Source organism: Leptidea sinapis, chromosome 15 (genome assembly GCF_905404315.1).
Source record: "Leptidea sinapis chromosome 15, ilLepSina1.1, whole genome shotgun sequence".
Lineage (NCBI taxonomy): Eukaryota > Metazoa > Arthropoda > Insecta > Lepidoptera > Pieridae > Leptidea > Leptidea sinapis.
The window spans coordinates 8,816,128-9,022,103 of record NC_066279.1 but is presented as its reverse complement, the minus strand read 5'-3'; the positions used below and the strand labels follow the sequence as shown (position 1 = coordinate 9,022,103).

Below are 205,976 nucleotides of genomic sequence, written 5' to 3'. Positions count from 1 at the left end.
GGCTTTTATAATTATAATATATCAAAAATATCATTTGTTCAAATCTTTATAACTCAGGTAAGAGGCTCTCCACCTCTTACAACCCTCTCCGCAACGCATGATAATAGGCCAGGTTTTTACTTTCGTGTGCATGACAAGCTACGTCTTACACTTGCTATATGTTACGAGTAGTCACTTTGTTTTAGTGTGCGTGCGTCGCTGAAAATAGAGGCTAACTGTTCGCCGCAATTGATTTGGACGTGTTCACAGCTGTCACAGTCTATCTAGACGTACAAATTACTTAAGCTTTAGAAACACAATTTTTATGAAAACATTTAATGCTTCTTGTATAAACTAACGATGTAATTTAACTTGACAAGTAAGGTTGCGTGTGAACGCGGCCTTCCGCAGAAAGTAAAGTTTGTTGTTCTCGTAACTTGTGTGTGCAGGCTGCAGGCAACAGGGCGGAGGCATGAGGCAGTGCGGCTCTGTCAGGCGTGCGAGTGACACGGCCGCGAGCGAGATATGTCAGTTTAACTGAACAATAGTGAGTCGGTATTACTGTGAAATATGTGGTCAATGTGGTGTTACGTGTTTGTGGCTGCTTGGGTGTCGGCTCTAGCACAGGTATTGAATATTAAAATAGCGCCACAGTCTCTGTAACAGTTGGCATTACTGACCAAGGGCTTCCAACAGATACAGTATGAGATCATCTGGTGGCCTTTAAACGTAGTTTATATTTACTAATTATTACTTCTTTTATTTATTTATATTTTCAGCAAGGACTCTATAGTGACAAGGTCACGTTATATCTTTACAAGTCTTATTTGCTTTTTTTAAATTAATTTCAAATTTGAATCAGTCACGGCTATATATTTGTGTAATATTTTACTTTTCAAATACTTTAAACCGGCAATGGTCAGTCCAAGCCATTCTCAGTTAATTGTTGTATGGTTGCATGATTTAAATATATCTAAAGAAACGGTAGAGTTAAGGATAAATTTAACGTGGGTAGTAGAGCATTAAGGTTAAATAAATATACAATTAAGTTATTATTAAACTGACCTTTACATGTACAATATGATTATACAAAATACTCATACACAATAAACAGTCGACGTAATACGACGTAACATATAACCCAGTTTCTTTACACAGATGGTGATAAAACTCATTCATAAACGCATAGATACCAAACACGGTACAAAAGTATTTTCCATATCAAGTATATGTCGATAATAGTCAACAGGTTTATATTAATTCAAAGAATTTGCAGTTAAAAAGTTAGTGTTTTTTTACTTAATTATTCATTGTTTAACTTCGTACTTAACATTTAGATTAAGTAAAACAGCTCTACTATACTAAATAATTTTATTTACTTTTTAAAATAACCAAAGGCGTGCGTTGATAATAAATATTCTTCACTTATATTGATACGTGAATTAATATAAGTATCCACAAATATGATGATAACTAACCATAACGTGTTGAATATTAATATTGTTTCATTTTTTTTTTGGTGTAACGGAACGATGAAATAAATAATGCCCCATCTGATGTAGAGCGCTATTATCTGCTCAGAAATCATAGTTGTCTAAGGTTGCGTTAGTTGGTACAAACGTGATTAAATTAAAACTAATATTTATTTGTCTTATTAGTATATCAGCATTAAAAGGAACAAACAAATGTGTTGAAAGTTAAATATGTGTATTCCATATTTGAACAGTAATTTAAACGCATCTGTGGGTGTAAATAAACAATTTACAAAGTTTGAAAATGACAAAACTGTTACCATACAAGGACATTTTAGTTACATAAAATTATTTTGAACAGGTACATTAAGTAGTTTTTTCTAAATATCCATACGCCCAAAGTCCTGTTTATAAAATGTTATGCGCACGTTTTCGTTATAAGTAATTCCTTTAGTTATTCGGTGTGTGTGCCTGAGCACACTACCTTCTTACTGTTCTCTACAGCGTGTATCACTTTCGTTCATGATGTTGGATGATATAGCATGCATTGTAACCGAACCCTACGACAAGTTCGACTTGTCGACTGGTGCACCCTTTAAACAACTTAAAGCGTATTGCTATAGAATCCCGATCTCGTAGCACTGCGACCGGCTTCCCAACACTTAAAGATGGAAAGGCTCATATTGTGTTGTAGTTACACTGGCTTATAACAAAATATATGTTTCTCCAGGAAGTTTTACATTTATACATCACAAAGTTATTGCATAGTTCTAGTATTAGTAGTGATTTTTTTTTAAATTAAAAAAAAACTACTTGGTTCAAACCAATTTACTGTGGTAAGGAGTTTGCATGGTAATGTACATAATATATTTTTTTTAGTTTCATCATTCTCTTATTTTAGAAGGGACACATTTTACCACTTTGGAAGTGTCTCTCGGGCAAACTATTCAGTTTAGAAAATGATATTAGTAACATCAATATCATTTTTAAAAACCTATCCATAGAACCCTACACGTATGGGTTTGATGAAAAAAAAATAAGTTTTAGTTCTAGGTATGGGTACCCCCAAAATTTATTGTTTTTTTTTGCTATTTTAATGTGAAAATCTTAATGCGGATCAGAGAAAACATGTACTTAACAAGTTTCAACAGTATAGTTATTATAGTTTCGGAAAAAAGTGGCTGTGATATACGGACCTCTGCTTGTGGCGGCGACGTGGGGCGGGTCGTTCCCTTCCCTAAAATATGGTCGAGGGAGGCGATGGCTGGTCCATGCGTCATGCTCGTGAACGGGTGCTACTCGTGGGGGCTGGATGATCTTGTTGTCTCACATAATAGAGGTATTTATTTACGGTATGTGTGGATTGATGCATCTACTATACTCAATAACTCTTGTGTTTATAAGTATTAGTTTACTTTTTTTTTCTTTTTTTGACTTACTCATGTAAGCCTTTAAGTTTTTGACATTTGAGTATTTTTGTTGCGTCACTTTGCATATATTGTAATTGAAATGATTTGTAAAACAACTAAAATGTAAATCTTGACTTAAAAGAGTTGCAATGAGTTTCTTGCTACTTCTTCTCATTAGCTCAACCCTTTTCGAAGTAGCGGTAAATTTAATAAGAAACAATATTTTTATATTTTTTTTGACATTCATAAGTGTCATTTCTGTGACCTACATGAATAAAGTGTTTTTGAATTTTGAATTTGTTGGACGGACAGACATGACGAATCTGTAAGGGTTTCGTTTTTTGCCATTTGGCCACGAAACCCAAAAAAAAACAATTTATTTCTTAAATTGACTTTCTTATATCATACCATGTAAATAAACGTTAATGTGCAACTAACAAAAAATTGCTATTACTGATCACAAACATACGTTTCATTTTAATATTTATATATATAAATTTAGAATGGTGTGTATTCCATGTACGGCACTACCAAAGGTGTTACCGTGTTGGTGGCAGTTGGCAAGGCTGTATATCGAGTCACATCGCCCACGTGCGTCCTGTCAATGGATTTCATTACCCAATATTATAATATAAAATATCCTACTAAGGTCATACAAACGTCTATCACAATCATTTAATATTTATTACTAATATTCAAACTCAAATAGTTTTATTCAAAATAGGAAATTAAATCACTTACTGAAAGTCAAAAACTACCTCCCAGTCGGAAATTGATGGCTCACACCTGAATATAAATGTAATCACAGGGCTATACCACAAAGAAACATTTACTGAAAGAGGACTTTATTTTGATAAAAAAAAAAAACAATTCAAACTGCATTCATAGATTTTTAAATAATAGCCTGATTGTACCGGGATTCGAACATGATTGTCAGTTGTATATCTTTACGGCAATGTCAGCTTTTCATTTTTCTGAACAAAATTTCACATCAAATGTGAAAATTCACGGTCCTCCTTTCCTTTTATTTTATTTCTGATTCTATGTTATATAGCAATTTTTGTCTTTCGATTGGTATGATAAAGTTACATTGTATATTTTTCTCGCGTAGCAGGTTCGATTCCCGGCTCAATCAGGAAAAAATCTATGAACGCAGTTTAAATAGTTCTTTTAAATAACTTATAATTGTCGTATTGTTATTAATTAATATAAATTCTTCTTTCAGTAAAATGTTACATATACAATATTTATTGTACTTGCCCATGCGACATAGCCCTGGGACGCACTGTATATATTTCTATTCTAGACTGTCGTGTGCTTATTCTTAGCATTACCTACTCTTTCCGAATTAGAGTAGAATCGTCACAATGAACAATTGGCTAATGATCGGAGTTCTTGAACGTGTGCGGTTAAAAAGATTAGACAATCAATTAACATAGATGCGGCGCGACCAGCTTACTTAAGTTATTTTAACGGTATGTCGCATTATATTTGTGTCTAAAGAGGGCTATACGCTATTTATACCAAGACAAACACTAAAATAGAAATTTTAAGAAATTAAGATGGTACTGTTGCTTCCTAATAATAATAACATTCTTGAAAATGTAATGCATGACATACATAGATACATTTGTGAAATTATGATAGCTAGCTTGGATAAGTCGAGGTAGTAAGTGTTTATCATTACTATTGTACACTTTCTTATTTGTGGTAAGCGTTAAATAACATGTTAAAATTTGAATTTTAATAATATAAATATAATTTAATAACATATAGCCGCTGGGAAGCGAAATTATCAACTGGAATAGGCAACTCGCAAGCTAGTCTGTCCACCTGAGTGAATAAATAGTAAGAAATTAAAGTAAACTCAAAAGATAACGCTTTATTAAAGATAATCATTATAGAACAATATTTATAACTCATGTTGATACTTAGCTGTATCAATCACAAACTGTTAGGAATTAATAGTTTTCCACTGGACGATAATCTATTTGTCATTTCACAAAAATAGGTATTTAATATATTTTAAAAGTCTGTCATTCAATGGAACCTACAATGAGTCAAGTTGTAAGAACCTTCTGACTCACGACGAATACATAGTAGGTAGTTGTAGCCTTAACAATGAATCATAAATAAAATATTTAATCTAGACATAGGTATTATGTTATTACACAAACAGCCATCAAACTTGTTCATTCATTACAGGTTTTTTGCTTGTATATTGATAGTCACTGGCAAAACAGTACATTTTGAAAGATATAAGGTGCACGGAGGCAGTGTTATAACAGATATGGATATTCTTTAAAGTTTATACTTAAGAAGATTAAAACGTAATATTTATTTTATTATTATTTATAAGGTTTGTCAACAGGTGTACCTACATCTAAGTTACGACCAGAACTCACATTCGTATTATAAATAGTAATAATATAATTATAATAGATGCAGACCCAGTCACAGGCAAACACAGCTTGCGTTAAATCAATATCGCTCGGTATAGATAAACAAATTTTGCCCCAAAATAGGCATAGCCTTCAACATAATTTTTACGTCTAGATAAAGCCTCTTTTTTTGGAAAAGGAGGACAAACGAGTACGGGTCACCTGGTGACAAGCTGATGATGTTGCAAGAGAATGTGGGTACATTCTCTTGCAATATCAGAGGATTCACAGGAGCGTTGTCGGCATTTAAGGAAGGTATACGCGTTTTTTGAACGTATCCATGTCGTATCGTCTTCCTGTTGCTACTAGACAACCGATGAAAACAAGCCAGGTTTATTACGTTAGTGTCGATGACAGGCTACGTCTTATTGCGTTTGTATGTCACTTAATGTTAGTGTTTTTGCATTGCTCAGAATAGAGGTCAAACTCAATTTATTTTTCGACTATTTCACAGCTGTCACATCTAGATGTATGAAATATGATCTAAGGGCATGTACTGTGGATACAATATATTTAATACAATATACATAATTGAACTTGCATAAATACAAATAAACATCTCTGATTGGAAACAAATACGCACCTACGAGGACTCGAACCCGGCTCAAGCATATATATGTAAATTAATATACTTTTATGACAGTGAATTTGTTAATATTATACATAGGTACTAAATGAATTATTAAGTTATTTACGTCTCATATTATAATATCTTAAAATATTAATTTTATAAATATTAATGATAGCATTGTGAAATCCGACATGTTTCGGTATAACAGTAGTGTTTAGACAATTTGTAACATATTTTGCATGTCAATTGACGAAACATATTGGATTATCAATAATATTAATATGTTAACATCTTAAGTACAATGTTTCCTGCACATAAAATTTCATTTCATTTCATTTCATTTCAAGCTCAGGCTCACTAACCACTGCGGTCATAATTTTGTTTTATAAAAGTGAACGACAAACAAGCATGCATACACGCGGGTCGTTTAGGGATAATTTTGATTTATATAACGGACACTTGGACTGTATTTATACGAATTGATTGAAGCAAAAGAAATCATGTCCGATGACAAAATTAATAATGCAATGAATTATCATGTTTATATCAATACATATATATAAGTGTAATGTAGTTCTACAACGAAATGAATGTTGTGTACATCTGTTATTGGTACTAACATCAGTAATTTAATTTCTAATTTAATTATTATATTGATGTATCGTTAAGAATAAATAAATAATTATATTTTATAATTTTACGGCCTTACTATCAATTTGGTTTAAAGTTGTACCTCAGATTAAACCAAGAATATGCAATATGTAGACTATATCGCTGACAACACTGTCAATACAAATAATTCTGAAGTTTACCGAATGTCAAACAGCCTTGCAAATAAACGCGGGAAACGTTATACGTCCGAGTAAACCAATAATAAGCAAAATGTCTATTTGTAACAATGACGCTCTTATGTATAGAACGTCATTGATTTGTAAACATTTGACATATTCTTGGTTTATTATATTCTCAGGTATAACTTCATACCAAGTATGTAAAGCCATTCAAGTCTACATGTGACCGACTCAAGGATGTGTAATTATCAGCTAACTCGTCAATATAACTGCTAATAATGTTATTGCTTGAATTGCTAAGTTCAGTGAAGTTAGGACACAGCTGATTGGGTAGGTAGCTTCCTGATTGGACGGCACTCTTTCCTAGTAATATAGACGTTGTTAAATAATGAATATGACGACACGTTTTATATTTCTTTAACTTTCATTTATTAACTAGCTGCAACCCGCGGTGACGTCCGCGTGGAAGCTATACAGCAGTTAATATACTATATCTACATCTGTTGTTATCATAATATGTCGTATACCTATATGTTGTTCTGACCTCTTGTTATCTTGTTGATATTCATGCAAAATTAAATAATTGAATTAAATATATATACATATTTATTAGTTTTTACGTTTTGTCGGAACAAACGAAGAGACGATAATTTTACTCATTTTTTGGCTCCGGTATTGTTTGTTGAGCACACATGTTGGTATATTTTTTTAAAAAAGGTTTAGTATTTACTTTCTTACGATTTAATTATCTTTATATCATAAAACTTAAATAATCTATTTAAATATTAAAATCCGTGCGTACACCGTCACGCAAATTCGACACCCTGACGTTAGCTGGTCAACTAGACCATTTCTATACTATCTAGTAAGTAGCTGAAGTATGTATTAAAAGGCATAAAAGGCATTTATTTTCTCAAAGTTGATTCCTTTAGAATTCTTTTTGATGTCATTTCTAATAACTAGTAGATACTACTATTGTATATCATACTTCAGCTACCGAGCCTCTTGTAACTCACATGTCTACTGAATCACAACCAATGGACGAGAATTAAATAACTTGTAATGTACATACATATAATACGCACCCTTTTAAAATTAATTTAATATTTTAATGTTACATATTGGATGTTTTATAATTATTGTACATATAGAGGTAATCATCATATTACTGTAACAGTGGTATGACATGAATATTTCGCAGTTTTTCTGTGGCTCATTATAATTCATAGCGAGTCTTCAAGTATAAATGTTGGACACCTTCGATCTCCCGCTACGGTACTTAGAGACGGTTCAATTAGAAAATGTTTTAATAATAATTTTTATTTCAGACACAGAGATCCACATGATATGTTAGCAAAATAAGTTTAATTTATGTTAGTATACACTTATATAACAATATTAATACTAAGGCTCTTACGGAAGGCACAAACACCACTAGGTACATGTCCACCCGCTCAGTGTCGCTAAAAGGGTCCATCATGCATCATTTGTCTGTTAGAGTGTTAAAAATTCTTCTCCTCTTTTTGAAATCATTTTCCCATCGTATTGTCTGTCTCCCCCTATTTCTTTTGACCTTGGACTTTTGGACTTGGGTAACGTCCAAACCATCTCGATGTATGGCGAGAGTTCCTCCAAGTTTATTTTTTTAAGGAATTTTACATACCAACAACCAAACTGAATAAACTTTCAGCTTCCATGGAGTTTTTTCTCAGGAGGATAAGCGTTGTATAACTGTAAATGTTTATTTACAAATGTGACAACGAGTTCTTGTCACTTCTTCTCATTAAAGCTCAACTTTTTCCGAAGTAGTGGTAAGTGGTTTGACATTCATGTGTCATTCCTTGACCTAAAAGATACTGTGATTTTGATTTAATTTGATACGGGTAAAAGCGCTTACATATCTTCCTAAAAGGCCGGTAACGCTCCTGTGGTTCTGTAGTGTGTTTTGTATTCTGTAGAGGAATCTGGTATTGCAATAAAGAGTAGGCGGCGGTGATCACTTAACAGCAGGTGACCCGAACGCTTGATTATCCTCTATCTTCTCTTTTTTGTCCTCTAAGAGATGAAATTTCCATAACTTCCTTCTTAGTGCTTATTAACGCCATTCAAGGAACCTTTATACAAAATTTAATTCCCAAAGTTTGTATTATAATAACTAGTGTGTAATAAAATATTATCATTACATGTACATGATACACTTACAATATACTGACGTACACACGACCTGACACCCTGATATTGTGTGAACAATTTTGATTTGTCCATGTGTGGGTTAAATAGTGGTATAGACAATATGGTGACGTTTTATATATATACTAACCTGCTGACCCGGCAAACGTTGGTTACCTATAAAAATATTTTTAGAAATAGACCGTTTCTTTAACACCGCAACATTACTTTATTTTTTTAAATAAAGGAATTTTTCTTTATGAAAATGCATCAAATAACATCACAATAAGAACTTTGACTGCTATATCTATATGTTGCCGCAATTAATTCAGTTGTTTAAAATATGGTCAATTTATGATTTGATTCGGACAGTTGACACACTGCCAAGTAAAAAAATATGCTAACATTGTCTTTAAGCAAACATGCCGTTCCGTTATCAGACTGAGAATGATATTATGCCTTTATAATATGTATATAGAACGTTATTGGATTTAGTATTCTAAATACTAAGAAGCTAATCATCAATCATAATCGGTTACAGCTACAATTGATTCCCTTTCCGTATTACTGTATGTGTTAAAGATGTTCTTCTGTTATTATATACGCTAGTTTATTTTTTTACTTATATTAGTCTATTCGTTACATAATTAAATTACAATTCGTGACATGTAAATCAGCTGTGCCAGTAATAACAGACAACACTAACATAAATTGTTCGTAAAGAACGAAACGCTCTGATAACTCTAGCCGATGGTTATCACGAACAACCTTCCGGAAATAGCCAAGTTACACCTCTAGCTCAGGTACAATCCATACGTAACATCGGCCTTTTAATCTTGAATGTTTCACAATTTGCCTGTTCGCAAGGACAATAAGAATCGTAATTGTAATCAGAGGGGTCATCAGCCATCATTTAATTTAAATTAAGGTGATTTCATCTTCAAATTGTAATGTTGTAATTATTAAAAGTAAACTTTAATTTTAACTTTCTTAATTTTTGAACTTATACTTCATTTGTCAGGGAAAAATTACCAGAGTGAATGATTACGATGCGATCGCATACCGTCACGTAAATTCGACACCCTGACGTTAACTGGCCAACTAGACCATTTGTATCATACTTCAGCTACCAATCCTCTTGTAACTTATATGTCTACTGAACTACAACCAATGGACGAGAATTAAATAAACTCAAATATATCATTTCAATTTATATACAAGTTTTAAAATAAAAAAGATATTTGTCTCCAATTGTATTAAAATTATTTAATTACACGTTATATAACTAAATTATGCAGTATAATAATATTTTCATTGGCTGTATTTAATATCTTCTTTATTACATCAAATATCGACTCCAGTTCTACGTTTTACAGTAGAATTAGATTATACTTTGCCGCGTGCCTTATCGGATAGCTCCTCAAATACTAATTATTCTAAATAATATCACAAACAGTAAACAATGTACAACTCCTTTGTTTAAGTTCGATTATGACATATGCTTGCTTGTTATTCACAAACAACGCTACTCGTTGTATTAAATAAGTTTATGAGTAGAACCACTAACTACCATGTTACATTCGCAACTTGAACATCAGTACAAACAATGAAAACCGCTATAAGTAGATTAACAAGAGTTTAGACAACCTGTATAGCAGAGTGGTTAGCGATCCTACCTACTAAGCTAGAGGTCCCGGGTTCGAATCCCGGTAGGTGCAAGCATTTATATGATGAATAAAGATGCTTGTTTCCGATGGATGTTTAAATGTATTTATGTATGTTTATATGAATATATGTATGTTTAAGTAAGTATATTGTATTAAATATATCATTGTCTTGTAACCCATAACGCAGGCTATATATGCTTAACTTGGGGCAAGATAATTTGTGTAAAAAGTGTGTCAATATTATTATATTATTATTATTATAAAGAGGCAAGCAAAATCCCATGTCTTTTAAAGATAATTTTGTAGGAAGTCAAGAAATGATGTACATTTTCCATTGTTTTGATCAGAACCTAGGTCGAGATGACCGAAAGATCGGCAAAATCATGGGAAGGAGGTGGGTTATCCCATGTCTCGGATGGAACAAGCTGCGTATAATTTTACTAATATTTTTAAATCTAGGCATATCCTGTACTTTAAGTACAAAACAACGATATATTAAACACAATATAGTTACTTAACCATACATAAATAAATATAAACATGATTTGTAAACAAAGATACAATTACATAAATGTTTGCACCTACCGGGATTCGAACCCGACACCGGGAGTAGGCAGGGTCACTAACCACTGGGCCATATGAGTTATCTTTTATGTCCACAGGCTTATATTCTTCATTGATTGTAGATTACGAGTTTCGTCAGTAACTATCAAGTTATTTAAGATAATTTTCTAATTTTCCGTAGTATTAGAGGTTTTTAGTCCCAGATTAAGTAGGACTTAACCGTTGGCAAAAAACTGAAATTACGAAAACCCTCGTTGTAAAAACAATTTCTCACTCTCGAGCTAAAGAAATAAATATCGAGTTTTGTGCGCCACGCCATCACAAATTAAGCAATCTTTGAATATTCGTCTTGGAGGTAAAAACAAGGTATCTTGTGCGGCACCATAAAATCAGATTTGCAGGCGTGTCTTGTTATCATTGTGTCGACATCTCACCAGAACAGTCTGTTGTACCGCGGCCTTGAACATTTGTCATTCAATAAACAATTCATAGCACGTACAAACATACGTACCTATACTATTGCTCATGAATAATATTATTTAGTCATACTTAAGACCAACTGTTGAGTACCAGTAAGGAAATTCGCATAACGTTAAATAAAGTAAGAATTATATTAAATAAACCGTTCCACAAGAAATATAAATATTAAATACTGCGACTTTATCAGTATACTTGGCGGATATATATACTATACTTCGTCCCCATATTATTGTAAATACTACTTCAAACTTATGTGAAATCACTGCACGTTATACTAAACTAAATTTCAATTTTACTTAGGCAGTTCCGCCTTTTATTCGTAAATCCTCTTTGCTCGTCACTTTGAGACATAAAATATTTCATTAGCTCAGTAATTTCAAAAGCTACGGTACGTGTAAAACTAAAATACAATAACGCTTGCACATTACTACGAGATACTATAGAAAATGACGCTATATAATCAAGTTAAAAGATGTAAAACGCGGGGAAATCGGAGGTCTCAAACATATTGCAAAGTCACATATATATTTATCGCGAAGATGTATTTATAGATTTTTACATGATTTGATCAAACTGCTTTCAAGACGATACGACATAGTTACCTCCATAGGAGCGCATAGGTCATTATTCTGTGGGTAGTAAAGGTGGCGGTGATCACTTAACACAGGTGACACGTACGCTCGTTTGTCCTCCAATCCCATTAAAAAATATATAGCAGAAAGATCTAGATGATATTATATTATATTAAACGAAACAGAAACGAAAAAGCAACCTAAACTAAGTATAATATCTTATTACAAGTTAAGCAATGAAAAACAGCATAGAATTTGTTACGCTTATTGAGATATCCTTGGCACATACATGGTAATTGTTTGTCATTTCCTATTGACTAATGTTTATATAAGGCCTGTGGTGTGTTGTTAAATATATTGCGAAATAAGGAATTCAGCTTTGCGATATAACATTAAACTGTCAAAACAACGATGACCTGTTCTAATGTTCATCATCATCATCAGCCGAAAGACGTCCACTGCTGGACAAAGGCCTCCCCCAAAGATCTCCACGACGATCGATCCACCGCTGCCCTCATCCAACCTTTTCCGGCGATTTTGACCAGATCGTCGGTCCCTCTTGTCTACCACCAACACTGCGTCTGCGTTCTTGGTCGTCATTTGAGGATTTTCCTTCTCCAATGGCCATCTGTCTTTTCAGCCGTGTGCCCTGCCCAACAGCCCTTTCAGTTTCACAATCGTCTATATTAAGTTTATTTTTGTATTTGACTTTAAAGACCGTCAAAGCTGTGACTCCTCTCACTCTGGTCTTCCTCTTATTAGTGACCAGGATGTTTGTTTATTCTCTTATTGTAAAAAATAGCCGAAGCCTTAGAATTGTATGTGTGATCGGAATACACAGATCCTTAAATTTTTTTTACACAAAAAACAACCCACTTCATAAACACTTTTCCAAAACAATAGATATAATAGGTCCTTACATATGAAATTGGCGTTTTGTATGGGAGGAACAAAAAGTCGAATATTTTTAAATATAATATATTTAATTAATCAAAGTATGAACCATTGTTTTCTATGCACTTTTGCCATGTCATAGGTTCATTGATCCCTTTACTAAAAAAACCAGTCGGACGGGAATCAATAAAATCTGTGAAGGCGATTTGGACTGCCCCATCAGAGTTAAACTTTTTCCCTTGCAAGAAGTTGTCCAAATTTCGAAAAAAATGGTAATCTGTTGGAGCAGGGTCCGGGGAGTACGGAGGATGTCTTAGACATTCCAATTGAAGCTCTTCTAATTTGGTAGCCGTCTGTTGTGCAGTGTGTGGTCTAGCGTTGTCGTGAAGTAGCAGTGGCGTTGAGCGATTGAGCAGCCTAGGTTGTTTAGCCGCTAGCTTTTCCATCATGGTTTGCAATTGCTGGCAATAGACATCAGCCATAATAGTCTGGCCAGATTTGAGAAAACTGCAATGAAGAATACCGGCACTAGTCCACCAAACGCTTACAAGTAACTTTTTTGGGGTTAATTTTCGCTTGGGACAGGATTTGGCTGGCTTGCCAGGATCCAACCATTGCGCTGAGCGCTTCCGATTATCGTAAAGAATCCATTTTTCATCACAGGTAATGATTCGGTTTAAAATACCTTCATTATTGTGCCGGTTCAGTAATGTAACGCAGCAGTCGACGCGCGTTTGCCGGTTTGCTTCAGTCAATTCGTGAGGTACCTTTCAAGCTTTTTAATCTTCCCAATTTGCTTCAAGTGAATTAAAACAGTTTTATCACTAACACCGCAGCCTGCAGCTAACTCGGACGTGGTTTGCGATGGATCCGCTTCAACAATAGCCTTCAATACTTCATTATCAACTTGGGTCTCAGGCCGTCCACGAGGCTTGTTCTGCAGGTCGAAATTTCCAGAACGAAAATGTTTTCTTTTGCAACATGACCACCATACACATCATTCACCCTTCGAGTTGTTTCCGCAGCACTAGTGCCACGGCAGAACTCGTACTCGTAAATAATGCGATACTTTAAGTTTTCCATTTTGTAAAATGAGTGACGCAAACAGAAAAATACAAATGAATGACGGTCATCGAAGCACAAATACATGAGTAAATAGCTGTACAAATTTGAATTTGGAATTCCTTACCAAAGATGAGAACATCGTGATTAAAGTGGCCAGTACGAAATACGCCAATTTCATATGTAAGGACCTAATAATATGCACTAATAAGTATTAAAATAATTTCGTATTTTTTAGTTTTTTTTTTGTAGTTTTATTTTGTTTATGGCTTGGCACCGACTTCAAAGCTATAAATATGTGACACATATAAACAATAGCATTTTATTAATATTAAAGGTTTGCGATGTGTATTAAATTAAATTTTTATTAAGTTATTTTATACTTTTCAGTTTTTGGAGTCGGTGTTTTAAACGTAGTTTTTTTTTTTAGTTTCAGTTAATAATAATATATAGTCAACCTGAATGTAAACTCCAAAAAAAATCGTTACACAACAAACAATTACATCATCCACGTAAACAAAAATTTTCATAAAAAATATTCATAAAATGTAAACTACTGGGCCAAACAATATAAAACTTTTATAGGACCAAATGGCATCTATTCCGCATTGAACTAAAGAAGAATTGTGGTGTACATACATAAAAAAATACCGACCGAATTGCGAACCTCCTCCTTTTTGAAGTCGGTTAAAAAGTAGAAAACTTGGTCTAATGCAGGCAAACAATATATATCTTTATCCGAATGAAAACACTTCCATCAATAATTGCGGGGAAGTCTATCTTGCAGTTGATTAATGAGTCATTTTATTAAAACTTTTTTATTAAATGTCTTACAATTTAGTTTAGTATTTCAATCTGTTTTTTGCTGAGAACTATGACGTAGCTCTCGATAAGTATTGGGGGCGCTTAAACCGGTTAGCCTACACGTTACATCAAAGCAAAGACATATTGGGATTATGGTATCTTTGATCTTATGTAAGCCGTATAGATATTGTTTCGCCATTATTATTGCGACAGCAGTTCGGAGGAATAGGAGCAGATATTTAGTAAATCATCAATCAATTAGTGATGTAATATGCTTTGTTTATGTATCGATCAAGGTTTTATGCCATAAGGTATACAACAAACTATTTACTAGATAACAAATTACTTAACGACCTTGATTACCACACATGACACAGCTATTAATGTCATTCAGGTTTTTTTATGAGATGAAGTGCCAAGACAATCTAGACGCCCTGTCCATTGCAATTCAGTGTCGCTAACTATTCTTGATCAAAGCCAACACTCCGAGCACTTCAAGTTTCGCTAACAACGGCCATTCTAACAGACACAAAACAATGCCTGAACAATATTATTATTAATTGTCGCTTCATTGTGTGTCTTGTACCGCATCTATCACGGGAGTGTTCCGAAGAGCTGTTTCACCTGATTCCTGCGGCTGAATATCACCTTCGCACGACACGCGACAGATTACAATATCATCCCCACCATGTGGATGTGTGGCGTTCCTCCACAGTGCGGTTTCAAGAAACTTTCTTCCACGTACAACCAAGCTGTGGAATGAGCTTCATGGTGCGGTGAGTCCAGGAAGATAACACATGGGTTCAAAAAAAAATGCTTCAGTACAGTAACAGGCGATGTTCTTACTCTTTTTTTTTGGTCGACTTCTTACCGTTAACAGAAATGGAAAAGTAAAAAGTTATAAGCTGTAATATCACTGAGTACTTTTTAAAAAGTTAATAACTATTCGTCCAAATGATGTAGAATTGAGTAGTTCCGTGCCAATATAAAGCACTGTTATATCCAGATAAGTTATAGTAATAATCATAGTAATGATTGTTGGTGATAGTGGAACCGTTAATCAAATTATAGTAAGTACATTCTGTGGTTATACTGTGTTCTAATATACTGTTTAAAGTTCTGTCTGTTCGTAGGTCATAGACCACAAAGTAAAGCCCTTTACCCAAATTTAATAATAATATTTACATTCCGCATTGAAATATTATCAGTATTTGACTGGTACTGTAAAAGTGAACGTTCATTTACTCGTATATTTCTTGTCGTACGATCTATAGATCGGATCAGAAGTATTGCAACACGAAAATACCTACAGACAGACACTATTAAACTTGAAAATATTTTAAATAATAACATCATAAGAGCTTGCAAATTTCGGTAGCGAGAATAATGAATATCTTTGGGCAAAGGTTACCAGGAGATCAAAAGCCAGCATAGGTATAAAGTCTAGTAATTGATTCCGTAAGATCTTTGGTCAATGTTCTATCTTGAAGGGGTTGTCTCGCGATTACAAGGTTGTCATTAAATCCTGAAGCGTAGCGTGAAATCTTGACGCAATACTCAGCTTAAAGTCTAAGGCTAAAATCTATAGAGCCTACTTATACTTTTCTCAGACTTTACCTACCTTAGAATTGGCTGAATGTTAGCTTAGCATAATCTTTGATTAAGTTTTTATAGTCATTTGGGAGCTGAAATTATGCTACTTATATGAGCTTAAGTTAAGACAGCCTAATTCAAAAGTCAAGTTCGTTTTTTATCACACTCAGCTAAGCTTAACGTAAGTAAAGGTATGAACAAAGTCTAAGTAAGCTCTATAGATCTCAGTCTTAGACCGGTGCAGATGGGCCTTCATGATATCTGGAGTACTGGACTTAGCGTGCTTCTATGGCAACTTTTAATGGCTAAGGCACATCACGACCATAGACCTTAAAATCAATATCACAATATAATGTTATAAAAATATACCTACTAGAATAGAAATTAGAAATGGATCACTTAACACCAGGTGACCCGTACGCTCGTTTGTCCTCCTATTCCATAAAAAAAAACTTACGATCCATATGGCCCAGTGGTTAGTGATCCTGCCTGCTGACCTATATAACCTATAGGTTCCGAGTTCTACTGCTGGTTTGTGCAAATATATTTATATGATGAATATGGTTGTTTGTTTCCGAGTCATGGATATTTAATAATAAATTTTATAATTATATTTACAATACTATGATTACATAAAATTAATACTATCATTACTTGGAAGCGTAAGTACCAATAATACTGGCAGCATTTCCGTGTTGGATAGCTAGGCTGATCCGACCGAAATAGCTGCCAGATTTTAATAAATAAAATATATCGTTGAGTTGCACTTATAGTACCTACAGTTTATGACTAGTTTGGGACTAGAGATAATTTGTGTAAAAGGGAGTCTATAGTATTTCTATTACAGAAATCATCACACTATATCAGAAGACTCGAAAGTATAAGACACGATATAATATATTATATCATGATAGTGAAACTGTTAGTTTTGTGTGGAATATGTTTCGTTAGACAATTCTACCACCAAAATCACTTCTTTATTCTCTCTCTGGTCTTAATTTACAGAAATTTAACAAACGATCATATTTTATATTGGCTAAGCATATTGGCTAATATAACATGTATTTATAATATTATAATCTCTCTAGGAATAACGATATTAGTGCTGTGAGTATGTGTTGATGATTAATGGAGTGTCGTCAACAAAAACTAAATAACACATCATAAATTATGTAAGACATTCCTGTATATGCTGTTACTTTGCTAGTATTAACTTTTATATAACTAACAGAACTCAATTTGTAAGTTTCCTTCTTTCTTTTTACCATTATTTTTGAAATTATACTAATTATTTCCGCGCGTTAGGGAAAATGAAGCAGAGTGAATTATTACGCAAATTCGACACCCTGACGTTAGCTGGTCAACAAGACCATTTGTATCATACTTCAGCTACTAAGCCTCTTGTAACTCATATGTCTACAGAACCACAACCAACGGACGAGAATTAAATAAATTCCAATACATAATTTCAATTTTTATATACAAGTTTTAAAATAAAAAAAAGTAATTTCTATCTAATTGTATAATAATAATATAATGATATTTAATTACACGTTATTTAACAAAATTATGCGGTATAATAATTTTTCATTGGTTGTATTTAATACCTTCTTTATTACAATATTGTTTTTTCTACAAACGTAAAATAACACGAGGAATATTTTTTAAGGATTATTGTTTTATAAGCAAAGAAGCACTACTTGTTACATACATACATACACACACACCCTTTTTTATTATTTTTTTAGTTAGTAAAACTCTCGACAAAGTACACGTTCTCACGAATAATACACACACACGACGATACAGCCTGGTTGGTCGGTCTTCATCTAGACAAAAATTTACGAAATTGATATAAAATGGTACGCTCTGTGTTACTTTAACAAAACATAACTTTTTACTCTGTCTTCTTCTATTGACCTAAGTCAGAATGAGAAAAAACATTCCTTAGCGGCTGTTTAAAGTTAGCGGACCATTATGGATAAGGGGGTTAATGATTAACATTGGCCCCACAATTTATAACTTTTAATTAATATTCAATTTTATTTTCACAGAACTAGGTCCATCCTGTTTATTTTGAATATTGGTGTTTTTTTTTAATCCGAGTAGAAAACATTTAGTAGTAGTTTATCTAACCGGATGAGTAATTTTCATTTACATTTTTCTGTTTAACAACAGTTGTCTAGATACTTATTGTAGGTTAAACAAGAAATATTCAACAAACAAAACTTATTTCTTATTAGCATTTATAGTTATAAACTAGTATACATAAAATAGTATTGTTATGTGACTAGTTTGTGTATTATAATGGATTTATAACTGTAAAAGTAATATGCATTTGTGAAATAGTTCATATAGATGGAATCGTGATCGCCAGTCACCCTCGGGCGTGACCCGAGTGTCCGACCAAAACCGGCCCGAGACTTTCTGTAACATTCACTCTAGCCTATTTATCTTTATGAGTTAAACTTTAAAAAACGTCATAATTTAATAAAATTATTATTAATACTTTCGTGAATCATAACCTTATTTATTTAAATCGACTTTGCTTACGAATCATCGGTAATGGTACAGACTAGTTTCGGACCGTTCTTCATCATGGTGAATGTACTGAGTTCGCGGTAATGTCCCAGCACTACAAATTAGCGCTCGTAGTGAGGGGCTCCATGGGGCGGGGGTTGAGTCGTGCACCAAAGATGATCTAACAAATATGCTAATGATATTTATAACCTGCAACTTGAATATGATCACTGTGGCAACCTGAAAAAAATCTTATTGATTTAGTTTAAAAAATGGCACTTATAAATGTCTGCAAATTTGCAGAATATATACAAGTAAATACAGACTGTGCATAGTGATGATACTTATAATAGTCCAAATGATTCGGTTTACTTGGGCTAGTTAAATATAATTAAATATTAATTAAAACTACGTGCTGCAACTACTTCTACATACAGAACACACTGTAGTATAGACACAATAGTAGAGTTCTCAATGATAGAATCGTCCAGGATTATATTTACCCGAACTTACCCGTTCACAAGCATGGGGCATGGACTACCCATCGCTTTCCTCGTCATATTTTAGGGAAGAGAACTCTCTACGCCAAAACTACTGATTTATATACATCTGTGTTATTTGGGGGGGGGGGGGGGGGTCATAATAGTGTTCATATGACAACGAAGTAATTCGAATAAGAATTATAATGTGAAGGGCGGGTAATTCAAATAAAACTTTTGTTAGTGCTTCTTCATGAAATATTTCTCAATTATAAAACAACCATATTGTTAAGTGAGCGCTATTTTCACCTTTTGATAGCGTACTGTAGACTATCAATAGTTTTCTAAAGAATCTCTCTCTACGACCCTATCTATAGATGCGGCATCATAATAAAACATCATGAAAGGTTCTTTTACACATCGAGCTCTTTCAATGGCTGTCTATCAAATATACAAACAAGTGTAATTTGTTATTCATATACTCAGTACTTTTCAATATAGTTCTGCTTGTTTATGTTTATAACTATCAGCGGGCCTACCATGATCTCTTATTAAGATTCAATTGACAACCTAAAATGAACTGCTTTGCTATTTCGTACCACGACGTGATTAAAGCTATCTAATTTAGGTTGACGTCAAATCAACTGATTAAATCGCAATGATTTCAATTGAATGTCAAAAATGATATCAACTGAATCGCAAACTGATTTAGTTCATTCATTCGTACCATGGGGTGTTATTTCAACCTAAACTGGATAGCTTATTTGTCAAAGTGACCGATTCGAAAAAAGTTACTACTTCGTCAGAGGAAAGTGAATCGTGTTGTTAATAACTTTTAAAAAATAGTGAAAACACAGAAAAGAAACATTTTATTGGTTAAAGATGAGAATAATTTATTGGACTTTTTTGTAAAACAAAATACTGAAAATAAATACCAACAATGAAAATACTAAAGACGAGGCAGTAAGGGCCCGGGCTATAGCCTGTTCGCAAGAACGAATTAAAAAAAAATAATCTGTGGTCCTGTCAAATCAAACATCAATGGAGGTGCGTTCAAAACTCGTTATTTTTACAAAAACACATAAGCAAACATTTAATTTGTAATTCAAAGAACTATATTTATTTATATTACTATTATTTAAGTATTAAAAAGGGCTTAATGGTTTATAATTTGACGCAATTGCGCAATATTAAAATATATTTTTTGTATATTCTACGCAAAAAAACCGCTAAAATCATATCATTTTAGGTTTCGAAACGCAATTTTATTTCGTTCATTCTTCATAAGCGATCCATACGCCATTCAGTAAAAGGCACTTCATGGTACGAGTTTTAGTGATTCAGTTTGGGTACCTAAACTGAACTGCATCGGATTCGCATCGCTTATTAAAAGTTGATGGTAGTCGCTCTATCGAAAATAAACCAATGCTTTTTGTTAACTATCAAAATATGTCTGATTTCCACATTGAGTCTCAATTTTATAATTTAAGTCATGTCCCTTTCCTTCTGTTGTGGTCGCTATTATACTGTTATTTAAAATATACAAAGTAAATGGTGTTTCTTGTTATAGAATACAGAAAGCAATGGAGACTTCACGCCTATTGTGACTGCGACATGCAAGAGTGGAGTGATGTCGATACGGATCAACTTTAGTCAGCCATTTAACGGAGTCGCACATGCGAGAGAACACAGGTTGGGTTATAAAATAATAATTATCATGATTATCTAGGTACTTTATACTTTATTGGCATTAACTTGGACAACTCGGAACACATTCTTCGCAAAATATTTCTGTATGATTTAAGATTAGAAAGTTATTGGCTTCGGTAATAGCAATGTTAACTATCACAGTTCTACTATATTAATTAGAATAACAGCAGTAATGTGCAAACATTACTGTGTTTTGGTCTGAAGGGCGCTGCAGCTAGTGAAATTACTGGGCAAATGAGACTTAACATCTTATGTCTCAAGGTGACGAGCGCAATTGTATTGCTGCTCAGAACTTTTAGGTTGTTCAAGAATCCTGAGCGGCACTGCATTGTAATGTGCAGGGCGTAGGGCAATACCAGTGGGAGGCTCCTTTGCACAGGAAGCCGGCTAGAATATGGGTACCACAACGGCGCCTATTTCTCCCGTGAAGCAGTAATGTGTAAGCATTACTGTGTTTCGGTCTGAAGGGCGCCGTAGCTAGTGAAATTACTGGGCAAATGAGGCTTAACATCTTCTGTCTCAAGGTGACGAGCGAAATTGTAGTGCCGCTCAGAATTTTTGGGTTTTATGAGAATCCTGAGCGGCACTGCATTGTAATGGGCATGACGTATCAATTACCATCAGCTGAACGTCCTACTTCCTCGTCACGTCCCTTTAGTCATAAAAAAAATAATATAAGCTTTCATTCAAAACAAATACAACATAAACTAATTTAAAGTTATATTATAAGATTATTATCATAGCCACCTCTTTAGAAATAATACTGGCATCACAACACCGTTGACGACCTTTAAAGAAAGTGTACGACCATTTTGATCTATACGAGTATCATATTATATTTATAAGCAATGGTTTCCTGTATTACGGAGAAATTCAGAATCGAAGATTAAATATTCGTTTAGGTCGGAAAATTAATGATAAATGTTAGATTTTAATAACTTTTACCATTTCGGTAACGTTGAGGTTTTATGAGAAGAAGTACAAAAAACTCATTGCAACTCTTTTAAATGATATTTACTGCTTAAGCATTTTTACGTTAAGCCTTTAATGTTACGTACTTACCAAACTGATACATGAAGAAAAAAATTACATGTTATATAAAATTATTATCAAATAAAATAAGTTTTAACAAATATTTGCTAATCAACTTTTTATTTCCAACATATTCAAAGTTTGCGAATACGATCTTGTCACCTCATGCATCGCATGCTCACGAGCTTCATGCATGCACATTTAGAAATGGGACTGACCCGTCCCATGACGTTACCATAAGCAATGGGATTAAATGATAGAAGGATTTCAATGGACCCTGTATTCCACAACAAACACTCTTTTCTGCTATCGAAACCTCTGACTGTCGTCATTTATCAATTTTATTTTGTCAAATAAAATTTTATTTATTAAATAACGGCACATTGTGTAACCTAAAAATTGTTCAACCCGCATCAAATCGATCACGTCATAAATAAATGATAATTATAGAACACATTATAAATTATAGGATAATTAAGAAATAAAAATGAATATCGCTTATTGCAATCAATACAAAAACATACAACATTAGTGTTGGGGTCTCCTTTTTGCATGAAAAGCCTGCAGTAGGGTCGGGTAGGATACGGGACTCGAACCCACGACCTCTCGCGTTCCGTGCGAGTGCTCTGCCAACTGAACGAACCGTTCGAGTGACGTATCGTCATAAAATCTTGTATGATTTGTTCAACTGTCAGGTTGTGGCTTCATCTACAGGATCTACTTTACAGTTGATAACGTTCTCAACCCCAATAACTGCATAATCATATCGTCATAAAATCTTGTGTGCTATGTTTATTATTACTGTTGTAAGTAACTATAAGAAAGTTTTCTGTATCCTCGTAATTATTAGTATTATCCTTTATCCGTTCAGTTAATACTTACTCGTATACGATTTTGTATAATATAGTAGTTTTTTTGACTTTCAATAAGTGATTTCACATCCTATTTTGAATAAAAATATTTGAATTTGAAATTCAATTTGAATACATATTTATATTATTGTGTTAAATTATTTTATAACAAAATACCGCGTTTTACATACTGAACCTATACTTGTAAACGTAGTTTTAGCGGGAGCAACAATGTACTTACCTATTTCATTCTTTTCTTCAAGACATTACTATTGTAATGAAAAGTTTTATGTATTATGTTACTATCAGAATAGAGGCTGTGCGTGGGATATCGCCATTTCTTAGATTAAATTATTTTAATAAAGGCACGTTGCGCCCTTTCAAGTTCTAAAAATATTGATTTAGCTGCGCCTCACTGGGCTAAAGCGACATGTCAATTATTCAAAAGGTACCATTTATAAGACATTACGAGTACCGAAGTGTCGACAATACCAGAGTATTATTAATGTGTATGGAGAGCGACACTTCAATAATGTTTGAACAATTGTTATTTCCAGAACGTCGTCGTGCATGGCCTACGGTAACGGGACCGATTCACTCAACTTTGACATAAGCCTGAACGCAGCTAAAGGATCACCGGACTATTGTGGAGTTTTCTGGAATAATGTGAGTTGATAAGACTAAACTTTTTATATCTCTAAGTGACGATCACAATTGAGATGGCGCTATGTTGTTTTGGTTCAATCAAGAATCCTGAGCTTCATTGTAATAGGCAAAACTTGTTACTTAGCAACGTCTTGCTCGAGTGACTATATATCAATTTTAAATTTATATAGATAACTTCGAAAAAGCTGAACTGTAGAGCCTTACTCCACCGAAATGGCATGGCGACGTCTCCGGCTGCGTATCCAAACAATTTATATTAAAATCAAGGACAGTCAACTTACTTGTCGACGGATTGGCAACGTCGCCAAATTAGAAGCAGAAATTTATCTCTACTTTGTAATGCGATGTTTAGATCAGTATAAGACATACTATTTCCCAATAAACTTTACCTCATCTGAATGATTATAATAGTCTCACAAATTACTTAATTTAGAAAATGTTGGCTTGTTTATTAAAGTATAAAAGATTGCGATACGGATTTAAAGAAAATGTAGAGACAGATTGAAAAGGATTTAAGGTGTTGTGTAGAGAGGATGGGTGATAGAACTTGGGTTGGTACACAAATACGTTTAAATTACTTAGATAATATTATTCTTATTACAACTATTACGTAGATTCTATTATTATGAGCATCAACTCAAATCTGTGTGGTTTATAGATACATTATAAAGTGTTTAAAATAAGAAAGAGGGAGATTTTGTGAGATTGTGTGATCCTGTATTTAGTAAGCATTAAATAATTAAATCACAGATTTATAGAGCAAACGAAAGATGGATGTTTTGGCAGTAAGATTCAAAATATTATAAAAAAAATATACTAGTGGCCCACTATGGATATTTATGATAAACCACTTTTGAAAAATTTTTAGTTTTTGTTAACAAACAACATATAAATCAACAATATCAAACTTTCGTGTATTTTCGTGAATCAAATTATTATGCATTCTATATTTGACAACAACGCCCCGTTATTAAGTCCATATTGTCACAATAGAGAACAGACGAGCGGTCTCTGCCGCTGGCCGTTCGTGTTCACCGGACCCTCGAGTTGGCAGACGACAAGTTCTACGTCATCACATGCGGAAAAGCCGGCTTCAGAAATGCCAAGTTTGTATCGGCCATTTTTATACAGATAATATACATATGTCCTGTCAAAAATATTCATAAAAGTTTTAATTAATGCGCTACCCAATTTGACAGGATTCAGTTTTATAAACAAATCAAAATCTCATCCACTATCGATATCTGTTGTTATTGATCTGTTTGCTAGAAATACTTACACTTATTTTCTTTCATTTAAACACAGTCAATCTAATTTGTAGAATTGTAGAGATTGCTAAGTAAAATTTATTTACGCATTCTTTCCCATCTCTGTTAATATTTAAAACCATGACAAATGGTTGTAACATCCAGATTCTGAGGAAAATATTTGAAGCGAATTAAATCTCACCATAACTCTAATGCTATAATTATAAAACGTGTCTAACGTTTGGTTTTTTCAGAAACGAAACATCACTCGTGTCCTTACGATTGATAAATTCAGAGGGCCGTAAGGTATCGAACGCAGCTTACGGTATGCCCTACACTCTACGAGCCGAAATGAGCAAGCCTGATGGTATGTACCTATAATGTATTATTCAAATTACCAAGACTGTTTGCGCACGCTATACAAAAACTAGTAATGCGAATATTAAGAGCCACTCCAAAATTCGCTCTAACATATAAAATGAAAATATCTTTTGTTTTATAAGACAAACGATAAACCACACAAATTCTTCTAAAAGTTATCTCGTAATGGGATGGGTCTACCTATAGTGTATTATTCAAATTACCAAGACTGTTTCCTCCCACTACACATACTTATACTAGTAATAACTTTTATGTTAATGTTAGGAGCTACTCTATAGTTTTTCTCGATTCGGCTTTAATCAAATATTTACTTCTATATATACTCGTATATAAAATGATATCATCTTTCTGTGAGTGGAAATAACGAATAATATTTTGAACGTTGTCTCGTAACTGGTAATCTGATTGCAATCCATTAATTTTTTTGGATTTACTTTTGTATACATGTTTCCTCATAGTATAACATTGAGTCACAAGTCACAACGAAATGTGGCGGTCGGGGAAACCGACAAGAAACCTGTCTTATGGCACTCCATGCTTTTCTTTAGATTTATGCACTTTATACACATGTTAGCTTTATTACAGTAAAGGAAAAAATTACCAGTCTCCATATATTATTTAATAAAATCCAGAATGCCTTGAAGATACAAAAACAGCATTGTAACTTATTGTATAATTTATAAAAATATTTATTATTTACTGAATTTATTCATGTTGCGAAGCCAAACGTAATCTAATTTGTAATTTGTTCGCTAAGGTACTCACGGAATACGAATGAAGAACTGTTTTGCTTTCAATATGCGTAACGTCACCGTTGAACTTCTGGATAAGAGGGGGTAAGTAGAAATTAAATTAGGAACACCGACACGTGCCATTGTGCTAATCACTTAATTATAATATATCTAGTTAATTTTAGTACATATCAAATGTGTGGGGATAGTACTATACAACAAAGTGCTATAGTCTACAATGTAGATTTTTTGCACGCGTGTGTAAGTATTACTATTTGTAATACTTTTTTTTCTGTATTGAATCGAGGTATAAATTCTATTACAGTGTCATATATTCCATTTTTACACTTGCCGTACTTACATTTTTGGGGTAAGGGAAAGGATTATGGCTTAAATATTTATTTTGTATTAACTATAGGCACATATAAGAAAATCGAAAGGGCTTGTAATACCATGCCTATGCTTAAATAGTTTTGTGTTTTCTTCTTCCTTTTGCATATCTTTTAACTCTTACGACACATTTGTTTTAATCAGTTCCAAAACTATTTTTCGATGTCTTTCTGTTGCCTTCGTCATTTTCTTCTTAACATTGAGTAATACCGTCGTCCTGTTTGTTTTATAGTTTTATTGGCTTTATTACGTTTCTGGTTTTGGTTTTTCCTTTTTTTTACCAACTCTTATTACCACATTTATAGATTTAGGTACAATATTTACAATGCCTCCTATAATAACCTTTTCATACGGGTCCTTCCTAGTATGACTCAGTTTTGATAGACTGTTATAATTAAGATCAAGTTAATTAATTATTTAATTAGTTAATCGCTAGATTCACATGTAAAATTTAAAATTGACTCTTTTTAGCAGGAGAGAAATAGCTAAGGCCATCTTATTTTTTTGAAATAATTATTACAATTTTGAATTTACAATCGCTCAAAACACACGCTTAATTTTTCCCTAAATTTTGTAAACAAGGAATCCTCAAGGAGAGATTTTAAACCGTATGTAATTTTGATACCCTATTTATTAAAAGGTGCGGAATTATTGCCGAAAAAGATGCATGGAAAAAGGTTTCAATGAGATAGTTGATCTTGGCATATAATTGGATATTAATATAATTAACTAGCTGCCCCGACAGACGTTGTTCTGTGTAGATAATAAAAAAATGCTATTTTATAGGAATTTGCCGATAATATTTCAAAATATCAAGAATTATTTCGTAAAAAATGCTCGCTTTGTTATAATGAAATTGTTTCACAGCGGAACTGTCAAACCGTGCGTCATTAAATTCCCTCATAGAAAATATATCCATTCAAACAAATATTGAAATTAAAATTAATAATGGTCCCAAATCGAAATAAACACTATCCTATCTCTCAAGTTGGACCAAACTGCACTCCATGAAGTAATCCCCATTAAAATCCATTCATTAGTTTAGGAGTCCATCGCGGACAAACAACGTGTCACGTAATTTATATAATATATTTAGATAAGTACTTAACGTAATTAACAATAAAATGTATATTTTCCAGATGTCCTGTTAAACAGCAGTCGTTGGTGGTGAAGTCTGAAATGAGTTCAGCGGAACTAGCAATAGCGTCCATGTTCAGATTCCCTGACTCATCACAGATCAACTTGCAATGTGACATAGGAATTTGTAAAGGTGAGCAACTACTATTTTTTCTACCAAACACCCGTGACTCCGATCTTAACTCAACGAATGATACTGCTAAGCCAATCGTCTGATACCACACCGTTCACAAATCTTGGCATGTTTGTTCAACTCTGCATTGTGGCTTCATCTACAGAACCTACAGTTGTTGCTACTAAGACAGAATTGGATTAAGATTAATAGAAGTTCTAAACAAGAATGGAAAAATGGGAAATTTTGTCACTGCTAGATCTATAAGATTTCTTATTATCACTTTTAGCAAATCTGTTTTTAACACCCCATTCCATTATTGTAATGAATCAATAATATGTGAAACGGCTGGAAATTATCAAAATTTCTTACATAATAAACGTATTCCAAATTTGAATTTAAAAATAAGTAAAAAAAATAGAAGTATTTAAGTTGTAGAAATATTTATAGCAAGACTTTTTATGCAACAGATCAATAAAATTGCGTTTCAATCGTTCAAATTAATCATATTGTCCGATTATGCATTCACTTTGTGTTCCTTCGATTCCTACCACCGAAGTCCATCTAATACACGCCACAAACGACATCAGTCTCACATTTTGGATGTGTGGCGTTTCTCCACAGAACAGTTTCCAAGGAGCTTCCCTGCACTGTGTGTCAGGTTTCCCATCTACCTTCCTAAATGGCAAACAGCCCTGTGATTCCTCTGGTGTTGCAAGAGAGTGTGAGCGACGAGATCTCTTCACATCACCTTACCCGTACGCCCGCTTGTTCTCTTCTTCCAAAAAATAGTACTGTGACATTTCTTTTATAAGGAAGTAACTACAGATATGAATGAAGCTTTATAACTTGTTCTTCTAACAGGAACCTGTGCTACGCTGGACTGTGCGGAAGACGGCGGAACCGAAGCGACAGATGAAGACGGAACTGTGACAGCTTCTACAGGAGTCTTTGTTCTAGACCCAAATGACAGCGCAGGTATATATCGTATATAATATATACAAACATTAATTTACACGATTGCAAGTTGAACAAAATAAAGCAGAGTTGGCGGGATCATCCTGCCACCACAAGTAGCACCGATTCACGACCATGTTTCATGAAAAGGAACGACCCGCTCCGTGATGCCGCCACAAGCAATTATATTTAAGCCAGCATGAAATGATATTCCTTTTTTTTATTGGCTTAGTTACTAACAATGTCTATTGGAGATCATATTTTTTATAACTGATAATACAGGAATACTTAGTGAATTAGTAACAAAACAAACATAAGTAACTATTTAGAGACATCGGATGAGTTTCACAATAAATAAATATGCTAAAATTATGTACAAAAATGTATACACACCCTACCCTGGAAAAGCGAAGCCTGCGTGTCCAAAACAAGGACTGCTAGAGATAGGAGTGCTGGAGAAAATTGGCAAACAGAGAAACCGATGTAGTGATGGGGATAAGTTAGTATACAATCAAAATTTTATACCCAATCAATTGTTGACTGTCGTAAATACTTACTATCTCAAATTGCCTATTTGTTATTTGGGCAGTACATTTAACTGTTAGACTTTGGAAATAGAGTATAATGTGTAAGAAAACTGTATCACAAACGGGTCAAATTTATATGATAGTTCATTGTGTATCTTGTCATGACACGGCAAATTTGAGTTTATTAAGGAACTCGCGAAAATCAAATTTGCCGTTTTAGGGCAAAATAGTTTATGGTAATTAGCTTGACAAGATACACAATGAACTATCACATAAATTTGACCCGTTTTTGATACAGTTTTCTTACACATTATACTCTATTTCCAAAGTCTAACAATAAATGTACTGTGTATATAAAGGGATGGCGCTTGCACCCTTTATAAAATGTTCAGATATATAACTATTGCGGCTAACCCTACAAATTACTTTTGCGAAGCCCTGTATTATGTAGGCCTAGCTAATTTTTTTTTTTTTCAAATCTACAACTTTATAATAAACGTTACAGTTGCAGCTCTGGCATGCGTAGACAACGGAGTGCATCCTCTTTGGCTGCTGTACTTAGCCATCGCTCTTGGAGTTATGTTTCTGGTGATGTTGCTGATTAACTGCTTCCTCTGCACTGCTATGACCTGCTCCTGTGCCAGGACTGACGTAAGATAATTTTCTTCTATTTATTATTAACCTTTTCAAGCCCTGATGCCCTCAAAACATTGCTTAAAACGTACGAGATTTAGAGCGAATTTCAAGACCTTTATATTTTTACAATATGAAGCTAAAATTACTAAGAAATATAATAATTCTTAATATTATTCTTATTTGAAATAGACCTTGTTTAGTTGTATTAAAGGAGGAATTACCTATAGTAATATACATAATAATATATATAATAATGCCTTTGTCTTTCAAATCAATAATTATTTGAAGACCAAGGAAGAAATAATTTTCAAAATAAGTAAAATTTTTTGTTAAAGATTTTTTTTTATTAAGTTAACATTTAAGTGGTCTGTGGTAGGGTGTGTATACATTTTTTACATAATACTTCATATTTTTTTAATTGTGAAACTCATCCGATGTCTCTAAATAGTTACTAATATTTGTCTTGTTACTAATTCACTAAGAATATTTGTACACGATCATCAAGGCTTGGGTCTTGTATTATTTGTATTCTATTATTTTTTGATTACGTACTATTGTTCCGAAAAAATATACCTACTGCCCCTAGTATTACATAGAAGGTAGTAATTGTTGTCTTACTAAAAAATCGAAAAAAGATTTAAGAATTAAAGAAATAACAGAGAAATATTTATAGAAATATGTTTGCAGATTAAGATTGAAAAAACTTTTTCGAAAGACGCGAGAAATTTTTTTTTCTTTACTACTGCAGAATAAATACAAAAAAGTTATGTTATTCAAAGTGAAAGAGTTTTTTAACTTTATTTAATAAAAAAGCAAAGATATAAAATTTTTCCATCTAAATTCGGGACCACTGAAGCTTCACCGAATATTTCGTACCCTTAATGAGCTATCCAATATCTTGATTCAAGTCTTGTGGTCGTTCAGTGGGGTGGTGTAATGTTCACGTACATTTACTCACAGGTAATAGAAAAGGACCCGTCTGTTGTAGAAGACTATGATCCCTATCGAAGCTGGCACGGAAGCCAATATGGCAGCCGGTACCCGTCCTCTACTATACATTCGACGAGGTAACATTTCATTAACAATTTCATTTTGTGCGGTTTGTATTTGATTGGGCATTGTCATGATCCTAGTTGCTAACAATGATTTGCGAGCTACCCTCATTTGATAACATTTATGTATTTAATACATAAAACTACGTGAATATGGGGTTACAGTGGACTTAAGAAAAACTTTCGCTGCAAGCCCTAAAAAGGTCTAATAGCATTGTGCGGCGTTGAACACGCTATAGGCGTTTAAACACGAATGGTGTTTGGCAGCACAGTTGTATTGCATGTAAAACATATTATATATTTTTGCAGTTATTGAACAAATTTTGAAATACTTGGATCAGGAACATTCCGCCTCATATATTTTAATAATATATTTTATGTTTTTATATCCGACATCGTGAATAATAAGTAATAACAACTATAAACCCCAGCAAGGATCTTGAGTGGTCAGTGAATTGATGTTCCATCGCTAATATTAATTGTTTAACACTCAGTTACGTGATGAATGCCAAATGTACGCTTTGTACGGCGCCCGTCCCTCCCCCCGCGCCTTCCGCCGATGAGATCACATTCTCTCTTTCAGCGCACACTGCTCACTATCCATGTCGGGGAACATAACTAAGTAATCGAATGTTTTATTAACTTGTTTTATTAATAATAATCATATTATTAAATAATCATGGAGGAAAATCAATGAGGAGCTCCACTTAACGTCAACTAGAATGGTGTGTTAAAGTCACGGTTACTGTTAAAATTTATTCTTTTGCAAAAAGTATTAATTTTATTTTACTTGTACTATTAAAATAATTATGTTTTTGTGGTAATCAAATGTATGTAGTCTCATTCGATTGACAATAAAAAATCTCTGAAACTCCCGTCTTGGAATGGGATTGAATAGCACTTTATGCCTTTTATTATGTCAAATTAATATAAGTATTATGTTATGTGTAGGTCAGTGTCGGACAACAGCGACCACTACGCGATCGTTCAATCTCGGCCGGGGAGTCGACACTCCGGTATGCACCGAAGTAGACACTGACATCAGCAAGATAATATTTGTAATTTTATGTAAATCTTTTGAAAAGTTATATTTAAGTCAAAAGCAAACTTAGAGTATTAAACCAGAATGAGGATATAATACCATACATGAGACAGAAAGTCTTGCTGGCTGGAAAGTAAGTAGGACACATAAGCAGTTGATTAAAATAAATTTAAAAAAATTCAATGTAATCGGGATCTATGATCGTATTTAATATGACTGTATTCTATTTGCATGCGTTATTGCGACGCCTAGGTTTACATTAATGATAAATATATTATGGATGAATATAAAACAATAACAAACGCATGCAACCAGAAAACATTTGACTGTCCATGAAACATGTATTCACATTCATTGTAAGGAGAACGTTAGTTCAGGTTCATGTTGGTTTATACTCTACCTACATAGTTCGATAGATAGGGTTGCTAGTTATTTATAACATTACTTAACTCATCTAATGACTAAACATTAGTAGTGTTCGGTTGTGCAATCTGTTGTAGGCATCGAATTTGATAGGGTTTAGAATTAGTGCCATTACTTGTGTAGATTTTATTATATATTAATGCAACGAATCCGTCCAAAATTTACACATTTGTTATCTTCAGTCCTGTTTCTTGGCCAAGGAAATCATTTTGATTAATCAATTTCACGAAGGCAGCGGGAAGAATTTAGATTAGAAGTTTAACCAAAATATTATCATCACCTTCTGGGCATATGGTGTGTCTCAAGGAAGGTCTTGAACGAACTCTCTTCCGCGGAAAGAACAACTTAACGCGTTTTCTATTCAGGCTGGCAATGTTCCTGTGATTCCTCTGGTGTTGCGAGAGAGCAATTAGCTGCGGCAATTAGACTTACTATCGGATGACCCGTACGCTCGTTTATTTTTTCCATTCGATGGGAATTCCATTATGTAAGCAATATTGTTGTTTTAATCAAGATGTCCCAATACTAATATGACGGTAACTTCAACTGGTAAAGGCTTTTAATTAACCTCATTGCATTTTGATTAGAAAGATATCTCTAATAATTTAAAATATCTCTTTTCTGTTATTTGCCCCAAGGTAGTTACTATTTATCTTGAAATATTTCCTAAGCATGCAATTCAAAAGGTCTGAACCCGCATGCAGTGTGGTATATTGTCCTGCCATTGAGCATGTAGGTGCGAGCGAGCACGCTGTATGGGCAATACCGCTTGCACAAGAGGACTAGTCGAGAGAGATATCAAAATATTGTAACAAGCCTAAATACCACTAGTGAATAAATTTTTGTCTTTAAAAAAAAATATTGACGTTCGACGTTGAGTATTACGATTTCCAATAAAAAGCTTACAAGTTATGCTTCGGCCGGTGTCAATCTAAATAACACGAGTTGTTAAAGCTTAAAATATTTTTGTAATTACAAATTTTCTACTCGTCATCTATGTATATTACTACACGTCTGTTTCAAGAGTGCCGTGGTGCTATCTTAGACTTACGATAACTTATCTGTCGATATTATAAATCGACATCGGAGTAAATGAATATAATATTCATGACAATAATATTGTGTATCGATTTTGTCTGTTGAAAATCGACGCGAATAAAACCAATCGCCCTCCGCATGCCTATTATTTGCTGAATTTAATAGCTATTAAATATTTTAGCACTTATAATATTTCAGCCCAAATGTGTAATGAAGGTTTCAAAATGAAAGTACATTCTTGAAACCAACGAGTAGTATTAAGTCATGTAAATGTTAGTTGTAAGTCATTTTTAAAGTAAGGAACTAATATTAGTAAAAGCCCCATCATATTAACTGTGACCTTAGTAATATTTAAAATGTATAAGGTACCAGTATTAATATAAAATTAATAACACACTTATGAAATATATTCTGGATGACTCACACTGGTACACGGAGGGGAAGTACATGTCTCTATAAAAGACGTTATTTAATTTTTTTGACTGCAATCACATATTATTTAAAACCGCCTTCCATAACCGGATATCAAGCTATTCGTGAGAAATTATTCCCTAACCACTCCAAAATATTCTTCTACCGACACTCCCGAACTGCAATCGGTTTTTTTTTCTACATTACATACTGTCATAAATAAAAGGAAGACCAAAGAAGTTAAATACTCGGTTGTTACTATAATACCTGTTAACCAAGGACTGAGCACGGAGGTATCTATAAAAACTAGAAATTATGAGATTAATTATCTTCCGGATACAGACCTACGCAATCTTTTACCAAGATTCGACACTGGCTTACAACAACAAAACGTTGTTCATCTTCAAAATTTAAAGTACTTCCGCTCCGTGAGCATAGCCGTGGTGATGTAACATCCAATTTATATATACATAGCTATAAGTGTAAATAATATTACATATAATATGTTCAAATTGATTTAACAAGGAATACGTAATCTTGTAAGCATATAAGTTTAGAGGTAGGCATATTGCAAAATATATTATGGTGTATTCGCAAGTTTTTCGACCACACAGTGTAAAATGAAAAGCAACTTTAAAAGTACCCTCATAAAGTCGTTTCTCAAATTATATTTAACATAGTTACACATTCATTGTCCATAATTACTAATTTTTCTGTTACCATGTAATAAAAAACTCAGTCTGTAGATACCTAATTTGTTTGTAGTTTTTATCAACCTCCGCCTTTTGACAATCCCATTTGTAACTGAGATAAAAAAAATACACCACAAATTTTTAATTACCAATAAAAGTCGGTCTTTGTAGAATAGTACAATCGTATATATTTTATTTTTATTTTATTATATGCAGTCAATAAAATTAGCGGTTACAGTGGCGGGTGGTGAGTAACGCGGGGAGATTATGAATAAATTGTTAATTGAATGAAATATATTAGTAATTAGCTTGTACTTCTTTTGACGGGTTAAGAAAAAATTATCAGAGTTTTACGATGAGCGCGTACACCGTCACGCAAATTCGACACCCTGACGTTAGCTGTCAACTAGACCATTCGTATCATACATAATTCAGCTACCGAGTCTCTTGTAACTCATATGATGTCTACTGAAGCACAGCCAATGGATGAGAATTAAATAAATTTCACTATAATATTATGATTTCAATTTATATACAGGTTTTAAAATAAAATAATATTTCTCTCCAATTGAATAAACATTATTCAATGATATTTAATTACACGTTATTTAACTAAAATTATACGGTATTATACCTTCTTTATTACAATAATATTTTATCAACAAACGTAAAATAGCACGAGGAATATTTTTTAAGGATTTTTGTTTTATTAAGACAAAGAAGAATAACTTCTTAAGTATTTTTTGATGAATTGTGTATACCGTCTTTTATAAATGTGTATCTGTATATGATAATATTAGCGCGGACTTTATGTCACTTGAACTGAACATCGTCCCAAGCACAAAGTTTGACTATGACAAACATTTTACATTTTAAGGCGAAGAGTAAGCAGAAAACACGCAAACATGATGTTTGTGGTGAAAGTATAGCATTTCGAGCTATGAACACTATTTAATCCTGTTACACATATCCTTAAGTCTTATTTGTAGGTTGCTAATGCTTGCTGTTGGTTATAGTTAACACTGCCGAGCCTTTTTGAACTACCACTTTTCTTTGAAGTTAAACAAATTTTTTGGCATGGCGTGACGCATTTTTTTGGTACTTCTGTGAGAAAAGTTATTCTTATAGCTTGTACTTTTTTGTGTAGGTTCATTTATTCAGATTAGTAGTGAAGAACGAGGATTGTAAGCATATAAACTCTTTTCCACGCAAGAGTTCTGAAAATATTGGCTTTGTTACATAGATGGCGGGCCGGCAGCCGTGAACTCATATCGCTCAAGGTCGCTGGCATTTGGTGTCGCCTTAATTAATGTGTTAATCACGCTCTTTAAATCATATGTATGTATGCAGCGAACACGTTTGAGTATGTGTAACAATTTATGAATTATATTATAATTTGTATACTATAGATATATCTCAAATTATGTTGTAGTCGAATGACTGTCGTGGATTGTTCGAACGTGATTTTTAAGTAACAATTATCTCGTCATTATTTCCTATAATAATAATGAATGCATGCCAATGCGATAGTATGTTGAACTTATTTAATCAAGACATATATCTATTATATATACCCATATAATGGAGCTTCCGTCCGTATCGATAATATTTAGTACGACTTATATATTATGTGCTTTGGTTGGAACTGGTATATTAAATAAATGTTTTTTAACAAATACTGGTGTTTTTAGTATTTTATTAATATAAACCTATAAATTATTTTTATTTTTTCACCTTACAATTCCTGAAATAGGTGTGCAATAAGAAGGTATACCTAATACATCGCGATTAAATATCTAATATATAAAATTCTCGTGTCATGGTGTTAAACATTGAACTCCTCCGATTCTCATGAAATTTTGAGTGCATATTGGGTAGGTCTGAGAATCCGACAACATCTATTTTTCATCCCCCTAAATGTTAAGAGTGGTACACACGATTTTTTTTTTATTTTTTTTAAATTTGTTTGATTATGAGTCAGCATTAAAAAAATTCAACAACATCAACAGTTACTTTTGTATCGCGATTTTAATATCGGAAATACAACAGCTAGTATATATTATATAGAAAGAACCACATTTAAGTGGTTTTTGCGTATCTGGAATTTCGTGTTAATGGTAAGAAGAGTCTTGTAACAGTACTCAGACAGATAACTGTATGTACATCTAATTATCTGTAAACTCAATACATTTATTGGAGATTGTAAGGCTTTGGGCAGTGGAAGCTTTCTTTGCCTTTGGTTGTAGACCACAGTAGCGCCTTTTCTGATAACCTACTGCGTTATTGAGACTTATTTTATGATGTCTTAAATTGACGAGGACGATTGAGAGGCCTAGGCTAGATTATGGTGATTTTCCAGTATCCTGTCAGATCATAATATCAGATATCATTATAACTAAGTTAAGGACAATATAAGCCCGCTGATTAGGCGGTATTTCGAATGGGTGGTATTTTTTGACGTTCAATAAGTGATTTTAAATTCTATTTTGAATAAAAATATTTTAATTTGATATGCATTGTAACGGGCAGGGCGTTTGTCTTCATCATCTCATCACATTTATATAAGGTTGGTTTTTTACTGAATAATATTAAGACACTTTTACACAAATTATTCCGCCCCTAACTATGTATAGCCTGTAGAATAGGTACAAGACAACGATAAATTTATTACGATATACTTACTTAGACATACATAAATACATATAAATATCTATCACTGAGAAACAAACATCCATATTCATGATATAAATGTTTGCACCTACCGGGATTGGAACCCGGGACCTCTCTAGCTTGCTAGCTAGGGTCACTAACCACTGAGCTATAAGGGCCGTCGTGAATGGTATTTGAGTTAGTGGCAACTGTCATATTATGTGGTTCGCTGCAGGCGGGAATGCTGGTAAAGTAGCTCTAAGGATCATTTCCGTCTCAAACTCTACGGACAATCGAGCTGTCTACTGAGAACTGTCCCGAGTGAGTCCCGAAACCGCACAATGGCCATATTGAATTACACACTCACAGACGTCTCATCTCAGTTAATATCATCACAGCATCACATTGAAGTATTTCTTATATTCATTTCTCAGGCGTGACGTCATCGTCATCATAGTAAAGCAATAATTTTTACATTATAGTTTATTTTATTTCTGAAATACAAAGAAACATTGTAATATTGAAAATCTGTCATCATGCCTTTGCGTGGTCTGGAAAAACATGACATATGCTTCTGTTGCACCCTTTAGTGTTGTTATAATAAATCATGAAGTATTGCCTTATTTTTTTTAATTTAAACACAATTTGACTTTTCCATGTGAAGAACCACACGAGGAGAACAACAGGAGGACAGGATATCTCCATAATTAGACGTTATTTTGCAGAAATCCTTTGCTATTTGAAATGTTATAAACTGTTCATTAACTCATATATATACATTACTATTATACGCATACAAGTGATTTTGGAAATTAACAGGTAAAAAATTTTTAACAAAAAAACAACCGCCTTCAAAAACACTATTCCAAAACAATAGATATATAATGTACACTAAAAAGTATAAAAATAATTGCGTATTTTTATAAAATCTAATTCATGAATCTAATTCTAGTTACGATTATTGATATTTTTGGAATAATTATCAAAATCGGTTCACCCAGTCGAAAGTTTTGAGGTAGCAAACATAAAAAAAAACAATATCGACGAATTGAGAACCTCCTCCTTTTTTGAAGTCGGTTAAAAATTAAATGTTTTCATGTAGTTAAACACGATAACTCCAGCTCCAACTATAAATACTGAGTAAAAAACACAAAATCAGGGGTCCGTCCTCGACTATGTTTGTGTAGCAGGCTTCAAAGCCGTTTTAAGCACCCTTTGAGTAGTTCGTTAATACTTATAACTAAATCAACTGAAAGTAATATAAAACAACAGACAGTTTGCACAATAAACTTTTATTCAGTGTTCAACACTCAATTACAAAGACAAGATCGGTTTATTCTATTTATATTCAATACATTAAACTTTACCTTTAAGTATTTAATCAAACGGAGACGATTTGCCAATGCGTATGGTTTTGTAAACACAGTACAGTACATTTGACTTAAAGAAATATGTTATAATTAGCACACGTCATTATGTGATTACAATTTACACGACTCAATTATAATTTCATTGCAAAATTTTAAAGTTTTTGATAATTCACAGGTTTATTTTGATTAAATGTAGGAACCCGACAAGACATCGTTAATGAAGAACGCGTGCGATAGATTCGTATACATTCATAATATCGTCATAACCGGTTCGTAGTGTTCAGATCTGCCCCGTTTTAACAGATAATTTACCTTCTACACTGATGTTTTATTCATGTATGTATATTCCAACCTAGATTTTCCTAACTAATAAATTCTGACAAACTTAGAATTGGTCGAGTTTGGTCAATAATACATAGAATAGGTACGAGCTGTCACTTTTAACATTACGGAATACCATCTCCTCTTGGTTATATTCTCAAAGTTCCTTAACAACATTTCCATATTAATCAACTTTTAGGTTGAAAACTATACTCGATTACAATCACTTTAAAGTCAGATAATGTTCAATTGGAGTAGATAAAATACGTTTCTATATTTTTTTGTTGAACTCAATAAGGAACTAGTATTCGACTAGAACTGATATTATCACATTTCAATGTATGTATAATATAAAAAAAAAGATATTTAGGCCCTGGCACTATCTTGAGCGTAGAGCGAATTTATTGTATCCAGCACTGGAATAAGATACCTTTTTTAGACTCTGCGCAATCAACGGCACCGCTCCAGATCCATGGCGGGGCCATTCAACAAGATAATAATTTTGCTGTTTTGCAGGTGATCACCTCAAACCAAAACATAATATTTGTTTATAAATTCCACTATGTATTTTCACTTACTTACTCTAATTGATTCTATCCATAACACCAAATATATGACACCAATTATTATTTATAATATGACATACTCAATAAATATTAACTAAATTACATTCATTAAATACAGACTAGGTAGGTACTTTAATCAATGCAAATACTTCACAATAAACGCGGTGTTACTTTACATACGGATATTAATTGAATTATTTTTATTAGCTAGTTTATTCATTAAAATACATTTTAATAGTACATAGAGCAAGTCGAAATTAGTTTCATTACAAAATATAATATTTTCAACACTTTTAAATAATCATTCTTTTCTTCATGAGATTTAGCAAGGCCGTCTTTATTTAAGCACATAGAAGAAATATTACAACTTAGATCATTATTTTATACGTCTAGATACACTATGAGAGCTGTGAAAACGTCGAACAAAATTGAGTTTAGAATTAACCTCCATTTTGAGCAATTCACGCACACAAACACAAATTGTCGTACAAATCGCGAGTGTTAAAGTAGCTATTCACGCACACTAAAGCATTAAACATGACCTGTTTTTATCAATTGTATAACAGCAAGAGACTATCTATACGTATAAAATATCTAAGTAGTACTAATAAAATATATACATTGAGTCACTTAAAAAGGTAATCTAACATTTGAACGGATAGCTCTGATAGACAAACAGATACAATAAATGGTCTGTAACGACATGAAAGACACCATTATAGAGTCTATAGAAACAAAATATCAACTTGTTCGACTCACGATATTAAAAGACTAATTTTATTATTATAATTGAGAATTTTGATGATAATAACTAATAGTTGAACGCATGAGAAGTTCCAAATTAATACAACAAGTTGGTAATTTTCCGAGGTGGTTGTTAATTACGTAAATTCAACTTTAAACTAGACTTAAAATGTAAAATTACGGAAATAAATGTTCTTAGTTCGTTTTATGAACTTGAAAACATATGATGCTAACAACAGACTAGATATGCTAAAGAAAATATTATAGATTGCAACAGAATGTCATTAAAATTGTACCTATGTTATTAATGTTTAGGCGCGTCCTTTTCCAGTAGCATGTTGGTGACCTTTTCATAAAGAGACCGTTTGTAAATGCGCGGCTGACCATCTCGGAGACCATGGGGATACAGACCGAAGGATGAAAAATCATCTAACCAGCTCGATGTAGGCTGAAATGTAAGTTACGATTAAAAATAATGTAAACATCATAATAATAATAATAGTTGTTATAATAATAATAATATTGACAAACTTTTCACACAAATTATCTTGCCCCAAGTTAAGCATATATAGCCTGTGTTATGGGTTACAAGACAATGATATATTTAATACAATATGCTTACTTAAACATACATAAATACATTTAAACATCCATGACTCGGAAACAAACATCCATATTCATCATATAAATGCTTGCACCTACCGGGATTCGCACCCGGGACCTCTAGCTTAGTAGGTAGGATCGCTAACCACTCGGCTATACAGGTCGTTATAGTTAATTAGTTAGCTGTTAATGTTAACAGTGACATAGACTGCGGAATATGTTGCACCATCGTATTTCTTGGTATACCTAGTTAAAATTAAAAATTGACATATCATAGTACAAGATCCCAGTGCTCAAGTCTGCAGGTATGTGTTATTTCAGGCATGTTCATCTTAGGCGATTCTTTATATCAAGCTATCTACCTATTGTATATTTTTATTGAAAAGAGCGCAAAAAAAGAATGCTTGGAGAGTTCCTTGCGCCGCTTCTTCTCTCTCAGAGCGCCATTTGTTTCCGAAGCGGTAGTAGTATCTAGTAGTTATTAGAAATGACATCAAAAAGAATTCTATAGGAATCAATTTTGAGAAAATAAATACCTTTTATCGCTAATACATTGCCTACTCCCTCAACGTTCATTTAAAATTAGTTTTATCAAAAAAAAATATACATATCTACCTGCAGAATTGAGAAGTGGGATCTTAGGGTATCAAGTCAATATACAATTGAAACTGTTGACAGCTATTTAACATTAACAATAGCTTTAACGGGCCAGGATTGGACGGTTACGGTTAGCAGTTAAAATTATGAAGTCATCTAAAAATTGTTAAATGGTGCGACACTTTTCTTAGTTAATCGGTAATTTAACATGTTTGTTATTGGCTATTGCTAAAGTTAGTTGGTGCAGCCCAGGCTAAGAGCGATGACTTCATTAATACTGTTAAACTGCCTACTGTAATTCATTAAAACTGCCACAGCCTGTATTGGCATACTTGGCGTCGATATATCGAGCGACGTTTAGTTCCGTGGTCACTTGGAAGAGAAGGCCAAACTGGCCTCAAAAAAGCTTGGTGAACTCAGTAAGGCGAGACAGTACTTCACTAAAAGCCACCTCCTGCAGCTTTATAAGGCGCAAATTCGGCCTCACATGGAGTACTGTTCTCACCTCTGGGCGGGTGCTCCCCAGTACCAGCTTCTTCCATTTGACCGCATACAACGAAGAGCGGCTCGAATCATCGACGATCAAGTCATCTCCGATCGGCTTGATTCTCTAGCATTGCGTAGAGATGTGGGTTCTCTCTGCATCTTCAACCGCATTTATCACGGCGAGTGCTCAAAGGAGCTGTTCGGGTTGATTGCAGCGGCCGAATTCCACCACCGGACATTACGTGCAAAGTACCATCCGCATCACGTAGACGTCTGGCATTCTACAACCGCGCGTTTTGTTCGAAATTTCTTGCCTCGCACAGCCACTTTGTGGAATCAACTACCGGCAGCGGTCTTCCAGAACAGAACGACTCAGGGACCTTCAAGAAAAAAGGATACTCCCTTAAAGGCCGGCAACGCATTTCTTGACACACTTGTTGTTGCGAATGTCCATGGGCGGTTGCCTTACCTCTCCCCATCCCGTTTGCCCCCTCTCATATAAAAAAAAATACTTGCGTGACAACTAATACAGCCTGCCTACTTTAGGCAAGATAACCCGGGACCCGAGAGCATCTACCTGAACGCCACAACTACATTGATGTGGTTCATTCAGATTTATAGCCGGAGTGATAATCTTATTTACAATGCCATATTGTCCAGTAGAGTTCCAATCCTTGCAGAAGGCAACGCTAGTAACCAAAACCCCGGCTCATTTTGTGTCACGGCCTATTCCGTGTTCCGGTTCGTGTGCCGGCCGGTTCTATCAATAATGTGATGAAAATTTTATCAAAGTTCAAAAATTTCAAAGTGTCAATAACACTTTAAAACGTCTTGAAATATTTCAATACTTACAATATTGTGCAATCATTTTTAGCTTCGTTCAGATACGAAATCTCTAAGTTACCTGCTATGTGATTTACAAATCTGCTAACCAAAGGCTGCGCACGATGAACTGAATATAGAAACGCTGGTAAGGCAACGTCCGAAACTTTATGACTACTTATTAAGCTTGAGAGCATGTACTATATTCTGTAGACGTGCAATTCAAAACGGTTTCTAAAATGTTTACTATCATCAAGTTATTTGGAAATTCCATAACGGGCACTACCTCTAATAAGTTAATTTAATTGGATAAGGCTTATTAAGTGTGTGGGGAAGTGAAAAAGGAATCATAAATAACATATGAATACTATAAGAGTCATGTCTCATTCACAAGTTATTTACAGGACGCCCACTCGGTACAAAAGTATTGATCTCAGTCCCCACGCGCCGCCTAAGTTCAGTGTGCGTACATATAACGTCTGACGTAACAGATCTCTGACGTCATAGCACTCGAGCGTGAAATTCACTAAACCTATAATTATTAATTGGTCCTGCCCTTTACTAAAGAGTAAGGTCGTCGAGAGTGAAACAGGAACTCGTTCACTTCACACAAACAGACGACTCAAAACCAATTACGTAAATGGTATGTCGCATCTAGGGTTCCGTAATCTCTGCCCGACTGTCGAGTGTCGGCGGACTGATCTCTAAAGTTAACATCAAATACTAATTTATAAACAATATGTTATGTTTTTAAAGTGATAACCCTCACTTCTAGGATTAATACACAAATAAAATTTGAAAAACAAAATTTTATGAACGATGCGGGACTCGAACCCACGACCTCTGGCGTTCCGTGCCGGTGCTCTAACCAACTGCCAACCGTTCGAGTACCGCCTCGTTATAAAATTCAATTTTATATAATATAATAATATATAATAAGCCACAACCTGAGAGTTGAACAAAGCAAACAGAATTTAACGGTTAGCTCAGTTGGTTAGAGCACCGGCACGGAACGCCGGAGGTCGTGGGTTCGAGTCCCGCATCGTTCATAAAATTTTGTTTTTCAAATTTTATTTGTGTATTAATTTATAGATAAAGGTAGAAATTGAGATTCAGACCAAGGGGGTATGAAGGACCAGCTGAACATTGTGTCTGGTCCCGACACTACAGGTTTGTTATTGTAATAGTGTATTAAATTATACTTTGATTATTATATGGAAGATTATAACAAAGGGTCTGGCGATTTTTTGCTCTTGGTGAGGTATAGAGAGATTTAATTCGATACCCTTCCCTATCACTAACTCACGTGATATTTTTCATGTTAATTTGTCATTACATTTTTTAAGACTTATTTATAATACACCCACTTGTTATCTAATAAAAGCGTAATTTCCGTTCGTAGCGAAAAAAAAAACGTTACGTGACATATGCCCAACAGAGTGGGTTCAGGGTTACTCCAAATGCAACACATAATAAAGTGAAACCTAAAGCGGTAAGTGTTACCTGATGTTAAGTGATCACCTCCGCTCACATTCTCCAGCCACAGTGTAGTGCTGTGTCGTCCTTGGCAGTTATCGTACACTTATACCGTGTTATTTTTTGATTTTAATAATCACTGATAAGAGTCCGTCAGGTTCCGTTTAAAAATGAAGAAGATAATTGAACATGCGTGTTGAAGAAAGGCAGAACAAAAATTTGAGATTTAATTAATAGGTTATAGTTTGAAATAATGTTTGTTATAAGTAACGTTAGTTTACCTCAAGCCTGAAGTTGAGCACCTTGGCGGTGACCTGGTGGTGGGGCACGGAGAGCACCCGGGACACGGGGAAGTAGCCCGGGTGACTGGCCGTGACCTCGTAGTGGCCCGGGGTCAGGAGGCGGTAGTAGTCGCCGTACGCGTCTGAACCACATTACATATTACTGTCTGTATAGAATAACATTTATATCTTACATCGGTTATACGTCTAGATAGAGTCTCTTGCTACTAGACAGCCGATGAAAACAGCTACAACTACACTTTGGGCTAGTATTCGTGCATTGCTCAAAAGAGAGGTTAACTGTCAACCTCAATTTTTTTGACGTTTTCACAGCTATCACAGTCTATCTAGACCATAGTTTCTCAACCTTATTTTACTCACCGCCAACTTTGAGAATATGTTTTTTTCTAGAGTATTTTCGTGTATTTTTTTGCCTTTTGAGACTATATTTTTTAATCTACCCACGCCTCATCTGCGGCATCTCAATGCCCCCTAATTTTCTCTGGATCTTCTACTGCACCCCCGAAAGTCTCAAACGCCCACAAGGGGGCGTTATCGCTCACGTTGACAACCTATGATCTAGACGTATAAATGATCTATAGATCCATGATTCCTGAGATCGAAATCTGTACGTCGAAAAAAATAGCGGCCAACTGGCGGCATCATATTCTGCATACGCGCGCACAAGTGACTGACGTACTACGTGTGTAAGACGACTGCCATGCACACTACAGTAATAAACCTCGAATTGTCGGGGACCCAGTGCTCAGTGAACGGCTGGATCACTTGGCGTTGCGTAGAGACGTCGCTTCATTATGTGTATTCTACCGCATTTATCACGGGGAGTGTTCCGGAGAGCTGTTCAACCTGATTCCTGCCACCGAATTCCACCTTCGCACGACACGCCACAAGTTAGGATATCATCCTCACCATCTGGATGTGTGGCGGTCCTCCACAGTGCGGTTTTCAAGGAGCTTTCTTCCTCGTACTACAAAGCTGTGGAATGAGCTTCCTTGTGCGGTGTTTCAGGGACGATACGACATGGGTACCTTCAAAAAAAGCGCGTACACCTTCCTTAAAGGCCGGCAACGCTCCTGTGATTCCTCTGGTGTTGCAAGAGATTGTGGGGAGCGGTGATCACTTAACAACAGGTGACCCGTACGCTCGTTTGTCCTCCTATTCCATAAAAAAAAACCATGGCCTGTTGTCATGTGTTGCCTTACAGTAAAAGACTATCTAGACGTATAAATTATCTAAGTATGGATCGGGCTTTAGGATCATCTATTCTTAGTGTAGGATTATGTTAAAGATACATTTGCATTAAAATAATCTAGTTTAGGGAAAAAGTGTGACTAAATATTACTTTTTATAATTATTGAATGCATCAGATCACTGTTGGCTTTCTATTAAGTCTAAAAACATATCCAAAAAAATGTAGTTAAGAATTTACTTGACACTGATCGAATTATAGAATTCGAATTATTTAGGCGATGTTTATAAAACGGCATTCGGAAGATACGCAAAGTTGTCAAAACAGACATAAACTACATATTAGTCTGTATGTGCTCCACAGTTACTAAAAAGTTTCCATATACCTACCTAAAATTGAATAAACGTTGATCTCAATATTATAATTAATGAAATTTATTTAGTCAAAAGTTGTCTTGAATGTAGAGTTGTTTTTAAGATTCAAGAGACGGCGATGAATAATAAAACAAGTAAAGTAGGATGTAAATTTTAATTCATCTCTGTAAGGAAGTGAGAAGTCATTAACATTCTCGTTGAATCAAGGATAAGTGATGAATGTTTCTAGGACACAAGATTTTATTGTTTGGTTGAATTACAACATCATACACTATTTTTACCATTAGTCGATTCCAAATAAGTATCAGGTCATAAAGTATTTATGTGGGAACACTTTTTGAAGTTAAAGTTTAGGCACGCTGAATACTTTACTTTGAGGATATTATATGAGAGTGATGGGCTGGTCACTGCAGCTGGCACAAGGTTCGAATAAACTTACATATGAATTAGAAAACCGAAAACATATTGATACCAGCAAAACCATCAACAATATAGTCAGTGAAGATACTTTACATCTCACTAGTAAGAGAAAAAATGGAGTTCTATTCGACAGTCTAGGCACCATTGACATTCATAATGTTAACACGAGGAACAAACATAAACTTGTTATGACTACTACTCGGTTGGGTCGAGTTAGTAAGTCTTTTGATGGGCGATGTATATGCTTCTACAATATGATCCCAGAAAATGTACAAAACAAATGTGTTACGGAATTTAAAAGAATTGTTAAAAAACGTTTGTGTGGGAATGGATATTATAGCATAAACGATTTTCTTAATGACACCACGGACTGAGAATAAAGCGCACACTCTCAGGCTCTTTAATTATTATAAATGTTTATTGTACGATATCACATTGTAATATATTTTAAAAAAAAGCCCGCTGAGTTCCTTGCGCCCATTCTTCTCAGGTCTGAGGCAGTCTCTTTTGAATGGTAGTTTTCGACGTTCAATAAGTGATTTTAAATCCCATTTTGAATAAAAATATTTGAATTTGATGACAAACAGAGCACAGAATCTATTCTAAAGCGATTCATTAAGCAATTAAGTATAAAACTGGTATTGGGACGGGAGAGGACATACGAATCCTTGAAAGACGTGAAATTACTGGCAAAGAGCTATCCTACATAGGATTGTGAACGGTAGATTCAGTGATAATTTATTAAAATATATTAATTTCATAACTGGCAAAAAAGCCACTCGCAACGATTTTATTCAATACGTGGTAATGAAAAAAATTGTATAGCTGTAAGAACAATGTCGCATAATATCCGCTTTATCTTATGATCCAAACATACAAAAAGCTCAATGGTACCTAATATGTGTCCACGACATATTACTTACACAAGGTCTTAGTGGCTCTAACATTTACTAAAGAATTTTAATACAATAATAATATTTTTGGAACGAAGTTCCTTACGGCAGGCTTGGAGGGGATAGGGATTTTGCTGCGCGACCGAACTGAAAAAAATGTGATAGTAACCGTAAGAAAAAATCCGTGGAAAAAAGTCCGTGGAATAAAACGTTAAATGAGACGTGCGCAGGCGCGACAGTCGCATACACAAGCGAGTAGTGTATAAATTATCAAAATTATTATATTAATATATGATAACGATTATAACAATATTAAAACGTTTTTTTTTGCAATTTGTGTCGATTCTACATTAGCCGAAGGAACTTCGTTCCTATCTGGTGTCCCACGACACCACATCATTTTTTTCAATGAAAAATTAGTAGAAGTATTAATATTATGCTGTGTACAATAGTAAGATTAATAATTTTATAACGATAAGTACTTATATATTATATATACGACGACCTCTATAGCCGAGTGGTTAGCGATCCTACCTACTAAGCTAGAGGTCCCGGGTTCGAATCCCGGTAGGTGCAAGTATTTATATGATGAATATGGATGTTTGTTTCCGAGTCATGGATGTTTAATATGTATTTATGTATGTTTAAGTAAGTATATTGTATTAAATATATCGTTGTCATGCAATCCACAACACAGGCTATATATGCCTAATTTGGGGCAAGATAATTTGTGTAAAAAGTGTGTCAATATTATTATTTTTATATTATATACATTTTATATTCTGTATATTTTTTAGTACCTAAACCTGAAATAAAATAGATGGCAGGCGAGGTTCTACGCTATCTTTCGTAACGCCCATTCGGTCACAGCCAGCTCGTGTCGACGACCACTCACAATTAATTAACTTTATAATGTAATTCTAAATGTTATTACTTTATAAATATAGAACAAAAAAGGATTGTGTGGTTTTATGAAACCACGGTAAAAGTGAAACTATTTTTCACATTATAGATATTTAAACAAAAAAATTTGGAATTATATTCCATTAAGGGTATAAAAATCGCTTTATCAATCGTAATTTTATACTTGGAAAATTGGAATGATAATGGGAAATAATGCGAACTATAGGCGCGCCGCCCAACCGTCACGCGACATGCAACACACAGACGACCGCAACAACAGTTATTGTGACGACGCAAGGAATTGTTGATCAAAATATACAAGAACCAAACTCTCAAAGAATTCAAATTCAAATATTTTTATTTTAAATGAGATTCAAAATCACTTATTAATCTGTTTAATACACACGCAAGAAACTCAGCGGGATTTTTTTTATAAAAATATGGATTACAATTACAATTATCATACAATAAAAATTTATAATATGTGTTCGCTTCATGGCCAGTCTGTGGTATCATTAAGAAAATCATGTATGTTATAATAACCTTTCCCACACAAACGATTTTTAACAATTCTATTAAATTTCGTAACACATTTATTTTGAACATTCTCTGGGATCATATTGTAAAATGATAAACCCAATAAAAGACTTACTAACTCGACTTAACCGAGTAAGTAGGCATAACAAGTTTATGTTTGTTCCTCGTGTTAACATTATGATTGTCGCAATTTCTAGAAAATTCCGTAATGTGCTTATGAACATCTAGAACATTATTAAGAAAATATTGAGATGCAACAGACAAGTTGTTTATTTCTTTAAAATTTTTCTCTTAATGCCTAAAATTAAATTAAAACTTAAAATTCCATTAAAGCCATCTTCATGAAACTTAAGTGTGTATGCGAGTAATAGCGAGTTCACTTATTCTAAACTTAAAATATGTAATAATCATTATTCTAAAAATATAAAATTAAATTAGAAATAAGTGACTGAATTAAATAGCAAAGCGGAGACGAAGTAAAATGAGACAACGAGACACCCGGGCCATGATCATTAGTAATACCCATAATAGGCATTACCCAGAGTATGTGGCCATGATCAGCGGCAATCATTCCCAAGAAATGTCTCTTTTACACCCTAAAATCAATGATTTAGTATTACTGGTACCTCTTATAGAATGTGGCAAGTCATGACGATTTTGGGCAGTATATAGATCCATTTTCTTCTGCCATATATGTTATTGGTTTTTGGTTTTTGGCAACTCAGACCTATTATAGTTAGCCAATTATTATGACGTTAGGCACCCTACCTTTTACTCCCCTCATGTTTGGATATTCTTCCTTAGGGATAGTCTGAGTTTTCGTCGTTATAGTGGACACTCAAAGCGATGTCTATAAATACGGACTGCGACTTAACTCGCTAGATAAGTCTGAGCAAACTGTAAGTTCGCTCTACAGATCTCAGCCTTAGTGATATTCAAGGGAGCACTAGTTTGCAATTACCCTCAATCAAGACTTATATTCACAGCGGAGTGTTATCGAGTGAGAGCACGCGCGTGTTTATTGACGTAACCATCATTGTTTTACAAACACGAGTATCGTTGAAATGGCGGTAGAGATTAGATAGCAAACAGGCACTGAATGATCGCGTCTATTACTGGAGGTCTACTCGCAAAATCGACAACGATACATTCGGAACGATACGATAATACTCCGAATACATCGCAACTATCCTACTCTAACAAATGTTCGAATTCCTTATCGTTTATCATAGACTAATATTTTGATTTTTTTTACGATGTTAGTGTGAATGAAATATGTTCAAACCTAAACATTATCTGTGCTATGTCGCTATTAAGTGTCAAAAGTCAAAACATAGTTTAGGCGCTAAGGACCATGCCACACTCTGCACTACCAATTTGGTATCATTTACACATAAAGTAAATGTAAAAAAAATATGTAATGAATATAATATGACCATTTAAAATTGAATAAATAATACAAAAATTGCGGATAATAAAATGTAAAAAAAAGTAACTCAACCCTTCTCGTCGACTTCCTATTTCTCAGGCGGCCATTTGCATTATTTCTACGCATAAACAAACGATCAACAAAATGACTTAAATGACTTATTAGTAAAAAAATCCTGTTGAATAGTAAATCCCATATAATTATTTCAATAATATTTATTAAGTATGTATATTGTATGGTAAATATATCTATACAACTTGAAACGATAATAGCATCGACAGCCTAGGAGGTGTCGTTGAGATTATCGTAAAAGTGACGTTTGATTATTTGTGAAATTCGAATATTCGTCTCTGACATTTTCAACTAAGAGTAGGGTTATGACCGATAATATCGAATAATGTTTCGTTCGTTCAATCATCGTTTCGACATTGATTACGATGCAACAAAGAGTAGGATTCAATACGACTAATGCCACGATTTATCGTATATCGATTTTAGGAGTAGGCCCCCTGTTCCATTACGATCTTATAAAACTATGTTTAATATTAAAAATAAAATTTACAAGGAAACATTTGATACTATAAATAACAAAAATAAGAATGATACACGACGCCAATATTACAATGTTTTATAACAAGATCCAATTTTTGTAATAAGAACAAGAACTTCCAGAGAATATAGTTTGTTTATGAAATTCTCTCTTATTTATATTTCCACCCTAATTAGGGTTACCATATGCCAGGCTTTCGCATGATTTGCCAGGCATTTTAGCCCTTGATCAGGCGTCCAGCCGGCAGTATTCTAATTCTTATATCTACGTTTAGCATAGGTTCTCAACGTGGGCGATAACGCCCCCTTGTGGGCGTTTGAGACTTTCGGGGGGGCAGTAGAAGACCCAGAGAAAATTAGGGGCATTGAGATGGCGCAGATGGGGCGTGGGTAGATTAAAAAATATAGTCTAAAGAGGCAAAAAAATACACGAAAATACTCTAGAAAAAAAAAATCTCAAAGTGCGCGGTGAGCAAAATAAGGTTGAGAAACTATGGTTTAGATCATCCGCGGCGGTTGCGTTAGTACGTCATGTTTGCGACATGTTGCACGCAACCGGAATTTAATTAAGAAATTTATTATAAGTACTTTAATTCGTAAACGTTAATTCAAAAAATTTGTTTCCAAAAATTGCGTCGCTGTCGATGTATAATAAATTAAGTCATTAAAGTGAATGTGTTTCTTTTTTAATCTAAAGTATTGTTTGTGGTCTGTTTTACATATACATAATATATTTGGCTGGATAATTATCTACTCAAAAGTATGTGAAAATAAACGTTTTAAATTAAAAAAATCATCAAAACCGCGTAAGCCCTCCTGGCTGAAATCACTCTTATGAATATCAAATTTACTACACAATCTACATTTTACTACTAAATTAATTTACGTAACGAACAAGCAAACGCTAATACTTTCAGAATAACAATGACTGTTTCCTCCGCACTTTTGAAAATAAACTAATTATCTCGAAGTTAGATTGGGACGGAACAGTAAATACACGATACAGCTATAAATATATCAATTAATATTAAAGTACGTACCTGTAGTAACATCATGTCGGATCGGTTTCGGCACAGGCCCGGTAATATTAACGACCGATATAACGGCGTTTTGTATAAACCCGGAGTCATCAGTCACGATGCCCTTCACCCCGGTGTGGGCTTTCCAGATGTAGGCAATTAAAGCATCCTTATTTCTGTGCCATTCCTTCTCTAAGTCCTTCTCCAGTGGATATTTATCGCAGCCCAGCTCGAGGGTTATCTCAAACGCGTTTGTAGCTAGGTAGTTGAAGTCTTGCATACCTTAAAGTTATTAATACAATGTAATTGTGACTCATATTGATCAAACGTTAAATGCAAGAAATTCCCGCAAGTTGCGGTAGGGATAGCCAGCCATTTTAGTGACGACGGTTAGACCAGGGAGAATAGGCGTTAGTATGACAAGGTTCCATACAATTCATTTCCGCGGGGTGCTATAGTATTGGCGATTCACTCTTTGTGCAATTTCCACACATTGATGAAACTCATTGTACCGGATTTATTCAGGGCTCGTGTGACACGAATTCTGTGTTTAAATCGTCGAGACAATCCTCAATGCCGTGCATTAAGTTCTAGCACAACTTGTAGTTCTCATAGGTATCTCATATTGGAAGCGTAGGTATTAAATAGTTGAAAATAAGCTTATCTCGTAGGTGAAAAATATAATGAAGTCGCAGGTTGTGAAAGCGTTTCAAAGTGCACACCAACACTATAAAATATAATAGACAGACTTAATTATTACTATTACAAAGTATATAATCTTTAAAACTACGCAACTTCGATAAATTTTCCACCTTAATAAAGTCAAAAAAAGTCCGCAATACAAAACATTTACCATGTCTATCTCTTAGGGACAACCCACAATAAAAAATTTTTATCTTTTACTTTTTACGAAAAGTAATGACTAATTTACGAAGAGATTTTAAGCAACCTACCATAAACAGTGCATTTTGATCAAATTGGCCCTTACAGCATGTAATTTGAATGAATATTTTCGAAGATATTATTACAGATTTAAAATGCAGGGAACATAGCGATTGCGGGGGTACCGGCCGGGATAGCATTAGAATGAGTATTATCTACTTTTGCAGTCTACCAAATAGAAAACTTATTTTTGTATGTCATCGTCGTTTATTGTTGAGATACCCGTTATTTATCACTCGGAAAATTATTTAATTTATGCTATTAGCTTTCGACAGAAGGAAGTCCGGGCAGCTAGTAAAAGATAAATTCGATAGTACTTTGTCATGAGACAGACCTACCTTCGATCTTCTTGATTCAAATAATTATTTATTGATTTATTAATATTTACCACCACATACAGTAATAATAATGCTACCATACAGTGGCATTCGGAACCGCTCGATATTCAACAAACTTGTTACCTATCACAACCACTTTTGGAATCAGCTGCCAAATGCAGTATTTCCGTCACCAATGCGAAACAGGACACATAGAGCGGGAACATGACTCGTGGTGAACAACGGACCTGCTATGGAGACCCTGTAGCAACAAAAGACACGCAGAGGCAGACTACATATGAGATCGAAGAAAACTACAGAGATAATTGATGAACTGCGTGGAAGTAGCGGATACCGGACAAAATAGCGCAATCTGAAGACTACTTACAACAAAATGGTTGATAATGACTGAGTAGAGAGAGAGAGAACACCAAGAAGTTAGCAATTTGAACTAACAGAAAAAACAATAAAATCGAAGCGATAAAATTAATTAATAGCGAAATTCACAAAAATGACCATAAAAAACTATCTAATCAAAAGATTATAAAAGAGCGGACAACATAATAAGCAATACATATTTGCATAAAATTTGAACAATAGTAACAACCGAATTAGCATTAATAACATGTTTGAAACTCATGGTTAACTGCATGTTATATTAAATGCCAGAGTATTACGCTCCACAGAGACATGTTTCCTGTTCTATTGAAGGAAACTACAATCATAATATTATTATTATAAATGATAAACGAGAGCAAAATGCAAGTTGCATTCTGACTTCTATATTCGAAGTACAATAATTGATGTGGCATTATTTTATTGAGATAACAGAAATTAGAATGGTCTTTGAAAATGTCGCTAAATGCGAAAATTTGCTACTAAAAGTGCCAAAATCTATATACACCAGACGTAGTAGCACCTTCAGACCAGACAGACCAATAAAATGTGACCAATTTTGATTTGTCAATGTGTGTGTTGGCTAGTGGTTTAATATTCAAAATACTAAGTTTCTATCTTGCTGTCTTTCTTTGTTCGTCTATATGTAAGTACATTGTAGATATATGGTGAAGTATAACTGCACATGATACTTTCAACAACCTTTCGATTTTTTTAAGTTTCGTCTGGGTAAAAGTATGTGCTATTTATTATCCCGAAATTCCAAGGAATTCTATACTGAATGAAGGCGAAACAAAGGAAACAAGCGTACAAGAAATTGTGTGTCCGGGCCGTAGAAGAGGTTCGCTGGCTTCAGTTCTTAGTTGTTTTGTATGTGGACAGGGGTGAGGAGCCAAAGGAGATAGTTCCGAGTACCACGCGGAGTAATAGTTCTTAATGAAAGTGGGGTGTTATGGTGGTCATTACGATCAAGGTGGTTGATGTTTGGGATAAGGAAATCAAGAGTGTCAAGATATACAATACACACGCGATTTATACGCGTTAAGCACATTTCTAATATTTAATCTGTCGTAGTAAACTTATTACTGCCCTAGTGAGGTAATTTGAAGTAAAAAATCTTGAATTATGGGCGATAAAGCCATGTAATACGATTCGTTAAAGAACATGTGACCTGGAACGTAGTCCAATGGAGAAATGTTTTGTTTTCGAATTAGTGGGACTGCAGCAGATCGCCGATTGACAAACAAGAAGAAAAATATCATACATTGTGTGCTGGACTGAGGGATCATACTCCGTAAGGGTTGGTTCAGACGCACGACCAGAGAGACATTGAAGAAATTTTAAAAAACAGGTCACACACATGTCATATTCAAATAAACTTTATTTAATTAGACTTAAACTAAGTACTTCTGAATCTTTAATATAAATATTTCTTTTCTATTACTGAATCTACCATATGTTTGGAATAAGTAAAGCTCGTGAGAAGAACCTACAAGAAACTCAACGGCCACTTTTTTCAATCAATAAAGTAATTTACATTGGCTGTATATACATAACAAATTAGTTTGTAATGTGCTGTATCCTATACATGAATCATGTTCAAAGGTAAAAGTGTTTTAAATAAGTATCAAATATTTAAAAAATAATAAAATATGAACTGTATACATAAATATACCCAGATATGAACCCCTTGAACTAAAAATTATGGACAGTTTGGGACAGACAAGAGATAGCCTGCTCTAAACGACACATAGAAACACTACGTGAACATTACCTACATTCGGGGCTAGACAGATTAAAGACCTGCTTAAAGACACAGCCTTAAATAATTTATACGTCTAGATAGAGTCTCTAGCTGTTCGACAACAGATGAAAACAGGACAGGAATATTACTATAGTATGCGATTTGTATGACACATTCTGTGTTTTTTCGACGTTTCAACAGCTGTCACAATCTATCTAGATATATAAATGATCTAAGGCCCAAGCTAGTCATTTCAAATCGATTTTTTTATTTTCTATGAATTAAATCCATAAATACAGATAAGTTTTATAAAGTGTACAGTAGGTAAGTACAGTATAAAAAAGTTAAAACATTTTTATTTGTAACAGAACATATGACCCAGACTAGGCTAACATTGAATCAGATTTCATTCATAATGTAATTAGTTTTAATGGTGAAAAAAAATTGTGTGAAACCCTTATTCAATTTCAAAACAAAAGTCAGCCAGTAAAAGATAAATAGACAGACGATAGAATTAATATGTATTATTAGATATAACAAACACTCACCACCCTTCAAGCTGTACCAAGCTGCCCCGTTAGTCACTCCACCCTGAACACCAAAGTTATAGGAGCTGCTTTCGTCTTCACCAGTGTGGCAGCCACGGCGTTTGGGTGAGGCCATATCGGCGTGTGCATTTGCGTATGCCATTGCCAGATCCCTTAGGAATGGATATTTGTTATTAGTTTTATTGTATAAGGGATGAGCAGAACGTTCAGCTGATGATGCATAATTTATACGCCCGGCCAATTATATTGTAGTGTGCCACTCATTGATACTACAATTGCGCTTATCTCCTTCACACATAAGATGTTAAGTCTTGTTTGCCCAGTAATTTACCTTGCTCCAGCACCCCTCAGACCGAAACACATATATATACATATTTAAGCTTTTTAAAAAGGTAAATTGGGATTTCGTTCTTTATGATACCAAATATTAAAGTAGCACAGTGCAATTTCATATGACACCCCATTTTTAGTAATGATTCTCTTTTCAAATAAGGAGTAATGTTGTCTCGCCGGGGTGTGGAGAAACAATACTGTGCACAAGACGAGACATTTAGTATGCTCCAACAAACATGGACCTATGGCTGCATCCATATGAGGGAATTTTACTAAAAGCTTCAATATCATACGGTTTGAAAGGCAGGTAAATTTCTATGTCATCAGTATACATATGAAATTCACGATTTTTAATATGTTGAACCTATATTTATCATGCAAGCTTTTTTATTTATAAAGCTTATTAAATACATAACAAATATTGTATAGAAAACTTTAATAGTAAAACTTACCTGAAAGTATCATCATCTGGACTAGCTGAGTACTCTGAGACAGGAGCACCACTGCGACTCTCATCATAAGGATAGTTTGCTACAAGGTCACCTCCATGTAATGCTGCACTCAATACAAATGGTATAGACATCATCCATCTCATTACAGCTCGGGTTTCTGGTTCCAACTACATCAAAGAGTTTTTGAGAATCTCAGCAAATTATTAAAAATTGTATTATGGTAATTTTTAAGTGTCAATGAACAATTTAATTGGATATAATATAATGTAAAATTTGCTTACAGGAGCTGCTAGTCTTGTTACATCCCTTAACAAGTGGTTATTGTGACTTATTCCCTGTCGCTCAAACTCAAATGTGATTGCATCCAAATCCGGAAAATTTCTATTCAAATCAACAGAATGATTATTGTTGCGACCAATAAGGTAATCTTGCCCACCCTACACAAAAAATAATTAGGTAGAGAGAAGATTAGTTTAAAGTTCATATCTAATTGATATACTACATTAAAACTTACAGCATCAGTTGATAATTGCCAACCATCTGGATTCATAGCAGGCAGTAAATGTATGCGAGTATTGTGGATTAAGGCCCTTATGTGACGATCATTGTTGTTATACTGTTCGCAGAGATAATCAGCAAGACCCAATAGCAACTCTCGACCCAAAACTTCATTTCCATGAATATTCCCTACATATTTAACTTCTGGTTTGTCTGTTATAAAAAAAAATATTATGTTTACTCATAAATGAGACATACAATTTTAATAATATTTTGACAATCAGCTCTTACTTACAGGGCTGATGGACTCCAGGACTATCTGATAACTCAATAACATACAGAGGCACATTTCTAACTGAAGGTTCAGTTAAAGCGTACACCCTTGTTATATTCGGACACTTTTGATGAACTTCTTCCAAAACTACAGGAAGTTCTTCATTATTATGGTGTTTCCAAACAAATTTAGAAGACACAGACACCACAAAGCACAAAAATAATATACGATACATTTTTAAAAGGGTCTAGTGTTATAACTTCACATTCATAATATTCAATTGAGACAAGTTTAAAATTCCGGTTTAATAAATATTAGATTACGATTAAACAATACGCTACGTCGATTCAAAGTTAAGAATGAAATTAGGGTACACTATTCAATACGATTTGGTGAATACTGAATGGTGATTATTGATCGATTTTCCCGCGATACCTACGAGGCTACGAACTTCTCCTTCCAGTGTAGTAACTACCTACGTCATTATATCATGCACCAATAAAATGCGAGGCTGCTGGCTGAGTAGCACAGAACACTTTTACCACAGAACACTTTTACTCTAACGAGCAGAGTAGAGACATTATGTCAAAACAAAGATAAAAGTAGTATTTTTTTTTTGGAGTTTATGGTTTATGGCCAAGTCTTGAGTAGTTTTATTCGATTTATTATAATTTCCCAACTGTATTAGTTATAAGTAGTAAGCGCAAGATTGCCATAGATAATCTATAGACTCGAGGTTAAAGCATATAAACTAGAGATGGTAGTTTCAAAAATTTTTAAACTTTGCAAAGATATTTGCAAAGCTTAAAATTTCTTGTTTATAAACATTGAATGATGAACAAAAATGAAACAAATACAGTGTGTTAAAAAATCCTGTACGATAATTCACTCGGAAATTAAGTAGAATGCGGAGATACCACTAAAAATAAAATCAAAAATTAAACACCCTTAGATCAAATGTAACAGTAAAAAGGGCATCTCATATTAAATGAAAAATCAATTTCAAAAATCTTGAGAAATCCTGACTTATTTAATCTACCAGTAAACTAAGGTCACCGCCCTGAACTCGGTCCAATGGTCGCGTAGAGCTAGCTTCAGCTGAGCGGCCAGCGCGGGCGACTCAATCGAAAACAGCTGGGCATCTCGTCTGGTCGCACATTGACCTTGCCCTTTGGCCGATACCACCAATCGCGTAAATTAGTAATTAATAAGCGTCGTGTACTCGAATGAAGAGTATTTTAACATGCTCATTTGAGTCTAGGGTGCAATAATTGTAACTACGCCGCAGCTCGTAGGGATTACAAATAAAGTAATTATGCACTTTACTTGCAAGACTGACGTGAATGTCGTGAAACGTTCCACTAAATGTATCGGAGTCAGTGAACGTCGAGCAGAGCTTGCAGTGGATTATGTATTTAATAATACAACATTTTCATTGTTTATCGCTAGTGCCCTCAACCCGCGCGCCCTTCGCAGGTAGCATGAATGAAATAAGTGGGCGTTGAAAAATGAAAATGGCCGCAGGCGGAGGTGTTCAAACTCTTTTTCTCACTTATTTTTAATGTGATTATTTCCTGAAAATCGATATTTATAATTATGTACTAACTACTTAATACCAACATGCACCTTAAGGTATAGTACAGGATTTTTAAATCCCTGTATATTCTAACACCGGTCAGAATTAATACACTTTTGCATTTTATAGAACCATTGTGTTAAGCAATTTTTCCAGTTTTCCTGAGGAACGATGGTTTTTGGCAAAATTAACACTGCCTATAATATCAGATTTAGAGCCTCGGGGCAACAAAGGAGTGGAAGCCCCCTGGCCCCAAAATATTTTCCAAATAAAATGGACATTTATTTTCATTTGAGTTTTCCAATAAATAATTTATTATTTTATTATTTATAAACATGGTAATATAATTTGGAAACAAGACTTATATTAAATTTAATTTAAGCGTTACCGTATGGAATCTTTCGAGTGTGAAATTGTGCTGAAATTCAGTTTCCGAAGTATCTTTCATTGCTCAGGATAAAACGCTTTGATAGATGGTTTGTTCCATCTTTGGGTTTAATTTTCGAAAATGCAGTCCCTTCGGTACAATTTGAATCCATCAAAACCAAATACTTATCTGAATTTTTTAAATTTTCTATTGTGAGGCTTCTGTTTTGTGGGGGGCCCCGGAGCTATAGCCCCACACCTAAATCCGGCCCTGACTATCAATAAATGCAGCCAAAAACCATCTGTCTACAGAAAATACAATGTCCAAGGCACCAAATGTCGCTGTGACTTCACTGTGACAACTGTGACAAATAAATCTCAACGACCCCTGTCAAGTGTCAAATGACAACCGTAGTTCCCTGAAAATGAGATAAATAAATTATAAAAAAATACCTATTACGCAAAAAACTTATATAGAAATTTAAGTGATAATTATACGCGTTTTAATACTTTAAAAGTATTTTTCATCATTTCTTTTTAGTTGCTTGCTGTGACATAATTCTACTTGAGTATATGATTATTTGTTACGATACTCGATGACAATGTCATGAATATTACGAAAACCCATAAGTCATATCGCAGCCCGTGATGCAACTAGATATAATAGGTTATTATTAAATATTAATTATTCAATCTTTTTTATAATTTGATGCTTATTAACAATCAATTTTATTGTTATAGATATTGATGCATGGACCGGTTGTCTATAACAGCGCTTAGATTATATTATATCTATATAGGTAATCTATTATCTAAATTGTAGCGATAGCTACTAAGCTATGGCTGTAGGAATACCTACCTACCTATCATTAATATAATTTTATGAAGAACTTTTGTGAAATATATTATTTACATCATAATATGTACAACATTTATAAAAAAAACATGTATTTATTTACATAATTATCACATAAAATTAAAAAAAATACACATTTCATATTATTAATCTATTATCTACGGATCAAGACCTATTTACAAGCTTTAATAGCCAATGTAATTATATAAAGCTCAAGAAAGTTAGCCCCCCAGATTTTTTTTTATTACATCGTTAGTTCGCCATTTGTTCTTGATTGTTCTCTATAAACATTTGTTTGTTCTCGATTCATTAAAATTGGTTAGGTTAGGTTATGTTAGAACAGTTAAAACAACGCACGAGCCGAGCGTAGCGTGCCGCGGTAGCGGCCGGCGAGTGCCAGAACCAAATAGTAGGCGTTTCCCCCCATTTTTAATTAAACAACAAAAGAACAAACAATTATTTATAGCGTACAATTAAGAACAAACTACGAACTAACGATATGCGATATTGAAAATTCAAAAATAGAAAAAATTTTTTTTTGGAGGGGCTAAGTTTGATGAGCCATTATACAACGTGAACCAGAAAGGGAAACATCCCTTCAATGGTACGTTATTTGGGTCATATGCAATAGTATGGTGATGTTTAAGTTTTAATAAATAAATAAAAAAAAGAAAAAGACTTCCCTACGAAATAAAAATATTATTTTTCAATTTATTTTCTTAGACAACCCTAAATTTATAGAGACTGCTAGTTTTAGGCGGGGCCTTTGTTTATAAACAGAATGAGGTCACCTACCTATGGACTTAAACATAAACAATAATCTATGATTAAGGAGTATGCACACTACATGAAATGTGGCTTGTGTCTATGTTATTATTCATTCATTTTTTACTTCCTGTTATTGAAACTAATAAACAAAATAAGAAATTACATAACATTACACAGTTTCACGTCTGTATTCCTGAAGGGTTAGAGGTGTATTTTTTCCACCCACGTTTCACTATGTTTAATTCCCACGTAATAGGGGGCGAGCATCTACATTTCTGAACTATGGGCTGCTAGTGAGAAATTTCCTACGAAAAACTCAATAACTGCCCCATTCCATACCCAGGCCGGGTACAAACCCGGTCCGGGAATGGAGTACATATTATTAATACGAGGATGGTCAAAGATATCCATATTTGACAAAAAAAAATCCGTGGAGAACAATTTCTTAATAGGAGTCTATTAGAATTATCTTTATTGGATAAAAAATTTTTGAATTAAAATGTCAAGACTCATTTGCCCAGTAATAAGAACAGCTACAGTGCCATTCAGACCAAACCATAATAATGCTTACACATTATTGCTTCACGGCAGAAAAAGGTGCCGTTGCGGTACCCATAATCTATAATTACAAATTTGGAATTATTTTCAATGTAACTTGAAGAAAACTTCAAATAATTCTACATTGAACTGCTTACGTAATAACTTATCAAAAATGTGAACTCATTTAATTTCGAACATAATAAACAAATCTTGAATTAAAAATGGTGCAGTGTGTAGGGTGCCTTTAGAAGAGACATTTACACACACACAGAGCAGTAAATATCGTCTTTCAAAGCACAATTCAAAGAGTATTAACGCAGACAGGCCGATCTTTTCAACCCAACATATTTAAAAAAACACAAAATGTAAAAACACAGTTACAATTACACTAGTTTTTATCTTTTAAACGTGTTTTATTTAAATTTGTAACACTCGCGGATATCAGAGTAAATACTAACATAACATAGTTTCATAATAAGATTAGAATTAAAAAAATCTTTATTGGGTAATACATAACTACAGTAAATACAAATTTAGAAGTATTTTCAATGTCAGCTAAAGCAAATGCACATACAAAATAACTTTGTCTTCATGGCAAAATGAGAACACAAATTGCTTCACAGCTGTAATGAATCGTAGACATTTTACTATTATCTGATATTATGTCACATCTACGTTTTTCATCTGTTTAAGGTCAAAGAGAGTTCAAAAAAACAGCTGATTAGGGTTGAGGGAATCATAGTTTTTGCGAAAACTTAGCACTTTAAATATTGTATTAAAATATAATGCTAATTCATTTCTGACTTCACATAGTCATTAGAGATGACCTAAGGAATGTCTGGTTCAAAGAATAGTATACCCATTTAGTTTCACCTTGTATAAGCATTCAAATGGTACATTGGGCGACATCTTTCGTTATTCTCTTGGCATGAAACTTAAATTTTATGGAGCTTACTAGACATGGTATTAGATTACACGATGTCTAGTGTCACTTTCATAAACTATTTCGTTACCAAATGGAAAGCTGAATCTATCGAGTGTAATACGACAACAACGATTTTCGATAGATGGCGCTGATCACAGATAACACTAATAATTGACCTAACAAAAATTTACCTGACCATTGCAAAAATCACCAATAACTCTGAAGTTACTATGAGGTTAAGTCTACCAGTGGGAGGCTCCTTTGCACGGCTAGCTTATGGGTAACACAACGGCGCCTTTTTCGGCGATGAAGCATTAATGTGTAGGTAAGCATTAGTGTGTTTCGGTCTGAAGGGCGCCGTAGCTAGTGAAATGACTGGGCAGATGAGAGTTAACATCTTATGTCTCAAGGTGACGAGCGCAATTATTATAGTGCCGCTCACAGTGTTTATGTTTTTCTAGAATACTGAGCGGCACTGCATAATGGGCAGGCCGCATTAATTAGGTACTATCAACTGAACGTCCTGCTCGTCTCGTACCTTATTTTCATAATAAAAGAAAGATTCATTTAGTAATTTTTTATACAATGCATAGCAGACGATAGGGGATTGTACGAAGCATCGCACATAGAGGAGACCAAGAACGTGTACTGTATTCTCTCGCCGGCTGAATCCAATACATTTACGTGTTTGTGTCTGTCTCACATCTTCGTTTCATCGAGTTTCATCATTTCATAACGACGATTCTAAAGATATTTCACTTCAATAAATTATGTCCATCGTGGATCTGATGTCGCAGTGCTGGGCATTAGCTAAGTATTAAATATGTTGATGTACCAATATAACACTTGGGCCCTGCACCTAAAGCTGGTTAGAATATGGTGGAGCTTGAGTGCAAGTCTCTTTTAAGTAAATACTGAATTAAAATGCCAAGTGGAAATCGTTTTAAATATGGTGTTTACCAGTAGGTAGGTATGTAAAAATCTCTGTGTTTTTTTATGTAGGTACGCGCTAAAACAGTATTTTATAATATTTGGATATTAGTTATTAAAACAACTTCATTTATTAATTGACTAGTATATTAAATAGTCTTCATTCATAAAATGACTAGAATAGCAAAAAAATTGTTCAGTGCCTTTTTGTATCCATCTAATGAATCTTATTCCATATTATATTTCTTTTTCTTCTATTAATTATTATAATATTATTGTTTTCTTTTGGTTTCTGACAACAATGATCTCACCACAGAATGTTAATATTGAAAAAGTTGCACTGATACCGTATATGATAAATATCCCCTGAAATACAAACAGTGTACATAATAACATGTTACGAGAAATATGCAATCAAATGTAGGAATATCTAAGTAATGTTTGAAGATAATTTTAGTCCACGGTCGGATTACAGACTTTTTATAAGCTGAATTTGCTAATGCACCTGGGCTTCCAGGACATGTAGGGTTCGAAGGCAATGAATGCGCTGACAAACTTGCCTCAATTTGGCCCTAATCCTTACAGTAAAGCGTCTTGTTAGATCAACCCATTCTGTTCACAAGAGTGTTGAGTGTTATAAACTCGGGAGTAACACTCCGGGTTTAACCCATTCCAAAACCCTAATGAGGCAGTATAAGCTAAGCAGAAACAACTCGGAGATTGCAGAGCGTGTAGATTCTGTGATAGTGCATATGAAACCCCGTTAGTCATCCTCTCTGAATGTGGTCCTTTAATGCGCAATCGTTGCATATATTTGGGAAGACCACCACTTGAGATTCATAGGCAAGCTTACTATAAAAGATAAATTAAGGTTCATGAAAATAATGAGCTATAAGTTAGTGACGTCAAGCCCGAGCATACTTGACTTAACTTAAATCAAGCAGACTTCGTTCTCACCACTACTTGTCGTAACGACAAAGCTTCAACAGATTCGACATCATGTTTAGATCGCGATAGTTTTACTCCCAACTGAACTGCGTAGTTCAAATGTTGCATTGCAATCTGTAAAAATAAATAATTAGTTACTTTCAACACAATTTTTAGCTATTTAACTGTAAAATTTGAAACAAAATTTTATGAACGATGCGGGACTCGAACCCGCGAACAACTAAGCTTAGTTGGTAAGAGCGCTCGCACGGAACGCGAGAGGTCTTAATCAGAGAGAGAATTAATCCCAGAAGTGAGGGTTATCGCTTTAAAACATAACAAATTATTATACTGTTAATTTATTGAAATAGGCGTTTTATATATTATTTATTATTTTGCAGAAATCCTTAATTATTCAAAAGTTTTTTGTCTCGCTAAATTCTGGCACGAGACCGAATTGAATGAAGTCGTGGTCTTCTCTCGCCGCGCCCGCAAGGGATCCTCGGCCCGCACAAAATTGCGCGGGTAGCGACAGCCGTTAGGTGGCCGCGCGTGCCAAGGGGCCAGATCTCGCATATGATGGAGATCTGAGGCGTCAGGATGCGCGAACATGTTGACTACGAGACGACGAATGAAGTCGTCCAGACTCTCGACTCTTAGGTCCCTCTGGATTGTCTGGTTCCTCACGTACCATGGTGCACCCGTGATGCGTCGAAGGATCTTATTTTGTACGGTTTGCAGCCTTTTTCTATTAGTTTGGCTCACGAGCGCGTACCATGCAGGCGCGGCGTATGTAAGTCGGCTGTGTAGGTGGGTCTTGTACACCAAGACGTTCACCCTCAGAGGGAGGCTTGAGGAGAGCACTGGAGGAAGTAAGGCCATCGCGACGTTTGTCGACGCGATGGTCTTCGTGACGTCCTCGTTCATGTTGAGCCGGCGGTCGATGGTGACCCCGAGGTACTTCACCGTCGGGGACCACGTAATGTCCTGTCCGTTTAGCTGCAACCTATGCTGGCCTGTGAGCACACTCCCGGTCGCGAGCGCCTGGGTTTTGCCCACGTTTACCGATAATCGCCACTTTTTAAGCCATTCTGGCAGGGTGTCCAGCTGGCGCATCGTCACAGCGGCGTGCGTCACATTTAGTGACGTTGTAATGTATGCTGCGTCATCTGCATACAGCGCCAGAGTTGCCATCGGTGGGATATCGTCTGTGTATTTGGCGTATAGCTGGGGTGACAATAAGCTCCCTTGCGGTACACCGGCGAACATCATTTTCGGCAATGAGATGGCATCATCTAGCCTAACTCGAAACCTATGGTTTTCGAGTTGGAGACTATCTTCACCAAGCGGGGAGGTGTCGAGGTTGCAGCTATCTTGCGCACGAGTCCAGTTTGCCAAACACGGTCGAAGGCCTTCTCCATGTCCAGGAATACTGCCACAGCTTTCTCTCTCTTGTTGAGACAAGCGGAGAGGGTGTGGAGTACCCTGGACAGCTGCGGCGTGGTGCTGTGTTCGCGAAATCCAAACTGTTCTTCCCTAAGTTTGGAATTGAATGATTTTATTATTATTACTTTTATACCCTCGTCCCATGATTAGGCACGCTGTGATTGGTCGCCTGTTGTGACGTATTACCGGAATAACCGGAACAATGGTGAAGAGACCTTTGTTCGTTCATTCAACAATGCAAACAAGTTATTTTTGTGTTTAATCATTTGAATTCTCTATCAATCAATCAGTTCTTACCTGAGTTTCCCATGCCAGCAACAGTCCAGACTCATGTAATCTGCCAATATGGTCGTTCAGTTTGCTTGTATATGGAGAACTTTTCCTTGCCATAACGATACATTGTTCATAATAAAAATCTTCTAACATAATCGACAAATCGCGTACAGCCTGTTCAGAAACGTATTCACCAATTGCAAAATAACCTACGAATAGTGAATATAGTTTTAGAGATAGTAAAAGCAGACCTTCCTTGAGCGGTGTTTCCAGGGCGATACGACAAGGGCCGCCACAGCTTCTGTGATGTCTCTGGTGATGCAGGTGAATGTGGATGGCAGTAATCACTTAATATCAACCAAGTGTCCCGTACTAACCCTCGTGTGAACTCCTTTCCTAAAAAAAGTCCTATCCGAAACTTCAGGGATTCTGAAGCCCGTGTCTGTACCTAGTGTTTTTGACTTATGGTTATCTTTTTTATGGAAAAAGGAGATCAAACGAGCGTACGGGTCACGGGAGTTACTCGCTATAAATAATGAAAATCTGTACCTATATGTTATTTTGGAAAATATCCCATTAAGGATGATGAAATAGGGATGTCATTTTTTATGGGAAAGTTTTAATTATTGTTAAATTGAAGTTTGGTAGGTCTTTTTTATGAAATAGGAGGACAAATGAGCGTACGGGTCACCTGGTGTTAATTGATCACCGCCGCCCACAATCTCTTGCAACACCAGAGGAAATACAGGAGCGAGGGAGTAGGTATCAGCTATGAAATTTTTTTACGAAATGGGGTGACATTTGCTTTTGAAATGTTGGATGAAAGTCTTATGCAGTTCGGCCGTAGTAGTATTTTTTGTATGGGTAACTATATAATTAAAATACCTTTACAAATACCTTTCGATGATAAAATTAATAAATAAAAAAATGTTATACTGTCATTTAGAAGAGGGATTGCTTGATGGACCTTTGAACCTGAACACGGCACAAGTGCTTCAATTGGCACAAGGGTCGTGCCAGGGGTCAATGATGCTGTGCACTATCCTGTAGAGTTTCTTCACACTCTTGAGCCACCAAGAATACCACTCCACATCCTATACCTCAAAGTTGGCGCTCCAATTATTTTAATGGGCAATCTCCAAATCTCCATAGCTACTTTATTCTCCTATTCGTTATAGGATAGATGGAAAGAAGAACCTTATATTAACAGCAAAATTATCATTATCGTATGTTAGTTACACACATAAACATACCTGCAGGTAATTTTTCTATACTAAATGCTAGCTCTCGAGTGAAACTTTTCTTCTTTAATGTTTCGAAATCGTATGTTCGAAATTGTTGTATCAATTTTTTTATCATAGGCTGCAATTAAATGATTATCGTCTTAAGTCTGTTAATTTCTATTTACACTGAGTTCTCTCAGTTGATGGTATCACAAATAGAAATGCAACAATGAGTTATTTATTTGTACTCCATCGGAATTCAGTGTTTTGCAGTACTATATAAACCCACTACCACATTGTAAAGACTCCATGAAATACTCAAATTTTTAGGTGAAAGCTTGCAACGTTCAACCTCAATATTTACACAACAATACACCTAGCATTGCTTATATTATGTTATTCAGATTACAATATTGGTCTTTTTTGGTATTTATCCATAGTTCAAGATATCTAAACCTACATCTTGAGATGACAACAGTGAGAAGATCCAGGCATCATGGGTTGCCCCCCATTCTAATCGTCTATCGACCATGTCTTGTATAGTATCTATTGAGCTCTCGTATTTGGGAACGGTGAATGTAGATGCTAGCCCTCCACTGTAAGCATTGTCTAACACCAGACCAGTCAACATCATCCAGCCGACGATGCTACGAATCCGCCATGATTTTAATGATGATTCAGATTGCGACTGAAAAAAAATATACGTTATACAATACAAACAATAAAGTATATAAAATTTCTCAGTGCGATAAGAAGGTATACTTTTTAATGAGTTCCCTCGCTTGTTACGAGTGGTATACCGACACAATATAGGGGAGACGACAAACAGCACACTTTGATGATTATTTCTTTTCAAATTCAGAATATGTCTTTTATGTACATAAATTGTTGCCTGACATTTAGATGAGGGAACGGCTTGGTGAAGTGGTCTGTAATGGCAAACTTTTGTGATTTCATGTGTTTAGATTTCTATAGCAGCCTACAACATACACACAGATACTCCAGGAAAGTATTTTGGAAACCGGTAGCCCTTGCCGCTGATTACAAAGAAGGTCTACGAACAAAATTTGTTTCGGCTTTGTATATTTCTGTGCGGCTTCTGTGCCGCTCTAGGCCTCTAGCTACCAGTCTTATAGTGTAGTCAATATCAAATACTTAAACAAGGACCTACAAACACTAGTAAAAGACCTAAAAGACTTGCTTACCCAATGTTGAAAAGGTCACTGGAATAATAAAGACTTATATTTTATTTGGTCCCTACCAAAGTATTATAAATAATATCAAAATACTTGAAATGACTGAGGAAGTGAGATAACTTTATCTATACTAATATTATAAAGCTGCAGTGTTTGTTTGTTTGTTTGAACGCGCTAATCTCTGGTACTACTGGTCCGATTTGAATGATTCTTTCAGTGTTGGGTAGTCCATTTATCGAGGAAGGCTATAGGCTATGTTTTTTTTTCAAAATTAGGGATCCGTAATAAAATTGCTATTTTGTAACACAAGGTGTAAAATCGAAAACCTATTTTTGCGTGCGCTGCAAAAACTATTGACAATAGAACAAAATGATGTACAGGCTATAATATAGGCAATATTTTATTACTTATAAAACTATCGCGTGAATTATACTTTATATGGCAAAACAACGTTTGCCGGGTCAGCTAGTAGTTTATATATTATTTTCTATTAGTATTTATATCGGTATACTGACTACTAACCATATTCATAACTGAACTACCACTACTGTCATGTTAACTGTTCTAAACTGACTGAAACTGTTATAATATATATATAGTATAATATTAGCCTTGGTCTTAGCAATAGGGTTCCCGTTGGTTACCCTTTGGGTATGGAATCTGAAAAAGAATGTCGCGCAAAAAGGCAGTAAGGACATAAAACTTAAAAAATTTACCCAGTAATATTTGTACCTAAATGTTACATAAGTATACAATATCATATAAGTCTTGCAACCTGTGTTATCATTATTCCAAATGTAGTGAAGAATATATTATTTGCGGAGAATCCTTGAGCGATGAACAAAGCCAGAGATGCGTACAGAAACGCGAATATAAGTCCGATCCACATGTATATAGTAAACGGCAACAATGGCATCGTCCAACTGGCCAACAATCTAGATAAACAAACATACAAACAGACATATTAACAAGACTTCATCGTAGGCCAAAATAAAGCATAGTTTTCACCGGGTCAAGTATACGATGGTGATAAGATGGAGGCTCTTCTGGAGTTCTGATGTCTTATATATCTATATGTTTAATACGAGCTTTTTATTTAAATAATTCTTCCCAAAATATTTTTAATACAGCTTTTTTCTTTTTTTTATTATTTATTGGTTTATGTATTTTTTATAAGAGAAAAAGACGTTTATGTGATGGTAATTGATACGCCACGCCCATTACTATGAAGTGCCGTTCATGATTTTGGGTCACTTTGAGATACTAAGTCTTAATAGCTTAGACACATGGTCAGCTTTGGTACGGACGGACGGTCGTGTGGGCGCCTCTCATCATTTGGTCCGGCGTCGTACTCGGTACAGTCCGGGCGGCGGTATTAATAATGTAGTGCGATGGACAATACGACATACCATCAAATATGGTCTGCTACCAGACCACGTCCGATGGTTCAGCCGTACCAAACCTGTCATGTGTTTATTATTTTTATAACCAAAATTATTAATATTACCAGATATTTCCTTAAATTTTTCCACAATTAAATAAGTTTGATCTTTGTTATAACCTCTAAAAATAAATCTACTATGGAGAAATATCTCCGAAATATTTAGGTAGAAGCTGTAGGTATGATTAAAAAATAGTTAATTTTTTTTTCATAAGTTCACTATATTTTAAGAGATATATTATGCATATTATGTGACGTTGCCTACAAAACTCTTCTTCGATCAGTTTTTCTCTTCTTCATACGAAATTTTATTCGCAGCAGAATGATTCGCTCCCAAATGAATTTATTTATTCTTCGTTCTTTGAAGATTGTTTAAAGTAATGACCATTCAGGTTAATTTATGACGATATTTACATTTCTCCAATAATCGCCATCGCCAATCAGGATTATTATAAAGAATTCCATGAACGAGCTCATCCATTTAATTTATTATATAAATAAGATTATTAGGTACCTTGGTGATGGTGCTATACAAGTAATAGCTGTTCTAATACAAGGTATGGAAAAATCCATGTATAAATATGCCTCGTACCATGAATATAAGGCAGCTGAAATCCATCATTAACAATTAAACTACATAATATTATAAAACGAAGTCCCCTGCCACGTCTGTCTGTTTGCGATTAACTCAAACTCCACTGAACTGATTGCACTAAATTCTAATGATATTTTTTTTTTTACGTTTTACCTTTTTGATGTTGTAACTTAACTTTGTAACTATAGACCAGGGTCGATAATTTTTGTAACCAAAAAAAATTACAGTAGGATGAAACCCATTGGTAAAAGACGAGAATATAACAAAAATTAAGGGAAAAATAAATTACGGGTGATCTGCGGTCGGGAAGTGGAAAAGGGGGGTGTTTTAGGGTAAAAAACGATTTATCTCGATTTCCGGCAAAACTACAAGTCCTATGGCAAAAAGTTAATTGACAAAGTTGTAGGTAATAAAGAGATCTAAAACTTTTGTAATTACACTTTTTTCACATAACCTCAAAATTTAGGTGAAAACGATCTAAAAGAACGAACCATCAACGAACAAAAAGCCCCCAAACTTTTTGATAAAAGCTGATATTTTGACGTCAGAATTTTCGATTGAAAATTAGGGTGCTTTTTTGATATTAAGTTAAAATAAGGCGAAAAAATAAATATTTTAAATCAAATAAATTTTAGTGTATTTGGGAAATAATAAGGTAAGTTTTCACCAAATTTCGTAGAAAAAAATATTTTTTTGAAAAAGATATAAATAAAAAACCTTAGTTTTTTGAATTTTTCACCTAAATTTTGAGGTTATGTGAAAAAAGTGTAATTACAAAAGTTGTAGATCTCTTTATTACCTACAACTTTGCCAACTAACTTTTTGCCATAGGACTTGTAGGAAATCGAGATAAACCGTTTTTTACCCTAAAACACCCCCCCTTTTCCACTTCCCGACCTCAGATCGTCCATAATTGATTTTTCCCTTAATTTTTGTTTAATTCTCGTCCTTTTCCAATGGGTTTCATCCTACTATTATTTTTTTTCACTTTTTATCATTTTCAAAGGCTTCGGCACGTGTCTACTACACCTAATTATAAAATCATGCCACGGCAAAGATCAAATTATTAGGACGCAGTACGTCACCTACCATACGACTGTGTTTCAGTCGAAATAAGCAAAGTTATGAAGAGAAGTTTGTTCATTTCATTTCGTTATTAAATATTTATAATGATTATAATTAGGATATGTAGTAAAATATTTTAGAAATACTCCAAGTGGTGTGACCGTGCATATTGTGTTTGTCGTTTAAATGAAATCCACTATAACAGCCTGATAACACTTGGCGGCACTGTTGTTCGACAGTCCGTGCGGAACCGGGGCGGGCTCGCTATCTTTAACAATAATAAAACTATTTGAAGTGGGCGGCGGCTACTGAAAGCAAGGGGGAACACCTGGCAGTTAGCCTGGATATAGCGAAGGCCTTTGATCGTGTATAGCACAAGGTGCTCCTCTCAAAACTTCCATCATTTGGACGTCCCGAGAGCTTATGCAAGTGGACCTCCAGCTTCCTCACTGGGCGCAGCATACAAGTCGTTGTTGATGGTTTTTGCTCGAATCTTAAGCCCGTGAACGCTGGAGTGCCCCAAGGCTGTGAGTCCTCTCTCGAGTAGGTCGCAGAATGGGGTAAACTGAACCTTGTCCAATTTAACCCCCAGAACACTTAAGTTTGCGCGTTTACCACAAAAAAAAACCATTTGTCGTATCACCGCTCTTCGATAACACTTCCCTTAAAGCCTCGCCTAGTATCGGAATACTGGGTCTCGAAATCTCGAGCGATTGCCAATTCCGTGGCCATCTGGAGGGCAAAGCCAAATTGGCTTCGAAGAAGCTGGGCGTCATCAATAGAGCACGGCAATACTTCAAGCCGGCCCACATTCTAGCGCTCTACAAAGCGCAAGTCCGGCCACACATGGAGTATTGCTGTCATCTCTGGTCTGGCGCACCCCAGTATCAGCTCGATCCATTTGACCGCGTGCAGCTCGAATTGTTGGGGACCCAGTGCTCTGTGAACGGCTGGATCACTTGGCGTTGCGTAGAGACGTCGTTTCATTGTGGGTCTTCTACCGCATTTATCACGGGGAGTGTTCCGAAGAGCTGTTTAACCTGATTTCAGCCGCCGAATTCCACCTTCGCACGACACGCCACAAGTTAGGATATCATCCCCACCATCTGGATGTGTGGCGGTCCTCCACAGTGCGGTTTTCAAGGAGCTTTCTTCCACGTACTACAAAGCTGTGGAATGAGCTTCCTTGTGCGGTGTTTCCGGGACGATACGACATGGGTACCTTCAAAAAAAGCGCGTACACCTTTCTTAAAGGCCGGCAACGCTCTTGTGATTCCTCTGGTGTTGCAAGAGAATGTGGGCGGTGGTGATCACACCAGGTGACCCGTACGCTCATTTGTCCTCCTATTCCTTGACAGATTAATAATAAAACATTTAAACTAAACTAAACATATTTTACTTATACATGGTTACTTATTTTAATATTATAGGTGATTTATCGTACACTGCAGGAATCTGTCATTCTTAGGTTTTTTCACGGTGAAGCATCTATCCTTACAGGTACAGTCTCAGACAGTAAGTAAGAAAGTAAATTTCTTAAAATCAGTAATTGGATAGGTGATGATGAAAACAACGTCTTAATTTAACATAAAAGATAAAAGTTCCTAGCTATATTCAGAGGTTGATAGCATAATTAATGATAAACTAAGTTATATATTTGAAATTATGTGGCTATTTAAATGAGTACGGAATGTATTCTGGTTTTTTCGCTACGATCTTAGGTGAAATGAGATTTTTTTGGGTATTGTTTAAGTTTGAGTAAATTACTACTAAATACAACCCTATACTTCATTGCGCGTTAAACGCTGAAAGTATTCTGGTAAATTGTCCCAACTGCTATTGAGACCTTGTGCAACGACTTATCTTTATATTTTAGCTACATTCTAAGGATTAGTAAAAAATAATAAATGTTACTTATTCCAATGTCAGCGTCATCTTCAACAAGGTTACCGAGAACTCCTAAGCCTGTAAAGTTTTCATAAACAATTCCCCATTCCTCTTCGTCCGCCCTCACTAATTCAACTGTACAGTTAACCCATCTACAAATAAATAATGCTTTTAATTATAATTAGTGAAATTACGAGCAAATGGCGGTGGTGGTGCAATAGATATTGAGAGAGATTGTATTATATTATAGATTGAATTGATTGAAACCACGGTGTCTCCGGTTCGATCGTCGCCCGCCAATTATCCAAGTGCTTTCGGTTCTCGGTTGGACGTTTATTGGACGCCCTATAAGGTTGGCAACGCTCTTGTGAATGCTCTGGTGTTACAAGAGAGTGTGGGAAGCGGTGATCACTTACCACGAGGTAACCCGTATGCTCGTTTGTCCTCCTCTTCTATAAAAAGATGATGTTTTTTTAGAATTTTGTGCATTACAAAACGACTAGCGTATATCGTGGAGCCCATTTCCAAAAAGTAGAATGTTTGTAAGTTCACCTATATCCACACCAGCTTTCAAATCTAATAGATATACAATATTGCCCAGAATAAGAAATTAATTATTATTATTATAAAAGCTGCAAAATCATCATTTAAATGTCGGTGTCCCCTCTTATAAAAAAACACCACTGCGAGTGTTTTTGAAACCAATTTTCTCATGCCATCACCTGTTTATATTGATTATCGTTGCTCATCACCACTTTATGAATTACACGAGTATTGCCTCCATTACACCTTAAAACAGATACATCTCTATTTGATATATTTAGATCTGACAACTACTCTCTTCAAATTCTGATCAAATCACACTTGCGTTATGTTAAGGAAAATAGTCCTACCTGCAAAATTCATCAACCAACTTCATTTCTACACCTGTTCGTCCATTCGGGACTAAGTCCGAGTCAAGGTCTAACAATACATAAGGCTTATACGTAAAACATGACACTCTAACAACCTTTCCCCGCAGATTAGAAATATCTATTGGAAACAAATCAGCATTTTTCTCAAACTTTGCGCTACAAGAATTCCAAATATCTAATTGGATTGCTTGGTCATGTACCAATCCCACAAACTTATGTGTAAACAGCTCATATATGTCACAATCTTTAGTTTTGACACTTGGTAGTACAATTAATATATTGGCAATATATTTTGATTCTTTCATTTTTAAAACATCCAAAAATTTCTGCCTGTCATCTTTACCATCTAAAGCAAATAAATGTGGGAAAAATATTAGTTTCCTATCACTTCTTCTTGTATTACCAATATGAACTACTTTGTCAAACGCTTTCATAAATCGCTGTGGTTCTCTAATACCGACAATATAATCAGAACAACCTGTTTCAGAAGCGTCTAATATCGAACTAAAGAAATCAATGCTATCGTTATATTTAATATATCTAAATTGCAAAGCAGATATCAACTGAATTGGCTTCTCATAAATTACTGTAACACAATAAGAAGTTGTCAAATATCTTTCAACAATTGCTTGTAAGAGAATTTCAATTGAAAACAAAAAATTATGTTGAAGTAACATGGTTAACTTCTTGGATTACAGCAATGCAGTAGCACTCTTCAAATTTAATAATTAATTGTAGTAAGGCTACAGAGACACTGTAGATAATGGAAGTTAAATATTATTTTGTAGTGAAGCTTGTATATAATAAATATATTATCTATCAAAATGCTTTAGCAATAATTATTGTATCGGAGATCCGTTGCTATTTGGCTATTATATTTCATAACATTTAAAAATTCAACTTGATATATTAAGATTTAAAACTATTAATGTAAATATTTTAGTCTGATCCACCCGGTTTATTGATTTGCTCAAATTCACCGGTCACTCGGACCTTTGATCCATATAAAGAGAAAAGATTTGTACTTTTGTTTATAATAAATAAAGTCAAAAACTACTTTGACCATTTTTATATATTTTTTTGCCAGTTAAATGGTAAATGATCACCGACTAGCGTGAGCTATGTATAATAAATAACAAAAAATGTAAACATCGTAGCAAATGTTGGCTTAAAACACTTAACTGTTGAAAATAGCAAGGCGTTAAATTTTAAGAGGGAGCAAACGGCAAGAGAGTGGGCGGATGTGATGAGGTAACCGCACATAGACATCCACAACCTCTATCAAGAGATGCGTTCTCGGACCCTTAAGGTGAGAGTATTCTCTAAGCTTAGAGGTCCCGCAGTGATACGAGAGTTCGGGAAAACTGCAACAGGTAATTAATACCAAAAATTCACTCCTCTGCATAAAAAGGCATAAAAGGCATTTATTTTCTCAAAATTGATTTCTTTAGAATTCTCTTTGATGTCATTTCTAATAACTACTAGATACTACTACCGCTTCAGAAACAAATGGCACTCTGAGAGAGAAGCAGCGGCGCAAGAAACTCTCCCAGCATTCTTTTTTTTTGCGCTCTTTTCAATAAAAATATACTATATTGTACAGTCATTTCTATCTCTATAAAGAAATCATAATCAAGTCCCAGGCTGTCCGATCATTTAGATATTCAGCAGTGGAGTAATAGGATTTACGACAGAGCAATTTTTTTATAAAACATTTAAATTTATTTATAGATAATGCCTGAACAGTGGCTGGGACTTTATTATAGAAGTGTATACATTTACCCTTAAAGCTATTATGTATCTTATGAAACCTACTAGAATTAGTTACAAGCAATCTCTTATTTCTAGTGTTATAATAATGAAAATCACTATTAAGAGCAAGAAGGTGACGATTTTTGTGAACGTATATTAAATTTTCAATCTGCTGTCGTCTGCGTAGCAATGAATTCCACTAATTTGCAGCACATCATTGATATACTGAAGAAACAGTGTAGGGCTTCAAGATATAAGAATAGCACATAAGCTTTGCGAGACACTAGCGTTTATAAGTCGGAGCATGTACCATTGATTACAACCTTGATGCTCCTAAGAGCCAGAAAAATAGGAATCCATTTGCAAAACCTCTCAGGAAGCCCATGATCACTGGTAATCAGATCATTAGACGGATCCGAGCGTTCGTCTTTCTTAGAGATCGGGTGCACTAAAGCCGCCTTCCTTATATTATTACTATTATTGGGATGACGCCTGATGAGTCGGAGAGCGTATATAGATAGGTAAGATCCGCCACGATGCTGGTTTACATATCTGGAGCAATATTGGTGGAATGCTATGAGGACCGCTCGTCTTTTGAATGTCATGAAAAGCGCCTCAAGCACTACCCTTTGCCTGAATTTCACTTCCGGCTTGTATGAGTCGCACCGCGGTATGAACGGTGGTGTCAAGCTATGTCTTGTTTGGCGCTATAGAATAGTGTGTTATTATTACATAATAATAATAACCTTTATTACAAAATAAAGACTAGAGAGATCAATAAAGAAATTAGGTTGCAGTTAAACGGTTTAAGTCTGTCTGTAAAGTTGCCATAAGGGTCTGTTTCCAACTATTAATTTTGAGAATACAATCGTTTATATTTTTATATTCCCAACTATTATATTAATTTAGACTACTGAACTCGTTCTCAATATGTAGGTACAGTATTCAAACGCTACTGTTATTATTAAACCCCATTACTTATTCTAAAAGGCGTTTAAAGACATGATACCTGCTGACAGTAATTTATTGTTTACTTGGTTCGATGTCCAATATTTATGTATGGGGTTGTAATTATTACTTGGATATGAAATAATGCATGAGCCTGTCGATGCTAATGGTCGAATGGTAAACGCGTTTGTCGATCAAGGACGGGGTTTGATTCAAATAAAAATAAAATAAAACATTTTTTATTCGACGTAATCATAGACGGCTTTAGTACTATAACATGACAGGGCTGTTTTAAGATGGCTCTAACATATTATCTTAATTTATAATAAATGAGCAAGCGCAAATTACTTTAGGATACAAATATTATTCGTTATTATGATTCCGTCTGCAATATTTTTGTATACGAGTATAGGCCGGGTAGTATTGTAATGTTTCTACCTATCTATACATATACAGATAAGTTTTGAAAATATCCTGTAAGATCATTTTAAAAGAGCACAACAATTTATTTTTTGTCAGATCGTTAGTAAGTTGGCTTGGCGTTGCGTAGAGACGTCGCTTCATTGTGTGTCTTCTACCGCATTTATCACGCCGAATTCCACCATCGCACGACACGCCACAAGTTAGGATATCATCCCCACCATCTGGATGTGTAGCGGTCCTCCACGGTGCGGTTTTCAAGGAGCTTTCTTCCTCGTACTACAAAGCTGTGGAATGAGCTTCATGGGTACCTTCAAAAAAAGCGCGTACACCTGCCTTAAAGTCCGGCAACGCTCTTGTGATTCCTCTGGTGTTGCAAGGGAATGTGGGCGGCGGTGATCACTTAACACCAGGTGACCCGTACGCTCGTTTGTCCTCCTATTCCATAAAAAAAAGTAATAAATACTGGCGACGAACCACAACTTAGGTACTATAAGAGTCGCAAGACTGTACGTTACAGAGTAAATGTAGGTAATAAATAGATCAGCGACGAATCGTGTATATCGCACCCTACCATTGTGTGGTGGTGATGGTCCTAGAGTAATGAAGATAATAAGAAAAGCGATGCTATGCTCGGAGATATAACGACCTTCAGATTTTTGTGAAATGTGATCAGTGTGCATGTATTCGTATTGATTTACTAGAAAGGTGCCTGGCAGTAACATAATTCATACCATATCCTTTGAAGTTTTTTATCGGAAGCCGAAAATTAAGTCTCTTTCAAATTAAATGTATATAAACAAAAATGAATACTAGCACTGTACCGGCTAATGGATATTTTATTATTGTTACGCGACAAGATGCACGCGGCGGCTTAGCGCCACTGCTCCTTCACTTACTGCGATCGAATAATCTTCATACTAGAAATAATATTATTTGTAAGTTATGCTATGCACTTGTTCTTCCAAAACTTTGAGTATTCTACGAAATCACATTGTACATTTTTGAATTTGCTAGTGATTTTTCTACAGTTGTCATTGATCTTTACTCCAAGTGCAAATTTTTATATTATTCGGACTTCTAATGGTTCGAGAAAACGTTAAAAGATTTCGTTTATATATATTCAGGTGAAGTTAGAAAACCCATCGCAATTTTATGCAGTTTAAAATAAGTGCCAAGTAGATAAGAATCTTATGATATTATTTAATTTTGACAAATAGGACATCGACAGATTGCGTATGATAAAGTCAGTATATGCGTACTAGTGTGTTTTCATTATTAAATTAGTACAGCCAGAAATTATATTCACATTGTCTGTACTAAAGTAAGACAAAGTTACTTGTTGCCATTCAATCGTATAAATCTTACAATATATATTTTATTAAGGTATTATTTGACTATTACATAAACTGTTGTAGCTTAAGGTAGGAAATTAGTTACACAAAATAAATGTGTGGGTCAGCTTGATTGAAAAAAGCATGCATTTGTACGTATTAACACCATATTAATAATTGATCTGCATTATTCCTTCATTAACAATATTCAACAAAATTGCAATAAAGCTATTTATATTAATATAACATTATTGTATACTCTACCATTTAAATATTAATTTTGTTCAAGAATCAAAATCATTCAAGTTGTTGTTTATGATGTTACCATCATAAACACGACGTGTGTGGTTCTTTTTGTTAGTCTTCCACAACATAACATTGTCAGGGGTTAAAAATAAGTGCATGATGATGAACTTAACAATAACAGCTAATTAATGTTTACCTTTAAATGGTTATCAACGTTAATCAACATAACATAATATTATATACTTAATTTATATTAATACGTGCTATGATAATCTTACATTTCTTAAGAAATTTAGAGGATACTGCAGTGTAGTGTCGTTTAAGATGTGGGTATGCTTACATCTAACCACGCTGCTAATTGTATTGATATACTAATAATAATAACTTCTACTATCGAATTCAATTCATCATTATTACTGGCTGGTCTTCCTCGAGGTTCATACTTCGACTCGAAGTTTCCTCTACGGAGGCAAAAACGCACAATGAAATTAAGGGACGAGACGTTTAGGACGTTCAGTGCGTTGTGAAATAGTGTAAAAACAATAATATAAAACTATTTGTGGATATATGATTATCTAAGGGAGAAAAAATTGTGTATGTGGTATACCCCGTAACCGCACACACACTAGCATAAAGGTGCTTCACTTGCTAATCACGGCGTGGAGTCCTTCTTTTTTTACTAGTCCGTGCATATTTCACGTGTTATGGAATTTACCTACGAATTAAAATATTTTTGATTTGATTTGATACTTTGAGCTTTTGGTGGACTAGTAGCGGTGTCCGTCACTACAGCTTTCTTAAATCTGGCCACGGTAGATGTTGTCAACAACTGCAAACCAAGATGTTCAAGCTAGCTGCTAAACAACCGAGGCTAGTCAATCACTCTAGGCCACTGCTGCTTCAGGACAACGTGCTCTAGCGTTCACACTGCACAACAGACGGCTAACAAATTAGAGGAGCTTCAATTGGAATGTCTTAAACATCTGCCGTACTCCCCAGTCCTTGCTCCGACAGATTACTGGGCAAATTAGGCTTAACATCTTGTCTCAAGGTGACGAGCGCAATTGTAGTGCCGCTCAGAATTTTTGGGTTTTTTGAGAATCCTGAGCGGCACTGCATTTTAATGGGCATGGCGTATCAATTACCATCAGCTGAACGTCCTGCTCGTCTCATCCCTCATAATAAGTTATCATAAAAAAAAAATACTATTCTTTTCGAAATTTGGATAACTTCTTGCAAGGGAAAAAATTCTACTCCGATGGGGCAGTCCAAACCGCCTTGAAATATTTTATTGACTCCCGTCTAGTTTTTTTAGTAAAGGTTTCAATGAACTACCTGTAAAATGCCAAAAGTGCATAGATAGCAAAGGTACATACTTAGATTTTATTTTATGGAATAGGAGGACAAACGAGCGTACGGGTCACCTGTTGTTAAGTAATCACCGCCGCCCACATTCTCTTGCAACACCAGATTGATTAATTAAATATATCGACTTTATATTCCGACCATACAAAACGCCATTTCATATGTAAGGACCTAATAGTTTCTTATTCAAATGTATTCAATGTAGACACACAGTTCAAGTTTATATACTTTACATAATTATTATATATATATATATTCGGCCGTCTAAAACTAAGTTACAGCATAACTTTTATTTGTGTGTCACGCTTGTAATAACGTTAACGTTGACGTAATAATAAGTGAGTCATTACTAATGATATCTAATAATAATAATGCCCCAGCAAACAAGTTTATGTAGTATTATTTTATATTGTCCAAAATAACAGAGTATATAATATATACATAGAGTTTCTTGCTCGATCTTTTCTAAGGAAATCTGCATTCCGAACGAGCTGTAAGAAAAAATTACATATGTCAAGAGTAATGCGATTTACCTACTAAATAAAATATTCTTGATTTGATTTGATTTGATTACGTGTGTGACCGTTTCGTTCTCAGGCAGATATCCTCTGCACCTACAACTAGGGTTGCCCTTTATGCCGATTGTGAGGTGTTTATTCAGTGATATGTGACCCACGAGGGAGGGCAGTGCCCGCCATGATCCGGATATCGTGTCTCTTTAACTGATTACACATAATAATTTATACGGAGATATTTTTATCCAATATATTGCCTTTTATTAATGAATATGTAACACAAATATATAATTAATCTTTCTTCCTCAACTTAGCACTAGATACTTCAATCGCTTGCAGCCAATGTTTAATTTCTTCTGGACATTCGGGTTTTGTTTCCGCACCGGAAACATTCTTCAACAGTGTTTCGGAGTCAATGTTGACCAGGCTTTGACGTGACAAAACCACAGCCCGAACGAAACCGTCACTAATTGTTATGAATTTCTGTTCTAAGTAAATTGTCTTGTCTTCCCAATACACAAGCTGAAACAAATTAAAATTATTTATGCACTTCAATAATTATTTAATATTTACAAAGATTATCATCATGACGTACGGTATATTACTATGGGGTCATGCTGCTGACATTGATGTAGTGTTTGCTCTGCAAAAGAGAGCTGTTCGTGCTATATATCAGCTTGGTTATAGACAGTCTCTCAAAGAAAAATTTAAAGAAATTAATATTATGACTGTTCATTGTCAGTACATTTATGAAAATTTAATATACGTTCACAAGAATCGTCACCTTTTTGCTCTTAATAGTGATTTTCATTATTATAACACTAGAAATAAGGGATTGCTTGTAACTAGTTCTAGTAGGCTTCATAAGATACATAATAGCTTTAAGGGTAAATGCATACACTTCTATAATAAAGTCCCAGCCACTGTTCAGGCATTATCTATAAATAAATTTAAATGTTTTATAATAAAATAGCTCTGTCGTAAATCCTATTACTCCACTGCTGAATATCTAAATGATCGGTCAGCCTGGGACTAGATTGTGATTATTTTATAGCGATAGAAATGACTGTACAATATTGTATATTTTTATTGAAAAGAGCGCAAAATAAAAGAATGCTGGTAGAGTTTCTTGCGCCGCTTCTTCTCTCTCAGAGCGTCATTTGTTTCAGAAACGGTAGAAGTATCTAGTAGTATAAGAAATGACATCAAAAAGAATTCTAAAGGAATCAATTCTGAGAAAATAAATGCCTTTTATGCCTTTTTTATCTCATTCTTAGTCACATATGGTTAAACTAATCATACCTACATGATCTTCTAATTCGTAAAAATTTGGATTTAGGGCCCAGATCAGAACATATTGAGTGATATTGTGTGAAACTCATTTCTGTTTCCTACCTTTATCATACCAATATTTGCATTACTCAAGGTGTAATTACAATTTAAATAATATGTTTTCAACTAAACACAATGCGGATAGGTGTGTAACACAATGCGGATAGGTTGATTGCCAAGCAATGATTGTGAGTTTGTGTCATTATGTGAATGAACAAAGTGAGAGACACTCACTACTGGGCCCCAGCATACTATACTTTTTTTACGACCATGAAAGAAATAAAAATATTTGGTGCGGAAATTTAAAATGCATTGTCTACCGCGCATGCGCGAAGTCAGCCATCGCCATTGCACAGGTCCGTGCACTTTATATTATACTTACTCTTTTTTAAAGAAAATGGGCACGTTGTTAAATAGCCTGTTTCACTAGCATCTTCAGATTATTTCATAATTCTAAGTAGCTTGTATCAACATAATACTTTAAATAAACAAGAAATAAGGAGTTTCTGACAATTGCGATGGAAAGAATGAAAAATGATCCCAGAGTCTAAACAGCTTGTTGCGTATCTGTTCATTTACTTAAAAAGTAGGCTAACTAAGTTTAAGTTAAGTTTAGTTTTTTTACTTTAAGTTTTTTTTAAATAAGAATAAAAAGTAAAAGTTATATGTCGAGTGTGGCCCCCTCTTGTTATGCTGACAGCTTGTATTCGTCCGGACATACTAAAACGAATACGCTCCCACTGCGCAGCATTTACATTCCTTAGCTCCCTGATGTATTGCGGAACGGGCTGCACCAATCTTACTCTTCGCTCTTCCCATATGTGCTCTATAGTATTGACGTCGGAACTTCGAGCTGGCCAATCCAAACAACAAATTCCTACCTCTTGAATATACACTTCCACATCTCCAAAACGGTGAGCGCGAGCGTTATCGTCCATAAAAATCATTTTTTCTCCATGAACCTTTAATGCGGGTTGTACGTAAGGAATAAGACTTCTGATATATGTACCGGTGTGCACTTAAAGTGCCGTTTTCTATGAAGACTAACTCCGTATGGTCAAGAAAAATTCTGCGAATCATTACCCTTGCCGTCGCAGTACTCGCCGACGCGACGTCGCTCACGGCGACTGCATATATTGGCAGCGAGAAGCCTCCTCCTGGCAGTCCTTAAGCTGGTTTGCACACCTCTTACTTTCTCTAGAGTCTTTTTGAGGTCGCCGTAAGAAGATTTGCGATTTCTCAATACCTGGAAGCGGTAAACTCAAGCTTCTGTGCATGGTTTTCTTCCAGACCCAAGCCTTCTACTGACGGTCAAGTCCTCTTGACAGTCCAACGACTCACATTTAGCCTCTAGGACACATAACATTGACAAAACCCTTCCTCAAGTAGCTTAATAGCTCCTAGCTTCTAATTAACTGCAATTTTTGTTAAAGTCTGAATATGTCTTAAAACTGAATTTGAAATAAACTTTTTTATGCACCACATCACTTTATAAATGTGCCAGTAATATTCTCAAATAATTTAAGCCGCATTTGGTATTGTATTTTCTTAAGGAACAGACAAATTTAAAATTGCCTGTTTTTTTTGCTAATGAGTTTATATTAAATTTAGAGTAATCGTGCACTTCTGTCTAATGTCATGAAACTATTTTAAAAGTTTTCATTGTGCTATAGTTTATTCGTTTGAAAATGATCATTACCAAACGACCGGCAAAAGATATGGGAAGTCGTAGTGATCGCATCGTATCAAATCGTCGCTTGAAGCTCGCCCTATTACATAAATCAAATCGGATATGAATTATTGTACGGAAGTGAAAACCTACGTACCTTAGTTTCAACTTTGTAAGCACTAAAGATTGGTATAGTTCTTCTGTAGCGAATGCTGGACGCTCCTTGCAGGACATGTCCATCTACTGCTTTGATATTGTCGTATATACCAGTCCTGTCATAGAAATGAAACCTTGCAAAATCCAGTTCTCTTACGTAACGCGCATTGTTCATGTGTCTCAAGAAAATATCCACGTCTTGTGTTGTGCAAAATCCTGTAAAAAGTATAACAACTTGAAAGGTATTTATGCAATCTGATTGCCATATCTTTGTATATTTATTACATCTATGAAGATAGTCGGTAATAATTACATAATAAAAGCATTTCTTACAAAATAAAAATTTAAAATCAGTCGCAGAGCTATTGAAATTTCGGACATAGAACTGTCTATGACAAGGACAATAATTATATTGGCGGACTGCGGTGCTGAGTCATTGCTGCTAATAAATTCGTACTGTTCTGTAAATGCAATTTAGCTAACGTGTGGTCAATATTCAAAGATTATCAATAACTGTTCAGCGAGCGTCTGCTAAAGAGAATTAATCACTTAAAATAAGTAAAATCCACTATCAATCAACTTATTAGAAAACACAAGACTCAATTTTTAAAGTTTATTATTATATGTCCATGATTTTTTGTACATGTAGGTGGTAGGTATCAATACAAAATATCATTCTTCACCTTTGCCCCAAGTCGATAAATGTGACTCACGTAGGTACACATAAATAACTTTCATGCTATGATACAACTTTTATGCTGGCTTGCACCAACTAATTTTTAGCAATAACAAACATATTAAAGTACCGGTTAACCAAAAATGAGTTGCATCATTCCATAGCTTTTAACTGTTAACCGTAACCGTCTAATCTTCGCCCGTTAAAGCTATTGTTAACGTTAAATAGCTAAATAGCAACCGGTGCAAGTATCAAATAAATAATCGATATTCACTTGACATTTCACATAAGTTTAACTATGCCAAGAAATACGATGGTGCATCACATTCCGCAGTCCTAGTTAACATGTTAAAGTTGGGTTAATGATAAAGTTAAATTTGACTTAAACCTTAACTATAACAGCTAATATGATTGCCCAGCCTTAATATTTTAAATTTACAGAACTGACTCCACTGGTACTTGACAAACGTTCATCACGTTTTAAAATTGATCAAATTCAAGTAGATGAGTACCTAATTGAGATTGCATAATTAAATAAGTACTAATTCGAGAGTACATAGTTAACATTAGTTGCATTCATTCTAGAATATTCCCGCTTGTCAGAAAGTTTATTGAGATTAGTTAAGATATATTTTAATGAACTTTATCATTTGGACATCATCATCATTATTATCAGCATGTATTGGTCTCCTGTTGGACATAGCCCTCTCAAAAGGCACCATGACCTGAACTTCTACTGTTCTCGTCCAGCTGTCGAAGCCCCTACGCTACGTTTTCCGTTTCGCGCTTCCCACTCACGAACATGTCGACCCCAGCCTTGTCTGTTATGAAAATGATGTGACCAGTCCATTGCCACTTCAGCTTTCAATGGGATAACCTCATGTCGTTTTCGATCCTTCAGCGAAATTCCAAGCATAATAACCCTTTCAAAAGCACAGTGAGGAACACACGTACCGCAAGTGTCCACGACTACTCGTATGTCATTTCAGACTTTAGTCATCTGACATTAAGGTATATGCAACCAGAAGACTCGACGAAGTCTCCTAAAAGCCACCCGTAGCTCAGCTGTATTCTTCTGTTAGCCTCTTTCTCTCGTTTCCGAACTTACAATTTTTTGTGTTAATTTTTCTGAATTTGGCTCATACCAATCCCTAATAGTCCTCGAATTGTTTGATAGGTATTCCGCGGGTTTTCTTCAATTAGCCCCTTAACAGTAGCCACATTATTTTCGTTGACAGCAGTTGAAGGCCGCCCTTCACGAAATTCGTCATGTAAAGAAACCCGACCTCTCTCAAATTCAGCAAACCATCGCCTCACGGTGCTCAAGCAAGGTGCTTCTCTCCCAAAAGCATTTTGAAGACGAGCGGCACAGTCTTGCCGAGAGAGAGAACTTTTAAAATCATAAAAAATCATCGCTCTTAAATTTTCGAATTAATTCAATTTTCGTTGCGTCCGAAGAATTTCGATGTGTGATAAAAAACAATTGACAAATGATTTCCCGCCAATTGTTTATTTTTATTCAAAAAATATAACATTCTAAATTCAAATAGTTCCGATTAGCTAGAAGTGCAAAACTTTTAGTGTGCCGCATGTATAGTAAGAGAATGTTACTTCTTAATGGATAAGATATAACGATCAATTTTGGGATTTAATGTACTCTCTGTATATACCTAGTCTACTCAAGGTATGTGTGAATAAAAATAATAAAACTGTAAATCATTATTTACTTCCTCAAGGTCCTACTAAAGTCATGGCAGCTAAATTATCTCATGACGCAAGTGAGTTATTATAATTCGAAAATCAATAAACAATTGCTGAAGACGGGTTCACAGCATTTGCATATTGTACAGGTGTAGTGCTTTTTAGTACATTTAAATATCTTTGGATTGGATTTTTTTTTATTAAATATAGTTTTGAAATCGGTTTGAAGATACCATAGATATGAACGACGTTTTATATTATAAAATAAAACAAAATGTACCGAAATACAATTGCATTATGTTGACGTCTGGTACAACCGCGCGATTTTGCGAGAAATTTCTTGCCTCACACAGCCACTTTGTGGAATCAATTACCGGCTGCAGGTTTCTGGAACCGGTCGACTTAGAGCACACTCTTACTCTCATAACTCAAAGGCCAGCAACGCATCTCTTGATCTCTGGTGTCACGGATAACCATGATCAGTTGCCTCACCATTTCCCATGACGTGCGCCCCTTGCCCGTTTGCCCCTTCTTATAAGAAAATAGAAAAATTACATCCGTAATCTGAATATATTAATACAAATTATACTGACGCCTGTCACTCGCCTGCACTTGCCAGGGTCGTGACTCTTGGCGTACCTACCATACCTTCTCTTCACTTGGCAAAAAATACCTACCTCCCTGATTTTTAACCCTTTTCAATATTTATTTTATGGAAGAGGAGGACAAACGAGCGTACGAGTCACCTAGTGTTCAGTGATGACCGCCGCCCACATTCTCTTGAAACGCCAGAAGAATCACAAGAGCGTTGCCAGCCTATAAGCCTATATATTTTGAAGGTCTCTACGCAAAGCCAGGTGATAGCCTTTCTCAGAGCCTGGATCCTCGCCAGTTGGAGCAGCTCTGCGTTGCACGTGGTGAAATGGTTCGAGCTGATATTGGGGTGCGTTACACCAGAGATGACATCCATACTCCATTAGTGGCCGGGCCTGCGCTTTGTAGAGCGTTAGAATGTGGGCCGGCTTGAAGTATTGCCGTGCTCTTTTAATGACGCCCAGCTTCTTCGAATTGGAAATCGAGACCCAGTATTTCCATACTACCCAAGGCTTTAAGGAAGGTCATGTCGAAGAGCTGTGATACGACAAATACGGATTTTTTGTGGTAAAGATGAGTCGTAGTCTTAAATTGGACAAGGCCCATTTTACCCCCTTCCGTGACCTTCTCGAGAGAGGACTCGATAGAAGACATAAGTTTCTTCCGGCACTGGTAAACGATTTCCCGGGAGAGAGATTGATGGCCCGTGTATACGGCATCAATACTACTGTCGTTTGCATAGCAATATAGATTGGAGGTGTCCAACATATCATGGATATGCAGAATCTTCGGTTTCAAGCAATAACCGTCGACAACGACCTGTGTGCTGCGCCCAGTGGGGAAGCCCAAATGATGGAAGTTTTGAGAGAAGTGCCGAGCAAAGGCTAACTGCCAGGCCTTCTCCAGTAATTTTTCAATCTATATTCATCATTCCTCTCCACATGACAAACGCTCAAAAGAACCTCAAAATATTAATGAGTACCTAAAGTATTTTTCGTGACAATTAGTTGATGTGTTTATAATGAGGTAAAACAAAATTGCTATCGTAACAGTGGTAGATACCAACTAATTAATCATTTAAATAAAATCTATTTAAATAGGAAATAGGGTTTAAAAAATTTAAATTAATTCAATTATCAATCTCATGAACATACCTATGTTAATGTATGTAATGAATAGTTATGACAGGTGAACTCATTTAATAAAACGTATAAATAATATTAGCCTAATAGAGATTAGAGAGTATTAACTACCTAAATCAGAATAAAAATAGAACCAAACTGTTGTAATTTCATTATCAAAGTAAAAATATAATATGAAGACTTACCATAAATAGTAGTTGGATCTTTTAACCCGCTCTTCTTATTAAATAATCTGCCAACACCAATAGTGAAAGCCACTCGTAAAAAGTAGTTTACGTCCCAGAAAACATACAACAACAAAACTATCGTTGTTATAACGCAAAACATTGTATATGACCTTATAAAACAAAAATGATCGGCAATCTGATAAGATAACAAATAATTAGGTATGTTAAATGTTGAACTCACACAAGCGTACTATACTTGTATCAAACATTAACTACTCGTCGTTCGTCGGTCGGTTGGTCACTTGCTCCACAGAGCATTGATTAACATTCACATCATTCTCAGTGTCGTTGAACCGGTTTTTACTTGTGTGAAGTTAGTTGATATAAAGTTGCAATTTATGCTATTTAATATAATATTAGGCGATATATTATATTAAAACATACCAGCTGGACCTTCGTGGTTGTTATTATTATAAGGGAATAGGTAGGTACGTCTCAGAAGTACTTATACGTATTACAGCACATGTAGACCGGTGAGAAGTGCCCGCGAGTTCAGTACATTGTCCCCAACCCAAAAATGCCGCTATTTGCTCGCTTACAGTTTTACCCCCTTATTCATAATGGTCCGCTAACTTTGAACAGCCGCTTAGGAGTGTTTTTTTCTCATTCTAACTTAGGTCAATAGAAGAAGACAGAGTGAGAATTAGCAATGCTTTAAGTTAGCAGACTATTGTGAATTTATTCGGTTAGTAAACAACTTGTACTTGTTACTTATCAGTCAATGTTTCAGTAGTAGATACCTATTCACATACCTAAGTGAAATTATTGATGTCATTCACCGTAATCTATTTATTAATACGTAAAGCGAAAACTGTGTACTTACTTCTTTTAAACAAATTGCGCGAACGGATGAACGTGAAATTTAACACTGTTAAAGTTTATATGGAGAAGAAGTGCATGAAACTTATTTTTTTATGGTTGAATTTCGACTTCTGAGCGACCACTAGTAATTAAACACATGAAATTTCGGAAAAAACATTATGTTCAATAGATATACCTAGATATCACTTTATACCTTTAATTATGGGAGATTTAACGAATAACTTCGCATTAGCAAAATACATTCTCATGATTCTTACGTGCCTCATAAAATAGTTAAAATTATGTAGAATACAACGCAACATTGTTATAACTTTTGTACTAAGTAACTACTCACACGATAATGTTATTCTTTGCAAAATTTATCAAACATTAGAACATTCAAACAGTCTGTACCATAAACCATAACATCAGCATGTAGCTGTAGGTACGACAAGTTCTGTACAGGTATTCATTTTAGTGGGTTTGCCAAGACAACATTATTACGCAACTGTAAAGGGTGATTAAATAAAAATAATTATTTGACATGTATTCATGCAAATATATAATAATAGTTGAGAATTGTACTTAAAACTTTCAATCTACATATTTCGAAGATTAAAACTTGATATTTTCATTCCGTCTAGCCAAGACTTGATATTTTTCGGACATTCCATAGTTTTGTTGGATCCAGGAAGTCCTAGGAGAAGCTTGGCTACAGGATTCGTCATATCGCCAATGGCATACTGTCGTGAGATTAATAAACACCGCTTCTTATTGTCACGTAGTGTTATAACTTCATGTTCGAAGAATAATGAACGTGCATCCCAAAACACTAACTGAAATAAAATAATCATAATTAATTCATCTCTTACTATTTTTTAAAAAGGTAAAACTTTTTTAATTCGAATATCTTTCGAATTTCTCTTTTTTTAATAATATAATAATTATAATTCGAATACGGAAGAGTTTGTTATCTTAGGATATTCAATCAGTTCCCGCCATTTCACATATTTTTTCCGAGGTTACAAGATAAAAAATGGTGGCTCTACAAAATGCTGTCCCGATATACGAGTGAAAAGTACAGAAATAAAAAGTCACTTATGAAAAAGTTTCCACACTTATTGAAGAGCACTAGGTACAACAAGCAAAATGACTAAATGTACGCTCAAAGTTCTAAAGAAGCTTCACGAGCGATCAGAAGTATTGCAGCGTGGTCATCAAAGCTTCAGTTATGTGAAAAAGGAGTGAAGACTTTAGTATTATGTATCAAGAGACTGTTTTAGATCGTGCTGTGAAACCTCTCAGTAATACGCTTTTTAAACTTGTCACAAGGCGAGAACTACCCAAGCTGGGTGTAAGGCTGAGAACTATAAAGAAAACTTTAACTTTGCTCCGTCTTTATTTACGTAAAACTTAGCCGAGTGTGATAAAACGTGAACTTGGCTGTTGCATTAAGACTTGCCTCTTAGCTTAAGCGCAGCATAATTAGTAATCGAAGATTACACTAAGCTAAGTTTTACGTAAGTAAAGTCTAAGCAAAGTTTAAGTACGCTCTATAGATCTCAGACTTAGTGAACGTTCCGGACTTTGGACGGAGCTGAAGGCTGGCACTCATCTAGTCATCACAACGATTCCTTTGTTCTCAGCCCTTGGACTACAAATAATTAAACAACACGCCGATATCGAGTCGCTTAAGAAATCCAAAGGATAGACAGATTAAAGGCTTCGGTAGCTATTTGGATTATAATCATTTTTTATTTATTTCTGATACTTCAATAAATAAATACATCTAAGTTTTATTACGACTGCATTATGAAACTAAAAAATGTATTTTTATTTTTACCCGACTAATTATTATCACTAAAGAAAACTTAAATCATTTGTATAATTATGGATTTCCGCAAAGTAACGCCTGATTCAATAAATTTACTATTATAATATTATTACGTTGTACCTTGTATGATTTAGTAATATTCTTAAGTAAAAACATTAACGTCCTTGTTAACTACGTCTTTGTTTCTTAAAGCTATAGTTATGTGTGTGAATATAGTTTTTGTAATGAAGTTATTCAAATTTTAAAATTCAATACATTATAATTAATATCGTATTGCCGTAACACTGTACCTAACTTGTATAACAATTCACCACATAATGTATGTTTCTATCAAGTTAAGCTACTACATTTTCAAGTAATTATATAGTTGCACATTATTTATGTAACGCAAAATACATATTAGATAAAATAAATGATCTCTGTACATACAGATTAGGGTTAGCAACCGTACTCTAAAATATGTTAGGTAAGTAGGTGTACTTTTTAAGATTTAACACTTATAGTGTACGCTAACATACGATTTTTATAAACTTTTTTTTTGGCACCCCACTCCTAAATCAGACGTTCTCTAATTCTTCCAGAAAAAGGTGGCAACCCTACTGCAGATATAGGTAATATTTGCGAAAATATTTCACTTACTTTCGTATCAATTTTGTAAGGTGCAAAAATCGGAACATTCTCAAATGAGACAGTCATCGTAGATCGTTGCAGGGACGATATTTGGTTCTCTGCGCTGCGTTTTAGTATTCCGGTTCTTTCATAAAAATGGTATCTAGCAAAATCAATTTCCCGTATCAGCCGTGCAATGCGCATATTTTTAAATAGTAAATCGCAATCTTGAAAGGTACATATGCCTGTAAGAAGTCATTAATTTTGATATGTGAAGGTGATACCCTAAGATATGAGATAGAACTTAAAAAATTTTGATCGAAGATTTGTTCGTAGAAGCCATGTCGTACACGCGCCACGCGATAAGAGTTGTCGAGAATGGGCGAATTCGCCGCGATCCTCTCGTGCGACCGTTGCGTCCAGAAGGAGCATACCAACGTGCGAGCATTAAGCATTTGGTATCAAAATGTTGGCATTCCACTTCCCTCGATACGTGCACTCACTCTAAAGGTCGCGCGTTAACTGAACGCAACCAAAGAATATAGTATAATAGTACACCTACGGAAGCCTCACTCTGCAAAATCAATTAAAGAAATAGGGACTCTTGCGATCATACAGTAAGGTGTAATTAAGATCGCACAGCGCTACTAACCTACATTTTTATTCCCCTAGAAGTTTCCTCTCTTTCTATCGCGTGGCTCTTACCTCCTCTTGCGACATTAGGGTTGACTTCTTTACATAAAAGTGTACCTAGCTAGTATAAGGTCATCTTATAAAAATTGCTTTTTGGAGTTTACTCCTTAAGAATCGATTTTCATATAAGGTGCCCGGTATGTATATGGAGAGTTAAACCTACTCATCAAATGGCATAGTAACGTTTCACTTTCTTGTATTTTGAAGCTTTATTATATTATTGAAATTGATTTATTATTACACTTTCATAAATTTGAGCGAAAATTCTATAAATTATGGAAGAAAGTTTTGTAAATAATAGTGCCGGAAAATCTGATAAGCACTAAGTATGTTACAATTCATACATTAATATGACATGTATTGTATAGATAAACATGTGTGCTTTGTATTTATTAAATATTGAATTATCAATATAGTTCATACCAATTTATATGAGCTATGCACATAATTAAATGTTTAATATGGTGAGTATATCTAGCGCATTTCACGCCAAATAGACAATTTTCAACCCAACCTATATTTTTTTTAAATATCTATAAATTTTTTTAAGTTATTATGATTTATTTTCTATTAACTATTTTGGTAGCTTCAGTTATGATAATTAATGATTCGATAATATCATTATAATGATGTAATCATGTAAGATCTACTTAAATGTAAAATATTTGATATATAATATTTCGCCGAATAGTCGTTAAAGTTGTAAAAAAAAATAAAAGTATATATATTCTTTAAGAATTTTCATTAATGCGTTTATTTACCCTTACATAATATGTATTACTATATTATGATGTCGATCCTTTTTTAATTAATACGCTTTTATTAGCTTCTGCTGTATGTCTGTTTGTAACCGACTCCATTGGACTTGTTTTTGTTTAATACCTGTTCAAAGACAATCGTTCTTGAGGAGTAAACTCCAGTCGTGCGTTGGAGCTGACACACACACTTTTTATTTTTTATAATAAAATTAATAGGTATGTAATCTTTATTTTAAATCAATATTCTCTCGTTGTCAAATCTACATTAGTTGCAGATAGTAATGTATGCGTTGGAAGACCACGACATAGTCAAATCAACTGAGTACATAGGTCTGAGAATCGGATTAGATCTATTTTTCATCCCCCTTAATGTTAAGGGAAATATTTTTTTTTTTTCACACGATTTTTTTTTTAATTTTTTTGACATTTTTTTAAAATTTGTTTGATTATGAGTCAGCATTAAAAAATACTTACAACTTCAAATTTTCACCCATCTACGATCAACAGTTACTTTTGTATCGCGATTTTAATATCGGCAATACAACGTTTGCTGGGTCAGCTAGTTTCATTATAATAATAATCACTTTAAATAAGATTGTTTCAGCGTCTTAAGGACGCTTAAAAAATTAAATTAGGATCGCAATGTAGTAGGTGGTAGTTTTTGACTTTCAATAAATGATGTCACATCCTATTTTAAAAAAAATATTATGAATCATTCGACGCACACGTCGCAATCACACAATATCCTGTGCCGACATGTGTTTCGGAGAGATCGTATCGCAATAACGATGGTCTTTTCCATATATATAGGTAGATATTCTTCACTCAAATATTTTGGAATTAAAAGATTGTCTCTAACCTCCCGCGTAGGTAACGGTTTAAAGTAACAAGTAGTTCGTAATGACTGTCATCTTCTACAACTTCATGTCGACCCTGGTCTTCGAAGAGGCCATTTATATTCAAGAAATTTTAAGATCCTTAGTCTTGTTAAATTGATTGTTCTCTGAACATAATTGGAGTCATTATCGTTGTATTATACAGACTCTAGAAAAGACTATTTGACATCTGTTCTTTGTTGAGAAAACTTATGTATTAAAACTTACCATAAATAGTGCTGACATCATCAATATTTAATTCCTTTCCAAATATTTTCCCACACAACACAGTAAATGCAGTTCGTAAAAAGTAATTAACGTCATAAAGTATATATAACACTGTAATAAACAAAATCAAATAGCAGCAGACCATTATTCTATAATATAAATGTAAATATAAGTTCCTAGTCGCAAAGTTGACCGTCGTTTGACCTTAACGGTTACTGAATATTCCATTGTATACTAATTTCATTATATATAAGTAAATGTAAATCCTTTTTTAAATAAATAAATTCTAAAGTCCGTTTTTTCCTATTTCTACTGAGTGTTAGCTTGATATAAACACATTACTCATAATTCATAGGCTAATGAGGTTTAATAACATCTGTCTCAGTGATGAACTCAATAACGTCAAAATGAAATTCTAAACAGTTTGCTCAGATTTTTTTTATGTGTTATTCAAAACTTCAGATCCTTCTGCAGATTCAGCAGTGCAGTGTCCTCACTGCACTGCTGAATTAACCGCTAGTTGCAGAAAGCATCGTTAACGGCCGTTTTCGATAACCTATCTACCCTTAGTTTAACTAACAGATACATTGCTGTCACCGTTTAATGACAAGATCTTATCTATCCACAGTTATGTCCAATACAGTTATAATCCAATGCTATCTGTCAATAGGTTATTGAAATGTAAGTAAGAGTAAAATAATAGATTTGTCTACGTCTAGTAAGTTTAACTAACGATAGATAGGTTATTGAAAATGGCCATAAAGTTATATCACATTCTATCTTTGACTGTCAAAATGAAAAAGAAAGTGACGGTATTATATTTAATGAAACAGATTTTATGTAAAGGTGCACTCACATGGATCTACTTCCTTAATGTGCGTTTTAATAAAAGAAAATATAATTATTTTATTATCAACACATTCTTCTTCATTTATTGTAATGATAATTAATTATTGTGTTTACTGTGTCGTAGTCTCCGTATTAAATTAACCGAGGCGTCCTTTGTATACTCAACTGATTAGTGTTAGTGATAACTAATTCATCCCATTTCTTTCCTGTCGCGTACAATAATGGTAATTAAACTGTATGCTTATTTTTTTTTGCATGGTGCCGTAGTTAATGAAAGTGTTGGGCAAATGAGACATCTTCGGCCTTTCGAATAAACTTTGCATAAAGTTATACCTAAGAATAAACCAAGATTATGCAAAATGTAGACTATATTGTGATTGTAAATATAGCGGGGTATACTATATATGTATAAAATAATAATGATAATAACTTAATGCCATTTGTAAGGTCGCAGTAAAACATAACTTTAAAATGAAGAGCACATTTTCGATGCCGTACGATGGGATGCCGTGGGTTTATTAAAGAATCCTGAACGACACTTCATTATAATGGACAGAACTTATCACTGAATATCTTATTCGCCTTGTCACTTTTTCTCATAAAAAATTAATAGAAAAAAAGTAAAAAAAAAACGTGGACGACGACCGACGTCGGTCAGCTGTTCTGTATATGACGATTGTTATTCGATTTTTGTCAGTTTATATAACGCTAGGGACTCAGAACTCTGATAATAATAATAATTTTGTCTGCGAAGTCATAATATTGTATTCGATAGATAGAAATTCGCTATCGGCCGTTAAACAAAAATGCATAAAGAATTATATCAAATGATCGATAGGCTTAAAACTCTTTTTACCAATACAGTGCATTTTTATTATATAGTAAAAAAAATTAACTGTATTTATTGTTCGAATATCACAAAATGGGTAAATAAATATATTGAAATCGACTAGTTTAGACGTACGATATATAGAATGATAGTTGACTTTCTCATGGCGCAGTCTCAACTTCTTTGAGAGTATTTATCGGAATGTTAAAGAATAATTTGACATTTTCCGGCAGCCGAAAGCAAATAATTTGCATTTATTCGAAGATATATATCAATACCTACCTATTATAGGCCGTTACTTAAAGAAGTTTCTACTTGAAGGAGCAGGACTATATAGGAACGAGTGTAGCTATGTAGTGTTATATAGGTCGAACAAACGCACGATAGCTGCCCGGCCAAGGCACATAGCACTCACATGAACATGGAGACTAGAGTTGAGACGTACTAGGCAAAATGCAATACTAGGTATGACGGTGACTGTGACTCAAAAGTAACAGCGACAAATACCTGTTACAAAATACTAGCTGTTATTGTAATACTATCTGTGATAATATACTAGCTACTGTTGAGCTCAAGAAAGTTAGCCCCCCAGATTTTTTATTTTTTTATTTTTTTTTATTACATCGTTAGTTCGCCATTTGTTCTTGATTGTTCTTTATAAACATTTGTTTGTTCTCGATTTTTTTTTTAAATTTGCAATTCATTAAAATTGGTTATGTTAGAACAGTTAAAACAACGCACGAGCCGAGCGTAGCGTGCCGCGGCAGCGGCCGGCGAGTGCCAGAACCAAATAGTAGGCGTTTCCCCCCATTTTTAATTAATTGTTTTTAAATAAACAACAAAAGAACAACCAATTATTTATAGCGAGCCATTAAGAACAAACAACGAACTAACGATATGCGATATTGAAAATTCAAAAATAGAAAAAAATTTTTTTTGGGGGGCTAAGTTTGATGAGGCGAGTGTTGTGAGGCGGATATTTTTACTTGTTATTTGTTACTTGTTAGCGCCATCTATACGTATTACATAGTACTTTCTCTTGTGGTAACTTCGAATTTCAAAAGTTCTGTTTAGGTAAAGCTGTTCAGACCTATTAATTATCTTTATAGTTTTAATGTAATAAAAATAATCATTATACTTTCGTATTCATTATCTTTCAATACTACCTATGCTTAAACAGTGATCCTTACCTAGTACATAATTAAAATGTGCCCTTATCATACGAATAATTCAACAATAAAGTAGAAATAAACATCATAAAAATATATTTTTCAGTAGGTACTATCAAATTACCAATATAGGTTTTTTCTTTCGAAAAGGTGAGCCGTATTTTCCTGCTCGTAGGCACAATATACCTAACTGTGAATAAATACTATTACGAAAAATGATATCAGAGACAGGGTCTTCCATTTGAAATTTACTTCAATATTTAATTAGGTACCTACCTATCTTATCTTAACAATAGAATGTTAAATAAATGTATGAAAGTGATGTATCTATTATTTACAAATGTGTCTAAAAGAAAAATATTCAGTAAACAATAAAAGTAAACAGGGTTTCTCTTATCCCACATATTTTAAAAGAATAGTTGAACCATAACTATTTTATTACCTATTGAATTAAAAATAATATAACAGACCTACAAATCACACAATTATAGCTGTATCAAAATACTGTTAAAAAAATACCTACTAAATACTCCTAATTATTTGTTCAATAACAGGTATTACACAAATATCAGTTGCTACTAAAATACTAACTGTTATTAAATACTTGTTCAGTAACAGTTGTTTCTAAAATACTAGTTGTTATCAAATACTTGTTCAATAACAGGTGTTACTCAAATAACAGTCGTTACTAAAACACTAGGTGTTATAAAATACTAGTTGTGACAAAAAACTAGTTGTTACAAAATACTCCTAATACTTGTCACTGTTATTTTTGATATCTTGTCACAGTGACAACCGGTGATATTTTAATACCTGTTACAAATACCTGTGCCGATAAATACGTCTCACCCCTAATGGAGATGTCTAATACTTGTTTAGTAGTTCAAAATGGCTCTCGAGTGTTAACTATAATCAACAGCATACTTATGCAACCTTTAAATAAGGTTTAACGGTATATCAGGACTCCAAATGCTATTTATATATATATTCACTATAAAATTTGTATATAGACACAATTTGTGTGTGTTTTCTGCTAACCCTTCGCCTTAATCGAACCTTTTGGAGTCCGGTACAAATGACTGGATCACACCGAAACCCTTAAATCCCCGTTTGAGTGTTACGACGCCAAACGGCGCAGATGCAGAGCTCATCCAAACCAACATATTTATGCCAATGAGGTTACAACTGCTTTGATGTAGCTAGAACAGGAGGAGGCGGTGTGTGTGAACACAAAACTGAGTTGTGACGTATTGATTATTTCTGTCACGTTCTTTATAAGAGTCTAAATCGGGCAGCAGGTACGAGTATGGTAGTAGGTATTGTAATGTATGTCCTGGAACGATTCCGAATATTGATATTGTAATGTATTGCCTGTTAACTTGAGCAAAACTCGAACGTTAAAATACTTGATATTGCTGGCTATATTGCCCAACAGTGTATAAGTCCTAAATGCTTAAAAAAGCTAACAAAGTAGCAACGAGATGTTTGACCTGATTCCTGCCACAGAGTTCCACCTTCGCACGACAATTAGGATATCAAACCCCTCCATCTGGATGTATGACGTTCCGCCACAGTGAGGTTTTCAAGGAGCATTCTTCCACGTACAACTGCTGTGGAATGAGATTCGACACGAGAGACGATAAGACATGGGTACCCACCTTCAAAATAAGCGTGTACACTTTTTTAAAGAGCCAGCAACGTTCCTGTGACTGCTCTGATGTTACAAGAGAATGTGAGTGGAGGTGATCACTTTACATCAGATGTTTTAAAATAGGATTAAAATCAATAATTGAACGTCAAAAACTACCAACTTCTTATGAAATAATTTTCCAAAGTATAAGTAAGTAGTATTAGTAATTAATTCTATAAATGACAGTTTTAAGATAACACACATAAAATATACAAATAAATTGGACACCTCCCCCTCCTCCTCTTCCCGGAAGTCAAAACTCGTCTACTTAAAAAAATACTATTATTTTTGATGTCAGATAAACCAGCGAAGCTGTAATAGTGCTTCAGAAGCAAATGGTGTTCCAAGAGACAAGAAAAAGCAGCGTAAGAAACTCTTCCAGTACATATTTGATCGACACGGAGAAGTCTTTTCAGCAGCATAGATACATAAAAGACTGAGTGATATTCTTTTCGAGTGATCGGTAATAATGTAATATACTATTTACTTACTTGTTAACGATAAGATTATTATTACTAAGATGTAGATTTATGTCGCAAGGGTTTATCAGCGTACAGCTATAAAAATACTTTAAATTGGATTTGAGCACTTTTATTTTACATCAAGCTTAAATTATTAACAATTGCTTTTTTGTAAATCAGAATAACAACTTTCCAAATGTATGATTACAATTCATACAACAGTATACAGGCACAAATATAATTAAATAAAATTCCAATATTGATAAAAAATTCATACACTGTGATTTAAAATATTTAAACTATATACACATAGTCTCCGCTGCGCTCCTACTAGATACCGCAGGCGTAGGCGCAAATTGCGGCAACTAATACTACGCCCAAGTGGGCTTACTCGAGCCAGTCTCGAACAATGTGTGACGTTGACGTGCCACAGACAAACCACATGATCTGTTAAACTCTGCTAATAATTGAAACTAAAATACCGGGTTGCGTGGTAAAACTTTATAAAAAATAATACTACAAGAAATAAAAAAGACACTAGTTCACATATCGTCAGTAAGTATTTTGTATTTTATTAATTTCAATGTAAAATAACACGAAGCGTATGTTTCAAAATTTTAAAGATGCCATTGAGTGTCAAGATATATGCCACGCACACAAGCATCAAATAGTTGCCATTATACAAAAAGCTGTCTATTGTTCTTATATAGTGCGGTATCTAGTCGGAGCGCAGCGGAGACCAATCTTTAATCTTAGTATAAACATAGTTCTAAAAACATATGATAGTAAAAATTAATTATTATTATTGTTGTTGCTATGTTGCGAACAATAATCAATGAAGTCAGACAGGTCGTACTGTTACTCCCTAGCCACATACAAGGACAGAGCCGTCGTTCGCAATATGTGGACCCAGAATTAATTTCAATAAAACTTACTACACATATTGACGTGATAACTTCTTATCGAAGAAGTGTCATGTTTCGTGTGAGTCGAGCGTGTAAGAGAGAGAGAGAGAGAGGAACAAGCGATAGAGAGACACGATCGACCTGAGGGTTCGACTTGATGCATGTTGTTCTTCGATTATTAAAAAGTAGCATCGGGTGGTGAGTGCAGTAATAAAAGGTTATATTTAAATATTGACTAAAAATGCAGCCAAGTGCGAGTCGGATTGGCCCATGAAGGGTTCCGTAGCAGCAAGTAACATAATAGAAAGGAAAATGATATTAAATTATTTAAATGGAAAAGGCAAAAAATCTTCGCTCAAAAATCTTACAGTGCAAATGAGCTCTCATCATTTAAATACGTATTAAAAAAAACTACTTACTAGATCTCGTTCAAACCAATTTTCGGTGTAAGTTTGCATGGTAATGTATATCATATATTTTTTTTAGTTTTATCATTCTCTTATTTTAGAAGTTACAGGGGGTATTTTTCTTACATCTTCTAATATATAAAATTCTCGTGTCATGGTGTCAAACATTGAACTCCTCCGAAACGGCTTGACCGATTCTCATGAAATTTTGATTGCATATTGGGTAGGTCTGAGAATCGGACAACATCTATTTTTCATCCCCCTAAATGTTATGGGTATCACACGATTTTTTTTTAATTTTTTTTACTTTTTTTTTTTAAATTTGTTTGATATGAGTCAACATTATAAAATGCATACAACTTCAAATTTTCACCCATCTACGATCAACAGTTACTTTTGTATCGCGATTTTAATATCGGCAATACAACGTTTGCTGGGTCAGCTAGTAATATATAAAATTGCACATTTAACCACTTTGGAAGAGTCTCTCGCGCAAACTATTCAATTTAGAAAAAAAAATATGTTAGAAACCTCAATATCATTTCTGAAGACCTATCCACACGTATAGGTTTGATGAAAAAAAATTTGGAGTTTCAGTTCTAAGTATGGGGGAACCCCAAAAAGTGAAGTGTTTTTTTTTCTATTTTTGTGTAAAAAAGGTTAATGCGGTTCACAGAATATATCTACTTACCAAGTTTCAACAGTATAGTTCTTATAGTTTTGGAAAAAAGTGCCTGTGACATACACGGACAGACAGACAGACATGACGAAACTATAAGAGTTCCGTGTTTTGTCATTTGGCTACGGAACCATAAAAATTATTTTGACTCGCGTAAAATTATCGTCCGTAAACCGACTTTACAGAGAGCCATTTTTTTTCTTTTTAAAGTCGCCTGCCGCACACCGCAAGTTATAAGCCTATAATCAGTAGAGATCGTGTCGGCCCATCCAACATTGTTAAATTGGTTCTCGTACCAGTACCGCAACAGATCCACAATTCTGCCATCAACATTGTTTTAGCAAGTTTCGACCATAGGAAATCATAATTTACGAGATCAAAAGCACGGCTTAGATCTAGGAAACATGTGATTCAAGCTAAATATCGCGGAATCTGTCCCGAGACCAGTACGAAAACCAAATTTATGAGCAATTTCTATCTTGATCTCTCTCATCAGTGCGGGTTGTATCAGTCTCTCGAGTATCTTACCAATAATACTTCCAAGTGAAATAGGGCGATAGTTATTTAATTTAGATAAATCAACAGTTTTATTTTTAGGGTCTGGAACCATCACGGTTCTCACAAGGTCAAACGGCAGGTGTCCATATTATAGGCATGCAGTTTACTCTTTAGAGTTCTGATAGAACTCTAAACATTTCTGCACCCGCACACTGTATATTCGTTCGCTTCATTCGACGCACTACGGTCGCGACGTCGTCAGGTGAAAAATTTTGAAGGTATATACTGAACAGCCCCGTCGGCGGATACCTCAGGCTCAGACAAAACAGCGCGCGCGGAAGCTGATAGCTCAATATTGAAATGCTTCGAGAACAAGTCTGTAATATCCTTGCGATTTTCCAAATGTGCAATTGACGCACAAGATTTACCATTTAAAGCTTTAGTATCTTTCCAAAATATGACAGAAATTTTATACTTTCTGCTTTCGGCTAAAATATTCATTTAAATTTTTCAAAGTACTATTATTATTATTTTTCTCCTGTTGTTAGATTTTTAATTTCTCTAATGATTTGGATAATTTTAATAAATTATTCGTTATCCTGGCACCACTATAACTTTTTCTTAAAAAATTGACGGCTCTCGCATATTCCTTTAATTAATATAAAGCCAATTCTAGGCTTACCGTTATTTAGCCAACAAGTGAAGTCTTATATAAATAATAATAAAAATGTACCTTTTACGCAAAAATCAAATGTAATAACACAGTTACAATTTACAACACACGTTTTATTCCTTTAAAATGTGTTTTATTAAAATATGTTACACTCGCGTTAATCAAATAAAATTGACATTTTATTAATTGTGCAATAATATTTTACTGGGAATCAGCATCTCATGAAAATGAGATTTAAATGAGACAATCTAGTGACGGCTATTATTGCACTGTCGACAATCTGGTGAGCAGGGGTTGCATGATGCTGGAGTGGAGTGAGGATGCTGAAATGGCAGTAACAATGGTGCAGATATAGTTGGTAACGCCGGGAGTGGAACCAGCCACTCGGAGCCACAGACCCTGCCCATTACTAGCGCTGACATGAGCGGCGCGCGAGGACCAACCGGTCTGAATGCAGACCATCTGGAATGTTCTTCGCTGGATTGGACAGTACCATCGTAGTTAAATAGATTTGGGTGTGATGGCAGTGTTTTATCTTTTGATACCTGTGAATTAAAATACATTTCAGTAAAACTTATAGTTATTACTGAGCGTTATTATTATTATTGATTAGTAAGCGTGTGAATCAATGTCATCTTTTTCCACAGCAGATTGTTCGCCAGATTGAGAATGCTTGAGAGTTCAACAAAGCGAAGGCTACTCTGTAAAAATGGAATGGAATGGAAGCTATGGAATGTTGAATGAAATATCGAATTAAAATATTGTACAATCTATTGGCGCCAAAATCAGAAAACTCAATGAACAATCATATAAAAATGACATATTCAAATTAATTCAATTCAAATTCAAAATCACTTTTTTCATGTAGCTCACGTGAATGACACTTATGAATGTCAAAAAGTAAAAATATTTTTTCTTATTGATTGCAAGAAACTCATTGCCACTCTTTTAAGTCAAGATTAACATTTTAATTAATTTACAAAGTATTTCAATTACAATATATCCAAAGTGACGCAACAAAAATACTCAAATGTCAAAAACTGAAAGGCTTACATGAGTAAGTCAAAAAAGTAAATTAATACTTATAAACATAAGAGTTATTGAGTATAGTTGATGCATCAATCCACACATACCGTAAATAAATAGAGGCATTATGTGAGCATTTCATAAAATAAAATATATAAAAACTTTAACTTTAAGATAACTAAATAAAGGAAATAATAATAAAAAAAAACACATCAAGCAGACCTCCCGGTAACAAGATCATCCAGCCACCACGAGTAGCGCCCGTTAACGAGCATGACGCATGAACCAGCCATCGCCTCCCTCGACCATATTTTAGGGAAAGGAACAACCCGCCCCACGTCGCCGCCACAAGCAGAGGCATTTAAGCGAGCATGACGTTCCAAATTCAATTGTAACAGTACTTATGGCCTGACTAAGTACTTGTTTATTTGGTATCAGGACAACTATCTCGGTGAGTATAAATGTATTCGCTTCTAAGTGATGTTTATATACTCATCGCTCTAAATACGATTTATTACACTATAATAATATAAAAAATATTAGTTAAAAATATTTAAAAAATATAAACGTATCTAAAGGAACCGGTCCAGATGGTATTCATCCCTTATTTTTGCGTAACTGCTATATGAATTTGGCGCCACCTTTATCCATACTTTTGAGTGAGAAGTGAGTTTAAAAAACTGCATACATATTTAATTTTATACAACGCTTTTGTCAGGTCACATCTTGAGTATGCGTCAGTTGTTTGGAACCCCTGCTTGAAACACTGCAGAAGGCCTACATCCCGATGTAAAGATGTATTAGATGTTGCCTATGCGAGAACAGTACATGGAAAGAACAAGTTTATAATTCGGACATGTAGCTGTTATAATAGAGCATACAGTCAGATTGACATATTTCATGAAAAGTTAAATGTTTTCAGATCATTGGTTTGTGATAATTTAAATTACTGATTTTTTTAACCCCATTCTTATATTTTTCTTCTGAATACTTAACTCATTTGTAACTAATTCATTATAGTATTGTATAATAGGCGTGTATAGTATTAGACATAATTTTAATCTTTATTATTATAAATCCTTCATACATTATTTAGTTCACTTAATTCTACTTAATATTATTATACTATAATAACAATACAAGTAATGGAACATACACGACATTTTTCTGGACAAACAACACTAAATACATCAAAATAATTTTCAAATATTCACAATGCTTTCGAAAATAATCGCACCACTAATCCCGTAGGATAAGTAGTGTTTCTTATTGTTAATTAAAGTATTTTATATTATTTTAGTTGTCACTAGCATTAAACTAGGCCGGGCCTGTATTTTAATACTAGTTACTTCCAGATACATTGTTTTTTACAGATAACTTCAATACATAAAAGCGTATATAAGAATTTAACTTATGGAAAAACAAAAAAAAAATTAAACAGTTCTACGAGAAAATAAATAACATTTGTCTATCATACATATTACTGGTTAGTACTTGAGCGGTCAGTAATAAAATTGAGGGTATACTTAAAAACATTTGGGTTGACTACAAAGACTGTTGACTTGGGCTATTTTCATATAATAATATAGTAAGGTATTATTGATTGGGTTTATTTTGAACTTTTAAAGTAATAATGTATAATATAAAGTATTAAAGATAATAAATTTTAAAGACAAATATATAAGGGTACATGTATACATATAGATAAATAGAAATTTTAATTTATTGTAGATGTGAAATATAAGCTATTATTATGCATACTATAATTTTATAAGATAATGGTATAAAATAAACTATGAAATTTAAAGTTTTTTTTTTTCTGTATGTTGTGCGTATATCGGTAAGGTAAGTAAGGCTGGATAATAAATAATTTAACGTATAGCTATAAACAAATTTTCAATTTCATCATACTTTTTATTTTTTAACCAAACAGTTAGCTTTTTTTACAGTTAAATTTGTTTTCAGAGTAGATATTAATAATTTTGTTTAATTTATTATAGAGCATGGGACCAAGATATCATTGAAATTTACGTATAAAAAAAGTTTTAAAAGTGTTTGTAGGACAGACTTTATCTTTACGTCGTTTTGTTACTGCTTCTGGAACAAATATAAGTTTTGAGTGCTGTGCCATTATAGTGTCCCTAATAAACAATTGTCTTACAGTCAAGACATCGCATTTAGTATATAGTTCACAAGTAGGATACCGAAAGGGTTTGCAAATAATAACCTTTAATAGAGCACGTTGGGTCCGTTCAAGCTTCAAAAGACATGATTTTCGAGCGCCTCCCCACGATTTAATACAATAAGTTAATAAGGATTGTGCTAATGCAAAGTAAACATTTCTCAAAAGAGTGAAATCAGCAATCTGACGTAAGGTTTTAAATACGAAAATAAGTTTTCTAGTCCTTTCTGACAGTAGATCAATTTGCGGTTTCCATGATAGGGTCTCATCTATTAGAACTCCTAGGTATTTAATTATTTTCGTTTTATTAAGGTAAACACAAGAGCATCCTTTATTTTGAGTCAAGACTTTCTTACAATTATGAACTTGTACGGAAAAATTTTCGTCTGAGGGAATTTGTCTTGTAGTAATGCCAAAGGTGATATATTTTGTTTTAAGAATGTTTAGAGTTAACAAATTCTGTTGAAGCCATTGAAAAGTTTTTCGAAGTCCTATTTCAACCTTGGTTTTGACATCTGCCCAAGAATTGGCATGAAAAATTAAGGCCGTATCATCGGCATACATAAATGTTTTGCAGTTAATTGGATTAAGATGACAAAGGTCGTTCACATAAATTAGAAACAAAGCAGGACCGAGCACACTGCCCTGAGGTACACCGTGAGTTACTGGATGAAAAGAGCTAAAGCGAGCGAAGATCCATAATCACCTATTTTTACACTTTGCTTTCTGTTTGTAAGGTAATCCTTAAAAAGTGAATGCACCTTTCCCCTTATTCCAATTGCCTCCATTTTGTCTAAAAGAAGTGGTATAGAAACGGTGTCAAAGGCTTTCGCACGGTCAAGAAAAACGCCCACGCATTTTTCTTTAGCATCAAGACGGGCTGCCACAAATTTTGATAGATCCGATACTGCATCCCCTGTTGATCTTTCTGCCCTAAAGCCATACTGATGCTTAGATAAGATATTTTCTTTATCTAGAAAGGACATAAGTCTTTTACTCATAATTTTTTCAAATAATTTGGAAATAGTCGGTAAAATTGAAATAGGGCGATAGCTATTGGCTCATGATTTTTCTCCTGATTTATATATGGGTAGAATTATGGAGAGTTTGAAAACCTGTGGAAAAGTACTCGTTTCAATACATAAATTAAAGATGTGTGTTAAAAGTGGAACAAGGATGTGTCTGCTCAATTTTATTATTTTTGGTGATATATTGTCCCATCCAACAGCTGAGTCATTTTTAAGGTTCGTTATTAAGTTTTCTATTTCTTTTTCTGTTGTTTTCAACATCACCATAGAGTTTGATGGCGTCATTGGTTTTTTATTAGAACAATTTAAATCTACGGGACATTGAACGTGAGGAATTTTGTCTGCTAGGTCCTTGCCAATACCAGCAAAATAGTTATTAACTTTCTCAATTGCGTTTTCAGGCTTAGTGTCAATCCTCAGGAGATCCTGTTGTAATTCTTTTTTGTTAGTTGTGTTTGTGAATTTTCTTATTAGTGTCCATGTGTTTTTAGGATTTTTAGCGTGTTTTTTTAATTCATTTTGTTCATATGTTCTTTTTAATCTTTTTAATAAATCGTTACAGTGGTTTTTGTATCGCTTGTAAGTAATACTGAGAATTTGATTGTCAGGTTCTTTTTTAGACTTTGTATGTATTTTGTCACGGGTTTTGATACAACGTATGAGACCAGGAGTAATCCAAGGCTCGATACAGTGATACTTCTTGGAAATTAATGTTGTGGTTGTATATTTTGAGATTGTTTTAGTTAAAGTATCAACTATTTCTTTAGAACACCAATTCGGATCATTTGAGTTGATGATAGGCTTAAAGTCTATTTTCTCAATTTCTTTAGCGATCAAATCATGTCTTATTTTGTTTTTTAATATCTTGGTATTTTGCGTATTTTTAGAATTTAAACTAATCTTAATAATGTCCGCTGAGTGGTCTGTAATCGATGGTGTGGGTCGTGGATGGTAATTTCGCTTTTATCATAGCGTGGTCTAAACAATTTTTACCTCTGTTAGGATAGTTGTGACCAGCCATGAGCCCGAGACTTGCCAATAAGTTTAGATAATCAGCAGAATTAGAATCAATGTCATTTCTTACATCAATGTTTATATCTCCCAATGTAGCAATAGTTTTGTGCTTTTTATAAGTATCAAGTAAATTGTCAAGTGAATTCACAAAATTGCTTGTGTTTTTAAAAGATGGAGAACGGTAGAGGCCAATAACTACTGTATCTGTATTGACCTCAATTAATATGCAAGTTGCATCACTTAGTATGTGTTCTTTTACTACATAATTTAAGCCTTGCTTAACATAAACAACGATCCCATCGTTTTGATTGGAATTGTTCTCAGTATAGTAGGTATTATATCCTACCATAGAGGGAAAATAAATTGTTTTAGAATTCCAGGACTCTGTTAATATTTAAATATCAAAGTTCACGTCAGTTCTTGTTAGTAATACTAGTAATTCTGAAAAATTACGAGAGATACTTCTTATGTTCTGTGTAAGGATTTTAAGGTTTGAGGTATCATTCGGGGATATTAGCAATTCTTTACATGTTTCAGGACGACATTCATATGCGTTCCCGGCAGATATTTGATGCAGGTCATTAGCTAGAGTTATATTATTTGCGACATTGAATTTTATATTTGATTAAACATGACTTTTGAAATCCTATCGGAGAGGGTTTGACATTATATATTATGTCCCTAAGTGTATTGTTACCCAGTTCCTGCTCTATGTTTATATTACTTGATGTTTTTACTAACAGTTTTTTACCTTGAGAAAAATACAATAAATATGAGTATATGCACAACTTATACAGAAATAATGGAAAATTATTTGTATTTAACAAAATCGAATCTAGTCACTTTTTGCTTCTGAGACTGATTAACTGAAATTCGTTTTTGATTTCCATGTGTTGCGATTGATCGGTTTTCCTCAAAAATATTTTACCGTTACTTACCCAATAGTAGTACTTAAATTCTTCTGTCTTGGCTAAGTCACGCGCTAGATAGAATAGTCTTCGTGCTTTGTGAGTAAGTGCCTCAGATATATAGATAGGTTTTTTATCACCGTCTAGTCCTATAACAGAAGTATTCAAGCGAGAGTTGGGGTGTTGTTTATCATACAATTTTACACCTTTGATGACATTATGTTTTACTATATTAGATATGAATTCAGCCGCAATGGTATTGTTACCTCCTTTGCCACGTATTACGTATATATCTTTTAGTTCTCGTTTCTCTATATGTTCATTTAGAGCCTTAGAGGTTTTAACTACGATACTGGACAGCTCATCCTTATTTTCATAGTTTTTCATAGAAGGCATATTTCTTATTTCGATAGATGATGATTTCAGTGTACGGTTTAATTCTTCTACTTTTTGTTCAAGAATTTCGATTTGTGAAATATGCTCTTTGCGTTCACTTTCTAATAATTCCATTTTCTTTCTCATAGCTTCATACTGACAATTCAAGAATTCTAATGCTTTTTCAATTTCTTTGTTAGATTCTTTTATTTTAGTATTTTGTTGTTTGATTTCGGCTACGTCATTTACCAGTTTATTAAGTAGAGAATTTTCGTTATTCTTCCATTCCGCCAGTATATTCTTGATATTCTCCGTCGTGCATGACTTATCAGGGGATCCTCTGCGTCTCTTGCTGCTGCGCTGTCTCGCTGTTTCATGAGTTTTTGTTTGTGCTATATCAGAGCAAAGAACAAAGTATGCTGTACATTTCGATTTACAGGAGATCTGATTAATTTCGACATTTTTCAATATACCTAAGTAACTTGAGTTCAAAGTTTACGTGGTCGCACAAAGTATTTGATTTGCAACGAGAAAACTTGGTTTAGTTTACCTTGGTTGTTTGTTGATATCGGTATTGAGTTCCAATTTGTGCAGTTCTTTAATGTTATTCTACGTTTTGTGCTATATTTTGAAGTGTTTCTGTTTAGTGCCACACTTTTCAAAGCTGGTCGTAGAAGAACGTTCCGGTGAATGTCGTCTTTATAGTTGTGAGTAACTGGTGAGTGGTTATACACTGATCGGTGGCAATTAAAACTTATTTCTAAATTCAAACTGAATATTAAAGAAGATAGCTAGTTATTTAAATAGATTATACTTAATTTGCAACTTTCTCGAAACACAAACAAAATAAAATACCGTATATGTACTGTCACTTAAGAGGTTCGAGCGGAAGTGATTGATTGATTGTGTAACTTGTATAGCTTGTAATTAGTTGTTAATTTGTATTACTTTTGTTTTGTGGTTTTTATCTTACCGTTGCTTACCTGTTAACTAAAAGTGTCGTATAAATTGTTGGAAACTTCACTGGTGAAAGTGTAAGTTTTAAGATTATTATTATATATTATTTATTTATTAATATTTAAGTATCATAATACTGTTTGTTTCCTATACATGAATAAATAAATAATATGATACCTGTATGGCATTACAATGTTCCACAGCACGGAGCAGGTCGTGGTTACATCGCCGCAGTACCAGCTCAAGGACGGACCGCTTCTTGCCAGGAAACAGTTTTCTGAGCATCTCCAGACCTGCACTGCTCACTGTCTCACTCTCATTACATTCATCAGTTGATCCACTGTAATAATTATTATATTTAATAACCCAAAGTCAAAAAAAATACCGGGAGTGCCGGCAGAAGTGCAAACTTGAACATTAACGTTGTGCATTTTTGAATATTTTGGAATGGTTAGGGAATAATTTCGTACGAATTACTTTACTTCCATTTTCTTTCATCCATAATTTCAACGACTCTTTCACTATCTTCATTACCAGCATCATGATCGCCAATCTCTAAAACTGATACCATATTAATTATGATAGCTGAAGTAGGAAAGAAAATAATAACTTATAAAAAAAATAACAAAATAATAAGTAACAAAAAATACAAGTATAACTATCGCCTTAGGGAGAGTCCACGCTAATAAGAAAGATTAAAAACCAAATAATTAAACTGTTAAAATATTTCTCGGCTGAGATTCGATCCTTCGACCTGTGTGAACCACTAGTCCAATGACCGTATGATTATTAAGTTAAATAGCTGAACTATAATTAGTTAGACGTATAATTTCTTTATCTAATTATCTTTCATCCACAATTTCAACAACTCTCTTACGAATTTTCGATCAGGCGTCAGGACACGTGATCCTGACGCGAGTTAAACATTTCCTACACATCCCAAGAAAAAGTGTTCAACGCCGCTCAAGATGTCTTCACTTCAAAAAATATATCTGATAAACCATGCTATATTATAAGATTTCGATTTGAAACACGATAGCTGGCCCAGAATTGGTAATTATAGTAATATTCATTCGAAAAGGAAAAAATTAAAGTTGTTCGCTCATACGAGTTTATTTTATATTAATTTGAGCTGCCGCCTGTGGAACCTACAAAACATTTTTGAATTACGATTTTTATGTTTTGCGGAGATTATACGTTCTAGACCAAATTGCTCTCTATTTTTTTAAAGCCAATCGGATCCCACTGCTGGGCAAAAGCCTTTCCTGCTTTACTCCATTTATCGCGGTCCTGTGCCAGCTCCGACCACTCTATGTGCATCTGACATACATGCCTAGGCCAATTTCTCTTTAGCCTGGCGGTTTTTTCTCCCATATTATCAATGCCAGTTCTGGAGCGCTGTTCCGTATTTCTAATGCGATTGATGAGCTTGACTCCCAGAATATTGCGCTCCGCAGCTCGCTGACAACCTGGATTTTGGACTTCTTATTTTCTGTGTCCATATCGGTGCACCATAAATTAGGATGGACAGGATGCACTTGTCGACGAGTTTGCATTTAAGTAACATGGGAAGATCTTCCTCCATAAAGTGCTTCATAGACCAGAAGCTCTTTCAGACGTTCTCTATTTTCTTCTCCTGTTTTCCAAGTTTGCTACCTGGCGCAAATATATGTACTCGTACACGCATTGCATGGCCGGCCCATCACCTTCAATCTTATGTTTTCTGCTGTTGGTCATGATTTTGGTCTCAGTCATATTCATATTATGAAATCCAACCTCCAGGCTTGCCTTGCTTAGTTGTTGCAACATGGACTCGAGTGAAGCTGCTGTAGGAGCGAAAATAAGAATGTCATCAGCAAAGCGTAAATTAGTATTTTGGTTGTTGACCACCAAACAAACTTCTTCTATAGTTGCCGTTAAAAGTTTAGGGGAAAGAGGATCACCCTGTTTTACCCCTTTGCGTATTTCAAAAATTGGGCCCGTTGCGTGGAGTCTTGCGGATACAGTACACTATTAGAGTAGGATACTAAAATGTTAATATATATTTCATTATAATAATATAATATAATATAATATAATAAATAATAAAATAACTTATCCAAGACAGATTTCGAGCCATAATAAGGCCGTGACCACCTCTACCTATATTTCTAACACATAAAGGGACAAACGGCTACTATGAAGTATGAGTCATCGTGACTTTGGCACTTATATATCAATTGAAGTAAATGAAAGTATCAAGCCTAATTTAAAAAAGTCTGAGATATAATAGAAATCCCATTTTCTGTAGATCACCAGACACTTACTTCTTAGTAACGTGGCAAGCCCTTGTAATATCACAGTCACATTTCTTACAAAACAAATAACTGGAGAAGCTCACCATGCTCTCACGGCAGAAGTAGGATTGGACAATTCCGGTGTAGGAGCACAGCAGTCTGGTAAGGAGTCGCTTGTTTCACTGTCAATATGAATTGCCTGGAATATAACTGCCTTTTATGAATGCACCCTTAAAACAAACACTTTCCTACAGCTGACTTCGTGTTAATACTCAAAAAAGTAATCTTACTTATATATTAATAAATTCCTAAGGGAGAGGTGACTGAAATAAGTCGATTATATTATTATAAGTAGTACGTATGTACGTAACTTCTTTTTTTATGGTGAAGGAGGACAAACGAGCGTACGGGTCACCTGGTGTTAGGCGATCACTCCCGCCCACAATCTCTTGTAACTCCAGAGGAATCACAGGAGCGTTGCAAGCCTTTTAAGGAAGCTATACGCGCTTTTTGACTTCACGCTAAGAAAATTTAAAATTTTCAAAAATTCGGAAGTTATTGGTTGTACCCCGCTTTTCGAAGATCGAGTTTTCATCAGATCTCGACGTTTTAAGGTCCTAGGAAGCTTCCCTGACTATTCCCGCGATGGTGTCCGTACGTCTGTATGTATGTGTGTGAGTGCCTATCCATAGGCATGTATGTACCTCTAATAACTTTTGAACGGCTCGGCCAATTTCACCGCGGTTTACGCCATTCGAAAGGGCTTGATAGACCAAACTGAGATTTTTAATAGATTTTGGACCGGTAAATTTTGAGGAATCTCAAAACAAGTACGAAAATGAAAAAAAAAGAACACCTAACTCTTTCAGTTCAAAGAGCTCGAAATAACACATATTAAAATCTTGAACCGTTTAGGTATGGCATTAGCAAGTTGCAGGGATGGCCTTTAGGATCAAGCGTTTTCATAACTTTTTTAAAGCTACCCATGTCGTATCGTCTCGCCACCCAAGGTAACACCGCACAAGGAAGCTCATTCGACAGATTTGTTGTTTCCGAAGCCCTGACCTTTAAAGTGACTGATTTGGTAAAAATATTTTACTATCTACAAAAAAAAGAAATCTCTAATCCGAAAACGAACTTATCAGTAGGAAGCTATCAGCGACACCTTTCTCAATCAGTGAAACGGAGTCTTTGAACGTGGAATTTATTTATTTATTTATTAATTTATTTATTAAAAGGTACATCAACAGTACACACTATAACAATTACATATAACACTATCTAGGAAATTACATTACTGATGCGAGTACCAATAATAAATGTACACAACATTCACAGTTGCTGCTGTAACTATTATTAATTATTACATACTTATTATTACTAACTATTAACTAATTACCAATATAATTTAAAATAAAATTTAATAACAATTTAAAGTTGATTATAGACTTTAAGTTGCATAAGTTTAATTATTACATATAAAAGGAAAAAAGATATTTATTTATTTATTTCTATAAATACCGAGTGTTTTTTATTTATTGTTAAGTTTCCGAAGATTACGTTTAAATTCTTGTAGACTATTGGAAAATATGTCTATGTTCACTATTTCTTTATTTATTTCATTGTACTGCCTAAGCAGTAGTGGTACTGGTGAAAATGAGCCTAAGTTTGTTCGATAGCATGGTATATCAAAAATACACGAATTTCAATGTTCACGAAAGAATTTTTTAAACAATATCCATGGTTACTTTTATTGTAACATATACTGCCTTATCGAAGGTCAATAATACTTCTCATGTCTCTGGTCGTGCCAGAGAGATGAACCAACAGGAATCAATGACATCCTTCGATCTTTACGCTGGATTGTCAACTATTCAAATTCAAATATTTTGCTTCTTAAAAAAACTATGTTTAAAAAAAACGACTTCAAAATCTGAAAAGTATAAAGTACCTGAATAAAGATTTAATTTTAATTTAATACACCTGCCCGCTTGGGTTGATTGGTTCTAGACGAAGCTATCCCGCTCAAAGTCACGCGTGGCGAGTGTAGGTACCTGCTATTACATTTGGCTTGGCACTGACTTCAAACGTATCAATCAATAGGTAGCACATACAAATAATAGAATTTTATTAATATTAAAGGTATAAGATTTGCATAATAGGTGTTTTAAATTAAAGATTTAAGTAATTTTATACTTTTCAGACTTTGAAGTCGGTTTTTTACACGTAGTTTTTTTTTTATTTTTAACTTTTAAGTTTCATTAATCAGGTAAACTATAAGATTTCATTGCTTTTTATTGTCATATATTAAATAGTAATTATTGTTTAAGTAGCTATGGGTAAGCACGCGAAAGGGTCCGCGTGCCTTAAACCCTATCCCCTATAGATCCCCTATTTCACGTTCTTGTGAGACACTGAAATATCGTGAAAAACGTTTGTTAGGTACGAATGACAGGTAGCCTTAGACCCTCTTAACGGCAAACGGGTTTAATAATAATAATAATAAATAATCAATCTAAATGAAAACTCCTAAAGAAGCAGCAGACAAACTATTACAACATCATCCACATAAACAAAAATATTCATGAAAATTGTTAAAATGAAAACTATTGGGCCAAACTACGTCAAATTGTTATCGGACCAAATGGGAAATATTTCGCATCAAAGTAAATATAACTAAAAAATCAAAGAATCACGAAAATCAGATCAAAAATCTCAGCGTAATCAGTGGGACATACGAGGGGAGGTCCAAAAGTTCGTGGAATGGAGGGGATGGAGTGGGGGTAGGGGTGCTCACTTAGTGTCATACTTATTGGGGACTCACCATTAATATATATTGAGTTCCAGTTAACACTCACGTGGTAAATCAAACTAAAAAACCAATACCGACATCACGCACAGAGACTCCATACGCGTCGGTTTAACACGATTATTAATTCACTTCAAAACCAAATATCTTTTAAAATAAAATCTCTCACTTCCAACGAATGGAACAAAAAGCTCGAATCGCTTGACACCCGCGACAATTCCCTCTGGCAGTTCGCGAGACGCCTCAAAAACGTACACACCCCTCTACCCTGCTTCAGCACCCCCTCGGGCCCCGCCCGGTCGGACGCTGAAAAGGCCGAGGCCCTAGGTACACACTTCGAGCGACAGCATAGACTCACCGTGGATCTGAGCGACCCCGACACCGAACGCGAGGTGTCGCGGTCTCTAGACCACCTTTACAAAATAAACGGACCGACCGCACCTACGCCAGTTGTACCTCGCGAAGTCAAATTAATTCTAAAAACCTGTAAACCGCGAAAAGCCCCCGGGCACGACGATATACAGAACATACTTCTAAAACACCTCCCGTCAAAAGCAATAGACACCCTAGTTAATATATTTAATGCGTGCCTTCGTCTTACCTATTTTCCCTCGTCCTGGAAAATAGCAGTAATCACCGCGATACACAAACCGGGAAAAGATCCCACCTCCCCCGCGAACTACAGACCAATTAGTTTACTTTGCACACAAAGTAAAATATTAGAAATTTTAATTAATAATAGAATAAACTCACTTATAGAGTCAAACCTACCTGACGAACAATTCGGTTTCCGAAGGTCACACGCGACTACTCACCAACTGGCGCGCGTAGTCGAACATATAACACACCAATTTAACTTGAGACACCAGACTGGTATGGTTCTACTCGACCTTGAGAAAGCCTTCGATACCGTCTGGCATGATGCCTTAGTTCACAAATTATTCGAAGCACAAGTCCCCTTTGAATATTGTAGAATAATAAAATCATTCCTTACGAATAGATTTCTTAGAGTTAGAGTCAAAAATAGTTTATCCTCCCCACATCCAGTAGTAGCAGGTGTTCCACAGGGCTCCATCATCTCACCGAGGGCATTTTTACTCTATATGAGAGACATCCCAAAACCTCCGAACACGGTCCTCGCCCTGTACGCTGATGACACAGCTTATCTGTGCAGCAGTAAGAACATCAAATCTATAGTCTCACACCTTAATACAGCCCTACATTGTGTAAGCAACTACTTCTCTAAGTGGAAGCTTAAAATCAATGACACAAAGACCGAGGCGGTTCTTTTCTCATACAAAACTTCCCGTAAACTCAATACCTCTTTAAAGCCACATATTAATAACCACCCGGTCGAATGGCAGTCACAGGCTAAATACCTAGGACTTATCCTCGACCGGAAACTTTCCTTCACGCCTCATATTAATTACGCCCGCTCTAAGGCACTTACTGCCTTGAGCCTGTTGAGACCCATTTTCTATAGGAATTCCACTCTCTCAACTAGTAACAAGCGTCTACTATACCAGTCGTACATACGCCCGGTCATGACATACGCAAGTCCGGTATGGATTAACACAAATCAAAACAATTATCGTAAACTACAAACTGTGCAAAATAGATCCCTTAAAACCATCTACCGGACCCACCCGCGTACAAATCTTAAACGACTTCATGTAAAGAAAAACATCCCAACACTAGAACAACACATACAAGAGATATCTCATAACTTCTACAGAGGGCTACGCCGACTGAAGGACGGAATAAACCCCGCCCTCCGGTCGACTTGTAGTCGTAAGTCACTCACAGAGTACTGCCTCAGCATAAAACGTTATAAACATGCATTACCACATCACAACTGGTTAGAGCTCACAGAACACTAGCGTATAGACAAACACACACTCACGCACACAGAGTTCTAGCTAGGTCTGAATAAATGTAAAACCAATATATTGTAAATTGGTTTAGTTATAAGAATTAAATAACGGCGAAAACTGGCCTCCTATTCCCTCTCCCTCCTTCCCTTTCCCAAGATCCCCCCCTCCCCCCCCCCCCTCTTATATTTATGTTATATATGTATGTATACATATCTATGTATTTATTTACCTTAGTTTTAAGTTAGTTTTAAGTTCTAGTCATTAGTCTTAAGTTAGGTTAAGTGTTAGGTTACGATTAATATTACGTTATATCAATAGCAAATAGCCAGGTTTTCCCAGTTTCCTGGATTCCCCCCCCCACATACCTCATGTATTAGTTTTGAAGCATAATAAAGTTTTATCCCTCAATACGTAGATAGGGTTGTAGAAATAAGTTTTCTGATACCTACATATATAAGGCTTAATTGTAAATTGCTTTAATAAGTAGATTTAAGTAATTTTGTAAAATGTATTTAATACCAAATATAGAAATCTTGAATTTGAATTTTTTTTTTTTTTACTCACGTGGTAAACAAGTCAATCCGGAAGAAAACAGAAACTATGCAGAACATTGAACACCGTGCTGTGATGAAATTCCTTACCAAAAAAGGAAAAAACGGTCAAACTATTTTAAATGAGAAGAAACCGTTTATGGGGATCAGCGCCCCGATAAATCAATGATGCATAAGTGGTCTTTTTAATATCACGGTCTTTTTAAACATGGTCGGTATTCGATTGAAGACGACCCACGCTCAGGACGGCCAGTTGAGGCCACAAATTGTCGAAATATTTGGAAAATTAGAACTGGAGGAAAAAACAGTTATCTGCATTAATTGGAGTATCATTTTGCGAATTCTAAATGACCAACTGGGTATGACAAAAGTCAGTGCAAGATAGGTACCGAGAATGTTCAGAAAAAGCAGCGCGTCGATGCGTCAAAACTATTTTTGGAGTTGTGTGGAGCCGAACCTCGAGCTCGTACTTAAAAAAAAAATTGTCTGTTTTAAGCACACTTTTACCGTTCCGCTATCAGACAGCGAATGATATGTCCTTATAATATGTTCTATATAGAACGTTATTGTTTATTCCCATTAAATAAAAGCAAGCATCTTAAAAATCTTAATTAACTGCACTTACAGTATGACTATCAGAAGTGGAATCCAGCTCAGGGTCAGGACTCTGGCAAGGTCCAGTAACTCTCATTCCATAAATCCTTCCTGGAGGCAGTGCTTCTAAGGCAGCACCACTTTCCACAGACGCTAAGTGAAGGGCGATCTTATCTTCAGCTGCTTGTTGTCTCTTAAGTGCCACCTGAACAAATTCAATTTTTTCTTTATAAATTCAAATATTTATATTCAAAATAGGATGTGACATCACATAATGAAAGTCAAAAAAACTACCACCCATTCCAAAATGAATGTCTCAGGCCTGAGAAGAATGGGCGCAACAAACTCAGCGGGCTTTTTTAGCAATATGTTTTACAATTAAAGTAACATTTACAAAGTAACATTGTACAATTAAACTTATTATTTAATAACCTGAGGGCGGTCGCTCCATTTCCAATCTGTGGTATCATTAAGAAAGTCATTCAACACATTCTTGTTACCCGACTGCGCGACGGAAAGGAGAGTAATGTGCTTTATCTTTTTATTATTTAATGAATGGTAAAGAAATAGCTGATGAATATTAATATAATTAATTGAGGCAGCGAAGGAGCGATCGTCGTGAAGATCTTTTGTATAACACAAATCCGATCGTTGAGCTTTAGTCCAGCAGTGGACGTCTTCCGGCTGATGATGATGAAAAAATATAATATTTTCGGTGCATTTAGCAGCCGCGCGTTTTTTTTTGTACGATAGTAAAATGATGGATGGCAAAATTTTTCCAAATAAAATATAATTGCTAACATAGCACCCAAGTTCAAAACTGTGCCCAGTTACCTCAGTGGATGTAGAGCGATTCAACGTATAAAAGTATTTAAAATGATCGAAAACACAATCTTAGTACTGAACTTGTTTGTGTTTACAAAAATATTAAATAACTAGCTGACCCGGCGAACATTGTTCCGCCTTAGAGGCAATAAATGAGCAGATTTTGGATTTAATTAATTTCAATATTTTAATAGGATAGGAAATATAAGGAAATAAAAAAAAATCAAGTTCGTTAATTATTCTTTATTGGCTGTGTATTTTGGTGCATGGGTTGCACTCTTCAGTGAAGCACCTTGTGATAGGCGACATTTACCGTTTTATTATCATGCGCAAAAGCAAATAACGCAGATGGTCTACCATCCCGTGAACATGCCACTTATAATTAATTGAACATGGGAAATGGATTTTCTAGATTCAGACCACAAACTTTCTAGGATTGGCCTTAAGATTTGAATGCTCTGGGCGAATGCGAGACAATCGTATCGAAATGCTCCTCGATTCAAATCAGTACTTCATAAATTTCTTCTTCTGCGTCGAAAATTATCTAGTTGTTGATCTCGGAGGTTTTACTGGTCGATTTCGTATTGCCATCCAATCCGTTTTACGGGCTGCCTCGCATTGCTCTTGTGATTCATAGCACGACGTCGATCCACATTAACGCGGTTCTTTTTACCTGCAATTTCTTGTTCTTCATCAGTCCTTTCATTCACAATATTTCGAATTCTAGTTGCATTACGTCTTTGTCGGGAATAATTTGATCGTCTTGGTTGTGACATTTTTAGTGATAATATCGGCACAATAAGCTAATCGAAACTCGAAACAAACACACCAACCGGTCAACTTGAATAACATAACGTGCACTGTCAGTTGTATTTAATTACTCATGTAGCGTGAAACTAACAAAAAACTTCATTGAATTCTTTCTATTCTCGAGATGTCATGAAAATGTCAATCCATACAAAATGTATCAGAATATAATTTTTGTTATAATAATATTATTTCGTGATTTTTTTCGATATTTTATTACTTGTTATTCTATTCCAGACTAAGAGAAATCCAAAAAATCAAACAACAGAAAAATTGGTCTAGCCGTTCTTGAGTTATAAATGGTGTAACTAACACGACTTTGTTTTATATATATAGATGTTACATGGATCTATCAATGGATATCTTGTTTTAATTGTATGCTCCTCGAGCTTAAAGAGTAAGCTGCTCTATGTTGTTGAGCTCTTCAAGCTCAAAAGTCTGATAAAAGGTAAACAAAACCCTATTTCATAAGTTCTTAAACCGCCATTACCTTTGAATGAATAAATTTTCACACAGTTTTCAGTCGATGGGTAATGCCGTCAAAAACTATTCCAAAAAAAAACAAATTTAGAAAATTTAGGCGTCCTTAGGTCCTACAATCTTCTAATTTAGAGTGATTATTATTATAATGAAATTACTATTCATGATAGCTACCTATTTACTTCCTATATGACATGATAGGTTTGACTATGTGGCCGATACATACAGTAACACGTACACTATACCTACATACATTTACACAACACATAACTGTTATTACTATCTATTTACTATTTATTATTACTAATTATTATTATCTATAATATATATTGTCTTACACTACAATAACTACAATATTAATATTCACAAACATACAAATTAATATTAACAATAATCCCACATACAATATTCAGTATTGTGCAGTGGAAATCCACCGCTTGTAACCGGTGAATATTGCGCCTACGCAGAACGAATATCGTTCAACGACCCGCGCCCGCGCCGGTACAGTAGTCGTGTCTTGATCATTCTCCGCGAAGCCCGTGTCGCTTGTCTATAAGATTTACCTACTTTGCAACTGTCGTGTCGTAATATCTGTACCTCTAATTACTGTGTTTTCTCCTTCTTTCTATATTGTAATGGTTTAACTTCATGTGTATCAGTCTACTTAATGTGTGTGTGAATTGTTAAAGTATATTAAACTGTCATAGTGTTAGAATTGAATTAGTTTTATTAAATCGCCATCAATACCACCATATCACTACTGATAGCCACCCTACGACCATAACTATGTTGTGGTGTTCAACGCATACATTACTATCTGCAACTAATGTAGGTTTGACAACGAAAGAATATTGATTGAAAATAACTATTGCAAAAACTGAGCTATTTTTATAAGATGACCTTATACTAGTTAGGTACAGTTTTAGGTAAAGAAGTCAACCCTAATGTCGTCAGAAGAGGTAAAAGTCACGCGATAGAAAGAGAGGCAACTTCTAGGGGAATAAAAATGTAGGTAAGTAGCGTTGTGCGATCTGAATTACACCTTATTTTATGACCGCAAGAGTCCTTATTTCTTTAATAGATTTTGCGGAGTGAGGCTTCCGTACTTGTAGTATTATATATTCTTTGCAACCGGTCCGAATCAGTCCGAATTGTATTCAAAATCTAAGTTTGGTCAAGCTCTCGAATGGCGCCAACCGCGTTGAATTCGGTAGAGCCGTTCAAAACTTAGAAGGGGTTTACATACATCCACACAAACACACACACGCGCACGCACACATAAAGACGTACGGACACCATCGCGGGAATAGTCAGGGAAGCTTCCTACTTGATACTTACAGTATCTTTCGTGTGCATAACTATTAACTATAAGAGCTATATTGTTGAAACTTGGTAAGTCGATGTATTCTGAGAACAGCATTAAGATTTTCACACAAAAATAGAAAAATAAACATTAAATTTTGGGGGTTAAACTGAAAAATGTTTTCATCATACCGTATGCGTATATGGGGTAGGGTATCTATGGATACGTCATCAAAATGATATTCAGGTTAGTAATATAATTTTTTTCTAAGCTGAATAGTTTGTGCGAGAGAAACTTCCAAAGTGGCTTTAAAACATTATTCCAAAACAATAGATATAATAATATGCACTATGAAGTATAAAAATAATTGCATATTTTATACAATCTAATTAGTTAACCTAATTCTAGTTACGATTATTGTAATTTTTGGAATCGGTGTCCTCTCGCCGCGGCCCCCCTGCTCTCGCCTCTGGTCTCCTCACGACTCAAGCACATCTCACCTATAACTATATATGTAGTTACAAACCTACCTTGACTGACACCGACTCCAAAAATAACAATAATCGTAACTAGAATTAGATTGTATAAAATACTATATTTTTTGTATACTTTTTAGTGCATATTATTTTTTATATCTATTGTTTTGGAATAGTGATTGAGAGTATTAATTTCGGTTGTTTTTTGTTAATTTTTATTTTTATTTTTAGTGAATCTAAAGTACACTAACTAATAATTTCTAAATATGTACACATATTGATGTAGATACTAAATTTTACAATGCAGCAATGAACGTAAGCGCATTTACAAAAAAAATATTACATACAGTTAGAAATTCTGCTACAGATCGCACCCGTACTGTAAGTCGTTAAGGAGTTCAATTGATCATCAAATTTGACTACGACAATTACTTGACCATAACGACGTTATGGTAGGTGACTCAAATATCCGGATAGCATAAAAAAGATTCGGCCTAGTATAGTTATAATGCTTCTAAGAAATGAAGAGTTCCGTTACTTTGTCATGGATCCCATAATCAGAACCTAACCAAACTCTCATCAAACTACATTTGAAGTACATCCTTTCCAATAAAAAAGAATCATCGAAATCGGTTGGCGCGGTAATAAGTTGCAATGGGAGGGACCACACGGGAAGCACCAGCTTTCAAATAAAAAAATAATTATCAAAATCGGTTTACCCAGTCGAAAGTTCTGAGATAACAAACTTAAAAAAACATCCGACGAATTGAGAACCTCCTCCGTTTTTGAAGTCGGTTAAAAATAAGAGAATGATAAAACTTAAAAAAATATATGATATACAATACCATGCAAACTTCTACCGAAAATTGGTTTGAACGAAATCTAGTAAGTGGTTTTTTATTTTGTTGCTTTCTTATATATACTCGGTTGAGGAATGAAAATTATTCAGTTACTTTTAAAAAAAATTCTTAAAAAAAACTAACAAGCACGCTTTATATAAAATTCAACTAAAAAATAGAAAATAAATTTAAATTGACAATAGTGTGAGTAAAAAAAGCGTGGGGTGCTTTTTAAGTTATTATTAAAATAATAATTCTTCTTAACACCCCACGCTTTTTTTTTACAATAAAATATATTTTTTTACACTATTTTCAATTTAAATTTATTTTCTATTTTTTAGTTGAATTTCAAATAAAGCATCCTTTTAGTTTTTATAACTATTATTTATTTTTCATTTTTTAGTCAAATTAGTGTAATGTCATCGATCCTCGATAAATCTACAAAGTTTGAACGAAATCTAGCCGTTTAAAGTAGATCAAAATCGCGCCCAAAGAAGTCGGTTACAAACATACATACAAACATACAGGTGAAGCTAATATAAAGCGTATAAAAAATAAAAAAGCAGACAGTATTAGTATTAATTTTATTTTTTAATTTTAGAATTCTTCTATTCAAATTTAATTAATTAATTAATCTAACTTCTAGATAATTGACAATATTACAATCAGAAATAAGAAAGACAGTAGGTACCATTTGAAATAATTTATTATGTATAGAGCATCTTGTTGTTAGGCAACGCATCACAACAGGCCAGGTTAATCACTTTAGTGTGCTATGCCTTTCACTGTCCATATGTCTGTCACATTGTTTTAGTGTGCTTGCGTTGCTGAAAATAGAGGTTACCAGTTCGCCGCTTTTTTATTCGACGTGTTCACAGCTGTGACAGTGTATCTATGCCAAAACTTAGATCAGTTATACATCTAGTTAGAATATGACAGCTGTGAACACGTCGAAAAAAATTGAGTTTAGAGTTAACCTCTATTTTGAGCAATGCACGCACACTAACACATACAAATTCCGAGTGTAAGACGTAGCTTGTCACGCACACTGAACCAATATTCCTGCCTGTTATTATCAGTTGTCTTACAGAAAGAGACTCTATCTAGACGTATAAAATATCTAAGGTGATGAACACAACATGTGTCCTGATCTATTCCCTATTTACAAACGCAGATAGGTAATTTGATACTGAAGTAAATTAATTTATCGGAAAATCAATGACAAACAAAGAGTGTTTATGTTTGAGCTGCGGACTCCCGAGGGAGATATAACTCAATGGACTCGCGGGCTATTTCCCGCCTCATTGGAAATGTCAACAAAATCTGATCCCTTCAAATCAAATCTTGTCTGTGCCCAGAATTCTTAATAGATATTATAATAATACAATAGTTTTTTTTTTATAGAATATTGTCTGTATAAAGAGACCTTATTCGAAAATGTAATTTTCTGTTCGAATGGCATCGAATCTTGCCACCATAAATAGAACATAAAAAAAGAAAAAGATGACATTGCAGAGAATTTGGTTAAGTGTTTAAGAAACATTCAAATATTTTTACGTTACTTATATAAGAAAATGTCGTCAAGAGCTAGTTGTTTTCAAGAGTTTTCCTTCGGAGTTTATTAAAAAAAACATAGTGGGTGCGATTTATTCTCCTAATATGTAGTATATTTATAATTAGGTATACTTAATTAAACTAAGTGTAACTAAAACTGTATAGTAAATTTCTAAAAATGTTATTAAAATTGACGATTCCGGGATCAATAATATAGACCAGTACTGAAAATGATAAAAAGTGAAAAAAAAATAATGGGATGAAAACTAACAGAAGAGGAAGAGAATATAACAAAAATGCGAGGAAAATAAAATAATGGGAGATCTGAAGTCGGGAAGTGGAAACGTGGGGGTGTTTAAGGGTAAAAAACGGTTCCGGGGAAAATACAAGTCCATGTGAAAAGTGTGAAAACAAAAGTTGTAGATCTTTTTATTTAATTTTTTTGGTTTCAAATATGATCGACCCTGGTCTAATAATCAACTACCGTAAGATAAAAGACAGGTTGGTACCTAAAATGTTAGATAAATAAATAAATATTATACCTAAAACTTTAATTATGATGATTGGTCAATGCAGAATAAGATAAAATTAAACGCCCTGAATCGTCCTTCAAGAGTTATATGTAAAAATGAACCCCTAATTCTCCTGGCCACTGTATAACTTGAGAACAGCTTTACCGATTTCATTCATTTTTTTTTAATGTTTTGTAATACTTTGTAGAGGTTTCTTTTTCATACTTCGCTTAAAAAATTGAGAAAATTGCGCACAAACTTAAAAAAAAATAAAAAATTTAACGAGTACCTGTATTATAAAGTCAGTAACCTGGCGTTATTTAAATTAACTGCAAGTTGCTTGGCATTCAGAGAGATCGCACACCGCGGGAACTACTCGCGCCAACCTGGACTGTGACTCTACACAACTCCCGAACGAAGAGTCCTTCCTACGTTCACGATCCAATATGAAGCCCATGACCTAATGGCGACTGTACTTTACTCCCTTGGTGTATAAACTACTATTTAAAACTATTAAAACTCGTGTTTAGGTAATTATGAGTGAATTTTAACAAATATTTTCCTGATCAATATAAAAGATACGCCGAAGGATATATACTTTTTGACATACTCAAGTAAATGTTGACTTGTTCTTTTAAATCACCTTGCATACATCAAGTACAATATTTTGTACAAAGCTAAAGGTTTTGCGATTTAAATAAGTGGCAATAGTAAAATATTTACCCCTTCTTCATAATAGTCTGCTAACTTAAAGCATTGCTAATTCTCACTCTGGCTTCTTCTATTGACCTAAGTCAGATTGAGAAAAAACACTCCTTAGCGGCTGTTTTTAGTTAGTGGACCATTATGAATAAGGGGGTTAGGCTCACGTTTCAGAAGCGATAATATTACTATTAAAAAGTAAATAGAAGCTAATCGAAGCTAAAAAGCTAGTCTAAAATATGATATTATGGTTGGCAACCATTACATATATTACTTTTGTTCATGTATGTATATTTTAAAATCTATTATAGATTAATAAATATTAACACTGATAGAGTATGTAAATGGAAGCAGGCGAATTAGTAGAACTTTTTGATTACGAGTTTTTATTTCTGAACTAAATATAATATATTCTGATTGGTGATACCCCTAACAATAAAAGTCGGTCATTTCTGAAAGTCTGACAGGTAAAAATATATTCTAGCTATGAATTCTCAATGTGACACGTTCTATACGTACTCTGTACTCATTATATATCCTACCAGATATCAGACTACTGCTACTACTCTACTTCTCCCAGAAAGAGTTAGGAGCCTATTTCGATCTACAGCTTTCATAATTAGTGTAATTTTTTGTCAAATAAAAATAATCATATTTTTGACATGACTAGACTTAGTCTCAAGCCAGCGTGTGTTAGTTGTGCTGGTTTATAACAAAATCCAAGTTATTAATATATAAAATTAGTTATCTCTGTAACAATATCCGAGATTTGAAAAGAACTTAAAATTAAAAATGATAAAAAGACAGGCGAGACACAGAATCGCGTCAGGTTAGAGTGGTGGGACATCGATGCATTACTGTACAAACCGATCAATGTTTCATCCGGCGTCTTCTGTAAACATGTGCCACTTGTTCAAATAAACCGGCGCGCCGCATTAGCTGTTCTCGATTTCACCACATTAAAACACATTAACGCCTCGCTTCGTGTTATTTCAGAATTAGGCATATTGATATCGAAGATAACGGGCTGCAGCTCGTCTTACATACTCCTAATCATTAAATAAATATTAATGAAAAAAATAGTATGAAATACAAACGTACCTTCAATTATTATTATTATTTCTTTATTTATACTATTAATCATTTACAGAAAGAATCTTAAAAGCTAACATAGTCCCGCTGTTTGGACAGTTTGTCTGCAGGATCAAGTCTCATTAATGCTTATCAGAACATTGATTTTATACAAGTGTAATTAACATATATTGATAAAAATATAATAAAAATCTAATTTTAATTTTAAGGCAGTGTTGGCAATAAATATTTCTTAAGTTTAGTTTTAAATTTTCTTTTACTGGTTTCTAGGCAGATGTCCTCAGGCAAGCTGTAGATAAGGTAGGCGTTTTTTCAGAGTTCTATCCCCGTAGTAGTTATTGGTTCTAGGTACCTTTAACTTACCAGCGGACATCAACCGAGTATCGTGGTTGTGCATAATTGGGTTATGTTCTTGATTGCCATGATTGTTAATGGCTAATAAATACTTATGTTTTAAGCTTACTGGCAATACTTAACACATTTTAAATAATTCTCTATAATCATTTTTACAATTATTTTTACCTTTTTTGGTGACGAGAAATTTTAAAAATCGCATTTGAAGAGATTCGAGTCTATCGATATATGTTTTAAAAGTAAGCCCATAGCTATCAAGCGCATATTCAATTATGGATTCCACTAAAGAAAAGTATAAGCACTTTAGGGTACTAATGGGTATTCTTAAACTAAGGTGGTAAAATTTTCCTAGTAAGAATACTTAATTTATGTATTATAATGTTATTGTATAGTGTAGTAATAATGATTATCTTAAAGAAAGTACCTTTATAATATTACTATTGACAGTTCTACTTTTTGCAATTTCATTCTTCGAAAATTTTGTATTATTTTTGGCATGGTTATATTATATTTATACCACTTTCATGTGTAATACTACAATACACTACTGATTTTTGTTAAGTAAGGTAAAAGAAATAGCTTTATCCGCGTTTAGCAATGTTCCATAATAATAGAAACTTAATTGAACTTAAAATAAAGTCGGCGATGTTTTATGCTTAGTATGTCTTATAAACAAACCACAATATCATGACAAAATATAAAAGACGCGGGTAAAACCAAAAACGTTCAATACCCATCATTCCAAATGTAACGCTATCTGCTAAAATCGCTTATTCTTTCTAATACACCACGTATATATAATTACTTTCGCCCGCACCTTGCATGTAACGTACTTGAACCATTACATATTCTTTGGTACCGGAACTTGATATGTGTTCTGTGGTTGTGGCAACTTTCAATGGTATTTTCTCCCTTTTCAAGACATCCAATTTATTTGAAATCTTACACACGTATTAAAACACGCTGAATACAACGTCGATACAATATTTTCATTGTATTAACTTTATACCTATTATAAATAGTATTACCAGGATATGATAGGATAGATAAAAAAAAGTCAAAACACTCCTACGATACAAGAATAACTCGAGCCTTCCACTTTATAAATTGTATTATTATATCAATTTTTTATTAAAAAGTACTGTTTATGAAATAGAAAATGTTTTAGTAACTAGAGATCACTCTTAATACTAAATATAACACAAGTTAAATTATAAAAAGCTTATTCGAAGTGGTCTCCACTTGCTGCAATATAGTCCTTAAAACATTGAGGCCAGCAATAGAAGCACGCACTCTTTCCATGAGAAAATTCTTCACTGCCAATCGTACGGATTCTTTTAGATCATAGCGTTTAGAGCAAACCGTACTCTCTAAAACTGATTATAAATCATAATCCAGCGGATCAAGGTCGGGACAAGTCGACGGCCAGTCTTCAGCTCTGATGACCAAGACATCTCTACGCAACGCCAAGTGATCCAGCCGTTCACAGAGCACTGGGTCCCCGACAATTCGAGCTGTTCTACGTTGCACGCGGTCAAATGGATCGAGCTGATACTGGGGTGCGCCAAACTAGAGATGACAGCAATACTCCATGTGTTGCCGGACTTGCACTTTGTAGAGCGCCAGAATGTGGGCCGGCTTGAAGTATTGCCGTGCTCTATTAATTCTCTATTGATTTCGAGACCCAGTATTCCAATGCTAGGCGAGGCTTTAAGGGAAGTTTTGTCGAAGAGCGGTGATACGACAAATTGGATTTTTAATAGTAAACGCGCAAACTTGAATCATCTGGGGGTTAAATTGGACAAGGTTCAATTTACTCCAGGAGGAAGCTGGAGGTCCACTTGCATAAGCTCTCGGGAAGCCCAAATGGAGGAAGTTTTGAGAAGAGCGCCTTGTGCCATACACGATCGAAGGCCTTCGCTATATCCAGGCTAACTGCCAGGCCTTCCCCCTTGCTTTCAATAGCCGCCGCCGATCTATGTGTTAGGTATACCAGAAGATCACCTGCCGACCGACCATGGGGAAAGCCGTACTGTCGGTCGTTGATCAACTGGTGACCTTCTTGGTATAACAAGAGCTGGCGGTTAATTATGCTCTCCATGATTTTGGAGAGCAGGGATGTAATAGCTATAGGCCTGTAGTTTGTCGGATCCGAACTGTCTCCTTTTTTTGGATCGGATGGACAAGGGCTGACTTCCATGAGTCAGTGACTACGCCTTTTTAATGAGAGTGCCGGAATAAACGCGTTAGCACTGGCGTGAACTCTGGGGCACACGTTCTAAGCACGATTGGAGAAATGCCATTCGGCCCGCTCGACTTCCTGACGTCCAACGAAAACAGAGATCGCCGAACAGTTTTCTGTCTCTTTATCACCCCACTCCATTTTAATATCGCAAAATATTGTACAATGTACTAGCGTCAAAATGAGAAAAATCAATAAACAATCATATAAAAATGACAGATTCCAAATTCAAGTGTAATATTTTGTTTATTTTTAATTGTAACAGTATGTATGGCTAGACTAAGTAGAACAGGAACCAATACTTAAATAATTTTATATTTTTTTAAGCTCTAATTCATTGCAGTAACAATAATTATGTCAGTCTTTCATAATGGTGAACGCCCTTTTTTGAAGTCTTAAGCTCGTTTTGTTTTAGATTATATTATGTGAAATTTCGCACCCAAATAAAGGCGACCCTGAATATTTCAGCCCATTCATCTCTGCCTGAGCGGATTTTTTTGGATGGTATATTGCTATGGGGCAACGCTGCTGATATTAATACAATATTTGTACTGCAGAAGAGGGCTATTCGCGCTATTTATAACCTAGGTCCTAGAGAATCATTGAGAGAAAAATTCAAAGAAATTAAGATCTTGACTGTTGCTTCTCAATATATTCTTGATAATGTAATGTATGTTCATAGGCACATAAGTGAATTTGCCAGAAACTGTCATAACCATAATGTTAACACCAGGAACAGACATAAACTGATGATGCCTACTACTCGGCTTAGTCGAGTTAGTAAGTCTTTTGTGGGGCGATGTATATACTTTTACAACAAGATCCCAGAAAGTGTTCAAAACAAAGGTGTTACGTTATTCAAAAGAATTGTTAAAAAACGTTTGTGTGGTAAAGCTTACTATAACATAAATGACTTTCTTAATGATATCACAGATTGGGAATGGAGCGGCCGCCCTCAGGCTATTAAATAATAAGTTTAATTGTACAATATTACTTTGCAAATGTTACTTTAATTGTAAAACATATTTTTGATGAAAAAAAAAGCCCGCTGAGTTTGTTGCGCCCATTCTTCTCAGGCCTGAGACATTCACTTTGGAATGGGTGGTAGTTTTTTTTTTGACTTTCAATAAGTGATTTCACATCCTATTTTGAATAAAAATATTTGAATTTGAATTTAAAATTTGAATTTGAGTAAAACTTATTAAGATGTGGTCTATTGAATTAACTTGATCTTACAAAAATGTGAAACTCAGACAAGTCGGACACTCATAAGCGAATATTTCCAATATAGATGAAGAGCTCTTTGAAACAATTTGCTCCGGGCCCTGCGCTACTTTAATCCAACACTGCATAGTTAACTAAAAAACCAATGACATAGACGGTGACTATTACAGGGACGTGCCCTGTAATAGAGTCACCGTCTATGTCATTTTTAAATTGCGATCCAAACGAGACCTTGGGCCTACCATGAACAAAATAGTTCATGGTAGGCCCCAAGGTCTCGTTTCGTCAATTGAATCGCAATTATTATTCAATCGAATTGAATTTTTCTAAGACCAAGTTAATTCAATTGACCACATCTTAATAAGTTTTACTCAAAAAAATCCGCTCAGGCAGAGATGAATGGGCTTAAATATTCAGAGCCGCCTTTATTTGGGTGCGAAATTTCACATAATATAATCTATTTTTAGTATTTTCTACGCAAAATAACCGCTAAAATCATCCCATTTTAGGTTTCGAAACGCAACGCATATGGCTCGAATAAGAGAGACAAACTTATCAACGACTGTAGAGCGTCATCTCTTTCAGACACCGCGGACCACAGGCAAATTTATTTCGTTCATTATTCTTAAGCGATCCAAACGCCATTTAGTAAAACGCACTTCATGGTACTCATTTTAGTGGCATAAAAGTTGATGATAGGCCCTCTTATTTTAGTTCGTAGCTTGACTTTTAAGATTCGAATGTTCCAATTCAAAGCCGAATGGTCGAGATGAACTGTCACTTCACTCTTGGCGTTGGGTGTTTACCGATTATTATTCGAATAATCCGATATTTGCCGTAAAACACCACGAGTAGAACATTTACTTGTCAACAAGATAAGTACGCATTTAGCACGTATCGGCAGTATTGCAATCACTAGCTGGCGTCCATCATCCATGAGTACATCTCGTGCTTGCTTTATTTGGATTGTACACAAACATATGGACGATCACACTGAATACGCAACGTCAAGTGATGTGCCGGCGAGCGTAACATTGGAGATAAACAGATCGTACCTGTCACTCAGTAAGACTGATAGAAGTTTATGAATGAAAATGTTCGCCAAATAACGACTGCTCTTAATGATCTTAGTAACTATATTGAATAAAGTACTTGCGTTATCAATATTTGCCATAATATCACCACCTTCTTGGTGGTAGATATATTTCTGCCACCGCTTTTTCTCTTGCAATTCATGAATTTTTCTATAGAGTTCATAATAACTGTTTTGGGGTTATTTAAAAAAAAACAGACAAGTGCGAGTCGGACTTACCTAACAAGGGTTCCGTACATATTATTGACCTGCCTACTACCTGGGTACCTACCCTAAGTACCTACCTGTACATTTAAAAAAGGGAAGACATTATTTCATTCTTCGTCAAAAATTGAAAATTATTCATGATAAAATAATTAAAAATCTGTTTAAGCTTGTGCCAATGAAGCCCTTTCATACGATATCCTTATATACGGTTAACTCAATACAATAATTTGACCGCCGTTCCTTGGATAAAGACCCTGTTTTTTATATTTTATGATTTAATTACAAATATATAGTTTACTTGTTGTATAACAATACCATACTTGCCAAATTTCATAGTTCTCTTCATTAATATTCTTTCATATTCAATTTCAACTCGATACATACACTCGTCCCCCAGATAAAGGGCCTTAAAGATGGACGGACAGACCATAAAGTGATCGTATAAGGGTTTCGTTTATTCCTTTTGAGGGACGAAGCCCTATAAATGATGAACACTCAGCGGATTGAGCCTGCATGGTAACAAAGTTGTTCAGTAGTTACCTACGCTATATGAAATTGTGAATGACGTGGGAATAGTAAGTATAGTATTGAAGCCTGTAATATCTATGTTTTTACATTTTTTATGACTTACTATTACATAGGAACGGTAATTGGTGCATCAGAATTCTGCCCTTGCCCTCTTGCAACAACAATAATTGTTCTAGTAGGTAAGTATTTGATTTGGTTACTAAGGTAAATTAGCCTTCGTTTCATCATTAATTTAAGAAGAATAAATATGAATAAAAAAAGCAACAAAGACTTTCCCAAAATACAATCAGCTCACTTCAATGTTACCTTCTATTATACATAAACATAAAGACAAAAGGTGAACTTTGTCATTACTAAATCACAACGCTAGAATTGCAAAAGACGCGTAGGAAGTGAAAAGTAGAGATGTGCTGATGACATCGTGAGTTGTGACCGTATATTAAGGCGCGGACTGACTTGGATTGTAAACTCTACAACCAATAGTACAACAATATTTGTGTTGATCATGTGGCTAAGCTGCAAATGGGCATATATTTTACCGGTTTTCTTTTGTTTATTCAAAATATGCAAATTAAATTGAATAATTGTTCGGTTTAAGTTTTAGAAACATACTAATTCTATTAAATTATTTAAAAATAGAATGTTGCTATCGCTGAAAATTCAGAGATTTTAAACTCCTAAGTTTATTTTTGGGAAGCAACTTCCAAATTTTTTATTGGACATTTCAAATTGTATATAAACATTCTTTTCGGTCTTTAAGTCCTTCTTTTTGTGATGTATTTTTTGCGTAGGAATATTTTCATTGCGTTATGTTGTAATCATCTCTCTAAGAAACAAATTTTTGTGGATATTGAGGTATGACCGCGCCTTAAGGAAAAATTTGATGGATGCTGCTGCAATGAAAAGATGAAGGAGTCTTATACATAAACAAGATCGCAAGCCGCGATGGTATCTGTACGTCTGTATGTAAGTGTATGTGTGTGTATGGACTCGGAACCGTAGATTTTAAGAAATCTCAAGAAAACTACGAATTTCTTTTTTCGTATGTGTTTTTTTGAAATAACTTTTAAACGGCTGTACCGATCGATTTCAAATCAAAAAATTAATCAGCTCTTAACATCAAAAAACCACGTCGATCGCCATCAAGCCAGTCAGTATTGGTTGATTCATTATTAATTCGATTTATCGTTGACGAAAGAAAACTGAAAAAATTGAATAAATTCGAATGCCGCCAACCTCAAGAGGATCGGTTTATTCATTCAAAAGTTATTGCCGTTTGAAAATTATAATTTATAAAGGGTTTTATTTATTTTTTATCAGACTTTTCACCTCTAAGAGCTCAAAATAACAAAAATTTTATTTTTGAGCATGAAGAGCTTTAGGGTCAACCGTTTTCCTAATTTTATATTCCCCGTTGGCATAAAATGAAATAAAAAAGCCCGTGCACCTGTCCTCTTTTTTTTAAAATATCTTTGAAGGAAATCTTGCGTATTTAAATTAGTTTAATTTGTGTTTTTCTTATTAAATCTAGACATTAACTAAAAGAAGCAAAGAAATTGTCGGCTGTGGAGCATGTGTCCGTCCATGGAGTGGAAAGAAAGTATGATGAAAAAAAATATTTGGTGCTTTCTTTTTTGACAGAATTAGTCGATGAAAACCCTGAATGATAGTATTACAATAGCCTGCGAAAGACATTTATACTTCTTTAAATCTCCAAAAACAGTGGTGAACTCTGATGGTTCCAATTTTAACCACTTTTAGGCGACATTTGTCGTTCTTTGAAAAAATTACTGAATCCGAATGAATCTCTGTGTTTAGATTAGCACCCTCATTAGATATTACAAACGTTTTGTGTTGTAATGTTTCGGTGGAAAGTGCCGAATGAAGGTAAAACTTATCTAATCATATCATTTAGTCTTAGTATTTAAGTAATGAAATGTCATTGATTGAATTATTTGTATTGAAAATATATAGGTATTTAGTAAGTCAAAAATATAGTTTCGGGATAGGTACCTTATCACAAAAATTTTATAAACAAAACCTTCTCCGAAACACGCTGTATGCATCTTATTGTATAGGTAATTATCATTCTGAACGGTTCAGTAAATTTCACAGTATAACCAAAGGAAAAAGCCGGCTCTCCATTTACTAGTATAGATAATTATGATAAGCCCTGTTAAAACAAAAAACAACACGACTTGTCATTTGTAATTGTGTTGTTTATATAACTAAGGAAATGGCGTCCCCATCATCCGCAGAAGACGACGTTAGTTACGTGTGATTGTTGATATGACTACCTCCGTCCTGCTTGCTTTGCTTGAACAACCAATAGCGCCATTCGGTAAGTCATCAATCGAACTAAGAATATCACTCAAGTGAACAAACCCATCTCCAAAGTAAACGATAGAGAGTACAATGTCGAATTCGTACGGAGAGCAGTTCGAATCTTTTCCGCACCAGTGGCGCCCGCGCCAGTAGGACAATAGAAGTTGACATTAGAGGATAGGTAGGTACGTATTTGACGAAATCCGCTTTGGATACTCGAAATGGCCTTACCGAATGCCCTTACACAGAAATCACATTATTGAGTGTAAAATTATTCAGCCACATGTATTATACACCCAGTATAATTTTTAAGGTACGTAGGTATGTCATATCGATCTAGGAACAGTATAGTTGTACTGCATTGATGATTTTTTCTTAAGAAACGAATTCATCCAATAATTAAGAACAGGCTACTACAGTAACTGAAGTACTTCTTTACCTGTGCCGCCATTATCCTCTGCCGTTCCTTTATAAGTCCGCACTTAGGACACTGACAGTTGCGATACGCGCAAGCCTTCTTATGTCCTCGGAGACTGGATATAAGGCCGTGGTTCCGACATCTTGCACATTTCGGTACTCTTGCCCTGCCTCCATTCATCGTTACCTTTTAAAATTAATAACAATTTTCTTTTAATGAGAGTGAATATTACATATTTAAATAAAATACTTGTTATCGAATCAAAACACCTGTAATTATGATGGAATCGTAACATTAATTATTGCACACAGTGTGTCGCGTACTTTACAGCCTGCATTGTCATGTGTAACCTACCTTTTATTATACATGTTCATAAGTTTTATTCTTATGAAATATTTTTTATTTAATCATTTGCTCTATCTGTGACAAATAAATATCTAAAAACTTTAGGTTTTTCTTTTGTTACAGGTAAGGACAATTAGGTTAGAGGATATAATAGAATAGATCGTGGATGGTAGATTGTTTGCATATATTGGAGCGAATGATGCAATCATAATGAAGCAGAGTGTTGGCAAGTTTGACCTAAACATAAATTGATATCAGAGCACCAATAATAAAGAAGGTTTTGTGAGTGTTGATACGAATGGAAGCCACAAAAGATTATTGGCTGTGTGAAGTATTGTCAGCGGAGCCGAATGTGAGATCCGAAGTACTTCAAGGGCAATTGCATTTCCCCACACTGCTACTCCTGGTACATAAATGACATCCCCGTCATTTAGCGGGCGAGGCTGGCATTATAAGCGGATGATGCAACTTTCAACGTTTCTTCCAACAGTAAGAGCTAGTGATGGAGAGGTTACAATCCACTTTAGAGTCCCTTCCTAAATGGTTGCGAAAATTGAGGTTTCCAACTCTATTGAGGCTGATGTCTGAGGAACTTGGACGAAATTGATGATCTATATAAATTGCATATGGTCCAGACTGACCTACGCCGCAGTAGTTTTGTATCCGTTCCTGACTAAAATAAACCAGGATGGCAAGCATGCACAGGAGAATCTAACATGCATGCGACTGTTAACACTCGCCAATTTTTTAGAAACGCAGTCATGAAGAACCGAGAATCCTACTAGAGAGTGTGATGACAATCCGATGACGAGCGGAAATTGAATTTTTCCCCACTCGTAAGGGTTACTTTTATTGTATTAGTGTTTCAGTGAAACTTTAATGATACTCAATAAGCATCTGTAGGTATAGTATTCAATAGCTCACGCAGATGTAGTTAATGTTGTGAAAAGTATGATGAAACAGTTTGCCACATCCTAAATTACAATTTATTGTAAAATTAAATTCAATATCTATATTGTGAAATATTTTTTTACCAAGACCAAGTTTGCATGCTATTTGTAATGACTAAATAGGAGATACTTTAAGCTATTGTAAGACCAAATTTGTACCACCCTATTTGATGACAAATAAATAAATATGAATGAATTGAAGCGCAATGCTCTCCGCGAAGAATTCAGCCTCTCGGAGGACAAGAACTCGAAGCGAAGTTCATTAAGGCGTCGTCCCCCAGGTATATGATCAGCTTCATAGAACTAGCTCACCGGGGATAGATGCTGAACGATACAAGCGAGGCAGTGCGAAGATACCAGAGATCCGGAAAGGGTTGCAGTTGCTGGAGGAACATCTGCCCTCCTAACCCGCACATCTACAAAAAACATCAAACGACAAGCATTCGAACACGAATTACTCATTCCACAGCTTCGTAGTACGAGGAAGAAAGCTCCTTGAAAACCGCACTGTGAAGGACCGCCACACATCCAGATGGTGGGGATGATATCCTAACTTGTGGCGTGTCGTGCGACGGTGGAATTCGGCGGCAGGAATCAGGTTAAACAGCTCTTCGGAACACTCCCCGTGATAAATGCGGTAGAAGACACGCAATGAAGCGACGTCTCTACGCAACGCCAAGTGATCCAGCCGTTCACAGAGCGCTAGGTCACCGACAATTTGAGCTGCTCTGCGTTGCACGCGGTCAAATGGATCGAGCTGATACTGGGGTGCGCCAGACCAGAGATGGCAGAGATGCCACGGAATTGGCAATCGCTCGAAATTTCGAGACCCAGTATTCCGATACTAGGCGAGGCTTTAAGGGAAGTGTTGTCGAAGAGCGGTGATACGGCATATGGGGTTTTTTTAGTGGTATGCGGCATATTATTTTGTATGGTATGGTTACGCGCAAACTTGAGTCTTGTAACAAAAGAGACCTCATTGAATCCAGCCTTTGCCAATTCTGCCAAGAAGACACTCAACACAGCCTCTGCCAACGTGAGGGAAGGGTGCCTCAAAACCTTACTCCACCTCTTGAGCGCTATAAATCTTAAGGATGTGATTTGAATGGAGCATAACTCCGACTTATTAAGGACAGCATAACAACATAAGCAAGAGTGTGGGACTTATAGAACAGACATAAACTACTACTCGGATAAGTCGAGCTAGTAAGTCTTTTGTGGGGCGATGTATATGCTTTTACAACAAGATCCCATAAAATGTTCAAAACAAAAGTATTACGTTATTCAAAAGAATTTTAAAAAAACGTTTGAGTGGTAAAGTTACTATAACATAAATCATCATTATCAGCCGGTAGACGTCCACTGCTGGACAAAGGCCTTCCCCAAAGATTTCCACGAGGGATCGTCCAACGTATTCCGGTGATCTTCACCAAGTCGTCGGTCCATTTTTGGGGGCCTATCAACACTACGTCTTCCGGTACGTGGTTGCCATTCGAAGACTTTGCTGCCCCAAAGGCCATCTGTCCGTCGAACAATGTGCTCTGCCCACTGCCACTATAGTTTCGCAATCATTTGGACTACATCGGTATTCAAAAAAATTCAAAATATAGCCCTCTATAAAAAGCCCTCTAATAAGTGATGTCACATCCTATTTTGAATAAAAATATTAGAATATGAATATACCTAAGAGCGTGCGAACTCACAAGTAGGGACACAATAGATTTATGGATTTGAGTGTTACAGTTACACAGACCAAATAATAATCACAGACTTACAATATAATAGCGTTTAGACAAACAATGCGTGCCAGAGAGAAGAACGTCTCTAACGGTTAAACAGCAACATCGGAAAGGTATGTGAAAATATTTTTACTCCAACTGCCAGTCCGTCACCCACGGTTGGGATTAGCTTATTAGCCAACTTAGGATTTGAATATTAAACCTAATCCAACTAAGTAAAGCACTCATTGAGAAACCACATGATCTGTTATACTTTGCTAATAATTGAAACTTATAAATTATAATGCCGGGTTGCGTGGTAAAACTTTGTAAAAATAATACTACAAGAAATAAGAAAGACACTGAGATCACATATCACCAGTAAGTATTTTGTATTTTATTAATTTCAATGTACCTAAATTAACATGAAGCGTATGTTATAAACACGCTCACAAGCATCTAATAGTTGTCGTAATAGAAAAGCTATTGATGTAAGGTAGTGCGGTATCTAGTTGGAGCACAGCGAACATCAATCCTTAATCTAAGGTTGTGCGTTTATTTCTGAATCGTGTTTCGTTGGCCCGTCGTACTCATTCAAAGTAACTTGTAAAATGTATGAAGATGTAAATAATTGATATAAAAGAGTATCTAGCCACTTCTTCTCAATAAAGCTCAAGTTTTCAAATTGAATGTAAATGGTAATTGTTTAGAACAAACCTCCATAATGTTTATTTATTTATTTTATTTATTAGCATCGCCATCACAATAACTAATTAAATTAAATATTATTACTTCTAAATAAGTCTAAGTGTTATAAAGAAATGGCTCTGTCGTAAATCCTATTACTCCACTGCTGAATATCTAAATGATCGGACAGCCTGGGACTAGATTGTGATTATTTTATAGCGACTGTACAATATTGTATATTTTTATTGAAAAGAGCGCAGAAAAAAGAATGCTGGGAGAGTTTCTTGCGCCGCTTCTTCTCTCTCAGAGCGCCATTTGTTTCCGAAGCGGTAGTAGTATCTAGTAGTATAAGAAATGACATCAAAAAAAATTCTAAAGGAATCAATTTTGAGAAAATAAATGCCTTTATGCCTTTATTGCACTTACAGGCAACGACCACATGCAAGTTTAACATACCGATACATCATATTCTAATTAATAATAAGATACAATACAATTATATAATTAGTTTCTTTAAAGAGAGAATAAATTTAAACGAACAAAACTTAAGTACGGCAGAACTAAAATATTACAATAAATGAATAATTTTTATTCAACAGCAAATTATATTCCTGTCTAGCAACACATCAATTTCAGAAGTTTATACCGAAAAGCAGAGAACTTATCAATAAAAATGTCTATACTTCGATCAACTTTCGGAAGGCTACCACAGACATGGATCCAAATAGATGCCGCGAGTGTATGTACTTCGCGTGTAAAAAGACAACAAAAAGAGGAACAATGTTCATCCTTTGACGCTTTTATTTTATTTTTTATTATCATTTATAATACATTGCCGATTTTAGTTATAAGCAATACCAACTATTGATGTACTGAATACGTCAACTAATGATAAACGTTAGGCTCGATGCACTGGCATTTTAAGGACGTCACAGTAAGTACAAAAAAGGGCACGCTTGGTTTTCATATAGACGGAGGGATTTCCGTTATCTACTTGGATCTATGTCTGTGGTGCGAACAATTCTATTAAGAGTACGAAAGTGACCTAGGTTAGACTTTGCAGTATTTCTTAAAAATGTATCGTGCCTGCTGATTCTCGGGAGTCTCATGAGAGCGGATATATTATTTAACGAGAGAATATCGGAGCAGTTCATTTCAAAGTTAACAATTTTACATAAATAGAGACATTCCAATATTTGGGCTTCCCGAGAGCTTATGCAAGTGGACCTCCATCTTCCTCACTGGGCGCAGCATACAGGTCGTTTCTTCTGTATATCAATGATATGTTGGACACCTCCAACATACATTGCTATGCAGACGACAGCACTGGTGATGCCGTATACACGGTCCATGCAGGTCTCTTTCGGTAAAACGTCGATCACAGTCGGGAGAAAATTGTTAGGAGAATCGAGTCCTCTCTTGAGAAGGTCGCGGAATGGAGTAAATTGAACCATGTCCAATTTAACCCCAGAAGAATCAAGTTTGCGTGTTTACCACTAAAAAGTATTGCTGTCATCTCTGGTCTGGCGCACCCCAGTATCAGCTCGATCCATTTTACCGCGTGCAACGCAGAGCAGCTCGAATTGTCGGGGACCAAGTGCTCTGTGAACGGCTGGATCGCTTGGCGTTGCGTAGAGATGTCGCTTCATTGTGTGTCTTCTACCGCATTTATCACGGGGAGTGTTCCGAAAAGTTGTTTGACCTGATTCCTGTCACCGAATTCCACCTTCGCACGACACTTCATTGTGCTGTGTTTCCAAAACTATACGACATGGGTACCTTCAAAAGAAGCCCGTCAGCCTTCCTTAAAGGCCGGAAAGACTCCTGTGATTCCTCTGGTCTGAAAATGTGGGCGACGTTGATCACTTAACACCAGGTGACCCTACGCTTGTTTGTCCTCCTATTCCATAAAAAAAAAATCCTCCTATCAGACAGTGTGTGCATCTTAAAATATCGCAAAGGTTCGGAATAGTTTTCTAAGATGATAAGAGAGATGCCAAATAAAACGATTTCGGATTTTTTCCAATCTACTACTGTATATTTGGTAGTGAGGACAGGTTTTTACCTACTTATGTTTTTGCATATGAACAAATATCTTTTGAGTTTGAGGCGTAAATCATTAATTTTACATTTAAACCGAATTATATTTACTTACAAATAAAAATTAAATTGCACTTACAATAAATAGCAGTAACTTTTATTTCGTCTCGAACCACAACACTCAATCCAACAATTCACAATCTCTACTTGTATGATCAATAAAATATCTTTATTTTTAAATAACATCAGCCGCCCACATCTTAATCCACCCTGAAACTAATATCCAAATGCTCTCGTGTTTTCACGAAACGTTAAGATGGCAGGCGTTGCCGCCCATTTTGTGTATCATAACTTCACCAATGAAAAATAAATCTACTCACGAAGAGATACAGCTTATTCTCGAAAGATTACAGCAGCTTCCCGCTAATATCATTCCGCCCTCGGAATATTGCGGACCAATCGGAGTCCACCCGTGTTGGTTGATACGTTGGTTAAATACTAAAGTTGAAAAATAGAAAAGTAATGTTGGTTTTGTTTCATTTTGAATCGTGTCTAATGACGTTATTACATTATTCAATCTGCAGAAAATCTACTTAGGAATTCGAAAATTGAAGAACTTGTTGAAAAAATTGAAGTAAGAACATATTGGCTCCAATTTTGAATTGACGACCTGTATAGCCGAGTGGTTAGCGATCCTACCTACTAAGCTAGAGGTCCCGGGTTCGAATACCGGTAGGTGCAAGCATTTATATGATGAATATGGATGTTTGTTTCCGAGTCATGGATGTTTATATGTATTTAGGTATGTTTATGTGTATGTTTATATGTATTTATATATGTTTAAGTAAGTATATTGTATTAAATATATCGTTGTCTTGCAACCCATAACACAGGCTATATATGCCTAATTTGGGGCAAGATAATTTGTGTAAAAAGTGTGTTAATAATTATTATTATAAAAAATTTAGTGATGTCAACGACAAAGAATCAAGCCGATCGGAGATGACATAACTATCGACACTCATGAAGAGCCGCTCATTAAAAGTACTCCATGTGAGGCCGAATGTGCGCATTATAAATAGTTGCCAGCGGTAGCTTAAAGTGTACCTAGAAGGCTTGTACTGTCTAAGTAAGTAAACCCAGGGTATTAAAGGCCAATTTGGCTTTTTCTTCCAAGTAACAATACGATTCATGGTTTGGCAGTTATTTTATTGATGATTTGATAAATAAATAAGATAAATATTGTATCTATGTTTTGTTCAACTCTCAGGTTGTGGCCTCATCTACACGATCTACTTTACAGTTGATAAGCTGCTCAATCCCAATATATTGTGTAATAAAAAGTAGTGTTTCTTTCATTTTCAAAAAACTATGTACAAAATTCGTAATAAATCACACTAATTTAGTAATTAGTTAACCTTACTGTATAATAAAATGTTCATTTAAGAAAAAGTTTAACAAAAAAGTTTATTTTTTAAATAATTGAAATATTTGGTTATTATTTAGCAAATCAACCGAATATTCGGATGAATACGAACATGAAACAATATGGCGAATGTAAGGAACACGAATATTCGCCCGAACATTCGCACTCGCATCTCTCTATTATAATATAACTAGCTGACCCGGCAAATGTTGTTTTGGTACGATGCGATAGTTTAAGGTTAATTTAAATTGAGAAAAAAGAAATTAAAGTAGATATTAAATTGCCATCTTGCAACCTTTTGCGAATATGTGGATGGAACAGAATAATATGATAATGGCGATTAAAAAATACGGGTTTAACATAAAACGGTGAAAATTTGAAGTTGTATCTATTTTTAATGCTGAATCATAATAAAAATTATAAGAAATTAAAAAATATATAAAAATATATTTAAGGTTGGGTCACCCTTATCAGTAAGGGGTATGAAAAATAGATGTTGACCGATTCTCACACCTACCCGATATGCACAGAAAATTTTATACAAATCGATTTAGCTGTTTCGGAGGAGTTTGGTAGCTAAAAAACACCGCGACACGAGAGTTTCATATATTAGGTACTATAAGTATAGGTACGTTTTAAGCTTCGTAAAATTTCTATAATCTTTTAAAGTGGACTGTGTTATATTTTATACTAGCTGACCCGACAGACGTTGTTCCGTATATAATAAATAAAATAATGTTTTTTTATGAATTTGTCAATAATATATCATAAAATCAACAATTGCTTCGTAAAAGTGCACCCTGTTGTTGTAATAAAATTGTTTCACAGCATAACTGTCAAACCGTTGCGTCAATAAATTCGACGGGGTACGCATCAAAGGAAAAACAAATTTGTTGTTTTTATTTATTTTCGAGCATTTTCCTATTTATTCACCTTTTAAACCTTCCCTGTACTTCCACAAATAATTCAAGACCAAAATTAGCCAAATGGGTCCAGCCGTTCTCGAGTTATAGCGAGACTAACGAACAGCAATTCATTTTTATATAATATAGATTAAACTCCCAAATGATATTAAAATACACTGGCCTTCAAAAGTAATATCACACTTTTAAAATTGGGATAACGTTTTAAGTTCATAAGATATACTTTCGAAATAAAAAGGACTCCAAAGAGAATTTAATTTTGTACATAAAAACTTTATAGTCGGTAACCTTATTTTAAGAATTGGCTGAAAAAAAACTTCAAAAACAAAACCATTCCTTTTTCAAAGTGGACGTTTCCGAATTACAATTTTACCATTCACATTTTTCTTTCTGTTTTAAATTTTTTTCAAGATCGATGGGTCTTGTTTTAAAAATTTATGCTAAAAAGCACAACATTTATTTATCATGCCTCTTTCAGTTGAAGAATGTGCTAGGATCATGGCTTTTCTGGAACTTGGCATCAGTATGCGTCGCACTGCAAGAATGAGACAGAAGGTAAAGCGAAGGTACGAAGAGACTGGACACCATCTGAGGAGACCTTGTAATGGCAGACCCAGGTGTACCAGTGCCCGAGAAGATCGTTATATTATTTCCACTGTGTTAAGAAATCGCCACCAAAATGCAGTCCAGCAACAGCTACTTCAGACCCGGAGGGACTACATTAATGACAGTACAGTGAGAAGAAGACTTGCTGAAGCAAATTTGAAACCCGGAAGACCAGCGAGTGGCCCAAAACTCGAGAGACAGCATCGAGTAGCGAGACTGCGATACGCCCGTGAACACATGCACTGGGATGAAGAAGAATGGTCAAGAATTTTGTTTGCAGATGAGTCTCGATTCTCCCTTTACACTTCTGATGGAAGGCGAAGTGTTTACAGGCAACCTGGTGAGCGATAACTTCAAGCCTGCATCTCAGAAAGAGTGGAGGCAGTGTACATGTATGGGCTGGCATATCTTCAGAAGGTCGCACAGAGCTAGTAGCCATAGAAAATGGCACCCTCACTGGGCAAAGATATGCTCAAGAGATTCTCAATGAGTATGCAGGGCCGTATTTAGCAAATATGGGTGATGGATCGATGCTGATGCATGATAATGCCCGGCCACACACGGCTCATATCGTACAAGAGTATATTCAGGAGGTCGGTATCAGCGTGATGGCTTGGCCTTCAAGAAGTCCTGATCTCAACCCGATTGAACACGCCTGGGATGAGCTTGGGAGGCTAGTCAGAAATCGCAGACCACCTACTACCCTCAGGGCACTAAAGGAGGCCCTGGTAGAAGAAGTAATGTATAATTTTAGTTTCTAAGAATTAAAGCCTAAAAAATTTGCAACAAAAAGGTTTTTAATCTTAAATCTCTACCTTCTATAGTTAAGAAAAAAAAATAATTTGAAAAGTGTGATACTTACTTTTGCAGGCCAGTGTATTACCAATTAAAACAAAATCTAAAAATAAATTAACACCCATGGCCTATTATCATGTGAAAGGTTATTTGAATGATAAAGATAGTTGGGAATTGGGATTAATGTTTCTAAATTTATTGTGAATATTGTTATACCTACTCTTGAATTTGAACGCTATTGTAACTTTTGTACTTCATGCCAAATGACTTGCACTAAATAACTTGTAAAGTTTTACAGTGAATAAAGATATATTTGAACTTGAATAAAATTTCATTGTAAATTGTTAAATGAGTAAAATTTTAAAAGTTAGGTGCTTATGTAATGAGCCTAATGAAGATCATCTGCATGTAAAGGATCTGCTTTGTCACCTTCTACTGCTTTTTTCAAAAGATTTCAGGTGCTTTAGGTATTTGGATGCATTTTGCACTTGTGGAAGCTTGGAGCGAGGTGGAGTGGAGGTGGATTCAGCCATGTTCCGTTCAGTTAATTACAGTTACAATGTCATGGAATGATCATATTATCATACGTCATGTTGTCGATAAAAAAGTGCTATTATAACACTCCCTATCAGAATAGGATTCAGAGGCACATGAACCGGAACTTATTGCCGCATATTACTTGCGATACACATCAAAAAAGTCTAAGCAACATGTACTAATTTAAATTTTAGGATGGTTGTTCACATTATAACGTATTTTATTTTTAAAATAATATTTTTAGGGTCCTATGATGTAAAAATAACCGCTGTTGTCTTTATAAGTTCTTTTAATAACAGAAATTAACAAATTAGAATATACTGCAGAAACTAAGGTACATAAGCAACTAAATTTTTTTAACAAAATGAAATTTCTAAAGAAAATGAATTTATTGTGGAAGAACAGGATAATTTAATACAAAGTATGGCCTCCTCTGCTGTTCAGAACTTGTCGGCAATGATTATTCATTGAATTAATGAGATTGTTTATGTCATCTTTCGGTATTCGCTTCCAATAGAATTGTAGCAAATTCTTCAGCTGTTGGGTTGTTGTCACTCCGTCCAAGTCATAGAGTTGAGGTCTGGCGATTGTGCAGGCCAGGGCAATACCCGGACTTTCTCCATTGCCAAGTATTGACTGGTTCGCCGAGCTGTATGTGAACGCGCATTGTCATGCATTAACGTAAAATCGGAGCCAAAGGTTTGTGCAAATGGATGGACATAAGGTCTGAGAATATCCTATTTTCAGCGTTCATGTTTCCATTTACAAAAACGAGCTCAGTCTTCCTGTTCTTCATAATACTCGCCCATACCATAACTGTTGAGCCGCTGTATGGATGAACTTCCTGAATGCACCTAAGCCTTTCAGTATACTTCAGGAAATACACGACGGTACACTCGCACTCTTCTTGTATGAGGCCTAAACCCGAATCGCGACTCATCGGAAAACATAATTTTATCCCATTGTTCCTGGGTCCATGTTCTGCGTTCTCTACACAATTAATTTCGACGAGCGCGATTCCCGTGACGTATCGTTGGGCGTGGAGCTCGTAGGCCATACTCATGCAGTCGATTACGCACAGTTTGGGGACTTACATCAACACCACTTGAATTTTGTAGCCTCAAACTTATCTCTCGAGCGGTTAACATCAGCTGGCGTCTTGTAGTCAGTTGTATGTACCGGTCTTGCCGAGGGGTTGTTCTCCTTTTACGGCCTGAATGCAGCGGGTTTCCTTGTATTATTGTAGCGCTGCCAAACGACAAATAACACTTCTATAAATGCCAAACTGCCGAGACACCTGAGATTGATTACTTTGCGCTTGCAACATCCCTACAGCTCTTTGAATTTCATTTGCCGACAAATGACGTCGCTCCATGACGTAAAGAATATCTTACAATTCCATTTTGTCGTCAACTTTATTTAAATGGTTGGTAAAATTATAAAATCAGGACTAAACGTAGCAATAAAAACGCACTTAAATTCAAACAAATTCCCTTTCATTTAATTTTATGAAAAAAACAAAACATAATTGAACTTTTTTTATAACCAGTATGTCATCAATATCAAAAAAGTTTACATACCTATGCACTTTGAGTGAAAAAAGACTAAGAAATTAATTAATATAAACGGTAAATTTGTAATATCATGCATGTTGCTTAGACTTTTTTGATGTGTGTATTAAAAGACAATCAAGTCAATAAGTCAAACTAGAGACACGAGGCCCAGATATACCGATTTGCAGAGGAGTGCGACGAGGAGATCCACTATCACCCAAGTTATTCATAATGGTAATGCAACACATCTTTGATAATCTCAACTGGCAGTGGGAAAGGATCAATATCAATCGAAATCGACTTACTCACCTCAGATTTGCGGATGATATTGTTTTATTTGCAGAAACAAGTAAGGGCTTAGAAAAAATGTTAAATACTTTGAACACAAAAAGCGAAGAAGTATGTCTTAAAATGAATGAAACTAAAACCAAAGTATTGACAAACAACCACACAAACATAATTAACTTGAACGGAAAGCCGCTTGAATATGTCAATAACTACAAATACTTAGGTAAGCAATTATCATTCGAAGACAATAACGAAGAACAAGAGGTCGAGCGCCGTATTAACATGAGCTGGAATACGTTCTGGTCCCTATCTTAAAAGGAGTATTTCCCCTCCACCTAAAGAAAACCGTCTTAGATACCTGTGTTTTACCTACTCTCACATACGGATGCCAAACGTGGGCGTATAATACAAAAATTAAAACCAAACTTGTCTCATGCCAGAAAGCAATGGAAAGGAACGTACTAAAAATAAAAAGAATACATAAAGAAAAATGTGAAGGGATACGACTAAAAATAAAGGTTGTAGATGCCTTACATTACGCTCTGAAACAGAAGTGGAAGTGGGCTGGACATATGTCCAACTACATCTTGCTATATAGCAAGATGTAGTTGGACCTCAGAGGCAACTATGTGGGAAGTGCCAATAGGAAAAAGGAGAAATAGTATGTCCTAGGAAAAGGTGGATAGAAGACATTCAAGCGACAGCATTAAAACTTATGGAAAAAGATTACAAGGACAGAGTGGCATGGAACAAGATGGAGGAGGCCTATACCCAAGAATAATTCCTAGCAATAATGATGTAGACAGTACATAACAACAGTCATTAATACAAATAAATAGATGTACCTAATCATAGATATAACTGTAAGAATGTAATTTAATAGTAGATTGGAAATAAATAGGTATTATTATTATTAATAGACGATATGGATTCTGTATTCGAGACCATATAAAATACCCGCCGTATTTACCCCCGTTCCGGGGCGTAAATACGTAACCATATTTCCTCCGCTCAAAAAAAAAAAAAAGGCGCCGGTCCTTACCCGTCTTTTCCGGCTCTCCTATTCATCAGGCGTAGTCCCAAAATAATGAGAGGCGGCTTTAGTGCATCCGATCCCTAAGAAAGGTGTACGCTTGGATCCGTCCAATTACCGCCCCATTCCCATTACCTCCATTTTCGTCAAAGTAATGGAATCGATTATCAACCGCTGGCTTCTAGGATACTTAGAGGAGCACCAGCTGATGAGCGACTGCCAGTACGGTTTCCGTCAGGGTCGCTCAGCTGGTGATCTTCTTGCATACCTCACCCATGCAAGCGGTTGAGTCGAAGGGAGAGGCGTTGGCGGTGAGTTTGGACTTTGGACATAGCGAAGGCCTTCGATCGGTTGTGGCATAAAGCGCTTATAGCGAAACTGTCATCCTATGGGCTTCTCCAGAAGTTGTGCAAATAGGTCGCTAGCTTTTTGGCCGATCGGAGCATCAAGGTTGTTATCAAGGGTGCATGCTCCGACTTAAAACCCATAAACACTGGTGTCCCGCAAGACTGCGTGCTATCCCCTACACTGTTTCTTCTGCATATCAATGATATGCTGCAAATCAGCAGTAGAGCAGCGGCTCGAATCATCGACGATCAAGTCATCTCCGATCGGCTTGATTCTTTAGCATTGCGTAGAGATGTGGGTTCTCTCTGCATCTTCTACCGCATTTATCACGGGGAGTACTCAGAGGAGCTGTTCGGGTTGATTCTAGCGGCCGAATTCCACCACCGGACATTACGTGCAAAGTACCATCCGCATCACGTAGATGTCTGACATTCCACAACCGCGCGTTTTTTTAGAAATTTCTTGCCTCGCACAGCCACTTTGTGGAATCAACTACCGGCGGCGGTCTTCCCGATTAGATACGACTTAGGGACCTTCAAGAAAAAAGGATACTCCCACCTTAAAGGCCGGCAACGCATTTCTTGACACACCTGTTGTTGCATATGTACATGGGCGGTTGCCTCACCTCTCCCCATCCCGTTAGCCTCTTGCCCGTTTGCCCCCTCTCATATAAAAAAAAGCAAAGCAAAGTCTAAGCTTTCTGTAATTGTATACGGTTATTAGAAGTAGTAACACTACGTCACGCGCGAGACGGCGTGAACATGAGGCAAGAACATTGTTTAGCAAATAAATTAAATCATTTAGTAAAATGATTGAAAATGTCAAATTAGTTAAGTTTAAGGATAACTCATTAGAAATACGACACACCATTCTTTTTAAGTTTGGATATGCTGTTCTTTGGATAGTTTTTCATTGAATACTTTGTCATTGCATTCAAAGCGCGGTCGCAACACAACTGAACGTAAGCTCGACCTCGAGGCAGTTTTGATTTAGAAAATTTTTAGCGCGATTGTGATTCTAGTTGTTTATTGTACGTCAATATGAAATAATCAAAAATTCTTATAGAGTATCAAGAATCTATTCGCACCCCACATAGCATCACTGCGCCGTGCTGCACCGCTCCGCTCCGTCCAACTTGGGGCCGCGTACATATTTTTAGTCCGCTCAGCTCCGCTTATACTGTTTCAACTGTCGCGGAGTGGATATTTCGAGTATTGCGATTGATCAATTCTCGGTCCGCTCCGCCTCAGTGGCGACGCACCCAAAGTACCGCTAATGGGTACACAGAACACTTACTCTAATGAGCCCGGGTATGAGTAGGCATGTAATAAAATGCACAGAAAGTAGCGGTGAAATATTGATTCATAGCTTCTTCAAAATTGTATTAAGAAATGGTGGTGCTTTATTCGTATGCTGACAACATTGCATGCCGATACAACAACAGCGCAGTTTCCAGCCCTAACTGACTCATGGCTTTAAAACATACATATTATATGTATGGTTACGGTACAGCTGACGTCACTGATAGGTTCTAAGACAAGAAAACAGATTGCTGAGGCATGTTCTGAAGAATTCACATCACTTGGTGCACCCTCTGCACCATACTCACTCGGTGCAGCATAAAGGTCGTTGTCGACGGTTATTGCTCGAATCCGAAGCCCGTGAACGCTAGTGCCCAAGGCTGTGTGCTATCTCCTAAACTGTTTCTTCTGCATATCAATGAAATGTTGGACACCTCCAAAATACATTGCTATGCAGACGACAGCACTGGTGATGCCGTATACACGGGCCATGCAGGTCTCTCGGGAAATCGTCGACCAGTGCCGGTAGAACCTTGTGTCTCCTATAATATTCTCTTGGGGTAAATTGAACCTTGTCCAATTTAACCCCCAGAAGACTCAAGTTTGTAAGTTTACCACTAAAAAACATCCCTTTTGTCGTATCATCGCTCCCTCGCCTAGTATCGGAATACTGGGTCTCGAAATTTCGAACGATTGCCAATTCCGCGGTCATCTGGAGGGCAACGCCAAATTGGTTTCGAAGAAACTGGGCATAATTAATAGAGCACGGAAATACTTCAAGCCGGCCCACATTCTAGCGCTATACAAAGCGCGGGTCCGGCTACATATGGAGTATTGCTGTCACCTCCGGTCTGGCGCACCCCAGTATCAGCTCCATCCATTTGACCGCGTGCAACGCAGAGCAACTCGAACTGTCGGGGACCCAGTGCTGTGTAAATGGCTGGAACCCTTGGCGTTGCGTAGAGACGTCGCTTTATTGTGTCTTGTACTGCATTTATCACCTGATTCCTGCCGCCAAACTACACCTTTGCACGACACGCCACAACTGAGGATATCATCCCCACCCCCTGGATGTGCAGCGGTCCTCCACAGTGCGGTTTCCAAGGAGTTTTCTTCCACATCCAAAAAAAATTTCTACACAACCAAAAAAAAAGGGGAGATTAAAATAAAAAACTTCCGACTTTTTATATTTTATTACTTAAAAGTAACATGTCTACGAGGAAGCTACAGCTTTTTTAGGAGTAGGTTGTCCTTCTTTGAAACCATTACGGAAGCGTCTCCTAACAATCTTCAAATGACGCATGCGGCCAGTTCCTGTGGTCTTCCTCCTTTTAGCTTTTACTGACCAGTGATCTGTAAATAAAATTGAAATATATATATATATATATATATATAATAATAAAATGATCTTTAGAACTGTCTCTACATCTTTCTTTAAGTGTCTTAAATACCAATACCCAAACAAATTACTTGTACCCAAATGTGAATGGACACTGCCAAGAAAATGTTCATTACATGGTGATAAAAATATACAGGATGGACCAAAAGTCCGTTTACATTTGAATCGGTTGCCGCGTCTAACAACGGCGGCGGAGCGGGGTGGAGGGGTTACGCTTTGCAAGAGCGGCCAATGGGAATTTAGTACCATGGCGTCGTTCAGCGGTAGTCAACGTGCGTTTTGTGTACGCGAGTACTATCGAAACAACGATTCTGCGATCTTAGCTCAACGAAAGTTTTGCAATCATTACAAGATACGACACAAAAATCAAGCTCCATCAGGTGTGTTAATTAAAAAATGGGTGCTCAAGTTTGAGAAGACGGGTTTAACAATGGATTTACCTCGATCTGGCCGGCCTGGAACGTCGAGGGACCCCGAAAACGTGGAGCAAGTAAAATCGTCTGTTTGTGACCAACCTGGACTTTCAACTCGAAAGCGGTCTGCTGTCCTTAACGTGCCAAGATAATGATGTATTAAACCGCATTCTCAAGAAAGATTTAAGTATACATTCCTATAAAATCCAAATGGTGCAGGAATTAAGGCCTCAGGACCATGCCACTAGGTTGCAGTTTGCCAACGAAATGGTAGAGTGATTCACCAGTTTTACAAACATTTTTTTCCTAACAAGGCACACTTCCACCTAAATCAACATGTTAATAGACAAAATTGTCGTTATTGGAGTGACACTATGTCATGATGATCAAAAACCCCTGCATTCCAGCCAACCAACCCAGTAACTCTTGACAAATTAAAGGATCATATTCACACAGAAATCCAAAACATCTCAACAGAAACATGTAAAGCTGTTATCAAAAATTTCTGCTCTAGATTGCAGCAATGCCAGAATAATGAAGGATTGCATATGGATGATGTGATTTTTAAGAAATAAATTCCCCTTTTGTTTACTATTGAAAACAATAAACAATTTTGATCTACTGTAATTAGTTGTTTTTAAATCATCATTCGAATTATAAACGGACTTTTGGTCCACCCTGTATAATAAGTTACCATTTAAAAGACATGACATGTAATAATCTTAAGAATAGATTAACAACATGGCTAACAAAAAATTGTTTTATTCAATAAATGACTATTTAAATTTAATGAAAATTGATTGATTGTAAAACTGACCTTATTCAAATACAAATAAAGATTATTATTATTTATGGTAAACAAACACTTGCACCCTGCATGAAAATTAGTTATTTTCAGACAATCACACATTTTAGATTTTGTTTAATCATTCAGTATTTAAAAAACACGCGCCATGAATTATATTAACAAAAGCAGTAGCTTTTATTAATATAATTCAAATTTTATTAATATAATTTAAACAAAAATAATGAATTTATATCATTAATTAGTAAATTAATGATATAAATTATCCTGAAGGAGATCCTCTCGTGCTAATTTGCTTTTTTTAGTTTAAAGTTTTAAAAATGAGTGTAAATTATGGCCAAGGAGAAATTATTTATACTTTTTTAAACTATAACATCACTGATTAAGGACATTTTGATAGTAGATAATCCTGGCAACCGCTGAAAGAATCATTGGTTTTTTTGCCACATTTGTGAGCTGTGCCTTGTGTTAGATTTCTAACAATCTACTTTTTCGTGTGTTTGGTTTATGAGTTAGACCATGTTATTCTTTGGTCTGATGACTGTTAGTGAACATTTATCCTTTAGTGGATTCTAATATTGAATAATCTGATCATAGTTCATGTAACAAACATAGAGGTAAGTATAATAATTTTATAATGATGTTATTTAGGTATTATAAAATGGCATGGCAAACTATACAACAACTGTTTTTAATTTACAGATTAATGAAAGCAGGTTTTCAATATTATTTTACACTTATTTGTTTCAAAGTGGACTAAATATCAACATAATGATGTGTTCAACTGTTATTATTATAAAATTAAACATAACATTATTATATATTATTTTTCTACAAATTTCTGCTTTATCATTGTGATTTAAGCCCAATGGAAATAAATAATATAGACACAATTAAAATCACATTTTGGAAAAGATAATAAGTTTTCAAATGGCTGAAGTCAAGGAGCTAGTAGAGCAGGGTTAAGAAGAATAGGTTTGAATCTTAGATGTATTTGTATTGAACATGTAAAAGAAGAAGACAAGTATCGCAGCTATAAGGACATACACCAACACACAGTATTATAGTATGCATTAAGTGTCAGAAGATATGATGAATTACCAGATGAATTATCATTGTCAGAGTAATAAAATAATTTTATTAATTCATCATACTACATCTACTCAATACATTTCATTCACTGCATAAAAACCGTTAAGTTCATTCATTCATTGAATAGTTGGTCTCCCATCTCGGTGAATTATCTCTGATAGTACATATTTGTTTAATATTTTAGGACACATAAGAAAAAAATCGATAATAATTACAACACCACCCTTCAAACTAGAACAAAACACTAAAAGGTGTGAAACCAGTTTTAAATGTGACAGACAATTCCATACTTGAATACTTGAATTTGTATAATCAGTCAATAGCCAAGGGTAGACAACTCTTCTACAATTTGGAATGTATATGGTCTGGTGATACTTGACTCTCTGTTTCATAAGCAGCCAGGCAAAAATTAAATTATATTAAAAAAGCTGTGATAACCACTAGCAAGTTGTTTCAAAATTAATAACTTTATTACCTAGTAACATTTGCACCACCACCAAAGGTATGAAATTCCAAACAAAAATATTCCAAAGATCTAACATCAGCAACTCTGACTATGAACATCATTCTTCAACAGAAGTATGATCAACAGCATGGTATAAGCAATGATTATAATAACATATAAAAAGAATGGCGGTGAAGAGAATGCTTGTGAAGCAAGATCATTTTATGATCTAAACACTGCTGTACTAGTTCAAATAGGTAACATCTGTTTTTGATTATAAGTCAATTGTGAGTTTTTGTAGCGTTCTATTTTATATTCTACTACTCATACTGTGCTAAAAAGTATCTAAACACATAATGCATACTGTCATTGGCATTTGGTATATTATACCACACAGCTATATTATACCTTGGGGATAGCAGTAGACTAACTAAAGTTAGCAGTAGACTAACTAAAGTTATGAAGTTGCCAAAATATTTTTAAAGAAGTAGAATATGTCAGATTTCAGAGAGGGTAAAGGAAGATCACAGAGACACATGAAACAGAGATTCATGCATGTTTTATTTTACTGTTTAATTCCCTAACAACTTGCCACTTTGATATTATTTAAGCTGAATGATTGTAGCTACAATCAGAAAAACCCAAGTTCTATGGTTTTGGATACCATCAGTAGACTTATTTCAGTAAATACTGTTAGTATTATTTTAATTTTAAGCTTTTATAATATTATATTTTAGACACCATACCAATAAAGGTTTAATAAATTCGTGACTTTTAATACTTTTAAGTAAGTACCCTTATAAGGCTGTAATAAATAAATCATAAGAGTGAACTAATTAGATTTGTTTGAAATATGTAGCAACACAATGCTATAAGAAACAATGTATCAACTAAATATATTCAATTTCTCTTCCTACATCTACAAGAAAATATTGTTTGCAATACAAATATTTTCTCAATCATTGTAGGTTTGATACATTTAATGCCTAAACAATATAAAAGTTTGATGATTTATAATTATTATATTTAGTAAAGTAATGTAATAACCTACACTGACAATTAACTACTTGACAATGCCTACAGATAGCAGAGCAGTTGCCGATGTAAATATCATAACCTTAATTTTTTCGTAGTATATAAAAACTTACATGAACGAAGTTTTGCAGCTGGGTATCCACATTGGGCACATTTTGACTTTTGGATGTGGTAAGATGATCTTCCACACCTTCTACATAACGTATGAGTCTTATTTCGGCGCTTTCCGAAACTTGAGGTTCCTTTCGTCTGTAATCAAGTATTAGACGGCTGAGCACGTTACAAATAAAAATAAATGTAATTAAACAAATAACATATCAAAAAGTCAATGATCATATTCATTTTTCACAAATAATTGCCACAAATACTTTGATATTGAGAGATAAAGAATTTAGAAAAAGGTACACTACCATTTTGGCCGAGTTTGACAATGAAAGAAATAGTTTTGAAATTCCTTCAATAACAACTATCTGTCACACTTTGTGTGTCACTTGTCTAATGTCTATTTGATTTATATTTTTTTTAGAGCATTGGGAACAAGACCATCGGCACAAACCAAAATACAATAAAAGACATATTTAAATGATTTTTCAATATAGACTCGATATTATGTTTTAATTAAATTTTATAAAAATAATAAAATGCAAGTATTTATTATTAGCATTTATTTAGGACGGTAATTTTGTATGGACTAACATAATAAAATCATAGCCCTTGTATGTTTACAAAGTGTAATAAAATTATTATATTTCAGGTTTCGATTAGATCCAATAATAATAAATAAAATGAAGAAATTCGACAAGACGAACATATTGATGTGTACCAAGATTAAATAAAACGGAAACTATTGTTCAGACCACTTTGATACCGCAGAAATAGTCACAAAAAGAAAAACAAAAAAAAATATGAGTAAGGAGAAATCTAGAATTACGAGCTATTTATTTATTTTATTTTATTTTGGCATCAAACAGTCACAAAATTACAAATTTAATGTTATATAATTACTAAGAGAAGACTTATAGTGCCGAAAATTACATTATTAATTACATTATTTATATTAATTACAAATCTGTAATTGCAATTATATTCTAACCAATTTATTATATAAGGCTATCTAATTATTACATTCTGAGGCTAGATAGAGAGAGAGAGATAGGTCAAACTTTATGAGCTTTAATTTAAAGTTGTTAAGACTATCAAAATTAATGTCGATATTTGGACTTTTCTTTGTATAGTCATTATAGCGACGAGAAATGCGTACCACAGGTGAATCACGTCCTAGATTGGTTTTACAGAAACTTGGCACAAACAAATCACATAGATGTCGTGGTATTCTGGCAGGAAAATAAAATTTAAGTAACAGAGCCGGACAATCAATGCCGCGCGCCGTTTATTAGCCTATGGAGAAATAATATGTCAAGATGAGATCGTCGCGAGGATAGCTGATGTAATTGAAAGTGCTCCATTTTGTCACCATATGTCCTGACTGTATTTGGAGTCTTGAATCGGTACGATAAACTACCAATTAAATTTTTCTGTACCCTTTCTAGACTATCTATATGCACCTTATAAGTCAGGTTCCAAGATGTACTACAATACTCAAGCTTGCTCCTCACGTAACAGTTATATTATTTAATTACTCTAGCTGGTTTTTTGAAGCCCTTTGTACTCCTGAAAATAAAGCCCAGTGATCTATTTGCTTCAGCCGAGATTTTATCAATATGAAAAACGTAGCTTGCTGTCTACTTGGATACCCAGGTCTCGAATACTTGGTACTTCATGTAGTTTTTGTCCGTCAATGAAGAATTCGGATTGCAAAGTGCATCGCTTTCTAACATACTTTTTATGTTGACATTTTAAGGTGTTTAGAAACATTTTGTTCTTTGTGCACCAATTATGAATTTTGTCAATGTCATTCTGAAGGCATTTCACGTCAGAGCTGTTTCTCACTGTCTTGACCACCTTGAGGTCGTCTGCAAAAAGATAAACGTCGCTGTTATTTACAGCTCGTATTATGTCGTTGATAAAGACATTGAAAAACAGAGGCCCCAGAATGGAGCTCTGAGGTATGCCAGAAGACGCAACAAATGGTTGAGATTATTTTCCATCCATTACTACTCTCGCCAATCCTATAGAAAGGTAGGAAGCACACCATTCAAGAAGTGTATCAGTTATTCCAAATCTATGTCATTTTGCAATGGGAATTTTATGGTTTACCTTGTCAAACGCTCTTAAAAAAACCCGTGTTGTTTAGTGGTAATATATTTTTGTAATTATTTAGTTAGTCGTCAGCCGGAAAACGTCCACTGCTGGACAAAGGCCTCGAAAAGGCCTGTCCGTCGAACTATGTGCCATGCCCACTGCCACTTCAGTTTCGAAATCGTTTGGACTATGTCGGTTACTTTGGTTCTCCTACGGATCTCCTCATTTCTGATTCGATCTCGTAGGGAAACTCCGAGCATAGCCCTCTCCATTGCCCTCTGAGCGACCATGAGCTTTCTCATAAGGCCCATAGTTAGCGACCACGTCTGTGTACCGTAAGATATCACTGGCAACACACACTGGTTGAAACCTTCGTCTTCAGACACTGCGGTATTTGGGACGAGAAGATTTTACGGAGCTTCCCGAATGCTGCCCATCCGAGTTGGATTCGACGAGTGACCTCCTTCTGGAAATTGGACCTGCCTAACTGGATTGTTTGTCCGAGGTAGACGTACTCGTCAACAATTTCGAGAGTACAGTTCCCAATTGTTATGGGAGTAGGTGCGACATGGACATTTGAAATGATCTTCGTCTTGTCCGTTCATTTTGAGCCCTACTCCTTGGGAAGCTGTATTGAGGCCATCGAGCATATGGCTTAAGTCTTCCATGGTCTCTGCCATGATTACGATATCGTCTGCGAATCGAAGGTGAGTGATGCATTCGCCGTTGATGTTGATGCCCAGTCCGTTCCAGTCCAGAAACTTAAACACATCTTCCAACGCAGCGGCACCTCTGGAGAGACTGGAGCACCACCCAGGTCTCGATCGAATCAAAGGCTTTCTCATAGTCTACGAACGCCAAGCATAGTGACTGGTTATACTCCTCTGTCTTCTGTATAACCTGCAGTAGCGTATGTATGTGGTCTATGGTGCTACAGCCTGTTCGGGAGGCTGGAAGTCGTCGAGCCTGCGCACGAGACGATTCATGATAACCCTAGAAAACAACTTATATACATGGCTCAGAAGTGATATGGGCCTATAGTTCTTCAAAAGCATTTTATCACCCTTTTTGAAGAACAGCACCACTATACTTGTGTCATTCTTTTTGAACGGCTGGCCTTGAAGAACATAGACCCAGCCGTTTGGACAGTTGCCACGAACCTGTTGTTATACTCGTCCACATCGACGCAGTCACCGAGGCATTCGAAGCGGTTTTGCAATTCGAGTTGAAAGTTTTCGGGGTTTTGGATCTGGATGGGTGCGGGTCGGAGCGTAGACTTCACCAGTTGACACCGCTTCAGTTTTGGATTGATATTCAATGTGCCTCTTACTATGCGGTGATCACTCCCAGTTTTCACTGAGTTGATCACGGAGACATCATTGAATATATGTCTTTTGGTCGACATAATGAAGTCGATCTCATTTTAGTGGCACCATCGGGGCTGATCCAAGTCCATTTGCGTTGTTTTGGCTTCATGAAGAAGGAGTTCATCATATAGAGATCCTCCTTCTCCATGAAGTCAGCCAGCATCTGTCCTCAAGCGTTCCAACTACTCTTGCTTCCTTCCAGACATCCAAGAATGATCCTGGCAGCAGGTTTTCATTGAATAAATATACGAGGGTAAAGCCTAGCATATTAGTACAATTTACTAAGAATTGTGGATGTATATTATCCGGACCTCTGCCTTTAGTGGTTTCAATCATTTTAAGCGTCTTTGCGACTTCTTCAGGTGTAAACTTTTAAGTGAAATTTCTGACGAACTCTTTGAATTGGCGGAATCAATTGAAACTATGCCAAGAAACAAATAAGTGTTTAACTTAATAGATATTTTTTCCACCCTTTTTAATATTGCGGTTAAAAAACGGAATTCCACGCATTGCATAAATCGTAGGACACCAATTTTATGTTAGAAAAATATTATGGTGGTACCCACATCTTTTGTTTTATTATTATATTTCTCATCTGTATGTTTATGTTCAAACCCTCTCTAGCTTCAAACTGCATAATATGTGTAAATAAATCGAATTCAAAACCACACCGGACATTGTAGGACATATGAAAATAAGTTTTATTTAATATTTCTATATTGGTTTTATAGTAAGAGATATTTGTAACTATTTTAAATAGAGATTGTATCAAGTAACTTAAAAAAGTCAATTTTCTCCAGTAAAAATCTTTTGTTACTGTAAAACAAGGGTTTAAAGTTTAAACTGATACGACAAGCCAAAACACACATGGACATATTTTAACGAAACGTATTATTTTCGTTATGTTGTGATCCTATAATAAATAAATATCAGCACGTGCTTTTCATTATCATATTGTGTTTTATTCATTTACATCCCCAATAATCTGTTGAGTATGATGTATGTGCTAGGGGTAATTTTAACATAACTGAGACTACTCGTATCAATACTATTGCTATCTTAAAGGGGCACGCGGGGATGTTAATATTCTAAGTTCGTATTGTTCGTATCCATCGTAGATATAATATATGCATAGACTATGATGCGTTATTGAAATAGCAATGATAATCTGACAGAGACACATAAATTAGATTGTTTATAAGATTAATCGAGATACACAAAAATATCTGTTCCATTCTTATATGCGTTTTTTGTATGGACCCAGTTCATCGACTCTAAACAATTAATGGTTGCCATAGTGCAGTACTTATTAATTAAGATTTTAATTGAATAAATTCTGATTGTTCATCATTATCAAAATATGGGACGTTTTTGTCCATTACGTTGTACAAATCGTAAAGAACGAAAACTTGAAAGCGGTTGTACCACTCCGAGGATCGAGTCTCCATAAGAGACGTTCCGCGACTGTTGTTGCGTAGTATTATTGTTACTCTCCAAAATAAAAATCAAAGAATTTATTTACTATACTGCTGATTAGTGTTTAACTGTGTCCACACTCCACTGTTGAGTGATCCGAAAAGGCCTGCTTCCCGCGCCACTAAATAAATTAAAAAAAAGTAATCCAAAGAGGATATAAGTAATATGTCATCAATCAGTTTGGTAATTAATCAAGGAGAATCATCTCTTATGGGAGAAAAGTTGAAAAAGTGTCCAGCTTATGCTGTAAGTAACAGTTCAAAAAGCTTCCACAATGGCGCTGGTGTAGGCACAGGGTATGGTATAAATATGTATGAATGTAGCTATTATTGTAAACGAATTGAAGCACATATGCCGAGTTAAAAAAATAATATTATTGTCGACTAAAGTAGTTAATTAATGAATATGTTAATTAATATGTATATAAGTATTTGTATATGTTTATCATTTAATTTGTTTAGTATAAGTAAAAGTCTATATATTTTGTGATTTAGGTTTGTGCTAAGAGATGTCGAAAAGGCGGAAAAAAACGAAGCCGGAACGAGATAAATGTGAGTCTATTCTAGATTCCACCTCTGAAAGTAGCGAATACTCAGATTCGCGTACAGTTTTGGAAGACCACGAGGACTTTTATTTGCCATATACGGTGGCCGACTATTGTCGCCGATATCCGGAAGACGCGGGTGCCGGTCATGAATTTATAGTCTTCATAGAGAGTGTCACTGAACAGCCACTTGGTAGTCGTGACATGCGAACTCTTAGTAGCTACTTATCGCGCTTCATTAAAGGCTTTAAATATCTTAAGAAACTCAACAAATATAAGATAGGAGTAGTGTTTGAACGACCCAATTTGGCTAATACATTCCTAGACAACACGACATTTTTAAGGGAACAAAATATTAAGGCGTCCATCCCAGCTGGTGCCACTGAATTGTCTGGAGTGATTTCCTCCGTACCCATTGATATGTCCGACAAAAAAATTTTCAAATCTTTGCCAAGTACAAAAAAAAATATTTCTGTTCGGCGTATAATGAAAAAAAAAACAAATCCGATAGTGGTTTTATATTACAACCTACACAGGCAGTCATTATTACCTTTGCGTCATCTACTTCACTCCCAGATTACGTTCACTTAAAGATGTGGCGTCTACCAGTGCGACCTTATGTGCCGCCAGTTAAGCAGTGTTTCCGATGCCTTAGGTTTGACCACTTGGCTAAATTCTGTAAGAATGCTCAGTGTTGCTCAATCTGCACTGAAAATCATTCATATAAAGAATGTACTATACCTATTGACAAAGCAGTATGTGTGCACTGTAAAGGTAACCTTGCAGTATCAGGTCAATGCCCTATATAACAAAAAAAGATATTGGATAGTAAAAATAAAAGTAAAACACCATTATCAAATCAATCCAACAAACTTTCCATCACTCAATAAGACAGAGAACACACAAGACATCATTAATTTAATTTTATCCAATCCAGCAGCAATGAACCTAATCACAGAATCAATAATCAAAGTCATTACACTAAATAAATCACAGAATCAAAGCATTAGCTCACACGCAATTAGTTCAGCTATTAAAGATACCATAGAAATTAAAAATAAAACATCACATTCAACTGTCACAAACTTAACATAGTACAGTGGAATGCTCAAAGTCTGTTGAGTAACAGACTTGAGCTTCAAAACCTTCTTTATGAGCAGGACATACACATAGCACTTATATCAGAAACTTGGCTTAAACCAAATATACAGTTTTCTATCAGTGGTTATACAATACTAAGAAATAATTGTGGTAATGATCACAATGGTGTAGCAATTTTTGTTAGACATGGCATTTATTTTCAAAAGTTAGAAACATTTTCTGATAGCTCCTTGCAAAATTTAGCAATCAAAATTAAATGCAAACAAAAAGACATCTCAATTGTTAGCTTTTATAGTCCTGGCAACAGTGTACCTAACTTTGACAAATCTAAATTTAATAGACTGTTGCATAGTATGCCAAAACCACTAATAATTGCTGGTGCTTTTAATGCTCACCATACCATTTGGGGTTGTAATAGAACCAATTCTAGAGGTAGAGACATCATGGATGTAATGGATGATAATGACTTAATGCTCTTAAATAATGATCAACCAACTACAGTGGGTACTAATTCTTGGAGACCAAATGGACTAGATCTAACAATAGTATCATCTTCATTATTCCTGTGCTGTGAATGGCAAGTTCATCAGGACTCTTTGGGCAGCTATCACTTGCCTACAATCACAAACTTTTCCATGGTAGTGTCGGAAACTGAATCTTCTTCAATTCCATCCAACATTCCTCCACACAGTAATCTGAAAATAGTAAATTGGGACCAATATGAGAACTTAGTGAATGACTTGTTAAAACAATTTGATATAAATAATCGTAATCTACAGAAGTCTTACAATAACTTCTGTTCCTTAATTCTTAGAGCGGTAGAAAATTCAGTACCTAAAACCAACTACCACTGTAACAATATTACTCATCTACCTAAAAGAAAGCGACAACTTCCCTGGTGGAATGGGCAATGTACTAAAGTGGTAGAAGATTGCAAGCAGGCTTATCTGTTATTCAAATCAAATTGCAATATCCAAAACTACATTCATTTTAAGCAAGCTCAAGCAAAGAAAAAATGTATATTAAGACATGAACGTCATAAATCCTGGACAGATTTTTGCTCCACCATAAATAGGTTAACAACAATGAAACAGATTTGGACATAAATGAGGAAATTTAAGAACTTATATTCTAATAATAATTGTTTCTCTAGCAATAATTGGATATCCAACTTTTTACACAAATATACTCCAGATACAGTACCAAATTTGACAATTATTCACAATAATCATCCTTTAAATAGCATCAACTCTTTTATGATTGACCCTTTTACTATTGAAGAATTAAAAGCCGGTCTATCATCAAGAAAGGACTTTGCATGCAGTTTGGATTGGCTCTCCTATAAAATGTAACTCCTCTAACTTAAATAAGTTTCTAAAAATATTAAATCTCCTATGGAAGAACTCCACTATTCCAGAAGAATGGAAAACAGACTGTCTAATTCCAATTTTAAAGCATGGGAAAGATTCTAGTTCAGCTGATTCATATCGTCCTATCACACTAAGCTCGTGTGTTGGTAAAACTTTTGAAAAATAATTAATAAAACAGAGATTAATATTTTAAATTGATAATAATTAATTAATATTAATAGGTCCTCGATATTCATATAGAGGCGTATCGCAGGGCGGAATTTTGAGTCCATTGCTCTTTATAATCTACATAAATCAAATAAATATTGTTTTGGGTAATAGAGTTTCTAACCTCCAATTTGCTGATGATCTAGTAGTGTATAGTTCAGGACTTAATTTATCAAATGTTGTGTTAGATCTTAATGTAGCACTCAAAAAATTGGAGCTTTATTTTCAATATCTTAGTCTTGAGGTCAGTATTAACAAAAGCAAAGTAGTAATATTTTCAAAGCATTCTATAAGAATAAGAGATGCAAAAATATATTATGGTACTCAGGAAATTTCAATAGATAATTCAATTAAGTTTTTAGGAGTTACGTTTTTAAGTAATTTTAGATGGCACAGGTATGTTGAAATATTAGAAAATCGAGCATTAAAGGCCTGCAATATTCTGAAATCATTAGATGGTACATATTGGGGTGCAAACCCATGCATCTTGCTGACACTATAAAGTCATTAGTCCATAGCCATTTTGAGTATGCCTTCTTTTGTTATGGTGGAGTAATTACATTAGTGAATAAATTAGAAAAAATACAAAATAAATGCTTAAGGATCATAACAGGCGCTTTCAGGTCTACTCCTATTATATCATTACAAGTAGAATGTAATATTCCCCCACTAGCTCTTAGATTCAAATATCTACAAACAAATTCTTTCTCAAATTAACTTCTATTAATAATCATCCACTCCTATTAAAGATAAAGGACTATATTAACCGAACTGACAATAATTCCTACTATCAAGTAGAAGGCATCTCTGATTTGTTACATTTTTCTTGTGATCATAATCTATTTTCTAGTATTCTTTGGCCTATTAAAATAATTATCATTCAATAATAAGAATCATTAAAATAAAAGGAAGATGTATATAGTATGCTGTCAGAGTGGCAAAATTATAACCACCTTAATACTGATGGATCTAAAAGTAATACTGCTGTCTCTATGGCAGTTTATGACATACAACTGCGGAGTGGGTTTGGTCATAGGTTAAATACCTTGGCTAGTATATACACAGCAGAATGTGCTGCCATATATGCTGCTCTAGAATATATTGGAGAACAGTCATATAATAATTGGATCATTATAACAGATAGCATGAGTGTTTTAAAAGCTTTACAATATCCTAAATGTAATGTTACAACTAATTTCATCATTTACAATATTAGAGACAAATATCAATGCTTATCCCTAACAAAAGATATTGTTTTATTCTGGACTCCTTCACACGTAGACGTGGAAGGAAATGAACAAGCTGATTATCTTACTAAATCTATTGTGAATAGTAATCAGATACATACTGCTTTGAAGATTCCCATACCACACACAGATGCACTGTCTCATTTTAAAGGTACATTCTTGCAAGACTTTCAGAATTATTGGCAACAAGTTGTTCAAAGAAAGGGCAAATGGTTAGCCGACATTAAAAACGAAATCTCTCCTCCCTGGTTTGTTAAAAAGAAAAAATAATTACACAGAAAATTTTACTCCACAATTTGTCGGTTACGTCTGGGTGGTGGTAATTCTCGTAGTGGTGCTCATTTATTTAAGATCGGTGTTTTAGATTCTCCAACTTGTCAATTCTGTAATTTATCCATCCAAACTCTTGATCACATTTTCTTTGACTGTCCCCAATATAATCTTCAAAGATTTACATTGATAGACTGCCTCTTGGATATTTATAAGAATGCTGAAGACATCCCGCGGTCACTTCAGCAGTTATTGAAAACTTATCTGCTTCGTGCCGCTTTACAAATTTATAGTTTCAACGGTAGGCGAAATTTGAAAATATGTCTCGGCTTTTGACACAATCCCTTACACAGACTATATAATAACATATTCGTCCATAAATTATTATTGGACTTTAACTTTAATGTAAATTTTAATGTATATTATCTTATAATTATATTCAACTAATATTCATCATTATTATTTATAATTCATGTATATATTTCTTATAACGTATATGAGATTTATATTTTAGTATCATATCATAAAAGTTTATTATTAAAAATAAGGGGCTAAGCTTGATCTTAATTGGAACAAGAATATTATCAATAAAAGACTTGGCTTCGGCCTTTCATGCGAACCTATATGTATATGAAGAAAATGAAACATGAAGAACACGAAATACTACTTTTATGGGAAATTGTACTATTTATGTTTGAAGATGAAGATTATATAAATACTTAGCTTGACTTTGAACAAGCTGTGTAACGTGAAGAATAGAAAAATAAAAATGAAGACTTGGCTGTATGGGCTTTTGACCCCTTTGCCTGTCCAGATGGACGAACAGAACCAAAAAAAAAATGTCTATGTTTATTGATTACAGTTTTTATTATACAAAAAATGAAAAAGGGCGGGAAACTTAAGATCGGTCGCACGTAATTTTAATAATTTTTCATTTTATTTTTAAATTTCATGTAAATATTTAGATATTTTGATCAGATAAGTTGTAATTTGTATATATTTTAGTAGTTAGTTTTTATTAAAGTGTTAATTTGTGTAAATTTCATCCTATTGGTAAGTCTTCTTCTTCTTCTTCTTCACTTTTATATGATATGATGGACCCCCCGGATGATCCTGGGGGGACAGCCCCTGATATAGGTCATGTAGTGACAATATCTAATAATGACGAAGGTAGCACGATGGATACAGATGGTTCAGTGTCTCAGACATCTAGTGGCCGTAAAAGAGTGTCAGCTCGACCCAGAATATGCAGACACTGTAATAAAAGACGACGAAAACACCGTGGTGATAAGAAGGATATTAAGGAAAGTGATTGCAAATGTGTAGACATTAGTGATAAACAAATTCTTTCCAAAGTCGATTCCTGCAATAATTCTTCTATAGTAGTAGAGAACATACAAAGAAATAACACAGACACTCCACAACAGCCACAGCCCTCCGTTGCAAGGCTTTTATTCCATCATTTTCTGTGAGTAGAATAGGAATAGTCAGAGGAGTACCAGCTGAGTGGTCTGAAGAGGAAATAAAAGATAATGTTTCTGTTCCTATTGGCTGTGGTCCAATCATAAAAATTAGGAGAATAAAACGAAAGATGATGATTGATGGACAAAACCATCTTAAATGTACTGAGTCTGTGGTATTTACTTTTGATGGACAGTTTTTGCCTAAACGAGTATATATGTGCTACACTTCTCTTACTGTAGACTTGTATATATATCCTACTATTCAATGCTACAATTGTTGTCGGTTTGGTCATGTGAAATCTCAATGCAGATCTAAACCAAGATGTTTTAGATGTGGTCAAGGACATAGTGGTGATAACTGCTCTGTTCAAGATGATTTTATATCTTGTTGTTTATGTAAAGGTTCCCATATTGCAACTGATAAAAAATGTTTAGAATATGAAAGACAAAGAGCTATAAAGGAATCAATGGCTAAAAACTGTATTTCCTATTCAGAAGCTTCAAAGATACATCCATCTGTCTCTCGAATTTCATATGCAGATACATTACTCTCATCACCTAACATCACTCCTAATACTTTTCCAACCCAGCATCAACATTCAACACCTAAAACTATAAACAATACTTCATATAAAAAAACTGTTTTTGTTAAACCAAAGCCTCCACCTACACTTAGCAAAGGATATGACAAATCTGCTCACCAAGAAATTTTAAGGGATTTTAATATTCCCCAACCCTCTAATGGATGTGCATTAATTAACAAAGAAAATGAAAATCCTTTGGAATCCTCAGTAATTGATTTAATTATTTCTCTTATAAAATCTCTTAGTCAATCGAATGAATTTTCACCGTCCAACGCTGCCTTATTAGTTTCTGCAATTACTCAAATTTATAAACCAAATAATGGACAAAGTTCTTCAATGGAATTGTCAAAGCATCACTCCTAAAAAAAGTGATCTTATTTATTTATTAAATAAATATAAACCTTATATCTGTGCTCTTCAAGAGACATGGTTGAAACCAGGATCTTTGTTTAAGATTCGTGGTTATTCATGTCTCAGAGAAGATCGTGTGGATGGGCATGGCGGAGTAGCCATGCTTGTGAAACACCCTCTTTCCTTTTCTCTCTTCTCTATTCCTTCTCACAGTAATGATTTTTCTATTATTGCTGCTTTAGTTGAAAATATCTGATATGTATCTATTTATATACCTCATCCTTCTTCTGCAATCTTAAATGAAATTAAAGATATTATTTCCATTCTTCCGAAGCCTTTTATGATCCTTGGTGATTTTAACTGTCGCCATGAATCCTGGGGTTACTTATCTTCTAATAGTTATGGTAACACATTAATAGATATATTTGATTCAGTGAATTTGTGTATATTAAATGATGGTCGTCCTACACGACGTTCTCATCCTGACGAGGGCCCAAGTGCTCCAGATTTAACAGTCACTACACCCAATCTTGCTTCTTCTTTGTCCTGGGATCCATTACGATCTACTTTTGCTAGTGATCACTTCCCACTATTATTATCATTTCCAACATAATAACAATAAAGTATTACATAAAACTTATTCTCCTCGTTTAAAATATAAGCTTAATGATGTTGATTGGGATTTATATAAAGATCTAATAAAAAACAAAATTCCTTCCAAAAATTAATTCAGGTACAGAATCTCAGTGTGCAGATTCTTTTGCAAGAATCTTTATTGAGGTTGCCAATGAGATATTTCCAAGTAAAAATAGCTCTTTGGGTTTTATTCCTTCTCCTCCTTGGTGGGATAACGAATGTACTGAGGCAGTAAAGAGAAGAAAATATGCTGAAATTACATACTGTCAATGCTCCACTGATGAGAATTTTGAAATTCTTACAAAGAGTATGTCAGAAACTTCAAAATTTCTAAAGAAAAAGAAATTTGATGGCTGGAAAAATTTCTGCTATTCAATATCACCTGATGTCAAACCATCTCTTGTATGACAAAATATAAGAAGGTTTAGATCTGCATACAAAGATTCATCTCTAAAATCAATCCCTTTTCATTTAGTTAATAGCTTTTTAGATAAATTGGCTCCACCTTTCGTTCCTGAAGACTTAATAATTGGTTACCCTGTAATAAATATAAATAATGATAACTGTTTTGGTATAAACAGTATATTTTCTCTCACTGAACTAAAAGGTGTATTGTCTCATGTTAAGGATTCTGCTCCTGGACTGGACGGTATTTCGTATTCCTTTATCTCTCATTTAGATGATGATGCTTTATTTTATTATTTATCTCTTATAAATTCCATAGTGACATCTGGTAACATCCCCTCCACGTGGAAACGTCAAGAAATAATTCCCGTACTGAAACCTAATAGGTGTTCTGCAAACCATTCTGCCTATCGCCCAATCGCACTTTCTTCTGTTTTGATGAAAATTACAGAACATCTTATAAAAAATCGTTTAGAATGGTTTGTTGAGCATAACGGTCTATTATGTGAATCCCAATTCGGTTTCAGACGTGGGAAAAGTACTATTGATAGCTTAAGTATATTCATTTCTGATATTCAATTATCATTTTCAAATAATAAATCAGTAATAGCTGCGTTCTTAGATATAAATTGTGCCTATGATAATGTCGTAATAAGTATTTTAAAGAGTAAGCTTTTACAACTTAATATACCTCTGCTATTAACAAATTTTATCATAAACATGCTTTCCGAAAGATACATAATCCTGAAACTAGATGACAGGAAGTCAATTACTCGACTTGTTTCAAAGGGCCTCCCCCAGGGATCAGTACTTAGCCCAATATTGTATAATATTTATACACACGATTTAAAATCATCACTTAATTGTGTAAATGTTCTTCAGTATGCTGACGATCTTTTAATTTACTGTCGTGATATTTCTATTGAAAAAGCTAGTTCTTCTATAACACAACCGCTGATAAATTTAAAAACTTGGTTGGACTTAAATGGCCTTGATCTATCACCTGAAAAAAGTACAATAGTTTTATTCACGAGATCAAGAACTCCTCCTCCTATTTCTATATTTTATGAGGGTTATCAGATTCCAGTTAAAGATAATGTTAAGTTTTTGGGAATTGTCTTAGATTCGAAACTAACTGGTATCCCACATTGTGATTACCTAAATGCTAAATGTGAGCGTACTCTTTAATATTTTAAGATGTCTGTCAGGTGTTTGGTGTGGTGCGCACCCTTTTTGCATGAAATTGTTATATAATGCTCTTATAAGAAGTATATTAGATTATGGTACATTCTTGCAGGAGCCTGGTAGTGTTAAGACATTTAAAAAACTAGATCTCATACAGTCCAAAGCTTTACGAGTAGTTTCTGGTGCTATGCGGTCAAGTCCTATCAATGCTCTTCAAGTAGAATGTGGTGATCCTCCACTACATCTACGTCGTCAATATTTAGCAGACAAATTTATATTCCGATCTTTTCAGTTTCTTAACCACTCTCTTTATAACAAACTTCAGAAACTTTCTCATCATATAGATTCATCTGCATATTGGTCAAATAAAAAACCACCTTGTCTAATCAATAGTTTTAAGAAATTTATCAACATAAAAGCTCATATTCATCGATCCATTAATTATCCTCTTTTCAGTACTAGCTTTGAAGCATTAATGTTGCTTCCAGAAATTAATTTTAACTCAGATTTAAATAAGCACGATATTAGTACAAATTTTTCGTTTAATCTTCTTAAAAATACTGTTTGGGTTGATTACCATCATATTTACACAGACGCGTCTAAACATTCCTCCTCGGATCCCGTTGGTGTAGGTGTCTATCACGCTCAATTTAAAATATCACAGAAAATTAAACTACCTCCGGAAACATCGGTGTTTACTGGGGAATGTTATGGTATTTTTAAGGCTATTGAATATATTATTCTATTTAAAGTTCCAAAAACAATAATTTGTTCTGATTCAAAAAGTGCCTTACAGTCTCTCAATAGGTTCCCATTTAAATCAAAAAACATTTCTTCTGTTGTCATAGAAATAAGAAATCTATTAAATAAATGCAATCACTTTGGTCTTTCTGTGTTGTTTGTATGGATCCCCAGCCATCGCGACATTCCTGGTAATATAAAAGCAGACCAACTAGCTAATGAAGCCGTGGTCGATGGCGACATTTTCCCTTATAAAGTTTTTTGCCAGGATCTAGGTGCTCTTCCTATAGTTCACCTTCAGGATTGTTGGAATAGACTTTGGACTGAAACTGGTCAATCAAAAGGCAGGAAATATTTTAACCTTCAGCCACTTATTTCATTTAAACCATGGTTTTTCCATGCCAAATGCAATAAGTTAGTATGTTCTTCTATCATAAGAATGCGTTTGGGTCATGTTTGCACTCCTGTTCATCTTAATAGATTAGGCATTGTATCTACTGACATGTGTGAATGTGAATTCGATAAATGTGATCTAGATCACATTTTCTTTTCATGTTCTCTATACGACCGCTCCTCATTCCTGAATGATCTAATATCTCTTAATGTTCCTTTTCCTACCTATATATCCTGTCTAATTATGTATCCATGTAAATTTTATAAAATATTGTCATCTTTGATTCTTCAGAATCATATTAAAGTTTAAATATTTGTAATGTTGTGTAAGTAGCAAGTATATATGTATATTTATGAAATTTTTAATATCCGTTTCAATCCTCTTTCTACTTATCTGATCCTTTCCCGTGTTCCGTATCCTTTTTTAACTTAGTTTCCCAATCTTGTAATTTACGCTATTGGCAAAAAGTAAACGCTATTGCCAAAAGAAGAAAAAAAAAAAAAAAATAATAAGGATTCAAAGCATTTGAATTGGAAATATTGAGAATTGAAATACTAAATAAATAAGGTATATGCTACATAAAGCGATCTAACTCAGGTCAACACAAAAATACAAGTTCGAAATACCACCGTTATTCACGAAGGTAAGTTTATTTGGCAGGAATTTCATTATATTATTACAATTTACGTCCGTGCAATATTATTTGAAAAATACCTTATTTCGCATAGCGTACATGTCTTAGTGGGTATACATTTTCTTACAAATCATTACTTTTCTTCAATACCTACATATATCTGCATGTTTTGGTTCGAATGACTAAGGTATAAAACTGTTTTCAAACAAATTTTTTGGTGCTTCGTGTTCAAAATTTGAAGGAGTTTATATTTTTTAGATCATAGCAATGGAACTTCTTGATGTTATGAAAAATTTAACAATCAAAACATCACGAAATGAAAGTGATAATAAGTTTTTTAAATCTATTGCTGCTGACATTGATGGTGTTGCTACAGAAATTGTATTTGCGGATTATACTGAAAAAATTATGTTAATTGTTTCACAATATCAGAAAATAGGCAGTATGTTGATGATTCAGAAGGACCAAGTTCATAGTCCCCTAGGTACAAATAATGTATATACAACAAAAGTTATTTTTGGTGCTTCAGGAGAGGATCTACAAGTTGCAGCAAGGTACCTCGCAGAGGCTATTGACATAAATAAACCACTTTGTATTTTTATAAATCTCAAATCATATGATATTGAGACAGTCAAGGCTTGTAAGGATATTATACTTGATTTGAAAAGAGAAGATAACTGAAAATGACACAGAAATTTGTTTCCGTTGCAAAATATTATGGACAGCTTGTTCTTGGACCACCAGGAGCTGGTAAAACTACTTATTGTAATGAAATGTCTAAAGTTTTAAGAAAGATTGGTAGAAAAGTTATTATTGTTAATTTAGATCCAGCAAATGATAACATAACTTATAAAGCTGATGTAGATATAAGGGATTTAGTAATTTTAGAAGAGGTAATGGATCAATATAATTTAGGACCAAATGGCGCTTTATTGTACTGCATGGAATATTTAGAAAAAAACATAGATTGGCTCTTGAATCTAATAAAGGGGGAGCATTCTGCAAATTTTATTTTTGATCTCCCTGGCCAAGTAGAACTCTACTGTCACCATGAAGCTCTGAGTAACATACTCACAAAGCTAGTGACGGAGGTAAAATTACAAATGTGCATTGTTCATCTTATTGATTCTCATAATTGCACAGATGCTGGAAAATTTATTGCAGCACTGATGTTGTCTTTGAGTGCTATGTTGAAAATAGGTCTACCACATGTGAATCTTTTAACAAAGGTAGATTTGTTAAGGAGACATTCAGATAAGTTGGAATTTGGGATTGATTTTTACACAGAAGTGTTAGATTTGAATTATTTACTTGATAGTTTAGATGGAGGCATTTTTACGAAGAAATACAAAAAGTTAAATGAAGCTCTCATTTCAATAATTGAAGATTATAGCTTGGTCTCATTTCAACTTGTAGATATATATAATGAGAAAAGTTTAATTAAAGTGAAGAATATAATTGATAAAGCAAATGGTTTTGTCTTTAAATCGGAGGAAGGTAGACATATAAACAGTATGCTGGCATGTGCTATGGGTGTTACAGATAAAGATAGTTTTGATAATTTCTAAATCATTCTAATACTGTTTAATTCTTGAATAGATTTAGGAATAATAATATAATGTATATTTGATATAATAATATGATTTAGTTCAAATGTTATTGTATTAGTATTTTGTAAAATATCTAATATGAGTGTCTGTATAAAAGAATGCTGGACTAATAAATTTTTAAACAATTTTTCATATCAAATTTTTATTAAAATGATCTATTGATTTTTAGTTTTTTATGATCATGGCACTGCATTTAGAACTTAGGGTAAGTAGGCTGTGGGATGATCTGAATTTTTTATAAATAGTTATTAAACACAATCAGTAAGGCTGCCTATTATACTATTAGTGAGGTGGCACTAAAAGTATAATAAATATCCATGTCATTAGTAAGCTCCCATATTGACTGTCAAAAATCTCGAAGAGCATTGAAGATATCATCTTAATTGTGAGTTAATTAAGCTAAGTTAATAATACAGCAAGAATTCTCTTTGAAGTTGAGACTGCTTCACATGACTTAAAGTAACCATGTGCAATTAGATATGCTTGGCCTCACACAGAGCTTTGGGTGGGCTCTTTCTGGTACCAGCTCCATTTAACCATATACAATAAAGAATGACTTATTGACAATGTTATCTCAGATTGGCTTTATTAATTCTTTATGTTTTGCATATATCTTGGGAGTGATCAATCTTTTAGGTTAATAACAGCATTTTCACCACTGGACATTATTAAAAATTAGAAATTACACCTGCATCTTCTCGAAGTGTTGCATTCCACAACCACATGCTTCACTAGAAACTGGTGCCACTGTGAAATAATCTCCTGGCTACTGTATTACCGAATCGATACAACCTATGAATCTCATAGCCTAGAGTATAATCCCATCTCAAAGGCTGGCAAAGCATCCCTTGACTTCTGGTATTGCGAATGTTAATGGTGTTACTTTTAGACTTGAACGTTTGCAGTCACTAATAAATAAATAATAATTATTCAAAATAATATTATAAAATCGCATATAGACCATCAAAATCTATTAACTGTACATTTGAAAAGATGCAGAAGAACAAGTGGATGTTCTAAGAGACACTTTTTTATTGCAATTCATTGCAGTACCAACCATACCATATTATTAATTATTATATTCATTAAGTATTCTGGGATTATTGATCGCCCCATTCCTAAAGTCTACTATCTATCATTTAGACTAATTATGCAATATCTTTTTTAACAATTTTTAATTTCGCAACACACATACCTACATGTTGTTTTTTAAGCAATCTCCCTCATTTCTGGTATTACATGTCGGTAGGTACCTATTTTGTCCATCGCTATCAATCGATAAGACTTGCTAACTCACCGTAACCTAGTAGAATCGATAGCAATTTCATTTGTTGGTATTGGTGCAGGCAATAATTATGAATTAACTTTACGTAAATACCATATTTTATCAAGAATTATATTGAGAGGCAACAATCCATTTGTTACCTACCTACCTACCTAAATTCTAGTACCTATATCTAATAGCGATAGGTTTCAAACATTGACAACATTTCCCCGCAATAATATTTACCTATAGCAATGAGAATTAGGTTGGTGAATGTTAGTATAGGTAGGCAAAGAGAATTTAACCACTACGTCCATAGGTAGGTACAGCAACGCCATCCAGCGGAGACCTCCATAAAACTGATGTGAACATGTTCTTAAAAATAGAATGTATGCCTTTAAGACACCGAGGACGAACTTTTTTAATTATCAAGGCAGAGGTCGCTCCATTCCCAAGCCTGTATAATATATGAGTAACGTTTAGCACACAAACGCTTTTTAACAACACTAAGTGGCAAATACTTGTTGCAGATGCCATTAAGCAATCGAGACTTACATGCCAAATTAAGTGAAGAAGAATTAAAGTTAGATCAGCTTTTAAAGGATGATAAAAATAAGAAAACAATGGTTAAATTATTGCATCAGTACAACAATATAAAGGATGCAACACAGATAGTGATAGATCACATAGCGCAATTGGAAGGCACCACAGTAACACAAGTTCACCAACGATTGGGTCTAAATGATTAAAATAAAACAATTGTTATGATGGAACTTTTATTTGAAGACAAATACAACTCTTTACAATTTTATATTTTCAATAATACGCGTTCATTATGGTTAAACAATATTGAACCCATGTTTACAAACTTTCAAAGCAACCTTATGTAGTTAAGTTATAAGTGTTTTCAAAAAGCCACAGTTCCATGTTGCTACTCAATTACGAAAAGGGTATGAATGTATGTGACGAATACATCTAATATATTTTAAATATTAAGTGACCGTTGTCAGCAAATAAGTTTATTAAATGGAGTAAAAGTTATTATACTGTTGAATATCCTAAAACTATAGTGAATAACTGTTTGAAGATAAAAATAAAAACTACTTCCTTCTTGGAATCACCCCTAATATTATTATGCTTTAAATATGTGAAAGTTATATAAGTAAGCAGCACAATAACACAAGATATCATATACGAGAATATCCTTTAAACAGTGCCGCGTGATAAATATTAAACATGCACCCCACAAATAACCGACCCCCTAAGAAATCCTTTCACGTTTCTCAATGAAAAATTAAACTATATTGAAGTCAAAATTCTAAAGTCTACATATTGTGTTTATTATAATAAGCAAGCAATAATATTTTTAGTTAATCGTACGTAACGATAGCCCCGCTCCGACTAGTGCGTCGCGCACGTCCACTGCGAGGACGTCCACATCCAAGCTTTAAACAACCGCTCGCCGCAGCGACGGCTTTGATCTGTTTACGAAGACTGCTAAACAATCTCTTATATTATTTAACGATCACGAAGAACGGTGTTCCGTTCACATTACTTCTGTTGCCTTTGTTAAAATCAATATTCTTGTGGCATACTATTTTATTCGTCTATGTACCGGCCAAATTTGAGCGGTACTATTTGTAAAGTCTTCATCAGTTCCAGTCGCTATTGGTGAAACCTCACGAATTTCGCCCAGGTCAATTTTAAGTTTCGGGCGCTCGTATTCAAAGAATGGTCAAAAAATGACAGGAATAATCGCAATAGAAAACTCCTTAACTATAATTTTCTTTTGTATATATCGTTTATTTTTTGAGTTGACGCTAAAATCATGGTGACAATTATGATAGCCGTGGTCCACGTGGTCGTGATGCCACCAGTGATGCGCAATCGTATCAAGTATACGAGCGAGTATATCCATACAACGTCATATAAAGAATAGAACCCGCACGAGGCTAGGCCGTGCTGTGGGTTAGGTTCTGGGTTGATTTAATCAATTCCGAGACTACTTCGCAAACAATCCGTTGAATTCGAGCGCTCGAAACCTTTTAATCGGCACCCAGGTTTTTAACAATATTCACTAATATCGTATATGGAATGTTATTTTCTGGTATTGTTCAATGATGTTACATGTTTCACATTTTCACCTCTCGAGTAGCTTATTAGTAGATAAGACTTTGTCTTAAACATTTTTGTGAAGTCATTCCAGCTAAATTTAATTATAACAATGTAACAAATTTACAAAAATACATAATATAAATACCAGAACATTCGCGGCATTGACATTCCCAAAGTCCATACAAATATATCACTAACAAATCTACGCTATCACTATTGAAATAATACCCTATAGGAGGTGGGGAATGCTCAAAACGCGAATGTTCGCACAGAACCACAATCGTCTACAATAAGACTTACATCTACAACATGTTTCAGACTCGTTTTTGGCAGTCCCGTACACTTAATTTTCAGAGCACCACTTTCAATCAATAAATGCGATTTATTATCCTACACCTCCCCCTCTCAATACCAAACATTCGTCAAACAAGTTCAAATAGTAGATAAAAAATACGAGGAGGATTACAACAATGCAACAAACAACATAATTAGTATCAAATCTACCCGACGTCGCGCGGCCGACCCGCGACCGAGCTCACCTTGATGCAACCAACGACCAAATAGATCCGATACAGAAAACACACGCACATTCAAAACCCCTAAATATACACCAAAAATTCCTAAAAACAAGTCTGAATACGATTGGTTTAACCTATGAAATCTTATTTATTCCTTTTGCCTATTGATATCTATCGTAAGATTCAGTTAAATAAAATAAATAAATTTTTTAATAATAACTCAATATAAAACAAGTGTTAAACACGAAAAAATTTTGAACGTTTATCGAGAATATATCTATAACAAAATTTAATAAAAGTTCGAAAACAAACAATTTAATAATTTTATAGCACACTAGTTCATTTCTAATACGACGGTGCAAATTTATTTTTAAATGATTGCTTGAAGTCAAATCACACTTCTAGGATTCCATAGACCAAACCGAGCTTAGGAATTAAATTATTTTGGTAAATTGTAAATATACTATGTGTAAATAAATAATGCCGACTCAGTAATTCACATGGTAAAACGATGCATGTTGCTTACTAAATCATCTCACTTGACTTAACAATCAACTTGTTAATTTTAATATATTATATTTACTTAATATCACTTGTCATGCAATGTAAGCCGAGATTACCTTGGCAGGATCATCTTTGGGTCTCAAATATTAACTACAGTTTGTTGATATCGCATGAGTACATTTCCTATAAGTCCGTTGTCGTCATGTTTAGGGTAACGAGTGTGCAAACTCGCCTTATATCGTCGTCACTTGAAATTACAATTAATAAAACACATTGAGTGTCAAATTAATATAAGATCAGTCTCAAAATTGGGAAGTCTCTGATGTTCAGGCACGTATACATTTATAATACTTTTATACTTATTGGTGTTACGAGACCATGCAGGGTCTACAAATAAGGCAATTTCATGTGTGTTCATTATCAGCTCGAATACGTGCTAATCACAGTTTAAATATTGCCTACAATATTAATTGTCATTTTTTGTCAGCTTGAAATTCTTGAGAAAGAAATTTGCAGCAATCTATCAATCAGTTGTTGATGATGATAATCCGAATGGCAGAGATAAAAATGTAAGATAAAAAATAAATACATAATAACAATAATATTCTTTTAAAACAAGAAAAGAAAAAATAATTAATTAGAAACTGGTGCGTCGCCCTGGCCGATATGTTCCTTCTCAATTACATCAACCTTTAACAATAAAATAATGAATTAATAGCAGATTCATAGAATCTTCGAAAATAAGAAAAACCTTAGTAAAAAGTCTTAATTAACGTAAGTTCAAGTAATAAAACAGTGTCATAAGCCATGGGCGTCATATTGGATTGTACAGTAATATGGCGCGAGTTGAATGCAGCCGGGGTCTGGCGTATACAGCCGCAGCATCTCCCCCCGCTTGGCGCACGCCTCACGTAGTGTAGTGCTGTGCCGTAGTCTTCGCTTACCGTGCTACCTAGTTAATACTGAACTTGACTGATCTAAGTCCATCAGCTTCCATTCCAAAAAAAAACGAGTTTTTATTTATCGCCAAGCACGATAAATGTCGAAAAATGTTCTAAACATGTGTGAAGAAAGGCAGAACAAAGGTTTGAGATTTAATTATTAGGTTAAAATTATAAAATATTTGTTTCATCATTTTAACCTAGTGTTAAATGATAAACTTAAAGCATTATTTAAATTTATCGACAAACTCGTGATTATGGTTATCAATTATAATAAGGTAACAGCACTATTGCATTCCTGAACTCTGCATTCAATTCTCGCGTTATGTGTAAGAACCGACTTTGATTTTTTAAATTTAGTCATAGTTTTTTCCTTCTCCTCCTCCTTTTTCCTTCCAAAATAAGCATTTATTATTTAATTATAATATCACTAGTGGGGATTTGATTGTTCATCATAAACTTTTAAGTATTTATCTATTCATATTTGCACTAGCTTCCGAATTAATAAACTCCGGAATCAGATTTCACTATCTCATGCCATTTTCGCATCAACACAACGTGAAAATATTTGAAAGTTTTCAATGAAATGTGTACTGTACTAATTATTATCAGCTGTAATTCATTTTAAAGGAAATAAAGACTTGCTCTACTTAAAGGTTTCGTGTCATAATTGGAAATTTTCAAGCTGGTGTGAAACTAAGATAATTACAACAATCGTTCATCAAAGATAATCTTTGCCTAGTTTGGTAAAATGTGTGTATAATTTAATCCCCACCTTTTTTGCTTTTTCTGTTGCGTAGCTGTTTAGCTTACGTAGTGTCGTGATTTGGATTTTGATCACAAACTCATAGGTTTTTTAATGAGTTAATACGAGGTATTTTCAAAACTTAGAGATGAGTCGGAACTGAAAAATAAAAATACTAGTTATCTGGTATTACAAGGTCAACATTACCTTGTTTTTTTCAAGAGGACCATTCGATTCCACAGATTGTTGTGCATCTGGTTTTGAACTCTTCTTTTTGCCTTTCCCCATATTTTTCTTAACACCTTTCCCAGATTTGCCTTTTTGCTGTTGTGAACCTACAAATTATAAACATTTTTCTATTTCCAAAAATTAAGCATTAAATTCCATAGTTAATCTTACCCGTATTGTCTGCAAATGTTAAGATATATGCTTATGATTAAATAAGTGTCAATTTTATTTAAATTTATAACCTCTTTTTTTTTAACCAAGAAATCTAATATATAAAATTCTCGTGTCCATGGTGTTAAACTTTGAACTCCTCCGAAACGGCTTGACCGATTCTCATGAAATTTTGAGTGCATATTGGGTAGGTCTGAGAATAGGACATCTATTTTTCATCCCCTAAATTTTTTTTTAATGTTTTTTTTAATTTGTTTGATTATGAGTCAGCATTAAAAATACATACAACTTCAAATTTTCACCCATCTATAATCAACAGTTACTTTTGTATTGCGATTTTAATATCGGCAATACAACGTTAGCTGGGTCAGCTAGTTATTTATAAAAAGTGCAATAAATTCTCGCAACTTTAAATCGAATCAATCGATTAAGAGTTGCATCTTCATAGTACATTTAAAAAGATCGATTTTTTGGAATATAATATTATAATATTTAGTTAAAATACAATCGAAACAACTCGTCATGTAGTTGACATGTTGTCATTGACATTCAGTGTCATTTTTTTCATCTTTAGTACCACAGAGTTCTTTAAGTTATACTTCAAACTAAATACCTACACGTAATTCACAACAGCAAAGGTTATTTAAATTTTATTTCAATCCCTGCCGTTGTTTTGTATTTTTATTGCGTCGAGTTGAGATACTAATTACATTTTCTCCGTATATCCTAAAACTATTACAGTGAGTGTTATTAATTATGAATTAAAGAAGTACTGTACCTACTTACTTTATTATGTAAGTGATTAGTTACCTTTTTAAAGGTATAGGTTAAGAGCCATCTATACCTTTAAATAGGTAACATCATACTTTAAATCACGATTGTTTAATAGTTCAGAATACTTCTGTACTATATAACAAACTAACATAACCTAACATTCTTTAAAATTGTTTTTATCTGAACCTGGGATTCCAACCAGAAATATATTTTTGTGAATGAAAAAAGAATTATCAAGCTTTATTTTATGCTAACATTTATCGAGACACAAACATGTTTGTACTTGGCCCAAGCTCCATACAATGCTGGCCATTCTCCTTTAGTTGTTAGTAGTATTTAATTATTATTAACTTGTATCTTATCAATGGTCAAAATGTTGTATTTACAAATATTTAATGTAAGGAGCAAAGTAATAAATAGTAAGTTAATATACAGTTACATTAACAATAGATCTGTGCTACAGATGTTCTTATCTCTCGCACGCTTTGTTTGTGTATGCAATTTCATATTTTATGTTTATGGTGTTATGTGCCATGTTCGTCTGAAAACACATCGATATTTTCTGCCAGAAAACACTAGTATATTTTGGTTTGAAGTGTGTTTGCAGCCTGTGAAGTTACAGGCACATCAGACATTCAATGCTTCTGCGATTTATAATGTTAATGTTTCGACTCAGATCATAATGAACACAAATAGCGTTGTATATAAGAGAAGTATTGTATGAGTATTGTATTCAAAATATATTACAAATACCTTCCACGTCATTATCAAAAGCTGCATTATCTTCATGGGCGCTACCCTCATCTAATTGCAGGTTCATTTCGTCAGGTCTGACAGTTTTTCTAAAACGAAATATAATATGATATAAGTTTATATTAAAAAATATTGGGATGATTAAGCGGGGATACCACTACCACAATCAGCACAATGATCCGGTGAAAGTGTGAGTGTCCACTGGCCGCTTGCTGCGTACGCGGCGACTCTGATTATAACCGGTAGACCATCGCGCAGCCAGTTGACAATCGCAGTAAAAGCGCGACATACGTATTGTTTTATTAATAGCAAGCTTAAATATTTTAACATAAAAGTGATAATCCAAATGAATTGAGTTAATAGTGTTAATTCCGCCAATATTCGTCTTTAAACAATTCGACACGTGTTTCGCCTCTACACGAAGCATCCTCAGTCCATGACTCGCCAAAATTATGGATTTCCGCAAAGTAACGCCTGCTTCAATAAATTTTCATAAAAGTGATATTTTAATATTATATTAATTTATATGGTTGTTTACTGTACTGTATGCGTGAATAATACAAGAAAAAATAAAAATGTATCATATTTTAACTGTCCAAAGACTACAAATAAAAAGGTAAGTAAATATTTGATATTTATATTTGTATGATCCATCGTCCTTAGGAAGATAACAGGAAGTAACACTTGTTTATGACAACCCTACCAAAATTGGTGACGATTTTGCCCGCTCAAGAAGTTTTGTCTCAGTACCTAGTTACTCATATGCCACTACTACGGCCTACCTAATGACTAATATAATATATAAATATGTCATCATGGATATAATACACCACTCATGCAATCTCTCATTGACTCGATATATTTCTAGTTATTTATGCGTAAGATGGTTGCTGGAAGAAGTGAAATAAAGAAGGTAGAAGCTTTAGAGTTTAGACAGTGATGGCGGAGTAGAATGCTACGGCGTTTTGTACAAGTCTTGATTCTCCTAGAATTCAGCATCGAGAGAAACCGTTTAATAACAAGTATATATAGGTTGCAATAATAGTGGTCATTGAAAGATATATCAAAGTTTGTAAACCCATATAAACTCAAATAATATGTATATTAACGACCTTAGATTAAGGATTGGTCTCCGCTGCGCTCCTACTAGATACCGCAGGCATAGTCGCAAAGTGAGGCAATTAATACTACACCCAAGTGGGCGTGCTCGAGCCAGTCTCGAGCAATATGTGACGTTGACGTGCCACATGTTCTGTTAAACTTTGCTAAATATTACTGCTGCGATTGAAATTAAAATGCCGGGTTGCGTAGCAAAATTAAGTAATAATAATACTACAAGAAATAAGAAAGATACTGAGATCAAATATCACCAGTAAGTATTTTATTAATTTCAATGTGAAATAATACGAAGCAATGTCACAAAATTTTAAAGATGCCATTGAGTGTCAAGATGCCACGCACACAAACAACTTATAGTGTAATATATAGTATCTTATAGTAATACTGCTGTTGAGTTTCATTCATTCATAAAACCTGTCTGTGTATCGCTTGTTCATGTCCTTATGTCATTTCCTCTTCCTATGGACAATCAGTTTTTCGCTCGCCGCTAATGAGAAAACATTTGTATTTGGTGTCTGTAAAAACCTTAATGGCCGCCCTCGTGTGATGCGATACCTATAATCACGCTGAACCTTGTGTAAAAGCTTAAAAATATAGTGCGATTCTACTTTAAGTATTATAAACTGTGCGAGATACAGTGAAATTTAGCAGGCCTGCGGTGTTAAAGTGTTTGTGAAATATTGAAGGAAAAATCAGTGCGTTTGGCGTGGAATACCTTGGACAATTATTGGACTTCATCGTGTATGTCAAATACCTCAAGAAGAAACGTGACGGGAGTATCTTAATTTTCCTACTATAATAAATCCTATTATTTCATTCTCCTGGTGGGGCGCGGACAGCTATATTCCAATGTATGTAATTTTTGTATGAAATAAAAAAGGTTTTTGATATTAGAAACAAATACCTTAGTGTGGATCCGAGCCGAATTAGCTCCCAATTAATATACAGTCCTAATGGACTTCATATACCAAAAATATTACAATATAAAATAGCTCGTTAAAGATCCACCCCTCGGACAAAAACATTTCTGACTATCGTTATTATTTTTTATTTCCCTCATAAATATACCAATCACCGAGGCAAATTATCAACCGCAATAAAAAATCTACCTACTTAAAAAATGCTATCTGAGGTAGTCGGTATCTAGTCGGGCGCGGCGAACACCAATCGTTAATCTAAGTTAAGACAATAATTACCGAGAGGATATCATTCGTGTTGTATTGTGTTGTTAGTAAAGGTTACACAGTGACCGTACCCGTTGACCGTGAGCGTGGTGGCCCGCACCGGGGCCCCGGGCGAGCGCCGCGCGCGCCGGGGCCTCCCCGCGCCGCGCCCGGCCGGGCCCCCGCGGCCCCGGGCCCCGCGCGCGCGCCAGGCGCCGCGCCCGTACGAGTTGCGGGGCTGCGGCGTGTACCCCACGTAGCTCACCTGGACGACGAACGGTGACATTTATACCAAGGAATACATATTCAAATCAATATCACAAAAGCGACCTCCTTTATAGAAACGTACACTTCATTTGGAGGGGTCCGAAGGTCCCGACTTTAAGTCCCGACTTTAAGTCGGGATTTGGAAAGCAAAAAAAACCGTCGTAAGAAAAAGAATCTGCGAGCATCTACCTTGCAAATGGTGTGTAAATTAAATCCGGCTCGAAGGACCAAATGCAAACGCCCCGATGAGCTACACGGTACCCACCGCGAGGTGTGAACGTGGGCCTGCAGTCACCATATGCGCTTACAGAAAAGTGGGAATAACCTACCCCGACAACCTGTAATTTATCCCTAATTGTAGGTATCTAGAACTAGACCCTTGTGTGTGAGTGTTTGTGTGTGTGTACCTAGCAGAATTGTGTACCTACGAGCCCTATCTATCGCGTTCCTAATGCCCTAACCCTAACTATAGGATTCGAACTAAATATATAAATAAGTACGAGATTGTCTGTCACCAGGACACCTAGGGTGACAGACGGTAGGTAGGTTAGAGAGAAGGTGTGTATACGTCGTGCAATGTACACAGGATGGATTTCCTCACTGCTGGTCAAGCGAACTCACAAGACCGATTGACTGGCGACTAAAAGTTTTCTAGCCGCAGTGAAAGGATGCTTAAAAGCGTGGAGTACTGCTGCACTAACTCTTCTAGCAGTTACTAGGTACTTCTTATGTCTTCCAGCTGCACTAGCTCTTCTAGCGCTTGCTAGGTACTTCTTGTTTGTTCTGGAAGAGAAAAGTGATACTCGCCCAACTGATGGAAAATATCGTAGATACAATGAAATTTTCAAAAACAGAAGTTTATTGTTAGACAGACTCAATGATTACATTAATAAGATGCGTCAAAGGTGAAGCAACTAGATTAAAAACGTTTGTATCTAATAGGGTAGCTAAGATACAAAAACTGATACCACAAACAAAGTGAATTCACGTAATAACGTCGAATAAACCGGACGGAATTAAACCAAGTAAACTCCACAACTTTACACTGTGGTGGAATGGCCCAACTTATTTAAAAACCAATATCCTGCCAGTAACTTAAACTATACATGAAATATGTAAGGAAATCAAAACAAGCATTCACATTAACTTGGCAACAACTATCGAATCGCACAATGAAATATGGGAGAGATTTTCAAGTTTTAAAAGAATGGTACGAGTTCTATCATACTGTCTCCGATTGAAGAATATGGAAAGAAGCAAAGAACCTTTAAGTTGTGAGAAACTAGCTATTACAACAAACAGAATAATAGCACAAGTACAACAACAAGTATTTCAAAAGGAATACAAGGCCTTAACAAAAGAGTTATCAATTGAGAAAAATAATAAGACTCTCATACTTAGATCCATTTATAAGACAAGAAGACAAGAGTCGGAAGAAGATTTCACAAATTAAACCTTCCACATAGAAACATCCAATACTACTACCAAGCGATCACCATGTCACATGGATCCACGACACTCGTCTGAATACCTTAGAAAATGCATCCGGTACAACTCAAAAACGTTCGATTCATAAACTTGTTCCGTTACCAAATAATATGATTACCACAATCCAAACAAATATAAGTAAAAAAAATGAAAAACAGACAAAATAGAAGCCAGAAATCTTACAAGTGTTGGACAATGGTTCTTGTTCTTATTCGTATGTTTTCAAGTGCTGAACAGTACAACATCAACCTACACATTGAAAAACGTGAAAGCGGGATTTAATGTCGAACAAATAGGAACCGCAAGTATTGACAGAGGAGCCTTCAGAATAAATACCAATTTCGAAAAGAAAACTCTTGATGATAACTTAATAAATATAAAAGGAGTGAAACAATTCAACGAGCTGTGTATATTGCAAGAGCGGCAGTAGAAAAAACGACACATTATAAAACATTTTATCAAGAGTCCGAATCAAAGTATGAACGAACAAAAAAGAAACTTACAGAAGCAAACCAAACCAGAAAGAAAAGAGGACTTTTAGGACAAATGTTAACATCTGTTTTTGGTGTAAGTGACGAGACTTACAGAGACATAGATTCGCTGAATAATAACCAACAAAAACTTATTGAAGCTGCCAATCACCAAACATAATTTATGTTAGCAACGGTATCCCAAGTAAATGAAACCGAGAATAGAATAACTCAGAAGTTACAAAAAATCCAAACAAAACTAAACCAAGTTATACAATATATGTACGAAAACAACAAATGGTATAAAGGAATAAGAACAATGTAAACATACAAATAATAGAAACATACCAATTAGCCAATGACAACATAAGAGAGATAACAGAACATCATACAGGGTTACTAGAAGTATACCTGTCTATTATTTACAGCATTTTGACACCAAAAACGTTAGTAATCTAATATCAGCAGCAAATAAAAAGCTACCAACTAATCTAAGAATCATACAACAACTTTAGTCACTCGATTATAATAGTAATTCTAGGTACTCCAGCTACGCTGAATCATGTTATATTCACAATGTTGTCAAATTAAGTGATCGCCGAAACTCTTTTGATGCAATGCTACTTTATAAAATCGTAAATAACCACATTGATGCTCCTTTATTACTACAGGCCCTTAGTTTTCAAGTCCCCAAAAGAAATATACGTACTTGTCGAAGTAAACCCTTGTTCGTAGTTAAAAAAAGTAGGACATGCTATGCTGGAAATAGTTATATAAGGCGGACCTGTCGACTTCTTAATGGAAAACTTGATGACTTAGATATTTTTAAAGAAACCTTGTCCAGTTTTAAAAAGAATATACTAATTGTGCTAAGAAAAAGTGAGATTTGAACGATTATAACTGTTTAACCACAACATTTTTTTTTTATAATTTAGTAAATAAGTAAGTAAGTAATTTAGTAAATCTTAGTTTATTATTAACATTTTTTTTTACTAGTGCCTCTTTTTTTTTATTTTGTATAACTTATTTTTCTCTGCTGTACTTTAGTCTTAATTGTCATAAAATATTAATTTTAAGGAAACTGTAGGTCTAATTCGGTACTAACATTTCTTTGTAAACCTGAATATGTATGTGACTATATGTTTCTAAATATATAAATATAACAACAACTCTTAGAAACTAAAATGGCGGAATATGAAACCCACTTACAAGTCTTTGCCTATTTCCCGATACAAGATGCAACAAATACATAATGATTAATGTAACAGCTGTTCCTGAGAAAACACGCGACCAGCTATTCCAAGCTATTGAAATACAAAAATCGTACATAGCACTAGACTAAAATAACGAACAATACTTTGATTTGGATCAAACAGAATTTACAAGTTGTCTGCAAAAATTAAACCACTACATTTGAAGAAAATCCATCCTGTGTACATTGCACGATGTACACACACCCTCTCCTACCCACATACCGTCTCCTAGTCACCCCAGGTCTCCTGGGGACAGACATCCCGTACTTAGTTATATATATTTTTCGAACCATTTGGTTTGGGCTAGGGCATTAGGAAGACAATAGGTAGGCCCCGTAGGTACACAATTCGGCTAGGTACACACACATAGACACACGCACTAGCTAGGATACGTGCACAAGGGTCCAGATCCAGATACCTACAATTAGGGATAATTTACAGGGTAGGTGGGGGTAGGTTATTCCCGCTTTTTCTTTAAATCTGCATCATGTAGCATGCAAGGATCTCCGCATCTGGTGACTGCACGCCCGCGTACACACCTCGCGTTGGGTAGGTGTAGCTCATCAGGGCGTTTCCATTGTGTTTAATTTATGCTTCTTCTTCTTCGCTATGAGCGGGTAGCTGCCCCCGCCCCACTGGCCCACATATATGATCGCTCACCAAGTCGCGTCCCTCACCTGCGGGTAGCGCGTCGGTCGCGGGTAGCTGCCCCCACCCCACTGGCCCACATATATGATCGCTCACCAAGTCGCGTCCCTCACCTGCGGGTAGCGCGTCGGTCGCGGGTAGCTGCCCCCGCCCCACTGGCCCACATATATGATCGCTCACCAAGTCGCGCTCCTCACCTGCGGGTAGCGCGTCGGTCGCGGGTAGCTGCCCCCGCCCCACTGGCCCACATATATGATCGCTCACCAAGTCGCGCTCCTCACCTGCGGGTAGCGCGTCGGTCGCGGGTAGCTGCCCCCGCCCCACTGGCCCACATATATGATCGCTCACCAAGTCGCGCTCCTCACCTGCGGGTAGCGCGTCGGTCGCGGGTAGCTGCCCCCGCCCCACTGGCCCACATATATGATCGCTCACCAAGTCGCGTCCCTCACCTGCGGGTAGCGCGTCGGTCGCGGGTAGCTGCCCCCGCCCCACTGGCCCACATATATGATCGCTCACCAAGTCGCGCCCCTCACCTGCGGGTAGCGCGTCGGTCGCGGGTAGCTGCCCCCGCCCCACTGGCCCACATATATGATCGCTCACCAAGTCGCGCTCCTCACCTGCGGGTAGCGCGTCGGTCGCGGGTAGCTGCCCCCGCCCCACTGGCCCACATATATGATCGCTCACCAAGTCGCGTCCCTCACCTGCGGGTAGCGCGTCGGTCGCGGGTAGCTGCCCCCGCCCCACTGGCCCACATATATGATCGCTCACCAAGTCGCGTCCCTCACCTGCGGGTAGCGCGTCGGTCGCGGGTAGCTGCCCCCGCCCCACTGGCCCACATATATGATCGCTCACCAAGTCGCGTCCCTCACCTGCGGGTAGCGCGTCGGTCGCGGGTAGCTGCCCCCGCCCCACTGGCCCACCACGACGCCCGCTATCTCCAGACGCGCTCCACGCCCGCGGCCCCGCCACCCTCCCATCGGATCCCCGACCACGCCGACCAGTGGCAGCGGCGGCATTGCGAATTCTACCTCCAAGCCTTCCAGGATTGCCTTCCGCATGCGTTCGATCTAATAAACGGTGAATATTATTAGTCATGGATCCCAACACTGACTACATAATATATTGTAGCGTAGTAGGCGGCCGCATATAATAAAAATAGGTTGAACAGCCAAGGCAAGCCGAGGCTACACAACCTTGTCGGAAATCCAAAATTATCCAAATATTTTGATTTTTTTAAAGTAAGAATTTGTATTTGGATAACTTTGGAGATATCAAATTAGCCCGTATAGGCACCATTAATCCGAAAACAGGCTCGACAATCCCTGTACAGAGATTTCAGAGCCCTTATCAGAAAATTGTCCACCCCATACATAGATTACACCTTCCATAATTCCTTTCTATTCACCCTATATTAAGCCTTTTCCAAGTCTTTGAATGCGCAATATACTCTCTGGTTTTTTGCCAGGCATTTTTCAGTGATGCAGCGTAAGGGAAAGACTTGATCCGTACATCCCATTCCCTTCCGAAATCCCGCTTGCACATCCCAAATCCTGTCGCTAGTCACATTCATTACTCTTTCAATCAATATTCTGGCATACACTTTTCCAACAACACTAAGAAGGCTGATCCCGCGATAATTTTAACATTTTAAATTTTAACCTTTGCCTTTATAAATTGGGACAATCACTGACTTTGTCCAATGGTCAGGAACTTAACCCTGTTCCAACATAAATTAAATAGGCGATGCAGCATGCTTACTATTAGTCCATCGCCAGCCTTCAACATTTCAGTCGTCACTCGCCTAGTCGACTTTCCTGGCCTCATACCTCTTAACGCTTTCATAATTTCATCCATTCCAATTTCATCACTCGGCTCCACAAACATATCTATTATCTCTATTTCACTTACATCTTTCTCGAATAAGCTCTGAAAATAATTCTTCCAGCAACTAGAGAGTATCATACTTTCTTCATTCATGACCTCACCTTGTTAATTCCTAATCAGTGTCATAGATGTATTTATATTTTTGCCCCGCGCTTCTTTAGAGTTTCCAAAACAGTTTTATATAAACAGTTTTATATTATCTCGGAAACTTGGGCCGAGTTGTTCCTCATATTTCACCTTTTTCTCATTCCTTTTCTTCTCTATACATTCTTTAACTTTCGCTTTCACGCATCTATATTTGTCCTTGATTTCTTTAACATTATCTTCATTCATACCGCCACTGACTCTATTCGTTGCTTCTATTGCTAAGACATCCAGTCATGCATTATTCTTTTCCTCAACCATTCTTCTAGTTTCATTATCCCACCAGTCGACATTCTGGCATTTCTTACGCCTTCTTTTAGTCACACCGCATACATCTTCAGCACATTTTATAATGTTGGTTTTAAATACATCATTCATACTTTTCTCATTAACATCACTCCAGCTTTTTCTAGCCGTTCGCTCAATTGCTTTTTATACATCTCTTTTACTCGCTGATCTTTCAATCTTTCTACTTTAATACGTTCTAATTCAGAAGCTGACCCTTTTGATCTGTTCTGTCAGCGTTTAAACAAACCACTAATTCTGCTTATTACCAAATAGTTATCTGTGCCGACATCTGGTCCACGATAGGCTCTAGTATCCACTACTTTCTTTCTTATTATTTCATCGACTATCACAAGATCTATCATGAAACCACGTATTCATCACAGAAAGCTCCATCTCCACACATACATCTAACAAGTATATGCCGTTGTCATTCACACTCTTATCTCTAAACATCCCAAGTACATTTTCATACCCCTCACGCTTCACTCCAACCCTTGCATTCAAATCTCCAAGCATGACATTACGTTCATTCAACTTACCCAATAACAAAACCTCTCGCGTTTGTTCCCAAGATTCTTCTGTTACCGCCTTACTATGGGAAGAGTCCGGAGCGTTTACACGTAACGAGCGTAAATTCTTGATGATATTACGGACGTCGAAATACCTTGGTCGCCTTTTACGACGCCTCGGTATGAGTGAGGGAGGTCTATTCTATTCTGCCGGATACCCCACGGTCAGTGAGGGAGGTTTATTCTGCTCTGCTGGATACCCCACGGCTATTTACTTACACGTTAATATTTTATATATAAAATTATCAGGGATTCATAATTTAGGTTGGCCAGTAATTCAGGATGTTCTAAGACTATGAGTAAGATCGGTGCAGCCCGCTCCGCAAAAAAAAAGGGGAGCTAAGGATATGTAATTGTTGCGCAGCGGGAGCGTATAACAAGAAACATTAAGAATAGCATCTATAGCTTGCCCGCACGATAACAAGCTGTCATTTTAGCAAGAGTCAATATAATCTTTTAATTTTTATTTTTATGTTAAAAGCAATGACGTTCTATAAATATAGACAATGCACCTCATACAAAATGAAAGTCGAAATATAAGATTTAAAGTGAATCTGAACTGCACTAACTTATAATTTGTCTAAATTTGTGTAGATCTACTAAATTTTACAATGCAGCAACGCATGTAAGCGCTTTGCAATTTTAAATACAGACAGTTAGAAATTCTGCCACAGATCGCACCCTTACTGTACATTGTTAAGGAGTTCCATTGATATTTGACTACGACCATTAGTTGAAAACGACGTGACGGTAGGTGACTCAAATATCCGGATAGCATATAAAAGATTCGGCTTAGTATCGTTAATTTGCTCCTAAGAATTGAAGAGTTCTGTTACTTTGTCATGGATCCCATAATCGGAACCTAACCAAACTATTTTTAAAGTATATTCTTACCAATAAAAATAGAATTATCGAAATCAGTTGGCGCAATATTGAGTAATTCTCAAATTTGTCGTGTACATTCTTATAGCAAATTTAAGACTTTTATGGTTTTCTCATGGGTGGCATTATCAGATCTGAAACAAATTGCAATGGGATCTCACACGAGAAGCCACAGCTTAAAAAAAAATTCTCAATATCGGTTCACCCAGTCGAAAGTTCTGAGACATAAAAAAACATACCGACGAATTGAGACCCAACTCCTTTTTGAAGTTGGTTAAAAAGAGTGACTCTATTGTTTTCATTTCTAACTGTGTCCTTTCATCTGTCTTATTTTGACAAGTGGGTTTTGTCTGGGAATTGTCAATAATTCTATCATATTTAAAGGAAAATTATTAATTTTGTTAAATTACTCATGATAAGTCACACCATCTTTTTTAGAGTCCTTAATTAATTATTTAAGCACTTTTTATAGCACGCTTAGGATTGTTGATTGAGACACAGTTGACACGCCATTAAGGAGAAAAGTGTGCTTACATTGTCTTTGAGCACACTTTTGCCGTTCCATTGTCAGACTGGGTGATATGTCCGTATGTATAGAACGTCATCGGTTAAAAAGATAGTTTTTACCCTGCTTTTATTTATTTAATTCACAGATACGCAATGGTCTGCTTAGATTCTGGGATAATTTGTCATTAATTCCATCGAAATGTATGCGGAAATCGATAGAAACTATTTTTTGCTTATTTAAGTTTTATGATGATACAAGCTATTTAGAATTATGAAATAATCTGAAGATGCCAAGGGAGACGGGCTATTCCGCCACCAAATTTTTTTTTCAAGAGTATAGAAGTCGAAGCGGGAATACGAAATACGTAGAGTGTGTAGAGCGTGTAGAGCGAGTTACCTTGACGACGGTGTCCAGGTGGTTGTCACACAGCTGCGCCAGGTGCTTGCAGCAGGCGGCGCGCGCCAGGTTGCGCTGCAGCAGCTTGCCGTCGAAGAACAGCCAGGGCGACGCGGCCAGCCACGGCACGGGCGCGCCGCACGCGTCGTTGGCCAGCACGGCGGCCTCCGCGCCCGCCATCACCAGCGACGCCAGCTGCACGCCGCGCGCGCTGAGCCCGCTCACCTGCATGTTACACCGTTCAGATACATTGCGAAATTATACGTGGGGGACACTGAAAATGTTTAGAACCGGCCACTTGGAAACATTGCTAATGAATACTTTTTTTGAATTTCAATTTTAGAACTCTTTGGTAACCTAATGTAGCACATTGCATTCATTTGTCATTTGATTTTGTGAATTGGCGGCAAATCTAAGACTCGTGAAAATTAACCTAACGCGAGAAAATTTCGGTCAATGATTTATTATGACTTTCGTTGGGGGCTTACTCGACAACAAAGCTATGAGTAGGCTGCGATCAGCATTTCTTAATGAAGCCCCATCACGTGCCACTATTCAAAATTGGGTTAACGAGTTTAAGCGTGGACGTAGCAAACTCAATGATGATCCGCGTGGGGGACGTCCTTTAACAGCGACTACTGAAGATAACATCAGTGCCGGGCGACCGATAATACAGAGTGAAGATCAAAAAATATTACACGAACATTAAAACGTCAGGAAGCTTTGTACTAGATGGATTCCCCATACTTTAACCGACAACCGGAAACACCTTCGCATGGACTAATGTCGCCAAATGTTAGATAAGTTCAACGGCGATGACTCAAATGTTGTATTTGACATCGTCACAAGTGATGAAAGCTGGATATATTGCCACGAACCCGAAACCAAAAGACAATCAGCTCAATGGGTGTTTCCTTTCGAGAATCAGCCAACTAAGGTAAACAAAGGAAGAAATCAAGGAAAAACGATGATTGCCTCATTCTTTGGTCGGAAAGGTCATATCGCGACAGTTGTGCTAGAAGATGGAAGAACCGTTACTGCAGACTTGTATGTCAATTGTTGTTTACCTATTGTCTTGGAAAAAATTCGACAGCAGCGCCCTCCAAGCAGGATCCTCCTTCACCACGACAATGCTTCAGCGCACTCCGCAAAACGAACTGTTGAATATTTAACTATGGCAGGTGTCGACATAATAAGTCATCCAACATACAGTCCTCACCTGGCGCCCTGCTACTTTTATTTATTCCCAAGAACTATAGATAAAATTCGAGGTATTCGCTGTACGAGCCCTGAAGATGCGGTGAAAGGGTACGAAAATGCCATAGAAGAGACTGCTTTTCTCAGTAGTTCTATCGAATACGACGATGTGTAGAGAGGAACGGAGATTACTTCGAAAAGCAATAAAAGTATTGGCAACTTTCTACATTATCTAAACATTTTCAATGTTACCTAGGTATTATGTTTGTAGATGAGCTACTATTAATGGTTGTATTTATTTATAATGAATCTATTACAGGACGTGCAATGATACTTATTAGATGTTGTTACTTACTAAATTTTATTAAATAACATCGTTATTAAATATGATCTGAATATGTTTATTATTCAAGACTATTTATATTATATTCTAATTGCCAGGTTGCGAGCCAACCAATTTGCGAGCGGCCGCTAGATCTACTATTATAACAGTTTAACAGAATCTACATGCATATACGCTTAACCTTAACGCTGCATGCCCAGTCCCCACACAGTACCAGAAATATATACTAATATGCTATTATATATATTAAATTCAAATATACGAATTCTGTAACTTGTTCAACCCTTCAATCGTAATATTACACTCATTCAACTTTCATCCTTCTCAAATACCATTTCTTACTTTCGTCTTTTTTGCATTCACTTTCATACCTCTCACTTTAAAGCTCTTGTTCAATCAGTCCATCATTTCTTGCAACTCATTAACCGATGATGAAAAAATGACATGATCATCGGCGTACAAGAGGCACTTAACAAACAACATTTCCACATCGATCCCACATTCGATTTCTCTCATACCATTCATGAAAAAATATCTCAAAGATTTCATCAGGTCTTATGTTTTTTTTTTACATTATTTAAATTTAGTTAAATCAAACAAAATAAATGCACATCATGATGTATCAATGAACTTACTGTCATCTCCTGCAGATGTAGAGCATTCATGAGATCACCTGAGAAAGCTGTAGCTAAAAATGCGTCTAACTCCTGTCGCCTCAAAATCTGTATTTGGGATGTCATGATGTATCTGAAAAATAACTCTTATTCCTCTAACATCCAAAATTTATGCGTTTTAAATGAACTGAATTAAATTGAACAATAGTATTTACCTCAACACAGTTCCCAATATCAATAAATGTTGTGGCACATAGGAGGTATTTAACATGAGAGGTGTATCAGACTTCATGCAGGATAGGAAAGCCCTCAAACGACGACCTTTATCTTCCTGAGCAGTTCTGAGGAAAATTAAATCAGTTATTTTTCAAATTACTTTTGTAATAGAGCGCCTTTTTTGGTTCCACTCCTGATTTTTTCATTATAATATATGCCACAATTTCAATTTTAAAAATTTATCTTACCTATTTAAAAAAACTCACCCAAACCAAAGCCTTTGGACAGTAGGTACGGGCCAATCAAGAACAACTCCTGGTACAACTTCAGGATGTTTACCAGGGTTCACACGAGAATATATCCATTCAGATATTTGTACAGTGCATGGTTGATCATTAGTGGTAGATGCACCAGCAACACCTTCATCTAAAAAGGACAATTTTGTTAAAAAAAATGACTAACATAGGTTCAACAATCTAATCAATCTAGCAGGCTCTATAATTATATATATAATTACCGTACCTTTCGCTTTCTGCGCCATGAAGCGATGATGATGCATATTATATAATATAGCATAAATATGCTGTCGGACTGGTCGATAAAAGTGATGTATAGACGGTATTTCTCTGTGATTGTCATCTTCCATCAAAACTGGAAGAGTAATCTGCCGATGAGTAAGTATTGAGAGCATATGTGGATGCATCAGACCCCTAGCATGACGTTCAGCACAGGTGCGTAAGACCTCGGCTGGTGCACTTGGGCAGTTATCTTCACTATGCAGGTGAGCGCTAATGGTTGCTGGGCTCTGAAATCAATGACAAATTTTTTAACACGAAATGTTAGCAACATTTTATTTAAGCCCTTCACCAGAACTGTACAATTTTTTATAAGTTCTCTACTTATAAACACCATGCATTCAGCTTTTTCAAATTTTTATATTACGAGTATTTTCACCACTTCATTTTCTATCTATTGTGGTGTATTTTCATCTTAGTGTCTTATATTTTGTGTAATTTGTAGTAACTCATTTGATTCATATTTCAACATATTACACTTCAGATACTCTGTAAGTTTGTCAGTTTTCTATTTCTAAATTATAAAAATTATATAAAAGAGACACATTAAGTTATTGATTGGTGCTCCTTGATGAACCTTATACACAGCAGACATTCAAAATATTAATATTTGGTTAGAATTAAACTCATTTTAATGTAATATTTGGTTGGAGTAAACCTCATTTTAATGTAATGTTTGGTTAGAGTGAGCCTTCTTTTAATGTGATGTTTGGTTAGAGTAGGCATCATTTTAAAAATTTATTTTAACATCTCCTATTCAGTTTGAATCAATATTAAAAATGTTGTCTTTATTTTCCATTGTGTAAGCAAAAATAACTATGGCCAAATTAGTATACCACCATGCACATTTTACACCAAGTCATTTATTATTATATGTCAGATAATATATCATATTAAATAAAATAATAAGACAGCTCTCTTTCTCACTGACTTACAATTAATTAATTATAAATGAGTAAAAAATATCTAAATTTTATTGATTCTCTGAATATTACGAAACAAGATAATTTTTCTAGTTGATTTTCAATACTAGAAGCAGACAATTTTAATTGTCAAAGGATTAATAAGCTCAGGTCAACACAACAAAACTAATTCACATGTGAATGAAAACATTACAGATGTGGATTCAATAAATTGTGAATATGATCATGAAATTTGTTAGTGATCAAGACACAATATCACACCTCCTTTGTTGTCGATCTCTCTCTATTGTGAGTTGGTTTAGATTGCGGTCTTAACATCTCTTCATCTCCAGACTGAAGTGACATCGCTGTTACTCCATGAGTCAACTCATGACAATGGTCTTCTATGCTAAAATCCGCGTTCATTGACGCATTTGCTGTGGCCAACTTGTAATCTTCCAAGCCTTTTTGCTGTAATTCATGCAGATTTAATTTGGTCAATAATCCACATGTGCACAAAAAAGGAATAAAAGAAATGAATGGGTGAAATCAAAACATAAATATGTAGGATAAAATAATAAATATGTTATAACACAAATAAATATAATTAAGCACAGTGGAGAATGTATTTTTAAATGAATTGCAATATTTGCCAATATATAATGCCAATGTGTTTGCAATATTATGCATATGACAAAAGGCGTGGATGACCACAGCAATATACTTCATAAAAGAAAGTAACCTCATTTTCTGAAGATTCTGTAGCTAGTTTAGACGTGTCTAAATCCATGGAAGTTGATTGTGGACTCATATCGGGTTTCTGATTCTTTTTGTTATTCTTCGGGCGTCGGCCTAAAAAGAAAATACATATTTCATTTCTTTTTTGTTATAAATGGACCCACATTTCTCTTTAAATAATTGTGTGATAGCCTTTTCTTTACAGAACATCTTTTCATAAATTCTTAATCTGAACTAGGAATGCAAATTTATTTGATTATTGACTAATACTCTACCAGATGCTGTCTTATATTTGAGAAATCCATCTTTGGTGCCATTTAGGTAATACTGAACAGCTTGCTTAAGTTTGGCCGCTCTGAGATCATTTAAATCACCAAAAATTTCAATACAAGCTCCATCAATGTCAGAAGATGGCAAATCACGAACAAACTGTCCAATGGTTTTAATTAATCCCTCAGGAGGAACTTGTTGCTGAAATAACATATTGATTAAATAATATTGGAAAAAAAAATAGTAAAGCATAATTAAAAATAATATATCTCTTTTGAGACCATTACCTTTTTCAGATTTATTCCAAGACGTTTATAAAAATCTGTCAAACTTTGTTCTGATAATATGGTTCCGCCAAGTAGTGCTGCAAAAAGGCACAGCCTGTCTTGAGGCAGGTCTAGAAGTTTTGGTAAGTCATGAACCATATATTCTTTTGTTTCCAAGGATGACTATAACATGGCAACAATAAAGTATTAATATTTTACATATATAATTTAAAATACAATTATTTAAATATGTAATCTATTTTTCATTACTCACTCTATAAGTTAATTTCAATTGAGATGAGCTAAAATATCTTGGAGGTTGGAATACTAAGTATTCCCCGGAACAACCCACTAGACCTGCATAAGCCTTCTCTCGACACAGACCAACTACTTCTTGGCAATGATCATCGGATGATACCATCTGCACAAAAGTTGAGGGAAATATATTCGTAAAATGCTCTCATCATACATAAATCATTTAAAGATATATATATTTCTATACATACTACTGGTATATTTAGATATCTTAATACTGTTCTTAAGCAGGAGTGCAACCCAGTTGGTGGGACCCACCATACTTTAGGGGGAGGTGTACCTTTGGTAACAATATGACGCAACACCTGGAAATAAAAATTGTTAATATTATTAAAAATGTTTGTATCTTATAATAAATATGTATGTATATAAATAATGAATATACTAACAGAGTTTACTCGTTGCCTGTACATAGCTTGTGTTTGAATCCAATGTTGGGGCAAAGCAGGTGGTGTAGGGTGTGATCCATTGAAGGCAACACAAAGAGCAACCTGATTCTCAGCCAGTGACTGTGCCAGTGTTGTCAAAAACTGAACACAACGAGCCCACTGTCCTCCACATGCCCAATCTATAAAAAGATCAAATAGTTCAAACTATGTCAACACATACTGCAAAAAAGCAATCACACTAACATAATATGACTAAGTAGGTTCTTCATTATGACAATGAGATGCCAGACTCCAACTTATTAATTTATATAAAAAATTAAGATACCACGACATTCCTAGCCAAACTAAGAATTAGAGACCATTCTCTATGTGACTGTGGACTTGATGAGGGAAATGTAGACCATTTATTCTATAATTGGCCTTTAATGAAGTCTTCCTTGTACAACTTTATACATCCTGAAATCCCCCGCCCCACCTCCATGAAATACCTCCTCACCTTTGTTTTCACTCCTTTAGTAAATACTATATGTAAATATATTAAACAAAATAATATTAAGTTATAACTAACACAATAAATGTTTTATATAAGTAATATTATCAGTGTTTGTCCATTATAATCTAACAGCATGTATATTTGTTACAGGTATAATAAGAAAATAAATCTGTTTTGATTCTGGGCACCGGTCATTACTATAATCACTTGTAAATTCATTTACAACGATCAAATGACACACTCTAAGCTTGTTGGTCTACTGAAACGTGACATTGGCGAGTTGTGGTGCCCCTTCCACAGAAGCCATTAGAAAGAATAGAATAGAAGATGACAGGTCCGGCAAAATGTGTAAAATATTTTGAGGTCATAAGAAATCTTGTTAAAAATTAGTAATATCTGGTGTTGAGGGGATAACAAAGATATCATTATAAAGTAATAATAAGCTGAAGTTTATTGCTTCAAAAATATGTGATGATATGATTCCATGTTAAATATGTTATATGGATAGAATTTACTATTATAGAATTTTACTGTTAACATTACATTAGGTTTTTTGTGTAAAAGTTACATTTTTATTATTATTTTACTTAGCTGGCTGACTTGGATGTACCCCTGAAAACTACCAACGGACTGAACATACCTAAGTTATCATCGAATTCAGAAAAAATAAGGGATAACATATTTATTAATATTGTATGAAAGTCATTCCTGTCTAAATAAAAACTTTTTAAAGAATTAAGACACATGTTTGTTTTTACCTAAGATTTCTTGTGTATTACATATATATATATTTAATTCAATATGATTTTCACAGCATGTTTTCAGGGGGACTGATAAATAAAAATACAAATGTAACTTTAAGCAATAAACCTAACAAAAAAACACAGTTAAAATTACACATGTTTTAATCCTTTATAAATAATATAATTTAAATATTATCAAATTAATTTTTTGTATAACCTTAATTCAAATTAACCACTAATACCACACATATTTTAACACATATTATTAAATTTTGCTATGTACATATAAGTAAGCTACTTTTATCCTAATATTGTTTTTAAATACATTTTTAATACACACAATTTTTATATGAATTTTTGTTTGGGGAATACAATCTCAGTGTGTGTGTGATATGCACATATACAAATTGACACACATCTATGCACTACAAACTAATGCCCATGATGTCATCCGCATGGAATAAAGCAGCAAAAATACTGTGCCTGCCTGTGTGAGAATATGTAGCCTTGTCTTGACCTCTTGTTAATTTTAATTAAATCTACTCAATAGTTAATGACCAGAACATACATCAAGAATAATTAATAATAATAATAATAGGATGTTTCGATTTTATGATATGTATAAGTAGATATTTAATACGAACCTAATCATTAATGTAATAAATGTCTTAATGTAATATCCAAAATATTACATAAAATCTTACCTGAAAAATATCCTCCATACAGACGATCCAAACAGCCCTCTGCATCCAGTACTAATCGAAACCCACCCGCATGACATCTTGCAATTCTAAACAAGTCTACACCAGCACCTTCATTTTCCAAAAATGTTTGAAGATCTTGTATTCCCATGGTGGATCACCTATAGGTTCTTCAACTTGTTTCAGTAGGTACTCTAAACGTTCGTTCCAATTGTATTAATAATCGATCTGAAATGAAACAACATATAGTAAAATAGATAGTTAAAATGAATATTTCATAATAACATTCTTATTTTCAATAAAAGTATTAGGTATCCGCCAGAAAATCTGACGTCTAAATAACCGGCACGTTTTTAAGTACCAATTGCTACGAGTACCACACATAAATTGAATTTATAAGTGTAATCATAAAAGAAAATACATAAACAATATAGTAATGGTTTTGAATTGTATTACGAACCTACAATTTAAAACCATGCCACCAAAAATTACGGCAGCCTAAAAGTTGGATACGGAAGCCATTTGTAAATTTGCTAAATTTTTCTCTTCTCTTCCTATATTACCTATGTTCTATCAAATGCAAGTCTGCCGTCATCCATAGATATAGTATTCTATAGATTGTTCTCTCTTTTAAAATTCTTTCTTTTATAATATTATAGATTTTATAATCATAATTTTTTGGGGCGCAGTAATGTCTATTATATCGTTTTGAACAATGAATTATAAATGACATAAAACTTTTATTTGAGTCGAGTCGAGTGTGCACAGCTGCTAGTTCCATCTATTTCGCTATAACCGGTGAATGTAATTAAGTTGTTTATTTAAAACGCTGAGCTGATTTTTCATCCATAGGACTTGATCAGAATTACTTTTTATTCTAAGTAACAGCAACAAAATATATTTATATGTATCTACCAAAAAAACGATATCCTGAGCACGTTGTCAAAACCGGTGAGTACATAGCCTGCTAGTTACCGATTTGGAACACGTAAGTTCTGGGCGTTAGTCGAAATCTTCACTTGGTGGGTTTAGCCTTAATAGAATAACACCCTGGCCCAGCCGATCTTCTGCACACACTCTTGAAGACAATGCCAATCATCCTGTGGTGTCATATATTCAAATTCAAATATTTTTATTCAAAATAGGATTCAAAATCACTTATTGAACGTCTAAAACTACCCATTCAAAAGAGACTGCCTCAGACCTGAGAAGAATGGGCGCAAGAAACTCAGCGGGTTTTTTTTAAATATAAAAATATGGATTACAATGTGATATCGTACAATAAACATTTATAATTAAAGAGCCTGAGGGTGTTCACTTTATTCCCAGTCCTTGGTGTCATAGTAACCTTTCCTACACAAATGTTTTTAACAATTCATATTCTAGAAGCATATACATCGCCCATCAAAAGACTTACTAACTCGACCCAACCGAGTAGTAGGCATAACAAGTTTATGTTTGTTACAGAACATTATCAAAAATGTATTGAGAAGCAACAGTCAAAATGTTTATTTCTTTAAAATTTTCTCTAAATGATTCTTTAGGACCTAGGTTATAAGTCGCGCGAATAGCCCTCTTCTGCAGCACAAAGATGTTATTAATATCGGCCGCACTGCCCCATAATAATATACCATAGGACATAATACTATGAAAATAACTAAAGTATACTAGTCGCGCCGTATCTATGTCAGTTAACCGTCTAATTTTCATAACCGCATATGCTGCAGAACTAAGCCTATTCGCTAATCCTTCAATATGGGGGCTCCATTGCAATTTGGAATCAAGAGTAATGCCAAGAAATACAGCAGATTCCGCTGGTTTTACCACCTCTCCATTTAATAAAATATTCGAATGTACATTATTGACATTTGGCGCGGTAAATTTAATATATTTGGTTTTATGACTATTTAACAATACGTTATTGGCGCTAAACCAGTTCACGATGTCAGATAGAGCATTGTTTACTTCGTCATATAAAACTTGGCTTCGTTTCACTTTGAATATAAGTGAAGTGTCATCCGCAAACAATACCACCTTGTGTTTTTTTTCTACAAGGTTAGGTAGATCATTTATATAAATTAGGAAGAGGAAGGGTCCAAGAATCGACCCTTGTGGTACCCCCCATACCCGATACCGATAGGAGTCCCAGGAGATCTCCTGCCATTCACCTCGACCCTCTGAATCATATTATTTAAATATGAGATCAGAAGATCGAGTGCAGATCCTCTTATATCATAGTGACATAGCTTCCTGACCAGCGTTGAATGTTGAACACAATCAAAAGCCTTAGAAAAATCACAGAAGATACAAAGTGCATTCTGTGTTTCCTCCCAGACCTCAAAAATATTCCTGATGAGTTCAACACCTGCATCCGTAGTCGAGCGTTCCCTAGTAAAGCCAAATTGTTTTATATGAAGTAACTTATAAGTGTTAAATAATAATAATAATAATATATTTATTTGTAAAAAACATAGTATACAATGGTGTTTAAATTTAAATAAATAATAAGAGCTTACATGTTTTGCCAGCACTATTCCTAGCATGCAAATATTTAAACACAATGAATATAATCAGAATTTCATTTCCATAAATTCCTTAATACTATAAAAATTATAATCATTTAGCCAAATATATAGCTTATTCTTGAATAATCTAGAATTTAAATTTTTTATGCTACTCGGTAACTCATTATAAATACGAACACTATTACATACACAACTTTTATTATATTTGGTAATTTTTGGAACATCATGAAGAACGAGTCTTTGTGGATCACGTCGGTTCCGCGGATTTAGATCATTAGCTGATTTAAACAATTCTTTATTTTTTTTACAAACATACATATCTCGAAGATGTAAAGCGACGGCAAAGGTAACAATCCTAGTTTTTTAATATGGGTTGACACGATTGCTCAGGATGCATCCCGTACATTGCCCTAATACAGTTTTTTTGAGCAATAAATGCTCTGTTGATATCTGTGCTGTGTCCCCATAATATAAGCCCGTAGCGCAGTACCGATTCTACATGTGCGTGATAAGTCATTATAGCAGTTTTTAAGCTTGTTACTCTTTTGACTTGCTTAAGCGCATATACGAACTTATTTATTTTCTTACATATATTATCTACTTGCTCTTTCCAATTGAAGTTCTCATCTATTATTACTCCTAGAAACTTTGTATGTGCTTCTTCTTTAATTGTTGTTATTTTTAGTTGTATATTGTATTTAGGATTATAACATTTATTGAAATTGATATATATGGATTTATTAAGATTTATTTTCAAATTATTTATATCAAGCCACTGTATTCATTTATTTATAGTGTTATTAATTTCAATCTCATGATTATTGATACAGTTATTATTTTTTTTCAGACGCTACAACGATTGTGATATCATCAGCAAATAACACACATTGATGTTTGGTTATGTTAATAATATCATTTATAAATAATAAGAATAGGATAGGGCCCAGCACACTTCCTTGTGGAACGCCACATTTATTGTGCTTGTATCCGGACAAGAAAGGGACCGTATCTCCATTGTCATCTATCTTATCAATAACGACACATTGTTGCCTGTTGCTAAGATATGATGCTATCCACTGAAGTGTAGGACCCCTGATACCGATTAATTCAAGCTTATCTAGTAGCAGATTGTGGGAGACTAAGTTGAAGGCTTTCGAGATATCAAAAAATAGTCCAGTAGTTAGATTGCTATTGTTGATACTTGTAACTATAGACTTTACAAGAGTGAATACCGCTAATGAAGTGGACTTATTTTTTTGAAAGCCAAACTGTTCGTTGCTAATTATATGAAATTTTTCGCAATAGTCGCTTAATCTTCTGTACATGCACTTTTCATATATCTTAGACAATATGGGTTTCAAAGTTATTGGACGATAGTTATTAATATTACACTTTTCACCTTTTTTAAATAATGGCTTAACCAATGAATATTTCAGGGCGTCAGGAAAAGTGCACGTCTCAAACGATGTATTTATTAAATGTGTTAAAATGGCAGTTAATTGATTAGCACACTCTTTAATAATTTTGGTGTTGGTTTCATCATAACCTACAGAATTGGAGTTAGTTAAAGACATTATTTCTCGTCTAACCTCATTTTCTGTCATGGGTTTTAGGAACATTGAGTTTACATGGGCACTAATATTATATGATTTTTTAATACTTTTTTGTGTTGTATTATGTGTTAAATTAATGTAGTGATTGTTGAAGGCAGTAGCAATATCAACGGGTTTTGCTATTGTCGTGTTGTTAAGTATAATTTTCTCTATGTTTCCTTTGCAGTTTGTGTCTCGTATTTCATTTTTAATTACTGCCCATGTGGCTCTACATTTATTATCATGTTTGTTTATATACTTAATGTTTTTATTTTTTTTTTAATTCACAATACATTTTTTTAGAATATTAGAATATGTCTTATATCTATTTTTATTACTAGTATTTTTATTTTTATAGTATTTACATCTTAGTTTACGTTTATTCAAACAACTTTTTTTTAAGCCTTGACTTATCCAGTTTTGTTTATTTTTATTTTTGTTATTTATTTTTACTTTCACTTTTGGGAAGCAAAGATTGTAAAATAGACATAATAGTTCATGAAACTCACTGAATGCATTTGCGTCATTTTGCATATATATATGCGCCCAGGATAAATTGTTTAAGCATTCCCTGAACTTGCGAATATTGTCCAAATTATAATCTCTTTTATAAATAAAATATGTAGTACTTCTTTGCGGCTTTTCATTAACAGAAAAGCTTAACATTTGGCCTGTGTCATGGTCAGAGAGATAAAGCGGCATGACTGTAGCGTTAGCATTTGGAATATTGCTGAGAATATGATCTATGCAAGATGACTTGCGAGTAGGTACGTCTATGTGAATTTTCATGTTAAAATTGTAGGTTATGTCTCGTAAATGATTAGTAATATTGCCTTTTTTTAACGTGTTTATATTAAGGTCCCCTGCTATAACTATACGCATTTTAAATTTATATTTATTAGTTGAGTAGCTCAAAAGGTCGTTTAATTTACATAAGAATTGGGTGGGATCTGAGTTAGGTGTTCTGTATAGGCAAATAACTAGCAGTTTATAACACTCAATCTCTATGCCACAGGCTTCAAATGTGTTTTGGGTAGCATATTTTTTTATGTATGGTAAATCTTTGAAAGGAATGTCGTTTTTTACTAAGATACAAGTACCTCCTCTTTGCTGTTCTCTGCTGAAGTTGGCAGCAATTTGATAATTATATATTTTGATAAAATGCTCATATCCTTTTTTTATAAAAGTTTCTGACAGGCATATTACATCTGGATCTTTCTGTGACGCTTTTAACTGCTGGACTGTTATTTCTAATAGTTCCCGTTTTGATAAAATACTAGCAATATTTTGGTGCATAATATGAAATGTACGGGTGTTAGGCTCGAAAAAGATTTTTTTTATTTTTTTGTACAGGGAAGTAGTAAGGTATCGTACCTTTGCTTACATTTTCGATAGATGCCGTGGGCTTAACATTTTGTTTATTTTTATCACAGTTTTGTACATCGAAATAGAAAGGAATTGTGCCTTTTTTAGGCTCCTTTCTACACGTAGTCGTGTTGCCGCTAGTTGCATTACGCATAACAAATTCCCTAATATTCTTAGGGTACAAGTAGGTCTCATCATAGTCGTTACAGTCTATTACATAATTTATAGAGTTACAGATCTCTGAAAACTTAAAATATCGACTGTTTATAAAGTAGCTTTTTTTAAACTTTTTACATAAATTTTCTATACTGTAATTCAATTTTGAAGTGTTAAAGGAGTGACTTTTATAAGCATTTAATACAATTTTTCTATTGTTATAAAAGGACTGTAGTATTAATTCTAATTGTGATAAGACTTGCTTTAAATTGTTATCATTTTCCCCTATACATATCACTAGTTTATCGTCCGGATTTAAGGCTGTTCTTATGCAGTTCTTCACTATGTCATAACATTTCGCGTTAGGCTTCGTTTCCGCAAAAACTCTGTATTTTTCATACTTAGTATTGCTTCTCGACTGCAATAAGGCTGAGGCTAAGCCGACACATTGTTGGGTTCCGAATATAAGTATTCTTCGTTTAGGTTCGTGCTCGAATTTTCTTGTTGTGATCGAAAGGGTGCATGTATCGGGTGGAGGAGACGTTGTCAATTTGAGGTCCCCACTTTTATTGTGTAAGCATTTGGCTTAAAATATTTATTTCAAAAATTTTACTTAGGGTCGGCAACACTAAACAGGGCGATAGTTATTCGGGTCAGAACTGAGTCCCGATTTAAATATTGGTGTAATTTTACTATATTTCAGAAGGTCACATATACAAGAAAAGATACATCATGATAACATGATGATCTCTCACTATATAGTTCATATTACCGTTGTCTGCTCCTATTAATACCAGCTGTTGCCCAGTTGTTAAATGGCAAGAGACCATCCGAGTTGACTGTCTTTGAAGTAAATAACCTAATACCTAAGAAGAATGGCGATATACGGGTATGCGGTGATTATAGACGATTGAACAGCATAACCAAACCCGATCGTTATCAAGTGCCGAGAGTCAAGGACTTCACCCATCATCTGTCTGGCAAAACAATATTCTCCACAATCGACCTCAACCGCGCTTACCAACAATTGAAGACCAGGGAACACCAATGGGTTTATTCGAATTCCCTCGCATGTGTCCTGGTCTGAAGAATGCGGGACAAACATTTCAGCGATTTATTGACGAAGTGCTCCGTGGATTAGACTACGTTTTCCCATTCATCGACG

The 205,976-nt window shown here is 34.9% G+C and overlaps 8 protein-coding genes and 1 long non-coding RNA gene across 12 annotated transcripts; 2 read left to right on the top strand and 7 right to left on the bottom strand.

Moving 5' to 3' along the window:
* Positions 1-457: 457 nt before the first annotated feature.
* LOC126968480 (uncharacterized) lies at positions 458-36,178 on the top strand. 2 transcript variants are annotated; one of them, XM_050813545.1, is made up of 11 exons: positions 458-606; positions 21,038-21,159; positions 23,618-23,726; positions 24,720-24,832; positions 25,228-25,340; positions 26,112-26,190; positions 27,615-27,745; positions 28,589-28,702; positions 29,714-29,859; positions 30,805-30,911; positions 31,848-36,178. In XM_050813545.1, exons 1-11 carry the CDS (start codon positions 550-552, stop codon positions 31,933-31,935), a joined length of 1,179 nt encoding a protein of 392 aa, XP_050669502.1. In that variant the 5' UTR covers positions 458-549; the 3' UTR covers positions 31,936-36,178. The 2 variants fall into 2 exon arrangements, with proteins under 2 accessions (XP_050669502.1, XP_050669504.1); XM_050813547.1 differs by lacking the exon at positions 30,805-30,911.
* Positions 36,179-38,426: 2,248 nt separating this feature from the next.
* Positions 38,427-57,745, bottom strand: LOC126968471 (carboxypeptidase E-like). Its single transcript, XM_050813534.1, has 8 exons — positions 57,277-57,745; positions 56,998-57,194; positions 56,765-56,920; positions 56,484-56,650; positions 55,699-55,850; positions 51,773-52,033; positions 44,418-44,560; positions 38,427-40,600 (listed from the first exon to the last, which is right to left on the bottom strand). Exons 1-8 carry the CDS (start codon positions 57,488-57,490, stop codon positions 40,457-40,459), a joined length of 1,434 nt encoding a protein of 477 aa, XP_050669491.1. The 5' UTR covers positions 57,491-57,745; the 3' UTR covers positions 38,427-40,456.
* A 5,735-nt stretch (positions 57,746-63,480) lies between these two features.
* LOC126968191 (glutamate receptor ionotropic, delta-2-like) lies at positions 63,481-74,860 on the bottom strand. The gene is made up of 9 exons (XM_050813049.1): positions 74,163-74,860; positions 73,297-73,421; positions 70,237-70,330; positions 69,057-69,216; positions 67,546-67,773; positions 67,116-67,224; positions 65,887-66,071; positions 64,174-64,278; positions 63,481-63,582 (listed from the first exon to the last, which is right to left on the bottom strand). Exons 1-9 carry the CDS (start codon positions 74,858-74,860, stop codon positions 63,481-63,483), a joined length of 1,806 nt encoding a protein of 601 aa, XP_050669006.1.
* Positions 74,861-80,999: 6,139 nt separating this feature from the next.
* LOC126968498 (protein THEM6) lies at positions 81,000-88,502 on the bottom strand. The gene is made up of 3 exons (XM_050813575.1): positions 88,219-88,502; positions 83,922-84,136; positions 81,000-81,285 (listed from the first exon to the last, which is right to left on the bottom strand). Exons 1-3 carry the CDS (start codon positions 88,358-88,360, stop codon positions 81,055-81,057), a joined length of 588 nt encoding a protein of 195 aa, XP_050669532.1. The 5' UTR covers positions 88,361-88,502; the 3' UTR covers positions 81,000-81,054.
* Positions 88,503-102,466: 13,964 nt separating this feature from the next.
* On the bottom strand, positions 102,467-147,835 carry LOC126968190 (doublesex- and mab-3-related transcription factor dmd-4). Its single transcript, XM_050813048.1, has 7 exons — positions 147,830-147,835; positions 134,815-134,979; positions 117,844-118,017; positions 112,089-112,183; positions 109,862-110,048; positions 109,578-109,580; positions 102,467-102,763 (listed from the first exon to the last, which is right to left on the bottom strand). Exons 1-7 carry the CDS (start codon positions 147,833-147,835, stop codon positions 102,467-102,469), a joined length of 927 nt encoding a protein of 308 aa, XP_050669005.1.
* A 2,686-nt stretch (positions 147,836-150,521) lies between these two features.
* LOC126968503 (60S ribosomal protein L37) lies at positions 150,522-155,067 on the bottom strand. The gene is made up of 3 exons (XM_050813581.1): positions 154,943-155,067; positions 154,646-154,781; positions 150,522-150,696 (listed from the first exon to the last, which is right to left on the bottom strand). Exons 1-3 carry the CDS (start codon positions 154,943-154,945, stop codon positions 150,557-150,559), a joined length of 279 nt encoding a protein of 92 aa, XP_050669538.1. The 5' UTR covers positions 154,946-155,067; the 3' UTR covers positions 150,522-150,556.
* An 11,490-nt stretch (positions 155,068-166,557) lies between these two features.
* LOC126968514 (uncharacterized) lies at positions 166,558-167,327 on the bottom strand. The gene is made up of 2 exons (XR_007730220.1): positions 166,765-167,327; positions 166,558-166,652 (listed from the first exon to the last, which is right to left on the bottom strand). It is a non-coding gene; the product is annotated as an uncharacterized LOC126968514 (long non-coding RNA).
* A 3,220-nt stretch (positions 167,328-170,547) lies between these two features.
* On the top strand, positions 170,548-172,446 carry LOC126968487 (GPN-loop GTPase 2). 2 transcript variants are annotated; one of them, XM_050813560.1, is made up of 2 exons: positions 170,548-170,718; positions 171,239-172,446. In XM_050813560.1, the coding sequence occupies exon 2, from the start codon at positions 171,393-171,395 to the stop codon at positions 172,275-172,277; it is 885 nt and encodes a 294-aa protein (XP_050669517.1). In that variant the 5' UTR covers positions 170,548-170,718; positions 171,239-171,392; the 3' UTR covers positions 172,278-172,446. The 2 variants fall into 2 exon arrangements, with proteins under 2 accessions (XP_050669517.1, XP_050669516.1); XM_050813559.1 differs by having other exon boundaries at positions 170,968-172,446.
* A 4,860-nt stretch (positions 172,447-177,306) lies between these two features.
* On the bottom strand, positions 177,307-199,875 carry LOC126968455 (constitutive coactivator of PPAR-gamma-like protein 1). Of its 2 annotated transcripts, none has more exons than XM_050813496.1 (19): positions 199,737-199,875; positions 199,177-199,401; positions 197,237-197,415; positions 197,039-197,152; positions 196,807-196,953; positions 196,554-196,715; positions 196,272-196,467; positions 196,001-196,110; positions 195,541-195,729; positions 194,304-194,586; positions 194,048-194,207; positions 193,781-193,906; positions 193,587-193,698; positions 191,412-191,636; positions 187,610-187,807; positions 182,707-182,879; positions 180,333-180,421; positions 178,614-178,741; positions 177,307-177,410 (listed from the first exon to the last, which is right to left on the bottom strand). In XM_050813496.1, the coding sequence occupies exons 2-19, from the start codon at positions 199,322-199,324 to the stop codon at positions 177,354-177,356; spliced, it is 2,796 nt and encodes a 931-aa protein (XP_050669453.1). In that variant the 5' UTR covers positions 199,325-199,401; positions 199,737-199,875; the 3' UTR covers positions 177,307-177,353. The 2 variants fall into 2 exon arrangements, with proteins under 2 accessions (XP_050669453.1, XP_050669456.1); XM_050813499.1 differs by having other exon boundaries at positions 199,634-199,749.
* Between the last annotated feature and the right edge of the window lie 6,101 nt (positions 199,876-205,976).

What these genes read in the sequence shown, in the direction of transcription:
- LOC126968480 (XM_050813545.1), top strand. Translation starts at nt 550, where the DNA reads ATGTGGTCAATGTGGTGTTACGTGTTTGTGGCTGCTTGGGTGTCGGCT. An exon ending in GCACATGCGAGAGAACACAG is followed by an intron (nt 21,160 to 23,617) that starts GTTGGGTTATAA and finishes TGTTATTTCCAG; the next exon opens with AACGTCGTCGTGCATGGCCT. An exon ending in GCCGGCTTCAGAAATGCCAA is followed by an intron (nt 24,833 to 25,227) that starts GTTTGTATCGGC and finishes TGGTTTTTTCAG; the next exon opens with AAACGAAACATCACTCGTGT.
- LOC126968471 (XM_050813534.1), bottom strand. Translation starts at nt 57,490, where the DNA reads ATGTATCGTATATTATTTTTGTGCTTTGTGGTGTCTGTGTCTTCTAAA. An exon ending in GGCAATTATCAACTGATGCT is followed by an intron (nt 56,921 to 56,997) that starts GTAAGTTTTAAT and finishes TTTTTTGTGTAG; the next exon opens with GGTGGGCAAGATTACCTTAT. An exon ending in TAACAAGACTAGCAGCTCCT is followed by an intron (nt 56,651 to 56,764) that starts GTAAGCAAATTT and finishes TCTTTGATGTAG; the next exon opens with TTGGAACCAGAAACCCGAGC.
- LOC126968191 (XM_050813049.1), bottom strand. Translation starts at nt 74,860, where the DNA reads ATGTTACTTCAACATAATTTTTTGTTTTCAATTGAAATTCTCTTACAA. An exon ending in TGTATAGCACCATCACCAAG is followed by an intron (nt 69,217 to 70,236) that starts GTACCTAATAAT and finishes TTGTTTATCTAG; the next exon opens with ATTGTTGGCCAGTTGGACGA. An exon ending in TGCTGGCATGGGAAACTCAG is followed by an intron (nt 64,279 to 65,886) that starts GTAAGAACTGAT and finishes TTATTTTTACAG; the next exon opens with ATTGCAATGCAACATTTGAA.
- LOC126968190 (XM_050813048.1), bottom strand. An exon ending in CCACTTCTGATAGTCATACT is followed by an intron (nt 112,184 to 117,843) that starts GTAAGTGCAGTT and finishes GTTATATTCCAG; the next exon opens with GCAATTCATATTGACAGTGA. An exon ending in ACTTCTGCCGTGAGAGCATG is followed by an intron (nt 110,049 to 112,088) that starts GTGAGCTTCTCC and finishes TAATTATTACAG; the next exon opens with TGGATCAACTGATGAATGTA.
- LOC126968498 (XM_050813575.1), bottom strand. Translation starts at nt 88,360, where the DNA reads ATGTTTTGCGTTATAACAACGATAGTTTTGTTGTTGTATGTTTTCTGG. An exon ending in AGATCCAACTACTATTTATG is followed by an intron (nt 84,137 to 88,218) that starts GTAAGTCTTCAT and finishes TACTTTTTACAG; the next exon opens with GATTTTGCACAACACAAGAC. An exon ending in CTTACAAAGTTGAAACTAAG is followed by an intron (nt 81,286 to 83,921) that starts GTACGTAGGTTT and finishes AATTTGTTTCAG; the next exon opens with CTTGTGTATTGGGAAGACAA.
- LOC126968455 (XM_050813496.1), bottom strand. Translation starts at nt 199,324, where the DNA reads ATGGGAATACAAGATCTTCAAACATTTTTGGAAAATGAAGGTGCTGGT. An exon ending in AATTGAAATTAACTTATAGA is followed by an intron (nt 196,716 to 196,806) that starts GTGAGTAATGAA and finishes GCCATGTTATAG; the next exon opens with TCATCCTTGGAAACAAAAGA. An exon ending in TTGGAATAAATCTGAAAAAG is followed by an intron (nt 196,468 to 196,553) that starts GTAATGGTCTCA and finishes ATGTTATTTCAG; the next exon opens with CAACAAGTTCCTCCTGAGGG.
- LOC126968487 (XM_050813560.1), top strand. Translation starts at nt 171,393, where the DNA reads ATGACACAGAAATTTGTTTCCGTTGCAAAATATTATGGACAGCTTGTT.
- LOC126968503 (XM_050813581.1), bottom strand. An exon ending in AGCTGCAAAACTTCGTTCAT is followed by an intron (nt 150,697 to 154,645) that starts GTAAGTTTTTAT and finishes TTTTATTTACAG; the next exon opens with ATCACTGGTCAGTAAAAGCT.